Source organism: Ciconia boyciana, chromosome 1 (assembly GCF_034638445.1).
Source record: "Ciconia boyciana chromosome 1, ASM3463844v1, whole genome shotgun sequence".
Classification (NCBI taxonomy): Eukaryota; Metazoa; Chordata; class Aves; order Ciconiiformes; family Ciconiidae; genus Ciconia; species Ciconia boyciana.
In genome coordinates, this window is record NC_132934.1 from 121,448,953 (window position 1) to 121,737,310 (window position 288,358).

The following is a 288,358-nucleotide window of genomic DNA, read 5'->3' on the forward strand; positions in this document are numbered from 1 at the left end:
AAATAACACCTCCAATTCATTCAAGCTCCTTATCTTCCATGTAAACGCTAAGGGGAATGTAAAACTAAGGACAGCCTTCCATGTCAACAGTTTGGGCTTCAACATCATTAAACACATTACAGTTGTGTGCTGCTGCTGGTCAATGGGTTTTCAGTTGCTTTAACGACTACACAAGACAGACAGATATGGAACACAATCTTTTATTAATAACAGATCACATTTGAACTTTGAAAAGAGTGAAATTAAAAGGTGTATTAAAACATACCCACTCTAAGCAATCTATTTTCTTCAGTAGAAAAAAGGCATACAACAGGTAGAAATACTATATACACAGTATATCAGTCTAGTCATCAGCCCCTTCAAACATTGTTTCACAAATTGGTATAATGGTTTTAGAATATACCATCCAGTTACAGTCCAGTATGAATTTTAGCTTTTGACTTTTTCATTTAAGACAAACCACTAAGCACCTAGTTCAGCTTCCTGATCTTAGTATACATACAAGGTGGTATGGTATATGAAGATACCAGTGTTAAGCTTTTACTTCTGCTTATGTATTTTTGGGATCCTGCCTTGTTACTAAGTCTGCCTCATCAATTTTGAGTACATGGAAATCTGTAATCAATGTCTCCATTAAACAGAGCACCTTCTGACACTAAAACTTGATTAACTCTATCTTAAATTGCCCTTTCCTCATCTCTTGCATTAATTTCAAGCAGATTCGTGTTGTGTTTATTTTACACTGAAGGCTTTCAGCCCAAAATATAGATCACTGCAATAAACCAGGAATCTATGCAATTTTTTTGGGGGGGAGGAAAATAGAAAAGCAGAATGTTAGTTCTTAAATTAGTTTGGCACATAAAAAAAAAGCAAGGGGGAAACCCACAAGTTGCATCCTTCTCTCACAACATCCTTGGGAGGGGAATGTCAATGTACAGACAGGGCAGGCACATGCAGAATGACTGATACGGACCACAGCATGGCAGACTCCAGCCCTTAGCCTTACATCTGGCCTTAGTCCATGTGCATTCTCACTTGCACACTCAAACACAAGTAGCTTCTGCTGGTTGCACCTCAGTCCATCAGCTGACACCACTGATGAGCAGGTCACTGCACAACTGGAGAAGGCCCTCATGAGTCAAGCTCCAGCAGCCTTCTCACAATAGGTAGAAAGGTAGCAAGTTCTGTACCTTTTGCTTAAGTCTCACTTAACAACACAGTAACTGAGCTGTTACTGCTCTGCTGAGCAAGCTGTAGCAGGGTCTGACATGTTGGTCTTTGCATGTCAGTGTGAGCCCCATGCTTCAGAAGAACCTCAATTGTTTTTGTGTGCCCTCCTCGTGCAGCCAGATGAAGAGCTGTCAACCCTTCACTGTCAGAAACATTGATATTTTCTGAACTGACAAGTTCTTCTACTACTTCAGAGTGCCCGTTTTCTGCAGCAAGATGTAACGGTGTCCTATTTAACGGGCCTCTGGCTAGAACATTGGCCCTTTCATCTATCAGCAACTTTGTTGTTGCTAAATGGCCGCTGCGAGATGCCAAGTGCAGAGCGGTGTATCCTTCTGCTGTTGCTGCCTCAATGTCTGCACCGTGTTTAAGGAGCAGCCTTGAGGTGCTTGTGTGGCCAGTTTCAGCAGCTATGTGGAGAGCAGTCTGCAAGAGCGCGTTCTGTATGTTGACATCCAACTCCAGGTCTATGAGAAGGCGAGCGACACGGTAGTGTCCTCGTTGAGCGGCCAAGTGTAGCGAGGTCCTTCCATCCACAGTCTGCACATTCACGTTTGCACCGCGCTGTTTGGTCAGAAGCTTTACGATGGGGAGATGACCTTGCCAGGCAGCATAGTGTAGTGGCACCCAGTCATCCTTTCCTTTGATGTTCACATTAACACCTCTTCTCAGCAGGATCCGCACAATATTCTCTTGGCCATACTGACAGGCTATGTGGATGGGGGCTCTGCCTTCAAAATCTACCTCATTTAAGGATGCATTCTTATCAAGCAGCATTTTGGTGCTGAAATCATCCCCATTTTGGGCAGCAAAGTGAAGAGCTGTCCACTGATCCTCATCTTTGGCATTAACATTGATTTTCCTAGCCATAATCAGCTCCACAATGCTTTTAACTTTCTTCTCAATGGCTATGTGAAGAGGGGTAGATCCTTTCTTGTTGGTGAGGTTAGGGTTAGCGTTGTACAGGAGGAGCCATTTGACACATTCTTCTTGACCAGCTTCAACAGCCAAATGCAAAAGACTGGAGTTCCCATCTAAAACAATATCAACATCTTGAGGCTGGAGGATCTTCATCAACTTGCTGGTATCTCCAGATAAAATGGCCTCCGTTAGCTTCCTCTTCTGTATGTCTGTAGTACCAATATCTATATGGATATAAGGAAGAAATTTTTTTACAATGAGGGTGGTAAAACACTGGAACAGGTTGCCCAGAGAGGTGGTAGATGCCCCATCCTTGGAAACATTCAAGACCAGGTTGGACAGGGCTCTGAGCAACCTGATCTAGTTGAAGATGTCCCTGTGCATTGCAGGGGGGTTGGACTAGATGACCTTTAAAAGTCCCTTCCAACCCAAACCATTCTATGATTCTATGAGAAAGACACCATCACAATTCTGATACCCATCAAACCTTACTTGCCCATGGCTAATAGATGTGGTGGCTTCAGCAATGACTTGACCCAAATGACTTCAAGTCAGATTTGGAGCCCCACTTACTCTTATTCTGTTTCTTGTGAAATGAAGAACGAAGGATGCTGTGGTTGATCTCCCTGCACTAATCATTGTTTGCCTAACTGGAAAATAGATGCCTGTTTTTTGCAGCACTGGATTAAAAAGGGAGGGGCGTGTGCACGACAGCAGGGGTCTTTATTACGATGTTCATGGGAGCTGCTGAGAAGGTGGCTTGAGTCTTCCCAAAAAAAAAAAAAAAAAAAAGGCAAGCTGTTCAGACTTGGGCTTAGTGTAACTGAAAAAGCCACAAACTCAGCTGACCTGACTGGGCATTGGCTTTAGTCCCACTTCGAGCAGGACGCTGGACTAGGTGACCTCCCTTCCAACCAACCTTTACATGACTGATTCTGTAATTGCTTTGATGGGAATTCAGGTCACTTCTTTTCAAAAGTAAAAGAGATTTATTATTCCTCATTAGATCATGTTTGGGAACCACCTCTTTTTTTTTTTTTTTTTAAATAACTACCTCCAGTAAACACATTTGTAGTGCTGACAGCAAGAGAAAGCAAGGCTAACAGTGATTTCCAGAATGGTATTCTTTATATGACTGCTCTCCAACCCATTGATTCCAATGCCCCAGTCCAAACAACTACAAAAAAAGAACAAAGAAAAACCTGACCATTACCTGAACTCTCCCTTTCAAAGGAAAGGGAAAGGGAGCCTCTGGATGAAAAAGCTGAATCTACAGATGAAACTCCTGAAAGCCGCTTGTCACTGGAGGCAAGTTTGGACTCAGAAGAGCTGCGGCTGAGATCCTCAGGGCCTTCCATAGTCTGTGAAATCCCCGAATCCAGCTGGGACAACAACTCTGAGAGACTGTAATCCTTAACTGATGGTAGAGCAGGCTCCTGTTTTGGCTGGCATAATGCAGACATCCCCTTCAAAAGAAGCACATGAGCATTTTAGAAAGGACAGTAAAGAAAACTGAGCATGAGGCCCTACAGGAAGAAACATAAGTTTGTTAGTTTGCAGGTAGCCTTTAAGTACTGTTCATATTAAATGAAACCTATGAATAAGGTCACTGAAAATTTTCAGATACAGGAGGGCAGCTTTCATCAGTACTCACATAGCCACTAAAGCTGCACAGCTCTTCTGTCTACAGCATTTTTTAAGATCAGACACACCCATATAGTTCCAGCCTTTATTTCCTAACTGTCCTGCTCTCCCTCAACAGTCTAAGATCCACTTGCACTTAGTCCTGTGCTGAGGTTTTCCTGAGCTGGTCCATGCATCTGCTGTCACTTTTGCATTCCAGTCCTTCATCAAGACCGGTGCTCAAAAGCAGCAGAGAGAAGGTTGCTTGAGAAGTTACAGGTCACAGAGGAACCTGTTCGTCACAAAACCCAGTGCACTTGAACAAGAGGCAGAAAGAGAAAATACCTCAGGCTGCTGCTCTGGGGAATTCTTGGTGTCCAGGTCCTGAGTTATCATCTCTTTTGTTTCATCTTCTGGTTTTTCACAAAGGGCCTCTGTTTCTGAAGTGATTTCTTTGAAGAAAGCAAGAGAAAGTTTTTTTGGGTTTTTTTGGTTTTGGTTTTTTTTTTTTTTTTTAAAGGAGACTTTTCTGAGGTGCCCTGCTGCCTTTCTCTATCATTAGAGCTTAACAGCTTTGAGATACTGTGGGAGGAAGACTCCAATTTTGACTATTCCATCTAGCACCTCATCAGTAGGTACAAGTGTGTAGCTAAGCAAAGAGTGCATAGGGCTGACTGAAAAATTCATTTTCACATTCAGACAAGACTAACGTTACACAGTGGCTACACTGCAGGACTGTGAAGTGGGAACCAGTCTACTGCTGGCAGACTTAGACACATGTTTTTAAAAAGATGGGATCCCTCTTCCTTTCAGTCCCCATACCTTGTTTGGGCAGAAGGAGAGGGAAGAGGCAAATCTCTCCCATTAATGCTAAACGAAGCTACGTGGAGATAGCACTTGCTACATCCTTCTGCACATTTGAATTCATAACAGGTGCTTTGGGAAGGTTCAAGCCTTTCACCAGAGTTGCCTTTTATTGGCAGAAAAATGATGGTACAAACTGTTTCGTTACAAGAAAACAATACGGTTTCTCAGCATAGAACACTAAATTTCAAGAGCCAGGGCCTTTAACACTTTGGTATGGTGAAAACCACACCAACTCCAGCTTGGCATATGCCCTGATACACACAATCAGAAATGAACATAATTTCTGTCTAAATGGATCAACTGGTTCAGTACAGGTCTTATTCCTGACATGTTTACATAACACCGTCATGGTCAGGCTTGTCCCCAGATAATCGCTTCTTCCACAAATGAATAAGTGGCCTGTATCATTGTCTCTACCACACAATGTGCTCTATTTATTCTGTCACAGAGGTTCACAGCATTTACCCCAAGGATTAACAGAGTCCTGAGCAATAACATGACTCATAGAAGAATAAATGGGCAGCCAAGTTACGAGGAAATCTTACCTTGAAATGTTGGCCGTTCACCAGGATCATCTTGCCAACATTTTTGCATCAGTTTGATCAAGTTATTACATGAATGAGGTCTGGATTTGGAAACAGCAGGTAGCTCTGGGCGGTGGCCTTTAACTACTTTTACCATAATATGTAAAATGTTGTTTTCCTCTGTAAAGCAAAAGCACACAAATTAAGATCTCCCAGCAAAAGGAATGATTTCTCTTTTGTCTATGAGCATTAACAGTGTATGAGGCTGAAGCTTTGTTTTCATGCATATTTTCTAGATTTAGAGTGCTTTCTTTTATCAACAGGGAAAAAGAAGTTGGTCTTATTCTCCCACAATACATTTGTCAATGCAGTAACACCTACTTTCCGAACATCAGTTAAAAACAATTGTCAGTGAGTGACTGTGTTCTTTTTCCACCCATAAAAGACACAGAGCCAAAGAAAAAACTCAAACAGTTCTTTGCTACCTCTCTTTGGAAGAAAACTGAAACACAGCTTTTATTTAGACCAGGTACCTGAACCTTTCATAAAGGTGAAGGAAGAACACAAATCAAGCAGTGCAGTAATGTGCCTCTTGACTCTGAAGTCAACCATTGGGCTAAATGGGATCTCTCACTTGGAGAAAAATTAATAGTAGACTGGAACCTGTTCAAACATGTTTGCTATACATAGGCTACTCATATACACAGGAAAAGTCATAAAGAATAAATAGCTGCCTGTTGATCGGTACATTTACTGTGGGGTGGAACAAGGCTTATTCTCACAGACAGCTTTTTTTTTTTTTAAATAACAAATCTGTACCCACAATCTACAAATAAACTACAGAACCTCTCTGCAGAGAAGCTGTTTCTGAAAACAGCACAGTTGCCTGCCAGTTGGCTTTGCTCTGCGCTGTTCCCTGTTGGCCACAAACGTGTCAGAAGTCTGCACAGGCCACACGCTAATCTGGATCTGTACAGCAAACTCCAGCAGAAGCAAAAAGGTGCAGACTAGGGCCCCTGCAGCAATATGGGTTCTGCTTTCATGATATAGGACAAAGGACGACTTACATTTGTGATCAGAATTTGAGAGCTTAAAAGTGTCTGCCACACAAGACTGTAGGAATTTGGAGGACATGCATGTAATCTGGGGCTGGTGGGGCAGGAAGCCTGCTTATCAATGGGAGAAAGGAAAAAAATTCCAACACAACCCACAATACATCAAACTTACCTGCAAAAGGCTTCTTCTGTGTAAGAACTCCCCAAACCACAATGGAAAAGCTACAAATAAATGCAAAAAAATTATTCCTAGAAAAGCTTTAAAAAAACCCCACAACAACAGAAGCGCCAAAACACTCACAGAAGTATAATTTATTTTCCTAAGTTCTCTTCCCTTGTCCTTCACTGCTACATCTAATTCAGCTGATGAACACACACAGCAAGATGCAGCCAAGAAGCATGATTTGAAAGTCTAGTTTTTGCAGGGAGGAACCTGAGGGAGTGAACATAGGGACTTGCTGGAGGCTGCTGAGTTCTTGGTAACATTTACCAACTACTGCACACCAACACTGGCAAAATCAGAGAGCAGCAAAGCATTACTGTGGATTTTATTTAATACTTCTACCCTGCAAGATGACTTTGAAGAAATACATTCCATTTAGAATATGACATATCTTTTAATCTACAGCTATGATTTCCTTTTCCTAATAACTTTACCATGAAAGAAGAACCAAAGACCTAGTGATGAAATCCACTGAAGATAACTAAGAATTTTGTCACAGACTCAAAAAGTAGGTCAGGATGTACCTTTTGATGGTGAAATTAAAGGTGGGCAGAGTGCCTCCCATGCCAGTTGCTAATAAGTGTTACTTGGCATGATAACGCTCAAGTCCCAGGATCAGCTACAGTTTGTTTAAAGGCCTCTACCCTATAAAGACTTTGCAAAAAGCAAAGCAAGCGTGACCCTTTGCAAGATGAGGCTCAAACTAGATTTTGGGCTTTCATGCTCAATTAGGTTTTATAGCCAGAAAAAGAGGGCTCATTTTACAGTATTTCTTAAAGTGCTTTTAAGTGTTTTCATAGTTAACTGACCTGTACACATCATGTTTGGTGTCAAAACACCTGTTTTTCTCTTTGATGCGCTCTGGAGGAAGGTACGCAATTGTGCCACACAAGCCGTCCATGCTGATGTCATGGGAATGGGACAAGCCATTGCACTTTGCAAGTCCAAAGTCAGAAATCTGCAAAAAATGGAGGGGGAAGAGAAGCACATGCTACCATTAGACTTTGGAGGCGTTAACAAAGAGTTTTCTGTAAAGAATGATAGATGTAACAGGATAACCCAACAAAATATAGCAAGCTGCCATTCAGAAATACTAAGCTAAGAAAACATCTCTGGAAGCATTACGCTATGGTAAGCTTTTCTTTATGGTTAAGCTGAAAAAAAAATAAAAAAAAGAACAAGCAGGTTTTTTGCAAGCAGCAGCATGTTAGCCCATTACATAGCAAACACAACAAACACTCAAGACAATTTATTGTAATTTAAAACTAGTCAAATTTAGCTAGTTCAAACTACTTTAATTATTGGTCCTGCCACCCCCTTTCCCTATGTAACCTCATGTTTTATGCTATGTTTAAGTGTTCTGAGCACCTGTTTTCAGACCATGAGCTCTCCAGCGAGCGCAAGAGAATTGCTCTCTCAGATATTGCTGTTACACTGACCATGCCAACAAGGACTAAGCCCAACACCAGAGGCACCAAGTGTTTAAAAAAAAAAAAAACCAAACCCAAACCAAAACACACACACACACAAAAAAACCCACACAGGGAATTCTTTTTGGCAACTAGGAGATATGGCAAGTTGGTGCAGTGACGCAGTGAACACAGCTGAAATGAACAAAACAAGTGACAGCAAGTTTATAAAAAGGAAAACACACCTCCACTTTAATTTGAAGTGTCAAACAAATATGCATTCATTTGCTCTCAAAGGCATACCAATCATCAAGCAAACAGATAGGTAAGGAATTTCCTTTGTCTTACTTATTTCCCACTGGTCAAAAATGTCTATTATGCTAAGTGAAAATTTCAAGAAAAGTCAAGTCTTTTTGGACCACTGAGACCACTGATTTTTGTCTACCTGTTAGATAAGATCCCCCCACTCCAACTTATACATTTTTTTTTATCTAATAAGTACTCAGGTTTTTCAATGACTCATTCCCCTTTTGATCTTCACAGCTTCTCCTTTGAGAAAGTTCTCCCTCAAAACAACAAGCATAATTAAAAAAAGCCTTTTTTTTTTTTCATGGGCTCCAACTTTACACTTTCAGAAGCCTCTGTCTAAAGATACCACAAAGCTAGTCATAACATGCATCCATTACTGGAAAGGGAGAAAACTGCTGCCAGCGTCAGCCTCCTGGAGAACAGGCAAGCTACACAGCCATCGGTCTTCAAATGCTAGGAATCTCCCTTTGCCATAAAACAAACCAAGCAACCCCCACAGCTTCAGGAAGAACTTCTCCCAGGGACAAAGAGCTCAATAGAGGCATTCTCAGGAGCTGTAGAAATCCTGTACCCTGGCACACAGGTATATCCAACCTGTTGTCCATCTGTATCTTAAATCTGTAGGATAATGCGGGAATGACTTGAGAAGAAAAAAAAAAAAAAAAATAACAGGGGAAAAAGAGAAAAAGGGGAAAAAAGCAAAGTCATCTGGAGGAATAGTTTCTCATGCTTGTAGGGCTACACTCTCAGAGGGGGATTGCTGGCCTCCGCAGAAGCCAAGCATTGGGAGTCCAGGAAAGCAGTAAGTAGTCAAGAAACCCACGTCTGCAAGCCAGCTTACCCTGGGAAGAGCTGAATCAACTGCCCCAGGAAGTGCTGCATGAGTTTGGGGCACCTAGTGCTCCACAGGAGAACAAAAGCACAACCCCAACATCACACAAGCCCATGGTGTCAGGTTAATAAACGTACTGACTGCTGCAAGTCTGAACAGATCCAACTTGGCAAAGTGCTGCTATCCTTTGATTAACATGAAGCAGAGGCTTGTATATACCTCAAGAAATCCATATGGCATGCAGGCATAATTAAAGTAATACACCTTCCTCTTTGTCTAAACAATACCGGGTTTCCTGCTGTGTAAGTTAAGAAATAAAGATGAAATACAGACAGCACAGTGACACTCCTGCATTAAGAGCCACCAGCTATGTTGCATGAATCTAAGGCTAGGGGCTAAGACAGGAGGCTAAGCACACTAGATAGAAAAGGTCTCGGTCTCAGCCTACAAACCAAGAAACAGCTAAGGTACATAGTATACCCCACCCAGGCTAGCAAGAACTTTACCTTGTGAACCTGCCCCTACCTACTGTGAAGGACTGGGTTTTATACCAATTAATAGGAAATTCATCTGTAGAGCAGAGCTTCAATCATATCAAATTCTGCAGAAAGCACTAGAAATTGAAGAATTATTATCTTCCAGGCTGCAACAAAATAGTAAGATTCTGCAGACAGCTTTTGTGGCTTTTATTAGTTCCTTTAGGGTAAATTTTCCACACTGCATGGTGTATTTAGTCATGCAGTTTCTTTAAACATCAGTGGGAACTGTGCAGTGGGTGGAAGGCATTTAACTTACCTATTTTGCCTTTAAATTGCTTGCCAGGTACCTAGTTCTGCAACACAAGGCACCCTTGCTGGTGAAGGTAGTGGAAGTGGAGCACCCCTCCCCACTTCTTCCTCCACATCCCTGCTAGCCCTTGCAGCCCACGCCGGGATCTGCCCTGCCCCATGATCCAACAGAACCCATAATCTCACTCCTCACATCAGTTATTTCAGGTGGATCCCATCATGCTTCAAAAGCATACTTAATATCAGCAGAGTTAAGAGGAGACATGGAGGCAACAGACTGCTTCATGCAAAACATGCGGTGAAGAGGTAGGAAGAAGAAAAAAAACATTGGCCAAAGCCCACGCAGACAGTGGGATTGTTCCTGTTCAGACAGCTCGCTTGGTCTCTGCTCTTTAAAGGTCTGCATGAGAACAAACACGTGAGTAGCAACTGGGGAGGGGAGCTGTGCATGTTTTCCTGCCCACTTCCCAGCAACACTTACTTTGCTCAGAGATTCCAGGATCTGAAGATCTTTTTTTTTTTTTCTCCTTTCTTTTTTTTTTAGTTTGGTTTGTTTTAAACCAAGCATACTGTGCACACAGGCCTTTCTCTGCTTCTGTTATTTGTAGACATTTCCATTCTAGTTTATAAAAACCACTCACTTGCAAAGTTTTAGATGCTTTGAGTTTGTCAAGTTATTTTTTGGAACTTTTTTTTTTTTTAAACTAGTAGATATGCTCACATAACTACAATGGTTACTAAAGTCAGCTATTCCCAAACACTGCAGGGATCTAGCTCCCAGGAACAACATTAGTGCTTGGAAAGTGCTTTCACTGATGACTCCTGACAGGCCATCCTGAAGTGTGCACGTAGCTTCTGATGCTGCATGTCATTTTTCTACAAATAAGACTCAAGAACCCACTGTAATGGACTCAGGGACAGAGTTCACCACAAGGTTTTCTTCATCAAATAGCTAACAAAGCCATCAGATTAATTTTTAATCACTGCTGGCATATCCAGTATTTATCTCTGTCCAAAGTCTCTGTGCACGTGGATATTGAGAATGCCACCACATTTGTCTATGGGATTTTCGGGTGTTGGGGGGGGTGTGTGTCCTTGTTTGTTTGTTTTGCTGGGGGTAGGGGAGAAAGGCTGGTTGTTTCAATTTTGTTCTTTAAGAAATGCCAGAAACTTTTAAGAGACTTACATGGGTCACAGATTTGGACTACTGAAAACTAGGAATAAAAATTAATTCCAAGTGTAGACACAACCAGCATCTGCACTTCAAACATATGTCTTTACTTGAGTGTTTATGAACACACTTCAGTTAGCTACTAAAAGAAGTCTTTCTGAAACAGACTGTATTTCCATCCTTTTCCAACCCGCCCTGAAACCTTAACTCCTCAAAACCTCTTTCAGGTGTGATGTTTGCAATGCTCTCTTCAGAAGCAGCAGAAACCAAAGCCACGGTCAAACATCCATTTTAATCCATCATAAATCTGCATTACTGTAACAGGGATGGTCTTGTTCCCTCCCCTGTGCCACCACAATGGATCAATTAGAGAATTGATCAAGGTGAAAACCAGCTTTGTTGGTTGGGACTAAAGAGCCATGTAACAACAGCCCTACATGGAAACCTTGATCAGGAGGGGTGGGAAACAGGGAGAAGGGACACACAAAACAACAAAGCCTCTTCTCATTTCTAACAGGAGAGCATCTGCAGCTGATAAAAAGTGGCTGTGTTAACTACATCAGCTAGTCTAATAAAGAGACAACCACTCTTTACCAGCCTGGCCTCTGGGTATTACTTTGACCTATAGTTAACAACCTACATTAAGAAGCTTTCTGATAAACAAATTTGCCGTGTGACTAGGCTTCTTCTAACTCCACACTCAGAAATTTTGCAGCCCCTTCTTCAGCTGAAGCAAATAAAAGTGAAGACCACAGAGGCAACCTATCCACGTTTAGCAAGACCATCAGCACAGCGCAACACAGCAGCAAACTTCACTCTTCAGCCTGGTTTAAATTGGAGCACTTGGCGAAAAAAATAACAGCAACTGCAGTGAGCTTAAAGCAGTGCACAACTGAGACCAGCTCATCCAGCTTCAAGTTCTTTAAAAACAAAATCTGGGAGATGAAAAATAACTGGTGGGATTTGCCTCTGTGTGTGCGTACCCACATATATATACGTGAGCGTGCGTGTGTGTATGTGTGTATATATACATACATATGACAAGATGAGGAGCTGCAAAAAACAGGCTGGATAGTAAGAGAAACAACAACTTACAAATAATGCTTTTGTCCAAAAGTATTAAGTTGCAGGTTGACTTCATTTTAAATACCTGAACAAAAAGTAACACTCTTAACCATGAGATACTGAGGGTAAGAAACCTGGGAAGCAGCAATAGAGAGAGCATGCAGGCATGGTAGCTGGCAACAAATTAGGGTACGAGATTACTGCGGGGTGGGGGTGGGGGGGTGTATTCTCCTACGGAGGGACATGGAGAGAGATCACATCAGAGCAGGGAACGAGCAAACTAACAGCCCGCGAGGGCAGTGCTGGAATGTGGCACTGCTTCCCCAGCGCCAGCTTCCCACGATTGCCACATCACAGGGAGCTCAGGGGAGACATCCAGAATGTGTATGGAGGGCCAGAGAGCTGAAGAACAAGCTCATAAGATGTGGTCCAGTTAAGCAAAAACTACGTGTTACACATCCCGTAAGTACTGGAAGGCTTCATAGACAGAACGCTGGAGAAAGGTGCAGGGAGGATCTTGTTGGTACAGATAGAAGTAACTGGTTGATATTGAGGAAAAAAAAAATGCAGGCTGATCCTTGCTAGCAAAGCCTGCCTGATTATGGAATAATCCTCCCAAAGAAACCACACGGCTTAAGACAACCAAGATGGAGCAGGATGTGGCAGGGAAGGGAGCTCCCAGCTGAGGCTCCTGTCAGTACTGAGCTCCACCACCACTCGCAGGGTGGGAGGCATGCATGCACGCACGCATCCATCCTCCAAAAAACAGAAAAGCCTTACTTTGCGTTGTACATATTATATACATATATTTAAAATCACCAAGGAATCACCCAACATGCCTTTGAAAAAGTTAATATCTATCTATATCCATGCTCGGTGCTCAGGCTAATCCCATCCTCTTAATTATCGTCCCAAGAACAAAATTTAGCACACACTTATGTAATACACAGGAGACAGCTTTATGATATGGAGGCACCCACTTGATGATCAGTTCTGTACAACACTACTGCGTTAGTCATCATCCTCACTTGGGGTTTTTACAGTAAGCATTGTGCTCATAAAAGAAGAAGGGCGTGTTTCCATTTACCTAGCAATATGTCACGGAAGCATTTCTAATGTGCTCCACTGGAAGACTGTCTGTTTCCTGGCTCAAGGGCAAACAGTTTATAAGAGTCCTCCCTACTTCCAAACTCTTCTTTTGCAGTCTGCAACATCTCTTCACTCCCTTTAGGATTCTGTTAGGGACAGGTCACCTACTAAATTAACACTAACATTTAAAAAGTAAAAACACTTCAATTATCAGCTCCATTAGCCTTCCAGCAAGAAAATGCACATTAAATCAAGCTGCAGGGTCTGAAATTTAATTACAAGTTTCACATCACACAAAAAGAAGGTTTGGGGCCACATTTTTAAAGTGAAGGCACCTCACAGAATATGTACATCTCTTAGTTTGCATATAGGTTCCTGTGTCTGCTTTGCTGCTTGGAGGGGTTTCCAAGACGCCTGCAGATGTAAAAGACTGCTGGATGGAAAAAGGTTTGGATCAGACCATTCTTTTCTGAACTTAATGGAAAGGGTCCGAAGACCTTCACATGTTTCATATACAGAGCAAGTAGCAACAGTTTAGGGATGCCAGCAATGACCTCACCAGAAACTTTTTTTTTTTAATCCCCTTGTATTACATCACCACCCAGATATAGGCTATACAGCAGGCAGAATATTAGGCAGCATTTCAACCTCCTGAAACAGTGAGAAAAATACAGCCTTCATATCTTGGCTCATGGATGAGTCAAGAATTAGGAATTTAAGAAGTTATGCAAGCAAGCACAAACTTTAGGTAAATAAATACTTAGCAAAGGCCTCTCAGCACCAATGTGTGAGAATATACTTTCAACAGTTCAGATCCTGATGTTCTGGTCATAATACCATGGACCACCTGTAGATGCCACCTATCTCAGAAAGAAAATCCTTCTAAGAAATAAACCACTAAGAGGCCTAGTAAAAAAGCTGAGACTGTCACAGGTGTGATTTCATTAGAGGCACACACCTCTTATGGCTCCAACCTCTCATGACATCAGGAAAGATGTTTTAATTTAATGAAAACTTCATTTTTAGAATGGTACAGCAAGACCAAAGCCATTTGGTCAGTTTGAGGGGGACAGGAAAACAGGGAGCAGATGGATGATGGCACGGATAAAAACCTATGGCTACTTGTACTGACTTATATCAGCCAGCCAGGATGATTAATCCTGCAGTTCTAAGATTAAGAGTTTGCCCACTGATTTGGGAAAAAAAAAAAAATATCAGGAAAAAGATGCATTTCAGTCTCTTCCCTCTCCAAAAGGAAGGAGCAGAAAGCGAGCACAACCTCCTTAGTCCTGCTGTCAAAACAGAACCTCCAACAGAGAAGGACAACAAATTTGTTAGCTTACTCTGGAAATGGATAATGACAAGAATTTCATGCTGATACAGCCACAAAAATTCCCTTAAGTGACCTCTGGTCTGCATAAACAGTCAGGACAGAGATACTTCTTCACTGTATATGCTCTGAGCAAATGAAAGAAGAAAATGAGTTGCCTCTGGGAAGGCTTCTCTGGACTCCAGCTGTAAATGAGATTTGGGTATTTAATGGAGCATACAAAGCCAGAAGGACCTAGACAGAACAAGGTTACCACTAGGAGCTGTGGAAGTGGCATAGATGATTGAGAGGTTCACACTGCTTTTCTCTCCCTGTTCTCCTCTGCCTCATGACCCTACTGCAAGGAAATATATAGCAGGACCCATTAGGTCTCAAAACCAGACTTCACTACACTAGCACCCTCCTAAAATTTCAGGAGAGTTCTCACAAATTCCCTAACTCTACCTCTATTTATGTACCAAAAATGCTGCATAAATCAGGTAGACAAGTTTGGGGGTTGGTGGGCATTTTTCTAGTTCAAAAGGAACGCTGCTCATTTCTCTTAGGTCTTTGAGTTTGGCAGGAGCCATGCAAGAACACCCAAAGGTGGGTCCCTAACACAGAGTGCCCAATGCATACCTTGACATGGTAGTGGGCATCAAGCAGGATGTTTGCAGGCTTGAGGTCCAGGTGGAGCAGCGGAGGGGACATGCAGTGCAGGAAGTTCATCCCCACAGCTGTCTCATGGATGATGCGGAAGCGCAATTCCCAGGGCAGAGGTTCAGAAGCCAGGAGCTTTTCCAGAGACCCTGTTTCCATGTATTCCATGACCAAGCCAACTGGCTCTTTACAAATGCCATAAACAGGAAGGATGTAGCGAAACTTTGCCATTTCCATCTTCCTGGCTTCTTCCAATAACTCCATGCGCTCCCTGGGTAGAAGAGAACAGATGGTGAAGGACGGAGTAGCTGTTTCTCCCCCTCCCCCAAACATGCACAAAACATTTCTTATGAAACTGAACACCACATTTCATGATCATCACTTGGCTGAACCATGCTACATCTCACCAGCCTGTACTCCAGGCATATTTCCACATTTACTAACTTTGTTTTATGCTTCTAATGGTAGGCAGCCCACAGCTGCTGAACCACAGGCGAGTTGTACGCTTCAACAGTGCAAATATCCCTAGCATAAAGCCCATCTCCCCGCTTTGATGTTTATGCTGTGCTGTTAAGAACGAGGACGATACATGTAGTGCCCAGATTTACCACCGCTGTAACTCCTTGGGCTAAAGTCATTAACTTTTTGTGAGTCATAAGACTGCGTTCATCAGGAGCGAGCACGGACAGCATTGCTTCAGCTGCCCTGCTAGTGCAGGCTGCCAGCGCACAGACCCAGGCCTTGGGAGAGGAATCCCCAGGACCCACCATTTAGCGGAGCAAGCCGCCCGCTGTAGCTAGCAAAAAGCCTCCTTGTCCTCAGAACCCAGATTTGGCAACTCCAATACTATGCTCACTTGGCTCCAGCAGATGCAGAAAACTCCCAGCATGGCACGTTCGGTGATGTAACAGGCTCAGCACCGGCACGTGTAATGAGCACCCCTGGGTTGTTTACAGGTCACTTTAGCCTGACCCTGCAGAGCACTAAGCGTTACTCAGTCCAAGCTGCAGCCTCCCAGGTCAAGACCCTTAATTGCCATGCCCTCCTTCTGCACCTCACGCATGGCCTTCGGGCTGCAACAGCCCGTGAGGGCCCACCGGGCATCGAGTTGGAAAGGGGAAACAAGGGTCCTCTCCCCAGGCTGACTGCACCCACAAAGAGGAGCCACACATGATGGGTAAAGAAAACCTTCAGTCTGTCAAAAATTACATTATTAGTGACAATGCATAGTACCCAGAGCAGCTTTGGGCCATGGGTACTGATGCATCACTGTGGCTGCCACCCACCGATTCACAGAAGAGGACACAGGGAGGTCAGACAGGTAATATTTCCTGAACAAACCCTCTCGTATTACATGACAGCTCTTGTAACGTACCCAAGGTGTGTACACTATTTAATGGAGAACAGTACCTGAAGTAAAAGGACAAAGTTTTAACACAGACCCCTGGTAAACAGAGAGTCCTACTTTCAAAGAAAAAAAACATTGCTTTGACGCTCCCCCACCCCACACAGGCATTTTGAGATGACCAGTTCTCCTGGAAGACATCAGGGTTTAAATATAAAGCTCAGCGAGCATATTCACAGTGGCTGCAACAACTGATCAGAAGAAAGATGCTCGTACCCTCTGCAAGGCAGAAAGCTGTCGCCTGCCCCCTCTGCCAGTTCCTGAGAGCTGGAAAACACCTAGGGACCGATCCTGGCCCAGTCACAGTTTGTGCCCTGTGCCACTAACAAGTGATGCCAGTTACACTCTGGGAGCCTCTGCCATGGCAAAGCTATCAGCTCAATCAAACTTTTTTTTTTAAATCCAAGGCCAGCTAGAAGCACTCTCCATTTCTAAAAAGAGAAACGCCAAGTCCAACCTCAGCGCAGTGAAGTTGCCCCTTCTCATGTGTCCCCCCCGATGCCTGGATGACCCAGGGGGTCAGTACGCAGCACCCGTGCTGAATCGCAGCCTGCAAGGGACCCTCAGTGCTCCTATGTGGGAGCGATTTCAGGAGCTGTCGTTTAGCCCTTAGACTCCATGTTAGGACACTCCCGTGACCCCATCCCCTTCCCCTCTGCTTCGCCTGCTGTGGGAAGCACCAAGTTGCTGTTTGCCCAGACAAGGTTGGAAATGCAGTCTGCTGCCTGTTCCTGACCAGCTGTAGCAGCGTGCAATAACCCGATGTAGTTACCATTTCATGCTAGGGGCGAGTCTAGCCTAGCAAGAAAAAGCACACCTATTTCAGAGGCAAGATCAGGCTGAAAAATGGTTTAAGAGGGACGTACACACTGGGTGGAAAAAAAAAAAAAAGATAAGGGGAATCTTTTCTATTAACCATGTTGGCTCCTGCTGCTCCCTACAGCAACTTTCTTGTGAAATAATTGCCTTTGTAGACAAGTACTAAGTTTGCTCTTTGGCACGCTGGAAGGGAGCGCCTATGAATAACACAACCAACTCCTTGCCCCCAAGCCACATGCATAGCCAGCATAATTCACCAGGCTTCGGCAGGCTGAGCTCTGGAGTCAGGGATGTAAAATACCTGTCTGAGCCCTTCAAGGCAAGGCAAGAACCCAGCAACAGCTAAAGCCTAACAAGAACCACTAGACTCTCGGGAACGGGGTTCCAGGGCTAACAACAGCTTCAGACAGCATCACCAAAATCACATGCATCAGCAGCTCAAAATGGGGCATATTCCCCAACGAAGAGAGAATTTCCAGTTTCAACAAAGTTAAAAAAAAGCTCCCTTCTTTCTGCTTGGACCAGATGCAGTTAGTTGAGTGAATTAACTGACTAATTAACAGGCAAGTGCTCTTTATCTAATTTGCCTGTTTAAATAAAACCCCCATACAACAATTGCCACCTTTAGCATCTTCCCATACCCAAAGCATTCAAAACTGAATCAGCCAGTGATCTGGTATAGCCAGGGAGACATGTCAGTTTTCAATTACAGACCCCTGTCACCTTTAGAAAACAGAAAAGGAAAAAAGACAAAAGAAATAAAGAGCGCCAAAGTACAACTCAGTCATTAGCCAAGTGGTGGAGTGCACTTGCTTTAATCGTATTAACACAAAGAGCTCATTAAACCAAGATCTCCTCCATCAGGCAAAGATGAAGGGTCTTTCCCTTTCCTTTTCCCTTAGCGCAAAGGGCTACTGGCACTCAGCACAGTCTTGGGTGTTCTCAATGCGCCCATCACCTCAATACGCAAGTGCTAATGCTGCAACAAAGGATGCTGTAGGTATCCCTGGAGTTCACATTTAACAGATCAAAGCATGGGATGGGGGGGGGCTATGCTGCTTAGTTACTCCTAGTGGTTAGAAATTATTCCACACTATCACCAAGAAATACTTCCCTCCAAAGTGGAGGAAAAGAAAAGCTCCTTACAAGGTTTCTCAGTCAAGAGGCATGGGACTAGCCTCTGTTACAATGGAGTTCCTTATTTAGCACCTACACAACTAAAGAGTCAGAATTATCTTCTCTAAGCACCTTGGCTCCATTCCCCTCCGCCTCCAGTACTACATCTTAACATTATGGTAATAAATATTAAAAAAAAGAAGAAGAAAAAGCTTGCACACAGGACAGCTGAGCTCATGTAAATCACGGGGTGCATACACTTTCCCCTATAATAGTATTAGAAGACACACACATCAAGAGATCTAGCACTGGGTTCAGTGCCAAATAGCATCGCTGTCAGAGAAGTCAATGACAGATCAGCCATTTTCAAAGCAATCAGAAACATTACATGAATGGGGGACCTCTGACATCCCCGAACCAGCTGTCTGCTTCTGCTCAAAGTCAGACCCCAAACAGATAGAGCTGCATTCTTTGGTTTCTCCTGGAGAGACAAGGGACTTATTCCTGCCCACTGCCTCACTCCCCAGGGACCAGGGCCCAACCCTTGTACCACAAACCCTGCCACAAGAACAGCAAGAATTACGACTATATCCACATTTGCATGTATCCAATCTTTATGCCCTAAAGATAACACTGTGTTATAAAAACACAACTTTAAGCTCAGAAGGCAGTCCTTGCAGTTTTATATCCCCCCACCACTACCATCATATTTCCCTAATGGAGTCTGAGACAGAGCAGCTAAAGCTGCTCCAGAGAAACTCAGAAAGCCCTGAAAACCTGTAATGGGGCTGTTTCTGTGAACCACCTCCAGATGCAGAGCAGCCAGGCTTCTCCCAGCCCAGGGGAGATCCAGCCCTGCATAGGCATGCTGCTCTCCAGTGGGGAATGCAAGTTACCTCTTTACAAACTGCCGGCAGTGAAGATGAGGTCCACAAAAATACAACACCCTTGAATTTTTTCAGGGACTCTATCATCTGCATTGTGGCAGATGTTTAAGAGCATACAGTGACCGCTGCTGTGCAGGGTACAGCTTAATGACCTTCACACTGCTGATCCTCAGAAAGGAACGTGAATAAGAGAAGAAAAGACCATTGCATGGTCAGGGCAGAGTATGTTTGGGGAAAAAAAAAAAGAAGAAAATCCTTTATTTCAGGTTAACGCAGATCTCAACCCTGCTAACAGATCTCTGCTGCACAGCCCAGGTACGAGAGGATTACAGGTTAACCCAGACAGCTAGGCTCACCCCTGCTCTTTAAGGGGCACAAGGTGAGTATTAAGTTCTACCTACACATCCAGAGACTGCCAGAACATTCATTCATTCATCTTTGTCACCTAAATAAATGCAGCATCTGCTAACAGCAAGGCATTTCTAAAACCTCCTAAATGCCTAAGCCCTACTCCGTTCCTAAATCCCACTCCTGCAGAGTGAGGTACATGTAGGGCTTTGCTCATTTTTTTTTTCCAATCAAGAAGGCAGACCTTTCCACCTCCATGCCTTGTAGTCACCCGCACCAGCTAACACCTCCAGCGAAGAGCCCTTTCTGGGAACCGTTACATCGTTCATACTTGTTATAGTCTGCACGTTTACATTCAGCTATAAGAAATCCACAAAGGCTTCCAGGTTGTTCGCTCTGAGCTCGCCACCCTTTTTCTCCAGACCATACTTCCATTCTGGCCAACAGGCGTAAAGAGAAGAGGCTTTGTGCTCTCCACTGCAAGTCCTGGGGGAGAGGCTCCTCCACCTTTCTGGGTCACACGCTCTTTTCTTCAGGCTTCCATTCAACCTCCCCATCTTGAGTCACATACGGGAAATGTGATCTCAGGAGACAGAAAGTGGGAGCAAATAAGGTGTTAGGAATGGAATTTGGCTCGATCGCCTGAGAGGGCTTGGGCTTAAAGGTAAAAACACTTCTGGCTGTACATTCAGTTTTTCTTCTCCTTGAGGCCACTTGGCTCTACAGTGTGATAATTGCCAAGGGAATTACTCCAAATCTCTTACTGTCTGCAGAAACACAGTAAGAGAGACTACAGAGTATTACCACCACCAAGCCATCACTGACAGGGTTTTAATGTGGTACCAAATAAATAAATAAGAAAAAGCCTCTGTGTTTTTCAGTTAATGTTTCCAATACCACTGGTAATTCTTCTAACTCTGCTGCTTCACAGGGTTCCAAGAATCGGCTAGTCAAATTAATCTTCTGGATTAACAATCTAATTACACAGGCTTGTTTCAACCTGCGAACTAAAGAGGTAGTGTTTTATTTTGTCTGTGCCCCCCACCCTACCCTGCCATTTGAATGGCACAAGTTTCTTAGAAAAGATTCAGGTGAAAAGTCTCTCTGGGGGCCAGCGTTACCAACTACTGAAAGGGGTTTGGTAGAGCAGCCTAAGAACCAAAAGGAGAAGGATATACAAATTCAGCCTAGCTTTATTTTGCAGAAGCAGCCGTTTCAAAGGCCAGGGACCCTCCAACTTCTAATTAATGCTCCCCTTAAGCATCTGAAGCAAAAATTCTGCAGTAAAACAAATGAATTAGTGTTTCAAGGATTGGTTTGTTAAAATTAACCAGGAGCTGCAGGAGCCCCACACCCTCAAAGTTCCCAGATTCTCAAGGCATTTTTGTTTACTGCATTGCGTGTTTGTATGATCTCTCCAGTATCTGCACACTTCATAAGCCACTGAGGGACAGGTGGTTCTCTATTGCACATTGAATATATTAATACAGAGATTTGGTAGTAACTCTCAAAATTAATTGTTCATATTAAAATAGGTGACAGTATCCTTTGTCTCAAGCTGAAAATTAACTTTTGAGTAAATTTCTAGATGTATTCTCCAAATGAAAAGTATAACAAATGTTCTAGCTTATTTTTAAGAGATGTTTTAACTGCAAATTTAGTCAACTTCAGTACTATTTTGATTAGGCCTCAATAAGCATCAAGTCTGAAATCTACTTTGAAGTTTTAACAGTAGGAGGGCTTGCAAGTTAACCCAATAAAACACCCTCTGCAACTCTGAGATCTTTTTCATTTTATTCACAGACAGCACAGTTACCCTACGCATATATTAAACTCTCCCTCTCCCCTTCTAAAAAAGCAACATTTTATCTTGTTTACTATACTATATAAGCCATGCCTACAGCAAAGTCAGGAATTCAGATAACGGGCAAGATGCCCCACTACCCTAGTAATCTTATAGAAGACGGGCTTAGAAACATTTTCCATCTTGGGCCAACTTACCTCCCTCCTCCTGCAGAAACCGCAACAAGGGAAACCTTTTGTGACCAAACCAACCCACATCTCAAAAAATGAACTGCAGAATCAGCTCATGAGTTGGCAGAGATCCCAGGGATCAAGGTGGAGCTGGAAAAGCTCCACGAACGCGACTTGGCCATATTCACCTCCCTCTGCACAGATGCTGACCTGCTGGGAAATCACTAGTGTCCCTCAAATCAGAAGGATGTTTCTAAAGATGCACCTGACAGCCTTCTAGGAAAGGAGAGATGCACTCGGTAGGCCCCCATCACACGCAGACTGCGTGAGCATAGCGTAGCTGATCATCCTCCACCATGGGCTGCAACTAGTCACAGAGAACAAGTGAGCTGGAGGGGGTTCTCACCATGTGGTATCTTTACCTGCAATACAATACCGCTCCACACTGGACTACCCAGTGAGGACTCCTCCCGGACAGACGCAGGGAGATGCACTGGCCCTGAACTGAAGCTGGGAAATGTATTTCCCAGCACATCTCCTTTCAGCACCCGCTCCTGAAAGACAGCACACCCGCACCTGCCGTGCCTGTGCCCCAACGCCCCCCCCACCAAGCCTGCTGCTCGCCCCACCAACATCTACCACACAGGAGTCACAACTAATGCCACGACACCTGTTAGACTACACATCTGCAAATGCAAGCTAAAGGGCTGGCTTTTTGCAAGGTCGGGAGATGACTGGAGCTAGACACGGTGGGCCTGAGAAGCCCCTGGATCCCATTCAGCATTTCCACTCGTGCATTTCCCGTTCAGGACTGCCTTCCATGACCTTTGGAGCCGTGGCAGGCGTAACACTTTAGCGCAAGCCAATACACGCACGACCAGGGCAGGGCAAAATGCTTTCCGAATGGCTCCAAGGCAATAGGCAAGACCTACACTGCAGCCGTGCGGCAGCTCTTTCCAAGCTGCTTGCAAGTGGCTAAGCAACATAGCTTGTTCTTTGAGGGAGGCCAGCCCCATTATGTACGATATAACTAAAGGTGTCGGTCCGGGCTTCGCTTAAGTGTGACAAAGGCCGCCTTTGCCTAGGGAATATTTAATTGCGCGGCTCTCTTCGCTGCGTTTAGTCAGACCTTCGTACCCCTTGTTGCTGTTGGTAAACAGGGCTGCGAGCCGGGCTGCAGCTACAGAGCTCCTGTAGGGACTGGGTTGGTTTGGTTTGTTCTTTTCCAAGTACGCTCCCGAGATCTGTAACTCTGGGCTACATCACTTGGTTTGTTTCTCAAAAATAAGGTGTTGCGCTGGCAGGGTGAGCGGTATTATCATCTCGTTTGGCCTCAGACGCCTTTGAACTGCTGTGAAACAGAAGTACCTACATTTGCATGCCTTGTGTAGGCTGAGGCAAGGAAACAAAAAACAAGGGGGGGGGAATCTCTAAGGTCCCAGCAGCCGGGCAGGGCTGAGGAGGGGGAGCCCTCAGTCGCCCCGCGGCTCCCCGGCTGCGCAGCCAGGGAGCCGCGGGGCGACTGAGGGCTCCGGGGCACCTGGAGAGCGTCGCTGCTGCGGGAAGAGCCGCTTCCCCCTGCTCCCTCCCTCCCTCCTTCCCCCGTCCCTCAACCCGGCGCCCCCCCGTCCCCATCGCCCCTTACTTCTCGTCTACATGGAGGCTGGGCGAACACTTGATGGCGAGCCAGGTCTTCCAGTGGAGATGGCGCACCTTGTACACCTGCCCGAAACCCCCCGAGCCGATTTTTTCCCAGCTGCCGAACTCGCTCTCCTCGAAGGTTTTCAGCAGTCCCATGGCCCACGGGGACCCGCTCTCCCGCGCCATGCTGTCCCTCAGACGGTGCGCAGCAGCACCGCCGCCGCCGCCCGCCCAGGTGAGTCAGGTGTGCCGGCGGGGGGGGGGGGGGTGGCGGCGTCACTTCCTGGGCCGGGCCCGCCCCCACCACCACCTGAGCGCTACGAGCGCGGTCAGGGAGCGGTTATGGCCCGGCCCCAGCGCCGGGACCCGTGTCCCGCTCCCAGGCGGGGCGCGGGGATCGTAGCGACCTCCTTGGCCCCTCGGAGGCAGCCAGGATACCCCCAGGGTCGGGACAACGCTTGGGGCCCGGCCCTTGCTTCTCCCGGCACCTATAAAGGCGGTACCCCCACCCGCGGGTGGGCTCTCCAGCGGCCCCTCGTCTCTCCCGGGAGCCCTGCAGGCTCCCGCTCGCCCGGGCAGCTCCCGGGTCGCAGCAGCCCCGAAGGCTGGCGAGCGGGGTGCAGCACGCGTGTCCGAAGCTCCTCGGGCAACAGCGATGGGGCAGGAGGGGAGCGCGGCGCTCGCTGGCGCGCTGTGACAATTAAGCTATTAAATAAAGGGGGAGGGAAGCAGCAGCAGCAACTGTGTTCCGTCCTTTTCTTCTACTTCGGGCCTGCTCTGGGAACCCCAGCGGGCTGCGTCCCTCCGGCAAAGGAGGGCGAACCCTTCTCCTGTGAGTCCCGCTCGGGTCTGCGGGAGTCGGGCCAGCTTGCTCCGGGTGGCGGAGGCTGGAGTCTGGCCGGGCGGGCTCTGAAGCAAGGTTCGTTAGGCTCTGGGAAACGGTACTGCCAAGAACTGATGCATCTCTGGTTTTTAGTTGCCCCTGGGAGTAGGAGCTTTGATGATCCCGGCGGCAGGTTTCAGTGCCTGAATCTTTTTGTGGATCCAATTGCAGGTACCGCAGGACTCGGCCCAATGGCTAAAGGGTCTTACTCTGTTACTGAGATGCTGCGGTTGGGAGGAAGGACTCTGCAACCTTTGGTACGTAACACGATGGTAAAGAGGCTATTCCGATCTGCATCGCGACCTTCACGCCTATCGCATGTCTAAAGGTTAATAAAGCTCGTGTTTGTTTGCTATACTGAATATCAGTCTCAAGTTGATTGTTCTAGGCTGTTAGTGTATGGTCATTTAATCTGGCGGGTTAGGCAATAGATAGAGGACAATGTGTTTTAAAGCTAGGATAATAGCAGCAGTCAGTCTGGTCTTTGCAAAGCTCCATTTAAAAAGTATCTATAGAGACACTTAATTACTTTCAAAAGACACGGGCCACCAAGTCTGTTCTCAGGGCTTTATTCCACATGGACTTGTTCCTGCTTAACTTACTCCGGATTAAACTAAACAATGGCTTACTCTGAATGAGAACATCTATGTAGAAATAAATCAGGAATAAGAAATAGCCGTGTGTAGAGACAAGCCCATAGGTCACCTGTGTGACCCAACAATACACCTCTGTCTGCTCTCCTTCTCCTGGCTATCATCCTAATTTGTTCCTTGCTTTGTTTTGGGATTTCAGCTGTGACTGGATCAGCCTGGAGAGACTGCCTTGCTCGCAAGGAGCTCTGCTTAAATTGAAGCCATTGGCGAACTGGGGCCTTGGACAGTGTATCTTCTGGAGGTGTGCATGACTTTGTTCCAAATAGCACACCAGATATTTTATTCCATTGTCATTCAGACTCCTGGTTCATTGGGAAGATGGTGAAAGTTGTAAAACTGAGTTAGACGAAACCCAACCTGCGCTTAGTTGGCAGTTGAGTTTAAGCAAAAAGTAGATTGTATACCTTCTACCTGCACTGTGATTTGAGAATTAATTCAACAAACACCAGCAACAAAGGAATGAGAGCTCATGATAGAACATGAAAAGAGCTCATCTAAGAGAATTTCAATTACTTAAGTGCTTTCAAAAGGGCTAGGCCTAAATAAAATTCACATTTAAGGTGCTTAGAGAACTGGCTGCCCAGGCTCCGAGTTTTTAGTTGGTGAAGTGCAGGAAGGCTGGAAAAGGGGCACCAGAAGAGCTTGTCTTCAAGAGGCAGAAAAAGAAGGTGGCAAGGGAATTCCAGAGCAGTTAGGTCCCTGAGTAAAAATAAATAAATAAAATACGCTAATAGCCAGCCAAGCTGACAAACAACAGTCAATACTAGGTTTACTGGGAACAAATAATGTGAAACCAACCTATCTTTTTGTGACAAGGTAACCAGTCTTGTATAAATCCTTCTCTCCTGTGCATATACATTAGCAGGGGCATCACAAAGAAACTCTCTTCTTGTTCTGTTTCATTGTCTTCCAGTATTTCTCAGTCCTTTCAGAGAACAGGATTTAATCCAGTGCTTTAGCCTTTTCTACTTAGAATTAAATCCTTCTAAAGGGTTGCTTGGCTAGTATGAAGTCAACCAACCTGAAGCTTCAACAGGTCATAGGGCACCTTTGTCCTGCATGTTAGAGCTAAAATATTTTGCTTCTATGTTCTGTGAACAGATAGCAGGTGGCAACTATGTAATAGCTGCAAAGCTGATACAAAAGAGCACTAATCTGCAACTTGCAACTTTCCAAAAAGAGAAGACAAAAATGCGTCTATTCACCCACTCCGCAGACATTTAAGCTGTGCTTGGGTGTTTATACACAAACAGTGCAATAGTGCAGTTGGCTTAAGCCGATCTAAAACTACATTGTCTCTGAAGGAGGCTGTGTCCCCTCTTTTGTGTCGGTGCTAGTATTCACACGGTTGTACTCGCATTCACGTGTTTGAACAGTAACTGAATTGACTCAATGATCTCACTTAAAAAAACCTCCCTTGGTTAGTTTTCAGACAGATGAGAAAGCTGGCCTGGCTTAACCAGATGCTCGTTAATGTCAACAGAAAAGGAGGCGAGTAGGCTGGGAGGAAACTACCTCCGAAGAAGGTGATGAAAGGGGCATAGTTACACATCATAGCAGATGCTGGAGTTCCTTGCTGATCTCATTTAAAGCACACCCTCGCAAAAAACTGAGAAGTGTGGTGTGGAGGTGGAAATGAGCAGTAGGAAGAGTGTGGGAATTCTTAAACCAACTTTTCTACTGAAGAAAATAAAAAAAAAAAGTACAGTGTAGGTAATCCTACTAAAGCCAACTACACACTCCATCTGGACCTGCTCCTGGTGCCCAGAGTCAGGCATGTATATGAATTTTTGCTATTTCAGAGCTTGAGTTAATGGCAGCTCTGCCTGCTTAGCACCCCAAGAGTCAGTTCCTTTATAAATTGATTTGAACGTACAGAAGTAAGCCAAGAATTAAAAGATGGGCTGGGAACCATGCTTGGGCCTTCATCAGCCTGTTTTTAGTGCTTGTGACTGTAATAGCTGAACAAATCAGAACACAAGTTAATAAAAATCTTGTAACTTCCTTGTAAAGCTGAGAACTTTTCTTTAGAGGCAGAGAACTGAGGCACATCATAATTTGCTGGAGATCACATAAGCTCCTTGCTGTAGAGACAGTAACAAAACGTATTTTGTATTTGATGTGATCTAGTAAGAAAATTACTGTTTCGGGGCTTTAGGTAGGCTTTGCAGATTGCTTTTAAAACACCTTACTTCATGGAATTATATGCCAAAAACCAGATCAGGGCAACCACTCCTCTCCCAGGCGCTACACTTTAAAGCCCGTGCAAAATAATAGTGCTGCTTATGGATCCAGCTTTGAGAATTTTTTTGCAAAAGACAAATACTGTGCCTTTTCATGACTGCTTTCTTAGAAACTACTGAACTATTTTTGTTAACATTCTTCCTCTGTAAGGATAATAAAAAGCCCTGCTTTCAGGAACTTAACCAAGAAGTATTAAACAACCCCAATTTTACATATATCTCATTATCAGCTCTGTTTATGATGGTAGAGATCCAGTACAAAGTGAAAAAATACAATTAAAAAAAAGATTAATCACATTCGTGTAAGCAGTGAATGACTAACAAACACAGTTGTTTCTGTGGTATTAAGGAAAAGAATGCCTAGTTTTAAATTTTCATTCTCAAACCTCAGAGAACAAGAAAGGTGTTCTGCATGAGTTCCTCAAGCTCCGTCTTGCTCTGCTTCCTGGCAGACACCGTCATTTTTAGGTACGTTTTTTCCTGCTGTTAGCTGTGCTGCAGGGCACCATCTCCAAGGTCATTATCAAAAGGTTTCTTTGTCAGCCTGGCAAGCTGTCTCCTCCTGCCTCCACAAAGCCAAGAGCTAGTCCGGCCCCACCGAAATCCACAAAGGTCCCGTGCCAGAGCCGCAGTTAGACATCCTGCTGGTTTTACAGACTCGAGTGGACCTGCGCCAGTTTACCTTATCTGATGATCTGGCTCCATGAGAAAAGTCCCTAATGACTCACGTCCACCTCATACCTGGTGTGCACGGGAAGTTGTTTTTCCAGATGGGTCCCACAAATCCCAGCAAATAATGTCTTGCTTCTCAAAGAGCTTCTGTCTTCTAGGAGGTGCTGCATAAAGTATGTGTTCAACGAAGTTAGTTGCTTGACACACTTCTACTTTAGTACAAACAACTAGCATGAAAAATTTATAATTTGGTATCAAAATCAGGGAAAGAAGCCTCTTTTCACCAAAGTGCTTTCATTCAGGTGGATATTTTATTTTGCTTTGTACATGCAGACCAGCATCTTGGAGTGCTAATATAACACTTAAACCTTAACGTAAAATTTGAAAAAACTCTGAAAAAAACAACTTTGAAATCCATTGTCGCTAACTACTATTGCCTAGTAAATACATGGGTGTTAACAAAGCCTCTGCATACAAAGCAATATATGAATGTAAATTCTAAACTAGATTACTGACAAGAAAATGGATGTGACTTTTTAGCTTTGCAAAGCCCTGGTGTGAATGCAAACACTGTGAATAATAATAAAGTGGAACAGGTACCTAAGCAACAGTCGAATAAAACTCTAGAGCGTCATTAAGCAGCATAACTGAGGGAAATTATTTTAAAATATTATTTTCAAAAATATGTCTCCATTAATAAATTATCATCCCATTGTGTCTGTCCCCACAGTTGATTTTGTCTTCCAAAGTGTATTTAATAAGCTCCCACAAAGTTGTGGCAATTTAGAACTTGCAGGTCATACTCTTGCCCTGCAAGTGTGGTTCCACAGCTCAAGTACAAACCTATAATGCCATGTTTAAATCTGTCATGTGAAGCCCTGAATGGGCTTTGTGTAAGTTAACCTTGCGACCTGCCATGCAGCTTGCACTGAAGGCAGCAACCTCCCACTCAGGCAGGCATGGGGGTCTGCCCAAAGGTGTCAATCGTTGGATATTGGATTAGAGTCTTCTGGTAAGCTATTGTAAAAGATCTGGAAAAGACTCCTCTCTATTCTGGTTGACTAATACTTTCCCCTGTAAAGGACTCTTTCTCTGGGAAGCATTAACACCTCTGTTGTTTGTTGCAGGCCTTTGATATTTAGCAGGGGAAATCCCGGAGGCTATAGTGGTACCTCTTCGTTGCCCAGAGAAACGTGAGTCAGTTTTACCCGTATTGTAAAGTATTAAAAATGCTGGGTCTCTGATTCATGCACAAAGGCAGATTAAAATCAGGCTGCCACCCACATCTGTCTGGCCTGCCCCCACCGCACAGATGGCTCAACTGCTCTTGAAACATCAGCTGAATTGCCACAAATTACAGCCCGGCATATTTAATAATACTTAAACCTGAGCACAAAGATCTCAGCTGCCTGCAAAGCAGGAACTTTCAAGGCAGTAACAGGGTGGACAGCTATGGGAAGAGATTTTTAGAGCTGTCACTTTTAACCTGCCTGTATTTGTGACAGGGGTCTTAAATTCCTTTTCTCTCTCTGGCCAAGATTGCTAAACATTGTAGACAACCTGGTCTAGGTTGTTAGGCTGAAGCAGCTGTGAGTGCTGCTGTCTGAGCACAGGTGCACAGTCAGAGGCATTACTTAGGGCTCCCTCCAGCAAACCCCACTCCCATTCGTAATGCAACTGTAACAAAATGGCACAGATTTTTCAGTTGGCTCACTCTCCTCGCGCTCTTTGTGACAGCAAATGTAGGAAGCAAAAGGAACAGTTCTTGTAAGAGCATAACAGATCCTATGCTGATACCACCTTCTCACCCACTCCTACCAGCCTTCACGAGGGCCCTGGGCAGAGCATTGTGCTCTTCCAGCTGTGGGGATGAGAGGGAACAAGTCCTTCCTTCCCCTAGCCCCGCACACAGGCCTAGCATGGCCTCATGGTCCTCACATGCAAGAGCAGTCGGCAGTTAGATGATGAGGAGCCAGGTCAGGGGAGACAGTTTTCTACAGAAGATGCACAGTATAAATCCTCCCAAATAGAAGTGCCCCAGAATCCTTAGGGTTACAAGGCAAGCTCACTTCAGACGGCCTGTTTTTGTTCAAACCATTCCCAGTCTGTCCGATACTCCATTCCAGTGGGCTGGGGACTCACCCATGTGCAGGCTGATTGCTTGTCCTGGGCTTTCAGTATCAGTTTGTCTACATAAAGGAATGAACGTTCGGTAAGCAGTGGTGATGCAATACTGCTCTGCATGCGCGTGAAAGTTGTTTCAAAGCGGCACAGCAAGCCCTTCTCAGAGAGTACCTCTGGGTCTTCAAGGGACGCTGGCTGGTAGTAGCTAATACAGGGTAAGTTAGTCTTCTAGCTGACTTCTCATGTGTGTAAGTCTTGCATATTCAAGTTGGAGGGCTCATTCAGTTCTTGTTTTAAAAAAACGCTTCAAACACTGTAATTCATTTTTACTGTGAAAGATACCTGTCTTTTTGTCTATGCCCTTTATACAAGAATCAAATAAACATCTTTGCCAAGCGCTTTTCCTAACAGGTCAGAATAACTATGGCTACGTGGAATTATTTATGAAAATACGGTTAGGCACATTTAGCTATGCTGCCAATATAATTCATTTACTTTCTTGTCATTGTACCTGCAGCACCCAACAAATAACTATAAAATTTCCATTATAACAAATGGTGTATAAATCCTAAAGTCAGCTCTATGAACATCTTTAACTGTTTTATTTAGGCATAACCTTCTTTTTTATTTAAATGTATTCATTTAACAATACTGTAGCTTAAAAGTCCATTATAATAATGTCTCTCTAATAACTCTTGAAATAATTTTAAAGTCACTAAGTAAAGCTAAGAAACCTGCCAAAATTGTAGATTTTTTTATATACATCTTGCACGTTGTTATCTGATTTCTAATAAGCAGCATAGCGGGCTAATAAAAATGGGATGTTTTACCTACCAGTTCAAACTGTTTGTCTCATGCACTGGCTCAACACTTTCCCCACAGGCTATATTTTTTAAATAAATAATTAAATAAATAAATACACACGCACACATATGCATGCTATATGAATGTACGGAACTTAAAAGTTTCTTCTTCAAAAGGCTATAAATGAAAGTATTATATGTGCATAATATTGTGTGTATCTTGCATGTATTCCCTAAGCACATTAGAATAATTTAACAGGAAAGCTGAGAAAACACAGTATTATATACAAGATTTGACAAGGATAAAAGTGAAGACTTCAAAACATTTTGTTGAAAAAAAAAATAAACCTCTTCTGAAGAGTATACTTTTCATAGTTTTTCTAGAAAGCTATCTGAATTCCAAAGCCCAGTTCCATTTCTACTAGTTTTTCCTTCACATTCATTGGTGTTGCTTCATCAGCTTTAGCGGAAGTACAACAGTTTTCAAATGGCTGTACAGCAATTTGAAGTTCAGAATACACAGGCTCTGGCATAGAAGTCTCTGTTTCTCCCAGAACATTTTCTCCAGTAGCTTGTGACCATGGCTGAAGCTGTGTGAAAAGTACTTCTGCTGTTGAAGTGTCTCTTTCGCAAGAGTCCCCTCCTTCTCTTCCAAAACTATTTTGACTTGGTGAAGACTTATTTGTTACCATCCCGTTATTAAGAGCCTGACCTAAGCCCATGACAGCATTATATATTGCTAAATTCAAACTCATATGACCCTCACCATCATCTTTATATCTAAGGGAATAAAATTGAAAATAGAAGTTACAAACATAGCATTTACAGCAGAAAATAAGAATAACATCTAATTAGATTGCCAGAACTGAGAATGTCAGCAATTTAAGAGATGAATTAGATTGCTATTTACTAGGTGGTACTCAAACAAAAGACACTTTATGTGAAGGAACACCTGCAAGAGGGTTCCAATAAGTAGTTTTTATCAAATATGCATCATGTAACAGAAAATAAGACATACTTATTCCTAATTATATTTTATTTGGTGGATTTTCTTGTCCCAAAATGGAGAGTATGGCTTTTTTATACTACAGAAGCTGTTGATACATTTATGCACTCTCTTTGGATACAACTTGCAGGCTCAGAAAATTTCTTTCAACATTCTAGGTTACAAGGTTCTCACAGTGGTAAAAGCCATAAAAGCAAAAAGACCTTTTTTTTCCTTGCTTTAAACATCTTTACACTAGATTTTCCATCATGATAGTGAAACCTAAGTAGTAAATTGTTTCATGCTTGGAATGTTTAAAACTGAACCAAACTTAAGATAGCATTTAATTAAATATCTGGATATCTTAAACAAAATGTTTAAAAAAAACAAAACAAAACAACTTTATCATCTGAACAAGAATCAGCTGGTAACATACCTGAAACGAGAACGGCTGCTGAGTTTATGAGCTTTTCGAAGATGTAGGGTCAATGTATAACTCCAGGAGAAACATTTCTGACAGATGTGGCATTTGTATTTCAGAACGCCATCACTCTTGGAAAGAAAGACTGTTAGAATCATTGAAGGCTTGCACATATATATGACAAAGGGGAAAACCACACTAACTAGCTGAAAATCTTTTTGAATTTAACTTCCTAAAATGTTTAAAATTTGTGGTTTTTAGAACTTGTCTGATTAAGGAACCCCAGTGAACATGGAAATTCTCTGCATTGGCCATCAGTACTGCAGATACCTCCAACAGCAGTGTGACACATAGCTTCCACTAAAATATATTTGTTTTACAACATAGCAGTGACCCTAACTCAGAAAGCTGAAGAAACTGGCAATAAGTGTGCATAAACTATAGCAGCCAAAACTGTATTTTAATGTTGTGGCCAGACTCACCCAATTAAAAGTGATGAAGCTTTACACACTTTATAGTTTCTCCATTTTTGGGTAACATATTAGTTCTAAGGATGGAGTACCAACATGAGGAGAAAGGTGACACTAGATTTTAATCCCTGAAATATTTTGCTGTTGAGATTAGGATTGGCATGTTTTTTTGTTGGTTTGGGTTTGGTTTTGGGTTTTTTTTTTTTAAAGGGGGTGTGTGGCCAGAGTTCAAGACGGTCAGTATGCAACTGCATGCACCTAAGGTAAGCGCACAAAATCTATAGGTAAGGATGAGTCAGGTACTTGCATAATACTTGCAGGAGTCCTAGAAATGTGTGCAAATAAATACTCGATTTGATGCAAAAGTGAAACATTTCATTAATTCACAAGAAATTAAACACACGTAAATTTGAAACTTTAGTCTCATTTATAGCAATATATTTTATTCTGCGATTTAACATACTCACCACATGTGCTCTCTTGTAATGCTGTCTCAAAGTTCGTAAAGTCCGTGAAGTAAAACCACATCCTTCAACATCACAGCTGTAGGCATCTGAATCATTGTGTGTTTCAACATGTTTATGCAGATCATACGCGTTCTTAAAACTGAAAACAAGGTAAAACAAATAACAGATATAATAGTACAGAGGAGTAGTCTTGTGGTTAATGTTTAGGACTGGGAGGTAGTAATTTTTGGCTCTGACAATGACAAGTGAAAGTGGAATATGTGTAAATCACTTCTCTACCTCAGTTTTTCCACCTGTGAAAAGGGGATAGTACAGACATCTCTTTGATGTGCTCTGGATTTCATTTTCCATTCCCTCTTTCTTCCCACACATCCACACCATGCCCAAATCTAGGCAATTTTTCCACAACCTTGTTGCAAGGCATCACCCTCTCTTTCTGTTCACATGAAGAAAATTCTTGTCCATTATTGATCAGTCACTTCATCCTCTCTGGTCTAGAAATTCAGATTATTTCCTTCCATCCACCCACAGTATGAACACAAAAGTACTTAAATATTTGTTCACTTTATCCCACTTCCAGCATACAAAGGCTAGACCTCTCACCTTCTCTGGCAAAGTTAAACATAATTTGCCAATGCTTATATATGCAACTTGGGCTATCACATCACAATGCCACTTTTTTTTTTTTAAACTTTTTTTTTTTTAATTTCACTGCTGTGTGGCACCACATGGTGAAAGCAGAAAAGAAACCACCACAGAAAAATGAGAGTGCAAGACAGCAGAAGGTATAGGAAGCCTGTGGCAGAAAAATCACTCAAAGGAGAAGACTGTGACTTTCCCAGCAAACAGCCAGCAATCATTTAGAATGGCAAAACCCACAGTTGAAGGTGCTACCGCTACACATTTTAACTTGTCGTGATGACGATTTTGTAGCACACATAGTCTTGCCAGGAAAATTCACCTTTTAACACATCAGTCCTACCTGCACCAGAAGTTCATGAACTACAGTGTCTCAGCAGCTGAAGGCAGATGAACAGCAGATGAATCTATTAGATTTCTTCATTGAACAGTTGATAATTTTTGTGGTTGAAAACTTTTCTTTACTAGCTCCTATATAAAACACTAACTTGGTTCTACAGTTCTGCTCACATAGCTACGAGCCTCAAATTTTCTTACCCGCTGTCACAGAGGTGACAATGGAAAGGACATTCATCACGGTGTCGGAATCTGATGTGTGCTTTCAATGAGGAGACACTTGTACATACCATATCACAAAGGGCACATGTAACATGATTAACTAGAAAAAACAGTAGAAAGAACGATACTTTCAGTTCTGTATCACAACTTCACCAGATCATTGTCTGCTATGACATATGACCAAAAATGTATTAAAATATTGTATTAAAATTACCAGATTATAATACATTTGGGAATAAAATATACAGAGAAAAAAAAAGAGATTAAAATGGAATGCGGATACAATAAAGAGAGTAGTGAAATAATGGTCAATCTTACAATGTTTCAAGTTACTTTCAAAAAATAGATGGTAAGGGAAAAAGATGTAGAGAATCATGTTTCACTCTCTAGGCTCTAACAAAAAGGATGATTATCGTCTTGCCCTTGGCACTTTGGGAGGATTTCTAAAAGGTGGATGTTGTCTGGAGGCCTTCTGACAGACAAGCACTGGCAAATCTACTTTTAGTGTTTAAGGTATTACCACTCTTAAAAAGGTGGCAGAAAGAACATGTGTCTGTCCTCCGCCTCCCTATTTCACATTCGGATATATTTGCTTAAGGCATAATAAAGCTAGGTGCTTGCTAAGCTGCCAGACTACAAACTGCAATGGCTGAGACACAGGTTTGCTCTGCCAACTCTGGAACTGGGGAGAACCTCTGGCAGATTGGCAGGCAGGACTGTAACATCTTAAGCTGAACAAGTGCTTGCTTTGCTGCATATGAATCAGCAACCTGATGAATGTAGTAGGAAGAGTCTCAATAAAGAAGTTTTGGATTTAGACAAAATCTGTTATATTTAGGACTTTGAAACAACACATTATCTTATAATCAGCCCAGTGCTTTACAGGTGGCCAAAGAAAAACATGCAGTTGAAGTGCTCGTGTTTTCTCAAAAAAGGAAGTAAGTAAATATAATGTGCTGTAACTATTCTGGAATCACTCCCTGCATAGGCACTTTTCCTCATAGTTTGCCTTAAATGAGGAAAAATGTTTTGGTTTTTTTTTTCCCTCTCTAAAATAAATAGCTTCATGTGGAAAACTAGTCTGGAATAACTTAATCTGCAAAACTGCATCAGTGAAGTTCAGCACTCTCTTGAAATGGGAGTATCCAACAGTTTACTTACTTGTCTGGCATGTAAATGTGTCCATGTAGGGAGTGATTTCAGAATACCTACAGCATTTGCATTCACATCACAGCTTATTTCAGAATAATTTCTTATAGGTAGGCAAGCTCTTTAAAAGAAAATTTCCATATTTATCGATATCAGCAAGCTATTATGAAATACGCTGGAGTAAGAATCTGAAAATGTCACGTCTGCACTGGTAGTCTGCAGTAACATGCAGACATGTATGCTGCCAGAATTTTTAAAGAAAGTTGAATCGTGAACCAGGGAAGTAACTGGCTCTAATATCTGAAGGGATTTAGGTTGTGCCTAAACAGTTGGACACAGGAATGCCTCCCAGCTCCCTCAGCCAAGTTTACGTTGCAGCTGGTTCACTGTGGCTTACTGGGACATGACACAGGTTCACATCATCCTTGTTCCTAGGTCCAGCCACCTTGTGATTTTCCCTGGTTGGGCAAACGGAACATGGTCTGAATTATCAGTGGACAAGGACAGCCAGGCACATTGTACAATTCACAAAGGTTTAAGTGCAGCCAGAGTGACCAGAAACAAATAGTTCAGTTGGCCATATGCTTTATTTGATATATCAAGTCTATCTTAATTAAAAAAAGCAACAGCATATTTAAACTGCTTCATCAGCTAATAAAAACAAAACAAAATATTAGTTTGTATTTTTTTTCCAATTTCTATCCCAAATCACCTTGAGACAAAGGAATAAAACTAATCTAGTAAAAGAAAAATAATTCTCTATTTTCTAATATAAAATATAAAAATTAAGATATTTTAGTCAGATGCATGTCAACTGTAAAACCACTTAAATACAAACATGGTCAGTTCTAGTAGCTCACAGTAAGCACCAAATCAAATGCATAGTTGTTAAGCATCAATGTGTTGACTTGCAGACAGTGAAAAATCGTGTTTCCTTAGAATGCAACTAGTAGAATCTACCCTGACTGAGCAAGTCTGCACAAAGCTACTTGTATGTTTATACAGCTTAAATGACTGGTACCCAGGTCTGGCTACATGGTTCAAATATTCCCATTCCCAAAGCAAAGACCCACCCGCCTCTCGGCTTCTGCATTTCCTGTATGTCCAACAGCAATATCACACGTATTTCCTTGTGCTTAGGTGCTGTAGGATTCTTTCCCAGCAAGTCACAGCTGTTGTAGTATAACTTGTGGGAATAATTTGGGGACCTCAGGGAGATTGTGGTTAGGTCAACGAAGGACTACACTGTTTGAGCGAGGCTGATTATGCACTGCAAGGCGAGCAGAGTTGCAGCCCAAGCTAAAACATAGCTTTGGCTTTAACCATGCCCCTGCTCATGAAAGCAAGTAAACAGAGATGCAAGTGAAGAATAAGCATCTGCATGGGAGCTACTGCAAAACAGAAAAAGCCCCTTAAACTTTTTGATCAGAAGGCATGAAGAAGGGAATTGCCATGCTTCAGAGGGACTGGCAATGAAATTCTTACTTTCCAGCATTTGTAACACAGTTGCCCTAGTTTTGTATATTAATTTTCTTAGCTGATATAATGACACTTATAACTCTGTAGTTTATCAGACCTGTTCTGTACAAGGTGACCATGAGAAAAGTACATTTTATTTTAAAAAGTTCTGACTTACCATGTCCCCTCATGTGATCTCGTAGCAGCCTTTCATTGGCAAAATGTTTCTGACAGTTCTGGCAAACAAATATTTGTTCTGAATTTAAATAGAAACAATTTAGTGGCAATACAAATAACTTATGAAAGATTTATTAATTAATAACCTATAGCTGCCAGTTTCATGAATAAACTAACACAGCATTGAGACAGTTTCAATATTCTTTTTCATTACCAGTACTCTTCAGAAGAAAATTTATGGCTTAATGAAAAGGATTGTTTATCAGTAAGTTAATTTTGTCCTAAACAGAATAACAAACTGTTCAAAACAATAACAGTTTGAAATTTGAGCTCTTCTGTCAGTTACCTAGAATGCACCTACTTTCCATCACCAAAACATCCACAATTCCTAAATATATTCCAAGCACTTAAAACCAGAAAAAACAATCACGTCTCCCTTCCTCTTTAGCATGCAGGAAAACATGCCAACTAATACACAGTTGGTTGAGGTAGGGAGTGTTCTGGTGAAGAAAATACTTACTGGAAAAGCAAAGCTGAAGATTAAAAAAATTGCTTTTTCACCTGAAAGTAGTTAAATGCTCATTGGGATTACTTGCAGAGATTTTGTAATCCAAGCCTGGCTCTTGTGGAGGTTCTCTTCAATAATCAAAAGTCTTTCCCATTCACGGGCAGTTTCCCAGTGTCAGTGGAATGTCACGCTGTGGTATGGGCACCAAGGGAAGGGAGGCAGTGTGATGCCACAGCTGCCAAGTGAACAGGTTTCCTGCTGAAACACAGATCTAAGGGTGTTCTGTTGCTCACTTTCATTACCCTAATTCATCAGGCATGCAAAGTCAAGAGGACTTCTATGCTTTATGAAAACAACTGCCTTCCTGGAGTAAACCCTGCTTTCATGCAATTGCCTGATACGAAAAATAGAAATATTTATGAAGTTACACATGCACATGATCACAAAGCACCTTAAATGAAAGTATCTCAGAAATATAAACAGAAATAAGAGCATATCCACTTACTATCTTCTGAAACTTGTCTCTTTGCATGATCAAAAAACTTAGTGTTATTGGAGAACATTCCTCCACAAGTAGGACATGCTACAACTCTTTCTTGCGTGTGGGTTCTTAAATGATCCCATAACTTATGCTTTCCTTTAAATACGCCTAAACAATCTAAACCAAACAGAAAAAAAGCTGTACGAGTACTGTACTCTTTCTCATGTCGAAAGAGAAAAGGCTATTACATACTTATGACTTACTGTTATATTTTTACAAAAAAGCTTCTTTTAGGAAAAAAAATATCAGACTGGTACTATTACAACCATCATGCTATTACATACTATATACTATACTACATACTATACATACTATTACAAAGATACAGCATCATGTGACATTTAAGCCCGCAAATATCCATGCCAAAGCCAGACTATTTGTCAGTAATCAGAATTCTTCAAGACATATTGGTCATGTGTGTCTCTTACAAAAATTTCAGTTTTGAATCAGCAGAGAGCATGCTGCTATACTTTCCACCCTCGTGTCAAAGTTTTTGACTCCACATGTATGCTCGTACAGTAGAATATAGGTGACATTCATTACTATTGCTGTTGCCCCTGCGTCACAGAACTCCAGCAATCTTCACGGTCTCTGGAGAACCAGGAGAACAAGATGGGGTAGTGAATACATGTCAACTGATGTCAACTGATGTCAACTGTACATCTCCAAGAACTCCGCTTACTGACCTCTTTTTTTTTTATTGTCACATTTTCTATCTTTACATACACATTCACATAGTGGTTAACTGCAAGCAATCAGCTATCCACCAAACAATCTTTGCATATAAATAGCTATGTCCTTAGATCTCTTGAGCTCAGGAACAGTCTGGTACTGTGGACACAGTGCAAGTTTTAACAGCACAAGTAGAAAGCTCTGGCTATTGACATGTGACAAATAAGGGGAAAATCCCTAGTAGGTTAATGTGTTGGTGTAAATGGAGCTAGAGAACTACTTTCAGGAGAAAACTTCAGACAGACGTGAAGGAATAGCCTATTGTCTCACATAAGGAGAAGCAGCCATGAGTCTCTCTCAGCTACCTAACAAAGATAACAGCTATGCAGAAAGCTACCTTTCTAAAAAGGTGAAATAATAGCCTGGACCAAATCAAAGACTCTTAAGAATCAAGAGGACTAAATTCAAATTCAAGAGCAAGAGGTAGGGAAAGATAAAAATAATCTTTTGTGGATGATGCATGATAAGAGTAATCAAGTGAATCAAACTCAGTGACAGGTTGGATACCTTTAGGTCTCAGAAATTAATACATAAAATTAATTTAACAAAAAGGATTTGCCTAGTTCATTTAAGCAAGTAGGTGCATCGTGAGTTCCATTTCTACTATCCATCAGGACATTCAAGCAGAACAAGAATGTAATAGCCTTGATAGCAACCCACATCCACTCCAACGGGTAGAATATAGGCAACTTCCTGGAAAGAAGTTCTGAGATCCAGATTGACATACTTAGTAAAGGGACAGAACTCTAAACTCCTTATTAAAAGACAAAGGAAATCCTAAAACCTCACCTTGCTTACAATGAGGAAACAGGATTGTCAGTGTCTCTTTCACCTCTACTGTGTACGGGAAACTTCTGATCAGGAGGGACCATAGAAAGAGGACAAGCTCCCATGCCTAGATCAGAAGCTAGAGGACTGATTATTCTTCTAGTGCAACATGAAGATTTCTGTCTCTGTTTAACCCCAGATTGAAAATGTGATATACAGGACATCAAATTGAATCTTCCTCTTACATCCTACGTGAACTCTGCCAGGGCCCTGAGTATACCAAGAGCCTGGTTGCACTGACCAGCCTGTAGCCATCTTTCTCTGCAATCCTCCTCTGCAGCCAGTTCCACCCCACACATCTAAGAGTTTAGTTCGCTGTGTTTGAGGTCTGCTCTAATATGGTGATGCTGTTCAAGCTTCCATCACACTTCCGTGAAAACAGCTAAGCTGTGAGAAAGAGCAGTAAGAAGCCTCATCTGGGGCCTCCCCTCACACACCCTGTGCTCTCTGGCTTGGGAGCTGCAGTTACCCACCCCATAGGTAGGTATGCTGTGCAGTCCCTTGCACCTCAGTGGCCCTGCCTCTGACTTGCTATCTGGACTTCTTGGCTTGACCTGAGACCTGTCTTGTCACAGTGGACTTGGCTGGTGATCACTGGGCTGCGGCTGACCATGGCTAGCACCACCAGACGTTGGTCTGTTCTTCTTTTTCAGGTTCTGTGAGACTGCACCCTGTCAGTGAAGTTCCCACCTGCCTGCCTGTCACCCTTAACTCCCAGTTTGCCTTCCCTTGCAGAGCAGCCCACTCCTGCTGTGCCCTCACAAATTCAAACCACCTGAGACACCAGCTAGTATACTGAAGGTTCCTGGAAAAAGACCGATCACTTTCTGTCTGTTGTCCCAGTTACATGACAACTACTTCCTCACAGAGATGAGACCTTACCGGCCTGTGCTTGCTTGTTAAGTTTAGGGGTGTGAATGAAAAGTTGTCTTTCACTGCCTGGACATTATGATTCTGCATGTCACTTTCAAGTGTATAGCACCACCCTGAATGTCAAGATCACAGACTACAACAGACCCTGTAAAACCCAGGACTTATTCTTTTGTTCCAAGGCAGGATCTTATACCTTGGTCTCAAAAGATGTCTTCTCAGTTCCCCAGTGATAGACAACCTCCATAATTTCAACAGGCAACTGCTACAGTGTTTTAAAATACCCTAATGGTATTTTAAATGGTATTTAAAATGGCTTTCCTAACTTACAACTTGCACCTCTCTTGTTATAACTGAAGCACGTTACTTCTCATCCTTTCTAGCACAGACATGGAGAACAGATGATTTCACTGTTCCTAACAGCAGGGCATTTCTTAAACATATTTGAAGACATACCGTATTCCTTTTCTTCTGCATTTCCCTTTTCCCCATTCTGTTAGGCTAACAGTCCGAGGAGTCCCTTCACCTGTCCTAATGGGCTATATTTTCTAAAGCTATGATCACACCAATGTGTGATTTTTGTTCCTCTAACGCTTACAGATTCTACACTATCAGGTCACTGGAGTGAGTTCCCCAGCCAAAAAACAGTGCATCTGTCAGCTAATCTCAACAGGGAAAAGGAACAAAATGATGTTGCCTTACACTTGCTGAAAGGATTTTGTCATCATTGCAGTGAATAGTTAACCCAAAAAGTAACCTTAACCCATAAATTGAAAAGACACATATCTGAGGGGGTTCACCAAGGGCATTCCAAACAAACCTGGACTTTGTTGACACATTTTACAAGACATAGCCAAACTGATTGATTTAAAGCAAGCACAGAATGATCTGTTTCAGGACCAGAGTCCCACAAGTTGTCTCATTATTCTTCAGCAGAAAGTCTTTTCTTCTGGAGAGGTTCTGCTCATACACTTTGTAGGTCTGGAGCTGAATGGCATGCACATCAAATGGCAGTCCATAGTTTAGCCCTTACTCAAACAATCAAGGCATCTGCTATGAAAGACTGTCAATGGAATGTGGCTTCTACAATAGAGCCAAGGGCAGAACATCACGTTTGAAGCCATGACAATAATTTTAACAGAAGAGGTAGCTAGCAATATAAAGAATGTATTAAAACTGCTCTTTCTCACCACAGAGTTGAGAAAAACTAGGATGGCAATAAGTGTGCTTCCCCTGATTTGAAGGGAACAGATAAGGGAAAGCAGAGAGTAATCTCACTATGAAAGCTGATTGTGAGAGAGACAGCCCTGATCCTGAGTGGTAGAATACAAGTGAAAAGTCTGTTTGAATGGTATATGAACTATCAACCACAGGAAGAATTATGAGGAAACCCAACCCTGTTCAGTACTGGCAATTCTCAACTTAGACTAATTGGGAGTTGAGGGTGTTCAACCCCATGGATGATAGGAACTATTCTACTTAAATCATGGTGCCTGTAAAATAGAAATGTTTCTGCAACTATTTAAGACAGATGAAAAAAATATCTGAAGATCTCTCACAAGTTCCTATGCGATATGTAGCACTAAGTGAATTTCGTAAGAAACACTGCAGTGAAATACTCTTTGAAATAGAGGGGGGTTTACATGAACTACCTTTCCAGTGACAATAAACAGCTTTCTTCTGATCTGTAACAGTTTCTTCCTCAGTAGCATAGGCATGAATAGCAACATGTTGATAAAACCACACTGGGTTATTAGAGGTAACCTAAAAACAAAATAGAAGCATGGAGAAGACAAGATAGTTTTGGCAGGAAATCAACTGACAGGAACATAGAATTAAGTGTTTTTAGAAACCAAACTGACACCAGTAAATATTGCAGTAACATTTAATTAACTCACCCCAACACAGAGACAATTACATCAACTACAAAAATGTAGAACATTCTGCAGTATCCACCACACAAACCAGGTCCTGAATTTTTACCTACCATCTAGTAGCTGAAAAGTCTGTCTGGACTAATTGAGTGAACACTACCCATTCTTTGGGGCAGGGATGCGTCTGTTAATATATTTCTGTTTATTTATTTCTTTGGGTTTTTTTTTACCTTCTCCCCTCCCTTCACTTCTACCTGGTCCTTCTCACAAGAAGGCTATGAGGGCAGTGCAGGTAATTCCAACAGAAATGGGAAGGCTACACAATGGTTAAACTGAATTAGGTGTTATGGACACAGCACTCCATGAGTCAGTACTTATGTGACAAGGGGAACTAAATCTTATTAGCCTCTGCCTCACTCTACAAAAATCCACACCTGCAGAGTGAAAGTAGACTGCATATTGCATTTTCTTCAAGCAACACAGGGTGTCATTCAACTGCATACTGTCACCAGTCGCAATTCAAAGTGTTCCCCTCATTTCCCAATAATTTAACCCCTTAACCTCTCTGTTGTGCTGGCACAATTTTGTAAGGCTACACATTGAATTGGTACAAGGAATTGATCTGGCTTTCAACCAAATCAAAACACTGGGGAGAGGAAATGGAAAACAGGTGAAACTCCTTAGGCTGATATTGCCACTGCCAATAATGTACAGTTGATTCAAATCTAAACAGTGTTGGGTTTTTTTAAAAAGAAAAATATATAAGTGAAAAAACCTATTTATTTAGTGTTATCTGTTTTTAATAATCCTAATCTTAGTAGAGTGGATTAAACTAAGCTGCTAGGCATTCAGTGTGCAGAACAGAGCATTCACACGAGGAGTTAACGCAGGCAAACTGCTGCATTTCAAATTCATACTCCAATGTATTTCACAATAGCTCCCTCAGGGAGACAAGCCCTTATTTCCTCTGAAGGGCTTGAAACATGATCTGAGAGATCCAAGTGTATACAAAAACAGGCATATTAAGGTGAATCAACTAAAAGTATTGAGCTAGACAGTGATCGAAAGCCTCTTCACCTCTTAATCAGAGTAACCATATGGGTGTTAATCCCATTTTAATTTGTTGGCACCATCTCTTTAAGTGTTTTGCTGGAACTTTCTTGAATATTTCTTTCTATGTAAATAGGAGAGGAAAGGAGAGAAGTTTTTGGGGCTGTTGCCCAAGTCAGAAGCTTTACCTTTGGGGAAACTGAATCTGACACAGTAGGAGGCACCACAAGAGTTGGGGGAAGCTGTATGGGTGATTTTCAAAGAGAATTATATTCATAACTGTGGGAACATATTTGCAGGAGGGTGGGAAAGGTAAGCAGGTAAGTTTTCCCTGCCCTCAAAGTTCTCCTCTTTCGCAGTGTGCCCTACCCCACCTCCTGGGTCTAGTCTAGCCTGCCTACTAAGTTGGGAAACATTCTTTTAATTAATAAAATTCACAACATAGTTTGAACTTGAAAAAACACGTATAAAAAGATTTAGCAAAATGCTATGGACTAAAGGATTCCATCAGCCAAAACTGCCCACTTACATAAAAGAAAAATGGAACATGAAACCAATTAATGGAAAGATTTTTCCTCTGTTTTTTGAGCATGTTTTTCAAAAGACTGTGCTTACTGACAGATGCAGCAAAATCAAATTCTGAGGGCTTTGAAGATTTCCTGAACCTCTTCATTTTTAAAATAAATACACCAATCATAGCAGTATGTGAGTAAAGACTGATTGGTATGTATTAAAAAGCGTTAATAACAAAAATAACAACTGTAAGAAATATGATTCCTATAAGCTATGAGACATAATGGCAATAAGATTTATTTGTAACAATAGTTTGTAATCAAACTATGCAAACAATCAAAAGTTATCATAAATAATGCTCTGTATTATATGTTCAGGCTAAAACTTTAAAAATAAGAGAATGGGGTACTTCCATGCTTAATCCACTAGTAAATAAAAGCCTTTCTTTACAGAGATGTAGTTTCTCACAGATTGACTCAACAACAGAATTACCTCTCTCTATAAACCTCACTCTCAGATTTTTGTAATTCCTTATTTCATGTAAAGAAAAATGAATGAAAAGAGAGGTATCATGGCATTATATGAATATAGATATTCTAAATTCAGAGCCAAAAGAGCCAAATGGATATTTCTAGACGTTCTGTCCAGTAATAACATACAGATGAGGCGGCACTCACCTTTTATATATGCTATGGCACAAACAATCTGTAAGCTGAAATGTTAAGAGGGAACTAGAAATAACTTTAGACCTAGTAAGGAAAAGGTTAGCAAAACAAAGCATGGGCTATAACCACCATTGGAAAACAAAAGTAATTTCACTCCATCACTGCAGTATATTTACTCAAACATCACACTGATTCTAATTCAACAATGTGATGCATATGAGGGATACAAGACCTATGTAAAACACCACCAGTCTGACATTCCCTTGCATGGAAATACTTTCATCCTCATTAGTGTTTGTTTATAACCTCAAAAAACATAGTTCATGTCATTAATTAATTTTGTCACAACTTTGATATGAAAAAGTCATAGATAATAGAGAACTAGGATTTTGGAATGATAACCCACAAATCACTGAAAGGCCTAGAGAAACATAAGGAAAAAAGTATCAAAGGCCTTTAAAAAACATTAAAGTTTTTGTTGTGATTTGTAGTTCAACATTACTAAACCTACATCAGATTTGCCCATATGAGGTTTGCAAAACTGTTTAGTTTTACAGTTTTTCTGATTTCCACAGTACAATGCATTTCAGTTGTTTCTTCTTCACCAATAGTTTATTTGTTTTCAGTTGTATCATTTAACTCAAATGAAACAAAAAACTCATACAACATAAAAAAATTCATGTAGACCAGATAGACAGGCAATTTTCCTGCGCTACTACTTTCTCTAAAAACTACCTTGCTCAACAGTTACACAAAAGGAGACGGTAAGAAAACGTCATCTGCAAGGCATCACACTTGTGGATGCAAAGGTAATGCTCACTAGCCATAAATAACAACTGAGGTTCTGAGGCCAACAGTGACAGAGGAAGTGCTTCCCTATAATGTCATATCAATATGAAGCCACTTCTGAGCAGGAATGAACACCTCCAAGAAGCAGAAAAAAAAATATGTATAGGCAGCACTATTTATGTTAACATTGTCAAAGAAAGATAGCAACTGCTAATCATCTTGGTTTACTTGATGCAGAAATAGCACAGTCGAAACTGAATGGATAATGATTTTATCTAATACAGGACACGAAAAAGTGGTCAAGATACAAACCATTTTTAGTTGAAACCAATCTTGGCCACATTTGGACATCAGACTTATATGCACAGCCTGTTGCAAATGTCTGATTTCAGTCCCAGTAAAAAAAAAAAAACCAACAAAAAAACCCCACACACAACCAAAAAAACCAATAAACAAACCACAACCACCAAAAAAACATTTCCAACTGACCAAGGAAACTTCAGATATTCTGTTACCTTTCTTCAGACAAACAATAAACACTCTGGACCTGTCTACAAACTACCAAGTTCATTAATTTATCATTAAACCAGCTATATTAAAGTTTTGCATACATGCTCTTAAAACACAAGAGGAGTTGCATCTTTGTCAAAAAGATCATTTTAGCCACCACAAAAAGAAAGAAAATTTGAATTTGAGGTTGCAGATGCTATGCAAATATGTTGTTTACATTTTTGTGAATGCTACCATAATAGTTATCATGTATTGCTTACAAAGATAGTGGGAAACATTGTTCAGAGGTAAGATTGAGCAAAAATTCCCAATAGTGAGTCAAATCCAAAGAATGCTGACGTAAAGTTAGGAAAGAAAAAAAAATAGCAATGTCTCAATGTATTTCACTTACATCACAATTCTCCCAATGGCAGACAAACTCCTCCGAAGTCTTTGGTAACTGATGCCAGCTACGGCTGTTCTGCAAACACGCTGGCAAATCATGGTGCAATGCCCGTAACTGAGAGCCTATGAATTTCAGTTTGGTGTGGTAACTGTGAAAATTGACATGTGTTATCAGCTCTCTGGGATCTTTCACCCCAAATTCACAACTTCTCCACCAGCACCAGTACTGCTCTAAACAGAAGAAAGAAGTAACATTTTACAGAACACTGCATGAAATCTGCAACCATGTGCCACAACAGTGAGAATGCCAATAGTACTTACATTTGTAGGAACTTCACAATCTGTAAGTAACCTTAGCAGAGAAGCTGGTAATTGCTATCTACTGATAATGCACTAGATAAAACTCGCAAATCTCTGTGGCAAACAGATTTTCCACTGTCTCACAACTGCAGCAATACTAGAGTGCTTTGTACCTTAAAACATAACTTTTTGCAGAAAGGCACTTTGTAGATTCAACAGGAAAATTTTGTAAAAATAAGTATTTTCTTAGGTATATACTATGACACTTTCCAGCTTAGGTCACAGAGACATTGTTAATGTTGGTACAATTCTACTTTTTTCACCTTTAATTAAAACTCATTCACCTTTAATTAAAATGTCTACACCTGTAATTATACTTGATTACAGTGTTAAGAATAAAGAGCAGGATACACAAGAGCCAAAATAGCTATATTAAAAAGTCTAGTATATTATTGCTATTACATCCACAGAGACTGCCTATAATTTTCTGCAGAATCAGATTTTTTTGTTTTTCCTTTTAAGTACATTTAATACTATTACAAAGATGTAAAATACAATACCCATCATAAAATAACACCAGTGTATGTATCCAAATAAGGCAAATACCATACAAACAACAAAAGTTTCCATTTTTCTATAAAGATTCATAGAAGTGCTACTTTAAACTTAGAATTCTTAAGCAGCAGGCCAGTTCCCTGAAAGGGAAGAACTCTGCCATTCAAAAACAATTTGCTAAAATCTGTTTTAGACAATTGCACCTGCTGAGGCCCTAATCTTAGAAAAAAATTCTCAGCAGAAGTGCTCATAACATCACCTCTCCAGTCTCGTTCCATATTAGCAATAGCTATCAATACAAGCAAAAATCCAGGACAATCAGATATGAAGCAAAAAGCAGATATAAGCCCTTGTCTAAGGGCTTCATGCAGCTGGACCTTAGAAAAGCTATGAACATCCATGATGTAGGTGAACTGAAGTCAGCATTATTTTCGAGACTAGGAATAATCTTCCAAACTGCAATGTGATCTGTGTGACAGACAAGACATAAATGACCTGCTGTTTCCAGGGGGTGCTGTAGGTATTCTTCCAAGTGTTCCGCAATATGATTACAAAATTCCTCCATGGTTTTCCCTACAAAGCAGCATTCTTTCCATTCACATGGTAATATCAATTCAGCATTCTTAAATTTCCTTCTGGGGACCATTGCCTAAAATTTTTAGAAGTACAGAGAAGTTTTAGTTATCATAGTACATTTCTGAAAATTTCTCTTGTAAACATAGCAGGCTCCTAGATGACATGAACATTTCTCTTTTTTTTTTTTTTTTTAATTACTAGATACATTATTTTAAGAATCTAAGGCCATATTTTGCAAGCATTTACACCTTGCCAGAAGCCACAAGTTGTAACATTTTCATTACAACCATACAGTAAGAGTCCTATGATCACCATCCCAAATGTCTGCTGAGGATGCCTTCATTGTAATTTAACTCCACGACAGTATTGTAAGACCTCTTTCCACATAGAAAGCCAAAGTAACCATTACCAAGAGGGCAATTCCACAGTCACTTTAGCCTGACATCAGTGTGGGCTCCTGCTAAACAGGGCTGGTTCCATCCGCCCCTTCTTGTTCTTCTCAAGATCCAGCTCTGGAATTGGCACAACCAGCCACTAAACTGATGAGAAAACTGATCCAACTGAAAGCTAATTCTTGGGGGGAATGATAGACAGATAGCTAAATCAGTTTTCTGCTCAACTGTATGCATGTTTGTATCAGTATAAAGGAAGCAACAGGAATATAAACCAAGGAGAAATAGTTCCACTGTTTTTTCATGACTCTGAACAGATATAACAATAGCAAACTTTACTAAAAACTACTGGCCTGTTCTCAGTGGTTTTCCACTCCCCTACTCTTCCCTGTGTTACTAGCTTCAAAGATCTGCCAGTTCAGCTGCTCAGAGGACCACTCCCCAACTTGCATTATTTCCAGCAATCTGAATTAGTTTTAAGAGTTTAAATAGCCTCCAAGCAGATCAGCTGATAGATCTCAATCAGCAGCAGACTTTGGAAGGAGGATGGTAACAAGCAGCTAGGAGGAGGTCTTCATTTTCTCATCAACACATACAGATCTGGAAGACAAACTCTGTCCAATACCCTAAAGCATCAGTATAAAAGTCTGACCGTGTCGTCCCTGATGCTCTTACTGACTCTATTGACTAAAACATTCAGGCACTGACATAATACCGGGTTAAAAAAAAAAAGCGTGCGAGTGGAAAAGCACGCACAAATCAGTATGCCAACTCAATGGCGTTAAGCAGACACTGTCAACATAACTGGCAGGATCTTTCTACTTCCGACTACTAAAAATACCAATTTGGAAGCATTCCCCCACGGGCAAGTTAATTACCAGAAAGCTTCTGAGAGAACTGACCATCTTATGTTGCAAGTGGGACTCTTCTCACATTGTAACAGTTTAATCTAAACTGCTACAACCAACCCTTTTATTTAATCTAAACTGCTACAACCAACCAATGCCCCATCTTATTGACCTGAAGCAGGAAATGCTGGCGTCCCTAAAGACAGACTGAAAAGTAAGACGACTACCATTTATGCTACACATTAAATAATCCATTGCCAAGTACTTCATTAAAGCTATTCCAGACACAGTATTAATACTACTGGAACAAAATATTTCAGGTTATAATTATTCTAATTGACCAGTGCCGGTATCCACAATATCCTAACAAGCAGACTAGACTAGAGGGAAAAACGACCAGAAGGAAGACTGGGAGTGCCCTTGAAATCCTCCCGTCCATAACGACACGGACCCTCAGCGCCTCCCTCTTTCCCCCGCTGTCTCTACGACTCACCTCAGCCGCCCACAGCCCGCCCCCCTCCCTCCCCCCGTTGTCTCTACACCCCACCTCAGCCGCCTACAGACCCCCCGCTGTCTCTAAACCCCCACCTCAGCCGCCCTTAGATGCTTACGGCAGGGGGGCGGGCGGGAAAGCCAGCCCTCCCGGGCAGAGAGGCTCTCCACACGCCTGACCAACGGCACTAACCGACCCCGGGGCGGGAACGGGGAACGGAGGGGACGCTGCAGAGCGAGACAGGTGAGACCGCGCACCTGTGCCAGCCGCAGGGGTGCGCATGCGCAGAAGACATGACCAGCGGGGGGAGCTGGTGGCGCTCTCCCCTCACAGCGTGGGGGAAACGGGCGCGCTAGGGTCGCTGCCGTCCTTCTCCAAGCGAAGGCGGAGCGGTGGCTGAGCCAGACCTTCGGCGCCTGTCGGCCTCGCTGCCGAGCTCCGCGTTTCCACCGCGCTCCCCTTCTGCGGGTGGAGTCGGGGGTTTCCCCGCGGTGATAAAGCCCGTGGTTTTACCTGAGGCCAGAGTCAGTGCGCGCGTGTGCGGCCCGCCGGTCGTTAACGGCCGCGGCGGTGATCTGTCCCCAGCTTACCCCACCGCGCTGTGCGGAGGCAGCCCCAGAGGTTTATTTCCCCCATTTCAAACCTTCCCCCTTAAGATGTTTCCCAAACGCGCGGGGTGCCCCGCGTGTGGCCGGGCGGTGCGGGCAGGTCCGCGCACCTGCCTGGTGCGGGCGGCTGGGTGTGTGGGGACGTGCCTTCACTGGACTCGATCCATTTTGCTTCCTTTCGTGATGCAGGCTAACGAGTCCCCGCAGCTCATGAAGTCCCGCAATTTCAGACGGCCTCGGAGGTGGACAGTGGCATGTCTCGCAGGACCCCATTTCTGGTGCCGGAGCCAAGGCTGAAGTGCCAGCTCACGAGCAGGGATGGAGCAGCTGCTGGGCAGCTGCTGGTGGGAGGCGAACGTCCAGAGGAGAAGGGAAGCAGGCAATGGGCTGCAAAGGCATTTAGGGTGGTTAAAACACATCTTCCTATGACTGCTGTTGTAGCTACCGCTGAACAATCCGACTCACCACCGCCCGCCCTCTAATTCTCCCATTTATAGTGCCGTTTAGACTAACCCCCACCGTTTTCAATATCCCTCACACCAAACACAGGCACCTTTAAAGGTAAGAGTGTATTAGCTGGCAATGCATGCCATTGAGAGCTGGAAGTCTTTGTAGTCAAGTATAGGAGACCACACACATTCAGTTACTGCTTCTGGACTCTGAGAAGTGTCCTGTGCAACCAGAATTTGTGATTTTTTGCAAGCATTAATTGATTACAGCAAGTTCTTGCTCTACTCAAATTACTTCTTAAACCACTCTTCATTTTGATAAAATGCGTACACTTAATTTCTAGACACTTTTTAAAGTAGGTAGACTCAGAAATACTGGCTATACTGTGAGAAGACAAAGTAAATTAAGAAGGAAATGCATATGCCATATAATTAGAATGACAGCTATCCCTTTACTGACTAGAAATGCTCTCAGAGGTGACCAGATTACTTTAAAACAACAGCAGTAAATAGAGCACTCTTTTCCAAGACTTTTCTGACAGGAACACCTCATATCTCTATTCAACCCACTTCTTACTTAAATAACCACACAAGTATATCATGCCTGGAGGAAAACTTAGTGCATGTTGGGATTTGCATGTATTTCATGGGAAAAAAAGTAGTGGAAAAGGGAGGAGGGTGAATGAGAAGTACGTGCATTTGCCTTCAGGACAAAGTTTCTCATTTTTCTCTTTGATTATGCAATCCAAGCTCTTCTCTTTTGCATCTTTAAAAACGGTGCTTTGTCACTGGTTCCACTGTCTCTTCAGCAAGAATCTTGTTTGCGTCAGCATGGACTTCACAGGAGGGCAACAAAGCAACCTTTCTTTACTTTTAAAGACATACACACCCCCAAAAAGAACCTGCTCCTGCCCAAATACCCCCAACCTATGTACCCATATTTACTTTGAAAACCAATCCTGAATTCTGTATAACTAGGGTCCTTGGGCACAAGTGCCATCTGTACATCAGTCAGACAAAGGTATTTATTCTTTTGAAAGCTCAGACTAGGGTCTTAGCACAGGCATGGGTGTGGAGAGAAGGGAAGAGGAGCTCACACATGAGCTGATTTATTTTTTACCTACCCACAACACAGCCAGCGTAGCAGATTGAGAGCCATTCTCTTCTACCTCCCTCGCCTTGGCACAGCAAGGAACTGGGGTTAGAGCTTCCCCACCCTGTCCTTTAATGAGCCGATTTGATTTTTTTGTTTCGTTTTTTAATTGTAAAACACCCCTCTCTATTCCAGTGTCATCCCCTCGATGGCACGCCTGCGTCTGCCTTGCATGCAGGTATCACATACACAAGAGAGCAGGTCTATTCTGTGCATGAGAAAGGACAGTCGCTCTTGAGAAAACGCTGCCCACAACCTTGCTTTTGCTCTTCCCAGAAGTGATGAAACATGGACCTGCTTCATTCTCTTATCATTTGAGCATCTTACCCTTTGGTTTCTGCATGTTGCTGCATATAACACACTGAGCATGTTTTACGTTTGAATTTAATTTATGGTAAACTGAACACACACTTTCCCCTATACAAGTAACAGAATACAGGTTCTGCTAGAAAAAAGCATCTGAACACAATAATCACTAATATTCAGTTAACAGCACTGCATCCACCGCAACTTACCATATGGTTTGGTACAGCAGGCTAAGTATGTGCTCTCCCAGCTTTTTTTTTAGCTGCACTTCCAATGTATTTCATTGCCTCTCAGCTCTCAGGTCCCTCTTTCTCCCCAGTTTTGAATCTGTTTCTTGACGTTCACTACATGTCAGAGGTACAAGTCTCAGACACACTCACGTTCCTGTGAGCTCTGTGAAAACAGCCAGCTGTGTCGGGAAGAGACACTGAAATGAGCACATGGCTTGAGGGGAAGGATGGCAGGACTCGGCTGGTATCTGCTCTCATTAACGGAACCCAGCATGTCAATCCCTACGTAAGTAGTTCTGGCAAATGAGCCAGAGCATGTGCTGTCTCCTTCCTTGAGCTAGTGTCACAGCAAGAACCTCAGACCCACGTGGGTAGGAGAAGGGCGGAAATCTGTAGAAAATTAGTATCATTAATTTCTCCCAATTTTAACTCCTCATTCTGCCATTACTATGCTTCTTTTTTGGTAGCCATTTACATTTTTGCTATGTTTACTGAACACCTTAGAAACTTTTTAGAATCAAAATCTCTAAGTAAACAGAAAAATAAAGGAAAGGACTCAACTGACAGCAAAAAGACATTCGAACTTAAAACCTTTGCTTTAGGCGAAATAAATCCCCAAACTCAGTAGTTTTAATTGCTTTTGGCATCAGCTGCTCTCACAGCCATTGCAACTAATAACCAGCTTTTCAAAAGTATTAGCAACTAACCAGGCACTGTAACTGGTCAAAACAGCTCATGGATAAGGCGGAAAGAGAGTAGCAATACACAACAAATGTTGATGAAACCCTGACTCCAGGGGCGAGACTGGAGTCTCCCAGACAAGTCTCACCTTCCCTGCCACTCTCAAAGCAGACCCTCTCTGCCCCTTTCAGCTCAGCTGTTGGGAATTTATATTTAGCACCAGTGAGCTTGGACTCTCTAGAAAAGCGACCCAACCTGTCAGCCATCCTTAGGCTGTACTGCAGGGGCTCTCTATACCGAATTCCAGTCCGAACTGAACTGTGTGCCTTGTAGCTGTCAGCAGTACACATGCAGAACAGCACTTTAGCACCCAGGAGGGAAGATAAATCCAGAACAGCTTTTAAAAACCATTTTAGGGCAAGAAACACATTTTCCACCCATGGTTACACTGTATGGCGAAGTACCTGTGGCTTTTTACGGTGTTCCAAGATTTCTAATCAAGAAAATGTAACGGCTTCTTGCCATATACAGTGCAAATATCATAGTAGCATCTCAGCACTGAAGAACAATCACTCTAAGATGAGTTGAGGACAAACATGATGGAAATAAATACTTTTTTCCTTTCTCCTGTTGCCAACATGACACGTTGGGTTTGCTATAGGGCAAAAGCCTGTATGTGAAAACAGACCTTGGTAACTAATCTCACAGATGCAAGTCACTCGGCTGCACAGCCTGTCCCCAAAACTACTTCGAGCAGAGCTTTGCTGTGCATCGTGGCATGGATCAGCAGTATCCTCCTGCGATATGTTTCCTTCTCCCTTTACACCAGATGAGGCCAACAACACAATCACCGTGAAAAGGCATGCCAAAAATACAAAGGGTTAAAGATTTTCCAGCAGGTATGCCTATATCAATAATAAATGTAAGGCCAAAAGTAAGTAGAAGGAGTGACATTATTATTACTTTAAATAACACCAAGGCAATCTTATTACTGAGCAAGGATTCACAAAGCAATACTAACAAAGCTATTTGCCCTACCCATTTTCATGTAGTACCTATAGTTTTGATATGATTGGCATTTGGATGTATGGTATTTTTTCCATTCCTAGTTTTCAAGATGAGACACTCAGGCATCTTTATGTATGCAGAACACTAGCAAATCACTCTGACAAACTGACAGAAAATTCAGTTCTAGAAATAAAGTCAACTGTTACCTGGCTGTTAACTTCCAACAACTTGTGGAACAATAAAAAGGTACAGAAACGTAGCTGGTTAGACTGACAGGAGACTGACTGGTAGGTTTCCGCAAAAATACTCACTTTTCATACTGACACATCTAAAAAGAAAATTTTAATTTTAGAGAGCGTAATAGCACTTGATACAGTAGGTTTTCCTGAGAGAACTCACCACAGACCATAGCCAAGAAAGACTCAATCTCCTCTGCTTTCTGTTGTTACCCAGTAACAAGCTACAGAATAAATATTTTAGAATGCTACCCCATGTTTCTGTATGTTGTGGGATGCACAAAGTTCTATGAGATAATGATTAAGCTTATTGTCTTTGAAGCAAGCCTATGCGATTTGAAGAAAAAAAAAATGTTTGATGGATTGATTAAGGAACAGAAAAGAAGAACACTGATAGAGAAAGGGTTCTGTACCTTGATGCTCCTTTACTTCAGAGCCCATGTGCCACAGGGAGCATTCAATTAAATAATAGTCTTAGCAATAAACAATGACAATACACAGAACACTACACAACATCACTCCTTTGGCTCAAAGTAATTCCAGTTTGTTACTGAACAGTTGTTATGCAAAATCTCCAACACATGGCGGAAAACAATAACCTTCACATCCTATAGCTGAAAAGGCTAGTAACAAATTGGCAAAGGAAATTTAGATTGCACATCCCTTACGTAGTTTTATTTCTTGTGCAGTTTGAAACAGCATCAGTATAACTTTGGTATTCATCTGAAAAAGGCTTAGTTGGGAGAGCTGCTGGCAGCCACTACTTGTCCAAGGTAAGCTCTGTCTGAAAAGGCATCAATTTCCGATGTCTCCAAACAAAATAATTTGTTTTGACATTTTTCATGTTGCAGCACACCCAAGATACAGTTGTGTACTCATAAGGATGTTAATAACAGTATTAATAATAAAATCACGCTGAGAGATGACGAAGTACCATAGCAATGGTCGCAAGGAAAGTCAAGATCATTTCTAAAACAAGTGCTCTGGGAAGATGAGCTTTTAGAGAACTTTCTATTGCCTGGCCTAGTCAAAGCCCTTCCAGTGGTTATATTTCTTCCTTCTGAAGCAGAATATTATTTAAGATAATTTTTACAGTAAGAGCAACCATTCACTGGAACAACCTCCCTAGGGACATGGTAGAGTCCCTGTCACTGGAGGTTTTAAAAATGCAATTGGACAGGGTGCTAGATAATCTCATCTAGGCTCCCTTTCCCAAAAAGGGCTGGACCAGATGATCTTTCAAGGTCCCTTCCAACCTGGGCTGTTCTACAATTCTATTATTTTGGAGATACTGAGAGACTGAAGAGAGACATTTCTTTTCTCTGTGACCACCAACATGCAAGCATTTATAGTGCGATCATTCCTTTTTAAATCAGCTAGAATCAGTCATTATCAGAAAGGTAAGATGCTAACTTGCCTGGATGGAATTATGCAGGCCAGTTAGCGAGGGAGGGATGCTCAGCAGCATTAGGAGGGCAGAATACCAGAGGATCATGTTAGGATAAAGAGGTTTTGTGAAGTCAGAGAGGTTTCTGTAATGGTCGATTACCTCCATATGCAATTCTTATCAAATAGGCAATTACATGTTAAAATTACTCAGGTTGATTCAATGCATCATGAATGCTACTATCAGTAGTATTAACATAGAGCAGATGTACTCACTCTGCAGCTAAGGCAAAAAACCTCTTCTTCCCCTCTTAAAAGCTTAATCACCATTTACATATGTCCAAATAAAACCCTGATCTTGTAGAAACTCTATATGCAGCACTGTAACCCTCCATGTGTGTGTGTGTGTATATATATAGCTAGTTATTTTTAGATGTTAGCCATCTTTTATTTACCATAACAGCTTGACCTAGGACCTCTACATTTGCTTGCTTTCCCTTTTTTTTTTTTTCCAAAGTACCCTGCCAAAAGATAATGTGCCATTACCAATTAGGCACCAAACACAGGAAAAAAAAAGTTTCAAGTACTTTCAAGTACATAAACAACATATTTCATAAATAGCACCTAGCTTCCTCTTGACCAGTGGGTTTGGTGTGAAGGGAGAGATTTGTGGACAGGACAGCTGAGGAGAAACTTAACTGGCTCAAGCCACTGGTGAAATAATCCAGGTGACAGAGGGGCATAAAACTGTACTTCTCAAGATACTGGAGGCTAATAAAATTACAGGATCTCACAGTGTTGTATGAAAAGGATCTGAGGGAGACTAGGGGGCTGGGGAATGAAAAACTCTCTTTCCCATGCCAGTAAAAGATATTTTCTCTTTCTGATATGTATCCTTGTCCCATCAAATATAGGTCGCTCCTGTGCAGACATTTTATAGGCTTGTTGACATTTACAGAAAAGTAGTTCTGCTCCTCTGATACACAAAACCTGTCACCAGAAACCCCTTTCCTATACGTGTCCTGTTGCAACTAAGCTTTACACAGAGCCTAGCATAGCAAGCCTCTGGACACGGCAATGGCACCAAGAAAACCGTTGGAGGTTAATTTTAATATCCAGACATTTTATACTTTGGAAGAATTTGTTGTAAAGATTATAAGGCATCCTTTAGGGGTCAAGTAGTCCATGTTAATACAGACTTTCAAAGCTGAAGTCATACCTACTCATATTTTTGCTAACACATAGAACATTTTCATAAATACGATAGGCACAGACAGGATTTCTATAACCATCACTCTATCTTCACTGTCAAACACAGCAGCTGCTTTATCCTCAGCAAAAACCTTTAGCACTGTTCTGCGGCTCAGTCTGCTGCTCCCAAAGGACCTTGTTCTTCAGCCATAGCTGGAAGGACAGATTTGCCTTTCAGGATTCCAGGCAGGAACATTTTTTTTTAGTTTATTCCTTTTTGATATCAGCTGCTTTTTCTCTGTGGGAAAGATACTATCTTCTTGACATGCAAAAGTCCAGACTGCACATCAATGTATGGAGAACAGAATGAAAGTGTAGTATCAGCAATGATGTATTTGACCCAACCCACTATTTATATCGCCAATAGTCATGCAAACCTTGCCCATTATACACTAGGGCATACTGCCTCCATGTGGCAGAATATATTTCAGACATTCTTTTTTCTTCCATTTCTCACAATCTTGTGTGGCTATGAATTTTGGAAATAGTTTTGGAAACAGAAGGAATAGAATCCACACATTATTTCTGTGAGAAAGGGCAATATGGGGATGAAAAAATTAATGTACCATATTGATAACAGTGTTTTTCACACAAATACTCACCAGCAACACACAGTAAAGTACAAAGGCTATATATATATATATGTATATATATATAAAAAGAATGCTTTCTCAAATGTTTATTACACGATGAAAGAAGACTAATGGAAAAAAATTCACATCCTGAACTTGATCAAAGGGGACTGATTGCTCTTCAGGCCTATTAGCTAAAAGCGAGATTGAAAGAGCAGTTTTGAAAAATTACATAAAACTGTTATCACATTCTTTTTTCAGTTCTTAACTGGTTTGATTCAAACTTGACTAGAAGACCATAAAAGTTGCTTTAGTATTAGACCAGCTATCTGATTCAAGTAGCACTAACACTGTGTTATGGGTACACGTTTTTTCCCATGACTAAAATGGAAATACTTTGTGAAATCGGTGTATTTTCTTCCACACCACACTCATCCCCACCCCAAAGCCCCAACCTCCACCTACTTTACCAATGTTGTTAGATACAAGACCTAAAGAAGATAAAAAACAAGACAATTATTGTTTTGCCCATTTGTGTCTTTACATTTCAGTCTCTACCAGCTGACCACAAGTGCATTCCACCTCACTGCGAACAAGGTCTTCATATGTAATTTCAAGACTGGAAAGAAGTGACATGGTATGGCTGAAAGGGTTTTGTAAATCACCAGTGCCGTAATATTTAGGATTTCCCTGCTTTGGTTAAGATGTATTATGATGCTCCTGTCAAATCTCAATCTTACTGCACAAAATACACAGTGCAAGGGGGTGATAAATTTATGGTGAGGTTTTTTTCCTTTTTTTTTAAGACAGTGCAAGGTCTAGAGACAGTGTGATAATCTCAAGATTAGGGTGTTGCAGGGTGCTATGCCAATTTTAGCTTACATTTCATTGTATAAACATTTTCCCATCTCTGTTTGGTATCCAGCAAACAATCCTATTAGAAATATTCCAAACGTCTGTGTGTTCTTGTCTCTAAGTACTGTCCATTTCAAAACTTTTCAAAGTATAAATTAGTAGCTATACATCTGTTGTTGTTGCTCTGTTTGAACCTGTTGCTGTCCTGACTGCTGTTGCGTTGGCTGTGCCTGGGGCTGCAAGACATCAGTCTGAGGCACTGACCTCCATGTCAGAGGATGCTGTTCCGTTATCTGGTTCCCTAGAGGAGCAATGGAGTTCACCAAGGTGGTCAGGTTTATAAAATGGGCCACAGACTGAGGATTGGCTGCCTCTGGCTGCGGCTGGATCTGAATGTCATTTTGGCGGTTGTGCAGCATGGCGGAACCACTGACGGTGTCAAACGTCACAGTGAGAATTGAGTTGTCCAGCTGTAACTGGCGTTCAGGTGCAGTCAGATGGCCCACAGCCACCGGCTGGAGGTTTGTGAATTGGGTTCCAGCTGCCGTTGTAATGGGCGTAACAGTGATATTTGTCAGCCCAACAGAACTGGAAGGGGCTGTGACATTTGGGTCGCCAAGGGTCACCACCACCTGAGGAAAACCAGAAAGGTATATCAGAAAGGTATCTCCTCAACCTTGTATCTTGCAGCTGACTACCAAATATCAAGAAAGATCACCTGAATGCTGATGGGCTCACATGTTGCTACTGCCAGCAAGAGAAGGCATACACACCGAGGGGAACATAGAAAGCTTGGAATATAACAACTTCCAAATACAGAAATGTTGTGGTTTAGCCCCAGCCGGCAGCTAAACACCACGCAGCTGCTCACTCACTCCCCCCTCGGTGGGATGGGGGAGAGAATCGGAAGAGCAAAAGTAAGAAAACTCGTGGGTTGAGATAAGAATAGTTTAGTAATTGGAATAAAATAATAGCAATAATAATAATGAATTGTAATGAGAAGGAAAACAACAAGAGAGAGAAAGGAATAAAACCCAAGGGAGGGAAAAAGGAAAAAAAAAAAAAAAAAAAGAAGATACAACTGCTCACCACCCGCCAGCCAACGCCCAGCCAGTCCCTGAGCAGCGATCGCTACCCCCCGGCCAACTCCCCCAGTTTATATACTGGGCATGACATCATATGGTATGGAATAGCCCTTTGGTCAGTTTGGATCAACTATCTTGGCTGTGCCCCCTCCCGTTTCTTGTGCACCTGGCAGAGCATGGGGAGCTGAAAAATTCCTTGACTAGTGTAAACACCACTTAGCAACAGCCAAAACATCAGTGTGTTATCAATATTATTCTCATACTAAAATCCAAAACACAGCACTATACCAGCTACTAGGAAGAAAATTAACTCTATCCCAGCCGAAACCAGGACAAGAAATAAGATGGTAATGGGAGGGAGGCATACACAACATTCAAAACAAGCATCCGAATTAACTTTCACACTTTTAGTCACAGCTTCAGCCAGTTAGTGGTATCTGGCAAACAAGGATATGGTAACACCAAAGGAAATGAAAACAAACATGAGGAGCTTACTGGTCCAACTCCTGTGTTTTTTTAAGTCTCTATTCATCTTCATATTACCACAATTTATCAAATTAGCTCTCAATGTTCTGATCACTCTTTTGTGTTTGCTATTAAGAAAAAAGAAGGGTTATCCCTCTAAGCAATGCCTGCTACCCATCACCCTGCTACTGGAGCTCACCTGCTGGATGCTCTGTACAGCTGAATTAGTCTCATCTCCAACATTCCCTGTGAATTCACCTTCCTTCTCTGTGTATTCACTGAAGGCAGGGTCCTCAGGCACTTGAGCTTCCTCCTCCTCACCTGACTTTTGTTTTCGTTTCTGGCCACGTTTAGGAGCTTTCATATGCTGTTTCCCTTCTGCTAATTCTCCTTGTTCCAAGGCTAATTCCGGCTGGAGCAACACATTTCCAAACAAAACATTGAGTCACTTGCTTAGTGAAGTTCCAAGTAAGAGATTATCACCTGAAGTTGGTTTACTGTCGATTCTCAAGTGAAGACACAAACTTTAGCAAAAACCTTATTTCAGGGAATGAGACCTCACCCTGTAATTACCTCCATTTTACCAGCACTCATGTTATACAACAAAACAGATCAACAGCTTGCATGTGCTTATACATGTTAAGCTGGGGCTGACTCTCTAAAAAAGCACATTCCTTGCCCATCAGCCTACGCCCAGCTACCTTATGTACCAAAAAGTGATGCCCCCACCTCACCTTCCAGTAGGCCTGGAACCTAGCTGCCACCAGAATTCTGCAATGACAAATTTACCTGAACAATCCCAATTGAGGAGGCGTCAATGGTAGTTGTCTCTGGCAGCTGCTCTAAATCATCAATCCTCACCGAAAGAATCTGTAGACAAAGAGGTATCGGATGGTGAACTGCAGCAGTGCATACCACAGTCAAACAGTACAGCATTGCCCTAATAAATCCTGTCACAAAGCAAAAATGATGTAATCTAGTATTTTACACATATCATTTAATACAAGGGATTTAACCACGGCTTTTTTTAAAATAACCTTTTGGCATATTATCTTTTCCTTCTCACTGAAAACCAGCAAAGTTTAAAGACAATAGAAGAATATGTTTATTTTCGTATTCTAGACAGAACACAACGCACTGGGAAGTGATGAATTCTATAGAAAACAAACAATGTGTTTGAAAAAAAATATTATTTTAGCATTTCTATTTATAAACCTATCAGCTGTGTCCTACTCCATTATTTTCAGCTGAATCTATACATCTCATCTTATCAAAGAACAAATTGCCCTGGATTGCAGATATGTAGCTGCATTTTTAATCAAAAAATCAATAAACACACCTTTTTTTTTACTTGCTTCCCAGTCATCATGATAAAAAAATGTTCATGGCAAAGCAATACTAATGATAAATTGGTAGTAAAATTTAAAAAAAAGCCCCAAAGGGAATGGAGAAGCCTTAGTCAACCTACACAAGAAATGCTGAGGAGAAACACAATAGCTATTCAGAAATTTAGAACACAGAAAAAGCCCCACTGGGGTCAGACAAAACATCTCTCTAATCCAGATTCTCTGCAGTCAGCATTCATCTTTAATACTAAGAATAATTTTGTATCATCAGCAGATACTGCCATCACCTCTCTATTCACCACTTCTTTCAGATCACTTCTGAATACAGAGAACACAATGGGGAAAAAAGAATCAATTATACTCACTAATGGATGAAGACAAAACATGAAAAAAATATACATTTAAGCTGAGGCAGAGAAAGAAAAGGGATTTAAATAATCAGAAGAACTTCATTTTTAGGGACTGACGATCAGATATGTTTGCTACTGAAACATAACATAATGAAAGGGCTGATTCAGTTAAGTGCATGCTTAACAGACACTACTTAAAATTGGCCCCAAAAGAACAGGAAAAAGAGAGGGAGAGAAAAAAAAGTAATACCTTTCAAGTCGCTGAAGGCCATAAACTTTCTTTAAAAAAAAAAAAAAAAGTAAAAAAACCCAAACCACTCCACAATCTACCTGCCAAACTAACTCACCTCTGGATGTTTACGCCTCATATGTCGACTCATGGAAGCTCTGGTAGAAACTTTTGTCCCACACAGCTGACAGCTCTGGGCTTCTACCTTATCATGAGTGAGCTGGATGTGCTTCTGAAGCATGTAATCAGTGACATATTTCTTATCACAGACTGAACATGTCCACTGTTTTCCTACTGGTAGCAGATGGAAAGAAACGGTGTTAGCAACAGCCCTCAAAGATCAGTATCGTATTGTCAGCATCTCAACAAGAGGAACAATTTTATGTTGGTAATATGATGTGTAACACTAGTTCCAAGACTGGCAAGCCTAAAGCAAGCCTAGGAACAAAATTAAGATATTGTCTTTGGATACTGTTTTTTAGAGGATTTACCTGTATGAATCAACTTATGAGTTTCCATCGTATTTCTCTCACTAAACGTCTTGCCACAGAGCTCACACATGAAATCTTTGATTCCTGCATGAAGAACACATTTAGCATCAGAGTGAAAACAGTCTAAGGTATCTGGGACAATTCCAAGTCTCATATTACTAAAAAATAAAATAAAATTTAAAAAAAAATCACAGCCAAACAAGTAGAAGAAGCCCAGCTTCACCAGCTATTTTTATCGAAGCCATGCCACTATATCTGGCAGAAAATGAATCCAAGAGAAATTGATGTGGGAGGTAAAATTTTGTTTTGGGAAATGAGAACCTGAAGACTAACTTAAAACAAAACCAACACTCTAGACCTACGCTAGACCAAAACAACCCCTCGTAAAAAAGCAAAACGTGAAACCAGCTAAACTATATATCTTAATCGTATAACAAGTGGTCTTGGCTGACGAGAGGACAAAATCTCACTTTTCAAAAAGCAGAATATGCATGTTTTTTTATTAGTGTTCCTCATACTCTCTGACTGTTCTAGATAAGAGTTCTCTCAGGAAGCATTTAACTGATTCAGTGCAACTTTTGTACATCTTTAGAGACCTCACCTGTGTGTCTTTTGTAATGCTTCAGCATGTTGACTTTCTGTGCAAATTTTCGGTGACATTCCTTGCATTCATATTCTTTAATCCCTTTGTGAAGTTTCATGTGGTGACGAAGTGCATGTTTTGTCTTCATTCCTGTGAGACAAAAGGTACAGCATGACAATTAGTCCATTGCTCCCACCTTCAGAGGAGAACTCAAGATGATCATGTTGTTAGCCAAGAGCTCTCAGATTATATTTGCTGCGTGTCCACAATTGCATACTTTTAATTGTTTAGGTAGCAGTGCACATTATCATTATTATTTTAATTCCAGGAAAAAGCTCTGGAAAACATCTGAGTAACCACTGAGGAAGAAGCAAAACAGCAGGGACAAGCAAAGACAAAACATCATTAGAGATGTCTGACTTACTGCCTTCCACTAAAATACCAGTTCAGATTTGTTCAAATTATAACATGAACAATTCCAAAAGTAAAAACAACTTTGACTCTTAAGGCTCTTACAGAGAGAAATGACTCTATTTCTTAAGCCTGAAAACAGCCTAGAATGAAAAAATTAACTTGTATTCACTTTTGAGCTGAAAATGCATTGGGACTCAGTCAGGCAAGTCCTCTTCAATCTGACAGAAGCAAATTTTATTAAAATCAGTTTTGTCTTACAGGCCACGAAACTAAATTGTATAAAATTAAAGATAGTTTATGTAACCCTAAGGCTCCTGACTAATACAGTTTCTACCTCTCAAAAGTGCAGAATTTACAGCACTCCGAGGACCTCCCCAATATTCTAAGAATGGAAGTAGTTTTAATTCAGATATTCACCTGCTATTCAGTATCACAATTAATGGAAAACGAGGCATTAGACATACCTTTGCCACATTCTGCACACAAGTATTCTCGGATATTATCATGGACTCGCATATGTTCTTTTAACATGTCTTTTCTAGCAAATGATTTGCCACATTGCTCACAAGCATGACTTTTTACACCTTAAAAATAAATTTAAAAGACAACATAAACAAAAAAAATGTTAATGAATAATGTGCATCTCCTAAAAACTGACTAAACTGGTGAATTAGAGGGCAACAGTCCACCTGTGTTGTCAACCACGTCTTTCACGCATATTGTAGCCCAAACTAAATTAGAAGACTTTGGAGAGAGAGAAAAGCTAACTTTTTGTGTGAGATCTGAAAAAAAAGGTAAAGCCTGAGGTAGGAAAATACTGAACAGCATGAAATAATAATGAGCTGTTGAAAATGATTTTGCAATAGCAGTTTTCAGCCTGTGTAATGGTGAGAAGGTGGCATGGATAAGAATTTGGGGAAGAACAGAATATAGGATTAGGATTTTTAGCAGGTGAATCCTGCATCATATTAACAATGAATCTGGATTGTGTGCCTAGACCAAATATCTTCATTAATACTACCTGCTTTAGAAAACCGGTCTACCCTAAAAGCATAAATATAATTTTTATCTTAAACCCATAACTTCTTTTCTCCTGAAAAAAATAAGGCAGGCACTGGCAACAGAAATTCCTTTTTAATATTGATAATAATAAAGAAACACAACATTTTTACCTGTATGTATAAGCTTATGTCTTTCCAGGTTTCCTATACTGTTAAAAATCCTTCCACAGATTTCACATGGATGGATGTATCTGAAACCAAAGAGATCAAAAACTGTGATTCTTTTCTTGAGACAGAGATAGTTTTCAGGCATCTCTGTCAGTAACTGTATTTAATTTGGTAATACTAATTACTATAAAAGTTCGTTGAAACATAAATGGATTTTTAAAATGAGCCTTAAGAAACCCGTAAGTTCACTGCAAGCTTGGAGCAGTCTGGCATTGCTATATGCTCAAATCATAGTTTTTAAAAAATATTTACCAAAATAATAGACTTATACTTTACAAAGCCCAAACTGGAATCATCTGTGTGAAGTGAATCATTAGTGATATATATTTCAAGCTTTTAATAAACATTTTAACACCCATTACACAGTTTTGGATATTTTAGTACAGCTCAATTCTCTAAAAGCATCAGGTGACAGAGCCACTGTAACTTCAAAAAGATAGCTCCTCTTATCAGTCCAACACGTCATCTTACTTCTGCACGTTAGGATCAGGCAGGTTCTCCCGATGAATGACCATGTGTGCATGGTAAGTTGCCTTCAAGGCAAAACGTCGGTTACAAATGCTACAGCCATAGCCTTTCTCCTTGTGCACGTCCATTATGTGCTTCAGGTACTCCTTCCCTCTGCCGAAAGTCAACTGTGGAATGAGCCAATAGTGAATGAAAGGGGAAAAAAGTCCTCGGGAACAGCAACAATCTAGTAACACCTTACCGGGATCTGGAGTCAGAGCTAGTAGACATAAATATCCTGTGTATCACTAGATGAAAAATCTGAAAGCTGGATTTAGGCCTGCACCTCTTTGGCCATTACAAGCCCATTGCTACAGGACATCAGTGAACTCATTTGGACAACTAGCTTGAGATGGTATCTCTGCTTCTTACACTGCACAAGAGGTAATTATTTTTGCACTGAGGAACAGCCTTGAAGAGAGTCACGTCTAACCTCCACTAGCTCTCAAAGCAAGGAAGCCACAGATGGAAAAAATGTCTTTTGGGCTCCAGGGGCACGGTAAGCTCTAGTCTGCATAGTAAGCTTTGGCACTAGTTCCAGAAGAGTTGGTATTTCCAGGCATCTCAGGGCAGTGATTCTAGCTCAGCTCCTGGAAGTGCTGCAACTACGACAGACAGGTGCTCCACTACTTAGCTCCCTGCGCTAAGTAACCCTGCATACGCATATATGCTCCAACATATCCGGGCAAAGTGCCATAATGACATGATCTTTTGCTTCAGTTTTGGAACTGGTCAGGGTATTTCTGACAGCATTGCACAGCTTGGTGAAGGTGTACTTTGAGATGAGAAAAAAATAAAGAGATTCTTAAGAGCTCAGAAGAGATATTTCACTAAGACTCATTCGTATGTTGTTCTCCCCTAGGAATGCATGAACAGGTCAGCCAAAAAGAGCCCCCCCATCTCATCACAGGTAACACTCATTCTCCACAGCTGTTGCCTTATACAACTGTTTACTTCACAAACACTTGCAAAAGCGCTTGCAAAAGCGCTTGCAAAAGCCAGTTTTGCTTGCTTGCTTCCTTGCACACAGGTAAGCGTATGTATGTGTATTTCTCTTTTTAAGTTTTTAGCATTCACCTTACAGAACACCACCTAAAGTCTTATGGAATAGCATCACTTCACAGATCAGAGATAACAAGCACTGCAGAAGAGAGCAGACCTGGGGACTGGCCTTCTCTTTGTGAACCCTTAACGTTATTTAAAATTCTGAATGATTTATAGACATCTCCACTCCCTCCCCCCATCCGAAAACAAGTTAATTTGAAAGTATTTAAAGCTACCTGGCACCTTTTGCAGCTATACTTGTGAGGCTCAGAATCTGCACTTTCATCAGAGTTGTCATCATTTTCCTCTGATGAGATTCCAATTTTACCAATGAACTCTTCTCTCTGGTGATCATCCATTAGTGCTATGTCCTGTGTAGGGTGGAAAAGAATATTCTGTTTTAATAGATAAAACTTCTATTTCAAAAGGTAACACCTAGTCAGCTTTTGTTGCCATGCAGACTGCCTTGCATTAACAATTGCTGTAACACGATTTATTTAAAATATCCTCCTGCTTCATTCAATTCAGGTAAACAAAGTTCCTCTGTCCACGACTAAACAAGGAACAACTGTTCATTCAAACAAATAATACTCAGTTTTTTGTGTATAAAAGGAACTAGAATGTAAACAGAGACTCAACTGATACAGTATTACCTCCATAAAAGCATCCTTATGAGCACCACTGAATTACACAATTCCCTTTCAATTCAATTCCTTACAATTCAGTGTTAATCTAGTTACATCAAAATAATCTGGGTCTGATTAAGCACTATTAATAGGGTTTTTCTTGTGATTTGGAACATTTTGATAAAACCAGGTAAGGAACTCAATACACAGGCAGCTATGCTGGCATATACAAGAGAATCACAATCACTGGCATGGAAAGGGCAGGAACAATTAGTTCTCGTTTGTTTTTTCCCCACAAAGAGAGGGGATGACAGTAACCCCTCAGCCCAACCAAACAACAACTGGAACCATACATCTTCTGCAGTCTTCCTGTTAAGTTATTCTACCAGCTTTAAAATGAGCAACCTCTGTGATTCACCCAAGGTCACACAGGTGGTTTTTCCATAGCATTCAGAACAGTGTTCTGCAGTGATAGCTGAACTTCAAATACGATAGTCCACATACTCTGTAGCAATCCAGATGTAGAAACAGAGCCATGGGTAAATCAGAGCACAACTCATGCTAGGCTACTGTAGAAACATCACTGCACAGGGTACATAATCACTGGTGTGTTGCCAGTATGAACACGTGGCCATAACAATCTCAATATATTTATTGATATGTTTATGTGTCTGTAAGTAACATGCCTTTTCTAATAAATTATTAACACAATACCTTAAAATGGACATGAATATGATCTCTCAATACATCCACCCTGAAAAATTTACGTCCACAGATTTCACAAGTGTATTTCTTGTCTCCATGTGTTAAAAGGTGTTTGTTCATATTGCTCCTACATGAAAACACCTAAAAGAAAAGAAGAAGGAAGGAAGGGTTTTTGTATCACGTCCAGCAGGGCTACAGTTCTTTGCAAGTTATCCAATGGATAGCACAGAACATATCTACTGTCCTGTTTTATTCATTCTGGCCAAAAACCTGTAGGAGCTCCTGTTATCCAGCCAGCAGGCTATCTCAGAAACTGCTGGCATGGCAAAATACAGGTGTACAGTTCCAAGGAACTGACTGAGATTGGCCATTCATCAGAGGTGGACTTCCAAAAAAGCTGCAGCAGAATTACATAGGGTGGATTTAGAAATATTTACAGTGTCTTTTGAATCATGAACATTCCACCTATCTATAAAAAGATACATCCACTAAATCTACCTTCATTGACGTGTAATGTATCCAAAGCATCAAAACCAAAGGTCTACACACCAACTTAAGAGTTACTTGAGTACATCTTGCACCATGAATCATTAAACATTTATAAAATCACTAGTTAAACCCACAGTCTTTGTACCTGTGATAACAGCAACTTAAGATCATGAGCGTTAAACACCCAAATGCAACAGTGCCATGACTACACCATGAATTCACTTTCATTCCTAATAGAAAATGATTCCCAATGCACAGAGTCAACTCCAGCTGTTTAACATTCTGGCAGGAAAACTTCACTCTAAATAACATAAGCCATGAGATTTCACTGTCAGACACAGTGGCCATGTTACACTCTACATTGTGCTACATGTCCTGAAAAAAAGTCTAGTCTGAGCTTCAGTTTTGTTCTTATCTTTGTCCTAACAGCTCCCACCATCCATGGCCACAGTTGGCTTAGATATATAATGGAGCTAAAGCAATTTAGAGTGTAATGTCTTGGCTGGGCGACAGGGCTCGCCGATAACTAACCACGTGTCTGTCCGCATTGTGAGGTAATCTGACTTGGCACATACCTCAGTGCAAGTCATTTACCTCAACCTTTTGGCAGGCTGTGTGCCTATTCAGGAAGGCTGCTACTGTGGTTTAATACACAGGTGGTAACTTGTTATGCCATGGTAACTTGTTTGGAGGCGCAGGGCTGAGGTGCACCGTACCCCTGCAGTATCCTTGGAGCTACACTGCAGAGCTTCACAGGGCACACGCTGGCAAAGACGCCTACCTTCCCACACACAGGGCATCCCGAAGGCTCCTTCTTGTAGCGAACCATGTTTTCCGTGCTGTGCTCAAAGTCTTCTCTTTTCACACGCCTCACCCCTTAACAGAACAGTCCCCATCAAAAAAACAAAACAAAAAAAATAAACCATGGTTTTCCACTCCAATCTGCATGCCCTTTCAGGTGAATACTGTAAAGAAGAGTGAAACACTGGGAAGAGCCTCAATGCAGAATTTAACTGCTAACAAAAGGATAATTTCTAAATCAAAACGGCGTCTTAAGAATATAAAAGCAGTCTGCCAAAGTGAGGTATTATGGCTTATTGGTTATTACATCAATTGTAAAGTGTCTGAAAACAGACATTTATTGTCAACACCTGGAAATAGGCAGATCTAGTAGACCTTGGCACTTCAATCAGGTATCTGGCCCAGAAATTCCCCCTTGGAGTCTCTAAGGAGAGAGGCAACCATCCAGCATCATCTTTAATGCTCAGTGAAGACTTCAGACCTCTTTCTCTGCTACTTTCAGGAGGGAAGAGGGCTGCTGCTGTTCTGTGACAGCTAAACATGAGACGCCTTGCCATTGCTATTCAACCCCTTGTCCTCTAGCTGTCCTCTAGTTCGTGACACAAAGGTCTGAATCACAAGAGCAGCCGGTCACAAGAGTGACGGTCGGCTACGCCCAAAACACCAAATTAGGCAACCTGGCTGCTTGTTTTAAATCACCTTTGGTTTTATCACCTAGATCGCTAGAGGCATTTTAATACATATTTCAGCAATCTACCATCACCCAACTTTTCCCAGAGTCTTTGAGTACCTATAACATCCTGAGATGTTTGAGATTTTGAACAGTAAGCTCTTATAATCTCCTTTTCATATATTCTCAAGATTTTGAAAGACAACATCACACAGCATTCCATTTATATCATATTTATACAGTACTCACTTTCAGTTGTACACTGCAAGTTAATTCTCTGCCTTCAAATTTTCAAGTTACCACACTTTTTTTTTTTAAAAAGAAAGAATAGAATTCAAAGAAAGAAAAAGATATAATTAAAATCACCTAGTCTAAACTACTGCACAATAAGCCAAGCAACTTTCACATGAATGTTAGTAGCACTGGTTCCAATCACGTGAGGCTGAAAAAAAAAGGTAGGTGCATCTCCCAGAAAGTTTTTCATAGAATTAGACAACTCCCCTCCAGGACCTGTTACTATTATTTTTAATAAATGTCACATTTTGCTGAAACCTGCTACTCCAGGTCAGGTAACTGGCAAAAAAAAATGACAGCTAACGTCCAGAAGAATCTAATGCGCAATCATTTCCTTAACCTTCCCACCTCTACTGCCATTTCAAAAGTAATAATTAGGTTGATCTGCAGTATACTTACCTTCCAAGTGTCGTCTTTGATGGTCTAGCATGACATCCTTCCGGTAGAACATCTTATTGCAGATTTCACATGCAAACTTCTTATCCCCATGCTTTTTCTTGTGTTTTGAAAGATTACTGTTTGTAGAAAAGAATCTGAAACACATCTCACACTGGAAGGTCTTGTCATCTGTAAGCAAGAGAAACCATGCAGCTCTTTACAGATGAAAACAGGTTTTGTACGTTTGTGAGATAGGTAGTTCTTTTGTTAGATCTGAGTTTTAACACATAATCCATCATTATATGGATTGAGGAGGGAAATGCAAAAGCCTGTGTTTTTCTTTTACTTTAACATTTTTTTCAAACGCCATAAATATGTATGATGCTAACTTGAACATGGAATCTAGCATTGTAACTTCCTCACATGGGCTATTTCCATTGTGGTCTAGCATACATTAAAATTATGTTTGGAGTGGATTCTGTTACAGTTGATTCAAGTTTTTAATGTTGGTAAAATCACTACACATACAGCAACACAGCATCACACGTCTCAGCACCAGAATACTTCTGCCAGCACTGGCTCCTAATACCAGCCAGTACAGAATACTCCAGAAGAAAGTATAAAATCTCAAAAATACACCATTACATGACCATAGGCCTATAGGGAATTTGTTTTGTATTCAGTAGTTGAGACTTTTCTTAGAACATGAAAGCATGGTCCTGTAGCTGGAATCTGCCACTGCTGCAGCAATCACAAAGAAGTAACAGTCTGATGCCTTGAAGAGTAGAGCAAAAACTGTTGCTCGTTTTGGGCAACTCAGAGAGAAAATGAGCTGCTGCCCTTGAATAAAGAGAACATTGAGGTTACTTGCCATTACTTTCCATTCTTTGTAAGGCTGAGTTTTTATACAAGCTGCACCCTCTGAAAGGAAATGAGAAAACCTACTTTGAATGAGGCTGTAAGGGGCAATTACCCAGGTGATTCTGGACTGACAGTTATCATGGGTCCATAAAAGTAACCAGGATGTTGTTTTCTAAGCATAAGATCACTCAACATAAATAACATGAGTAACCACAAGGGATGGCTATGGAAGAATAGGACAGGTTCTAGTGATACTAAGAAAAAAACACTAGAGAGACCACTGCAAGTATAAAGAAAGCATGAGAAAGCAGAAGAAAACTGTAATCCCAGAAAACTACAAACTATTGATAGTACTGGTCCCCTTTCCAGTTCCTCTATTTCAGAGAAATGAGGTGAAACTTAGTTTCAGGAAAGAAAATTAAACAGAGATGGTGACAGGGTATCTGTGAACATGCAAATGAAATACCAGTGAGGATATTAGACAGGTGAGCAGGAGATACTAAAAAAAGGCAACGCATAAGTGGATGTGTTGCTCTACAGATCACTGGTTACACTTTTCTTATCACAAAATGAGTTTTTTTGAGGGAAGCAGGGCAGGTTGCTTGTTGTGATGATGACAAAAATCTAAATTCCTATTCCCCTTCTGTAGTTTCTATGCTGAGATGGATTTGTGGACATTCCCCCAAAATGGAGTAGAGATGCCAGAGGAAGCAGAACGGTTAGCCATTCTCACCTGTCCTGCAGTTATGGAATTCCAATGCACTCTCTATCCGAAAGGCCTTTTCACACGTGGTGCACTTGTATCTGTACTCACTGTCAACCTGAGGATTGCAAACAGTAAGTGTTGAAGCAGGGAAAAAGCCAAGTCACGTCTGATAGAGGAATTCTCTAAATCTCAACTACTTTTTCTGTTTTCTGTCTTTTCCAATTTTTCTTCCTTCAACAGGACATTTAAATACACATTGATGCAAAATTCTGACACTATCATCCTGCCATGTTCCTACATCTGAGCTCTATTAAAAAAAAAAAAAAAAAAGTAGACCATGCACCTGTGTGCATGTAACAGCCTTCCTGAGAACCCCTGGTCCAATACAGAGACAGAATTTTTGAGAAGCAAGATGTAATCTGACTCATCCTCCAGCTCTAGAACAGAGGGCAGCAATCTGAGAGCTGAGGCCCTTGATGCCAAGCAGCAATGGAAATATTCACTCACAAGGCCCCACTACAGGCACGTTTAATATTTATATGGCAGCAGCACTGAAAGGCCCTCACCAACAGGCATGGTGCTGCTACTGTAAGCACTACAGGTTTACACGTGTGCGCATAGCCCTTAATGACACAGCATTTACCCAGAGAGTTCACACATTAAATGACACTATAGGTGGGGATAAATGAAACAGGACAAGCAAACAAGACTGGAACAATCCTATTTAGTACCATAAACTGAAGTCAGATCTCACCTCTAGATCATGCAGGTCCAGCTAACTCCAGCTCGTCTTACTGTAACTGATGCCTGAAAACAACTTTCTATAGGAAATTCAGACACGAAAAAGGTCTTGTATGCTCAAAAGCATGTCCACATTTTGCAAATGCATCAACTGTTCTAACAGAAGATGTTACCTCCCCCTATCAGTCTTGTCTCACTTATTCACACGGATATCCGCTCAAATATAATTGACCCAAGCTCCCCAGCTAGCACCTGGAAGCTCACTGTACATTTTCACCTAACCTCAGAAAGAGCCCGCTAGTCATTTCCACTCACTTCGTTCCTGCTGTGCTTGTATGAAACATGCTGCTTCAAGCTCTCTTTACGGCTGAACAGCTTTGCGCATTCCTCACATTTAAATAGTTTGTCACCTGAGGGGATCAATCAAGATAAAATAAAAAAAAAGAAAGTAGTCAGCGACTGATAATAATCAACTCCAGGCAAGACAGGGGAAACCAAAGCACAAGCAACTGCAAACAAACAGGCTAGTGATGAGAAGCTTTAGTAACTCAGGAGATCTGAATAGTGGATTTTAAGCTTTTCCAACAATTTTGACAACAATTTTGTTTGGTTCCCCCACCCTTTTACAGTGATTATTTTTCACGGAATCCTTAGAATTAGGTCACGGACCTGTGGAACTGCAGATCACAAGCTAAAAAGCACTCAGCTGATATTTACACAGCAATGTTACCATGTGCCTGTGAAGGTGGGGGGGATGACATATATGTATATATTTAAAGGGAAGAACAGTTTTGGAAAAACCATCACAACCTTGCCCCCATTTAAAATATGTACCTAAATTCAAATTTTAAGTACTCTAATTTGAACTTTCAACTATTATCTTCTCATGCTTTGGTCTGCAAAACGAAAAGAGTTCCCTAGAGAGAGTTTAAAAAAAAAAGAAAAAAAGAAAAAAGTTCTATTAAAATTATGTATCCCAATATCTAAGAATAGCCTAGCTCTTTTACTCAAAGGTGGAACCACCAAGAGACAAAATCAATATGCAAGTGAGGCAAAATCAAACCCACCGTGAGAACGGATGTGTCTGCTGAGGTTGCTGCTGTTCTGGAAGATCTTACTGCAGATACTGCACTGATAGACTCGCTTGTGCTCCCCAAGTTGTTTTATCAGCTTCCGCCGTATACCATGTCTACTGGAGAGAATTAAACTTCTTTTGAGGGACATGGTGTTTTGGTGATGAGCAAACCTACTGGATTAGAGAAAGAAAGGCAGGGACTGAAAGGTATCCCACAGGTTGCAAGAAAGAGTCCCACCAGCTGGCAAAAGCTAGAGGAGTGTTATGCTCAGCTTCTGGCAGAAGAGGGGGGCCTGGAGCTTCCTCATTGCCAAGGCGCCCTCCTGGCCACCCCCTGGAAGCAGCAGATGTCAGAGCGCAGCTCACTCCAAATTATCTTCACCCAGCACAAACGGGGAAAAAAGCAGCAGCCACCAGCCTCAGCGATTCTCTTTGCAGGCCCCTCAGAGGAACATAAAGGATCTGTTCTGCTTATCCTCTGAAAACATGAGCACTATTTCAGCTTAGAAAGCTTGGCAGTTCACATGCAAAAGGCGTATATGGTAAGAGGGCAGCAGGGCGCCAAGAAGCAGTACTGTTCTATTTCCCAGCACAACCACCCGCTGGAATGCATTTTTGATGGCTCTGTGTCTGCAAAGGACTCCAGTATATAGCTTTACTAGCTAATTTTGAAAAATCAAGTGCTTTATTATAAAAAAGATAACTCAAAAAGCCAGTTTTACCAAGACAAACAGACATAAACATTTAAATTAATCAAATGATATTTAAGAGTCTCCCTGAGGTTCTGTTATACTGAATTTTTCCCCTCCCACTGCTCTAAATCTGAAGTATCACATGCACAAATCAACATGAAGTCATTTATGAGTTAAGATGACAAGCAAGACTGAATAATACTGGTTGGCATAATTTTTTTAGCAAAAATCTCTTTTCCTGTTTTATCATCAGCATTCAAAAGGAGTAATATTTCACCTTGCAGCTGCAGGAGGTTTTTGGAATCACACTGAATAAAAGCAGTAACATGATGGAAAATTAAATTCTCATGGTTTATGCTCCAAAATTCTACCACCAATATCTCACCATCTGTGCACCATCTTCCAGTGCACAAGCCATCTTTGTGGCACTCAAAGTCAGCTCTTGTAGCAACAGCAGCATCACGCAATTTTACGCTAATAAAAAAGAGCATCTGTGGGCCCAGAAGTTGAGCAGAGCTGTTACATGCTACATAATCTTAACTAAGCCTAAGAGGAAATTCTGCATCCCAGAGTACTTACTTTGTCACTGAACTAATGCTATTTGTGGTGCTAGGCATTTTTCCTAAAACCAGTTCCATAATTCTCTCTTCTGCAGCTGAAGGCAGGGCTACCTCTTCTGGTGGGACCTCAGTTACAACGTCAGCTACACGTTCTGCTGCAAACACGTCATAAAAATACAGTGTTAATGTGGATAGTTAGAAATAAAACCTCAAATGCAGGAATTTGCTTTTGTAATGAGATGTGGCACTGAACATATTATTTGTCCACAACAAATAATGGATTGCTAATGAGTAGGTAGCAATTGCAAGATAGAGAAAGTGGCTACTGAATGACAAGTTAGATGTAGCCAACATCTCTTATGGAGGCATAATTTCTTACCTTTCCAACCTATTACTAAGGGGTCAGTTGACGATGCATCATGAAATTTCCTACTAGAACTTCCCTTAAAGGAAGATAAGGTGCTGAAAAAAGCCCCTTTCAAGAATAAACCTTAAGGCAGAGAGCGGAAGGTATCTCCTTTTGAGAGGGAGGATGCTTTCTCTCCTGTTCCTTCTTGCAGAAAGCTAGGCAGGCCTCTCATAACCACCATCCTGTGTTTCTCTGGGCCTTTCTATTACCAAAACCGTCACAGGAGAATGCAGGTAATGTAAGCGTAGGTGCTGCAACATTTAGTGTAGACAAGGACCTCAGAGATAATTAACAAAGTTTGTAAATCATCTGCTTTAGTGATCTAACTAAAAACCTCCATCTTGTCTCTGTGCTACTTTTTAGGCCTTTCCGAGAAGGCATCAATACAGACATATGAGAGGATATGTCCTTAGCATTTTCTTAAGTTTTGTTTTACCTGCAGAATCTTTCTCTTCAACAACGACAAGAGGTGTTTCTGCTTTTGCTGTTTTGGGCTTTCTTCCCCGCCTGGCCTTCCTCCTTGAGTCTGTACCGGCACTGGCTGTATCACAAATCACTGGCTGATCCACAGGGGGAGGCTCTGCTGCTTTCTCTGCAACAGTCTCATTTTGGTTGGTTTGTGGGGCACCTTTAGCTTGTTCCAGGTGACTCAGCAAGTGCTCTGGGTGGATGGGAAAGAACAAGAGAGTAAGGAGGAAAGAAACTGTCATGAAATACTCAAAGGGATAGATCCAGCTGAAGCCTATCTATTGGGTCAACCTCACTTAGCAGAGACTCACTTCAAATTATTTCAAAAGCAGTCACAATACCGTCCTAAATAAAAGCATACAGTCTATTAAACATTGAACCGATTACTCACAGGGACTGAATTTTTAAGAGATTTGTTAGATATCACTGGAAAAAGGTTGCACCCCCTGATAATGGGTACATGTTTTCCAAATGCCCAAGTTATTTATCAGCCTAAGTCCCCTTTTCAGAAAGGGTTCCTAAAATGGTCAGAGCTCTTAAATATTCCAAGTTCTTTTGAAAACTGCATAAAATAGCTGCAAATGAAATGCAGAAAAAAAAAAAGTATTTCACTACCTTTACTAAATCTGTGCCATAAATACCAGACAGACAATATCACTAAGTATGAGCTGGCATCACTGACTTTATACACTGCTCATGCAGTTCCCCATCCTTGATATTCCTAACTTTCACATTTCATCTTCTAGACAACAGTTTTATTTCTTCTAGATTCAACATCACAGTTGTTTGCCCAGAGACTGACCACTGCCATAACCAAAATATCACTGTTTTACCTTCCCTGCTACTCTTTTTCTTAAAGGAACACAAAAATTTAAACCTTTATCTTACTGCATCATGGACAGGGTATGGCTTCACAGTGTCCTGCTCTGGAAGAGCAGAATTCTCCTGATGCTTCTCAGTACTCTCTCATGAATTTCTAGCACTTTTTACCTGTCAGCAGCTGAGGCTCCGGGAAAGCAGATGAACACACTTTACATGTCCACTGGCTGGACTCTGCTTCTGCAGCTCCACTGCCTTCTGGAGTGTTCACTAAATCACAACAAGAAATACTGAAAAGCTTTGAAAATGGGAAAGTGGTAAATCGCTCTAGCTTTGTTTATCTTGCAATAACTCCCTGGGTATCAGAAGTTATGATTTAAGCAGTAAGAGGCCCACAGGGGCAGCTGGGACCACTTCAGGATTTTCCAAACATGAATGCTTGAAACATCAGAACAGATGAGAAGTCAGAACAGAAACCAAATGATGCCAGCAGAGAATATCAGTGCTCTTGTAAAGTCTTGAGGGTCCCTTTATCACTTTCTAAAGAACTGTGATTATCAAAGGCACAATATAAACCAATTTTTAGCACCTTTAAAACTGGGGTTACCAGTCCTCTTCTGGGTCAGCTGAGGACAGAAGCAGGAGAAGCCTCCTTGCTCTCTGTGAAGAGCATTGCAGAGTAAGAATATTTGGATTAACGGAAGTAAGCGTGAGGACAATGAAAACCTGGTTTTGAGAGGTTTATTTAATTAGATATTCTATGAAACCACCACATTCATATTTTAACTAACATATCAGCTCATGCCAGATAAAGAAAACAAAGAAGAAATTAGGGGGCAAATGGAACTGGAATGAAAAAAAAAAGAGAGGAAAACAGTTACTCTGTTCACAGTCCATTGTCTTTAAGTCCTTGGATGATATGTCTGAATTTGTCAAGAGGATCTGATAAATCTGCAGTGGTTCAGAGATTTTTTGGTACACACGAAGCTGAATATTCCACAGTCTACAAGACTCCCGCAGAGGAGGAGGATGACACTGAAATTAGGTTACATGAATGGCAGCACAGGAGATTCAAACTGTACCTCAGTGTCTGCCGCAGATTTCCTGTATGATCATTAGCAAGTCAGTTAATATCTCTCTGCTTGAGGACCCCATCTGTCATGGGACGATAAACTTACTTCCTCCTTTTCACGGTTGGCTCTTAAACCAAAATACAAGATTCTCTGAGGCAGAGGTTGTTCCCTGCTACAAATTATGTTCAACATTCTGCACTACAGAGCTGTGATCTCATCCATGCTGTTATAAATAAATAAAAAATGACCAGACAATTCAGCAACAGAGATTCCTTCTTCACAGGCTACATAAAGAATTTCTTATCTTGAGAGCTCTGTCTGGGAGGCCAAAAGCAGCAAACCTAAACCCCAAGATTCTGCGTAACTTAAAAAAAAAAAGTCAGTTTGGTAAGCAACATGTAAGCTACTGTATGTGTCTCATGAAGTTGCAGGCTAGTAAAACTGAAAAAGGACTATCCACAAAAATGAAGTCTGTCTTGGAAAATTGTCCTTGACTCTGTGCTTCCCTTGCTCCTTAGCTGCCTCAAGCAGTAAACCTAGAAACCCTAGCTGTGCACTGGTTTGCCAGGAAGAGTCAGGTCCTGTTTAGGTTCCCACTTCTTCAGGCTTCCAGGGTGGCTGCAGGGCAACCCAGTTTACTTGGAAGCACAGATCTGTCAGTTGGCAACAGCTTTGTACAACTTGAGGCAAATAGTCAGAATCAAAAGCAGCATCTTTTGTTTTGGAAACACCAAAACACTACATCAGTGGGAACACTTTAGGGTTCCCAAAGTATAATAGGCAGCACTTTGTTTCTATTGAAGTTGGACTTGCAGACAGCAGGATGAAGGATGTAGGAGGGCTGCTCAAATTCTTCATAGTTTTTTCGCTCCCAGAAAAATAAGTGATGCCAAACTGAAAGACAACTCCCCAGTCAACTTCACATTTTAGCTGTGACAATATCCAAGTTAAATGAATGGATCTTCTGATGAATTGCTCTGTACACATCTACAACAACTCTCCTCCTCCTGGATACTTTTAGTAGGCAAAGTTTAGCAGAGTAACCTTTTCAAAGAACAGACCCAGAATGGTTGTCTTCTGATCCTGATCTCCACACAACATACTCTGAGTTTACTTTTAGACATGGCAATTTGTGTTAAGTGGGTTCTTAATGTCATTGTTCCACTTATCAGAGATTACAGGGTGGGGGGGCATTGGTTCATAATCGACCTTGGGGACTGAGTTCCTGTGACACCACTAGTTTTTTTCCTGAGCCATATGTTCTTTGCCAAGAGTATCTGTATTGCTTATAAGTTTATCTAAATTTGAGTTCCTGTAATCAAGTACAGTCTGAACTCGAATAGGCTTCTGGTATTATTGTAATTTGGGGATGGCCAGTGTTCTTGTGATTTCCAAACAGCACTGTTCTTACATTCACTCACAGTCTCATGTTTTTTTCTAGAACGTGATCATTTGGACTATTACACTTTGCACAGAGAGTCGAAAGATTTTCTTTGGAATTGCCCCCGCCCCAACACTGACCACCTCCAAAGTCAGAAGCAGTTGTGGTTTTCATGAAAATCATCTGCCTAAAGGTTTATCGGCTCCTCTGTCACTTTTTAACCTGCATATGTATTTTAAGCACTGTGCCCATGAAAATAAAAGAAAAATCCAGACTTTCAAATCCTCTCTAAATTAGTATTTGCTGAAAGTTATATAAGCATAATATCTGCATAGAAGTGGTACACCTAACAGCTCTTTAGATCTACATCTGTCTCCATCTCCCTTAAAAATTCCATAATTTTGCATACCTGCTGGATCAGCTGCTGGTATGCTGGATTTCTTCGTTTTTTTATGGGGGAAGACAGCAGACAAAGATTTTGAAGAGATTTTATTCCTCTCTTTATCAGATTCCATCACTACCAAGCACATATCTGTGAAGAGGAAAAACAGTTCCTTTTCTTTACTTTCCAGACCCTTTGATTCTCTTGCTCTGTGCTGAGGGCAGTAACCATAGTCAGAAAGTTTTGCCCTATAGCAGACCTGCAAAAAACATTCTCATGTAAAATCCTAACCAGGACATTCTTATGCCTGAATCTCATCCAATGTGCCTTTCATATTCTGGAGTATACAGTGAAAAGGCTGAACAGAGAAAGCAGGACATACCTAACCAATATTTTTAAATACCCATATGCACACAAAAAAACATGAACAGGTTAAACTAAAGAGGAAAAAGATGAAACCTCTCAGTTAATACCAAATGGAAACATCTTAGAATTTAGAAACCTGTTAACTGCATTGATTCAGCTGTGGCACTTAAGACTGTGCATACCATCAAGATCAGCCATAAAGCATGCTGATGGCAATGTCCTCTCCCCAAGCCATTTGTCACCCCAAATTATACTCAGTAATACTGTTCAGGGAGTACTCCTAACTCAAGATCAGAAAGAAAATGCCCTTGCAATACTAAGGGATCGTGCCTTTTAGCTGTAGAAATGCAAAAACTAGAAGAAAACGAAGGGGCAGAGGAACAAAAGACTTCTGGCAATTCTAATTCAGATTCTAAAAACTCTGCTGCCTTTCTTTGCCAAAGCACAAGCAATCATGTGGAATGGCAGTTCACTCTTGAGCTTATCTTATTCTAGTGGGTCCCATGTAAGGCTGCATAAGATAAAAGTAGTTTTTTAGAACTGTATAACAGTTCTGAGCGAAACCAAAACATTTTCACTACAACTGAAAAAGAATGGCTTCCTTAGCAAATCTGCATATATGTTTAAATTTACACTGACACTTGGGTTCCTTTGCTTTTCTACCCAGAATTTTCTTTGATGCAGCCACCAGTTCTTTAGTTAAGAACTATTTATCCAGTTCGTTCACTCTGAAGAGGCTGAATCATCAACTAGGCCATCCACTTTCAAAAACTCAGATATATCATGGTGAAGAATCTATGGTTGACTCTAAAGGCTAACTAATTCAGGGTCAGAGCCTATTCAATAAACAGCACTGTCAACTACCACAGTAGGGGGCTATCAGTCCCTATCAGGACTGGGCCCTTAGGAAGGAAAAAAGGCCCCCACACATACCATTGGCAACACTAGTGACCTGCTTCAGCACTGGCTTTTCCATTTTTTTGGCGTAAAAAGCTGCATACCACACTCGCAGCTCAGTTCCTGGTGGGATGTCCCGGGAGGTGGTGAAGTAAATATCATTGTCATGCTGGAAGGCAGTTAAGTTTTGATGCTCATATTCGGTGGCTGGTCGCACCATCATCATCCAGTTGCAATCATCTTCATTTGAGGTGTCAAAATATACCAAGGGCCCATCCTTCTGGAACACCTGCCAAGTGAAACATGCATATAATAAAACCCCAACAAATAATACAAAGTTAAGAATTTTTATTTTCTGCTTTTGCAATGGCTTCCATTCAATGTACATCAGAGACAAAGCAAGCCTCAACACTTGTATCAAGCATGTTTCATGTATCAGTCACATCTGCAGATGAGTAAGTCTGAGGCAGACTACCAGGGGCAGGATGGAACCAAGCTGAACTCCTATCCTAAGAATTCTTGCTATAGCCACCAGTTTCTCACAAAATTTGAATGACTGAATACAGGAGAACGGAGGAGAATCCAAACAGTATGCTGTGAAACACCCATCAGCCCGAGTCACATTTCTAAATCTTTTCTTCTGAGTTAGGTATTACTGAAAACATAAGACTGAATTCAATTTTTACCATAGCATTTTTCCTACCAAAACTTGTCAAGAGAAGAATAAAACAAATGCAAGATAGAAAAAAAATACTTATTCTGCATATTCCATAAACCTAATGCATATGTCACTCATTAAGCAAATACAATCAAATCGAAGAAACTCATTACAACAACTGAAATGAACTGCCATAGTCATTATCCCTCTTGTATCATCACATGCAAAAGGTGAAAGACAAGCAGTTTTGCTGACTGTATGCTAGCCCTGTCTCCTATAAGGATGTTCACTTCAAACATGCAGAACGAGCCTTTAGTTTGATTCTTCTGTATCTTGCCCAGAGAATGTTTGTTTAGGTAGTCCGTTATAGGACATGCCTAAAAGATGTCCCAAATAACCCCCCTACACACATTTTTTTCCATAGTGGTAGATAGCATAAAATCATCATGGGTAAAACTGACTCTGTTATTGCTTTTCATGTGACGTGACTTACCTTCAGGGGAAAAACTGATTCTTTTTCCAGCTTGGCAACTCTCTTGGATTCAAACGGGCCAAACTGGGTACGTTTCACTAGCTGAGTCAGAGCAAATACTCCTTCAGTCCCATCTTCCAATTGTCTTATCTCCAAATTAGAAGGCAGAGATGATCTAAGAAGTGAAGAGAAAATTGAGAAAAAAACAATTACACATGGGACAAAACTGCAGGAATCCATGGAAGAAAGAAGTCAGCATCTATTTGTCCAATCTCCAGTGACAGAAAACTTTTTTTCTGATTTCTATGAGGATTTATAAATAAACAGAGGAGAACAACTACCAGCAGTGGAGGAGGACTGAGTCAGTCATTACCCGAGAGAGCTGAACCCATGTAAGTCCAGGGAGCTGGCAGGCTGCACCTGAGGGTGCTGACAGAGCAGTCCAATACCATAGTGAGACTACTCTCTACCATCTTGGAAAGATCACGGGCATCAGGGGGAGGTGTCTGATGACTGGAGAAAGACAAATGTTGCACCCATCTTCAAAAGAGGCCAAAAGGATGATACAAGGAACTACAGGTTGGGCGGCCTCACTTCAGTCCCTGGGAAAATCACGGAACAAGACCTTTTGGGAGGCATTTATGGGCACATGAGGTGAAAGTGACTGGAAACAATCACCATGGATTGATTAAGGGCAACTCACGCCTGACAAACTGTTTGCCTTCCAGAATAAAATGACCAGGTTTGTGGATGATGGAAGAGCAGTAGCTGTCATTTCCCTTGACTTTAGCAAGGCTTTCAACACCATCTCTGATGATATTCTTGTATCCAAGTTGGGATGTTATGGTCTGAATGGGTGCACAACTACTACAGTAAATAACTTGTTGGGTGGTCAGGCTTAAGAGTCATGGTCAATGGTTCTTACTCTACCTGGAGGCCAGTAACAACTGGGGTACAGCAGAGGTCTGTGCTGGCACCTGTCCTGTTTAACACCTTTATCAATGATCTAGAGATGAGTGCACACAATGGAGTGCACTCTCATCCAGTTTGCAGATCACACTAACACAGGCATAGACAATAAGTCTGAGGGCAGGACTGCCATCCAGAGGGACCTGGATAGCCTGGAGAGATACACTGACAGGAACTACATGAAATTCCAAGGACAAATGCAAAGTCCTGCACCTGGGAAGGAAGAAGCCCTGGTGATGGTAATAGCTGGGGGACAGACCCTAGGGGTGGTGGCAGGCAGCAAGCTGAACATGACGCCATAGCATGTCCCAGCAACAAAGAGGGCCAAACACATCCTGAATGGTATGAACAGGAGCAGCCAACAGATTGAGGCAAGTGATTGTCCACCTCTGCTCTGCACTTGCTAGATCCCATCTACCTATTGCCTCCTGTTTGGGGCCCCCCATACGGGAAAGACATCGACAAACTGGAGCAAGCTCAGGGGAGGACCACCAGGATGGTCAGGGGCTAGAGCAGTCACCCTGTGTGGAGAGGCTGGGGAAGCAGGGGCTTGATCAGCCTGGGGAAGAGATGGCTGTGGAGGCCCAAACAGCCACCCATGCACACCTACGGGGACGTCATTGAGACGAAGGAGTCAGGCTCTTCGCAGGGGTGCATGGCAAGAGCAGAAGAGACATAAAGATATGCATAAAAATGAAAAATGAGCAGTTCAGCATGGATATTAATTCTAACTGGAATATCCCGAGACCTCTTCCAAAATGAGTTATCCTATGACTCTACAGAACTTTGGGTTTGATCATGCTTATTTTAAAAAATAAGCTATACTCCTCCCCAAATTTTAAAACCTTACATACTTATGCAGATTATAGCCCTTAAGAGGAAAGCCCTGTAAGTTTCCCTTCTGTCTGCTAGCCCCCTTATTACAAACATTAATCACAAGTGCTTCTGCGCTCCCTGCTTCTCTCATTTACCAAACAAGCTTCTGAGAAGAACTATATGTAGTAAATATTGTTACTACATATAATACACAGAGAACATCTCCCAAAATGACTGGAACCACCATATTGGTTTTACGGACACCAAATGCAACCCTGTTTTTTCAGCTCTGTGCCAAGAGATGAAAAGCTAAAAATAATCAGACAGGCTACAGACTACTCTATAGAAGTTGACACTGGCAGATCCATTTTCCTGTCTAGATGAAGAAAAATACAAAAAGATTGCAATCTTAATGATAAGCAAATGAACTGAAAAAATGTTTTCAGTTTTAATAACAGAATATGCAATGTTAGAGACAGCGAAGTTCAGAAAACATTTCTTAACACTTATTTTCTAACCATAAAGCATTCCTTTTACCTTTTCAATAGGACAGAGGAAACAACAATTATGTGGTTAAGCAACTAGACTGGTTTTTAAGAGATTCATATCCAGTTTGTGGTTAAACTTGCCCTCAACCTCAGACAACTCACTTTCTCAGCTACTGTTTCCCAGATGTAAAATAAAGGCTGCAATTATATTTCTTCTTTCCCTTTCTTATCTTACCTGTTTTCAGCTGTAAACTCTTGAGGAAAATAAACACATTTTTCTGTAACACAGACATTTTTAAACTCTGCTTTCAAATCTACTATCCAGCAGCCAACACTTCCACTAGGGAACACTTATGCATCTGCATGTCAGAAAAGGCTGAAAACCAGTGCATGCACCTTATTTGCAAACATTCACAGTTGGAACTTCTGGACACCGGTAATTCTCCACCGTACAAATAAATAAGAGCATTAAATTGCAAGGCAAAAAAAGAAAAAAAAACATAAAAGGTAAGAAATAATAGTTTAACTTGTCATTGAATCTGCTTAGTATGGGCTAGAGACTTACCGCGCTGCTTAGTTTCCGTGTATAAGAAAAGCACCTCCATCACCAGTTTCTATTATTCCTACGGGCATTTTGAAATTACCCTCAAGAACAAAGCACCTCTAGTGATGGGACTGTTAAGACGGTAGTCCCCACTAACAGTTGCTGCAGGAGCTCATGCACGGTGGGTTTCCAGACACTGGAAGGTGATGCCTGGCAGGAGCTGCAGGGAGCTTCCTTTCCTGGGAAGACCCAGAAAAACGGCTACGGCTCATGCACACGTGCAGCCAACATACACTGCAGGACACCAAGAGCATCCTACCCAGGCAGAGAGGGGTCATGGCACCTGTGTGGCAGACCCAGCACATTCAGTATTTGTTACAAAACAATCCTGGGAATAGACAGTATGGTCCACATAGCCAGCATGCACCAGGCTTGCTGCCCACGTGCCCATGTTTTCTGTCCGTGACTTCCCAAGAAGATATATGGAAGCCCTAAGCACATTATATAATAAATGAAGCCATCTGAACTTTCTTCCCTTTTTGGATTTGTACTGCATCTTCACAATAGTTGTTTCTTTTCTTTAGCCTTACATTTTACACCTTAATATGAGTTTTGCTGACAATGCCTGATTGCCTTTCTCTGTAAAAATCACTACTCAGTGTCGTTTTCTCCTAATTAGATTTAGTCTATTTGTTTCTTTTGGCAAGCACGAATGTTTCTGCTGTGCTGTCACAGATTTTCTGACAGAAGCATTACCCCTAATCATTTGTAAATACTCACAATAATAACAACTTGTTTTGCTTCTCAGTGGAGGAACTACAGAGGTTATACCAAGCAGGACACAACCATTCATATGAATGAGAAATCCTCACACACGTTTCTGAAACTAATACAGCACATCTGAGGAGGGGAAAAAGTTGCAGGTACTCAACCAAGACAGAAGTCATCACCCCATCTGGCACTATCTGACTTTTTGCCAGAAACCTCAGCAAAGAAGCCAAGTCCTGATGAGCAGCAAGTTATGTTTTGGCTTCAATTCAGTAGAGCACTTAAGTGTGTGCATCAATTTTTCTATTTAATCAAGGCCATGTGCTTTCCATAGATTGGGACTTCACTTTTCAGCTGTCAGCATGACACCCATTAAACAGCAAGAACTCACATGGGCGTTGGGTTAGTCAGAGCTAACACAAACGTTCCTTACCTTGCCCTGCTCAATACAAAGGAGTCTTTGACTGTCACCACCGGGCCCAGCTCAGGACACTCTGAATCATGGTACTGCCCACAGTCCTCGCACCCTGCAAGGAAGCAGACAGCATACAGAAAGGTTGATGGAAAACACTTTTGTAAGACAGCTGCCTCCTTTTTTCAAGAGCCAAATACAAAATGTAGCACCAGGCAAAATACATACATATAGAGGCAGATGTTTATTTATATTGCTTAAAAGAACACGTATAGTTGAACATCAAGTTGACAGCTGGCACCCATGCAGGTGAGATCACACACGCCGTGATTGGTACTATCAGAAGACAATTGTTTAAATTCTCTCTCAAAGGAAAATAATTGCCTTACATCCACAGTAAATATTCTGCTTAAAGATGGCACTGTTCTTTAGATGAAGTGCCATAACATCTAGCAGCTAAAGAAAACCACATTACTACCTTCACCAGAACCCAGACTTTTAGAAACAGCTTGGGTAGCGTGGTCTTTTTAGCAACAGAAGGCATAAGCCCAGTACCAGTAGCAGAACTGGCAGGGGCCTCAGCAGGGCACAAGCATGCCATGGGAGCCCAGCTCTCTCCGCAGCCGCACCTGGCCTGCTCACACTCCTCACCCACGGCGCAGGGAGAGATACCTCCAAGATACCTTCTGGTGCCTTTACAAACAAGTCAGCTGGCTGTGCAATACACTTTGGCCACTTCTGAATTCACTGTCAGCTCACCTAAATTAACTTTTAGTTTAAGTGGCTGTAAATTACCCAGAACTGAATGATTCCTAAGAAACAATTTTCAGACCAGGATAACTTTAGGCTTTCTAAAATAAGCCAGCTTAACAGGATTTCAAATGCATACATAGTGCTTCACTGTGAAAAATAGCTGTCAAACTGCCCTGCCTGGGCAGCTGCTGACGCAGCTTAAGAAGAGATCATCGCACAAGGGTTATATTCCTATAGTGTGATTTCCATCTGAGCTCCACGCTCACAAGGGCAAGTCAGGTAACCCCAGTAAGGATGCAAAGTAGAGGGTGGTTACACCTTGTTTGGGAATAGAACAAGACAAAAGCCATTTCATTCCAGGGTATTGCCCCCCAGTAAAGTTACTCTGTAATCCTAACTGGAAAACTCTCCCTCCCAGTATTTGTCCCCGTGAACTAACAAAAGGATTTCTTCTAAGATGTGGAGAAGGGATCCCAAACTACAATAACACTGCTCCACGTTATTTTTTCTTCTGGCAACAGAAACAGCTTAGCAGTGAAAATCCACATACATTTGACAAATGGCAGCTCGTGCAACCCCCAAGCCTGGCCACTGCTTCCTGTACAGCTGTTTGTGCTGCCTCCTGGTGAACCAAGGAACAACATAACCAGCTTTCCCATCAGTTTATTTTTCAGCTGAATGAATTTCCCAGTCCGGTTTGCTGTACAGCACCAGATAGCTCCATCAGAGGAAAGGATCAGCGGGCAAGTGCTAGCCAAATAGCACCAGCATCGAAACTAAGCCTACAGCCAAATGGCCTCCCCCGTTCTGCGCTGTTTACCATACCACCACCCCCCTTAGGTGTGCCTGTAGCTCACACTGCGCTTAATATTACTGAAATAATCTGGGCTAAATACAAATTTCCAAAAGCTAAGAGGGTGGAGAAGCCACAGAGGAATGTGTAAACCAGACTGCTGAAAAGAACTGGATTATCATCCACAAAGGGTTGTCATAACCAACAGGGACAGGAAGGAATAGCCAGAGTGATAGCTTCTTAAACTGGCTTTGCTGCCAAAGGAAACGAAGCACTTAGTCATTCTCCTTATCTTTTGACTGCACCTAGGCATCTCTCACTTCTGCAAAGATAGCCACTGCACAGGTTCAACAAGGTGCGGACAGCACTGTCCAAAACTACATGGAGGAACAAGCTACACATTTCTCTCACTCCTTTGCAGATGAATGATCAAAGCAAGGGGAATATGATACTGACATTGTGTAGCACGTCTCTCAAAATCTAAGGGATGCCTTACAGCAGACATTCCCCAAGGCTGTTACACTCACCATATGTGACACTTTCAAAAGATTATGGCCACAGGAGAAATACAAAACTAAGCATGGGAATAAATGGTAAAATACCCTGAGGGGATTATATTCACAGACTTCTATAAAAAATATTCCAAAACTCTCTTATGTCTATGAAATATGTATTCAATTATGTTAACTATGGGAATGCACAATATCATTTATAATAACTAACTTTTTCAGAACATAAGCAGTCCCCATAACCCATGGTAAAAACTTACAGAGAGCACAAGAAAGCTCAAGAAATTCCATGACCACAGCCTCCACTGGAAGGGGGAAAATCATGTTGTGTGACACCTTCTATCTGTGCAATTAGGGAATGGTAGCACATCTCAATCCTTGTTGCTACACACCAGGGTCTTTTTATGAAGGGGAAGATAAGGGAATTTCACCACTGGTATCTACAACTCAATAAAAATGCCTGTTGAGTCAGCACTATTTTTGAAAGAGCCCTGGTGAATCTGTGCTGGAGGGAAAAGTACAACTTTCTTTCTGATACAGTTGCCATAAGGTTAATGTGCAGCTGTGGAGCCATCAAGGGTAAAAGACTGTGGATCCATACCACCAAAGACATATGCTCCATTCTGCTCTTCCCAGATCAGATCCAGAATATCTGGACCCTCTCTGCTCATACAAGTAGGTATGCGGACTCTACCTCTCTTAACTTTTTTTCCACTGTAACACCAGATTGTGCATGTCCAGGCTAGTGCCAAAGGAGAGGCTGCAGGGCTAGTATGCCACTGGGAAACAGGCCTACTAGCCAAGCTCCATCAGGCATGAGATTCTGCCCACCACACTCCCTGGGCACACCACCGCTGCAGCCTCTCTTCACGCACCATGACCCCACGAGTCCAGATCCCAGGTCACAGAGCCCAGTCTGGCACACAGGGTTACGTGGAAGGCAGATCACAAAGCCGAGCTGCATGAAGCACAGGCCTAGCCGCAGGAGCACAAAAAAACGCAGTGAATGCCATGAATGAGACTTGTCAGGGCAGTCGGTGCATCTCAAACTCGGCTTGTCCAGAAAGAATGACAAGGCTGCATCCTCCTCCTGTGGAGGTTCAGATCTTCAACTCAGGCTAGAGGTCAGAGTTCCCCACAGACACCTCTAGTTGCTAAAGCTGGCTGTATAAACAAAGGGCTTAGACTAGTGTTAGGCCTTCAATCTCACTTACTTCAACCATGAAAAAGCTGTTCTGCTAACTCACATTCAGAGGTCTCTCTGTGTGTTTGCCAACAAAACCAGGAGAATGTATATGCTTAAAATTAGCAACCTTCTCTCTACTCCTCCACAAGCTGTTTGAGCTTCCTTTACATAAATACTTTTCTAAATAAAAACTTAGTCTGTTTTAGTCTTTAATTTCAAACCTTCTGGGTAGACAAGTCACATAATGAAAAGTAAATAATTTTCCTTTGTAATACTTACAAATAAACATAGTCTCATCACTGCCATCTTCAGCCATTTTTTAAACCTGCCAAAATACAAAAGATGAAGTTAGCTCCGAATGACTTTTACTTTCCATATTATTGAAACATCCCTTTATAGAGTAATGACGCTGACTGACCCAGAGCATACCCAAACACATTACTGCCCCTGCAGGAGTATCAGTGGAAAGTTAAAGAAATTAAAGTTGCTAAAAATCCCTCAATGACTGCTGTATCATTACATGTGCTGCTGAAATCACTACCAAGAAGCCTAAATGTCTGTAGGCTCACAGGCATTTCCCTCTGAGGCAATGCTGTCTCATGCCATTCCCCATCCCTCCTCTCACCAACCTCCAGCCATCCCTGTGTGTCCCTGCTATAAGCTCCTGTGGAGCCTCAGAACAAGCAGGGCCGGAGGGACTAATCCAGGCCAGCAACCACTACTGCAGAAACAAGGCCCATCTAGTTCAGTGAATTTTATTGAACAGTAGGTTAAACAATTATCTCTGAAGAGTGGATTACTTCTTTAATAAACACAATAACCTTAAGAACCTAAAAACTGCAGATATGATCACAGATTTGTTCCAAAGGCAAAGGTATACTGTGGTAACAAGCATCAGAAAACCTGAGAAAACAAATCCCGTCTCTGTCACTGACCTTCCATGAAATGGTAACTCACCAATTTGCTTTCACCTGTAAAATAAGGATAATCTACATTAACTTTTATAAATCAGTTTTAGCAGTATGTATTAAAAACTTGCATAATCACTATCTATTGCTCCCCAACGACATCTAGACAATCTAAATTATGGCTGGCAAACAGTCTGATTATGTATGGCTAAGGTGACGACACAAGCAGGATCTAGAAGATAGTTTTCCCTTTTCTAACCGTGAAAAGGCTCTCCTCTTCAGATAAGCAATTTTCCCCAATTTGCCCCAGTGAGAGGCAAAACAACACGAAGATCATAACCCAAGTCTAAAGGAGAATGAGGCTGCAGAAACAGCAAGCGCATTGGTCATGAAGAGAACAGGAAGGAGCAAGAGACTGAACCTGTGAGAGGGAGAACAGGAGGAGAGGAAACATGACCAAAGACACACCAAGCTAACACAGCCCTGTTCGAAAAAAGATAAAGCATTTGCCACTACAACAGCAAAAGCCAAGCCAAAGATACGCACAAGCACAGCTGTTACTGAGGATCAGCACAGGAGCAGGAGTCCCCGTTATGAGTTTACTCTTGAACACTGATGCTTCATATGCTCTGCCTGGCTGGGCCCTGGAAATATGCCTCAGGCTGGAGCCCGGAGCAGCTGCTACTTCTGCGCAGGTACCGGCTCTACCGACTTCTCAGCACAAGTGAAGTCCCTGTCCCACACAACCCCTTTCACTGTTTCAGGAAGGACTCCATACTTGCGCCAAGTCTGCTGCTAAGGTCGTGACGGCACCTGCGCGTGCCAGGGAGCAACATCTGGCATGCAGCTGTCAGCTGCACCCATGCTCCCCTCTGCCTCAAGCCTCCACCAGAAGCAGCAAACAGGTTCCTTCACCAATCCATAGGCTGCTCCCAATTAGCAAAGGACAGTCCATCGCCACATAGAGATGCGCCGGGTGGAAAGCCAGCATGTCAGCTGATGGGAATACAAAGGGACACCTGGTCGCTGGGGCTCTTGGTCACAGCAGGAGGGATCCTGCTGCTTAGTCATCTGGGCAACAGCCTAAGGAGGATTTTGGCCACCGAGTCTGGACACCCTGGCATTCCTCCACAGCCCATCCCAAGCACTGCCCTCCTCAACTCCACCAAATGTCAACAGCATGATCCCTCCTAACACCTGCTTCCCCAGTAAGGGGCAGCACTGCCCACCTGTGGCACAAGCTAGGCCTTCCTTGGCTACAGCTTTTGGAGACTAAACTCATATAATAAAACACTTCAACATTTATACAAAAGCCCAATGCTGAGCACGAGCAGCAATTCAGGGAATTTCCCAAAAGCTCTTTTCCTGAAAGCACTGTAAACAATGCAACAGGTATTTAGGGAAGCCCAGAGCATAACGGTGCAAAACCAGCCACAGAAAGCACATTGTAGGTTGATGTCAAAAATGGTTTGTTTTGCTTTTTAACCAAGATATTTTGTGGATGCTCTGCACTATTTCAAGAGGTTTACATCCAGTTATTTTTAGACAGTTTGTGTCCTGACAAGACTTTAATACTAAATATGGCTGAATTAATAAATACTCTTCTTCGTCAGTGGTTCAGATATGCAGGGGACACAGTGCAGCAAGACTGGCAATACTGCTGTGTGACCTGCTCGTCAAAGGCATTTGCTTTCTAGGACTTTCCTGTGTCACATTCTTCACAAACAGCAGACTGATGACACGCAGCATTACAGAAGCAGAAACGTCAGTCTTGTTCTAGGGGCCATCAGATGAGAATAGCAACAAAAGGGCGGAGAAATTATTGTAGCATAAATGTTGTTCAAGGTGATGGGGAGAATCAGGAAAGGTCCCTCAAACATACCTCACGTAGTTGATAAGGACACTACATCTCAGTCATTATCTGCATTAGTGTAATTTTCATTTCTGTAGCAAGTACTTTCATTTTCCACTTCGCAACATTTCTGATTTGTCATCCATCTTTCCTATGCTCAGCACAATGACCTGCTATGCTCTGAAATAAACAGGAAGGGGTGACGTATTATGTATCAAATAAAGTCACACCTCAACACGCAGGTGCAAAAAGAGGACTACCTTGCGTTAGTACTTGCAACTTGTTACAAATTCCTGCGTGGTCTTTTCTTGCCCCTTCCTACTTTACAGAAGGTCTAGGAAAGGAAGAACTGCACCAAAGTGGGTTTAACAATTCTGCTTTGCAAACATATACTACTTCTCACCTATAGACTGCAAAACTCCTCACAAATCTCAACTGTATCTCCCCAAGAGTTTGTGAAATAAATGACATTATGCCACCCGCTCCAGCTGGTAAACGGAGTCACGAAGTGCCACGCTAGCTCACATGATGGCACCAAAGATAGACTTCAGCGTTTTTTACCCTCATCTGCTGTTGTTCTGGGCCATGTCTGATTTTTTTTCTTTTTTTTCTTTTCAAGCATTTGTATCAGAAAAATATTCCATTAAAGTCACTCATCCTACCGCACATAATTATGTTCTTCTCTTGCAGACATAATCAAAGCTTCTGGGAATTCCAGATATTTTTATATAAAACAGAGAGCAATCATTAAGCAATGAATAATCAGGTGAAAAGCTACACAGAAGAAATTAGACCACAGGTACAAGGCCTAATTCTGACCGCAGAACCGGAGCAGAAAACCAGACTTTTCTGCTTGTATAATTAACTGAGTGACTTTGTGCCCGAGAGTAGAGCACACGGCTAAGCACACAAACTTCAGCTGCAACATGGGCCTCTGAACACTTTTGAAACTTGAGGGAACCCAAACGAAGACACGGAGGGTCTGCAGTGTCATAGGCATCGGCTTGCAGAGCATGACGTGCAGCATTAGTGTCAGGGAACCACTCGAGCCGTAAGCTATCAAAAAATGTAAGACCTGGTGTAAAACCATACTTTCCCCTAGTAAACTGCTGAAGAAAGAAATCAGGCTCCAGTGGGAAGTTGAGAAATTTTGATCTTGCAAATGGATTAAAAAAAAAAAAGGTAAGAATTATTAAAAAATAAACCCCAATCCCTAAAAAACTGTATTTTAATTTAATGACCAACAAGGTAAAATTAAAGTTTCCCTTTCTTCTTTCTTCAGTTTTCCATTAAAGTTCTACAACGGGCTTCTACTAGTGTGAATAAGTAACTTGAAAACACAAGCAGATGGGTACAGGAAATACATGTGTGCAAGCAGAATGCACTTAAAAATACCCTTTGTTTTCTTCATGCTGTAAGTCTAATTTGTTCATGCTAATGCTCAAAGTAATCAGAAACTATCCAGCAGAATATCTGGTAAACTACAGTGAGGCCTTGTATTTCTAAGAAATTACGACCATTCTATCAGTTACTGTGGAGAAGGGGAACAATTTCAGTACCAGTTAGGGGGAGCACACAGTAGCAGAGCAGGTGTTGACTTTACGCCACCTGCCCTTTCCAACATAGCCTGCGATCACATTCACCCTGCCTAGGGTGAATGAAGTACATGCAAAGTTTAATGAATGTGAGCAGAAAACGAACGTATTGCAGAGAAAATGTGTGTATGAAGCACTGCAGACTGGGGCTGTCATCCTTTCGTCTTGCAACCAACACACCAGAAGGCACACACCTAGAGAGCCAGGGCCGGGGAAGGGCAGAGCCGCCGGCCAGCGGGCCAGCCGTCGGCCCCGTCGCCGGTAAGGCCCGGTTCCCACACTCGGTTACCAGACCTGCCGCCTCCTCCCACCCTCTGCCATTTGGATCACGCCCTCACACCTGGAAGCAGCTCCCCCCCGCTCCCCGCAGGGAGTCCCTGCCCGGCCGAGCCGCTCCTCCCTCCCGCAGCCAGCGGCTCGGCAGCTGCCGGCGCAGGCCGCCCCGCGGCGCCCGCAGCCCCCAATGGGGCCGTTTCCCTCACAGGGCCCGCGCCCTCCCCGCACCAACGGCTTTACCGGCCGAGCCCCGCCTATGGGGACCCCCCCACCCCCGCGCCGTTACACAGCCCCAGCGGACGCCCCCGAGCCGCCGCCACCGCCCGCGGGCCCCGCACGGCGCCGCCGCGGGGGCTGCCCCAGCCCGCCCGACACGCCGCCCCGGCGGGGCCGGCGCCCGGCAGCGAGGCGAGGCGCAGCCCGGCGGCGGGGCCGGAGCCTCCCGGCGCCGCGGGGTGGGTGCGTCTGAGTGTGTGCGGGGGAGGATGAGGCCTCGGCGCGGCCCCGCGCCCGCCGCGGGCACGGCCGGCGCTGAGCGGCGGGACCGCGCCGCAGCCGCCAGGAGCCCGGCGGGCGGCGGGGCCCGGCCCGGGATCCGGGAGCGGCTCCGCCGGGTTTTGCCTCGGACCCGCCTCGCCCCCCTCCCTACCGCCCTCCCTCCGCGCGCCGCGGCGCGGCCGCTGTAACAAAGAACAGGCGGCATGGAGGAGGAGGCGGCGGCGGAGGAGGAGGCGGGGGCGGGGCCCCAGCCGCCGCCACCGCCGCCCCGGGAGCCCTCGCCGCCGCCCCCGCCTCGGCGCCGCGCGCCCTGGGGAGCGGCGGGGCGGCGAGAGGAGGCGCGGCGGGCCGGGCCGCGCGGGCCAGGCGCGGGGCGGCGGGGCGGGGGTCCCGCGTGGAGGGTCCCGCGCGTGGGCCGGGGCGGAGGAGGGGGGCGGCGGGCGGGAGCGCGGGGAACCGGCGTTACCTGCCCGGGGAATGGCCAGACCCGGATCGGATCCGGACTCCGGGTTCCGATCCGCTCCGGAAACCACGCGCCACCGGAAGCCGGCGCGGCCGGCCGCAAAGCACGGCGGGAAGTGTAGTCCACCGGCGGCGGGGAGGGCCGCGGGGCCCGGGCCCCGGCGGCGGGTGGGGAGCGGCGGAGGAGCCGTCCGTCTCTCGGCGCCCTCGTCGCCCTGGCTCGCCCCTGTCAGGGCAGCGGCCTGCCCGGCGGCGGCCGGACCGTCAAGCAGCGCGTCGCTCGGGTCCCCCCAGCCGGGCCCGTTCCCAGGCGGGTACAACACCCGTTCCCGGCCGGCTCCCCCGGGCCGCCCTCCGCGCTGCCGGCGCGGCGCTTCGGCCCTGAGCTGGGCTGGAGGAGGAGGGTGGCTGCCACTGAACTTGGCTTAGCACCCAGGTTGCCATAACCTGGGTTTTTCCCTTCTGCTCCTGGACAGCGTCAGCTGCGAGGTGGGAGTCCCACAAGCGTTTCTTGTGGGACTTTATGTTTTTTTATGTTTTTCTATGACCCCTTAACGTCCAAAGGCATTAAGGGTTCATAGAAACTCCATGTCAGGCAGATGGCAGGCTGTAGGCCCTGTGATTTTCCCCCAGTTAATCCCTGAACAAGTACACGAGTGCCTGTCTCCTCCGTACCTAAACCTCATTGAGGCTATAAGGTTCAGCGCTCCAAAGTCTCGTCGGTCTGGCATTACCTGGGTGTTAGCAGGGCCTAGCCCTGCTGTGCTCAATAGCAAAGAGCACGGCCGCACACACCATTCAGGAACAACCAGCGATGCTGATTTTTTTCATATAAAGGCCTACCGCTGAGACCTGATGCCCAGGAAACAAAGGACGTGGACTCGGTGCCCTCCTCAGCTCAAGGGGTTTTAAGCCCCCAGTTCGGGTTACTGTGGTGCTCGCCCCTCTCCCAGCTGAAACATGTGCTGCGCAGCCAAGAACACCCCTCCAGGGGCAGAGGCCAGGGCCAAGAAGTACCTACACTTTATGTATTCCAGCAAGACGCCCCAGCTTTTACCTCCAGTAAGAAGTGTCGCCTACAATGGAGTCCCTCCAGAGCCTTATGCAGTGCTCCCTGCCGCTGTGGTGCGACTGGCCACTCTTCACAGTAAGAGCACCGCTGAAGATTCCAAGATGATGGAAAGCAGGCGCCAGCTCTGTCCTCTCCAGGGGATATGCTCTTCTCACAGCTACGCCTTTAACAGTTGCCTAAGGCCAGGCCCTTTCTCACTTCTCACCTTACCCATCCCACGTCCCCTGCACAAGTACCCAGTTTCAAGAGGAACGTGTAGTGACTCTCTTCTTTTTAAGAAGTCTTGTATCGTGACTCTCTTCTTTTTAAGTGCTTGGGTAAACTGAAACAATGCAGCATTTGACTTTTGAAAATGTTGCTTCTTGGTAAAACAATGTTAATTTAAGGAGGGGGAACAGTTTATTCTTTAAAAATGACTCACCAAAAGTTTTCAATGAGCACAGGAGTAATAAGGGGAATTTTTCAAGGATCTAACCGTATGTACAGGTCATTGGCTTTTTCAAAGACTGAAGCCGACTGGCCTTTAGTTCTGTACACTCTGCTTTTACTTATTTTCCCTGTACATCTCAGTGCATATTAACATCCACAATGCTGTCTTTGGGCCTCTGCCTAGGTTTCTCCAGCATCCAGTGCACAAAGGGCATTCACTTTGTGTCAGAATAAGTATTAACTAATTCAGAATAGCTATCTGTATGTTTCGTAGCTGAAGCAGTCTGGATTTACAATGCATGTGAGTCTGGATCCAGCAGCTCCAAAATAATTTCTGTATTTTTTTTGGTCAGCATTCCTACCTTTCTGCAGAGTTAACATCAGACTGTGGACTTGCATCTTACACCAGGCTCGCTGGGGCAGAGAGATGAAAAAAAATTAAGATCCCTTCCATTCATTGTTTAAGAATGATGAACTGGAGGAAAGAGCATGGTGCCAGACTTAGTGCTACATCCATTTCCTGCTCTGGCTCTGATAGGTCTTGTCACTTTTGCTAGTGTATACGAATGGCATCACACAAGTTAAAAAACCTCACCCAAGATGACAGCAGTAAGGAAAAGTAAGAAGGTTTGTTGGGAGACTATTAGGAAATTTCAGCTAAGCACTTCAAGAATATGAAATAAACAGGCATAGAAATGCAGGCAGTAACTCCCAGTAAGGTAACATACAATTTCCTTGCAAAAGAAGGTACAGCACTCACTTTGGGAAGGGAAATAAAACCACTATCATGGCTATTTTCATGTGAATGCCTATTTTTGGTGTTTAAAATTTTAATTTAAAAATTAAAAAAAAACCCAAAAGTTGTTTTTTTCCCCCCCCTCCGTCTGGTAGGGCTTTGTGGCAGCATTAATTGAGAACATAACTGTTTCAGTAAAATGATCACAAGAGAACCTTATTTCCAGGCTGTGCTTATTTTAGTACTGGTGTCTTCTATAGAGGATCTAGGCCCTAACACTCCTCCCCTTTGTCCCCGAAATTACAGATGGTTTCAGGATAGAACAACATAACTGAGAGAAAAATAATGAGTAACTACAATGAGTTCCACAATTCCTTCTTCCATTAGATTCCCACCGATTCCATGTTTCAGGCGATTTCTCAAGGCACAAGAAAGGGCCGCCTGATGTGGCCGGGGTTATCAGAAACAACCCACAGTGCCAGCGCAGCGTAGGTGGAGAACTCTGCTCCTGAATAAACAAGTAAATGGACTGTGTTAAGCAACAGGTCAAATTAGTGAAGGAGAGTAGAAAACCATCTGTTACGCTTGGCTGACTAGGTATGTAGGACAGCACACTACACACAGACAATTGGCTTTTATTGTATGTACAGCAGTAGTTATTTCTTTAAAAAATCCTCTTCTCAGGCTTTTTAGTGATCTAATAAATCTGTACATCATAGACTTCTTAATTGCACCAACTTAATTTTGTGTACACACAGAAAAAAGAAAAAAACAAACCACCACAGAAGAAGTGACTATCACAGTTGAATGCTAGAAAAAAAATGTTTTACCCCACCTGGAATATCAGAGCATAATACATTATTGGGAAATACAGAGTTATAGTATTGGAAAGACCTCAGACCCATCCTTCCCAGGTACTTTCACACCATGCCAGCACCTTGCATAGTAACAGTTTGGATATCCTGAGTGAAATGATATTGTTCACCCTTAACTTAATCACCCTTGTTATATAGTTAATCTTGAGTTGTTTGTCACCAAGACTGTGGCTTAGCAATGTACAGAAGCATATGCTGACTTTAAACACATGAATAAATCCACTTAGGTCCTGTGGAGGTCAAAGCATGAGGTCAGCTGTTCCCACTCACACTGGGAATGTCTTAGCCCGGAGCTACGGTATACTTAATTCTGTACCAGGATAAGCACTTATCGCAAACTTCAGCTCTACAATTCAAAAACTGCAATAAACTAAAATGAAAAAGTCACGTGGCTCCCACCTTGTATAGAGCTCTTGCTGCTTCTAACACCTAGGGCTACCAGAGCTGAAAAAGATGTTAAAACAAGAGCAAGACTCTTATTTTCCTTCCCCATACACATTTGGTAGCATTTTATGTGGTCGACTTTGCTTTTTGCTATGATACTTTGCATATAAAGAACACCAAAACTTTACAAGAAATACACAGCAGAAAGCTTTCACTTGAAAACCACCTAGAACCAGCAAGGAGATGCAATACCAGGAAATGCTGTAAAATTTCAGCGATCCTCAAAACTGGTATCATTGCCAGGCAATAGAACACCTTGAAAAAAGCAGCGCTGGAAGCCAAGTCCTCTCAAGAGCCAGACAGTAACTACAGGTCTGTATGACCTGGAGCCCCAGTCTCTCTCCCAAGGAAAGCAGGGGAAAAAGAAAATCTAACAGAAAGCATAAGAATAAAGCCCAGTATTTATGCCTGCACAGTTTATGACCTGTCCATTAAGTCAAAGAAGTTTGCCAAAGGTATTTTTCTTTTTAAATTAATACAAACTTTTTTCCACTTTGGCAACCCTTCTCCTTCCTGCTGCCTAAGATTCACAAGTTTCATATATAGTTAGGAGTGAAATGACTGTCCTTTCTTCCTGGGGTGAATTGGATATGAAATACTGGTCACCTAGGGATAAAGGACCCCCTCCTCTTTAAAGTGACTTTTAAAGTGTTCTCAGTCACTTTAAGAAAGTTACCTAGATTGTATTCACACTTGAGATAGTAGGTAGTTTTATTGCTTTAATCTACAAAGAGAAATTTAACTCTTGTACTACTTACTCTGTCAAAATTCACACTAAAGCCAAGGCAAATCTTGGTTAGGTAAGGATGCAGGTTGTCTCCATCAAGGCAGATGAAAAGCTAAAAAGCCATAAAGCAAAACAAACCACAAACACAGATTAAGAAGATTCAATTACGGGCAGAAAAATTCTTTAGACAGGAAAAGCAAGCTTTCATCTCTTAGTCCTCATAAAATAAATACCATGCCTTCTTTGCTGTACAGAACATCTAGAAACACAAAAGTGTAAGAAAAGAGGCAAAAAGGAAGAAAGATTTCACAGGTTGTTTCCAAGCTATTGTTCTGAAGGAATTAAATTGGAAGACAGAAAACAAGAATTTTTCAGTGTAATATCATGCAGAGATTTGTTCTACTGTTCAAATGTGTAGTTATTAAAATTATGAAGAATGCAAAACATAAAAGAGCAAAATGATTCCCTCCAGCACCCTTCATACAACTGCACAGGAAATATGCGGCACCTGACAGGATACATCGCAGTGTTAGTTATGCCAGTTTACAAATCCAGTCTTCCTGACCCAAACCTGTAGCATAGCTCCCGTTGGTTGTCAGGACCCAACTCACACTGACCTAAATACTAGTACACAAAAAATGTACATACTCAGATCTCCTGATCTTAAATGACAACCTAATTGTCTCGGAAGGTGGGAATGGGACTCATTATTATGGGCCTTTGGGGTTATCACGACTGAGCAACTCAATTCTCCCTTTGTGTTTAGTACTTTAGCTTGTTTTTACAACAGGACATATATTATTTGTAGAGGAGTAGGAAAAGGTGAGGAACACACCAGCCAGATATAGAGTTCAAACATCAAAACATCGTTTCACTCCTGAGGAGTGAAGGCAATTAAAAACCAAGATTCCCTTTTTACCCCGAATGCCTTGCTTTCCTCATCTTAAGAATTCATTCTCTCTCAATATATATGAGCCCAAACCTTCACACAGTTTTCAGTATAGAATGTTCTCGTTCCCACCATCAAGACATGCATTTAGGCAATCACCAAGACCTTAAGAAAGAGGAACCAAAAAACCACTTCAGTATGTATCTGTTCTTTGGGGTAAGCTACAAGCAAACCCTACTCCTATATTCTGCAAGTTATTCACTGTTATTTCCACCCCATTCTACAGTACATGATAAAGCTTCTGTATATTAAAATCCCAGTTCAGTAATTTAAGGAGACTTCAAGTAGTGTTACACCTGCTCCCTTTACTTTCCCAATTCCACAGCTCTTCACTTTTAGCGTAAGGGGGTGCTACCCATGGAGCTCAGTCTCACTTTGATTTCTTGAACTCAGTGACTAGTTGTGGTTTTCTCCTTCAGCAAAGAAGAGTGAGCATTTAAAAGACGGCAGGGATTTGACCCCCCACACTGCCCCGGCATGAAAAGAGCTCCTAGTAAAGTCAAGGGAAAAAGTGTATGTTGAGAGAACGTAACATCAGGTTTTTTAATGCTCATATCATGAACCACTGTAGAACAAATGAAGAACCTAACTTCTACTTCGTATTAAATTGACAATAAACAAATTGTTCAAGCACGTTCAAGCTGGACAAACCTGTATTACTGAACTGGGATTTCTAAGCACGTTACAGCTCTAGAAGACTCATTTGTAACCAATTTTCAAAACACAGAATATTAAAATGCCTTCAAGTGTTTTCATAATAAGCAGCATGCTTAAACGTACAACTATTTGATAGTCTGGACTGCTGTACTACCACAGTGATTTTAGGAGGTTACACATAAACAGTATTTTTAAACAGTAGGCTCAGTTAAAAGATTTTGACAGTTCATTTTTTCTAGTATTTTCTTGGTAAAAAAGAAACCAAACCCCCTCTACTTGTACATTCTTTGTAAAAGTATTTACCAAGGAATCTAGAATCCATCAGAAGTTTTGAATGTGTTTCTGTTCTTCAGTGACTTTCTACTTTTGAAGAATGGTTTAAATTGAAAGCCCAAATATCTGCCAGTGTTGGATGTCTTAAGGGGAGGAAAGGGAGGGGGGGAAACACTGTTGGCAAAGCAGGCACAAATCTATCATCCATTCATGTCAGTAATTTAGATGGAATGGATGTTTTTCTTGGCTAAAGAGAACAGGCTTGGTTCTTTGTCCTCAGTAGGAATGTAGACGATGGAAAAGTACAGGTATGCATAAAAGATGGTACCTGTGAAATACTCACTGACATTTTACTCTTCTAAATAGCCAAAACAAGAACTATGCCTTTACTTTCGTCAGATTTTCCTTTCAATTTAAAGGAGCCAGCTGCAATATTTAATGAGGAAAAAAAGTAAAAAAAACTCACCCAACCAACCTCTCACCACATGACAATACTGGTAGATCTAGAAACTGAAAGACGATGAAGGGAATTGTTATTATTATTTTTTAAAAAGCTCTCTTCACAACTGTGTTTTCTAAGGTCTCAGTAAGTGGCAAGTAAAACAAGCTGTTTAATGAAAAGCATTATAGGGTTAAATATGCTCTATTCATCGCTTATTGCTCCTAGCTTTGCATTTGATATGATGGTTAATATACTTGTCTAACAAGTACTTGGGAGAAGGAATTAGAGCCATAAGATAGGCTTTTGCATTAGCAACGCAGCTTCTCACACAGGGAGGAAAAGCTACATATAAGAATTTGTAAATGTTTTGTTTGCGAGTAGACTCAAGTAGACTTTAAAAGAAGTTCTGTTTTTTTAAGCATAACTTATGCACAGAACGTTAAACAATACGCTAGTATAAGTATTTGCATAATTGATTGATTTATGGCTAATATCAAAGGCATCTCTCCACCTACATGGACTGAGCAGTTATTACAGCAGGCTACAGTTATTACAGTAGGCTATCTTAATCAGCATTTTAGTTCTGCTTCTGAAAACTTACCCGTTTCCAAATTACAATACAAACTGGATCTGGGTCTCTCTTTTCCCTTTCAACCTGACTAGAAAAACAAGTTGAGACTTGCGTTGCTACTATGCCAGGCTGCAGTAAGGAAGCACAGTGGTATCTTCTCTCTTTATAGTGGTTTGGTCATAGAGCAGGTATGATGTTTCAGTTCTTAGCTCCCCGTTAATGTAAACTATGTGCTTACATGCAGGTCCTCCCCACCATTCCCCATCCTCCTTCATCTTCTACAATACACCACATGGCCCTCCAAAAGCTGTCATGATACAATTAGCGCTGCTTGTATTTGGAGGAGCAACTTTATAATCAGACAGAAAAAGCATTCTGGAAAAATAAACAAAAAAGACAAGCTTTCTGTTTATTTCTGGACCACTGTATTAGTGAACATCATTTTATGCAAGTCATCAGCTGTATTTGTATTCTCTAGTACTGCTCTGTAAACAAATGGTCAACTGATGTGCAAGTATCCCATCAGAGAGTGTTCAGTCCTATACGTATGGTTCTGCTGAAGCACCATTCAGTTTGTTCTTGCTTTTGTTTTTGGAAAGGAGCTTTCTGTTCAGAATACGTGAAAGCGTGCCTCCCTTCTTGCGCGTTTCCTCTGACAGTGGCTGCTGCAGGTAGACAAGATCGTTGTGCGATTGACTCATTCCTGGATCCTTCTGATGATGTCGCCGGCGGAAAAAGAGCTTCGCGCTTTTTTTCAAAATCCCACCTGCGGAAGCAAACAGCAGAGGTGCAGGACACTTTAGACAGAACAGGCTGCTTTCCTCTTGGAGCTCAGCTTTAATTGTAACTGCAGCACGACTGAAAAAAGCCTTGGTCTTAACATTTCCAGTTTAAGCATCACGCTGGTAACTATTCAAACAATGTTAGAAAGCTAAGAGCATGGTGAATCTAAAGCAAGAATATTGATGGTTTGTAACCTAGAGGCCATAATAGTACGAGTTCCACCTTGGAACAAGTGATTTCAGATATTGGCAAATGCGAGCAATTGTCGTGCTTTCAGCCAGAGGCACACATACATACACTACATGTTACTGAATCCTCCTTGCCCCGCTGTTGATCCAGCTCTCTCCCAGCTGAACACCACTGAGAAATTCAGACTCCATGGAAGTATGTATTTCTCCTCTTCTCCTCATTCCATGCAAGTATCATGCAAACTGAATCATGACAGATTGTGGTAGTTCTAGATCTATGCACATACACACACTTGTACAGTTAGCAGAAATGTTCAGGAGATAAGAGCTCACATATATTGCTAGAGGAGCACTAAAGAAAAAAGGAATTTTCCTTCAGTTCTTTCAGAAATGATGCTGTTGAAAAGGAAGGAAAGCTACTGTGAAACATGCCTACGAGCAATCAAATATTAATCCTCTGATTTCAGCTTCTAAAGTCAATCCACACATCTTGTGGAAGTCTCCTTCCTTACACTTTATTGGTTTCAAATGCTCTTCTGAAAGCTATGGTAGTGTTCAAACATACACATGCACAGCGTTGGGTGTGGGTTGTACACTGGGTTCTCACATGTCAAACAGGCATATCCAATCTTTCCAATACAATAAAAGCACAGAATATTTTATAAAAAGAATGAAATAGAGGAAGTAATGTTACTCTCTGTTGTTTCAGAGATCAAAGGAACTGAAAAGAAAATACTAGCCCATGATGCACAACATGAAGGTGGGATTTTAATTTGAGGTGAAGGACACTGTTGGTGCCGGAGAACAGTACCTGGCACTGAACCTGCATGCAGTAGGGCCATACAAGCCAGACAGCACGTATTCTATACAAATTTGGTAGCACCACCTAGAATAACAATCACAAAGCATTTGCTATTTTAAAACCCTGTTAGGAATAGCAATTCACTTTAAGCAGATTAAAAATAATATTACATCTGCTTCCAATAGGTTCAGAAATTTGCTCAAATCCCCTCTGCGGTAAATTAGGTTGCTTTATTTTGTTGTATTCCTTCCCTTGATCCCATGTCAAACCTATTATGCAGCCAAGGCAATTGCAGCTGTCATCTCACCAGGGACTCAGGACTCATGTTGCCAACACCAACCACCAGTACTCTTCTCTCTTTACGAGCTCAGGTTGTTTTTGCAGCCACCGTTCTGCCAAATTCCACCTTCCCTTTCCACGTCCACACATATGCCTGATGTCTAAGGCAGCTCAGTGGCAGGTGGCAGGGACACCGCTCCGAGCTACCAGCAATACTCAGCTTGGTGTCAGTACATAAGCCCAGTGTTAAAATAGCAATAGTTTTGTGCAGAATTGGGTAGTGTTGTTGTCCAAGTGGCACAAGCCAATTTGAATGAAGGAGGACCCAGGTAGCAAGCCAACACAGGAGCCTTCTGGCAGTCAGACTAGTACTTGAGGACAGTCATCTCCCTGGCAAAGCTTCCACACCTCCTTCCTGCACCGCTATCAGGTTTCCCGATTCTTTCTCAGTTCAGCTATTAATTCCTGTCACTGCACGGTCTTGATTCTGCTTTTCATCCCATTGCAAATGGATACAAAAAGCAACACACAGACCAATTATTTCATGTGATACTGTGCAATAGCTAGAATTACAGATTTGTTCCCCAAGGACTTGACACAGGCTGCGTGTCATTTTGCACAGCGACAGCTGCAGAATAGGTATTTCATGGCAGCTCTGTTGCACACAGCCAGATGCTTCTTTGTTCAGACTGGAGCAGTTACAAACGTGCTTAGGATTACTACTTTGTATTTTAAGGACTACGCACTCAGCACCTGGAAGGATATTCTAGCATGTTTTGTCTTGCTGCTGCTGAGACTTTTCTCACAGGGCATGATGGGATGGAAGCAGAAGTCAGCTGAAAGCAACTGTAACTCATGGATCTGAATCTTGACTGCTCTCCCATCACCCTCTGACTGATCTTTTTGGCAAGGCAGTACCACTTCAAGCTGTTGTCAAAAGCATAAAAGAAACAGTGTTCAACCCCATGATACTGACAGTTGTTAATATGCAAAGGCTGGGGGGGATTGATGCCTTGCTGCTGTGTGGCTTTTGTTTTAGCAGTCAGCTGTTCTGCCCAGCAGTCTTGGCAGCTGCAGCTGAAGCTGTGCCAAAAGAAGGAGTAGGACAGAAGGGTTTATCCATAAGCAGCTATTTTGTCCTATCCATTCAGAGTGATTTCCTATACTAGGAAATAGAACCGACCCAAGAATGCTGCAAAAATTGTGCCGGTGGCCTGGGACAACTCGCTGCAGCTGGAAAACTGCAGGTAGTGCTTCCCTGAGAGCAGCACAGGCTCAGCACAGGCAGCAGCCCCTCGACATGAAGGCTCTCTGTGTTTTCGGAGGTAGTGAGGTCATTGCTACCTGGAAGCTTGCCACAACCCCACTGCCACTCATCAGTCTCTAGCCAGTTTGGTACGTGCTGCCTGACAGTGGCTCCAGCTGTTGTGGAGGCATGCACCCCTGCTAAGAAGGCAGGGTAGGGCAAATCACAAGCTTGGCGATGCTCGTGCTATTTGCATGCTTACTTCTCGAGTTCAACAGGATCCATATGCCAACTCTGTCCCTAACACCAGGAGATAAGCAGAGAGCATGTCAAGAGTGCTGTACAGACTGACTAGTCTTCATAGGCTCCTGTGCACTAGTTTAGGGTGTTCTGAAAATGCTTGTGGGGCTAGGATCACTTCTGAATCTCATTTTTATTAATGAAGGAAGATTTCCTTCCACATCTACAGGGATACGAATAGAGATCACCTTTTCCATTCCTTCCCAACTTCCAAAACAGTTTTTATCCAAGTGATTTTGTAAATACCTGCTAAGGTCCTTGTAGCTCTATGAGTTAGGCTAGAAGAGAGATCTACAAAACTGTAAGCAGCAGGTTTTAAAATAAGCATTCTGCATATGCATATACAGTTATGGGGTCACACATGGTTTGCATGAGCAGATGTTTGATTGATAACCAGATACTACAAGAATGGGCATGATGGAGAGAGATCAGGAATGTAGAGCACCCCTCCAAGCCTTTCTTGCTGTCCATTCTGCATGATCCACCTGGACAGCACGACCACCAGAAGAACGATCTGTTACAGCAGACTTGTCTGCTAAGACACTTGAGCACAGGAAGGTAATTTTGGAGGGAGGAAAGAAATGGATGGGGGAAGAAGAAAACGGGTGCCAAACTATGTTTTGCTTCAGTTTTTACAATGAGTGTACCATTGTAAAGCTACATTTTCTTAAAAAAATAAGACAAAAATAACTTACTGTGTAGGTAATTAATTCTGGTTGGCACAGTAGTCCTCTTACGTTTATAAAAGGGAATGGGTAAGAAAGAGGAAGTCAGAAAGGTAAAAAACAAAAATATGCAAGAGTAGGAAAAAAAAAAGACATACAGTGCTAACTTTAAGACATTAATACCATACACAAGGCTTTTTAAAGCAGAGGGGAGTTTTGTTTTGTTTGGGGTTTTTGGAGTTTTTTTGTTGTTGTATTTGATTTAGTGTGCTTTTTTTTTTTAAAGGGGAAGTGTTTGACAAAACAGAAACCTTGAACTATTCAAAGCTAACTGAAGGCAGGGGGTTGGAAATATGGAAATGTTTTCCCGTCTGACTCCATAAAATGCTACTCAGCTATGACAAAGCAGAGATATAAGACTTCCATGAAGAGATCTGTATATAAAGAAAGGGATTTGAGAGCATTTTTTAAAAATATTTTTTCAAGATGAGACAACTCTCAAATATAAGAGATACTTCGCACTTTTTAGCAGTTCTATACTACACCGTGTAAACAGGATCTTTAGAAGCCTGATCTCTTTGCAACATACTGCACAGGGAAAAGAAAACTAGACAACAGTTCACATACAAACTTCCACTTGCTTGTTTTAGAATTCAAACTTCCACTTGCTTGTTAAAGAAGAGTCCAGAGGTTTTGCAAAATCTCATACAGCTTCCTACACTTTTCCAGGCTCCAAATGAGACATCCCTTCACAATTAAGCCTCTTCCCCCACCCTAAACACACACAAAACTTTCCAATGCCTGACCATCTATGTCAAATTGATTGTTGTTGTACCATCCTGATCTATCACGTGGAGCAATACAGCTGCAAGAAGGCCAGAAAACCTCGATGCTTTAAGGGAGAGCCCTGGCAAAGAGGTCCAGTGTATGCCTTGTGCAGGGGGGATTACAAAAATCTAGTAATACACTGAGCTTTTGTAGTAAGCCATTTTACAGTATCTCTGGGTAAGGAAAGAATAGAAAATAATAAAGCAAGAGAGGGATGGATGGGTGAGAAACACAACAATTTTTGCAACTTCAATGTGCAGCCCATGAGACTGGTGTGCCACGTCTTCAGCACATAGTCCACTGCACTGGCTCTTGTGTCAGACTTCCTAACAGCCCCTGTGTTTACCACTTAGCCACAAACTAGTGCTACAGTCTCAGAGGTTAATGGATTTAGAAAGGAAACACAAAGGATCCTATGACATTTTCAATCTGCAGCTATCCAGCTGTGTAACTACATAAGCAAAATGACCTGACCCTTTACTTATTAAACTACCCTTTATTCCATTTTCTTTAGCAAACTACGTATTAATGAAATCAGTGAAAAGGGAGAAACTGTTCACAAGGCAGTTAAGAGTGAGTGTACTTCTGGTTTAGCCGTGGTGCTTCCTGAAAGCACACTTTAGTGAGGGGAGGGGAGTCTTGTGCTCAGAGATGTGAAGAAGAAACATACCAGAAAGCAACCGTGGAACCCTGCCATTTTCATGTTAGTAATGGGGCTGCTAATATAGCACAAGTCCTTGTTTATAAGAACATGTTTTCATCGAGGAATTGACAATGTGGCTAGTTATTTCTTGCCCAGATAACCGAGTTGGGCTTAGTGAGCTGCCCTTCAACTTCTAAGGGTGAGCCCTTCTGTTTCCTGATGGAGGGGAGTGTAAGAGAGCCTGCCATGTCTTCCAGAGCCAGAGGACTGCACTCTTTATGGCTGCTAGTAGACAGCTTCAACCAACACCACAATCACAAGGAGTTTAAGGACAGAAATCAGTAAGAAAGGATGAACTGCTACAGTGTTGCATGACACTGCCAATTATGCAGCAGAAGCAGTCATTCACTAAAGCAGAGGTAAGGATCACATACCTTTAGATTTTTTCATGCTCCCAGTTTCTGAAACACTTAATGAGCTCCCAGATATTTCTTCACAGGTCTGGTCTAAGAGCGTGTTGGTGTCCCACTGTTGGCTGCCGTTCTCCAAATCCCAAGTCTTATGGGCACTTTGCTGTGGGTCAGTATCAGGTACTATTTCTGAAGCACCTAACGATAGCTTTTCATCAGGGGTGACTTTTGCAACAGCTTCCTCCACAGTGGGTGGATCTACTTCTTTGCAGGAGCTGTCCATGGCTGCAGCATAGTCCATCATCAGTGCAGCTTCACTATCCTGAGATAAAGAGGTCTGCCCAGTGAAAATAAGAGACGACACTGACACAAGCCACTCTGCTGGAAAAAAACAAGCCTCCCTGCAAAAGTTCTTTTCTCTTCTTTACACTTTTACTTGTATTGCTCAGGGCTATGAGAAAGCCACTGTGAGGCTTCCTTAGCTCCACTAGAGGAGAGGAGCATGTAGCCAAGTTTTAATAATGTTGTTCATGCCTGAACTGGAGAAAAAAAACTGACTGGAGAAAAAAAAAATTAAGTACATGCCTCCCACCTATCCCCGGCCCCATTGCTAATAACGGGACTCTTTCCCACATGTGCTGCTGTAATGAAGTATCAGTATGCAGAGACAATAATTTTTTTGTCTTTTTAAGAAAATAAACATCAAATCTTTCATCTTGTAGAAGGATTTCTTGGCATCTATATCAGCTAAATACAAATCCACGCAGTCCCAGTGCCCCCATTTCCTAAGCAGATACATCCATCACTGTGGCAGCTGATCCTCATTCCCCCCGCTCAGCACAAGACAGTGGTCATGAGGGGATCTCATGACCCATGCCCACTGACTTGGCTTTCACTCAGAGCTCTTTAGGGGTCCTGTGCATAACAGGAAGACTTGACAGCAAATGTCCATACAGCAGCCTGCAGGGAAAGGACTACAGGCAGGCACCAAGCACCAGATGGGAGACTGAGGCTGTGGATGAAGAAAGTCTGGAGGAATGCTATATACCATGTGAGAAACAGTCTTCTGTTTGCCCTCCCTCTGGAACAGAGCCCAGAGGACTAGGATGTTTTTCAGAGTGTTTTGTTTTAACAACTTTGAAAAAAACAGAAAAATCTTTCATACTTTTTCTGTGCATCTTCCTTGCATAGGAGAAACACAGAGAAGTACTAATCCTCTGTTCTCACCTAAATTTGTTTTCCCAGATCCCTAATCATCCCACTACCATCCAAGGATACCATGCATTTTCAGTCAGGCTGTCAAATCTAACAATCGAAAACCAACACCCTCCCCAATAAACCCATCCTGATTTGGGTTAACCTGAAACAGTTATTGAAACAAACTGGCACACAGACCTAGATCCTGCTGAATGGGAGACAGCAGAACGCATGTTAAGTTAATGTCGCACTCAGTGAAGCAAAGACTTTACAGTACTAAGCATTAAATGTAAGTGTTTTCTGCTCTACCTTGGACACCCCTGATATGATCATGGTGCTCTTCTTTCTAGGAGACTTCAGCTTCTGCTTTGCAGACTCACTTAACTGCCGAATGGCTGCTTCTGCAACAGGATCGGTGCCATTCAGTACCAGCAGTTCTGAAAAGAAAGCATTATTTCAGAGGGAAGAAAGAAAACCAGGAAAAAACGGAGCAAAGAGAGGCAGAGTTTGTTCTTGACTTAAAATTCAAAGAAATTAGCAGAAATGGTATAAACACCAGGCATACCAAAATATCTTCCAATTCACTACCCAGCTATTGGGTCTTTGCCTTCTGTTACCCATTCTTTTGAGAAAAGGTACCTAAGTTGCACTTACAAACCCTTGGCCTGAGCACACAGGAGGTTTTGGAAGCCTAGACAAAACATCCAATTATTTCAATGCATTGCTACACTGCGGTGACTATAATCCAGAAGCAGTGAGTAGAGCATCAGGTATCACAGTCATGAAGAGCCATAGTTCTAACACGGTACAAAGCTGGCATGTGCTACTACTTCTTCAGGTAGCTATTTTGCTCTTTTTCCAGACATCCTTGCTTGGCATTTACAGATTTGCTATGGCACTATGATAGAATAGGGAAGGCCAAGTGGCAGTCACTCTGCTCTTTATAAGTTGCCTCCAAAGCCTGTAAAGTGCACCTCCTTTTCTCCTCCAAACATTGCATAGGACTACAAAACCTTCTTTATAAAATGCTCTTTAGTGACAAAGACAAGTTTATTTTTAAGCATGGCCATTTCTGGCATCTAGTATGCAAGCACTTTGGGCACAGCAAATACACACTAATCAAATTCGTCAAGCTTAGGAACAAACAAGGCTAAGAAAGTTAACAAGACAAAAATTCCCATATTTAATTGTCTGAGGTGGGCTTTTCTGTTAAGAGTTTTAACAACAAAAGAATACAGGCAGGAGTAGCACCAGTGTTAATTACACTGAGGATTGTCTTTTGTTACTGTGACATTAATGCAATAAAAGACAAGGCCTGAATAATTATCCTGCACCAAGTGTCTCGGATACTTTTGGAACTTGCGCACACAGAGCATTTGTGCACAAGGGGTATTGCACGAGGTGTCCACGCATGTCTGCACACTCATTATAAACCTCTACTTTTCCATCTCCCTAGCCACTGCAAAGCCCCCAGGAACAGCTGAGAGCATCCAGGACAGCATCAGTGGCACTTGCTAATTCTTACTGTTGTCATCACTTAGAACTATGGCACAGCCACAGCATCTTTTCCATAGTGCTTGTTGCTATTTTGGCATGATGTTTGCAATAACTACTACCTAAGTTACTGCCATACCAAATGCTCCTTTGTATTTCTTTCATTTGGCTTAAACTTTTGTTCTAATGACTAATTCTTCCTGCTATATTCTATAAACATTTCACAGAACTTCCCCTGCACTCCCATAAAAACACCGTCCATATCCATGTGCTCTAAGTTGTCTTCAGATGAGTTTTCCAGTAAGTGCTTTGTATCTTTAATATCGTAAACAGTTAAGAGAGTCAACTCAGAAGTCTAGCACTATCTTAACATTTCCCAAATTGGCTTAGTAATACCATGCTGCTTCATGGTATCAGAGTACTTCTTAGTCTAGAGGTAGGGACAGATTCAAGTGCTATTACAGCTATTCACAGTTATTGGTTCATGCTCTTCCCCAGATTTCTGTCTTTTGGCCAATACATTTCTATCTCTCAGCAAGCCTTCTGACTGTTCCAGGAGTAGTCTAGATCATCTCCAGATTGTCCCATCTCCACTCAAATCTGTACAAAGAAAACTGGACTCCAGATCATGTGCCATTTGCAGCTAGACTGGGTCACATCTATCATTACTGTTGCCTACAGAGCAACAGAGAAAGAGCAAATGGTGACTACGCAAAGGACTGAAAATATGCTGAAGATTTAGAGTTGCAACCCAAAAAGGCAAAATGCCTCAGAGTCAACATCAGGTTTAATACAGTCAAAGTGAATTTATAATTAAAGTTATTATCAATGCCACCTGACACTCTGAAGGCACTTCAGCTGTGTGCCAGGTGACTTAGAAAGGTGGACAAACAGGCACAGCAAGATTGTCTATTTGCATTAGCACGAAAAAGCCCAGTGGCAGGGCTAGGAAGAGAATTCAGTCTGCCTTACATCAGTCCAGCCTCTTGCCTTTTGTTCACACAGAGGGGACTTCACAAAAGCCTTAGAGGTAAGTTTCACAGGGTTTTCACTTTGTGCAGTGTCCCCTATGCCTTTATAAAGGAGGAATCTTTCATTCAAAAGTAAGAGAAAAGACAGTCTGGCTTTTCTGCAGTCACTTCCCCTCTCCAAACCACAGCTCATTGCTATTTATTGAAAATTAGTAATTTAAATCACCAATTAAAAACAGACTTCTATTGCAAGACTGCTATATCCCTAACCACAGTACTTGCTAACATAAACATCTCAGAGCCTGTTGAAAGGCAGCAGCCATGTGGGTTTGCTGTTACGTTAACAGGATTACGTTAATCCCATGTGCAGCAGAGAGAGACATATTCTCATTAGCAGCTTTGAACATTTCTATTACCTGTATCAGAAGATGATAAAGTTTTGCTGACTGGAGCACCATGAGAATGGATTGCTTGAATAGAGAAATCCTTTTCAATCACCTTTACTTTAACTGGAGTTTTCACAGGAGAATCTGAGAACCAAGTTTTTTGGTTATTTAGACTATTCAAGACATTTATTATAAAAATAGTAAGAATTTATTATACCAATGTTAAAGCCTTTTCAAATCATAAGTGTTTGAGAAAGTTGTTTAATACAAATTCTCAATGCATGCTCTATGGTAACCTGACCCCAAAAGACCTGTGAATTGTAGGAATTTATTGTTTTTAAACATTTTACTGTAATATGCTAGACCACACCCACTTAAGTAAAACATCTGCTTTAACAACTTAAAAGAATGCAGCTCTTTGTGAGACTTCACACAAAGACTGTTTAGAGGTTTTACTTTCACATCTATCCCAAGAAGAATTGGAGAACCTATTCCTGAAAGACATGCTGAAAAAAAACCTTTGTCACAAGATGACACCAATCCTCATTAGAGATTCTAATACAGATCAAGGTTAGAAGGCACAGGATGGTCTGTCATCAGCAAATACTGTAAGAGTCTGATACTTTTGTCATGAGGAAAACCATCCACCAAAACCAAGCTCTTCTGCACTCTACCATGAAGTTTTACAGTGTTTATTAAAAGGAGCATTAACCACTCCTCTTGTAAGAACAAGGTTTCATGAAAATTAAAAACATGATTCTGAAGAATACAAACAATGCCCCTGACACCAACACATCAGAGAAGTCTGGACAACAGCGCCTTTCCTTACATCCCTCCCCACTCCCCCCTCCCAGTCTTATCCTGGTCCTTTCCTTACATCCCACCCCCTCAACTTCTCCTGGTCCCCATGGATAACCCTAAGAGTGAACACAGGAAGAAGTGGACTTCCTCACCTGTGCTCAGTGGAGATGATCTCCCTTCTAGACGAGGTTTGGTTTTCACAGCAGTTACAGTAGTGACCACAGTCCCACAGGGCATCACAGTGCGATCCTTTTCTATCTTAGTGGCTGGCACTGGAGAAGAGACTTGCCACGTCTTTAATTCATTGGGTTCTATAAAAGAGAACTAGGGAGACAAAAAAATTTCACCTTAGAAGCTCAGTCAAGTAAGAAGGACACTAACATTTCTAGCTAGTACTCCTTTAACATTTTTACTAACGTTCAAGAGCCAAACAGCTAATTCTTTTGATAGACACAAATACCATGTGAAGTGTTACCGTGCAATCGGAATGCACTACTCTAAGTCGGCCACAAATGGCACTGCACTGCGAGTGATAGTCCCAAGCACAAGATGAGCACTTGCAAGTACTTCCCGAAGTAAAAGGTCCACTGTAAAAACATACAAATGCAGTAGTACCTCTGCACTAATGGATCCCAGCCCGGGCCCCGGCTCTGAGCTGCTCTCACTGGCCCTGCTGTTCAGTGCAAAGCTTTGCTGCCCAGAAGGTTGTTTCCTGAACAAGTCTAGAGGTACAGTCACCTTTGCAGATAAAGGACCTAGAAGAAATAAAATCAACAAAATCAGCGCGCATCTGAGCTGTCAGTATGTTTAAGGGTGAGAAGATGGGAAAGGAGGAGGAAGAACTTGCAAGAACTGGTTCTACACCACGGGGCAGAAACATGGCAGTTTTCAGAGCTTTCTTTCCATTTTACGACTACTCCTCAGCCTGGCCTAATACTGTGCAACAGGAAAGAATGGAGACATGAAACATTACTTATTTGCCACTATTTCTGGCCATTATTTTTCCCTGTATATGCAGAATGTTTAGGGGGAAATAAAACTTCTAGAAATACTACTATTAGGTTCTTGAACAATCTCTGTAACTAGCTACCCACATCTTTCATTTCAGAGAACACTCTGGATTCCTGGTAAACTGGTGCATCATTAAGAATATTCTTTCTTAATTTGAACTTCAGTGCAAGTTCAGCAGTTCTCTTGTACATTCACATTACTCAGCTCTCTTTTCATTAATATGATTCTATTTTGAGCTTTCTACTCAAATTTTTAGGAGAAGAACAGCTAAGATGGGGGGGAGGTGGGAGGAGAGACGATTGTCAGTACAATCAATTGGGACTTTTTTCTTCAGGAAACCAGGCTAGTAGTTACACTCTCAGTAGGATGTGGAACATTAGTGGTATTGTTTGAAAGACCCATTACTAAAGATGCTTAGGTACACGCAAGACTAAACTTTATGCAAGAAACAATATACATTTGCTGACTGTATATAGGTCCCATTTTTTGTTAAAAATAAAAAAATAGCATCCATATCAGAGAAATTTTTTAAAGCATTTGCCTCCATTTGACTTCCCAATCCCTCCAATAATCACAGATCATATGCAAGGTATTGCACAACTTTGTATATCTAGATGATTAAAAATGAAAACAAATACAGTAACCCAAAACCAAAAATCAAACACAGTCCACTTGGCTATAGTACTTATTAACCATGGCTTAGATAAAATATTATTACCTAATAAATTATTGGCCAAGCCTTCATCCACTATCACAAGACACCATGAGTAAAAGCATGTTTTTTAAAATCACTGGGTATGAAGAGCTTTGGCCAATACTTTAAAACTTTTTTCTGAACTAAGTTGAATATAACTGATAGTACTAAAACACAGAGAAATAGCTGAGTGTCAAAAAGTACTGTTTCTTTTTTGTTTGTTTTACACCTGACATAGGAAGGAAAAAGCAAATGTATCCAAGAGCTGAAATACAGTTACTATTTCTAGCTACAGCAGAACTCTGTATGAGCAAAATAATATGCAGTGTATATGAGAAGAATTTATGATGTTGTGTCATCACTTCAATAAAGCCCAAGTCATGAAGTACTTGGAGCAAGTTTACAAAGCTCATGCAAACACCTCAACATGCTCTCTGGTCTCAGCACCCACCTACCTCTTACCCCCACTAGGAAGGTAATGCTTCTCCAAATAAACCAAATGCAATAGTTCAGTGGAGGGGTTTTGTTGCCACTGAAGGCTAACTGCAAACTGCAACAACAGAATCAAGTAGTAAAAATGTTTAAGCCCCCATGTTTTGTATTTAATCCAATATAATCAGAATTAGTGTGTTTTATACCTGTTAATTGCTAGGCAGCCTCTGGGGCTTGAAAAGGAATGATTTAGGATTAACACCCATTATTCCCCTTCAGCCACAGAAAGACCTGGAAAGCTTAACTTGAAACCAAAATTGTTCACAGTGGATCTGTTAAAAGTTTAGAGGGCTGAAAAATTAAGACATCAGCACATGGAAGACTCAGTATGTTGACAGTCTAGAAAGAAACTCAAGGTTTCTCTGTAACCTTAACTCAGAGGAGGACAGAGACACATGAACAGTGTATTCTCTCTTCTGTCCGTGATTACTGATGGAAGTAACGGTGTACATAGCCAGCACTTAACCCAGGTCAATCAGTGTTGCCCAAGACCTCCGTGATTTTCCATGGATTTCAACTCTGGGACCTACATTTGAGGACACGCTTACAGAGTTTAAAACCACAAACTTAAGTTATAAATTTTCTCCAAGCTGGCCGTTTCGTACAAGTTTGGCTGCCTATTTTTGGCTGATCTCCCTTCCACAGCTGTTCTTCCCCCCAGGGTCTGCCTAGAGCCATGCTTGAGGCATACCTGATTTCACTACCAGGACAAGTCAGCAGAATACATCCATGCTTTAATGCAGCTCCAGAGATCTGACAGTTTCTTTTTTGGCTATACAGCCAGGTAGAACTAAAAGAGGACTTATGTCAAGATTTAGCAATGCTCACGAGCTGATCATGCAAAATAATTCAGTTTTAATACTTACTATCCAACTTTCCATCTTCTACTATTTGCAGTTGCAATGCTTTTGATTTGGCACTTAGTTCACTGTGAAGTAAAGGAAACTATGTTAGGCCTTCGCAGACGAGCACATTTTCCTTCCCACTTAGGTTTTCCTCTTTCCCGTTCTGGTTGCCAACATGCTAACTTTTCTTGGCCCGCACTAAGCCAGGCAATACAACTTGCTAATCGAGGCAGGCAGCACTACATGGCAGCACTGCTGGGCGGCTGGGCACGCTGTGTGCGTAGTGTCTTTTTGACCTCAGGTAAGACTGACTAAAGGGATCATAGTCAGAAAAACTTGGATTGCTTCTCTCCAGCACTGCTGCAGAAGTTTGATTGCCTAAAATTTCAAAGGCTTCTTTTCTCCTCAGTAGTTGACAAACACTTCCCTTCAAGCTGATGTTGGTCCCTAATCCAACTGCTACACCACAGCACTAAGAAGCTATTTTTTCCTGGCAGGATCAAATTTATAAGTCAAGATGCTGGAACAGGTCCAATCAACAACCCATTCAAAGATCTGCGGTATCCTGTCAAAGCAGGAAAGTGTCCTGCAAAAGCAGGACAGATGCCAGTAATTAAAAGTAGTTACAGTCTTATGGGAGAAGAGTCAGTATTACTTTTCCAAAATAAGACACAAGGATGTTGCAAGATAACAAGAACTAGCTTCTGTGTGACAGAACCGACATGAACTATTAGCAGAATTACCGGCATGTGCGGTACTTCATAAGATGGACTAGACAACAGATACAAAACCTTTCCTCTAATTGAGACAGTGAAGCAAACTGGGTACCTACTGAGGAACCTTCCAGTAAAACTTGATTTTATAACCTTCTCAGTAAGGTGTTCTGCCAAAAACCTTAAGGACACGCATATATGTATTTTATTTTTGTGTGCCTCCGTTTCAGGATGGTGTGATCTTGGTTGCAGGCATCCCATTTCCATTAGATGCTGTGGGACATCATCTATGCAGCAGGTTTTAAGCTTTACCCTGCCACTCCCATCCCCTCCTGCACCTCCAAAACTTGAAAGGAAGCACCTTGATGGTACTATTGCTGCTCTTCTCATGAAGCCAAAGCAGAGCCTGAGATGGTGGTCAGTACACTGGTCTTCAGACTGATGGGTACTTTTGTTTTTGAAGACAGAAAACGGGGGAGTGGGGGGATGTGAACTTGAAAGAAGGTATGCAGCCAAATCCTGATCACTCATCTGTAAAAGTTCCCAAGCTTACCTCATGCACTTCTGAAAAGCAGCAAACGCTGTGGAAAACCCAGAATTATCCCCAGTGTCAAGGCCAAATTCCAGTCAACTTAATCACATCCTGCCTGCCCTCCCTCTGCACTTTCAGTTGGAAAGGGTATTATTCTGCCAAATTTCCTGTTCAAAATCGCTGGGAACATGTCTCCTCTACAACACCGAGCATCAATGCTGTTCTACCAACAGATGGCTGAAGTGATTCACAGATCCAGTGGCTGAAGAACTTTGAGATACTCTAGAATAGAAAGCTGCTACAAAAGTGCATTTCCTGCCCCCTCCCCCCCCCCCCTTATTGTGGAGGAGAAATCACAGCATGTTAATCCTTAAGTCTTGATGGCAGCGCAGCACACTGTCACAGAATAATGTTGTCTGATCTGTGGCTTTCCACAAAAACTGTAGGTCCTCATAACTAAAGACTTTTAAAATTGTTGGACTGTGCGTGTCTGAAGGAAGAGAGCTTCCTATCTGGTTTTCCACTTGACAGCAGGATGAGAAGCTGTTGCACACACTTCCATCAGACAACATAAAAGGGTGGGGCCTTTCAGTGTTCTTCTACAATATCAATTGTTCTTTGCTGACTATAGTGACTTCTAATAATCTCCACCCCCTGCACACATGCAAAGGGGTCCGGTGTTCTCCAAGACCTGTACAACTTGTGATGACCGATCCTGGCACCTTCCTTCAAATCAAGCAGCCCCTGTTGCTTTTCCACTCAGCTCTCCTGTTTCTGCAGTACATGCTCCATAACATTCACAGGCGCAGTCCAGCAGACTGCAATGAGGAGGCAGAAAAAGATCTGTGCAGTGCATGCTCACTCCCCCTTCAAGTTGAGGAGGAGCATGCAGAAGTGCACACCACTCCTCAAGGAAGAGAGCACTCAGCATGGACAGGCACAGGTCTTTGTAAGCTAAGCACACTCAGTTCTTTGTAAGCTAAGCCTCTGCTTTGCAAGAAAAGGAATGGATACAGTGGATGCCAGGCTGTGACTAGACAGTGATGAAAAATGTCACATGAAAACAAGCAGCATTACTCTCTGAAATACATTTTTTTATATATATATAGAAAGAGAGAGAGAAATGGAACAGAGATGGGAGAGGAAACCTACTGAGAGACTCCACTGCACATGAAGTGCCTCTCACGTTAATAATCTGGTAGGAAAAAAAGAACACAGTATCTGCAGTATGTTGCATGGCAGCATCTCTACCCCACTCCCCTGGGAAGCTGCTTCTGCATGCCTGTGCATGTGTTTAAAGCCACTAAAGAAACATCCCTCTGACCCACCTCACCATCAGGGACTCCCCCTTCCTCAACTTGTACAATACAGAAGCTACCAGATATTTCTGCTCTGCTGCTAGAAAGTGGAAATGAAAGTAGTTTTAGAACTGCTTGCTTTTGACTTTGTTTACAGAAGCTGTGTGAATCACAGAATACCGTGCAGGCTGCCCAAAAGTCCCATTTTTGTTCTACAGAAAAAAATCTAGTTAGTTTTACACTCGCTTCGTAATCATAGCCACCATTCTTTTAGATGGTCAATTTTTTTGCTCATTTACATTTCGCACTCAGGGAGGGAAGGGAGAGACATCAGATTTCCTCAAATGCACGTTTCAAGGTACAGTGACTTCAAAACCTTGCTAACATTTTTTTTGGCACTGTATGAAAGAACAGGTGATTTATTATGCCTGTTACTGCTGTCGTTTACTAGAATCAGATACCTACCAGGGAAGATCTAGAGACCTATTTGATCTCATAACCATGCAGAGTGAAATTAGATATCCTGAATTTCTGAGGCCACCCGACCGGACGTATTTCAAAATGCCATTCTTCCCTCAAAAACCTCACATAGTTTAAGTAAGAAGAGATGCTTTACTATAAAAGTATCCTCAGTAGGTAAGTTACTTACAAGATAAACTCTTCCTTCCAAAAGAGATTTACAGCATTTTTGGCTACAGAGCTGGAAAACTTCTGCATAGGGTCATTCAACTGAACTATACACGCAAGATTTGTGCTGCCTGTAAGGGCAAGAAAAATCAATATCCAGTTATTAATATTTCGTCCCCAGGAGGCACACTTAATCAAAAGAAAGCGAAGAACCCCCTTCCTTACATACTGCTCTTTTGAACAGACTATTGGAAACACTTCCTCACCCACCCGCAGAATAAATTTCTTCCCTCCCCTCAGTTTGTATACCATCTACATTAATGGCAATGGTCAAGACTGGGTCATCATTGTCCTATGCACAGCTCCACATAGTGTGAAACATGATGACCTGATTTAAATTCTGGCATGAAGCAAAAGAGTACAGGCATAAAAAGATCAAAAATGATGGGGAGACAACAAGGAGGTGGCGGTGTGGGTGTGATGGGAGGAGGGAGTAAAGTTGCTTTCAGTTGCTTAAAAAAAACCAGAAGTTTTCGAAGTTCCTACTGGCCACAGTCACAGCGGTTTCTTTGGACATCAAAGCAAGCTGCTTCTGTTAGCAAGTGAATGACAACAGTAGTGTTAATTAACAATGGCTTTGTGGACTGCAGTTTTTAACAAGTTCATGGCATTTTAGAGTACTGGTGCAGAATTATCTCTACCTTGATCTTGGAATTTGATAGCGTGGCAAACTGACATATTAGAGTAGTTATATTGCTGCTCCAAGGGGAAATAGTTTGCACAATGTGTTACTCTTAAAACAATTTATTTTGTATGGCTTTCACAGCATCAGAAATCATTTCAGTCCCAGGGTTCTAAAATATCAAGGAAAGCGGCAAAAAGTTCAGTATTGACTGCATGCAAAGCAAACAAAAGATACGCTGCCTCCAGTTCTCCAGAAGAATTTAGGTTTATATTTACTATCACCAACTCTCAGTTGTCCTCTGGTGGTGCATCAGGGCTGTGGATGAGCCCTATCTGAGGCACAGAAGCAGCTCGGGCCTGGCAAGGTTATTAGAGGAGACAAAGCACTATGTACACACAGCTTATTTGGGATCCAAGCTAACCCTGGAGTAAGTAGTTTAGCTGCTTTCACATCACGCCGAGCCTGAGTTAATGAACCTGGGGCAGTTTTCTGTTAACCCAGCCATATGTCTCTGCAGCCTGCTCTTGCTGCCAGCAGAGCTCAGCAGCCCAGGGCAGAAACGCCTGTATAGCTCTGCCTGAAATTACACCAGAGCCACTGACCGACTGATACTGAACAGGGTATTTCAACATTTCTGCCCCGCACACCCTAGTGTACACAACTAACAATTTTTTCCTTAACAGCAGAAATTACTTTTGCCCTAGATGATACACTGTGGACCATACAGTACCAAATCTAGGATAATCTCTGTTTACATACACAAACTAAGGAGATAAAAATGGGCACAGCCCATAAGCAGAGGCCAGTTCTGCTACTGGTTACTCAGCAGTTGAACCAACACATCTCCAGCAAAGCCACAAGCTCCTATAAATCATGCTAGCACCCACGGTTTATAGGATGATAATGATCAAGACAGACAAACCGCTCCTCCCCAACCCTCTATGTATCTATGCAGGTTAGCCTGCAATATTGCACACTCTTATTGAGTCTCAGAGTTACAACAGGATAATTAATTATTGCTGCAAGACAAGGCCAGGAAGAGGGAAGGGAACAATAATTAAAAGGCAGCAAGCTATGTCCAGAAGCTAGCATCTTCCCAGCTGTGCAGTACTTCCACTGGAACCCAACTAAGAAGCTTTATTTCTCATACTCAGTTCCAAAGCATTTACACTCCCAGAGATGCTAGGGAACCAGCAAAATTCCCTCCATCTCCTTTTAGAAGAGCAAGTGGTGATTTTGCCTCTCAATATCTGGGTTCCCAAAGTAGAGCACATTAATTGTCCCCTCTTCCTCTCATTTTCAGGGAGGGGGCAGAGAGGCTTCCCGTAAGATGAATCCTCTGTTGTATGCACTGTAGGCACATAAAGCCATCTCATCTCATGAGTTTTAAAGGCAGCGGAAATGATCTGCTCTTTTGGAAAGCTCAGTTTGCACTACAAAATTGTAGAGTAATAACAAATACTGAATGAGGTTTTCCTGCAATCTACAGTTTCCAGCAGTTTTATTTATATAGGACATTTCACTGCAAAGAGTTCCAGAACTGCTATAAAAATAATTTGTTTTTAAAAAACAGTCTGCAGAAAGTTACAGGGGAATCACTTCCAACCAGGATGAGCAAAGCAACATTATCCAAGAGTCTGGGGCAGAAACTTATTACATCTAACTGAAAAAAGGAGTATAGCAAGTAGGATATATTTATCCAAAACTAGTGCCTTGCCCAATTTAGCAGCCACAAGCTTCCATTAAAAAGACTATTATGGAATTGTTAGTGACCATAAACAACAGAGCCTCAAATTTGTATTTCCGCTGACAAAATCTGAAATAGGCTTGCTTGTGCCCCAATCAGTGACGCAGGCATGCTTGCACTTAAAGAAGTCTCAATACTTGTTAGACAGGCTTGGTGCTGCTTTCCAAAACCAACAGTGCAACTTCACTAGGCAGTGACCTCCTTTTTGGCTTCATTCGCCACTTGCAAGAGGTACTCCCTTCCCTACTCACAGAGGTACTTTATTAGGGGGAAAAAATCCCCAACAACAAAACACCACCTTTGAGGAGAGTTTACATAGAGGAGGAGAGTTTTAGATAAATCAGCAAATTGCTCAAAAGTAAAGAAAAGCAGCTGTAAAAATAAGGTAATACCGAACCAAACCAATGTCATTGCTAGCAGTTAACGGAGAGTTGAATTTCAGTCCCTCATCTTGGGTACACCGAAAGTGATAACTTTTAGAAATTAAAACTAAAATCCAGAAAATAATCAACCAACTTTATAAATATGCTCATTTCAATTTGTTTTCAACAATGATGGATTTGTTTACAAGAAGATCAAAATGTTTAAATACTTAAATAAACCAAAACATATACAGTTTTGTACAAGCATGACTAATTCTGTTTCTCAGAGTACAGCAATTTCTTACACCTTCTTTCGAGAGAAGGTTGTAACCCAGAACTTCCAAATTATTTCAGCCGAAAGGAAAAAAAAACCACAACCCTGCTTGAAAACGAGCAGCATCGCATAGGCTACGTTACCTGCAGCACTGTGATCAGTTAGGTTTACCGTGATGTTCTTTACCAGCAGTTTGAGTTCATGAGCCCTTGGAGGTTTAGGCGGACTAGTGCCCTGAGGGAGAAGGCTTGTGTTCTGTACATTCTATGAAAAGCAAGCAGAACAAGAGGGATCACGCATATGCAAATACAAAATACTTTTAACTTCTGTCACATCAATATAGGGAAGCAGACGTGTGATGGGGTGTAACATCCACAGATAGCCAGACAGGAGTGATGATCACAAAGCCTTCACTGCCAAAGGCTATGTTGTTTTAAAGAATGCATTCCAGTTGTTTCTGATCACCGAATGGTGTTAAACTTACTCATTTGTGAGTCATGAATATATAATAAGAACACAAAGCAGAAGGACACTTCTCAAAAGATTTAGGCAGGAATAAGACTTACCTGAACCTCCTTTATATCTGTAGGCCTTGTACTCAACACTACAGATGGAGAAACTGAGCTAAAGAGGTTCTTCAAAACATCTCTGAGCGTTTCAGGTATTGCACATGTCCCTGCTGTCTGTCCCTAAGAGGAAACAAACAATCATGCTTCTCAAAACTCAGAAGAAAGAAGTTAAGGCAAAAATTAATTTGCTGTATCTAAACCACCAAAGCTATCGAAGACTAACTTTGTCAGGAGACATGGTTTCTGTTGCCAACAACAAAATGTAACAAGATCATGCAAATAATTACTTAAATTTCTATATTATGCATTAAAGGAAAACCAGAAATATACACTGAAAAAGTCACATACTGTTCTGAGAGTTAGGAAGGCACAGCTATTAGCCACAAAAACAGAAGTTTCATTAACAGTTTATATCTTACGATGGTGTTTTAAAGTTTTTGTACTGCTTTGCACCCCACTGAGAGAGCAGATCAGGTCATCAGATAAGCAGATCGGTACTGTTCCACTGATTTAATGGGAGTTATGTCAGCTTGCAACAGCTGAGAAGAAGCTAATCCTGTGCTGCACTGAAAAAAATATTACAGCATCTCTTGAAGGTCTTCAACCTTGCTGAAAAGTGCACGGTTCGGACAGATAGTCATGCTGCTCTGGGGGACTGACTCGTACGTTTGTCCATTCAAAAATCACATCACCGTCTGCGCTTAGCACCACTATCTCTGAGGGATCAGAACAGACCACAGATTTGCTTACGCACATAGCTTCACACGATTAATTGTAAGGTGTATGAAGATGGTGAACCGCCCCTGCCCTCCCTGTGCTCCTGGGGAAGCCTGCTTCCTATGTCACGCTCCTCAGAAAGTCTCTTCTGCTCAGTTACCTACAGGGAGTGGATTTTTAAATTAAGCTATCACAGAAAGGGCAGTCTGGTACCCAACTGCTCTGAAGGTAGCACAGGAGAAATCTCAGTGAGGTTTCTTTTCTAAATAAAAGATTGAAGTAGGAGACAAAGATCTGACCTAAACAACAGAGGACTCATCTGTCTTTTCTCACCTGATACCACAACTGACAGACTTTACTATTACAGAACAAGCCTTTAAAAGAAAGGGAACTGATTTACAGATGCAGATACAGAATAGCTGGAGAATGCAATAATCACACAAAGAATTAAAAAGGTACCCTTCTGCATGCTGCTGTCTGACGGGAGTGTGCGTACAACCGGAGTGCCACGGCCAACAAACAAGGCCCTGCTGCAAAGACAAGGCACACTGATGACAAGGACACCCAATTTGTACCAGCAGGGAGATCAAGTGAGGGACTGAAGGCCTAATCCTGCTAGATTGCTTTGATAACTCTGTGGCTGTGCACCACCAGCGTTCAGCACTACCTGACTCATGCTGGTGCAGCCACGCAGCACAACGAAGCCGCGAGGCAGTAACAGCTCAAGCCTCCAACAACTGCATCTCCGCAAACGCGGCAGAGCACAGGCTTTGCTCTGCCACGCTGGACACCCTGCACCATGCTCCTCCATTACAGAGAGCTCTCGGCACGAGAGGCAATCTGTCATTTCAAAAGCCTTGATCCTTTCTTAGGTGTAGGAGAATGATCATGCAATGACTTCTGCACTCCTAAAGATATGCCTCCAGCTTGCACAACAGGTCAGACACATTTGGAGTTACAGCCCTTTCCCAATTACCCAAGTGTTACAGAAACATTTAGGGTGTTTCATAAAAATCCCAGGAATGCTGTGTACAGAAATCCTGTTTCACTGCTTTCTTACCTAACTGCCCTTTGATGACAGGTCGCTACAGTTCAAAACATACAACAGCATCAACCAGTCCCACAGAAACTCTGCTTTGTTCACACTGTGCTCCCTCAAACAACCGCCAAGGAAAGAGGCAGCAGCACATTTCTGCAACTTACAGATTTTTTACTTTAAAAAATATTAAGGTAAATTAGGCTGTCTAAAGCCTCAGTTTCGGCAATTTCATTACTCACGTTATTTACATGAGCAGATAAATCACGGTTAGTTTTCACTGGTTTGGAGGTAATTTCCCTCCTCTGCCCTTACCTAAACACTGTTCGATGAAGAACACTGTCAAACTGTAAAATCCCAGCTGCCTCTCGCTTTGCCATCAACCTAATCTGACATTTGTTATTTAACGGTAACAACAGCAACAATAGTCATTGGACTTCTACTCATAGGTATTTTCTGATGTTTTCATAGTTATTCGGAAAGCAGTTTGGTTGAAGAGCCTCCTGTCAGCCCAACTTCATATTTAGCCATCCTTATTTGGAAAGTAATGCTCCATCACGACACCCTCTACAAGGCAAGCCATAATGGCTTAACTGCCAACCAAAAAGGCTTAAGACAACACGTTCTACTTTGGGTTTGACATGGGCTAGGAGCATACAGACAGCTACTGTGGCCAGCCTGGGGCACACCAGCACATGAAGTCACAGTAGCACAACTGCATGCAAACCCAAGCCCTGCCAGTCAGCCAGGTTGCCAAACGCAACTCAGGTTCACCCAGCTATTATCAACAGAAAATAGGTTATTATATCCACCTTGTCTGACTGATGGCAAAACCACTGTGCAGGTAATCACAAGCTATTAAAGGCATTTATTTGTACATACAATATGGCTTCCAAAAGAGGAAAAAACAAGTCACAAAAGCTGACATTTAAGTTTAGGAGCTGCAGCAATTTCCGAGGTGTAGGTTGCTCACAGGTTTTAGCTCTTTGTTTATTGCCTCCCCTCTTCCCTAAGAGCTAATAGAAACTTCAAAGTGAAAATAAAGCCCTTAACTATTAAGAACTTAACAGGCTCATTTTAAAAATATGGGCAAAGCACAGCAAGGTACGACTCCTTTGCAACACTGGACTCAGGCATCTCTCAAAAAGCAGGTTGTGAAGTCCAGTGAAGTCCAGTGACTGTACCAGAGTCACCGGCATTTGCCAGTAAGTACTTAATGACTGTTCAATATGTGGATAATCAGCATGCCACCCCAACTCATGAAGGTCATTTACACTGCTACGCATGCACAGTAAAATCTACATTAAAACACACTTCAAAAGACTTGTCAGTCTTTAGTTATGAGTTTCACATTTTTGTGTACAAAACCTGTGGTAATAAATTATTATGATTCTAGGTCACTCAGTACAGGTCTTTAGAAGCAGCTCTACTATACAATAAATGTATTTTTTAACGAGGCCTTCAGTCAGAAAACCAACTTCACAAAACACAAGCAAGTGTTCACCCACTGTTCTAAGAAAGGCTTAAGTCACGATGTTTATGCCAAAAAAAATATAATTGTGAAGAGTCAAAGGCAGAACAGAGTCTCAGTCATGAAGAAACTCTTTCAGGGGATGTCCCAGTAAAAAACCCCCAATGAATCAGTGTTTATATACTAAGATAAGGTGCAATTCCAAAAGCATCAAGATATTTCTAGATCACCCATTGTTTCCTTAAATAATTGTATTTTTTCAGAGCTGTTTCTGAACTATTGTTGCCAGATTTCACAATTGATTGAAGTTAAGGAAGGGGCAACTTTGTAATTACTTTGATGGGAATATAATTACAATTGGGTGTTTTTGTTATTTTAGAATTGCTCTGAGAGAAGGTATTTAGGACATTTTTCACACCTTTGAATTTGGATGAAAAACGTTTGTCAAGTCATTTGTCTGTCAAATACAGACCTGATTTATCTTTAATGCTTCAGTAATCTTGAGAAATGCTCCTAGATTTCAGAGATGTAGGGTTTTGACAGATGAGCCATGGCAGATGTCACTGAAACAGTTCAAGATGGCACTGCCGACAGGTAACTGCTCCATGCTTCTACTGAAGGCAGCCAGCAGAAAGGAACAGGCATTTTTGCTTCAGCTCTTCCAGCCTCACCTGATACCTTATCTCTAGACACTTCTACTGCTAACCTAAAACATTACACTGGGTTTTTCACCGAAGGGATGGAGACTCATCTTCTCTACCATTACAACAAATAAAACTTACTGACTGACCTCCTGCACTGTTGGCTGGATTTCAAAGTTGGTTTCATTGGCGTTAATGAGGAACCACTCAACTTTGACATCTTCTCCTTTGTCTTTCACATAGAGCTGAAGCTGTGGATAGGAAAGCAGTTATTGGAGAGTGTTCTGGTGTCCTGTAAAGAAATTGTAGGTCAAGCTCCACACTAAGGCTCGCCAAAGGAAGAATGATACCAGTTTCTGAGTAAGTAAATTCAAAGTGACCGTCTAAGAAGGCAAAAGTTACTTAAGCCTTGAGAGTGCATGTCAGTCAAAAAAGGATATTGTTCTATACATCTGAGTAGTCTACCCAACATGTTATTTATCCAGAGTGTCCTAAAGAGGCAGGTTAATTTATGAATTTATCACTTGCCCCAGAGGGAAACTGTAATATTATTACACGTTTTACTGGAGTTAACATGAGTTTGTATGCATTTTGCAAACAGGAGGTTCAGTTCAGCTGCGGGATGAGATGTAACAAAAGGAAGAAAAGAGAGAACAATACTTAACACTTTACCTGCAAGTGAACTGGAGACAATTTCATGCTGTATGACTGACCTTCTGCAGCTGTGGGTGAAGTATGTGAGACAGTGACAACAAATTTAACGGAATCTCCCACAACATTACAAGAAACCACCTAAAGAAATGAAAGGGGATGGGGGGGAGACAAAGGAAGGGAAAAACAAATTAGTCTTCAGAAGAAGGTTTGGTGAAGGCAAGAAAGGAACTAAGGAAAGGAAGAACCTTAAGCTACCACAATTATGCTAAATTCTGTAGGTGGGAGATTTCTAAGCAATTTCATTAACATCCCTACCTCCTTCTGTACATTCACTTCCAAAAACCGTAGTTCAAGTGTTTGCTTCTGGACACAGAATTTAATACCTGGAAATTCTGGTATTTTCCAAAATTTCTTTTGCATTGTTATCCAATACAAAAGTCATTCCTCACCTGACAAAGATTCCTTTGCATTTCACATCTATTAAAAGCTCAAAGATCACAATTTTGCATAAGGGAGGGGACGAAGTTTGTTCTTCATCCTCTTCTGCTCCAAACTAAGTAGCCTACCATAGGACAGCTAGTTTTACCAAACAATATTTGGTTTAGTGGTATCCTACAAATGCGAAACTTTGGCATAACCCTGCTGCTGCAGAAGAGGATTTTGTCTGAGTAATTCCAGTTCCCAGTGGGGTCGGAAGGGGCAGGAGCCTTTAAAAGTTTATTCAAGTCTTTGACCAAAACAAGAAAGGCCCTGAAATTTGGTGACAAAGCTAAATGTCTAGGAAAAGTTTGTATGCCACTTGACTGCAATAGACTTCGTTGAGTACACTCCCTCACTTCTATAAGCAGTAATATAACTTGTTATCACATTGAGTTTACAAACACTGAATGGTTTTTCCTCCTTCTCCTCTGCAAACCGACTGAGGTGCTGGAGCTGCCGTGCAAAATTCCCATAGTGTGCAGAAAGTGCCTGGCAGCACAGGAAAACCCCAGGTACAAAAGTCAGAAATCACTGCTTACGTCAGAGAAACTCACTTTGCAAACAGCTCTGCTGGTTAAAGACAGCTGTTTGTCACTGTCCCTCTGTGGTTACTGTCCCCACAGCTCCACTGTTTGAAAGGATAGCTGAGCCCTCCTTAGATTGACTCAGGCAAAGTTAACCAGATTAATGCAATGTGCAGACAAATAATTCGCTGCAAGATTTGTTTGACGGAAACTCTGCATGTCTGCTATTAAATTATGTTTGCGCACTTATTGCTTCACTTATAGGCAATGGATTGAAGCTGAAGGCTTTAAAATGAATCTTGTACCTTCTGGAAGATCCTTATCAGTCTCTCCTTAAATATACTTCATCTCCCTGGGCTCTATAGCATACATTTTAAGAAGCACCAGAGCACTATCAAGGGCTTCAGAGCACATCCATTAAGATAGAGACTTAATTACAAGGGGAGGGGGGGGGGGGGTTGATGTGACAAATAAAAATCCCGACCACACCCACAAGCAACAAGATTTGCCTTTTCAGGTTTGTCTTCTGCAAATTATAGTTTAGAAGTGGACAAATCAGTTTTCCTCACCTCTCCCCTTCCCGAAAGCCTATATTCCTTCAGAAGTGATTTCTGACCTTTAATCCTATACAACACGAACACCCGCTATTATAATATAAAGGATTTTTAAGCATTTTTAATAGCTAACAAGACCAAAGAGCCTAACTGCTTATTTTACTTGTCGTTGAGTAGAAACGGAGAATCAATCCTTTCATTCACGAGGATGGATTGGCACGGTGGCTCTTTAAAGACTTCAAAAAGAAAAAGGTTCTTCCCTCTTTTTTGAGGGCAGAGGAGGGCAAAGGACAGGTCTGATTCAAAAGCTGCTGACACTTGCATGTCCTAAATGCAGTAACTTATCATCCATGCACATTTCATCCACACATGCATAGGAAGTTCAGTGCATTCAGAGCAAGTTGGACTTGCTGCACATGTGATGCAGAGCCATTCGCCTGGAATTTCTGGATGTCTAAGAGCCAAGGTTGCCAGGTACGCGGTTGATTACTGCTTAAAAAAAGAAGTGCGGCAGGAGAGTCGGTAGATGAGTTCATGTGCCACTTTTTTCTTAACCATGTTTACTTCTAAGGAAAGGATGGAAACAGACACTGCAGGTGGTGGAACTTTCACTCTTCTTTCTACACCTTGTCAAGAGATGCTAAATCTATTTTTTTCATATTTGTACCTTTAGTTTAGGAGCCCAAACCAGTAGGGTTTGGGCTTTTAGTCTCCTTCATTAATTTATTTTCTGCCAAAGACATCTACCAAGCCCTACTCCCCTTCTCCCCTCACTTTTAATAAAATAACTGTGGTCTTCAGGTACAGAGGTCTGTTAATTTTTAATCCAATTAGAAAAAGGAGTGGTTCCACATTTGTCAACGGAAAATAATACGTCTTTATATCAGGTGAATCCCTTAGTTCTGGGAGCAGGATGCATTATGGAGTCAGAATACTGAGAGAAGTAGAATTCTGGGCTAGAATTTGAAGAGAAAGCGATTCTGTTTTCATCTAAGATGCTGCCACAAGTGTTGAGAAGTTGATTAAAGAGACGGTAACTGCCACTTCCCTTTTTAAGTTACATTCCTTTAGAAGTGTAGCAGATGATTTTGATAGACCAGAGCAGAAATATGTAGGTCATTTTCCCCAGAACAGTCACACGAAGAAAAATACTGAAACTTCCTGTGCTACACTCCTCTTCCTCCATGCCCCCTTCCAACTTGCTTCCTCAAATTTATTTTCTCTGCACAGACGAAGAGCAGGAGAAGGGAGGGTCAGGCAAAGCACCCCTTTCTGGTCGACAGGGGAGAGAAAGAGGAAGGATAGATATTCACAAGAAAACAGTAGCACCTGGACTACTGGGAAGGGAGTTGCTCTTCATTTATCTTCCTCATCTCTCTCTCCCATCCCTCCTTACCAGGGACATCCCCAGTCATCAACACGTTGTGGTTCAGAGTCTAGAAAACCTGTCATTTTTATAACAAACTGCTCTTTAAAAATTAAGCCCTTGCACCACCGCACAGCAGCTGTGGCCAGCTAATTCTGGACTCCCAGAGGGGTCACACCCCAGCTCTCTTTTGTTATCTCACATCTGGACAAGCAAGACCTCCTAAACAAGAAGAAATAGGGTGAGGTGAAGTAGCAGCACGAAGAAACCAGGACTCTTCTACCAGCAAGACCAAGGTATTTTCTCCCTCCAGCACCTCCATAGCTCTAGCCTCCCCTGGCACAAACACCCCATCACCAGCCAAGATCTCTCTGTGCACTTTGGGGATCTCCCATGGAAGGGGTTCCCAGCCCTTCCTCAGGTGCCTTCACCAGAAAGGCTGCGCCCCTGCTCCTTCTCAGCCCTCTGCCATCCCTCCCCACACTCAGCTGACTCCTGGCACTTCATCACCGCCATGCCAGGGTTATTCTTGCTATGTGCTCAACACCCTCCAGCCTTGCCCCTCGCCTGCCTCCATCCCTGACCACACTAGCCCACGATGTGGGTGAGCTGCCGTGGCAAAACTCCCCGAACAGCTGGGCTTTGTTCCCTGCCTGCCCAACACTGGCACCCAGCCCCAATGAGCTGCAGGTGCTGTGACACACCTTGCTTATACATATCTAATATTGTTGGTACAATTATCCTAAAAAAACCTCTCTTTCAGATAAACAACTGCAGGAACGAAGGAGACTGAACAAGCACTACAGTTGGAGTTAGACAAGTATTTTTCTGAGAAACTCAAGCATCCAAACTTGTGTACCCACAACTATTAAAGCCCTTCCCCCTGCTTTACCCTCCCCCTCTATATCTTGACTTTTTCCCTTTGCGGTTCCTCTGGACAGAGCTGCAAAATTTCAGTTTCTTTCCTTCCTGAAGCAGCAGCAGAAGATGCTTCATCTCAAGGAGAACCAGAGTGCCTCTGCTCCTCACATGTGGTGTCCTCTTGCCTTGAGAGGTTTCAGTTTTGGCACTGGCACCACAGTGATTTGTGCATTACACATGGCCTCTTCATTAGTCCTCTGGGACAGTCGTTCTCCCTCCCCTCTCCACATGCGGCAGTAGGTCCCCTCCCATGGCCGAGTGGAGGGTGAAGGGCCATGACTTCAGGGGGGAGTTCTGACAGCCCTGCTGGGGAAGGTCTTCTTTGCCTTCCCCAGGCCCCGACCGCATCATGAGCGCATGTAAAACTCTCAGCATTACAGGCCTTGATACTGCTTTTTTTCTGGAAGGAAATCAGTTTTACTGCACTTGGTATTTATTTCCAGAAAGAGCAGGTTACTCAAGGTTACTCAGTAGTATGTAAGTAATATAAGCCTTTAACAGTTTGCACAAGAAAATGAGTATATACCATGAGGCAGTCACACAGTGAAAGCTGCCTTGATCTCAACTGTAGGGACCAGTATGCCATTAGATTCAGGACTCCCACAATTTCCCATGTTTGTTTTGGAGTCCTACTCTGAGAAGCAGAAGGCTCTTTTTTTGGCATGGAAAACTTATCTTATCAATGGCCACACAGCAGTTTGTGTGCTCAGCTTAAAACCTCACCATAAGAAAATTTTCCAGTCAGAAACTTCTGCCTTTTGATAGTTGTAACACTCAGCTGTTCAGAAGAAGAATTACATGATCTTCCTTGGTTACCAGAGTCTATGCATTAACTTCTTGAGGGGGTTTCTGTAGCTTCTTCACCATTTCCTCTTTACCCAAGCAGTTTACCCAGTGACACAGACTAACTGAAGGAGAGAAGACAAATGCAACATCTAACCCAGGCACAGCTAAGGGTGGATTTTCAGAAGCTGATATAAAAGCAAATTTGCCTGCAAATATAATGAGACAACCCCGGAACAGTTCTCCAAAACAATGGTAAACACCAGGGTGAAGGCAGGGTGAGTGATGGAATGTGTGCAGGAGAGAGAGAGTTACCATGTTAGCAACAGAAACAAAGCAGATACTGATAAAACATGAATTTATCCACTCCTTTGAGACCGACAGACATACAGATTCAAAGAATTGGAAAAAAGGGGAGGGGGGATAAAACAAACAAGCAGGCAGTACAAGGAGACAGGACAGGAAGAATTTTCAATCCACCTGTTAAGTGAATATCAAATGGTGCAAGGACAGGAAGCAGTACTTATATTTAAGAAGGGAGAAAATAAATACATACCAGAAATAGACTTGCTAGTTTGGCCTCACTAACACACAAATCTTTACAAACCATTTGAGAGACAGCATAGCTGAAGACATGGAGACCAACAGAAGACAATAAAACACAGGAGAGGTTTGCCTGTTTGTGCTACAGTAGCTTGGAAAGAGACTCAGTTGCGGAGACACAGGCACATCATGCCATTGGGGTGCTAAGGCATCCCTGACCCCCGTGCCGAGCTGGCAGACGTGGCACAAACCTACAGGAGGCCCGCACACATCTGAAGTAGCAGCTGGAAGACAGGCAGGTGACCTGACAGTGCCAAAACCAGTATTATCTCCACTGAAGCAGACAAATCCCCACCTTGATGTCTTCCTTCGACAAGACATGCAGTTCTTAAGTAGGTTAGATCCATTATGTTGTCTTGTCTATTTTAGTAGGGTCACCCCCCTGGTAATTAAGCTTGTACTCCATCATTCCCATATTAAGGTGAATGGGGATGTGTCTGAAAGGGGGAAGACAGTACTGCGAGCAGGGAAGTATGTACTGCGAGCAGTACTGCATAGTTAACGTCCAAAATTCCTCAAGAGAAATCTGAAAGAAAGCGTGATGGTGAGGAAAGCAAGCTGGGAATCAGCAATATAAAGGAAGATCAGGACATCACACAGAAAAGCTGAAAAACCTTGAAGACTAGAAGGGAAATGCAATTCAAAATACAGAGCGTGTGTGTATGAGAATTAACAAGCATTACTGCTACAAAGGGCAACTTATCACTGGGGGAACACCAAAGGAAGAGAGAACTGAATGCATCAAGTCAGTCACAGCATGAAGCAGCCACGGGAGACAGAGATCAGAAGCCTAAAATGCATCAAGAAAGTACTTTCAGAGACACAAAGAAGCAGGAATCTCCTTGCATGGTGAGACCTCACCTGTAGTGCTGTGTGTCACTTCAGCCATCAAGTTCAAGAAAATGGATTTAACTGGAGATGCTGCAGAGAATGAGTGCACAGGAGTGACTTACGAGGCAGGACAACATCGTGAAAGGAGACTTAAGTAACAACTTATTTAGCCAAGGTAAATAAAGGCTGGAAGGAAATATAATTCCTTCACGACGTATTTACTGACAGCAAGCACCATGGAAGAAAAGTAAATACATTAAGGATAAAGGATTATACTAATACAGAAACTAAAAAAAAAAAAAAAGAAAACAACCCAACAGGCAAAAAAGCTGCATGGGCCATGATTCCACTCAGGCTTGTAAAAAAACCCCAATCATTAAAGCAGCAAAGCTCCAGGACAGCTTTTCAAGCAGAACAGGGAGTTAAAAGACAATAGGAACTGCACATGATGGTCAGGGCAGTTCACCCCACCAAAAATAATCAGAAATAAACACATGTACGTAACTAGGAATGAGTCCCAGTTAGAACTGTAGCAGCGACGATGAGAAACCAGTCTTCCCTGGAGCAGAAAACAGCCTTTGGTACACAATGGCTCTACCTGCTTCAAAGCAAGTGGAACTGGAAGCCCCGACGCCCCAGCGCAGCACAAATGCAGGCTGCCAGCTCGCAGCAGGGTGGCTGCAAATGAAGGGATACCAAGATGAAGCTACGACAGCTGTGTTGGAGAATAAGACCTTTTTGGGCATGCTGCACAGCTCATGGGAAAACAGGACCTCTCACAAGCCTGCAAAACAGCCCTCCTTTCTCTCCACCATTTGCCCCGGCAAGATACATCACACAAAAATTAACATGAAGCTTTCATATTTGCTGTTGCCTGTTGTGATCCAAGACAGTCATTCCTTGTATAGCAACTTATTATCACTCATTAAAGCAATGGCACTCTGAGGGCATTTTATTTCTATTTAAGCATGAAGCAGGAAAAGAAGGGAGACTTCTGTTGTAGTCTGCTCCATCTAAATCCTCTATGCCAAGTCCCCATCAAGAGAATCATCTTTTTTGTTGCCTTTTTTGTTGTTGTGAAGTTCAAAGCCTCTGGATATAGACTGCAGTAATGGAAAGGCTGGCAGAACTAGCTAAGAAAATTGCTGATGTTTACTTTATTAAAACAAAACAACCAACACCACACAATGAAACCAGGCCACTTCATTCTATATATTTAGGCTCTGGCCCAAAATTGGAGTGAAGGCAACATATAAATAGAGGTGTTGCCAAGAAGCAGTGTGGTGTAACCTTCAGCTACAGAGCAGCTCTGTCCCTATCACAATGGCTTTGGCCAAGCTCACAACCAGCAGCTTCCCCAACCGTGTCTGCAGCAGTGCACTGCGGAGCATACACCAGTTTTACAACTTTCAGCTTCTTCAAGGCAAGGACAGTATGTATATACCTATGGAACACACATGTCAGCATGTGTCCTGGTCATAAACAGAGCTGTCAGCAGTAATATTTGCACCTCAAATACTGTGTTCGGTTTTGGGCCCCTCACTACAAGAAAGACACTGAGGTGCTGGAGCGTGTCCAAAGAAGGGCAATGGAGCTGGTGAAGGGTCTAGAGCACAAATCCTATGAGGAGTGGCTGAGGGAACTGGGGTTGTTTAGCCTGGAGAAAAGGAGGCTGAGGGGAGACCTTATCGCTCTCTACAACTGCCTGAAAGGAGGTTGTAGGGAGGTGGGTGTCAGTCTCTTTCCCCAAGTAGCAAGTGACAGGACAGGAGGAAATGGCCTCAAGTTGTGCCAGGGGAGGTTTAGATTGGGTATTAGGAAAAATTTCTTCACTGAAAGAGTTATCAAGCATTGGAACAGGCTGCCCAGGGAAGCGGTTGAGTCACCATCCGTGGAGGTATTTAAAAGACACATAGATGTGGTGCTTAGGGACATGGTTTAGTGGTGGACTTGGCAGTGCTAGGTTAACAGTTGGACTTCATGATATTAAAGGTTTTTCCCAACCTAAATGATTCTATGATTCTATATAATAATTACAGTCTGGCTGGCAATCCTGTATTGTTTCGAAGCAAGACTGCATGCGAGCCTTCCCAGGCAGGAGGCTTGCTTCCAGTACTAGGCAGGCTCATCACCTGGCTATGCTCCGTGGCCCAGCATTCAAGAGGACAGAGGACCACCCACCACAAAAGACATACCACAGGGCTCTATCAGCATACAGCTGCGTTAAGGTATTACACATCCCATGTTTCCTGCTATTTTGATCTCTCACCCTCAATCCTCCACTTCCTTTGATGACCACAACCTCTCTGATGCAAGGTCAAATACCTATTTAAAACGACATGCAATAAATCAAGCCCTGGCTGCTGAACCAAGGCACCTATACGCTCTTGCCATACAGACCACAAGTAAAGCAGCATCTTGAACCAGTTGCAGGAAAACAGTCTTGTGCCAGCTGATGCCTCAGGCAAGTGCAGAGCTCTGCGGGATGCTACAACATTGATACACATGCAGCATATGGTCACAAACTACATTCAGAGCCAATCACACCAGTAGTGAGTTACAAACACATATCAGCAGTTTGGGTTTGGACAAGCTGCAGAGAGAGATTTCAACTGCATATGCAAAGACTGAGTTTGAAGAGCGGGGGAGGGGGGGAGAAAACACCACCAAAAAACCCCTCCCTTTGGACCCTTGGTATTACCCGAGGAATATGTAAGAGAGGCAATTACCATACAAGAGAACTCCTGAGGTGTTTAGAGAAAGGTATGCATTTAAGGAAAGAGGGAAAGTAGCTACCAGAGTGCCACTCTAAGGTTATTATACACTGAAATCCAAATAAATATTCAGGTTGTACCTTAACTGAAGGAGTAAGAATAATTCAGAAAAATTTTTCCAGCAGCTGTGCACAAGCTTATGGAAATGGATTTTGGGACAGTTCAGAACAACCCAGTTTACGTAAGCAAACCTGTTTTAATCCAATACATTTTAAAATGTGCTTATATTGGTTTAAGCTGCTGTGAAACCACATTATATTGCTGGCTGCAGTATAACAGCTCAATTAACACACTGAAATGGCTCAACCCAAGGTCAGACAAGGACCAGAGACTGCACATGGGAGGGTGCCGGATTGCAAAGCCACAGGTAGAGGAGAGCAAGAGAATAGCCCTACAGCAGCCAACAGTTCCCCAGGCCTAGGCTGCCGCGGAGCCAGCATTCTGCTGCCCAAGCCTAACCACAGCAGGTTAAGGTGCCCACGGGGCACCATGGGCGCTAACTTATCTCGCTGCCACAGCAGTCGGAATCTACAGTTAAACAACACAGAAGTTAGCTGAGGACTGCAGCAGAGATGTTCCCAGTAGTACAACATGACTTCAAGGAAATCTAGGACTGCAGTGTTGTGCCTTGGTTCTGGCATGCAGGCAAGACAAAAGCAGGTTTTAGCCTTGAAACGCTGCTCTCATCATGGTCCAGCCATGGGCACAGCACTCTGAGCACAGAGCTGGCCCCACGCAACCCCTGCTGAACTTTGATACTGGCCAAGGGCAGCCAGCAGACCCAAACTTTCTGGCCATCTCCCATGCAAACACATTTGAAGCACTGCCTGCCTTCCAGCAACGTTTTAGACGCTGCACTGCAAGACACCTGGTTTTTGTGCTGTTAGTCACTAGCTTTTATTTGTAGCAGATCTCCCTCAGTTGCTGGCTTCACACATTATACAGCACACCACTTTTAGACCTAGCAGTCCCCTCTACCTTACAATTTCCCATTGTGGTGTCTTCCAGTGGCACAGAGTAACACTAGTGCCAACTCTACAGCCCTACCAACTACAGTCTCTCTAGTCCCACTGCTGGCACAGGGATCCCTGGTAGGGGAAAAGAAAAAAAGAAAAAAGGAAAGGAAAAAAAAAGAGAGAACAAGTGCACAAACAACTTTACATGTTGGCAATCCCCAGCTGCCACCAATCAGCATGTGTGTATAAGTTGTGTATCAGGCACATAAGCAATGCATAGTTTTCAAAGGACTCATAGTAGAGCTGCTTAACATCTAAATCAGACAAGCAAACCAAAATAACAAAGAGAAAAAAGAAGAAAAGCATTAGGCTAATTTGATGCAGGTGCATAAAGCTGAGCACCAGTTCAGATGTGACTACTAGTTACAGTTATTAGGATGAAAGTGCAGAAGCTATCATTGCTAATAAGCATACATACATTTTTACCCTGTTCTAAGAGCCACATTCTGCCTTATTTTAATTTTATATGCACTAAGCACAGGGAAAACCACTTCCCAGTATGTGGGATGGGGGTGGAAGAGGAAGAAAGAGACCACTCGCTCCTCACTGAACACAGGATTCAGTAGAGTCATGACTTCACCCTCAGGACTTTGCAGTTGTTCCACTGATCCTGACCTGGCTCCAGCTTATGAAGCAAACCTGTCATCAGCCACACAAACAGCAAGAGGCAGACAAAGATGTTTTCCTGCCCCAGAGGAGAAGTGTCCCTTTCCTTCTTCATGAATTCCCCACCCCATGCTTCATCAATAGGATGGGGAACCATTGTACCGACAGTGGGGGTGGGTGGAGAGGGCTGCTGTATGAGTTCACTGAAGGCACACCTATAAACTTGGCATAACCCTGGTTATTGTTCATCTGGTAGAAGCCCTGGAGCACATTCTGCTCATGACTTGCAAAAGAAGTGAGTCAATGCGAAGAGTTTGCACAGGTTCATTAGAAAGGCAACCTCTTATCAGCCTCAACAAACCTAGGTCAAGAGTACGGAAGTATTGACAAATAAAACTTCCACTGATGCTAATAAGAAAAGTTAACATTTCCTGTCCAAAAGCACACTGGAACAAAACCCGAAGTTTACCTTCTCTTGAGCTGACTTTACAATACTAACAACTTGTTTAACTGCTAGCTCAAGTGGTTCCTGTGGGTCGTCTTCCTCAAACGTAAGCAACTGTGAATCCTAAGAAAAAAGAAAAAAATAAACATTGTTAGTTGACGAACCCATCACTTGAAAACAAGTGATAAAAATGCACTGCCGGTGAAGTTCCTGGAAGAACCGGAGACAGAATTGCAAATGTATGTCAAAACTTGTATGCATTAATTGCACGACACCTCACTACATAATACAGGGTAGAGCCTGAAAACCTATACTTAGGACATAGCTATGGGCCTAATCATAGCTCATCTTTCTCTGTAGCAGAATATCAAGGTACACAGCACAGTGCAGAGCGAAGCCCATGAGCAGCGATAGAATTCAGTGAAACTGCTTTTCTTGAGTAAGGATTAATCAGTGCTGTAGTTTTAAAAGGCGTTTTTGGTTTGGCCTAATAATACGGCTGCACTAGGCTGTGCCGAAACTAAGAAAACCCAAATATCATCTTGCAGAGGTGAGGAAAGAAGCCTTCCCCTCCCCAATCCTTCCTCGTGTGTGACAGCAGGCAGTGATGACAGCTACTCAGTCTTCATACAGACAGCGTACACCTGTTTTGGCAGTGAGGTCATACTTTCAGAGACATCAGCACTAGCATTCTCCACCTGCTACTCACACTGAGCGGACAGTGCCGCTTCCCTCGTCACCCGAGGTTGTTTCGCACGCAGGAATTTCATTAGCAGTATGCCGCTGACATTGTTTTGGGAGGCTGACAGTGGGAGCCACGCCATGGTGCAGTGCCAGGCAGTGAACTCATGGCAAGAGATGGTTCCAGCTGCTCTCCCAGGGAAGGAGGGTGCGTGTGCCCCTGTCAAAGTGGCTTTGGTCTCTGGCCGGGGACTGGAAGCCGCTGCTTGTTTCTAGTTACTTTCAGTTCCTAGCACCTGTACCCAAGCTGTCTGGGCTCTGCTCTTCCACAAGCACGAGGCAAACCTTCGTTTCTTAGCACAACCCATGCTTTTCTGAACCACACCGTGCAATTTAAGAAGGCAGACAAAGTATTTTCTTTCCACTGCCCTAACTTACGGTGATGTCTGGAAAGTGTTAAACTGCTTTCCTTATCTTTCACACACACACATTGCCCTGCTTTTCCTTCTCCCCCAGCCTGCCCCCTGACATGTAAGAAGAAAGCATGCTGCGGCCGCCAGGAAATGAACCTCCTAGACCTAGGGAGAGGGCTGCGCACGAATTTGGAGACCTGGGTACATGCCGCTTCCTAGATAGTTTAGCCTCAGCATTTTCCACTGACACAGCAAGGGTTCAGTCCTCAGGACCAGGGAATTGGGTTGCCACGGCCCCACCTAACCTTCCTGCCTCTTAGACCCAGCCATACCATTACAAACCACCGATGGGATGCCATGCTGCGTCCTTTGCAAGAAGGGTAGGATAGGATGGGACAGGATGCCACGTTTTGGGCATTTATCTGACCTGGGTTAAAAACAAACTAATGAAAAACAGAGAAGCCCACCATCCCATGGCGGTCTGGAGAAAGCGAGCCCTCAGCATTACACTGACAGGCACACGGGTTCAGCACGACCTAAGACAACACGAAGGAAGCCCAGCTCTGGGAGTTATTTGCCGAAGGACCAGCCGCAGGCCCCGTGGCGGTGCTCAGGGCAGGAAGTTTCCATCGTTTCCTCTTCCCTGCACCCGAACAATGTTATCGGCGGCACAAGCCCCTGCCAGGGGCTGCGGGGGTCACGGCTTTCCTCCCCGTCCTTCCCGGCTCCCATGTCTGCGCCCACACTGCACCTCTGGCCGGCTCCTTCCTGCAAATTCCTGCCAAGTGGCAACCAAATATATGCATATACAGACGTACATATACACACACACATATATATACGCATACATATATGCATACACACATATGCACATGGAGGGGCAGTAACACACCGGCAGGCGCTGTCAGCACCCTGCTGACGGCACCCCCAAGTATCTCTGGAGCAAGTCCCAGTGACCCTACAGCCGCTCCTCGCCCCGGGCGGGGACAGCCCCCGCCGGCACAGGAGCACACGCCGCCCTCGCCCTCCCCGGCACGGCCCGGCGGGACGCCCCACGGCCGGGAGGCCCACGGCCCCAGCCCGGCGGGCGCGGGGGAGCTGCCGGCGGCACCGCCCGGACCCCCCCGGCCGGGCCCTGCGGCGGGGCGGCCCCCGTTTCCCCGCCCGCCGCCCCTCACCTGCGACCCCGGCACTCACCGCCCGCGCCGCCGCCTCGGCGCTGAGCGCCGCCACCCAGGCCCGCCGCCACTGCCGCCGCCAGCTGCTCAGCGACAGCGCCCAGGCCAGCACCGAGCCGCCCTCCTCCAGCAGCTCGTCCCGCCGCGGCGGCGGCAGCGGCGGAGGCGGCGGCCGGCCCCGCCGCAGGGCCAGCAGCGCATACTGCACCAGGTAGACGGCCAGGGTGGCCAGCGCCGCCACGAAGAGAGCGACCAGCGCGCACCAGCGCAGCTCGGCCAACCCGCCCGCCAGCCACGCCATGGCTGACCATAATGGGAGCCGCGCTACCGGCCCCCACCAAGGCGCGCACGGCGGCGGCGGCGGCGGGACCAGGCAGCGGCAGCCCGCGAAGGGCCCGAACCGCGAGTGTCGGCACGGCGTCCAGCGGGCTGCCCAGGGACGCGCCGCGCCGCGCCGCACCGCCCGCCCACGGCGCAGTCACCGCCCGGCCCGCCCCTGCCGGCGGGGCGGCGAGGGGAGGCCCGGCCCCGGCCTCAACCGCGGCCCCAGCCCCGGCCTCTGCCCAGCGCCGCCGGCGGGGGCGGCGGCGGGGCGGCCCACGAGCGCGGCGGGGGGCTGGCGCGCTGCCGGCGGGGCCGGGCCGCGCATCGCCCGGCGGCGGGGGGCGCTCGGCCCGCGGCTGCCCCGGCGTCCCGCAGCGGAGCGGGTGAGGGGGCGCCTGGTGCCCCGGGCGGCAAGGGGGGGCGGCTGCAGCGGGAGGGAGCGAGGCTCGGGGTGGGTGTCTGGGGCGCAGGCTGCGGCCGGGACAGCTGCTGCCGGGCGGGTTCGTGTGCGCCCTGAGCCGGCGCTTCTCGGAGAAACCATTTGCCGTGCCGGGCGGTGCCGTGGGCAGAATGGGCGGAGAAGAGCGCTTCCGAGGATGGACAACAAGGGGGGAGTTTCGGTAGAGACAGTGCGGCAGGAGAGGCATTCAGAGGCCCGGGAAAGACACAGGTGCCAAGCTAATAATTCTCGTTGTTTTTCATGTAACGAAAGGTTTCCCCTTACATCAGTGTTATTTAGTGATGTCATTCGCACGCTAAGAAACAGCTGCAAGTGAAAAATCAAGTGAACAGGCCCTCTCATCTTTGCACACAAGAGATAAAGGTGTTAATGCCTGCTTGCGGGCCGAGCAGGAGTCAGTTACAGAACAGGCCTGACTTTCTCCCCCAAAAAGAAAGATCGTATAACTTTTGTGTTCCAGAGGCTGAACCTAGTTTGTGTCAGAATTACGAAGTCCAGTGGATAAAATTGCTGTGCTGCCCCTCAGTAGCAAATGGGCGTTTTGTGAAGGCACCCCTTCACACAACAGGGTAACACTTGCAGGTCTGTCATCGGCCTTCCCACTCACCACTTCACAGCGCTGTGGGCACAACTTAAGGAGATTACAAGGCATTTTATTTTTCCCTCTGCTTCCTATCAAAGGGCGAACGCAAGCATCCCTTTTCTTCCTGGTGCCGCAGCATCTCCTCTGCCGAGGATGTGAAACTCACCGGTAGGAGAAAACAACATTTCTGTGTTTCATTGTGATCTGCGGCCTGGAGCGTAAATTCAGAACTAAGTACTTTCTGCAAACCACGGCGAATGACTGTTGTTATCAGTAGGAGGTTTGCGACAAAGGGGAGGAAATTGTCTTTTCATAGTAAATAAAAGTTTCATAATTATTTATTTCTGTCACATTCATTTTTATTAAGTTCGTGTTTTGTTTTCAGACTGCCACCTTATCAGCTCATCACTATTTGTGTCCTCGTTTTTCTTCTGCTTTTCTTTGGCTGCTCTGTTTCTTTCATAGTGACTTTCTTTACCCGTGGCAGCTCCCAGCCAGTGAACCTCACTTCTATTTTTTGCCCAATCCATGCACTGAAACAACCCGCGATTAAGTCATTGAGGTTGGTAGTGAAATGTCATTGTAAGCTCTTGCTCCACTCGGGTTTAGGCTATTGCCACTGTAGCCTTAAAGGGCAGAAACATCTTTTCCTTGCTGGAAACTGAAATTCCAGACCATCAGAGTGCGTGCCATGGATCACGGAGGGGAATTACTGTGGGTCCTGCAGTGCCTGGCTCTGGCGTGCCTCCCAAGGGAGCCGTGCAGATGGGAGGTGCTGAGGCACAGAAGCCATGCGGGCTCGCAGACCAGGCAGCAAATGCTTGTTTGCTGGACATTTTCAAGCAAATTCACAGCTAGAAGCAGAGGTAAAAAGAAAAGGGAAGTGAGTGCATTACAGAATCACTGAATGGTTGAGGTTGGAAGGCACCTCTGGAGGTCATTGGGTCCAACCCCTCTACTCAAGCAGGGCCACCCAGAGCTGGTTGCCCAGGACCATGTCCAGATAGATGGCTTTTGAATATCTCCAAGGACTCCAACAACTTCTCGGGGCAACCTGTTCCAGTGCTTGGTCACCCTCACAGTGAAAAAGGGTTTTTCCTTATGTTCAGAGGGAACCTCCTGTGTTTCAGTGTGTGCCCATTGCCTCTTGTTCTGTCACTGGGCACCACTGAAAAGAGCCTGGTTCCATCTTCTTTGCATGCTCCCTTCAGATATTTCTATACACTGATTAGATCACCCCTGAGCCTTCTCTAGCCTTCCCCCCACCCCAGGTCTCTCACCCTTTCCTCAGGAGAGATGCTCCAGCCCCTTAATCATCTTAGTGGCCTTTCACTGGGCTCTCTCCAGTGGAGACCCAGAACTCCAAGTGTGGCCTCGCCAGTGCTGAGTAGAGGGGAAGGATCATTTCCCTCAGCCTGCTGGCAACACTCATCCTAATGCAGTCCAGGATGCCATTAGCCTTCTTTGCTGCAAGGGCATGTTGTTGGCTCATGTTCAATTTGCTGTCCACCAGGACCCCCAGGTCCTTTCTGGCAAACTCTTTTCCAGCTGGTCAGCCCCCAGCATGTACTGATGCCTGGAGCTGTTCCTCCCTGGGTGCAGGACTTTGCACTTCTTGTTGATCTGCATGAGGTTCCTGTCAGCCCATTTCTCCAGCCTGTCAAGGTTCCTCTGGATGGCAGCACGATCCTCTGGTGTATCAGCCACCCCTCCCAGTTTTGTGTCATCTGCAGACTTGCAGAGGGTATGCTCTGCCCCACCATCCAGATCATTAATGAAGCTGTTGAATAGGATTGAACCCAGTATTGACCCCTGCTGTACACCACTAGTTACAGGCCTCCAACTAGACTTTGTTCCACTGATACCACACTCTGGGTGCAGCCGTTCAGCCAGTTTTCAATCCACCTCACTGTCTGCTCATCCAGCCCATACTTCAGCTTCTCTATGAGGATCTTATGGGACACAGTGTCAAAAGTTTAGGTAGACAATGTCCACTGCTCTCCCCTCATCTACCAAGCCAGTGGTTTCATTGTATATCAAGTTGGTCAAACATGACTTCCCCATGTTGAATCCATGATGACTTTCTTGCTCTTCATGTGTCTGGAAATGGCGTCCAGGATTAGCTGCTCCATAATCTTCCCAGGGATCGAGGCGAGGTCAACTGGCCTGGAGGTCCCAGGGTCCTCCATCCTGCCTTTCGTGAAGTTAGGAGTAGCGTTTGCTTTCCTCCAGTCCTCAGGCACTTCACCCAACCACCATGATCATTCAAAGATGATCAAGAGTGGCCTTGCAATGACATCTGTCAGCTCCCTCAGCACTTGTGGGTGTATTCCATCAGGGCCCACGGACTTACATATGTCCAGATTGCTTAAGTATTCCCTGACCTGATCCTCTCCCACCAAGGGTATGTCTTCTTTGCTCTGGACTTTCACCTTGGTCGCTGGGGCCCGGGATTCCTGAAGGGCTGTTACGTCAACATTTAATACAGTATTTACGAATATGGGGGCTAGGCCTCTGGGATGAGGAACAGGTTGTTGCCTGAGAAGCGATTTGATAATTTTGTGTTGTAAATACATTGTTCACATTTGCACCTTTAAGCTGCAAAATTGACAGGGCCAGAACATTGTTTTATCTGCTGTAGTTACTTTACTGTATGGGCATACAAAGAATGGGCTACTCAGAGGTCAAAGCACTTGCCTGGGACACAGGGAAATCCCATGCACCATTCACTGACCAGCTGCCTTCTGCCTGCCTGACTCCAGGCAGCTGATTTAGAATACAACTACTAGTTATGGGCCTCCAACTAGACTCTGTTCCACTGATATCACCCTCTGGGTGCAGCCGTTACCAAGGAGCGAGCTGCTGAGATCTCTAGAGATCCGAGAGCCATATTGCTATGTTAGCACAGCACCATACACAGGTTAATTGACCCTGCTGAGAGACCAAATTTATTAGCTGGGCATGTTCAAGATCCAAACCAGTATCTTTACTCAGTATTGCACGGTGCTGTACCATCTTGTTTGCAGGTAGCTCAGGGATTTCTAATACAGCACTGTGCTGTGGCAGACAAACCTGCCCTTAGCTTGTCCCATGTTCCAGTTGCCCGCATATGCCGTGTAGACAATTTTCTTTAACTGGCAGGAATTTTGTGAGTCTAATTAGTGAATATGAAATTATAAGAAAGAGTAGAAGATTACACTGAGATATTAAAAACAGATTTCCTTTACAGAACTTTATCAACTGTCTTGTTACTAGAAATATTTTACATTTTTACTTTTGAAGTATAGCAAAAATACGTGGTAGCTAATATTTAATTATTTTCCTTTTTCATGCACCTGTGAACTTGGAATAGCCCTCTCTGAACATTCAGGATCTTACCCATCAAAGCATAGCTCTGGGGATGCAATTAGTAAAGTAATTAGTTTTTCATAATTCCATGTACTTTGAAGCTGGGAACTGTGATTCTGACTTGCTCCTAGGCTCTGCTATGCGCTCTGTTTCTATTAAGTAACTTCTGTATTTCCCAAATCCCGGCTTTTCTTTTAATTAGCAAGTGTATATCTCTGTCAGTGATGGTTGCAAAGCAAGTTTAAAAAATGCAAAGTGAGTGAGATTAATACAGAGTTGATTTTACAAGCATTCTGGAACAAGAGAGTTATAAATGCATCATTCATCGCAGCTACCTCACATGTCCTGTTTTGGTCCTTTGAAGTATGAATTTTGTTAACCATTTCACTCTGTGTTGCAAAGGCAAGAAGAAAACTGCAGACCTGTAGCTTACTCTGACCTAGTCTACGCTGAAATGTTTTGCTGGTAGAGCTACCCTAGGCACATGAACAACAAAGAAACATCTCACCCATTAACTAGTGCTGCCAGGTTCACCATACATCTGAGTTTCCAGAGATGCTCTTTTTCACCCCCCAGGCAGAATGTGGGCAGAATTTTAGGACCTTGACTATTTGTTTGAAATTTCCAGATTTGTTGGAGGTGGGTGGTGCTAGATCTGAGACTACCCTGAGTCCCATGGTATAGATATAAGTAAAGGGAGCAGGATGAGATCATAGTTATCGAATCAATTTCATTTTTAAAGCTGTAAGCAGAACAATCACCAAAAAAAGGCGCCATAGGTTCAATCACTGCAATTAAATGATCACTTATACAATTACAATGCACAGAGATAAAATCAATCCAAACCTTTCTCACTAATCCTCTGCCTCTGAGCCCCAGCGTATTTTTTTACGCACATGAAAGAAAGAGAAGGTTCATAAAAGGCCATACATGCAGTCTAACATGAAGTCTGAAACAAGTGCTTTGTCAGGACAGTTTAAAAGTGTAAGAGGTGCTTATTTTGGCCAAACTGCACTTTGGCCAGCAGAGCTTTTTCCAGTGTCCCAGGACTCTGTGTGATGCTGCCTTTACCTGTGAGGTGGCTATAACCATGTCTTCATTATGAGATTTTGCTACCGTAACAGTCAGTCTGAGGTGATACCACTGCACACTCTTCATTGACAGCTCTGCTGGCAGAAGTAGACCTGTTAATCTTCACACCTGAAGTGTGACCCCTTGGCATGTTACTTCCCATGGAAGAGGGGACCATTTCCCCTTTCACATGCAGCATTTCAGCCTCTCTCCCACTCTTTTACCTGCTGTGCCAGAGGCAGGTAACAGGCGTGTCCTTCTACCTGCTGACTGTGGCAACTTTGCTCAGGAGTTTGCTCAGGGCAAGGAGAGACACAATGCTAAAGCCAGAAGATGAGTTCCTCCATTTGATCCTCCTAACAGACCCTCCAGTCTGTTTTCTGTAGCCCCTTCCTAGGTGAGATTCAGCACGTGTGACCCATCTTGTCTTATGTGACTCGACATACCAGAAATGTTGTCTCCTGCTTTGCGACAGCTGTCTGAGAAACAGAGTGATGGGTGTGCAAAGGGCTGGAACAGGGGGAAGGTGGGATGCCCAGAGAAGTCTTGTTGGAAGGAGGTCAGCAGTCTGGCACCAAAGGAGGTACCACTAAGCAAGTTTTCATAGCTAGGAGGTAGCATGGGGGCAAGGAGGCTAGCACTGGGCTGGCTCTTGATCTGGAGTAACTCCCCCCACCTCATGTCTTCCAGAGAACATCCTCTTCTTAATGAAGGAGTCTCACTCCATACAAAAAAAGGCTCTGAGATGATGATATCATTAGACCTTCATTTTGACTAATTACTGTTATTTTTAGTTCTTTTGCAAAATCAGGAGATATCTGATCTATGCAAGCACCAATCTCTATTGAAAAAAAGTAATATATCCACCGTGACCTCATAGTAGGAAAACTTCAATTCATTTAGGTCCCTTAGTTCTTTGCCCAAATGCCTACATCCCTTAAGTGCTTAAGAAGGCATACTGCCAGGAGCTGAGTTTTTCATTAGATCAGAAAACTGCTCTCATAGCTTTGTTATTATATATGTTATTAACACACAGGCATGGTCCTAGAAAAAAATCTTGAAAAAACAACCATGCCCCATAAATATAAATGTTCACAAATTGGCCAAGTTTCAAAACAAATGGGTCACAATGTTTTATTTTGACCAAACATAATTTCAAGTTATGTATTCAGATATAAAGCAAAACTGCAAAGCCATGTTTCAATCGTATTAGAGCAACCATGGACCCAACTTGGTACACCTTGGATACTTGTACTTTCTTTTGAAGCCATTCATGCACCAAAAATACAGCCTATCAAGGAAAAAAACCAAACATGAGAAAGCACATAAATAACAGCGCCATGGTGTTTGTATTCATTGTAGCACATCAGTATTTCACCCATTAATTTTAGAAGTCTCTTATCATTTTGTCGTATTATAACTTTTTGCTTTTCTCTGTAGGACCACACTTTTCCAAGTCACCAATATCCGGTAAATAATCTATTCCCAAGTGGTCACAACTTTGCAAAAGGAACAAAGGCTAACAACATTTTGTCTGGAATTGCTGATTGTTTCTTTTACTACTTGTATCTGGCACTGTAATGGAAGAAGGAAAAATATTTTTGAGAGAATTATTTTTTCTATGATGATGACTCTTCAAAAATATATTTACTAGACTTCAGTATAATACTGTGAGTTTTCAGAAACTAAAACATGACAGACAAGCTTCTTTTATTTTCTTCTTTACTTTCACCTGCTGGAGCCAGTTATATTCTCTCCACCAGAGAGCGCAAGTATCACCAGAGGTGATGGTGCTGGGATGGAGAGATTGCTGTACTCTAAGCAGTACTGTGAGCTGCCTTCCTCAAGGACGGCAGTCTACACATGGTGGGTGATTCCAGCTACATGAAGTTTCATGCCTATGGGTTAATTTGGGCTCAGAGTTAACATTGTGCCCAAATGGTTAAGGCTTCCCATGTCCAAGATAGAGCTGAAAAATCTCCTGACAAGGAACCACTGAAGAGATTCCTGCCTCTCCTTCTGAATCCTGGGCTCCAGCCCCGGACATGCTGACTTGCCAGGGATGTGTGCTTCTCCCATGCAGTACAAACACTCATATGCTCCTCAGACACATGCTTGAGGACACTAAGACCAACTGTCTTTGGCAATGTCGGGCATCAGAAAGAAGAAAGGACTTGGTAAGTAGTAAAAGAGATCTTCAAGTTTTAGACTGAGAGCAAAGGCATTTCAAGCAATGTTGTAGGAAATTAATAGCAAGAGTATGAAATAAAATAATAAAGGTTTGTGAAAAATCTCAGAACCCACACCTTCCTCTAGAAGAACAGTGAAAATGCTCCAAGTCAGCTAGACGGCTAAGAAAATCCAAGGGCGTGTACCAGTTTTGTGTTGCATGTCATCCCAGAGCACACCCCCATGGGTACTGCGCTAAGGCTAAAACACTTAAGAGTCTGGAGCGCGTGGGTACAGGCTCACTCACAATATGGTTATGCAAATCCTGCCAGCTACTTGAAGGAGAATGCAATGTGTTACAGCAAAGGGTAAAAAGCTTTTAAATCCTCAGTCATAAGTTCACATTATTGTGAATTCAAGTGTGTTGACTATATGTTGTTATAATAGGTGTTAAGCTACAACTAATCCTCTTGCATTTTCTTCAGACAACTGTCCGTGCTGCAGAAACCATTGGGATAGACTGGCCTCCTCCTTGGCAGTCTCAATAAGGAGCCAAGGATTGAAGAGTCTGGAGATGCACCTCATCTCTCCACTCCCAGCTGTCAGTTAGGCAGAAACCATGCTGCTTAGTGAAGGGAATACTGGAGAACACAGCTTTTGCACAAAAGTGTATTATAACATGCCTTTGACCTAACAGGGAATTTTCAGCAATTGCTGTGTAACAGAGCCATATTTAAACACAGTCAGTCACATGCATTTCTACACACATACATACATGTATATATAGAGAGGGGTTCACCTTCTGTGTGGTGCTTTTGAGTGTGGCTCTTCAAGTGGGTGTGATATTGCAGTCTTTTGTTTCTGGCTCCTCCTAATGCCTGTACACAGTGTTAGAGGCACCTAATAGATTGTAGGATCATCTCCATAAAATGAAGGCTCTATGTGGTTCTTCCCCTCTTGAGCCTTGTAGTAATACTTGCTAAATCTACCCAATTTCAAATCTCATTTTTAATATAAGTGATTCTCCTTCAGACTTATTCAGAGCGACAGTTTGGTATTTTTACAGTTTTTTTCCCTCATGCTCTTCAAAAATGCATTTACATGCCTCAGTCAAATTTCTCCTGAAACAAGTAATCTGAATGCAAGCTAACAAAGCTAAGTTTCCTCCTTGTGGCATTTGGCTGCTCAGTTGATTGATGAGTGAAGAGGCAGCAGCAAATAGCAGCTGCCTCGTTAATCCCAGCTCTGGGCTGCCATGCAGAGAGGAAGCCTTAAACTTTCCCCCTATGGCTGGGAACAGTTGTGTCTGTTCTGACATTAACCAGACTCCACACAGGGTGCCCCGCAGAGCAAGAGATGTGCATGAAGCCAAGGACTAGCCAGCTGAGGAAGGAGTAAGTAGGATGGTGGTCAACAGAGCTGTATTTACTGTTCTATAGGTTCTCCTCTGGTTTTAGATCCCCCTCTTTTTAGGATCCATGGCTGCAGGTGGCGAGGTGGAGAAACTGCGAATGTATCTCCACAGGTATAGTTGCCACACCTGGTGAAGCCCTCAGGACGTGTAGTTTTCAAAGCCTGTTCCAAGAGGACCCAAACTTCCCCCAATGCAACATTGTAGGGGAAATATTATTAAACAATCTTTTGGGAAGTTTTTCTTCCCTTAAACTCTTCAATAGACTTTATAGCATAGAGGAACAGATGCAGTTTCTTGTCAGCCAAAAAGGGTTAGAAGGCGTCAAACCTGAGGGAATCCTAGCTGTTCATTAGGGAAGAAAGAAAAAGCAGGAACCAAAGGGCCACATTCATCACAAATGACACCTTAAAACAGAGGCTGATTTTTTTTCTTGTTTTGGCAGGGCCACAGCATGCTCTCTTCTATATCTTATGTTCTTCTGCTGTTGTCATCCTACTCTCTCCCACCTCTTCTTCTGGTTTGTTGCCCTTTGTTCCTCCAGGCACCTGCCTGCAGAGCCTGCAAATCTCAGTGTGGTCTCTTCCTTCCAGCAGAAGCATCCCTGGATGCTAGTAATCCCAGCAGGTCATGTTACTTCATCACTGCCTCATTTGTAACACCAGTGCACTTCATTGGAGAGATACATGTTGCTGGATGAGAACCCGTGCCCTAAAATATCAGCTTAAGCTAATGATTACAACCAGGGCTCCATGACATCAGAGAACTGCATCCATCCTAGCTCCTGGACTGACAAGACATTAAGAAATTGTTAAGGGTTTTATCAAAACTGCAGAAGCAATTTAAAGCAAATTCTCTGTTAACAGAAACTGGCTTTGCATTCGATGTATTCTTTCAACACATGTAAAATGAAGGGGAAAAAAAAGTTGTGTGTTGGCTTCATTGCAGCCAACATCTTGAAAATTTCTATTGCCAGAGTATTTCAGGACTGGAAATAGAAATATTATCCATGTAGGTCTAATAGTAAAAATTATCCTGTTAGTGTTTGTGTATTAAAAAAAGAGTGATAACTGGAAACATCCTATGAATGGAAGAGTAAGTAAAAGTTACTGGCTTTGTTTGCAGAGCAACTGTCTTAGAAGCAGACGGCTGGAATTAGAACAAAAAATAACCACAAAAACAGGCACAATGCTCATGGCGTTATGAGTAACTTCTTATCATTTTGGTTTGCTTCTTGACTTTTGTGTCAAATATAGCTTGTATGGTCACTAGAGCAGACATTTGCTGTGAAGCATTTAAGCAGATGTTAGACTGCTCTGAAGTAGTAAGAGGGAGAGGACTGTATGCAGATCTTAACTGGATGCAGAAAAAGCCAGAGGAGTTCCTTACACTGAAAGGAGAAAGAGGGAGCCAAACCTTTGGTGATTTAGCACTCTGTGAATGAGTCACAGCGCCAGCTCTCCCCTATGCTCTTTACCTTTTCCACAGCTCACCTAACTTCTGATGTGCAGGGATGCTTCACGGAGGGACAGGCCAGGAGCCCTTTGTCCCCATTTTCAAAGAGATTTAAGGAGCCTCAAAGGCCCAAATCCTCTTGACCTTGGAGTGCCCTTTCAACCCTTGATTCTGACCATTTGGCAGACCTGGTACTTCAGCTCTGCCATATGTTTCACATCACCTGTTGCCCCGCTTACTCTGACAGGACAGTACACATGCACATGGTGACAAGCACTGGGGTAAAAAGCACAGACAACTGTTCAGCACATGCTCTTGCTGCAAATCTTATCCTGCCCGCTAAGACCATTCTTTGCTATCCAGAGAGTGATTTTTATGAAACTTGTTGGAGATTAACTCTTGAGACCTTGTCTCCTCTATTAAATGTGAGTGAAATTGCTCAACAATTTCTGCAACCAAACTGCACAAATTAAAAATGTCAAAGGACAGCAAATGTGGAGTCCAAGAAGTTGAGAAAACTGGCCTAAGAATTTTCAGAGATAGGTCTCATCTACTTTGAAGAGAGGAGCCTAGTAAACCCTGTTCCCAAAAGATACAGAGATAATTTTCTGCATCATGGGAATCCATACACTACATTCCCACAGGGGGGCTTTTGAAGAGGGACATACACACAGCAAAACTGCTTTCCATGAGAGCACTGCAAAATACCATAAACATTCCTGACTGTGTATTTTCAAACATCTGGTTCAATCCAGTTTTAGATGAAAGAGATACTCAGTTGATGTAACCTTGCTTCCACAAGGTCCCATTTTAATCACTGATTGCATAGGAAGCAGAATTTGGGCTGTGCTCAAGTTTTTAAGTGATTGTCTAGAGCAGTTGGTTTTCTTATATTTTCCAGTAAAAGATTCAGTGGGGCACTTACTAAAACAAACAGAAAGCCATTATTTTAGTAATGTAAAAACTATCATTTACATCCAACAAATGGATCAAAAGATGCTCTTTTATAAATAAAATTCCCATCCCACAGACACAATGGTATGTACAATAACATCACACTTTGCCAAGAGATTCCAGTATAAGACACAGTAATTCAAAAGAAACAAAGTGTAAGTTTATTGGACGCCAACATTTCTTAGTCAAGATCTAAGTAAAGAAAACACACAGTAGAAAAAGTTGTACAAAGCAGCAATGGATTTACATTACATTAAAGAAAAAGTTACCCGAAGCTATTAAGTCTCAGTCCTAAAAAAAGTAAAAACCCATCCTTAATTAAAATTCAACACTGGTGTATTGACTGATATACAATAACTATAAGGTATACAGGATTATAAAACCAGCTTCTTTTGTCTTACCTCTATAATCCTTTAAAATGACAAGTGAATTTGTGTAACTAATTGGAGAATTCTATAGCAAATATATTGGATAATTCCAATTTCTAGAAACTGTAGGAAACTACTCCCCTGTACCCAAGCACTACAAGTGATCCCATTTTCCTGCTTTTTTAAAAAGGGACACTGTCAAGAATAAGCCTTAAAATGTGTACTTCATACGTATTTTGCATGTTACATTGCAAAAGATAGTTTGTTCTGGTTTTATGTACATATTTTAATTAAAGATGCTGCTGCAGTAGTGGGAAGCTTGTGTTTTTAAAAGGTAATGTGTATCACTGATAAACTGGAAAAGGAAAAATGGAGTGAGTCCTTTATTCTGGAATAGTGAGAGAAAAAACAACATGAAAAATAAGCTCAGCCCACAGAATTCAGATAGATACATTTTTCAGACATCCTTGCAACAATTGAGGATGTCCTTAATAGGCATTTTCATGCCCAAGCAGCTCAAGTGTTATGACTCAATTCATGTTTTTAAATTCTTTGATTTTATTAATATCAAGTATTCTTAATACAGATAAGTACATTTACTGTATACAACCTTTCTCTTGATAGTGTCCCTTTATGTACAACAGTTATAGTACAGTTTTTCACAAGTCATTTTAAATAAACAAGAATCAATGACATTAAAAAATACTATCAGGCTGTGTTCAAGAAAAGCAAAAAAAGATTTTAACACTGATTCATTAACAGCAACATTAAAAAAAAAAACAACAAAAAAACCCCCAACAAACCCTAAGCTTGCTTTGATTTTTATCTAAATCTTCTGGTAGGATAATGTAAACAATTTTATTGAACAGTATAGGCACATGCCAGATTACAGGCTCATGCCGTATATTTGCACCCTCACTGTTAGTGCCAAGAAGGTAGGCATAGTCTGTCCTTATCCCATGTGAGGAACTTCTAGTTCTATCACTGGAAGCTTGGAACAAAAACAGAGTACATCTAGCTTCAGACCAAACCCGCATGCCCTACTTGGGGGAAAACAAACAGACAACATCAGACAAAAAATCTACTGGATGTCACTAGAAGGCCTGCCTAAATAGGAAATGCAGGAACAAGTCTCTTACAGCTGTGTTTTGGTTCACGGATAAGGCTACATCTCCATTCTGAAATGCTAGTGTCACCTACTGCTTCAGCAGGTTTTCTGCTCAATTAAATGTCACAGGATGTTTCACTCGCCCTTATTAAAAAAAAAAAAAAGGAAGAAAAAGCGCAGATACAAGAAGTAGAGACAGTATTATTACTGGTTCAAGTCCTTTGTTTTTGTAAAACTACAAAATTATACCCTAGCTGTATATGCAGTTTTTAGGTAGAGGAAAATTCATTTGAACTTTTGGTTCTAGGCCTTAAAAAAAATCTGTATGTATTTTTCTGCCATTGCTTACTTTCAATGGTTGATCATGGTCCCAGTTTAGCAAAGAACTTAAGCACATGTTTAAAAGAAATTAAGACTGATCTCAATGGAACTTAACCATAGGCTTAGATGCTTTGCCAACGCAGTGCCTAAAAGGAAAAAAAGTCCCAAAACAAAATACATTTCATGGCTCAACCCTGCTCCTCTTAAATGCAATGGAAGTTTCCACTGTACTTCCACTGAAGCAGGATAGTTCTCTGAGATTTATCTGACAGATTATAAAAATAGAAAAAAAAGAAAGAATTAAAGATTCTAATCTATATATTAAAACATCTGCATATTCCTGTCACAAATTTTAAGAAAAAAAGCAAAACACTTTTTATATTTAACAAGACCTCTAACTTTGTGTCACTTTAGTACACAGCTATAAAATTAAACAAAATATGATGAAGACAGGTTTTTGTATCAATAAATTTGCCTTTTATTTTGGCTGTGGCCAAACTAGACACTCTACAAAAGACCTTTATTTATAAACAAGCAACTAACATTTTTTCCATAATTTAACTTTTAAAACATATATTAAAGTTATATAAGTGGAAGCATATTTATTCCGTATCCTCCAAAATAAACACTTCTATCAAGGGTTTTTTAAGATACTGTATAAAAGCTAATAGAAAACCAGAACTGCTATATAAACATCTCATATTTAAACTTCAGAGAGCCTGAATTCCTTTACTAAACAACAGGAACTGAATTGAAAAAAAACGACAGAACACGCTCAGAGTTAAAAACAAAATTTTAAAAAAACAAAAACAAAACAAAAAAACCCCAACAACTAAAGAAAAACTTAGGAGGCAGCTATTTAGACCAAAAATATTTTATGGATTTTTTATAATACATAGTATACTAGGAAAAAGGTCAAGGTTTCTTCAAAGATGTTGCACAAGCTTTTGATTTAAAGTGTGTGGAATTTATCATCATATCACATAGCAGAATCCCAGTTGGAAGTTAGATGACTATGACATAGCTGAACTAGTTGCCATCTTCCTTTAGAAAGCACACTGATTTTTAAAAGGCTACATATAACCCTTCAGACTGTTGTGTAGAGGAATCATTGGTGAAAACTTAGGAACCATTTTACAAAAACATGTTCATATTTTATATGCACAGATTTCTTAAATACATTTAAAGGATACTTAGCGAAGCTTTATGTTTTTCTGATTTTGTTAAACCAGGTTAAGTGCAATAATGATTTTATTTTGAAATTGTTTCTAGTAAGACAGAAATTTAGTCTTATTAGGTGGAATAAAAAAGTCAATAACTAGAAATGTCACTATTAAACAAGTACCTTGGTTTAATTGCAATGTCACCGAAAGAGTTTAACTGATATTCTAACAAATTAGCATAATCATATTCAGATACAATTTGCCTGAAAGAGGACAAAAAAGGACAACACGTTACTATTAGAAGTGTTTAGTATTTTAATCAAAATCAGTTTTAGATTTTAATGAAAAATGAAACAGAAGAGGCTTGAAACTAACATTGTAAATTTTTTGGTAGCTGAAAAAAAGTCAGTAGTCCATCCTGAGCCAATTCTTTTAAACTTAACTTACAGGAAAAATAATTTTAAAAAAAACAACTGTTGGAAAAAAATGGTGGCACCCTTGGGCTTTCACTGAGAAAAATCAACTCCTGTGCATGCCTAACTAAGGATGCCCATCCTCAGATTCTTAGGAGTTACACTTGTGCTTAATTTTACTACATCTTAAGTGTCAGCTTGCAATTCTTTTTACTTTTGAGTTTGGGATGCTGAAAAAAAATTCATGGTTACATACACAATTAAAGCCTCCCTCCTGCTCCCCCTGAAACTGGTGACCAAACTCCTGTTGCTTTCAGCAAACACAGACTGGGCTCTGACTAGGTAGTGTGGAATGCAATCCCCCTCTCCCAACCCGCACGGGGTAAAGTTGGTCAGGATCATAAATACTGTTTGCATCATTTACGTTCACTTTAATCCATCACCACTCCATTAAGTTTAAATTCTAGCAGAAGAATTTTCCACTGTTAGTTTACCACCTACTTTTGGGTAAATAGTTCTTTTACTTACAGAATAATTTTGGACCCTTACTATAGCTTCTGGTAAATATCTATGATCCTACTTACACTAAATGCTCCAGTTGTGATTTGAGGTAAAATAATGGAACCACACAGAATATCTGCAGTCCATTATTACCACTATTTTCAACAAATTCGAAAATTGCAACACAGTATCACAAATTATAGAAAGCAGCAGAAAGAAATATTCTATGCATTATATTCATAAAATGCAGTGATTGTAGTGTGATGTTTTTTCCTCTGCTTTGAGCTGGATATGTATGCTTAATACAAATTTCAAATACATACTTCTTCATTTATACAGGTGTCTATATAAATATTTACATTTTTAGTTTTTGTTAAAACATATCTTTGTACTCATGGCCAAGCTTATTACTGTGTGTAGGAACACAACTCACCTTCTGTCCCTTAATGAGATCTCTTTTTTTGATTTAATAGTTATACATTCCTTTGTAGTTAGAATTACAAACAGTTGTACAAATAGTGAAAACAAAATTATGAAACTTGTCTGACGTCCATTCAATCTTAGTTCATATTATAAACAGTACCATTTGCATTATGATGGCTGTTAATACAATGACTTTAGCTACCGAAGTATCTATAGTAAATTAGTCTTTGGGACATTATATAAAGCAAAGTACCCCCTCCCCCAATTTTCCTTAGAAACTTATAATTAAATGGCTGAAAGCAGGCTTGCTGCTACTTTTTATATAAAATCTTAGTAATAATATTGCTGACTTTAGATTCTATTTTAATTTGCACAAGTTCCATATAACAACAAAACAATTCTATGTTCCCTTACAATATCAAACATTCGTATCCAATAACATCAGGATTACTCAAACTTGAGGTTTATTTGTTATTGCTAAAGGTTTCTAAGACCTAAGTCAATACAGCAAGACACTTCATCCACTTCCTCCCTAACTGCAAGTGCATGGCAACTATTTATATGGAGCTTGTGTGTTGGTTTCTTAAAAAAAAAAAAAATTAATTAAGTTGGTTACAGTATTTCATTACTATAAACTCACAGTTAGAATCCAAATTGTTGTTGCTCTTTCATTTAATATTTAACTTTATATATAATACACACGCACACACCAACATCACAGGATGAAGATCCATGCATACAATCCAGATGTGATCATATTTCAGTGTTAAATGAAATAAAAATTATTCTGTTACTATTAGATCCCAGACCACAGTATTTTAAATTACTCTGCTTTCTACCTACTAACCAAGTTAATTTACCTTAATCTTCAAATCCAAGCAGCATGACAAATTCCAAATTTTTTGTTGTCATTGTCGTTTTGATCCTTTTAGATTTCTAGTTTACACGGCATACATCTGAGATCCTGAACACAGCCTCCACTGAACCAGCTTTTTAAGGTATCTGTTAAAGCTAATTGTGTGTCTGTTCATGGCTCCAAAGACTAAAAGCTGTCTTGAAAGTCCTATGACAGAGTTTACACATGTATTGTCTTTTGAATGTGATTGCTGAGAGTGGTGGAGCATGATAGAAGAGTGTATCTGACTCCTGTGGTACAAATAATTTTTCAGTAGTAGTGGAGCTTTCAGACAAGCCTGTTGGACTATCAGGCTCCAATGGCTGGATTTTGGGGAGGGGTGGGGGTGGAGGTAAGGGTGGTGGTGATGGGGAATTAGCTGGTGGACATATCTCAGGCTCCTTATTTGTGGACTCCTCTGCAGCCTGTGACATATGAGACTGGAAGTGACTCCACAGACGGAAATTGGTTCGGAAGGCCTTGTTACACACATGACAAATAAATGGCTTCACAGAGCATAAGAGCTCTTGGTGACGCTCCAGCTGTTTGCGTACAGTGAAAATCTTCCCACACTTTTCACAGGGCCACAAACCAGCATCTTTGTTGGAGACTACTTCCTTAGGTTCTCTGCTCGTTTCAGTGACCTCATCCTCTATATCATCTGCAGGCTCTTCTTTGATCTGAATTTTAAACTGCTTGGAAACACTTAAGTCTTCAGGTAGGCATGAGGAATCTTCAGAATCAAAATTTATTTGCTCTGACGAATCACTGAATACACCATCTTCCTTTGCAGCAACAAAATTGTTCATTTTATTGGATTCTGACTGAGGAGGCAATCTTGATGAACTAGTTATTTCTCCATTGTGATCCAGGATAGGTAAAGAAAAGTTCTCTGATGGAGCCATTGTGTTTTGATTGTGAACTTCAACTTGATGACGCCAAATACTAAAGGATGATTTAAAGGTACGCATACACTCAAGACAAGTAAGCTTCTTGTATTCACACTTGCTTTCATGCTCATGCTTCAGCTCTGGAGAAGAAAATCTAAGGCTGCAGTAAGGACAGACAGTAGCATTTCTACAGAGTCGCTCATGATTTCCCTGTTCAACAAGTGAAGAGAGCTTAGCATTGCAGAGACGGCACTGATAAACCTCTTTGTTTTCTACTGGACTTTCAATATGAATATGATCTTTCTGCTTAGGAGCCTTATTTCCTCCAATTGGTTTCTCCCCTGGGTGCATTTTTATGTGCTGTTTAAATTGTGAGAGGAAACGATAAGCTTTCCCACAGTAGGTACAAATATAGGCTCCTTTGGTTCTCGATCTTAAATTCCTTTTGATGACTTGTTGTGCTTGTGAAGCAGACTGTCCCTGAAAACCTTGCTTGCCACGTCTTAGTTTAACTATTAGAGCTTTTTTAATTTCTCTCTCTCTCACTATATCGATCAGTTTTCTTTGGAATTTTTCATCCAAAACAGCATGTGAACTGGAAGCAGGTGAGGGATTCTTCACAATTCCATGTTGTGTCTGGCAATGTGTCCACACTTTGAAATTTGTGTGAAATCTCTTGTGGCATATGTCACAAGCATAGGGCTTCTCTGGATTATGATACATGTTAACATGACGATGAAGACCTGCTGTTGATCTGAAAATTTTAAGGCAGTGTTTGCATTTAAATTTTTTATTTGGTCTTGCTTCTTCCATCTCGCTGTATTCATCTTTACTGACATCAGAATCAGGAAAATCAGCATCAAGGTGCGTAGGGCTTGAGCCTTCCTCAAAGTTATCTTCTGACCCAGGAGAACCCTGCTCATCCGCCTTCAGTTTCTTAAATGGTAGTCTTCTATCAGCTTGAAATCTCCTTTTTGCTGGAAGTCTACTTGGTTCCTTATGATCATCCTCAGTTTTAAAAGGAAAGTCTTTATTTGTCGATGCTGAAGCATCACCCACTGTAACTCTTATTATTTCAGCAGGATCTGAAAGTGGACTGCTAGGTTCAGTTTTTATTCGCACCTCTGTAAGAGGGGAAGCAACCTCCCTATCAGTTGACTGAGAGGCACTGAAAGACCTAAGGCGATGTGGGTGTATTACCTGTGGCTTTTCATCTAAGACTAACTTCTCTGATGACTCTTTCAAGGATGACTTTTGAGATACAACATTAAATGTCTTCTGGGAATCATTAGTTCCTGGTGAGGAGGATGATGATACCTGTGAAGGTTTTAGGTCAACAGAAGGTGAGTAAATAGGAACCTGGCTGTCCATGGACAGTGACCTTCGAAGGAGACTTTTTACAAGTGGCCCACTTCTGTCAATACTTTGGTGTTCTGGACCAGATCCACTAGATGGGATTACTAGCCCTAACTTTGAGTAGTATAGCAAATTCCTGTCTTCACCTTGGCCATTTCCTTTTCCTGCCTCTCGCAACAAAAATGTAGATTCTGATGCGCCACGCAGAGATAAGACTGGTGGACGTGGTCTTTTTAATGACATCTCTGCAGCCTTTCCTCTTAAAAGCTGACCACTGCTTCCTGGTTCATCGCTTGCGATTTCTTTCTCTGCTAAAGGCATTTGAGGCAGTACTGTGTTCCTTTTCACTAAACCACCTCTGCTCTGATCCTCCACAGTTCCAGAAGTTTCATGAAGCTTGGTATAGCTCACAGGGCTTTCTTTCAGCCATCTCCTTTCAGTCAGTGATAAGTTGTGAAGAGTTTCAGTTGGTTTTGTTACTTGTGGTCTACTGCTAGTTTTGACAGCAACAGAGGGTGAAGGTTTAGAAGTATGGCTTAAATCATGTTGTGTTTGATTTATACTTTTCACTTGCGCTTCAATTCTGTTCTGACAGACAATGACACTTCTCTTCTGAGAACTACTTTCATCTTCATCTTGATACAGTATTTTCTTAATAGGGCAAGCTGGAAAAGGAGCTTGAGGACTCTTAGAAACAATGTTTGTAAGAAAGGATATTCCAAGACTGTAGCCCAGTTCTTGCACAGCTGCAAGACTGCCTTTCTCAATGAACAAGGATGAAGAATAAATGTAGTTTAACACATTATCAAAAGCATCTGGTTCACAAAAGTCGAGTTGAAACACTGACTGAGACTCATTCTCCTTATTTGTGAACAGAGTCTGGAAGTATTCACTGCTGGCAGCCAGAACATTTTTATGAGCTCGAAATTTCTGATCTCCTACTATAAGAACAACATCACACAGCTGTCCCTTTAGACGCTCCTCATTCAGTGCACTTAGAAGTGAAATGGCATGTGCTGGATTTATGTAATGCAAGAGCCCCTCCATGATTCTGATGTTTCTGAAAAAGAACAACAACAAAAAAAAGTTGTAGGTTGCCTTATGTGGACTGTTGTTAGAGATAAAATAAACACATCTAATCTCTCTGTACTTCATAAACTGGCTAAACCACCATCAACAGTGCTGAAGAAAACAGCTTGCTTGGAGGAAAGGCATGGGAATTAAAACAATACTGTTAGCTCCAACAGATGCACAGGCATGAGAAGAACCAGCTCATGTGCCCACTTTCAAACACACCGTTAACAGCTGACATTACACTAAGAATATTACAACTAACTAACTGGGGGGCGGGGGGGGGCTGTGTTCTCTTCCTGCAATACACCTGTCCACATGAAGGAAGAGTTCAATCATTTCTCTCTTGATCATCTTTTTCTCAGCTTTAGCTTTATGAAGATCTATCTTGGCAACTGCATTGATAAACTCTTGAATCAGGTATCTAAAACTTAGTTACGCCAAGTCACCTTTTCAAGTCACCAAGTCACCTAAGCAACCCTGACAGTCTCCTGCTGACTAAACAAATTAACAGGGTTTTGTTGTCATTTTTAATAGGATGATGGAAAGGCCATTAATACTGGGGAGAAGGAAGCAGGACTATGGTCTGTAATCTAGATTAATTCATCATGTTTGCTTATGCTTAATAAGTGTTGTTAATATATACTTTATAACTGCACTGACAGGATCTGGTTTCTTGGAAATGTCACAATTATAATTGAAGTATCCCTGCATTGCTTTCTTCTGTCTTAAAAGCAATCAGAGAACTGAACTCCCCATTTTATTCATTAGTATAAGAGCACTTTATGCCGACAACCCATATACCTGAGGAACAGTTACATCCCAAGTGCATCTCAAGTGCATCCCAGAGTACAATAAGCACAAATTAAACTGCAGTGCAGAAATCCCCATGTTCCATATACTTCAAAACACAGCCCACTCTGTACTGCAGGATGTCTCAATAACTCAATAGACTGCTCCTGATTAGATCTTAACAAAAGAAGATAATATGGTTTTAAGTCAGTTTAAAAAAAGAACTTCTGTGGCATGAATTGTAATTTATATATCTGTGCACATGCACACACACAGAGAAATCAGCAATATCCAATTTTCTTTTTTTTTCATGGACACTCTTACAATTCTGTTCAAGTTAACCTGTAAGAATCTTACGCTACCTTCCTCTATGGTGGTAGTAAAACAAGTCAGTGATGTGTCTGTTAAAAGCAATTCTCTTCTTTTTACAGCTGAGTTGAGAAACTACTCTTCACATATTTATACATTATGTATGCTACTACAACAAAAAGGTTTCACTGTTCATCAGCTTACAAGCAAAACTGAAAAATTTAGCAAAATAAAAAACAATATTAAGAAGCTGTAACCCCATAATCGATAAATGAGGGTGGTAAATCTTACAACTAATGGATATAAATAAGTGATCAAAGTCTAAATTGGTATTATTGAGAAATGAATCACAGGGTGCTGCATACAGTGTCTCAGGGCATTGATCATATCATAGGACTGAGCTACTACTTCTACACCTGAAACTACCGAATGAGTTAATAGTGTCACGGCAACAGCAAATGCAGAATTCTGTTTCCTCACCAGATCTGTCTCTTTACTGAGTGTTTCAGTGTCTTGTAGTGTTGTTTCATAAACACTAATTTACCCTTAATTCACCTCAGATAGTTATAATGCATAATCCCCCCCCGCCCCCCATCTAAAAAGAGCAGAGCAGTCAAGCTTCTATGAATTTGAGAAACCAATCTGTTTTGTTTTGCTTTGTATGTTTTGCCTAAAAGTACCGGGGGTGTGTGTGTGTGCACGCATTACCTGTCTCCTTTGTGGATGCCACTGCAATTTAAAGTGGTGGAGTCTGGCCCTAATCCAGTCTCATGGTCTGAGTACCCATTAACACTTGGAGTGTTATTAGAACAAGTGTTCCAGGGATGCATCTTTCCCTTTAGTTTAATCTGAAAGAAACTGAGTTTGCAAACTCACATGATTCATCTGGGATGCAAGCTGCAGCATGGTATATGTAGGTAACAGATCAACAGTGTGCTTATGAAGGAAACTTGAACTAAAACAGTATTGTAGAGACACCCAACAGAATTTGCTGCAGAACCCATATTTCAGGGACACAGTGGGAAAGGAGCATATTAGTCAAATGTTTTGAAGTATTTTCGAATCTTTCACTTTAATCTGCTTTATCCAGGCCTTGGGTCTTGTGTAAGACACTCGCAAAATAAACACTATGTAACTACTATGTGTTCCTTTGTCCATTGTAACACAGTAATTCTATTAGTAGAGATGGGTGTAAAATCTACACATCTAAAGCAGAATCCAATAGTCACCCATCCTTCTTTCCTCATTCTCCTTCTTTATTCACAGAGCACATTCAATTTATTACATTAAACAAGACAGAGACAAGCATCCTATGACAATCCTCCCTTTCATTCTCAAAGCACGGTCTCTTCTGTGCAGTGGAGGAGGCAGAGCTCTTTGGTGCAATGTAACTCTGTCACTTTAAGAGTAACCAAGGCTGCAACATACACAAATGGCAAGGGACCAAATTAATCCTGCAAAGGCAGCTTTAATCCCGGTATTTCCTAATTCAAGTGCTTGACTTCCAGCTTAATAGCCTTTAAACACAACAGTCAGAAATAAAACAAGCTATATGTTAAGAAACAAAGCCAAAATTGCTTTGCAGAACCATTTTAACACATTTACACAGATCATCTGAAAGCCTGAAATACTTAGATGTAAAAAACCCCAAAGATTACCAGAGTAAATGTACAATGTATTAAAATTTCACTGCATGAACACTTTTCAGTAACAAAGTTGATGCAAGACACTCCTGCTCTCTTTTGTTCATCTTATTTGCACGCTGCAGTTCACTCCTCCTTCAGCTGTGCCAGTACAAATATTTGCAGGGCTGTATTACACAGCAGATCAGCCAATAAAAAAACCCCACGTAATATTTCTTTACAAATGCTGGTCACTTTTTATATTAAAGCACAATCTCAAGAACTAATGCGTTGGCATAATTGAAGAGGCAACAAACTGTGGCAGTGGAGCAGCTATAGGAAGGCAGGAACTCCTTACAACAGTTTGCCATCAAAGACAATGCTTGGCTGACTGAACTCAGCCCCGACACAAAAGGTGTGCCTAGCTATTGTGTAATAACAGAACTATGGCAGTCTCTTGTAATACTAGATTTGATCCCAGGTGTTTGAGGACTCATACTTCCTCAGCTGAAGATTATTTTGCCATTAACTACCTAAACTCTTTCCTCCAGATAATCTGCTTCTATTCTCTCCAACCATTTTTTCCAGCCGTCTTCACTACTGACTGGAAACAAAGCTGTTTCCTCTTTTCTTCCATGATGTTCGAGTGACATCAAGGAAACAGTAGGAGCATATCAGAAAATCTCCCATTGTCTGTGTCCAGGTGTTACATGCTATAGCGGCTACTGGTCCTCAGGAGGAGCAAGACTCCAGAGCCAGGAAGGGCAAGTGCAGCAGGAGCACCTGCAGCCTTCCTTCGGGAAGCCAGGAACAGATTTTAGTGTCAATCTTCAACAGCCCTCTACTGATCTCAGCAAACTAGATTTCACAGACTTTAGTACCATATTTGGTACAAGATTTATTTTATTTTTTGAACAAGGACAGAAAAAGACACCTCTACTATTTCAGAATTACTTTCTGCAAAAAAGAAATCTCTACTCAGGAAAGCTCTTCACAAGGGAAGGGTGAAAAAGCTTAATCTTTGGCCCAGCGGTTTATTGATCTTCAACAGCTACCCGCCTTTGAAGTGGTAGTTCCCCGTCCTTTCCTCTGTCCCTTACTGTCACATGTCCTCCTCCCAGCCCTGTGGTAGCCTCCTCTTCCTTTCAGCTTTGCTGCCCATTTGACCTCCCAGTAAATTGATTCAGCTCCCTAAAATGAAGCAGGAAACAAACAAACAAAATCAACCCAGCTTTTTATATCTGTTTGCTATTTTATAGGTTAGGAGCTTCATCAGCTCACTGAGAGGTCAGATGAGCATCGCAGCTGCAGCAAGAGAAGCCATGAAACTACCCACTCTTTGTCAGCAAGTTGTTCAATCAGCTTTGCCCATCTGAAACTCCACTTTTAGAAACAATGCAGTCATCAATGCTGAAACTTTACAAATAGAATCAGGCAGATATTTGTGTGAACAACTTCAGTATAACAGCTTACACTTGCAAATACACAAACAACTAAAATAAGATGTTGCTGTTGCCTGCTGACTTCCATTATAAAGACATAGCTGTCAGCTAAAGCTATGTTAATAGCACATTGGGGGTGGCAGTGGGAAATACGATGTTCTGAAACACTTAATGAGATGCAATGTTGCAGCAAGGAGGCGCCAGGGCTGTGAGAAACTGCAGTTAGAAGGGGAGAATACAAGAAAGGAGGAAGAAACGCACACAGAGGAGATGGGCAACAAGGGAGACTTAACGGGTTTCAACAGGAAAAACATAGGTAAGAAGCGTGGTGGGGGCAAACCCACTAAAAAACCCAAATAAATCCGGATTATAAAACTCAGCCGAGAAATACAACTGACTTCCTGGGGTATCCCCAGGTAAATGCAGCAGTGTTGCACTCAGTTGTGAGTGCTTTGCAGAGGATTTGACAGCTCTGATAATCCATGTGCTGTTTCAGACACAAGGGGGGAAAAATGTCCATCAAGAGTCCAGATGCAAAAGAAACCTACACTGCTTAAACTTCTACTCAAGGATCCTATGCTGGATTTTATCATTTGAGTTTGACAACAGTTTATCAAATGCCTCTTGTCCCATCAATAGCCTTTGCAACATAGATACTCTCCTACAGTCCATATATATTTATTTACACACACACACCCCTACACACCCCCAAAAGCTATATGGAAAAGCTCCAACTCTGCAGAGCAAGATGGTTTGCACTTCTATAATCTTTTTCTAACTAAATATTTTAGTAATCTCTTGCTTCAAGTTTGGGGATTCCATCTTCCTGGATTTAACGAAATGTGATTTCAACTGTGTTGTGGTTTAACACAGCAGGCAGCTAAACACCACACAGCTGCTCGCTCGCTCCCCGCCGAGTAGGATGGGGGAGAGAATCGGAAAAAAGGTAAAACTCATGGGTTGAGATAAAGACAATTTAATAGGACAGAAAAGGAAGGGAAAATAATAATAATGATAAAAGAATATACAAAACAAGTGATGCGCAATGCAATTGCTCACCACCTGCCAACTGATGCCCAGACAGTTACCAGCTACTAGGAAGAAAATTAACTCTATCCCAGCCAAAACCAGGACAATATCCACCCCTTATTCTATACCATCTATGTCATGCCCAGGTCTCACACTTTCCAATACATTCCAATTAACCACCCCACTTTCCCTGTCTTTTGATACATACACACAGATATCATTCCCTTGGTGGATGGGCCATCCCTCTAAAATGTCTGTTGAGTTCATGTAGTCCATGACTTTGGGCTCCATCTGTCATAACAGTCCTTCAGGGCAGGAGAGGTGGTGTGTGGTGTTGGATTGTTGCATGCTGAAGCCAGTTCTGGTTCCACCACCGCTGCGCTTTGCTCGGTTTCATCAGAGTTAATTCTTCATTCACCTGCGTGATTCACACTGTAATACCATTGATATGGCATATAGCAACCATAGAAGTGATGACATACAGTATTATATAGCAATTAACTTCATACAATTCAGTTCATTGGCTATTTTCACCCAAAATCAAATCCCCTTGAGGTACACAGCGGACTTCCCCATCCTGCCGCATCACCCAAGTGCACCCAGGTCCCTGAGCAAAAGCAGTCCCACAAATGGGTTTACCTTTGCCCGAGGCAGGAATAACCCAGACTGTCTTCCTCAGCATATTTTTTATGTGCACTACAGGGACTTTATCCCCTTCTACAGTATGTAGACATTTTGATTGGGCAGGGCCAGCTTGATTGGCAGATCCCCTAGTGTTGACTAACCAGGTGGCCTTTGCTAAATGTGTATCCCAATGTCTGAATGTCCCAGCACCCATTGCTCTCAGCGTAGTCTTTAGCAGTCCATTGTACCGTTTGATTTTCCTGGAGGCTGGTGCCTGATAGGGGATGTGATATACCCACTCAACGCCATGCTCTTTGGCCCAGGTGTCTGTGAGGTTGTTTTGAAAATGAGTCCCCTCATCTGACTCAATTCTCCCTGGGGTGCCATGTCACCATAGGACTTGCTTTTCGAGGCCCAGGATGGTGTTCCAGGCAGTGCCATGGGGCACGGAGTATGTTTCCAGCCAGCTGGTGGCTGCTTCCACCATTGTAAGCACTTGGCACATGCCTTGGTGGGTTTGTGGGAGTGTGATATCTGCCAGGCCTCCCCATATCTATATTTCAGCCATTGTCCTCCATACCAGAGAGGCTTTAACCGCTTGGCTTGCTTGATTGCAGCACATGTTTCACATTCATGGATAACCTGTGCAATAGTGTCCACGGTCAAGTCCACCCCTCAATCACGAGCCCATCTAAATGTTGCATCTCTTCCTTGATGGCCTGAGGTGTCATGGGCTATAAATAAATCACCCTTATGTTGCCAGTCCAGATCCCCCTGAGCCACTTCAATCTTAGCAGCCTGACCCACCTGCTGGTTGTTTTGATGTTCTTCAGTGGCCCAACTCATGGGTATGTGAGCATCTACATGATGTACTTTTACAGCCAGGTTCTCTACCCAGGCAGCAATATCTTGCCCCAATGCAGCAGCCCAGATGGGTTTACCTCTGCACTGCCAGTTGCTCTGCTTCCATTGCTGCAACCACCCCCACAAGGCATTTGCCACCCTCCATGAGTCAGTATAGAGATAGAGCACTGGCCACTTTTCTTGTTCAGCAATACCCAAAGCCAGCTGGATGGCTTTCACCTCTGTAAACTGGCTTGATTCACCTTCTCCTGCAGCAGTTTCTGTGACTTGTCTTATAGGACTCCATACAGCAGCCTTCCACCTCTGATGCTTTCCCACAATACGACAGGAGCCATCAGTGAACAGGACATATTGCTTCTCATTTTCTGGTAGTTTATTGTACAGTGGGGCCTCCTCAGCACGTATCTCCTCCTCCTCCTCTGGCAATATTCCAAAATCTTTGCCTTCTGGCCAGTCCATGGTCATTTCCAAGATTCCTGGGTGACTGGGTTTCCTATCCGAGCCCATTGTGTGATCAGTGCGACCCACTTACTCCACACAGCATCCATTGCATGATGTGTAGAGGGGACCCTCACTTGGAACATCCAGTCCAGCACCATCTGGATGCCAGGAGGAGCTGTGCTTCAGTACCAACCACTTCCGAAGCAGCTCGAACCCCTTCATATGCTGCCAATATCTCTTTCTCAGTTGGAGTATAGTGGGCCTCGGATCCTTTGTATGCCCGACTCTGAAACCCTAAGGGTTGACCTCGAGTGTCCCCTGGTGCTTCCTGCCAGCGGCTCCAGGTAGGGCCATTCTCCCTGGCTGCGCTGTAGAGCACATTTTTTACATCTTGCCCTGCCCAGACTGGCCCAAGGGCTACGGCATGAACTGTCTCCCGTTTACTTTGTTCAAAGGCTTGTCGTTGCTCAGGGCCCCATTTGAAATCATTCTTCTTCAAGGTCACTTGATAGAGAGGGCTTACAACCAGACTGTAATTTGGAATATGCATTCTCCAAAAACCCACAGTGCCTAAGAAAGCTTGTGTTTCCTTTTTGCTAGTTGGTGGGGACGTAGCTGTTATTTTGCTGATCACGTCCATTGGGATCTGATGACATCCATCTTGCCACTTTATTCCTAAAAACTGCATCTCCTGTGCAGGTCCCTTGACCTTACTTTGGTTTATGGCAGAACCTGCTTTCAGGAGGATCTGGGCTATTTTCTTCCCTTTCTCAAAAACCTTTTCTGCTGTGTTGCCCCACACGATGATGTCATCAACGTATTGCAGGTGTTCCGGGGCCTCACCCTGTTCCAGTGCCTTCTGGATCAGTCCATGGCAAATGTAGGGCTGTGTTTCCACCCCTGGAGCAGTCGATTCCGGGTGTACTGGACGCCGCTCCAAGTGAAGGCAAACTGTGGCCTGCACTCCGCTGCCAAAGGGATTGAGTGAAACGCATTAGCGGTATCAGTTGTGGCATACCACTTGGCTGCCTTTGTCTCCAGTTTTGAAGTTCTAGCATGTCCGGCACAGCAGCACTCAGCGGCAGCGTGACTTCATTCGGGCCACGATAGTCTACTGTTAGTCTCCACTCTCCATTAGACTTTCGCACTGGCCATATGGGGCTGTTAAAGGGTGAGCGAGTCTTGCCGATCACTCCTTGGCTCTCCAGTCAACGAATCAGCTTATGGATGGGAATCAGGGAGACTTGGTTGGTGCGATATTGCCCCTGGTGCACCGTTGTGGTGGCAATCGGCACCTGTTGTTCTTCAACCCTCAGCAACCCCACAACAGAAGGGTCCTCTGAGAGACCGGGCAAGGTGCACAGCTGTTTAATTTCCCCCGTCTCCAAGGCAGCTATACCAAAAGCCCACCAGTACCCTTTTGGGTCCTTGAAATACCCTCTCCTGAGGTAGTCTATGCCAAGGATGCACGGAGCCGCTGGGCCAGTCACAATGGGGTGCTTTTGCCACTCATTCCCGGTCAGGCTCACTTCAGCCTCCAACACAGTTAGCTGTTGGGATCCCCCTGTCACTCCAGAAATACAGATGGGTTCTGCCCCTGTACAGCTTGATGGCATTAGGGTACACTGTGCACCGATGTCCACTAAAGCCTTATACTCCTGTGGGTCTGATGTGCCAGGCCATCGAATCCACAGAGTCCAGTAAACTCAGTTGTCCCTTTCCTCCACCTGGCTGGAGGCAGGGCCCCTCTAGTCCTGGTCATAGTATTCGTTTACCCACTTCTTGTACATACAAGTCAGGAGTGCCTTCATTAAAATCAGGAGTAAGATCAGCCCTTCTACTCAGTCTGGGGAACTGCCCACTGGAAACTGGAGCAGCAATTTTCCTGGAAGAACCCCCTTGTGTGATTGTTTTTCCTTGTAACCCTCATACCTGTGCCTCTAGGGCCAAGGTAGGTTTTCCATCCCACTTCCTCCTATCCCCTCCACGGTCACGCAGGTAAAACCACAGGGTGGCCTGTGGTGTGTACCCTCTATAGCCTCTCTCTTGAGCAGAGGAACGCTGACTCCTAATAGCTGAGATACTGGTTTGTACAGGTGGAGAGTAGGGCATATCCTCTTTGAATTGCTGGAACTTGCGGGACAGTTTCTCCACAGCTGAGACACAGGCCCATAGGGAGGAAGATAAACTTTCTTCATATTGACGGAGTTGGCCAGCCAATTCATCCACCGTTGGTCCCTCTCCATCTTTCCAGGTCATTACTGACAATGAGTTGGCATACAATGCTGGTGCGCTCCATACAAACTTCTACCACATGGGTCATGTGCACTTGACTTCATCTGGATCTTTGGATAACTGCTTGTTGTCCAGGTCATCATAAATCACCTCCAGCACAGCTAATTCCCTCAGGTACTGGATACCTCCCACCATGGTGTTCCACTTGCCTGGGTGACATATAACATCTTCCTTGAAGGGATACCTTTCCTTCATGCCTGACAGGAGTCACCTCCAGAAGCTGAGGGCTTGTGCCCTTTTTCCAATCACTTTGTCAATGCCCCCTTCCCTAGAAAGGGATCCCAGCTGCTTGGCTTCCCTACCCTCGACTTCCAGGCTACTGGCCCTGTTATCCCAGCATCAGAGCAGCCAGGTGACAATGTGCTCACCTGGACGATGGCTGAAATCTTTTTGGATATCTCGCAGCTCACTCAGGGATAGGGATCGGGTGTTTACCATCTCGCTGATGAGTTCTGCCTCTTCCTCTTCTTATGATAGCCCTGCTTCGGAGTAGCCTGACTCGTCCACTTCTTCCTCCTTCCCCTTCTTAGTAGGAGTTTCTTCCCTCACTAAACGAGCCGACTTTTGCATCCAGTATTTCTTCTTGTGTATAGGGACAACTGATACTGGCATGGGTTGGTTCTCTGGTTCAGCTGTAGTGCCTGTCACAGGGACTGGAGTAGCCAGAGTACCTGTTGCAGTGGCTGGAGAGCTGCAGTGCCTGTTGTTTTCTCGTCAGATCCAGAGACCTCCTCTTCCCCTTGAGGGTGCTGAATGGTGTTGAACAGACCTCTGTAGGCATGGGCAAGGCCACAGCACGTTGCATTGATTTGTGTCTCTCTGGAGTTGCCAGGGTGACAGCATACTTCTTCCAAATATTTTACTAATTTTTCAGGATTCTGCATTTGTTCAGGGGTGAAGTTCCAAAACACTGGAGGTGCCCACTGTCCTAGGTACTTGTCCATACTATCCCACACACCCTGCCACTCATAACTATCCAGCCTTGGGGTAGATCTCTGGGTGGTATTCTTAAATAGTTGTTTAACCTTAAACAAGACCTGAAACACATTCAGGAGACATAGCAATAGGAACGTGCTGGTTTGAACATCCCAAGGATATTAAAAATTCTCATGAGCTATTGTAACTAGCCTGGTGGAGAAGGGGAAGGTGAAGGAACAGGGGAAAGCGTCCCCCCTTGTCTCCCCCATAGATTGGCTCTCCGAGGAGAAAAGGTAAAGAGTGTAATTATTAATAGTTTCCGAGAGATGGTTCCTGAAGTATGGAGATGACAGCAATGCTGAGGACAAATGCCAGATTAGTCTCACAACAGTAATTTTATCATCTCATAAGCCAGTGTTACACAGTACAGCAGAATTACAACCTTGATCCAGCCCCCAGAGGTGATAAAGCACAACAGGGAACATACACAGCAAGTAAGGTGTTACACAACACAACTCTGAGAACAAATATAACAACTCTGAGACCAAATAAATCAACATTGCAAACAGCGACTATTAACATAATAATGAATGCTTATAACGATTTTGTTTTAACACGCTCCAGTCAGATCTGTTGTTATCTCAACCCTTGGAGCCCCATGTTGGGAGCCAAAAAGGACTGTCGTGGTTTAACCTGGCAGGCAGCTAAACACCACACAGCCACTCACTCACTCCCCGCTGAGTGGGATGGGAGAGAGAATCGGGAAAAAGGTAAAACTCGTGGGTTGAGATAAAGACAATTTAATAGGACAGAAAAGGAAGGGAAAATAATAATAATGATAAAAGAATATACAAAACAAGTGATGCACAATGCAATTGCTCACCACCCGCCGACCAATGCCCAGCTAGTTTCCGAGCAGCGGCCCCACACCCCGCCCCCAGCCAACTCCGTAGTTTATATACTGAGCATGATGTCATATGGTATGGAATAGCCCTTTGGCCAGTTGCGGTCAGCTGTCCTGGCTGTGCCCCCTCCCAGCTTCTTGTGCACCTCCAGCCTCCTCGCTGGCAGGGCAGTATGAGAAGCTGAAAAGTCCTTGACTCTGTGTGAGCACTGCTCAGCAACAACTAAAATATCAGTGTGTTATCAACATTATTCTCATCCTAAATCCAAAACACAGCACTATACGAGCTACTAGGAAGAAAATTAACTCTATCCCAGCCAAAACCAGGACAAACTGCTGGTTTCCACTGCAGACAACACTGCGAACTTTCTCCATGCAGACAAATGTTTTTAATTTCCAATAGGTCGGCAGCAGTGAGAGACTCACTGGTATGAAGACAGGCATAAAATCAGATAAAGAATATATTTGCTAGTGTGTGAAATTGATGTATTGAGAATTTCCAACTATTCATCCTCCACACAAACAGAAGCAGAAATTTAGGGAGAGGAAAAGAAGAAATTCTAGAATATTGTGCAGTCTATTTTGCCTTCCACTAGAGACAAATAATTAGCAGTTATCCTGATACAGACTAGAAATTCTCTTAGAAATTAGAGGATACTTTTCACATCCAGATCATACCCATAGTTTTGCCAATTGACACTCAAAATAGCTCCTCCCAGCTTGCAGCAAACTACAAAATGTCAGAGTAACACCACAAAGCTCCACTTGTCCTTCTCATTCTTGTTTACAAACAAGCAGCAGCTAAGGGTGCAATTTCATCTTACTCTCACTCCAATCTAACTAGGGACTGCTCCTGCAAGGAGCAGTCCATGTCTCCTCCCCCACGAAGGAAGGACTAGCTTGCTGGCAGATCAGTAGACTGATCCAGCTGACCATGGGATTGCACAACTACTGGATGTAAGGGAGAGGGCAGGAATGTGCGCTGGCTGTGAGCTTTTCTGATTCTTCTTGAAAGAGTTCATGAAGATTAAAACACATCAAACACAGTTTGATAAAATATTTGTCCTGGCCTCAATGCCTCGACTGAAAGGTGTGTAACTCACCATCCAAATTGCTGTAAAAATCAAGAGACTAAGAAGTTCAAAAATACCTTTCCCTAAGGAGTTCTTCAGTTTTCATTCTCTTGAGTTTTGTAACATTGCCATTAAACTCTCTGATGGGACAACACCGAAAGGCTTGATGGACATACAATTTAAACACCTACAAAAACCTCATCCCCTGAAATACTTCATATGATTTTTGGCAAGAGACGCATGAAATAAAGAATTTGGAGAAGGGGAGACAAACACCAAACGTGTACACTTGTACTCTTTCTACAGGTTGACTTTATTATTTCATTGGTAATGCTGAGATATACTTACCAAACTGAATAATATTCAGTCATCTGCTTTACTATATGAGCCACTCTTTCTTTGCTTAACTGGCCTGATTCACAATAAAATCTTGTCTACGTGCTGCTTTTAATTTTACTGGTATAGTGAAAATGACAAAGCCTAATTGTGGGCATATTTCTATTAATATAAAGGTGCTTTTTACAGGCACAGCATATTTTAGATGGGAAGAGAAGCCAATTATACCCATATAAGGTACTTTTCTATCAAAAGAATTGTGTTTACACTAAGGTTTCTATAAGAAAACATGAGATGGGGGAAAAAGTCATGCACTTAATTTGAAACATGCAGAACTAATATAAAAGCTGAGCCTAAAAAATTGCCAAGGGAGAAACTTCTGATTGAGGGAATGCAGGTATCTTCCACCCACTGAAGGGATCCAAAGAAAACGCCATTCAGCCATCATTTCCATTCAGCCATCACTAATTATGGGCAAGATACTGGGAAGATGATACAGCATACTGTAAAAGGGGAAAGACAACAGCAATTTTATGTGAGTTTTACATAAGAGATTTACAAGGTTATGAATAGCACACGGAAGATTTTCAGTTTACTCAAAGTCCACGTGCATTTGGAGGTAGGCAACATCTCGCATACTTTTAAAAAAAATTTTTTAAAATCCTCCTCCATGAACAAGAACACTATGTATTTTTTCTTTATTCCTCAAAAGTATTTATGAGAAAGGAGCTGGTCCTATTCTTACTGAACTTCCAGGGAATTTGGCCATTGACCTCAATAGCTGAAGGACTGTACTCAGTTATGTCCTGGCACAAAATAAACTAATTCCTTTTGGTTGTGACAGGTAGATTAAGTTGTGGCAAACAGTGATTCGAAATCACTGTAATTCTGCTGCTTTTCCTTCCATGTTTCTTAATTTACTTTAAAAGGATTTTTGTGGGGCATATTTACTGTACCAAGTACACTATTTCTGAAAAATTCTATTCAGACCAGAATGCCAAATAGTTCACTCCACAGTAGCTCTAATGTTTTTTAGCTGGTGGGCACCTACCCCAACAGGACTACTGGTACACTCCTAGTTCCAGTGTATTGTGGTGTCAGGCTTGGTGCTGGCCTATGCATGAGCCACACAGTGCTGGAGAGAAATCAGCGAGTCAGAGGGATGGGGGGCAAAGGGGTGCAGGGACACTTACTGTCCTCCATGTAAGAACTGTCCCTGCGCTAACCACAAGTTATCAAAGAGATTACTGAGAATGAATGGCAACCTAAAGATTACTCACACTGTTAAGTGCCGATGTAGGATAAACCATGAATAAGGAGATTAATGCTCCAAGACAAAAAATGGAAAAATACTTCTTTCCTTCCTGAAGAATGCAATTTAATTGTATATGAATTACTATGAAAGGGGAAGTTTCACAACATTTTTTTGAAATTATTTGGCCAAAGGATTTTTCATGGCTTTTCATCACAGATTGTATGGAAAGATTTTGCACAACAAAGGTGTGGTGTTTCCCTAAATCCCAGAGGGAAAACCCCCTCAACAATCAGGACTAGGTGATTTTTAAACTTTCTTATTTTTGATGGGCTTTAAGACTGCTGAACTGATGGTGGTAGTGGTGGAGGTAGAATGAGTTTAGGAAGGTAGAAGAGTTGCTCAACATTTTCTTTTCTTGTTCATAAAATATGCCTGAACTATTCTAAGAGCAACATACTACATAAAGTAGCCAATAAGCAAAGACAACTGATGATTTTTTTTTATTTCACTGCTGAATGAAAGAAAATGTAAGAGAACTGCTGTCTTAAATATTACCATTAAGGAAAAAATTGGAAGAAAGATTACAGTACATAGACTAATATTAAATCTACACCATAAATATCTGGGGAAAGTAACTCCCTCTGCACAGAATACCTATTTTAAAGCAGGGCATATTGCAGTCTTTCCACTTGCAACAAATTATTTTGCTGCCTCTAAAGATTTTTTTTTCTTCCCTTCTGAGGATCTCAGATCATTAAATGTAGCAGAGTTCATTATGAGACAGCTCACTTGCTCAAAAGTTGAGAATTTCTTTTAATGAGAACTGGAAATAGCTGCAACTGTAGTGTGTGACTCACAGCATAGTGCCCCCCCCCCCCCGCCCTGTGCATTGCAAACCATATGGTGGTCACAGCCCAACTTCCTCTCCCCAGCTCCTCCTTTCTCTACCCTGTAAGTCTACACTTGTTTATGGACCATAGTTATCACTATTTTGCAGACAAAACAACTTTCAAAACCTCAAACACTATAATGGGAAATTACTTGATGTTTTTTACCGTAACTGCTTCACAGCTACTGATGTTCAAAAAGAAACAACTTCAATACAGTACGAAAGCTCACAGCTTTCTGTAAAGTTGTCCTTTTAAACCCAAATGTTGGCATGCCTCTAACTAATTTTAAGGAAAGCATAGTCAGCCATTACTATGAAGATGATCAGAGCACCAACTGTTTAATTCTCTCTGTATCAGTATTCTCTAGCATCACACACACAAAAGCCATGAGCTCACAAAACCCAATCTCTTAGTGATATCAAGCTTCTAGTGATCTGGAGGGTTCTCAGTCTGAGAAGCGTGTTGAGTTTGAGTCAGCTGACAGAGTATCACCCTGCCACTTGGAACCTACACAGTAGGAAAAGGAAGCACAAACATTCACATTATCATACTTGTGTACCATTAAATGTACAGCGCAAAGAGGACTTCAGGAACTTCTTACAAGCTATTGCCTCTTTCTATATTAAATAAGAGTGCTAATACATACTAAAGGATAAGTTACCTTAAGCGTTAAAAAAGCACCCAACTCATTATGACTTTAATCCTGTTTTGTATCACTGGGCAATACTGGAATTAGTGGAGGAGCAAGAGCACCACTGAGAGCAAGAGAAATGGTCACTCACTCTCAGTTCTGATCCCCAGGGGTTATCTTGATTCCAGCAGGCCCAGGGGAGCTCACAGCTCAAGAAACCCCTGATAAATCCTGGTCGGGCACACATCACTGTAGTGGAAAACTCCAGAGGTTGTAATTTGTGACATCTCCCTGTGAGCACCTACTGTGAACATGCAAATGACAGTTCTTTAAATGTTCACAATCCAGTCAAGTTGGGTGGATTTTCTACAGGTAGAGTAAACCAAATGTTCTTATGAGATTATAACTGTATAGCATGTGGGTAATAAAATTTCTGAGAGAAAGGGATGTCAGATCCCCTTCCACCTAAGAGATGGCCACATAATTTGTTTCTTGCAAACAAGGTTTATAAAAACAGTTGCCAAAGTTTGCTCAAAACTTCCCCTCAAGAACATCAGCATAACCCTGGTGGAAAATTTTAGTCAAAGCAGTTAGTTTGTCAGTTTGAGCAAAGTCAGAACAGAACACTATAATTGCCAGTGTTCAGGCAATACAAACATAAAGCAGTACTAGATTTACCTGTAATACATATTTACTACTCCTGATTTAATATCAATAGCCTTGTGGTACAAAAATACATCCAAAAAATCTATTGTCATATTAACGTTTATCTAAGGATAAAAATATTAACAACTACAAGATCTTCACCGTATTCACAAAAAGTTGTGTGATTATGTAACTCATCACAATCTCTTCTTATACCTACAGCCTACCTACCTCTTACTTACACTGTGAGTCCAACAACAAAAACTGAATAGCTTTTAAAACAAGTACCATTTAATTATTAAGAAGAGCTTACTCAGTACACAATGAAACTCCACAATATTTCCTGTCTCATAATAACCCCTTTAGATTAAGTTTTCCTGCCGTTCGATAATTTACATAAGCCACATCCGATCTGGACATATAATGACAGTTTGGACTTTAAAGAGCATTAAAGTAAAATTCTGACAGCTGTGATTGGGTAAAATACCCTCCACAGCTTTCTGCAAATGCATAGCACATGTTGGTACACAGTGCAGAGGATTTTTCCACTAGACTATGAGATGTACTTTTTCCTACTCATGAATAATATAGCCAAAGAGCGCTTGGACTAGTAAAACTACACTTCGTTTAATACCTGCATGTACTTATAGGTCGCAGGAACCTTGCTGGATTGCTTTCCGCCCTGAAATTTGCAGGCTAGCGCGGCTCTCCCTTCAAGACACACCGGGGAGGACCTATGACAGTGAGGCACAGCCCTCCCGGATCCTCTGTCATGTTTTACAGTTCAGATCAGAGCCGGTATCTGCCGGGGGAGAGTCGTGAGCCGCAGCTCCCGCAGGCGGAGGGGGAAGCTCCGGTATCACCAAGGCGCCCCGTCCCTCCCGCTCCTCCCACGGCCGTTGCGGCGGGGCGGGGCGGGGTAACCGCCTCCTGAGGCGGCGCTGCCCTCCCGCCGGGCGCAGCGCAGGTAGGGGCACACGTGCACGCGGACGGGCGGCCGCGCGCTCCCTCCCGCCACCCCACCCAACCCCAGCGGGGCGCAGGCGCGCGCGCCCCCTGCGCTGCTCGGCTCCGTTCCCCACGCGGCGCCGCTCCTGCCCCGCCTCCCCCGCCCCCTCCCCCGGGCCCGGCAACGGCGCCGCTGCGCATGCGCCGTGAAGGAGAGCGACGATAGGTGCTTCCCCCGCTCCGGCCGCCGCGCAGGCGCATGCCGCGGGATCCCAAAGCCGGGGGAGGGGGGGCGGCGCGGCACACGCGCACGAGGGACAGCTGAAGCGGCGTGCGGGTGCGGAGCATGCGCAGAAGGCAGCCCGGCAGGGCTATGTGGCGGGCGTGTGCCGGCGCAACGGGCACCAGCCGTTTCCTCAAAGCAAAGGGAGCATGCGCGGAGGCGAGGGAGACGAGTTTCGTAACCGGCGCGTGCGCACTGCTCTGCTCGGGGACCGCAGCCCCGCTCGGTGGGGAAAAAAAAAACCACCTCAGAGTTACGTCAGGAAAAGACGCCTTTGTACACGGGGAGACCCATACGGCGCGGGCAGCCCCCGAAACGGGCGCGAGACGCGGCCGTTACTCACCCTCTCCGCCGCCAGCCGCGCCCCCCCCTGCTGCCCCCCTCGGCGCCTCCTTTCACGGTTCGCCCGCGCGCGCTGCTGCCACCGCCGTGATTCCATCCATCTTGAATTTGACGTCATCCCACACCAGGGATGAGGTCATCGAAGGGAACGCTCGTCACGTGCGCAGCGCTCCGATTGGCCGGCGGGGGAGCGGGGGGCGAGGCGCTGGCGCGGCAGGGAGGGTAGCGGTTAGGGACGGTTACGGGGGATCCCCCACCCGCCGCCCCTCCCCCACAGGTAGCGCGGCGGGCGGGAGCCTTCACGCGCGCGCGGGCCTCCGGCGCCGCGTGGCAGGGAGGGCGCCAAATGCCGGAGTCCCCCGACACGTCCCCGGCTGCCACCCTCACCCCTTCCCCCCCGACCCCCGCCCGCTAACGGCTTGGCGCGCCTGGGAGGGAAACTGAGGCAGCTGTGGGGGGGGCGGGGGGTGCGGTTCGGCTCACGGCGAGGGGTGGGGGGGGGACAGGGTCAGGTCCCCCACCCCGCCGCGCACCCCCACCGTCGTGGGGCCGGTGTCACCGCGGAGCCAGTGACAGTGGCAGTAGGATTTGGCAGGGTGCCGCTGCGGTAACCCGCACCCCCTCCCTGTCGTGGGCCCCGGGTACTGCGAGCGGGGGTCTGCGGGGGGAAATCTCTGCGGGCAGCATTAATTCGCAGTTGTCCTAATTTAATAGTCTGTTTTGTTGTGGTTTTTTATTTATTTTAATCCATGTTTTTCTAAAAGGTAGGGGGGAAGGTCCAGCGCAGTTTGCGAAGAAGCTCGATTTCTAGTGGCACGCACGTGGTGTCCCCACAAACTAGTCCACCGTACCCTGATATTAGCAGGGAGGCACATGCCCGGGCCCTGGTGGATTTTGGCTTGGACCCTTTTTAACTGCTGTACTCGTTCATCTTGATGTGATTGGAAAAATTATAATGGACATTATTATTGCTTTAGGCTTGCTTCTCATTGTAATTATCCACTTTGAATTAAATACCTGAATAGGGTTTTATGTGTCAAAATACAAGTATTAAAACAGAAATTAGAATTACAAGATTTCTCTTGGTTTTGTTGAAAGCTAATCTGGCCCATTATCTTTTCATTAAGGACAGCTCGAATTCTAGAGATTAACATTTAATCCGCATACACGTTTTCCAACAGTGCTTTTAGATATTCCATGTAAGTCACAAATACTCTGAAGCAGCTATTGGAATCTCTGTAATGTGTTTAGTGCTGCGTTTAAACCTTTTTTGCCAAGGGTTTGCTGCAAATGGGCTAAACCCCGTGTAAGGAAAATGGCGATGTACCTCACTGGGTCCAGCTGCTCTCTCCCCTCTCCAGATACATTTTTTGCTATTGCTGTCTGTTTTGGTGTTTTTGCAAACTTGCTAAGCTGCCTGTAAAAGGAGCGGGTTTTTTTTCATTCACAGACTTGTGCCACTGCCGCTTCTGTCCTGACATGAGTGTGGCTGTGTGATGAGCCAGCACAAAACCCAAACGAGCTGCTTGGTTTCATCTGGAATAGTTCCCTGATCTGGTTTGTTGCACGGGTATGCAGACAACTGCTCTGGCACAACAGCGGGCCTACTGTGGTAATGTGAACAAACAGCTAGGAAAGCAGCTGGATCTGTTCACATAAACCGGTTTATGCAGTGACACTGGCTGTGCTGCCAGTGAAGCATTTGTGAAACTAACCTGAGCTCGTAAATCTAGCAAGGCCCTGCTAACTTTTTTCATATGTACTCGGTTATTTCTCAGCCAAGGAGAAACAAGCTGGTCTTGCATAATTATTTTCTCATCCACAGTTCTCCAAAAGGGCCTGTGTCACAGATGGAGAACCTCCGTGCTGGAATTACTCTGCTGAAAAAATTGTGTTCTTTAAGGTGTACACACATGTGTGTATAAGTATGTCTTACTGTGCAAGTATTTATTACCAGTATTTTTAATTTGTCAGTTTCCCTAGTGAAAGTGCAGCCATTAGAATAGAGCCCATATAGTGGCTTGTATAATATTGGCACCAGACAGCAGTTATTCTCTGTACTTCTTGCCTTAAGCAGATGATTTGAGAAAATTTTGAACGTAATTCTCAAAAGATTTTGTGGTTTGAGGGAACATAAGACTCAATCTGACTGTATTTCATGATTCAGTCTCATTGACTTGATGTTATTAAAGTTGTATGGATGCCTTAATTCCCTGTAAATCAGATTTTTCTTGATTCTAATGACATCTAGGCAAGGAATTCATGCTGTAGAACTATTTGCGGTTTAAGTTGTCTCTAGGTTAATTTTGTCAAATATACCATTCACAATCATTTAAATACTTTCTCGTTCTTCAATAATAGTTTGTTTATGAACATTTTTTTCAAACATTTCTAATTTTAAATGCTTTGATGGAGTGCTTAGTTTGATGTATTTTTCATCTATATGTGTGTGGTTGCAGCTGTTATTACCAGATGCGTGTTTGTTGAGTATAAGGTTTGTTTTCCATTCAGAGTATCCAATAGCTGCTCAGATTAACTTTTGATCATACTTGCCAACAAGCTTAATCACTGGAATTTTGTTAAAAACTGAGTCCCTGCAAAATGTAGAATGTAAAGCAAACTATTTTAAAAATATGGATGATTATACATGGACTTGTTGAGAAAATTTACATGTAAAAACTAAAACACTTGTGTTGGTTGTATGTGTACCTAGGAGAAGCTACTATTTTTTGTGATGCAAATATAGTACTATAGGGCCAAGTTGTGTACTCTGAATAGTTTAGGTTTTTTAATGCTAACATTTGTTTCATTTTCAATATAAAAATAATTGGAATAAAGTCATATCCTGGAGCTAGGCTTCCTTTTTCTAGATCTGTAGTTTCAGCCTTTTTTGATGTATAGAACCCTAAAAATTTTTCAGTGAAGGTTTGGACCTTGTGTGATTAATTTAAAACTAATGACATCAGGTTATTTTCTGTTAGAGAGCCTCTAGAAGTATCTCAGATACCCTTAGGCACTCGTGTATTAGCAGCTGAGAAAGAGTTTTGCAGAGAAAAGCTTGGGTTTGGGGAAGCAGAGAGGTTAAAGAAAGAAGAACGCACCTCAGAAGGAATGTCATGCAGTCTAATTTTGCTTCATTTCGGTGGGGGAACCTTGACTCTAGGTATAGATGCTAAAATTTTTCATCTTGGTAAATTTTCTTCAAGTGTTGTGTCCGTATAGAGAAGTCCATTCTGTACTTTGATAGCTTTAGGAGTATATGATGCTGCCGCATCCCAGCAGCATGGCTTTTCAAACTCTAAGGTTCTCCCGTAGCTGTTGTAATAGCAGAAATGCAGTACCCGAGGGACAGAGTGTTATGTCTTTCTTGTTTCCCACCAAAAACTCTGGAATTACTATTGCCAAGGACATATTGCAGAGGGAGATAATTAATCTCAAAGAAACTGCCTCCTCTCTCAGTTGGCCTTGAAAATCTTATCAGTGGAGCAAATGCTAATGCTGCAGGACACGCTATGGCTGTTACCCTGTTCCTTCAGATACCAGCTTCTATCCCAAAACTTCTGAGAAGTGAAGCGCTGTTACTTGTGATCACAGAAAACACATGAACGAGCCGGTTCCTTTCAGCCACTGTTGAATGCAGCAAATGTTTCTGGAAACACTAGAGGTCTAGCTTCATTGATTCCAAATACTCTGCCAAAAGACAGGTAACTGAATGACTTGCCAAAATACAGACACAATTTTCTACCAGTTTCTCATTGCTGATAGCTGTGCATGGAAAAGGGTGTCTGGATTTTTATTTTTTTCTTTTTCTGATATGTTCGGATGAAACCTCCCATAATGAATGCTAGCAGGTAAAAAGAAATCTTATTTTTTCTAGTTAAAACCCGTCACTTACCTTGTCACAAAAGTACGGACACTTACCAGTATTCAGAGAGACAACCAGGCAGTAAGATACACAACGAGAATATTACAAAAATCGCAGTGTTTCCGTAACCAGTGTGAAGCAAGGTGCACAGACAAGAGCCTTTCTGAAGATTTACATTTCTTACCAGGAAAATAACTATAATACACTATAATGTAAAACTGTCTTCATTCCTGGTATTGCAGTTGTTGAGTGCCAAGTCTTGAGCTTTTTTAGCTGTCACCCTCGTTCTTCTGCAAATAGCACAATCTAGTTAATATTTTCCACTCAGAATCCACATGCCTAATGGCTGGGACAGTTTCAGATAAATGCTGCCAGACGACAAGCTAGATAGTAATACTACCCTAGAAAACGGCTAAGTAGTAGTAAACACATACCTACTTAAAAAGGTGATAGTTCTACAGGTTGGACAATGATTCAGAGAAAAATAAGCTACAAGTATTAAGGCATGCATTCTCTAAGCGGGCAGACGGTCATGGTACTATGATTAATAAAAGAATAATGTATCTTCATTTGCAACTAGTAAGCCATTTGTGGGTACTTTAAAAAGCACATTGATAAAAAGCTGCAGGAGCAACTGAAATACAAAATCTGTCACAGTGCAGCAGATAGGGTGCAATTTCATGTTATCAGTTTTCACAGCTCTGATTAACTTCAGCTGGAGTTCGGTGTCTGAGTCTTCTAAAAATAAAATCCTGAGTATTCTGATTACAGTGGAAGTGTGTAAGACAGTATTAAAAAGTGGCTTTGATTTCCTAGTTACAAGTGTGTACATCCTGGCTCTTTATTTTAGACAAACTGTATGTAAAGAAATTCAGGAAAAAGCAAATGGAAAGATGGATGATAGGGCAAGCATATTCTATAATTCTGTTCATACGCTAACTCCAAGCATGGGAAAGCAAAGAAAAATGAAATGTCTTGTGCTTGTTATAAAAAAAGGAAGGCTCATGCTTTTGTTCATGTTTAGCAAAGTTTATTTTCAGGAAGAATAAATGGAATGATAGTGCAAAATTCTGCATTAGTACAATAATTATGTTTATCATCCTGTTCTCCTGTAAATATGGCTTTAGGGATCGAGTTTCTTGGCAGAAAGCACTGTGACTATAGCCTTAGTTCTCTAGAAGGTTTATAAAGTGAATCAGAGAGAGAAACAAAGAGCTATTAGCGCTATGGTGTATTTTAAAAGTCAGCTTGGTGCTTTAATTCCTCAGTATCAGTCAGACAGTCTGGCCTCAAACAACAGTCTACTGGGGTTAGAGATTACACAGAGATGGATAGCAATTTTTGGAGTTGCAGCAAGTGCATTTGTGTTTGTGCATTGCTAAGATGCTGGAAAAATGTGGTGTATGTTGAGTAGATTATTTTTCTTTTTAGAAGATTATATCCAAATGTTAGAGGTGATTTGTGGTAAGTTCTCATGAAGTAAAAAATGCAGAAGTTAGGAAGTAAACTTATTGGCTTGCTGAAAAATTGTGTCTACGTTTCTTTGTTTCATCAAATAGTGCCAGAAATGTTATTTCTAGGTGGTATTTTTTGGTTTGTGCAGCCAAAAAGCTATTTTTTTTGTTTGTGCATGTACTATACCTGAGGGTGCTGTTGTGTCACTAAGTCATTTCATATATGATGGTAGCATGCTGGTCCTAAGACTACAAAATGCGTATTCTGAGAAGAGCTTGCAATTTATAACAACTTCAAACTTATTCTCATGCCTTTCTGTGCTCTAAAAAGACATGACCATGATTTGAGATGAGGAACTGAAACTTGCTTTCAGGCCATGAATACAGAAATACTGCCCTGTAATAACGGTGGGTCAACTTCTGCACTTCTATGGCCTGTGCAGTCTTACTGATGTCATCTCCCTACCGATTTATTAATTACTGAGTAGAAAGTTCAAGTGGCATAGCAAAAATCACCAAGATACTGAATTATTGATGTTTTTATGTTCATGCTACTGGCTGAATTTATTCTTGTCAATTCTGTACTGTCTAATTACATTATTTGCATGATGAATTCAGACCCAAAACAGAATGGGGATTTATTTAGTAGATGTTGCTTTACAGTTCTGAAGTACAGAAACAGTGCTCTGGAAGAGGCTTTTTCACCTGACCTGCTTCTCTGTCAATTTGACGCTCTTCCCCCCCAGTTCCCTGTGGCAGTTCTTTATATATGAGCCAATTATGTGTGGACAACAGGGAGGCTCATTGCCTCTCCAGTACAAGCGTCTTGCTTAGGGCCTAACTGGCTGTACTGTGTTATATTCTAGGCATTTGGTAGGTAATGTGTTTACACGGCACTATGTATACCTGTCATTTTGTATGCTAAATGTGAAGAGGCAAAATTTGGCCATGCCATTACACAGATGGCTTCCCCTCCCTCAAATATACAAACATTACTCTCTCCAATGTCGTTCTCTTAGTTATGTTGGCAGAGATTATAGCTCTAGACCAGTACAACTAGAATACTTAGTGGAGAACCACAGCATAAGTGTTTCTGGTTGAAAACAACTCTGATGATAAAATCACACACATGAACTGTGCTGCTTTGCTTGCCAGTCTTCAAAGTATGATGACTTCTTACAGCATCTCCCTCGGTGTTGTCATGGGACTTATTGGAAAAAACCACAACCCAGCACTTTAAAAAGAAGGGTTTTTAATGGCCAGACTACCCAGAGTTTTAATCAAAGTTTGAAGACCTAAGGGAGGTCCCTACACAGCTAGCTAAACAGGAGGTCTCTCACCAAGAATCCTCACTTGGCATCAGAGTTAGAAAGGGCCGGGGTCAGTGAGATGGAAATGATAGAAAGGAAGACCTCAGGCAGTGTACCTCAGTTCTTCAGTCTGAGCTAGGGTTGTATGGTGGTGCAAATGCACGTGGACTGCACATGTCTCAGTGCACTGTATCTAAGTGTCAATTTTGCTGAAACTGTCGACTTCCACCTTGCAATTAATGTCCTTTTGAGCAGACTGCAGCGAAGCCTCAGCATTAGAGTGCATGTGACATGCATTGCCACAAGACACTGAGTATCGGACATTTTTCTGCACAAATTATGAAGCTAAACAGAATCATAGCAAAACGGATGAAGATATGCAGACAAATCTTTCTTTAAACTGTTTTTTTGTTTTTGTACTTTGTGATGTTTGTATGTCTGAAGCATTATTTTTTGTACCACACATACGAGAAGACATTTCACTAGCTATGATATCTGATGGCTCAGGACTAGAGAAGTCTTAGCTTGACATTGGCCCCTAGGTTGAAATTGGCTTTAAGGTTATGCAGGTATATTTTGAACCTGGATTAGAAGATGGTGGCACTTATCAGATGGCTAATTAAAGCACAGAAAATAGTAAGAGTGGCGTAGAAGGACCTAGCTATTGCGTTTCAGTGTATGTGGCTGTTCTTTCTCCTCTTAAAGTCTCCTCCTATTTCCAAAGTAGCACAAAGTAGTATTAAAGTTGTCTTTAAATACAAAAGTGAAGTTCCCTGTTGGAGAGAACCTGGTGAAAATACAAATTTCGCTTTCTATGTGAACGATGGAGGTAGTTGAAGAGGGAAAAGGCAAGGGGTGTCATGCTTGCCAGGATGGCATACCGGGGAATTGCTGCTGGAACCTGACACACTCGCAGGGGAGATTAGTTCAGCGTTTTCCAGGCTAGAGGAGAGGGTTGGTTTGAAGGATTTAGAGCTAGTCTTAAATCCTGACATCTGTGCTTGAGGAATCTGACCCCTGCAGTCTTGTCAATGGACTCTGGAGTTACTGAAGGGGTGTATTTGTTCCCAAGAATCTGCAGAAACGTGTGATGTGGAACAGAAATTCTGTCCTCTCCTCTGGCAGGCTGCTCAGCTGCCTGGATATGGTTTTTTCCCCCTTCAGCTGGACATTTTTTCATTTAAACTAGGGTTGTAAAAGTTCTGGGAATATGTGCAGGCTCTCTGCATTGGAAACTTTTTCTCCATTGCTTCAGAACTGCTGCAGACGTACATTGTGATGAGAGTTAGTTTGTGGTCTCATTTTATTTATTAGTACAACACTGACCTGGAAGAGAGAAAGTGAGAGGGCATTGTGTAATTCATGCCATACTTGACATCCTATTTTAAAAAGTTGATAAATTTATCTTTAGATTATTTTGTATCCTTAATTGACAGTGTCACTCTTGGAGACTGACTGGAGTGTGTGGTACTTTGGGTGTTGCCTAGCTTTTGTGTATGAAGCCTGCAGAAGGGCAGACCTGTCCATTTCAAACTATAGCTTGTCATAGACGAGTTCTCTGCTGTACCTGCATAGCTGTAGTAACCAACACTGTCTTGTGGTTTCTGTTGGCCAAACATTTTTGAAAGTTTATATCTGGAATTATTTTGCTGTTAAAGCTAAAATGACACACTTTCTTCCCTTATATATTTCAGCATTCCCTCTGTTTTAGGTCAGATGATTCATCTCTGCATTAGTGCTTCTGCATTTCCATTGCCTTAATTGGGTCTTTTGGAGGCATTATAGTCTATATGGAATTGGCAAATGCTATTTCTAGCAACATACAGCTTGCTTGCTTGCTTCCTCCCTCCCTCCTTCTTCTCTGCTTTCCCTGCTTTCCCCTCCTCACCGTCCTCAGTCCCAGGTGGTTTCTTTCTTCTTGTCTTTACTGCACTACAGCTTTTCAGGGAGTGAGCTGGAGGGTTTTGCTTACGCTGCTGCTAAAATGTGACTTGTTTTCTTTAGCCATGAGTTAGCTCAGAGGAGAGTCCTCATGACTTTTCATGCTGTTTTAAGGTACAGCCAGGTATCTACAAAAACCCTTGCAGGCAGACAATGTCAGGAGATGTCCTGGACCAGCACGTTTGCTGAGTATTTCAGATACTACAACAGCAGTTATTGCTACTCATTACTACTACTACTACTCATTTTTAGCAGCAGGTCTAAGCGCAGAAGGTGACATGGTTGCTTTTCTTCCCACTCTGATCTTTTCCTACCAAGGTGTGCCTTCAGCCACCAAGACCAGCCCTCCACCCGAGTGCGTACCAACACAAGGACAGCAGTTGCTTCTGTGTACAGTGACTAAAAACTGGGCTCAACCTAATTGCATCTCTATGTCAGTTGGGTGCAGCTGGGCGGTATGAAGAGGCCGTGGCAAGTGTTGTAGTTAACCACAGTTTAACAGGTTACCGCTTGCCACCTAAGCTGAAAAATCTGGCTGGAAACATGTTTTTAGCCAGTGGCGAACGAAATAAAATACCACTAAGAATGGTGAACATCAAAGTGTTTAATATTTAAAATTGCCATCTATGATGCCAAATTGTTAATACATTTGTGTTCAAAGATGATGCATGCATTTACATTTTAAAGGAAGCATTTGAAAATGAAGTCATTTGTCATTACTACTTACACAGAACTCTCTGGGATTTTAAAATTCTGAAGTTAAAGAGGACTATTACAATCATGTAATACACCTCTGCATGTAAATAGTCCACAAAGCCCTTCATTAACCCTGCACTGAATTTATAGCTTCTGGTAGAGCTTTACCTTTTCTGCTTGCTTGAAAGACTTGAACCTTTCAAAATCATCTCCTCTCCAATTTAAAAAAAAATTAGGAAACTAAGAGCATTTCCTCTGAAAATGTTTTAAGCAAAAAAGGTAATTAATGTTATAGCAGAAAGCCTAACAAGTTTCCAGGACTAGAAGCTGTAACTTCAAGAAAGAAGAAAAAGGCAGGGTTATTGTAACAGCGAGGATTATTAACCACTGGAAAAATTTGCTGAGGGTTATGGTGGCTTCCCTGTCATCAAGACCAGGCTTCTGTCTGGAGGTTGTGCCACAGGCCGTGCATGTGCCTGGCGCATTCCCGCAGGTGTGGCGGTGTGTCTGGAGCCCGTGAGAAAGCTTCAGCAGGGAACTGGCCCTCACAGGTCTTCCTGAAGCTCTGAATGGGGCAGCTTGAAGGGTAACATTGCGTGGGCATAGCCAAACTCTTAGTTCCTGCTAAACTGCATACTGATTGTTGTCACTTGATAGCTACAGATTTTAGTGAGTTAAAGAGATTTGTTTGTGGTTTTTAATTTTCTGAAATTTCTGGACATCTGTTTAGCTTCAAGTATGGGCTCATTGGAATAAAACGGAGGCGAAACTTTGCATTGTGTCACTAATGGATGACCTAAAAATAATAAATTCAGGGCATTCTCTCAAGATATAGCAATCATTTCCTGTTGCCTGGCAATATCTCTGGCACTGAATACAGAACTGGGAATTTATTTTATGATGCTGTGCAGAAAAATTTGTTTACAATTTTCCACTGTGATTCCCCCAAGAGGAAGAACCCGTGGCTCATACAGAGAGAACAAATGTTAATGACACCTTCTATTCGTCTTGGCAAATTTATGACCAAGTTTCTGTTCCTCTTTCTATATTTCCATAAATATTTACTGAAAGACACCCTTGTGTTTCCTCAAATTCATCCCACTTATTTTCAGTGGGAATTAGCTTGAACTTATTCTAAGTAGGTTATTATTAAAATTTTAGTTTATTTTTAAGTACTCTTAAGTACAGACAGAATCCTGTCTTCACATGGCATGCAAAAATCTTTTCCCTTTTCTTCCAGGAGGACTACGAATTTTTCTAATGTATCTCTAGATTACATTTTATTACCTATACAGCATGCATAATTTGGTTTAAAGGGAACCCCATACACCCACGATGTCCTGTGCTTGATAGAAGAATATGAAGACCCCAATTCCACTGTAGGTTTCAGGCAAGTAAGCTGCTGCATAGCCCCCTGAACAACAGTATTTACCATCACTTGTAGGACTGGGACATTTTTGTGACTGAATTCAGCCCCCAACAATAAAAAGGGCAAGTTGAACGTCTTTGTTCTCCTGGAATATACTGACAAGAGGAAGACAAAAACCTTCATGGTTTCTTGGGCTGGGATAAGTTTTTCCTATCACCCGGGATACACCCAGTCTATGCCTTCAGTCTGCATTTTTTGGGGAATACATTAATACTGGAAATAGGCTTGTATGAACTAACTCCATGAAGAAGGTCATGAAATAAATCATGCAGAGCCATTCCGATGACAGCCAGGGTGGACCTATTACACATTTAGAAAACAAATGCATGCTAAAATCAACAGTTTCAAATAGTTTGAGTTTCTTCTTGCCATTGGTATTTTAACATTTAGTCAATCCCTCTGATAACAGTAAACCCCCAAATCTCCTTTTATGGTAAATTCTATTAGAGTGGATCCTGCTCTTGATGGGAGAGCTAATCAAAATTAGGCTTAGCTGGTGATGAGCTCAACTGAGCGAGTGAGATTTTGTTCTTGTTTTTCTTTTGTTTACATGGTAACTGTCTCTTTCCTTTTCCCATACAAATAAATGTCATGTAGCATAGTCGAGAAGTGCTGCCTTTTATTTGCCAGAAGTTGTTGCTAATAATTGAATTGCTCGAACACTGAAATTTGGAGGCAAGACTTTTCAATGGAAAAAACATTCATATGCTACAGGGTGAACTTTGTGGCATGTCAAGACCACCCTGTCACAACTACCTCCTAAAAATTATGAATTCTTTTGTTCTTACAGGAAAGATGATACAGTTGTCCAAATCATCAAAATTCACTGTTCAAATCATATTTTTTTGCACCATCTCAATGGTTTTAGACATAATGTCAGCAGCAGCTTCTTTTCATAGTACAAGAAAATAATTCAGACATCAAACTGATCCTAAGTCAGTCCGTCAAATACTGTTTGAAGAGAACAGATTTTGAACTGATCCTTAAACACGCAAAACCAAAATACGTTTCATTTGTTTTCATAGCAGCTAATTGCATAATGTGATTTAGCTTGAATGCAGAGAGCTGGAAAGAATAAACAAGTTAATAAGGTGCTATGGGACTTGCCTTTATGGTACACATGTAAAGACTTGTTAAGGACAGAGGCTTAAACTAAACTGATAGATAAAAGCTTCTAGAGGGTGTTTATAACATCCAACTCAAGCATCCAGTGCGCAGGGAGCCATTTCCCTCCTCACTGATTGCACACAGTTGCTGGAGACTGTAACACAAGCCACTGTTTCTATTTCTTTTTTTCTCCTTTGTCTCGTCTACCTGTGCCAGAACTGGTCCTTCGTTGTCACAATCACTTTCTGTATAAATTGTGATGCTTAAAGAGTGTAATAATCATGGTTGAAAAATGCATTTTGTAAGATCAAGTTTCAACAGGCTGATATAGTTCCATCATTTTTAATTTAGATATTAACACTGTTGAATCAAATAGAATTCCTCTTGCAACGGTTGTATCTTTGCATGTATGTGTATATACATGTGTATATGTATGCATGTATGTATGTATCTGTTTATACATGTGTATATGGTTGTATGTGAATATAAACATGATGGCAGAGACATCATGATAAGAAAAAAACCTAAGCAAAACATTAATCTGTATTTATTATTCAGACTGATAGAAGTGTAAAAGGGGAAAGACAGAAGAGGACCTAAAAGTAAATTAGATAAAAAGACCTTTCTGCTTGGGTAATCATTAGTGCTGTTTGTAGGAATGCAGAAAAGATTTTCCTAAGTGGACATTGAGTTATGTGCATAACCCTTACCCTTTTGGGAAAACACTCCTCCCAAATTTATTTTTAGACAACCCTGGATTGAAAATCAGCCCGTTTCGTTAGGGACTAGGTAGTTGCATAATGTAGGCACATGACTCTTCAAAATTCAGATGTTTGCTTTTAAAAAAAGAAGCTAGACCTCCCATTTTTGTACTTGGCACAGCAAAAAGCAAGGGAATACCAGTATTGTTGGAATTTGCCTTTGCCTCCTCTTGATCAGATCTCTCTTGGAGGGTATTTCAGCAGCATCTTAAGGCCAAAAATGTTCTGACTATTCCTCCTTTTCTCTGACCCAAGGACCAGAGAATTACACAGGGCCCATTTTTCCAGGTCTACATCACCCTTGTGCCAAATGAAACTCCAGGCAATTTGCTGAGGTTTTGGCTGCTTTATGTCACTCACTGCAGCTCTTCAGAGTGCAAAACTGCCTCAGCCATGCCACTTTTTACATGGAAATATTGCTTTAGTTGTGGACCATATGATAAATGTTTTCTTACTGGACCCTTGTTATCATAAAGATATACTTGTTACATGAGGATACTTTTCTGTGTCCTTCCACAGCATGAGGTTTCCACCTTTCTGGTAAGGAAACATCCTCACCACATCCTAGAGGAAGCATCAAATTCCAGCTCTGACATCAGGGTGATTTTCTCAGACTGATGATTAAGGGTCTACCCATCTGCTGCTGTTTATAAGCCCTTGGGGCTCATCATGTGAACTTTTCCAGTGCCCACAGTTGTGTTAAGTACTCTTGTCCCTCATGCTTCTGAAAGTACAAGGTCTATAAAAAACAGATCTTTTGCAAGCAGGGAATGATGTTGCCCTTCAGTATTTTTCCTCTTAGGTGCAGAATTGCTTAGAATCAGGGCCATATAGGCAAAGCATTCATTTACTCTTGGCATCAGCTAAGCTTTTGCTTTCTTAAATCCCTTGCAGCTAAGACATGGAAATTTTGTAGACTGTCCTAAAGCCTTTTCTGACTTTGCCAGTGGGCCCTGGTCCATCCATCCCATCAGATCTCTGAGAAGCAAAGAACAGTGAACTAAATGAAAATGTGCTAGATGCAATCCTATTTCATTTGCCTCCCACTTTTTAAGAGGTGCACACACATTCTCGTGTCTCTCATTGAACTGATGTAATTTATGCATGTAGTTATATCAGCAGTACTACCTTTTGGGAGAGACTGATGCATCCTTGACTCCCACCTTTCAATGAGAATTTGAGGCATTAGATCAGTTCATGAGCTCTGTCTCTCAAGTAGGACAATATTCAGTAGTTTTTAGAATGTGATAGAAATTAATTGCAAAGATGAAGAATGATGGAGTATGCGTGCTGATATTTATACTTGGCATTTGAATGATAAATGACTGTTAATCACGACAACAGTCATGTTCTCATCATCCTTTAGTGGTAGCATTATCATATCTATAAACTGAAGGCCCTATCACTTTCAGCAGCAAATAACAAAGAAAATACTCCCTGGCCCAGAGCACTTGCAATCCAAATATCACAAAGGACAGGGTTATGTGCCTCCTTAACCAAAGCCAGATGTTTGGTTTCAAGGAGGGAGTTAAAATCTATTTTCACTAGGGAATTTTTCTCATGCAGAAGGTCAGCATGGGAGAAAGCACACAGGAAGTTTCCCTACTGGCATTTGTGCTAATTAAGGGTGCAGAACAGATTCAGTAAATAACCCACTGTTTTCACAAGCCAATAAACATTTTGAAAAGCATCTCCTTTTGAGCTTTAAATATCAACTCTCAATATCTGGCAAAATGTGATTTATTTTTTTTTTTTTTAGTTAAATAGAGTGAGATAATTTTAGTTGGGGTTTTTGTGGTCAGGAAACTGGAAGGAGAGAAGAAAGAAGAAAATTATTTTCCTCCTATTTTACAGTGCATGACCACATATTTCTCTTCACCTGAGAATGCCAAAACCTGTTGTGAAGTCTCTTTGCGCTCCAAACATCGAACCTCCTTGCCAGGCATCTCTCCTTTTTCTTGATTAGGTTTGCAAAATGGTGATCGATTGTTTCCTTTATGGATTACCAAGCCAGTGATGCAATATAATCTTTATTCCAAACCAAGCATTTAGATTTCTACTTCCTCTTTCAGCACTATGGTATTGTAGAGAAACTGCCAATGTTTATGTCAGCAGTTGATGCTGTTAGAAGGTAGGAATGATTTTCTTTTCCTGAATACCTGGAGAAGCAGACGGTGGTATCTAACTGAAGCAGTGGCTGCATGTGGGATAGGGTGTAAAAAAAGCAGCAGTTTTCCTCGCATCAGAAGTGGAAATATCAGTGCTGAGAAACTCTGCTGAGACAGAGCGTGGTTCTTCCCCAGTATAATGTAAAACTCATGCTCTGAGGATGGAGGCTTCCCTCTGGCTGCACAGTCCTGCAAAGTGCCCCCCTTGCAAGAGACCTGTGGGCTAATATTAGACTTCCACTCTTCCATTACTTAATTCACAGGTACTGATGGAATAAATCATGGTAGCGTGCTGGAAAACACTGTGCAAGCTGGAGCTGTGCTCTCCTCTGTTTAAGCGAAAGCTTGAACTCAACAGATGCTTCAGATGACAGAAGTCGCTTGGTGGGCGAAACCATAGTGAATGTATATGTGTCAAAATGCAGAGTCAGAGCAGGATGCTAATAGCCTCCTGCTGAATAATTCAGAGGGTGGTTTAGCCCTGTAGTGCCTTCTGGGGAAATCTGAATGTTTGTTCAGATTTGGCTTGGTTCTGACAGACACCTGTGCAGGGGTTCTTACAAGTAGTTTGTAATCTTTGCTTGAGGGAAGAGTATGAGCAAGGGCATGGAAACCCCATTGATCCTTTGATTTTAATCACACTGATGATTTAGTATCAATCTCAAAACAGAAATAATTTCAAAACAACAGCTACATTTGACAGCAGGCCAGGATTTTCTTTAAAAAAAAAAGAGAAGAAAAAAGAAAAGCATTTCCTCACTGGGTACAGTGAGATCTCTGAAACTACCGGTGAATTTTCTGTTTGTTCAGATTCCCTCAGAGACACAGATTTGGGTCCATAACTTTCTGGTCATTATATTTTGGCACAAAGGTTAAATCTCTTATTTTTCTTGCAGCCCAAGCTTCTCTTTACCCCAAACTTCCACTCCATATTGTTTTTAATCATTTGGTGTTTTTCTGCCTGTTTAAAAAGCTCCTTGCCTCCTTTGTACTTAGCAATCCAGTGTTCGTCTGGGTTGATCACAATTACAGGTATTAACAGGGGGAAAAAAAGAAATCATACACCTTCCCAAAACAACTTACTGCATTCCTTCTTGTCAACAAATCTGTTCAAGTGTTGGTACCTTCTAACCAGGTTAAAATGTGCTGGTTTTTTGCAAACCTTTCCTGAAGCCCTTACTCAGTATTCACACAGTAGAAGTGGGATGCCATAGCTTGCCCTGTCTGTATAGTAGGTTCCTTTAGTCCAGTGTTTCTGCTTTGAATGATTCCTCTTCCTTCATGGGCTTCTCTGCTTTTAATTGAGCTGGCTCAGGAGGGCATGGAAACAATTTTCCTTTAGGTCCTTCAAAATGAGAAGCTTCCTATAAGCATTTAAATCCAATGCATCAATAAAAGATCTTGTACAAATTGTGAAACATTATTTGGGGTTTGGACTATAGATTAGCTTCTGCAACAATTTAGAAAAATCTCTCATCAGAAACATGTACTTGGGTCTGTGTGTATATCTCTATATCTCTTAGCTGGAAAGAAGGGCCAAATCTTCTGTTGGCTAACAGCGAAAAGCAGGTTGTATATTTTGGCTGGTTTATTTTGTGCTTCAGATCTGCTTAACAGAGGCAGATTCTGCATGTGTGTGCAAGAGATGGATTCACGAAGGGAATTGCCAATTGAATGCACAGTCCTTTGTCCTTCCTATCCATATTCTGGCTGTATGTTGGATGGGTTTAGGAGGGATAAGAAGTGGGAAGTCATCCTTCTTTCAAGAGGAGCAGCAGGTGCCTTCCGTAAAAAATGAGTTGCAGGCAGCGGCACTGGCACAAACCAGCAAAGCCTGGCTACATCTGTGGGCTGGTCACTGGTGTTTGCAAGACGTTGCTGTTCTTGAGCCCTGTGGCATCGGGTCCGCAAGGAAGGGCGAGGTTGGTGTCGGTGCTGTGTTCCCGGCCCTTGGCTGCAGGGGGCCAATGGTCCAGCCAGCAAGACAGGGTGAGGAGGGGCTCCGGTCCCATCACCAAGTGCTGATACAGGCCAGGCATGATACTCTTTGCTGAATAGGACCTTCAGGTGCACTTGGCCCTTGTACCCCATGGGGAGATGCTGAGCAGGAGACCCTCTGACTTTTCTTCCAAGTAAGCCTTCATAGCAAAGGGCAATACCCACTGCCCAGACTGCTTTCTTTTGAAAATGCCTGTTTTTTAGACTTATAAACAAGAAGCACACTACAAAATGTCTTAGATGGGACTTAATTCCCTGTAGCACTGCTAAATCATGTATGGGGTGTCATCAACAGTCTTATCTGGTACCAAACTCGGCACGGGGAATGGGACCATGCATCAAAGCACTGGAGCAAACAAGAGCTTCTCTGCGCTGAGATTGCACAACGAGCACTCAGTTGGAGGAGCAAGGCCAGGCAGAGGTTCAGCATGACCTCTGCCTGACTCATATTTTTTCCTCCTGTTACCAATAAGAACTTTTTCCTCATGAGTCACTTTAAAACGGTTTGTGCGTGTTCAGGAAAAAAACAAAACCCGAAGATTTTCCTGAGGAACAGTTTGTCAATGAGGCAGAACAAATCACTGAATACAGTCAGGGACTGTTCTGCCTGCACAGTTGAGCTAATTAACTCTTAGGGCTTTAAGTGAATGTTTTTTTACTGTCATTTGTGCATGTCCCTTCATCTTTAATGCATTTTTCTCTGTAATACATCAGCGAAATAAGCAAGCATTACTATTCCACTTTTTGGATATGCGTCTGAAGCTCAGGGAAACAAGGACCCCTTCAAAAAATTGCCAGTTTAGCTGTTGTCCATCCTAACATAGGCCTAGCATATGCTGGCAGAACAGTGCTTTTTCTATTCTACTTTTTTTCTCAGGTAACATAAGCAAAAGCATATTTATAGTATTGTAGCCATGGCTTTCACAAGGTCTGAAATACTTTCTGCCACCCCCATGACTTCATTGCAGTGGCAAATTTGAACTGTGTGACTTGCTTGTGGCTGTACAAGAGGTCCATGGCAGGGGCAGGGAATTCAAGTCCCTGAAATCGCAGACTACTGTTTTAACTCAGAGCTGAGTAGTTAAAGTTTCTGAGAAGTTCAGTCCTCTGTAGGGAGTAGACATTAAAGTGTCCATTATACGTATTGATTTTCAGAAGCTGGAATAAGTTTGTATCCTGATGGTAAGAGTGATTTATTTTGTTTTGTCTTTAGCTGCAAAAAGGTTACTTCTGGCTAAGTCAGCCTGTTCCTCTCTTCTAACGCCTTTTGGCCTTGCTGACTGATTTAAGCCAGTTTTGACAGATCAGCTGCAGGCTCAAAGGCAATTAAGTTCCTGCAGGCTTCACAAAGATCAGGAGTGGAGAAGAGGAAAGAAACCTTAGCAATGCCCCACTAATGGAAAGGCTGTAGTTTGGGCTCAACCCTTACCAAACATCTGAAATGTCACAGCAAGGGCAGTTTTTAAAACTGTCCTGATGATGAGACAAAATTCACATGGGAGTCAAAGGCACCAGGGAACGCAATGGTGGGGCAGAAATCAGATGCAACTCGGGTCCATCTGAACTTCTTGTTGCTGTCATTGGCAGCTAGTGGCACGGTTTCGCCTGTGCATTCCTGACCTGGATCAGTTTATTTTCACTGTGAGATCCTCAGGACTGGTGGCACCTCCATCCATTCCCACAGTCTGCTGGGCTTTCTCAGACTGACAGGCTGTAATCAGATTGAAATGGTGGGAAGAGGTACCTGGGAGAAATTTACTGACAGCTGATTTTGAGAGGTTGGGTTAAATGATTTAATGGTTCTCAAGCTTTAGGTCCTGTACATCTAAAGGAAGGCATGGTGGCTTCTGGGGCACACAACAGCTTCTGTTAGATTCCCATGGAGCCCAAATGCATAGACCTGTTTCCTGCATGCAGACCAGTCTGTGTTGAAATGTCATGACCATTTTGGACACCTGAAATAGTGATTACTTCATAGACAAAATAATGCAAAGCAAAAAGAAATGTTCCAGCAACTGACCTTTCTGTGTCAAACTCCTAGCCTAAAGAAGATCAGGATCGTCTAAGTGACTAATTAAATCAAAAGTGAATCTGTCTAAATAAATAAATGCCTAAAAAATATGATGAGAAAGCCTGCTGTCAACCACAATATTCCAATTACTGATAGTACAGTCAAGGAGAGTCAAATCCCATCTCTAAAAATCTGCTTCTTGATCCTATAAAATTATCCATGAATGGATTTTGACATGGCTTTTATTGGCACAGCCCTTCTTTGTATAAATTGCATACTTTAGATCAATTCAGACACTACAAATGTAACTGCAGAAAATATAAACAACAGAGCGAGGAGAACTGATCAGCTCCAGATGACTGGGCCAGGAGGACTGTGAGGATCTCCTTCCAGAGTGCACTCCAGCTTACTACCAGCACCACACACCCAGGGCTTTTATTCCACTAAACATCTCCTTCTCCATTCCTCTCCAATGACCTTCCTCACCACGAAAGCAAAAGTGAGCAAATTTTTCACTGAGGCCCTAAGATAACACCTAGTTGAAAGGAACAAGGAATAAAAGACCAAAACTTTACCTATGAAATATACCAATGGTTACTAAAAATATCGTTTTATGTAATCAGCCATGCAGGTACAGGTGGTGAGTTTTCCAAAATGATTAATGAATGTATCTAGTTTCCCTGCAAGAGACTCTGTATTGACATGTGCTTAGTAAGCTCAACTCATTACAGCAACTGCAGTAATATGAAGAAAGAGCACATGCTACTGCCTGGGATGCAGGGCATCATCTTAACTGCAGTCAACGCAGTGTAAGAATATGTCTGGAAGATGTGAAAATGGTTGTACAGGATGTAGGATGCATGCTTAATTGCCTGGGGTGGTCTCTTCCAGTATCTGCATTGCTAAAAAGCTAAGTTGCTGTGTGCCTAAATGCTTGTAACACTAAAGAAATAGTGCAGATATGAATCAGAACCTCAAGGAATTTGCAAATTATAAGGTAAGTCCTGAAATACGCGTGACTTTTGTATCTATTTCTTATTTAGATTAAACACCCACTGAGTTTACTTACAGTTTTGATTGAAAAGGGGGTTCTGCATAATCTGTATTTCGGAACCGTTTCATTCACTGCTACAATAAAGTTGCAACTCACTGTTAGTTGCCTCACGCTGAACATAAGCCTGCTCCAGCTGCCAGCCATAAGACTGAGCTGTGAATATGGAAAATTTTATCCATGTTTTTTAGTAGTCCTAAAGATGAGCATGTATACTTAAGTCTTTTACAACGGGGATGTTAGTCCTTTACTGCGATTTGGAGGGTCATACTTCAGTCATAAAGTGCTCAGCGGTGAAGATGATGACATTTGTTTTATAGCTAACTCTGGAAAGCAGCAGCTGTTTAAGACACATGGCAACCCTATCCAGCAATTTAGGATTGTAAGTGGGAGACCCTAAATGCAATCCAATTCAGATGCCAGTCTGGAATTACCTATATTTGAATTTGGCCAGGACATACACTTCTTGCAGAAGGTGCTAAGTCATTTCTTAAGGGCTAAAGATCTTTTTTTTGTGAGTGCTAGCTGAAAAATTTCGATCAAGATATTTTTTTCCAGAAAATTTAGATTGTTGAAAAAAAAATATAGACCATGAAGAGAAACATTTCTATTTGAAATTGAACTTCACTGACTCAAGTCCTCTTTTTTTTTTTTTTTATTAGTGGGCTTTTTAAGTCAGATGGCCGCCTCTGTACAGCCTACAGCCAGGGTCTCCCTGTTGCCTCCCTGTGCTGACAGGAGATGTAAATGGTGCACCCGGGAGATACAGCCTGACTAGACATCCTGGTGCCTGCAGGAGAAGGGGTGCTAAGGTACACATTCTCCTTAGACATAGCAGAAATATTTCCAGACCAAAATATATTTTGTTTTTTGTTTTTCTGGTTGAAATGTTCTCTTCTACTCATTTTCCCATTTTCTGCAAAAACATTTTTCAATTGAAGTTTGGGCAAGCCTTAATTTTCCTTTTTTTTTTCTTCTTCCTTTTTTTTCTTCCTGATGAGCTTGATATTTTGTTTTCCAAGCCAGAAGAACAACTCACAAGTGCCTCAGCACTACATGGAGCCCTGGCTCTGCCCTCTGCCAGGGGATCTGAACCATCCAGTCACCGCCCTGTTGGCCCTGCATGTTTTCCAGGGCGCCGGCTCTCCTACCTTGTGAGTGCTACCACAGTGATTGCCCGACAGTGTTTTACAGAAGCGATAACACTGATATTCTGAACATACAAATGAGAGAGTTTGTGGTTCCGGCTGCCTTACATCTGGCTCTTTCATCCACGTGAAATTGTCTACAATACTGTAATATGTATTTAAGTGCTGGTCTGAACATATTGCCTCAGCTCCAAGAACTGTACCTGTGATTTTCCATACTTCAGTGTCAGCTCCTCATAAAATATCATACTGTGTTTACTCCTTTTCTTTGCGTGAGCCAAGTGATATTGCACTGAAGTTATTGTCCTGCATTGTAAAGCTGCAGGCACATCTATCTTGGGAACTTGCCTTCATGATTTACACAATGAAAAGAAAGGGATTTTGTTTTCTCAAATCTCCTGATTCATGCCCCGCCTAATAAGGTTCTTGTTTGCCTAGCATTGCTCTGGTTTATGTGATGCTGAAATTGCAATGAAATGAGGAGCACAATGAGAACAGCTAGTGAAACAGCTTAAATTCAAGAAAAACCATTGACATAGACATTTGCTTTTACTCCTAGTTTGTTTTCAAAGTACAGAATTAAAGACCTAAAAAATAGTATCACCTGATGTGTGGACAGAAATGAAATTCAAGATGCGTATACCTGACATTTGAGGTATGTAAATCTGGCTCCTAGCTGTCAGGTGTTCAAGGTGCGAGGGGGAATAAGTGCTCGGAAGGATAAACATGGGCTAAACCAGCAATTTTGAAATGCCTTTTTCTCAAAATGAGGCGGGGAGGGTGGGCCAAGCTGTGCAGACAGAAGAGGCAGGTTCCCCAGGGAGAGCGCGAAGGAAAGAGATCTGGCAAAATTCCCACCGGAGCCTCTTTGTTTCTGTTGCCAGTAGTTATCACCCACCTGCAAAAGGTAAAAAAAGAGAGCACCTTTTCCCCTAATCCAAAAGCCTGCATATAAGGACGATCGAGTTCTACTACCTTGGAAACGAAGCGGTAAGAAGGGCCTGTCCGGGACAGGCGATACAATGGCCAGGATCACTCTTATTTCTGTTCTCATCTTCTGGGCAGCCACACAGCAGGGAAGGGGAAATGAAATTACAGGTGAGTGATGCAAACCTGGTCAGAGGACCACGGCTGTTATGTAGGACAGCTTAGTTTGGATGTGGGTTACCTCTTTATTAGAAATAAACGGGCCAAGGTGGCCACTCTCCGGAGAGCTGGCAATGTCTCAGCGACCATTTAAGAATCCTCTGTTGATAATTAAACAAAAGAAATCTAACCAAGGCAAAATACCACCTTTACCCCAGTTCTTCATCCCCAGGCAAAAGCCTTGTCATTTCCTTTGTGCCAGAAATGAATGAGTAGGATTGCTGCTTTGTGTTCAACAATGTGCGAATTTTTATGAAAATTGTCTTTAAAATAAACTTTTGGAGGTAATTATATAGTCATGTACCCGGCAAATTCCTAGAGATGCATAAAATGAAGCTGTAGAAGACATGTTTAACTTTCATCTATGGTATGGGCTGTAATTTGGAAAAACCTAACCCAATTGCTAGGTTGTAACTGCTGAATTAAATCCTAATTTGCTCTTAATTTCTGGTTTGATTTATTTAGATGAGAAAGGATTGTGATTTTTGGCTGCTTTTTGTTGCATGTTTTTACTTAAGTGGTTTTGCAAATCTCAGTTAAAATACAAACCATATTTCTTAAAGCCTTGCAGACTTTTCTGTTACTGTGTCAAAGTCACAGCTGAAAAAGAGGTTTCCACAGATTGGCGGTCAGCAGAACCCCCATTCTAGTGCCATTTGAAGTCAATGGTGGTGACTTTAAAAATAATTTTGAATACCCAGAAAAATTGAGCCGTTAATCCATTTCTCTTCATGTTTTGGAGCCTATGCCTTTTAAAGCTGAGTTTGAATCAGCCCTCCGTGAACCTGTTCCAAAGGATTACTTTTAAGGTTATGTCAAGACAAGAAAGGGGCTTGTCTTTGGCTCTTGCTGTTCTCCAGCGAGAAAAGATTTTGCAGATCCCAGCTCACAGTGGCTTTTCTGGCACTTGAGCAGTGAAGTTTCCAGGATTGCAGCTAAGTCTGTGGCATAAATGCTATCAAGCATTTTTTCTTGCTGATTTTTTCATCATGCTCTCAGTTCTGATCCAGGTTTGACCTTGAGTTATAAGCAGCCTGCTCCTATGCAGACCTTCCTTTCAGCCTTTCCTCTCAGTATTTGTTTCTATTAATGAAGTATTTGCTTTAATTGCTTCTGCTCTTGCTTAACATAATAAAATTTATACTTTCCCTGACTGTGCTGAAAGCTGGTGGTTGCTAAGATAAAGCCTAAAGTCCAGAGATGATAGGCATAATGTAGCCCTACTAATGTCAGGGGACTGCCTTCTCCTGCTTTGCGATTGACTTCAGCTTTGTGTTGCTGGAAACAACAGCCAGTGCATTTCAGTTCCATTTGATAGTGCCATAATCCCATAGATGGGGGTAATGAGAACACAAAGCCAATTTGCTAAAGAGTCCGAATTGATCTAAGCCTCATTGCTCAGCAGGAAACTGCTGTCAGCAAATAATTGAACTCTGTGAGTGTCAAAGCTTGTTTTAAACTGTATGGAAGTGATGGATGATGCTAAGGCTGGTGGTGCTGCACCTTTCCCTGTCACCTTCGGTCTAACCTCTTCCAGCGAGGGTATCTTTTTGTACCACCATAGCCATATCTCAAACCTTCTCTTTTGGCTTTGGCAGCCTCATTCTATACCTAGTATCAGTGTTTAAGTATGAAATATGATTTCATATATGCTCTGACAGCTGTAGCTTCTAATTATAAACTGCGTCTAATTCTGTGCCATTTTATTCTCAATTTCATACCTGTATTTATGTTGCACATTGCTGTAGAGCCTAAGCCAGCTCAGCTGACTCTGGAATTTTTAGCTTTCCAGTGCTATGTCCTTGCTGCAGCCGCAGCTCTGCACGGACAACACGAATCTTCAGTGCTCTCCATACTCGGTTGTTCTCTTCCAGTGTCTGCTTTGCGCTAGCCACGCTAATATGTGAGCATGCTAATACGTGAGCATACATGAGCGTGAGAAATGGAGGGATCTTAGTGACAAGGAACCAGGCTGAGCACTTCTTCCTTACCTGCCCTACCCACCTCTAACATCATTTTATACTGTAATAGTATGATTCCTTAATGCAATAGTTTCTTTTTCTCATTTCCATAGAACAAAATTTGTCCTGCTCCTCTCACCTTCCCTGATCACCAATAGATGTTTGTGCACTTTCCCCAGATAGAAGCTAGATCCAAAATGATTTAGGTACTCTTTCCAGCCCACTTTGGGTATTTAGCCATTCAGGTCCCAAAGTAATGAAAAAAAAAAAAAAGTGGAAACAAGATTTTTCTTTTCCCCATGCCTACATGTCTAGAAGCATTTGCTGGGATAGGTATTCTTGGAGCACTCCTAACATGTGGCAAGGGAATGCTTTACAAAATACAATGACAGCTACCTCTTTCTTGTAAGGCACTTGTGCCTCATGTGAAGTGGTAATCGATCAAATGCGTTGGATAAAAAGCAGCCCTTGATCTCCAACTTCTGCTCCAGAACCCACATTTGTTCTCTTTTCCCCTCTTCCAGAGGGATGTCCTAAGTTTAACCAGGGGAGGGAGGCCACCTTACTTTCTCTGGTGCACTTCACCTTCAGTTTGTTCCTGCACAGAGACCTACGTGCCACAGCTTGGTACGGGCTTTCATGGTCCTGGTCAGACCTGTATCCCAGCCATTGGGGTCCTCTCCTGGGTCAGGCAGGGTATGGGTTTCAGCCCCTCGGCTTGAGACAAGCTGGGTGTCTTCCTTCCTGCCCCTCATGACCATCTCCTTTCACTCTTTTCTTAAGGACAAAGAACAGCCCTGGTGCTTTTTAGTGATGTGAAGGACTTTCAGCTGCTGTCTCTGGAGCTAGCTTCAGGGACCGGACACAGAGGTGTCCTGCTTGAGGCTGGGGAGGAGGAGGAAGCAGGGAGTGGGATTTCCAGATATGCCCTTATTCTTGATATTTTCCTGCTGACCTGCTCTAAGCAGCAGCACAGGGCTCCCTGGAGCCTGCTGGGAGGTCTCTTGCTCTCACACGCACCCTCTGTAGCACGCCCCGGCACCAACTCTGCTTTTGCTGCAGGACAAAGGCACAGATGGGTTAGGCAGAGCAGGGCTGGACTCCCACGGGCCCGATGCTCTCCCTGGGTCTGGTCAGACACGAGTTAGTTACAGTCGAGAGGGAAGGCTGGGGGTGGTCCATGGTCAGTCCCAGCTGCCCTCTCCTTCCTTCTGCTCTTCCAAAGTGCCCTTGTCCGCAGGGAGGTGTCTGTGCCTCCGTTGGGGAACTGCACCAAGCAAATCCATTTTTCCTCATGGCCTTTTGAATATCTAAGGCAGGCGATATCTTTCAGGCTGTTCTTATTCGAGCAGTTGCTAGCATTAGGGCTGCAGGAAGACCTTCTAGTTGATTTGGTTGAGCCAGCTTCAGGGTTGTATTGTGGCCTATGGTATCTATCCTATGCTTTCTTCTGGACTGTCCTTGCACTACAAATGGATCGTCCTGCTCAAAGCTCTTTTGCCAGTCCTGTTCAAATTGCACAGATATCTTTTGTTTAGCTGGAAAGCTAAACATGATAAAACCACGTGATTCCTAAGAACCTGACAGCTTTTTTTTTCTAGAATTGTTTTTTCATGTTTCATCTTTGCAGGCAGGAGATAAGCTGTACAAATAAGATAAGCTGTAAATATTTTAATTGTATGCTTGTTGTGTATACTGTTAGCTTCAGTCTGTCTGTTGACTGTCTCTGGTCCCCTCAGAGCTCTCAGAAATAACAATCCTGCCACACTTGAATCCCTGCAGCTAATTCATATTTATCCTTATTAAAGTTTCTTTTGCTTTGTCTAAAGGATGGTATAGGCATTTTAATTCTATCCCATCTATTTCCCAAATGGGACACAAAGTGACTCAGCCCCTCTGGCTTCTATGATATCTCATTAGGAGGCAGCCTGATGCCTGTGACATGCTTGTAGGTTGCTTACTGCTAATTCTAAAACTCCATCTGGTTTTGTTGCTGTTGTTGTCGTTTGGGTTTCTTGGGTTTTTTTCCTGCTCCTGCTCAAGTATTTCAGTTTTAAGTAAAGCATGTAACAAGTTTGCTCCTCATTATGACTGGTTTCAGAACTCCAGAAACTGAGTCCCATTCCCAAATTACGTACTTAATGAACTTATTACTGACTTCGTTTGTACTGAAGTCAATGAACCACAGCAGCTCTCAAAGGGCCTGGTCTAATATGGTCTGCTACAAATGCAGTAATGCAACATAGGAGCTCCAGGAATACCTTTTGTGTCAGATACCTGAAAGTCCTTCCCAATGATGCATGAGTACCCAGTTTTAGCCTAAGGTGATGTCTGAAGGATGTCTTATTCCAGACATCTACTGTGACTCATCTGCCCATGAGTTCCTCGCCCTTCATTCCCTTTATAGTCAGCGGAGAAAGACGAACACTTTGGTGTGAGCCTGGAGTGGACATCTAAAGTACTTGGATGACTCTGCCCTGGAAGTGCCTATTCTGCTCTGCTGTTAATTTTTATTAATGTATATTAACTTCCTTTACAGTCACTTGAGTTAAAATGCCCTTTTTCTGCTTTGCACCTGAAGGCACTGAGAGCTCTTTGAATTTTCTGCCAATCTGCATCCTTTTGTGACTGAAGTGATGCCTATGACAAGCAGTCACTACTAATTCTTTCTTCTGTCCGTTTTCTGAAGTAATGTTCTTCCTAACAGCCTTCCTAGACATCATTCATCTGTGTTAGTTTTCTCACTGCTTTTTCATAACAGTATTTTTAACTAGATACTGCAGGGAACTTATGCTCTGGGGTGACAAGCTGGTGCTGATCCTTTTCTTTCCTGTTTTTTTTTCCACCCTAGAAAAAGGCCTCTCTTTGCTAGGGTACCATCTGTGCAACTATAGCCTGACCAAAAAAGTGTTTAAAATGGTTGCCTACCAAAAGGCCTATGAGAAAAGCACTTCCTGTGGAGGATGGATACCATGGATGGTGTGTCCCCGGACATACTATAAAACGCAGTATCATACTGTTGAAGTCCCTGAAACCATCACTCTTACAGATTGCTGTGAAGGATATGAGCAAGTTGGACTCTACTGCTCCTTAGGTAAGTTTTAGTCAGATTAATAGTTGAAATAGATGTCTGATGGAAGAGGATTCATTTAAAATGAGACATGTAAAGGCTTAATTCAGTTCTGGGCAATAGGTTCCTGTTCACTGACGTCAGTGAGTCTGCAAAAAATCTACAGTAAACTTGGTCCAACACAGTAAGGAGTAGACATATTCCTGATTCTTGCTCTTTGCCACCCTAGTCACAAATTCACTGAAGTTCCAGGTGAGCATGAAGAAGGCACCTGCTTGTTACCCCTGCAAGGGCTCATTACTTGTCCTGGTTCAGGCCAATATCTGTGGCGAAGTGCAATAACTCACGTAGCCTTGCCTGGTGCTGTGTCTGCTCTGAGCATGCTTGTATTTACAGTAGGAGCTTTCTTCTCAAAAGTAATTCAGGAATCACTAGGACAACATCTCCTTTGATTTGGAGCAGAGTCAGTTCTTGGGATGCAAACCCAGTTTTGGTGTTAATTTAAAACAACCTGTTTTACGGACAAGTTGGTACCAACCACTTTCCGATCAAAACTAAATTAGGGCCTATTTTCTCAGGCCTTCCTTGGTTACCTAGGGCTTGGTTGGAGGACTGGAAGCTGGCGAACCTTTTGGTGGATCTGATCTAACTTCTGAGTTTTAACAAGACTCTACTTGGGAAGACTTAATCGTCTTTGACTCAAGATGGAACCTTTTTCCCCTTCCCACATCAGGGCTACCAGTTGCCAACAAGAAATTGCTAATTTGTAGCAGAACTCGAGTCATAGGTGGAAGGAATTCCTTTGGGAAAAGGAACATTTGGGGTTTTTTTTAATGGATAAAGCCACATGCTTTTAAGCTGAACAGGCATCTTGGATTAGTTAGGCCATCACTGAACTGTTCCAGCATCCAGAAAAGTTCTGCAGGACATAATTTTGTCTCCTATTTTCAGTATGACATTGCATTTTCTCCATTTCCCCTTTTCAAGTTGTCATCCTGGGAATTTACATAGTCTCAACACTGTAATAAAGATCGAAAAGGAAAGCTCCTATTGCAGCCCTGGTCCTCGCTTTGGGTCATAAGACTTGGGTGACTCAGTTCCATGGGAATGTCCCCGAACCTGTCTCTGCATTGGATCATATAACGTGACATGAGAGGGTATGAGCCATATGTCTTGTCATGGGATCTGTAAAGAGCAATGTGTTCATCTTACTTTTAAGTTGCTTCAGAGCATTGGAAAATGAACCTCCAAACAATTTTTGCAAGGTATTTTCTCAACAGTTACTACCAGAATATTGTGTCTAGCAGGAAAATTCCTTTAACGGAAAGACGGGAACACAGAAGTGGCTGTTGTGTTTTACTTGTTCTTAAAATGATTTGCCAGAGAAGAGGAATGAAAGCATAATCAGATACACATCATCCCTCATTTACTGTATCCTGCAATTGTTTGGCTCTGTGGCTGTCGTGGAGTGTCAGCCAGGGCAGAATTTGACCTGCAGGTTACAGTACGTCCAGGCAGTCTTCTCAGACTGGCAATGGACCCACTGTTGATAATATGTATTTTCTAAGCAGCAGTTCCATTCTGGGGAAAATCTCCAGGAGATCTAATTAGTGTTGAATAGTCACTTCAGTAAGGTCTTTTTGATATACATGCATGTGCATACATGTGTGCACATATGTATCAAATGACAAGGCTGAGAAGCAATTGGAGAAAATTGCTTTTTAATTCTGTAGTACAAGGAAATAGCTCTGTCAGCTAAATGTTGAAGAGTCGCTAGCTAGTTATGGTTGTCTCTATTTGCACAGGAAACTCTATGAGTGATCAGGATTTTCACTCTATAAGTGATCTTGATTTTCTCTGAAAATCAAGACTGTCTTCTTGGGTGGGAAAAAAGGCAACTTGGTAACACTGTAAATATTTTTTCCCAGTATAATTCTATGCCTTTTAAAAGCATCTCTAGGGATATTTTAGGCTTGAGAGCTGTTGATGAGTGTATTTCATCTCACATTAACAAATCTGTAAATCTCTTGTAAAGCTTAGCTGCAGAATTTCTGCTCTGCCCTTGCCACATTGTTGATGGGCACTCTGGGCAGGTTTGTCCATGAAATACTGTGGTCACCTTGACTTTTTTTCCTGTCAAAGTTAATTTGGGAATATTTTAAACCATAAAAGGACTTGTATGGCTTCTAGGTGATTTCTGTGTTTACATTATTCCGGTATCTTTGCTTTTCAGGGCATTAGTCATAAATTCTGTGAATGGTAATGTACTGTCTAGACACAGTCTTAAATAAATGATGAAAAGAGAAACTGGAACTGCTGAAATTACTGCACAGCATGCTGTTGAACTACTATTATTTTCTTCTTGATGTTATCCATGCTGGCATGCTCTCCATCCTGCTAGGAGCGGAAAGGTCTCCATGACCTTTCACGGTAACCTGCTCCTGGCCGCTCCCCACCTTTTCTTCCTAGAAGGAAACATTTACCCCTGCCTGGTATATGGCAGGCCCCACTTTTCTTATTTCTTTACTGTTGGGGAAAAAATGTCTGTATTAGTCAGCTTGCTCTGGTAGTTCTCACTAGTTGCCCATCAATCCGTTAGGATAGTATTACGCATGCACACACTAACAACTTCAAGGTTTTTAAAATAAAAATTGGAAAGTTAAGTATCTAAAAGTTACGAAGTGCTAGAATTATAAAGGTAGAATTAAATAAAGACAATCTTTGTTTCCTCTCTTTGTGCCTATGCGTGCAGATTAATAAACTCTTTTAATTACCTGATCCCGTGCTGCTTTGCCCCGAGGACCACGTTTCCATGTGGTGCTCAGGGACAATGGAGCCCCTCTAAGGAGCTTCCCAGCAGCACATCATCCTGGTCTCTGTGTTCGGTGCATGGTTCAGTGCTCTGTTGAGCCTCTCTCTGAACACAGAATTATTTATCACCTCTTGAGGTGAATCCTGGGGCGATTCACAGACAGCAATTCGTCTTCACGAAGCCTGCGGGAAGGGAGGGAGGTTCTCTGTCTTTCACAGCTGGGAAAATGAGCTGCCGAGAGACTGAGATCAAACCATTTTGTGTGCCACCTCTCAGACACCTAGGGTGCGGTTTTAATTTTTTTAAAAATTCATTTTTATTTTGATTTTCAGAGTGCTTAGAGCTGCCTTTAACAACTTGCGTGGTTGGAGCGCAGAGGCTCGTGTCCTCAATGGTGACTGTGAGCAGTCCCCTCATTGCTAAGCAGGTCCCAGGGCTGCAGGTCAGGTTCCTGGGCCTGCGAAACCCACAGCTCTGAAAGGTTGTTATGAATGTGTTGTACGAGACTTTCCCAGCATCTTGCAGGATTTTCTTTTAGGCAAAGACAGGGTCCAATTCTCCAGTCTAATTTCCAGCTGCTTGAATCAATGGTGTGGTTACTTCTCCTGGGGACTGGTTTGCTGCCCACCTTCCACTTACTGCATAAGATGAAACCAGAGAGCTTCCTTATCTGCCATCTAACCCTGCTTGATCCCCAGCCAGGGAGCAAAAGAATGCATCAGCATGTGATGAAGGCTGGTTTTTAAGCACACGTGTACAAAAATACGTTGACATAAGAAGGCCCAGACAACCTTAATCCTAGAGGTTCTTAACTTGAGAACACTTAATTTGCAATGTTAAGGCCACACTTTAATCAGGGTATGCTTTGTGTGCATAACTTCCTAAGGTTTTCAGAAAAACAACTGTAAAGTAAAACCCCCTTCATTTTAGGTGCCCAGATAGCTCCTCAGCAGGGCTGGGACCTTTCAGAGGCTGCATGCAGATGTTTGCATGCTGGGTCTAACCACAGCAGCGGGGAGCTGCTGTCGCTCCTGCTTGGGCTGTCACCGGAAAGCCATGGGACAGCGGTGTCTCTGGGGGCATGTGGAGCATCCCCCCAGGGTGGGAAGGGGGGGATCTCACCCCGAAGCAAGTGTCTCTGGCTGCCCTGTGGCTTGGGTTCCTTGTGTGCCCCCAGCAGCCACAGAAATGGGATTACAGGTGTTGGAGGGTATGTCCCTGCCAATTCCCTGTGGTGTCTGCTTATGGGCCTCTTGTCTGGGAATTGTCTCGTCCCTTTTTGAGCCCACTGAAGCTGTCAGCCTCTGCACCCTCCTGGGCTGACACATTGCAGAAGTTCACTCCCCTTTGTGTAAAGAAGTGGGTACTTTTACCCATTTTATTGTGGGCTCTGGTGAATACCAGCTCTGCTTTCACCTTACTCCCTGCCTTTGGGATTTCGTAAACCTTGATTGCATCCCCCTCAGCCTTCTCTCACAGGAAAAAGTCCCGGCCTTTTTAGTAGTCTGTCCTTGCAAGTTATCCTCTCCATTCAGTTACTCACCCCATGCCTTTCCTGACCGCATTAGAATCATAGAATCACAGAATCATTTAGGCTGGAAAAGACCTTTAAGATCGAGTCCAACCATTAACCTAGCACTGCGACGTCCACCGCTAAACCATGTCCCTAAGCGCCACATCTACACATCTTTTAAATACCTCCAGGGATGGTGACTCCACCACTTCCCTGGGCAGCCTGTTCCAGTGCTTGACAACCCTTTCCGTGAAGAAATTTTTCCTAATATCCAGTCTAAACCTCCCCTGGTGCAACTTGAGGCCATTTCCTTTTGTCCTATCACTTGCTACTTGGGAAAAGAGACCGACACCCACCTCTCTACAACCTCCTTTCATGTAGTTGTAGAGAGCAATAAGGTCTCCCTTGAGTCTCCTTTTCTCCAGGCTAAACAACCCCAGTTCCCTCAGCTGCTCCTCATCAGACTTGTGCTCCAGACCCTTCACCAGCTTCCTTGCCCTTCTCTGGACACGCTCCAGCACCTCCATGTCTTTCTTGTAGCGAGGGGCCCAAAACTGCACACAGTATTCGGGGTGCAGCCTCACCAGTGCTGAGTACAGGGGCACGATCACTTCCCTAGTCCTGCTGGCCACCCTATTTCTGATATAAGCCAGGATGCTATTGGCCTTCTTGGCTACCTGGGCACACTGCTGGCTCATATTCAGTTGGCTGTTGGCCAACACCCCCAGGTTCTTTTCTGCCAGGCAGCTTTCCAGCCACTCTTCCCCAAGTGCATGGGGTTGTTGTGACCCAAGTGCAGGACCTGGCACTTGGCCTTGTTGAACCTCATACAGTTGGCCTGGGCCCATCGATCCAGCCTGTCCAGGTCGCTCTGCAGAGCCTTCCTACCCTCAAGCAGATCAACGCTCCCGCCCAACTTGGTGTTGTCTGCAAACTTACTGAGGGTGCACTCGATCCCCTCGTCCAGATCATTGATAAAGATATTAAACAGAACTGGCCCCAATACTGAGCCCTGGGGAACAGCACTTGTGACTGGCTGCCAACTGGATTTAACTCCATTCACCACAGCTCTTTGGGACCAGCCATCCAGCCAGTTTTTTACCCAGCGAAGAGTAAACCCGTCCAAGCCATGAGCAGCCAGTTTCTCCAGGAGAATGCTGTGGGCACTGGTGTCAAAAGCTTTACTAAAGTCCAGGCAGGCAACATCCACAGCCTTTCCTTCATCCACTAAGCGGGTCACCTGGTCATAGAAGGAGACCAGGTTAGTCACGCAGGACCTGCCTTTCATAAACCCATGCTGACTGGGCTTGATCACCTGGTTGTCCTGTATGTGCTGCGTGATGGCACTCAAGATGATCTGCTCCATAACCTTCCCCAGCACCGAGGTCAGGCTGACAGGCCTGTTGTTCCCCAGATCCTCCTTCCAGCCCTTCTTGTAGATGGGCGTCACATTTGCTGACCTCCAGTCACCTGGGACCTCCCTGGTTAGCCAGGATGGCTGATAAAGGATTGAAAGTGCCTTGGTGAGCACTTCCACCAGCTTCCTCAGTACCCTTGGGTGGATCCCATCCGGCCCCATAGACTTGTGTGTGTCCAAGTGGTGTAGCAGGCCACTAACCATTTCCCCTTGGATAATGGGGGCTTCATGCTGCTCCCCATCCCTGTCTTCCAGCTCAGGGGGCTGGGTACCCCAAGAACAACTGGTCTTACTATTAAAGACTGAGGCAAAAAAGGCATTAAATACCTCAGCCTTTTCCTCACCCTTTCTCACTATGTTTCCCCTTGCATCCAATAAAGGATGGAGATTCTCCTTAGCCCTCCTTTTGTTGCTAATGCATTTATAGAAACATTCTTTATTGTCTTTTATGGCAGTAGCCAGATTAATTTCTAGTTGGGCTTTGGCCCTTCTAATTTTCTCCCTGCATAACCTCACGACATCCTTGTAGTCCTCCTGAGTTGCCTGCCCCTTCTTCCAAAGGTCATAAACTCTCCTTTTTTTCCTGAGTTCCAGCCAAACCTCTCTCTTCAGACAAGCTGGTCTTCTTCCCCACCAGCTCATCTTTCGGCACATGGGGAGGGCCTGCTCCTGCGTCTTTAAGATTTCCTTCTTGAAGAATGTCCAGCCTTCCTGGACTCCTTTGCCCTTCAGGACTGCTTCCCAAGGGACTCTGTCAACCAGTCTCCCAAAAAGGCCAAAGTCTGCCCTCCGGAAGTCCAAGGTAGCAGTTCTGCTAACCCTCCTCCTTACTTCTCCAAGGATCAAAAGCTCTGTCACTTCATGATCGCTGTGCCCAAGACAGCCTGCAACCATCACATCACCCACAAGTCCTTCTCTGTTCACAAACAGAGAAGGGGCAGCGGGGCCCCTTCCCTAGTTGGCTCACTCACCAGCTGTGTCAGGAAGTTGTCTTCCACAAACTCCAGGAACCTCCTAGACTGTTTCCTCTCTGCTGTATTGCATTTTCAGCAGCCATCTGGTAAGTTGAAGTCCCCCATGAGAACAAGGGCTAGCGATCGTGAGACTTCTCCCAGCTGCTTACAGAATATTTCATCTGCCTCTTCATCCTGGTTGGGTCGTCTGTAACAGACTCCCACCATGATACCTGCCTTGTTGGCCTTCCCCCTGATTCTTACCCATAAACACTTGACCCTATCATCACCATCATCAAACTCTAGACAGTCAAAACATTCCCTAAAGTACAGGGATAGGCCACCCCCTCTCCTTCCTTGCCTATCCCCCCTTCTAAAGAGTTTATAGCCATCCATTGCAGCACTCCAGTTGTGTGAGTCATCCCACCATGTTTCCGTGATGGCAACTATATCATAGTTTTCCAGGTGCACAATGGCTCCCAGCTCCTCCTGTTTGTTGCCCATGCTGCGTGCGTTGGTGTAGATGCACCTCAGATGGGCTATTGATCCCACCACCTTTTTTTGGGGAGAAGCCCTAGTTCCTTCATGACCATTCTCAGGCTCTTCCATGGTTTCTAACACATCAATAACCCTTGTGTCTTTGCTGCCGCATGGATCTCCATCCCCTACCTCCACTGAGCTGGCAGACCGAAGGACCTCGCTAGCACACTGTCCCTCAAACATTGGTGTGCCGCCCCCAGGCTTATCTCTGGCGAGCCTGGTTTTATCCCTTTCCCCCTTCAAATCTAGTTGAAAGCTCTTTCAATGAGCCATGCTAACTCCTGTGCAAAGATCCTTTTCCCCCTTTGAGACACGTGTCCCCCGTCTGTTGCCAGCAGGGCCCAGGGGAAGCAGGGGTACCCAGAGTCGCATCCGAGCTGTGGGCTCACCAGGGGTCCCTGCCGGCTCTCCACTGATTGCCAGTGCAAGTGCTGGTGGGGCAGAGCATGGCCACGTCAAGGTGCTGCTGGAGGGATGAACCCGTTGGAGGTGGCAGCAGCTAAATTTCATTAAGTTTATTCTGAGCGTGCACAGACTGATCTTGTGCTTCAAAGGCCATGTTCTTCCATTGTCCAACAGCTGTGTCCTTGCCGAATTTCAGCCCATGGCTCCTGAATATGTTCTAGTGAATGATATGTCTTTTCAGGGAAAGGTATTAAATATTTGTCAGATGCTGAACTGGCAAATGCCCTCCATTCTGATTAACCCCTGGACAGGCAATTGGGATGGAAAGCATCCATCTGAGCAGGTGAAGTCTAGAAATGCTCAAAGACCCCCAAAACAGGGTCATGTGATGAAAACTGTCAGTCTGCCTTTGTAACAGGCTTTGCCAGGAGCTCTTTTTATAATATCATAGATTTGTCTCCACCTTCTGATGCCTGAGACAAATACAGCATTTTGGTCCTTGGCTCTGCTGCACCCTCTGGGTGAAACCCAGCCCCTCCAGGTGGAATGAGAGAGAGGAAGGGGGTTACGGCTGAGCTAATGGTGTCCCTCAGCATCTTTCTCCTGGGACATCCCCCCATCCTGCAGTCGCAGCAGACCTGGCAGCTCTCATGCAGGCAGGCTGGTAACTGAGCTTTCGTTGCTAAGCACTGGCTGCTGCATTTCTGCTTCTGTACGTTTATGCAAATAACGGAGGAGAAAAGCCTATACTTTATCCGACTGACAGAGGAGTTGGCTGGCTTGCTCCCCAGTGCTGGCAGTGTTGCTTGGTAGGTGACTGTCCCCAAGATGATTGAGGTAGAGAGCGTAAATCGAATTTTCAAAGTGCATCTGTACAATTAGGCAGAAATGTGATGTGAATCCATGTGTTTCCGCTGATGCAAAAATGATGACCTTTTGATTTTAGATAAATGGCTAGTGTGGCACTCGGCCAGGATTCAGCAGTGTTTTCTGAGATTGCATGTGACTCATTAAATCTTTTACACTGCAGTTAAACATGACAAAAAAAGACCCAGGTGGAAAAAGCTGCTTTGAACCTCAAACCTGCTTGAACTGCACCTGAATCTCAGAGCTGGAGGCATTTAGATGCTTTTGTCAAGCTTACCAAGATCCACCTGATTTGAATAGTAAGGAGCACTGTTGACGTACTAACCCAGGGAAATCCCTTGGTGCTCATGTCTGTGCAAGCTCCCGGTACGAGAGGCTGCTTAGCCTCCCTGCATGGGAGGCTGGGACGGAGCAATTGTGTGAGACTGGGAATGTGTGAGGGATTCATCTAAGGGCAACTGAGGTTGTATCACACATTATTGTGGCTTTAGAATAGAAATTGGGAAGACGCTTTCTAGCAGTAGGACCCGTTTGGGGGAATGGCCCATATTGCCAGTCCCAGAGCCAGAAGCAGAGGCTCCTGATCCATGCTGGGAAGCAGATTAAGACTACTGGGGCTTGCTGGACCCAGAAGTAACTTGGGTAAGATTGCACAGGGTTGATTTTTTTTTCTTGTTCTCCCACTGCAAACCTAGGCCTATGACTCAAAATGAACTTTGGAGGCAGAGTTGGTCCTGGGGAAGACTAAGGAGGGCAAGAGCCCTTGGTTGGCAGGCATGAAGGGGCCCACACTAGTCTGCATTGTGTAGCAGGACAAACCCTGCTCCCTGTAGGGCAGTCAGCCGTTCATTGGGGTTGGGGGTGGGGCAGAGTTTCCTAATTTGCTGCCCAGAGCTCTTGTGGGTCTAACACCAACTTTACTTGAAAGATGCTCGCAGCTGTGTTAACGCTTGTGCTCATTGACTGTATGCACACAAAGTATACACACACAGTGTATCAAATACAATATAAAAGTGTGAGAAAGTGCTGTCCCACGTATTCTGCATGCAAATCTTTGAAATTACACCTGCAAGTAACCTGCATGCTGCTGAGAGGTCTCAACTCAGTGCACTGTTCTCCAGCTTGTGGGTTTTGGCAGGTTTTTCAGCGGAGGTGTGGACCCCCACGATTAAGCTATGCTTACTTTTCTTAATCACCTTTCAGAGACCTTTGACAAGCATACTTTGGGCCCCCAAAAAGACACAGACCATGGTCTTAAAACCACTGGTCTTAATAGGCTATTTCTTTATGCAAATATGACTGCATGTCCAGTGGATGACTTTAATTGCCCAGTAATGGATCAAGAGTTTGTAGGACCAAAAACCTGTAGGCACGAAATTAATAGAAAAGAGAAATCTTTTAGGTTGATTGGAAGGACTAGAGCTGAGCATTACTTGGAGCTATGTTTCAGAGCGTGGGTGAAAGCGATGTTCATAGAGCTTAGGAATATTTTCTCTTCTCCTCCAGAGAAGAGTATGTGCTGGCATTGAGCCAGGACCACTGTCTGCCCTTGGCTTGGGATGCAGTAACCTTCTGCTTTAGCTGCCCTCTCTGCAGGGCTGTCCGGCATGGGCTACCGACCTCCTGGGATGGCTGGCTGGCTGACACGGAGCGGGTGCTGCCAGGCTGCAGACCATGGGCTCAGTTCTGATCTCCTGCCCCTCTCTGTAACCCACTGAAGTGTACCCGAGAACAGCATTTTGTCTCCGCTCTCACGTAACGTCTTCAATTACTGTAACTAAAGGTTAACTTTGTCGCAACAAAAGGTTAAATGAAAACTCCCGATTTCTAGCTTAGACATTACTTGTTTCCTTTGATCGTTATATATGATTTGTATTAGTCATAGCTGATGTCAGGCACATTTTCTGCTTTTCAGTGCTTTGGGGTCTCCACATTCAGAAACTATCTATCTATCTATCTATCCATAATTATTAATGGAAAATTATAAGTTCAAAATTTCTGTAACAGAAATGTCATGAACGAGAGAAGAATCTGAGAACATTTACACTCTTGAAATGAAATAATGGTATTTTAGGCTACTATTTTCTCCCCATGAAAACCTCAGAACAGACACAGTTCTAAAATGAGGAGGAGGTGTTTGCTGTAAATTAAATAGCACAGTTTTATGGAAACAATTTTCTATATTTTTGTTCTCAGAAATTTTTTTGTTACTTAGCACTCAATAGATCCAGTGTATTTGCTTCAAGACCTGGTATTTGTCCAGTGGAGAATATGGAAACATCTGATTATCCTTGCACGTTCGATACTGAATGTCCAGGGCTTAAAAAATGCTGCAACTCATCCAAAGGAGCAGGCTGTGTGGATCCAGTGCCAGAGGGTATGTTATTGATAAACTCAAGACTGCTTCTAATAGAAATACACGTAATTTTTCCTTCTGAGGGTGGGAGTGGGCAGGAAAACTGTTACCATAGCTCTTCATAAAAAAAATACGGGAATCTGCCTTGGGTCAATTCCAGGATATTAATTTTCAGTACTTGCACCTGTGAGTGCTGAACCGTGGGTGCTGCGGGTCCAGTGGACCTTGCTCAGGTTTTTCTCCTTCACTGGCACCGCTGCCTGCGACATACGGCGAACAAGGCCGTAGCTGATCACTGTACGTGGGCCCTTCATTTTTGCCAAGTTTAAGCTTGCTTTGGTTTCTCAGAGCCTTCCTATAGCTCTGTCACTTTCTGTAGCATCAGACCTGAGATGATTTGGCTCTCTTATTTTGTATGCTTCAGGAAGAACATTCTGGTACAACGTGACAGTGCTTGTGAAAATGGATTTTAATGAATTAATCAGAGTGGATTCCCACCTTCTGAATCATTCACGCCTTTTGCACTCCATGGTACGTACAAACACGAACCCTCCCGTGTGTTGCTTGTTGTGTCCATGTTTCTGTTATTCAGTAACCACCGCTTGCTCCAGCCCGAGATGTATCTCGTAGTCCTCTGTGCGGGGCATAACCTTGCCAGCCAGTTGCTCCCCCTTTGTTCTGCCAGATAATTTTTTTGGGCCCTAATTTATGCCTAATTGGTGAATGTCACCCTCATCCTCAAGGAGCTCAAGTAACATTGATTTATCAGCTTCTTTGGTAAATTTTTCAGGTCTCTTCTGAGGGCAATTTAAAGACATTCTGAAATATAGGTTTTTTTCTGATTAAGAATTGCTTGCTCCAGCTCTGGCTCAGTTCAGTTTTGGGTCTGTGACCAACAGGGTCTGGGTTTCAAGACCTGCAAAGCGTGCTGTTTTCTGATAAGGAGTTTTGAGTTAAACCTTTCAAGAGACAAATCTGATCTATGGCACTGGGAACTACGTGGCCAACAGACTCATCAGCGCTAGAAGTTTCACTGTGAAACCCCAGGATTATGGCGGGGGACTGTGTCTGGGTCAAGGGCGTTTGTTGTCATTCTTGCCACAGAAGCAGTGCTGGGGGAGACAGCAGGGTGTTGCTTTAACTGTAGGACCAAGGCTCTGCTTCGTGCATGGATTAGCAGCGTCATTGGCAACAACGAGTGCACGGCCACACGACAGCGGCGTGGCGTGCCTCTCCCTATCCCTGACACGGCATGTTGGAAGAGTCCGAAGCAACCAAGAAAAACACAGCCCTAGCAGAGGCGTGAGGCACGCTTCCTGAAAGGAGGGTCTGCAGGAAGAACCAGGCTGCAAACTAAAGCTGCGCTCAGACATGGGGGCTCGCTTTGTCCTCTCAGTGGTATTTAGGAAATGGATAGATGAACTAGGACAAAGACCCTCCAGGCCATAAACCCAAAGCATTTCCCTAGTACATATCACCATGCCATGGAGAAAACTGGGCTCAGATATGGCCTTTGAAAGGTACCCAAGAGGGCAGTTCCCTATTTCCCTCCATTTTTATTTCTACTCCTCCCCAGTTTCCACCTGGGAATGGGCTATTAGCAAAGGAAACCCTTCTCCCATCACCAATTAGCACTGACAGGCAGAAGAATAGAAGGTAGCAGTAGCATGGGGATGTTGCATGAATTTACTTCTTCCTCCTACCTGAATTCACCCTTCTCATATCCTAAAAAAGTGAGAAACCCTGATCCTGTTACTGTATAGTAAGGCATAGAGAGCAATGATCTGCCAAGACTTTCATATCTTGGTCTAAAGCAAGCTATGGCAAAGTCAAACACTCAAAAAATAGGAAATCTAAACTGAAGCTTCGCAATGAGCTACTCCTCAGAGGAATGTCTTCCAGGCCCTGTCTGCTCCACTGACTCCTAATGCTCAGCCCACCACCATGCCACTTCTCTGATCCCTGACTCGCAGTTGAGATGACTTGGCAGTCCTGGGGTCTCTCTGTGGCTCTTAGTTCCAGCCTTCTTGCTCAGTCTATTGCTTTTCTTCTTTTTCTTTCTATTCCCTTTGCCAGCAGTCTTTTTAGTTGCTTCAAGTAAGAACTGTTGGACAGCTTTATTACAGATGAATTGTAGTAGCATGTCTAAAGTATATTCTGCCTGTTGAGATTTTGATGTTTAAGCATTACAAGCCAAAAAGACGTTTTCCTTATCTTCCCGGGTTGCATCCTCCTGTGTAAGCATTTGAGATCTGACAGGAAGCTCCACACTTCCCTTAGCTTGGCCTTACTGTCCTGTAACTCTGTTGTGAAATGTGATAATAACAAGAGCTCACCTTGCATAAATACAGACCTAAATGTTCCCACTTTGCTCTAGTTTCTGAATTGGTGCTTTCTACACTCAGATTGTAATGATAATCATTGCATAGGTTATGCCTCATTGGCATACAGTTGTGCTGATAAAGAAATGAGATACCAAAGTGTTTGTTCCCGTTTTCCAGATTACTGGTGCATTACAGCCCTTGAACGCCTCTGTGCACCATATCCAGAGTAACCGTGCAGAAGCATACGCTGGGACAGTGGCCTCCCACGTTCTCATTGGACTGCATCAGCCAGCTCCGCTAGCAGAGGTTTCTTCTTCCTTGAAGGACATTGTGAAGCGTGTGTATGAAGTAATTGACACAGAAGTGCAAGGTTAATTATTATAATCCTGTCACGGGGGAAAGCTTTTTCAGGGGCCGTCGTCCATCTTCACTTGGGATTTCATCTGTATGACTATCAATTTGCTTTCAAAAATAGCGTAGTGAATCTTTTAAACTTTGCAAATATGGCCCTAACCTATCCATTATAGGATGGAGAGGGTTGTAGTTAGTTAATAATTATTTTGGAGTGAATAGTTTGGAGGGGAATACTCCTGCTTCCCCAATTAAATTTATTTTCTCCTGTCCTGTTAATTTTCTTTAATTTTCTTCTAAAAACTCTAATAGAGTTAATTTTCTTCCTAGTAGCTGGTATAGTGCTGTGTTTTGGATTTAGTATGAGAATAATGTTGATAACACACTGATGTTTGAGTTGTTGCTAAGTGGCGTTTGCACTGGTCAAGGACTTTTCAGCTTCCCATCTTCTGCCAGGTGCACAAGAAGCTGGGAGGGAGCACAGCCAGGACAGCTGGCCCAAGCTGGCCAAAGGGCTATTCCATACCACATGACGTCATGATCAGTATAGAAACTGGGGGGAGTTGGCTGGGGGCAGTGATCGCTGCTCGGGGACCGGCTGGGCATCAGTCAGCAGGTGGTGAGCGGTTGCATCACGTTTTTTTTTTTCCCCTGGGTTTTGTTCCTCTCTCGCTCCCGTGTTGTTTTCCTTCTCATTACAATTTTTTTTGTTGTTCCAATTATTAAACTGTTTTTATCTCAACCCACAGGTTTTCTTACTTTTGCTCTTCTGATTCTCTCCCCCATCCCACCAGGTGGGAGGCTGAGCGAGCAGCTGTGTGGTGTTTAATTGCCAAGTGGGGCTAAACCACAACACTCCTAATAGCATAGCATAGACCATCTTCATACGAAAAAGCAAAAGTGCTCAACATTTGTAGCATAATCATTAGTTGTATTGAACAGGCTCTTAAAAAAAGTGTTTAAAGTATTCTTGGGAAGCAGATATAGTCATGTTTTGTAGACATTTCCAGTAGCTTGCATGAAACAAGGAGTATTTATAGTCTGTTGATTACTATAGCGTATTACTACCTACTTTTAAAATGTTAGGTAAATATTTAAATATATTTGGTTTAAATTATTTTAATCTACTTATTACTGTGTAGTTATGTAAACATTTTCCTGAAATGCATCCATAAGGACCGTTGTCATAACTTCTTATCCTGTGTTTTTAGTTTTGAAAACTCAGTCTAACTTTCAGTGAAATCACTGGGTAGATCTCCTTCTCCCTGCCACTGACATCTCTTAGGTTTGGATGACACCCTGCAACTGTAAGCAAGAGCTGCCACTAACTGTCCTCTTATTCCAATGAACTGGAGTAAAAAGTGATAGGGTTATAACTGAATGAGGGCTAGTTTCAGGGAAGGGCAGCATTCTGATTTCATTGCGCCCATATACACCCAGAATTGCTTCAGCAGAGTTACTGCAGTTTTAGACTGAATTTATCATATCCAGAGCCTGGTCTACACACATGGCAGATCAATCTTGATGCTGATATCAGTATCTATGCAAGATGTGTTCTTCTTCTTAGATGTCAATGAATGTTCCTATGTTGAATTCAACGCTTGTGCCGAGAAAAACACCTGTGTAAATCTGGAGGGTTATTACAGCTGCGACCCTCAGCATGAACATGCAGATGTCAACCCTCACCAGCTGAGCCCAAGAAAGGAAGGTAAGAAACATAGGTCTCACCTTGGGATATACTGAGAATGCTTCTGCAGGACTTTGTGGTCTAACGCAGGAGCCACCTGCAAGGCAAAGATTTCTGGAGCACACAGTGCCCCTTCTCCTCGTCCACGTAAGCCCCCTGTTAGCTATTTCTGATTGAAATGCAGTGTATATATGTCACAGTACCTAGCAGTTTCTCTTATCTCACCCTCAGCTGTCCTCACTCACCTGCCAAACCCTCTAGCTTCAGACTCTGACTGCTTCTCAGAGCAAGTCACTCAGCGTCAGTACACCTCCCCAGCCTCCTGGGGAAATACGATTAGTGACGCTATTTGTACATGAACTCTCCTTCCCATTTTGACTGCGTGACTGCAGCCGGGACTCGGTTGTATAATCCCACCCTGAATTATACAGAGTCCTCTGCTGGAGGCAGACGGAGTTTGGCAATGGGTGAAATAACACTTTGTGGTACCAGTTCAGGAAAATATAGAGGCATGTACTTACAGCCCACAGACATCGATGGGCCTGCTAATAGGCTTAAAGATAATGAGATAAATAAGTGCTTGCAGATTCTGTGCTTTAGTTAGAAAACAATTTTACAATCCCTTAATCCCCAAAATTAAGATAAAGTATTACTTTATGCTTTTGTGATATGATAATACATTTATTTTCAGTTCTATTTATATTGCTTCTGTTGCTGCTTTTTAGCTGCAGAAAACATGAATGGTATTATTTTGGATTTGCTTTGTTAGGAATGCTTTAACTCTATGATAATACTATTTTTCCCCTAGGCTTGGCACTGTCTACTCCAAGTTCAGCATTGGATCTCATTAACACTAGCAATAGCTCTCTGTCTATAAGTAATTCAAGTCTCTTGTCCATGACTAACCAAGATACAGATGCTGGGTGCTGTAAGTAACCTTGGATTTGAATGAATATCGTCTTGCTTTTAATTCAGCCACTCTTTGATCCCTTTGTCCTGGGGCTGGTTGAGTTACAGGAGGGTGTTCACTGAAGCTGGTAATAGTTTTGGAGTGAATCTCCACCTATGGAAACAGGAAGAGAGAGGTTCCCCCAACAGGACATTCCAGTTGGGGTCTGTAGTGATGTGACCACTGGAGAAGCCCCACTGTTATTCCCATGGCTACTGAAGGGAACTGGCCTCCTGGAAGTGGAGGTGGCCGTGCTGGCTTCTTGAGCCACTTGTGCCTGGTGAATTATTCAAGTGCAGGTGCCATCATAGGGCTTGTGCTGGGTAATCCTCCAGCGCGAGAAGCATGCCACTGAGGGCTGTGCGAGGCCAGCACCACTCACTCACCCTGGACCCAGCTCACTGCATGTCCCAGGCTTGTCCTGAAACAAGGTATGGGAGGATCTGCTACTGACCACAGGAGCTCCTCGTGGCCACAGCCACCAGGATGCGGGCCTCTTGCTTTTGAGTCTGTGAAGTTGTTGGTGGGGGACATGAGTCAGGGAGGTTGGCCAAAGCTGCTCTACACTGGAGTTAGCCTTTGTGAATACTCTCCCTGCTGTACATGATAGCTGTCTGAGGGACTACGGTGGGAACAAACACCAGGAGATTTGTCCTTATGTGGGTGACTTCAGCCCTTTCAGGTGAGAGTTATCACAATGCTTTTATAACGACATCCTGTTCTTCTTGTGGGAGGAAATAGCTTTAAGTAGTTCTTTGCCTAGTTCAGAGAGACAGGCTGAATGTTCTTGATCTTCATCCCCAACTTCCGATCCAAGCTGAAGCTAGAGGAATTAAACTGAAGTCCCTCTAGAGCAGGGGTGGTATGGCTTTGGGGGTGTTTGGCAGCCACTTGGCTCAGAGGCCTGGAAACAATTGTGTCCTATTGAAACAATTTAAGAAAATAAACTTTTTTCTCAGGCTAAGCATTAGCATGAAAGAATTGAAGTTGTGGCAGCAGCATGCCATGGTCTCTAGGTTAGCCTGGGGGATGATGTTCATCTCACCTGACCCCAGCTGTCTACAGGAGAGGTGTCTAGTCGGGGCTCTCTCTCTAGTTGGTGGAGACAGACAGGCTCTGCTGGAGGGCAATTCATCCTACCCAATTTAGACACCTCCTCCTCCTTTGAGGAGAGTAACCATCTCTGAAGGCTCCTATCTTTTCCCATTGACATGACAATGATTGCACTGGACTGGAGTGGCATAAATAGGTGAAATGCTGTCCACCACTCTGCCCCCAGCCTGTAAAAGCTGGGGTCTGTGGGGTTTTTCCAGGCATAAATCAAGGCAGCCTTTGCCTGAAGAGGTGTATTTTGGTGATTAAAGTGACAAGAGGCACAGCAGGTGTCAACATATGTAGAGTACACAGATTCACTATTCCAAACTTATTTCTGTTGCTTGAACCTGTAGCTCAGTGGCTGATTATTAGTGTTACTAGAGATTCAACACAAATAGGTATAGTAAAAGGAAATAAAAAGAGTAAGCACCAAATTAATCACCCTAATGGGATGGTTCATGGATGAGGGTACCTGGTACTGTGAGAGGGGCAGAATCTGTCCTGACGTAATGTAAAAAGGAGCTTCCCCTATTGCTTGTCTATAATGGATTTAGAATAGCACATGCTTTAAACATGAAATGTTATTTTTTCTGTGATGACTCTTCCTGGGACTGCAATAGATCCCTCTGCAGTTAGAAACCATCGAATCTTCAGTGTTACCAGCAACAGTTTTGAAACATCCTGGCATGTCACTTCTACTCTGAACCATACTTTTCAAGTCCAAGTGTTCAAGGGCAAAGAGATTATACAAAGTGTGAAGACAGAGGAAATGCAAATGGATGTGTCTGGACTGGAAGCAGGTGTGATGTATTCAGTAGAGATCAGCTATGAAACGTGTGGAAAAACCAGCATCTCCCATCAAAATGTTAAAACAGGTAAATAGCCATTTTAAAATATTTATATATGGGTTTTTTTCTCTCTCTCTTTCTTTCTCCACTCACTTGCAGTTCAGCAATGATCCATTTGGTCTGTCCTGAACTCCATTTTCCACCTCCTTCAGCACATTTTCTCTCTCCACCCCAGCATTTACGCAATCCAGACTATCAGGCAGCAGAGCTCTGGCCTTAGTTGATAAAGCAGTGCTGGAGCTGACTCAGACTATTACAGATCTCGGGCTAAGCTAGAATACCTTTTTTTTATTTTATTTTTGTGCCTGGCACTGCATTCTGCTGCCACCCATCTCCCATCAGGCCCCATTTTTCCTGGTTGATGGCTGTGGCCAGGGAGAAATCCAGTCAACTGGTTTGTCAAAGGCTCAGCTGAGCTAGCAAGAGTGCCCAGAGGAAGGGCAGATTTGGTTGAACATTTGTGAGTGACCAGGATTAAAGGGAATAACTAGAGCAGTGTAAGAAAGCTTGCAGAATAGCTGAATAATTTTGTTCAATTAGCTAGTGAGGCTAGCTCCCTGAGACCCTAGTGTGTTGATCAGACATAATTTTGCTTTTCCTTTATCTTTAAATTATTTCCTAAGCCTTCATGCCTAAATCTCTCCACATTATTTTCTTCAAAAAGCAGGCAGTGAACTATTTAATACTGGCCATGGTGAGAATGCTGCTGTTTCATGTTTATCCATAAGAGCCTTCCCTTTGATCAGATGAAGGATGACTCCAGTTTGGGTCAGAAGGAAATTACTCCCTTTGTAGAGGGAAAGTAGGAGGTCTAGTGGTTATGGAAACAGAGGGCTGAACTTCAGAGTATGAAGTTGGAGCCCTTGAGAAAAAGAAAAATTTTCCAAAGATCAGTCCAAAGAGTAACAGCCTCAGATTGTTGATACAGGTTAAAGTGGTTAATAGATTCCTTGGCTCTTGGTTTTGGCTCACGTGCTCTGTATGTTACCTGCCAGGGCTCGCCAGATAGAGAATTGGCATGCACTGTTTTTTGTTATTATTTTCAGTCTACTATCCATGCTACCAAGATCAGGAAAAAAATAATAATTGTGGCTGGTGCACCAGAGATGAGCTCACAGGCAATTCAACCCTGGATGTAACTCAAATGCAGGAGTTATGTAGGGTCAGGTCCACAAGGATATGTGTATAGCCCATTCTCATGCAGTTGTAATTAGGCACCTAAATATCTTTATGGACCTGATGTAAGTGCATCTCCTCAATATATAGGAAGCTTGTAGCAGAATATTGGCTTTATTTTCTTCATTTAATACCAAACTCTCACAACCTTTTCCCCCCCTTCTCCCTCCATCATCTGAGATTTTGGTCTGGGTACACCAGTTTTGACTGAATCCTTTCCTTTTCTGCTTTGTCAGTGTGTGTTTTAATATTGTGTCCTGCAGAGGCCAAGATATTTGGTATTACTATACGGATTCTCAACTACAACTTCACTGATGATTTCCATAATGCCAGCAGCTCAGCATATGAAGAATTTTCAAGACTGTTGCTTACAGAGGTAATGCTAAAATATCTGCATGTAATATATATATTTTTTTCAATTTACAATTTATTTAATATAATAGAGGATTTTATGCCTGGCTGAAATATCCCTTGAAAATCATCATACTGTTTCCTGTGACCTTTCTTTATAATTAAAACAAAATTCAACTGACTAAACAGATCAAGCCCTTGGCCTTGTTAGCAATGGAGCCAATGAGAATTTTCCCCTACAGAAGAATAAAGGAATTAAAAATGCAGGCATACAACAGGGACTCCTTTCCTTGGACCTTTAGTGTGGCAATAAACTCACACTAAATTGACTTGAGGCTTTTTAATGGATTATTGGAAAGACATTGCTGGTATTCATTTCAGCGCTGTCTTCTCAATAAATGTCTGACTGCTCTCAAAGCTCTTCTTAAGGAAAAGTGACCGGGTCAGGCTTTCTTCTCCAGCCCCATTCATTGCTTGTGCACATTGCTTGAGCACTGTCTGTGCTCAGGTGTAATCAGCCATACACAAAACTTGAGTCGTGAAGTCTGTTACCAGCTCTCAGCTTCCCACCCAGGGGGGACGTTTCAGACGCAGCAATCTCTTACAGTTTTGCTGTAGAGAACGGGGCCCATACAGAGGAATTTGAATCTCCATCCAAAATTAGACTTTCCCAAAACAAAGGGGGACTCAAACATACGTGAATATAAATCTGAGGAAAAAACCAATAATGGAGCTATACTTTCAAAGGCAGTGCAGAAGAGGTGTTTGCTCATGAGAAATTGCAAGTTGAACCTCCTGACATGCTTTTATTTCCCATAGCAGCAAATTGTTTGCTTTTATTGTGCAGGAGGATTTTTGTCAGTGAATCTCCTCTGAGACTAATGCAGATCTAATTGGCATCATGAGGTTGAGAAGGAAAAGGAGCGTTGCCCATCTGTGTTGCTTCTGCCTCCTTGGGTGTTTGGGAGCACAACATCCCCTCTCAGTTCCTCTCTCCTCTCTTTTTCTTGCCTCCCCACCTGATCTGAACTTAGACCAATTAAACAGCTTGTTTGCAGGAATTTTTGGAGCAAACTCTGGCTGAACAGGAGCAAAGCTGTGTTGATTTACGGTGCTGCATTGCATGCTCAAAGGCATGCTTTGAAGTGTATGTAGGAGCAAAAGGCTCAAGCACGGAGATGCCTTCTAGAGATGTAAGGCAAAACCGCCATCTCCTGCACAGCTCAAATATTGACAGCAGTATGCTAGCTTTAACGTTCAGAGTAACACCATTTGTTCAACTGATGTGTCTACTTACTGGATTGGTAATCAACCATAATTGTGATATTGCCTTGAAGCTGGGCTGTCTCAAACACATTTTCTTGAAGTTATCCACCCCCATTTTTCTTGTCTCTCATCCTGAGATTTCTTTGTCATTAGACTTGGCTGCAGGCTGGACTTGGACTGGGGAGTTTCAAATAATCCCTGGGAGCTAAAGCTATGCCCATACTGGTAAATGAAACTTCCTGAACCATTCTCTGACACTGACACCAATTGGCACAAACCAGCCTGCATCCGTGCAGCTGGGTCTTCCAAAGTACGGCGGTCACATTCAGATTGCCTCTTGGGACTGGCCCCCAGCCGATGCTAAGTGTCAGACTCCGCCTGGGCGTGCCTGGGGGACTGCTAGCCAGTAGCAGCCAAAATCAAGCCAGAGTCTGCTCCAGCAGCAGTAGGGATGACCAGGTTCCAGTGTCTGGGAGTGCAGAGGTGAATATATAGGAGGCTTGGGACAAAAAGCTTATGTGGCATACAGAGCTAACATCAAGGGTCTGATGCATGCAGACTTACTGGGCCAATTCATCTTTGATGCACACAAACAGGGGCAGAAGGAATTCTGCTCCCTTGAGCCAATATGAAATTTGTTTTGTAAGACCAGTGGTCAGATGGGTACCATTTTCAAGGGTTCCTAGGTGCACCAAGGAGACTCACACTTCTCTGTGCCTCAGTAATCTCTGAAAAGTAAGATTTCTGAAACACCTCAAAACTTTTCTTTTTACAACATTTTCTATGTCGTGCATATATAAATCCTTAAAATGGTACCACCATAGTTCAGTTTTAAAAGGAGCTATTCCTGTTGGGTTCCTAATTGTCGATGCTTCTCTCCCTTTGCTCAGCTTGAAAATTCATTTCCAGCCAACATTTCTGCCTTATACAAATCTGGGAAGCTGAAAGTGCAGACCGAATCCCTGCAAGCCGGAAGCGTCATTGTGAGGCTCAGAATCACTGTGCAGGACCCCGAGTTCCCAGTCGATGCCTCCACATTTGCCCTGGTGCTTTCTTACCTGTACAATGGCTCGGCGCTTTTGGTGGATCAGCAAAACACTGCAGTAGAAGGTAATTTTAATTTTTTTTTTTTCCAAACAACAAAACGGGGTTTGTATTTTCATCACGCACAGTATCACCAGCATTCTTCCTGAAAAATACTTTATAGAGAGACAAAGTATGTGGAGCTTACAGTGGTTTGTTGGAGGGAAAACCACAGCAGGAGAACTCCTCCATGGGCTGTTATCCATAAGCCCAGAAGGGGTCGGAAGAAGGAGCGTTGGCTGTCCCCAGGTACCTGCAGGCACTGCTTCCCTCCACTGTGTTTAAGGAGGAGTGGAGCCCCTGATTTCCCTATTAATTCTCCTCTCTCCTTGTGAGCATTTGAAAGTTTGCTATATCTTTCTCGCACTGAATTGCGAATAGGATTACTGTGGAATATTTGTAGCCTTTAGCGTACACATGCCCTCTAGACAGTTTTGTGCTTCAAGGCTGTGGGGCTGTATTTGGGCCAGGGTTTAAGAAAAGAAATCTAACATCTTCACTATAGAAATCCAGCCAGAGAAATTCCCAAATGTCCTCTCAGCGAATAGAACTAAAGAAACACGTATGGAATTTATGTTAAACTAGGCCTTTGTTTGATCTTCAGTAATCACCATTTTTATCTTCAAAGGACTAAGTTCTGGCTTCAGGTTTCCCAGCTGGCAGAGCCAGCCAGAGTTCAGAGAGTTGCCAAAGCAAACGGAATGGGTTATTCTTCTCCCCCAGTGCATTGAGCCCTTAAAAGCTTATTTACTGTGATCAGGGAAAACTGTCTTTGGAGTTGCAGAGCATATGGAGGTTAAGGGGAACAGGACAGGAAAACAACAGAAGAGACAAATTGCACCTGCAGCCTACAAATATCACAGTGGTAGCAGATACTGAATTGCAAGATGCTGATGTGTGCCAAAATACTTTACAAATATTATTGATCCTGGGACGGAAAGAGCGGGGAGGAAGAAGGCAATAGCTCTGGACTGCTACTTTAATTGCAGAAAGCCAGGTGGCTTCCAGTAGCACCACTCTTAGCCAGGAGCACAGCCAGCTCCTCCTTAGGGGTGGAGAAAAGGGGTCTATTTCTTAGCTCTGCCCAAACAAGCATTTGTTTGACATGAATTTCCTGAAGTCAAATGTGGAAAATAAGGCGAAGGAGTGCAGCACATGAAGAAAAAATTTGTATAATGGGCTGTATTGCTTCCTGACCCCTGAGAGCCCTGGGACGTGCCCTTTGGCAGTAAGCCCACACAGCTCCTCTTGCACCAGTGGAGCAATGCCACCTGGATCCTCTGTGGAGCCTGACCACCAAAAGGCTACATGCTTGGTTTAGTGACAGTGGCAGAGCAGGGAATGCAACTTTGAAACAGCAAGGATAAGTCAGAAGGGATAGCACAAATGAAAGGAGTAGAACAATTGCACCTCTCTTCGTAGACTCATAGATTATTAAGTTTACTGCCATGATTAATAGAGACACTAAAATGGCTGTCTGTTGTGTGAGGCATGGTAAGGAAAGAGAAAGGGACATGTACTGAGTCTGGTCCAAGATCCATCTAGCACAATATCACATCCTCAGTAGCAGCCAGGAGCCAGTTCCTGGAGAAGTGTAAGAATATGGCAAGTGTAGATGACGCCTCTCACTAAAACTCTCTTAGCCACCAACTATTTTCAGCTCCAGGACTCCCTGAATCCAAAGTGATGTCTTTGGGTTTCTCCTCCATGGGTTCCCCATGAAGTCATGCAAACCTTTAGCACCTGCAGCATCATTAGGCAAGGAATTTCACAGATTTTTACCCATTGCATATACCTCTTACAGGTATAACAGGTAATAAGAGCAAACACAAAGGTAGTTTTTTTATAATGCTTGGAGTAGGACTGTTGGTTGAGGTGTGTGTGTGGGGAAGGCACTTGCCAAAAGTGAAAGGTCAGAGAGATGCAAAGAGTGCAGAAAGAGAGCACAGAGCACACCTTGGCTGAGATGTAATGGTTATAGAGGAAAAAAGTGCAGTGTGTGTGTGCATGTATGTGCATGAGTGACATACTAGTGCCAGTGAGCACTGAGAAGAGAACATAAGTGTTTTGGCCTGATGCGTGATTGAATGTGGCCATCAGAGGTGAAGGAATTTGCTTAAAAAGCCATGCTAAATGATGAGAAAGGAAACCCTCAGAGACAATGGAGCCAGTGAACGTAAGTTATTTGGCAGTTAGCACGGGAGCATCTCTCAGATTGTGTTTGAAGCCATCAAGAGCCACAATTACCTCATAGCATGGTAAGGCATTAATGAGAGCACTTTTGTTACTGGTGCTTTAGTCAATCCTGCATACTTCTGCATTCCCTCTAAGTGGCTTAGGCGGTAACGCAATAGGCAGATGCTGGCCATAGGCGCATGAAATTGTCTAATGGAAACAATCATGGATACAACAATTATCTAATGAGGAAGAAAGGAGAAAGAATTGAAATATTAGCGGGAATGAAGTAAAAGGGGAAGGCTGTCTGCAAGCAGAAAGATGAACGGATGTACGTGCATACAGACATCTGCTCTGCACTTTCTGTTTCTAGAATGGGAATTTCCTTTGTTTTGGAGAAATAATCATGGTGATTAATCTCTGCATGTTTGCAGAACAAGCACTTACGATAATGCATTGTTCAAAACAATTTTCTAGCCTCTGATCAGAATTATTTGTCCCAAGGCACAGTTTCCAGTCTGGTTTTCTGTTCTCCCTCACTTACGGCCCTGAGGCAGTGAAGGTGTATACACAAGGGAGTGCACATGGGATTCACTGAAATTATTCATGCCCAAAGCATTAACCTGGCCTTTGCAAGTTTGCTGGAACAGGGTGTGAATGGTAATATAAGGTTCCAGATCTAAATCCCTCAAGAGTGAAGAGACTCGGCAATAATATAGGTCTTTAACTCCATGAAAGAAGCATCTCTAACTGATTCAGAGCAGCTGAAATTAGACATAAGGAGCACTCTTAGAGCATATTAATGCACTGATGAACCAGGATCTCTTTTCTGAGACTACCAGAAAGAGGGTCACAGTTCTACAGTATTGCTTTTGAGAAGAGATCTTTTTAGAAAAGAGTTTTTACCCTCAGCACTTCCTCTGTTAAGAACTGAAGAGTGCTTCTTGTGGGAGTTACTTGCATTTACCTTTTATTTGAAGCAGAAAATTATTTGGATTAAGTCTCTATTTAATATTCTATCTACTGGTAGCTAGTGGTAACAGATCTATTCATTACCTGGTGTATCTGGAGGTCCTGTACGCAGAACTTGGTATAATGTATGCTTTTGATATAGCTATAGTACAAACCTACAATATTTTTTTCACTTCAAATTAATGTTTACTTCTAAAAAAATTATTAAGAAAGCCTTTACCTGGAGAAAATATTTTTCAGAGTACAAGGACAAAGGTTGATTTTTATGTGAGAGAATAACAACACAGATAGTGTTCTGCATCACTCAGAGCTTGGCTATCAGGTAAATGACAAAAAAGGAAGACCACATTCATAAATTCAAAAACTGAAGAAAGGACTGCTTTATGGTTATTTCTAGCTTAATGCAGCCAGAATGGAGGCTGTCTGACCAACGTTCTGGTTTTGGTCTTACAGACTGGGATGAATGTGCTTCTCACACCGAGAACGACTGCTCTGTGCTTGCACAGTGTATCAATTTGATGGGCTCGTACCTGTGCAGATGCAAGACAACCATGGATACCAATCCATCCCGACCTGGAAGAAACTGTGAGGGTGAGCAAAAGACTGGCATGTAGTTTCTCTTCACCATGAAAGGTTGGAATAAGTGGTGTTTGTCTACCTCTGCTTTTATTGCAACTGTTTATATATCATACAATGTGTATATAGATATACCTTTGCAGTATCTGTCTGAAGGACTATACATGATCTGTCTCTGAACATGAAGGTGAACCTTATATGTGTCTTCAGATTAAATCTCTCTGAGATCCTTCTTGATTAGCCTAATGACTGACTGCTGAGAAACAAGACACATACTTTTTCCTCGTTTGGTATGTCTGTGGCTAATTTCCTCCCACTGTAATGATCCATGCCCTCCCAACCAGAAGAGGAGACCCAGGAATCAAGTCTGCTTCTTTGTGTAGGCACAAACCAGATCCAATACAAAAAAAATCACCTATATTACAATGTGTTAATGAAATATCCAAGACCTGTTTCTGTAATGCTATTAAGCGTGGCTGAGTGGTCTCAGCCCCATTTTCAGGTCAGACCCTGGTGCCTCCTCATCCAGTTTGAGGTCCCATTTCAATGTGCGTTTTCTGTTTTGCAGGTGAGATTGTGGACCCTCTCACTGAAACAACGGCTCCTGAGGTAACAAACAGCACAGAGTTTGCTCCTGAAGAAGGAAGCCCTGCAGCCCCTGCAGCCCCTGCTTCCCCTGCCACCACCGAGACAGTGGCTGCTATAGGCTCCAAGATGAGCACCACTGTACACCTCCCTGCTGCACTGCCCCTGGGTGACAAAGTGCCCCACGGTCATTCTCCCACCAGCGCTCCTCCAGCCCCTTGGAGAAAAGGCCTGGCACCACAGATGGGCTTCGGCAGGGACAGCAGCCCCACGGCCACGGGGGTTGCAGCCAGCAAGGAACTGGCCGTGAGCACAGAGCGGCGAGCGGCCGTGAGTCTGTCGCAGCGAAGCTCTGTGGCAGAGGCTTCCCCCAGTGCATCGCAGCGAGCGGCTGCTCTCACAAATGCACCCACAGGCACTGCTGGGCAAGAGCAACTCAGTTCACCGTTGCTGGTGTTTCCAAATCAAACGTCCTTTGCTACCACTAGAAGTCACACAGCTTCTGGTGTGCCTCAAGCCAACTCTCAAGCTGGTCCTGGTACAGCTTTGCTGGCCGCAGGGGATGCTGGCACTCCCACCCTCAACGCCACTCTCGGAGCACATGTAGAGATGGGAAGAGAGAACAGCTCTTGGTCCGAGAAATACGCTGGCGCCCCGGGATCACCAGCTCTGCCAGGCGCCTCTCCAGCTCCCAGCCCGACGGCAGGCCCAGCCATGCACCGCAGTGAGTATGCGTCTGGCAGGGGTCTGCACGTGTGGTAGTTCATCTGCGTGAGAAGCAAAGCCTCACTCAGAGTCCAGAAAGATGCACAATTGGAATCAGTGGCCTGGGATGAAGGCATCTGAAACTAGTTTGTCTACGTCAAAATTATTTTCTTGCAGGAATTGGCACTTTTTTCTAAATCAGCATGTCAAAATAATTTCTCTTTCTGGTAATTTGGCAGTTAGTTTTATCGGTGTTACATTTCTTCATCTCAAAGCAGATGAAGCAAATCTTACAGTGCACTGAGCGTGGCTCATCGAAACATATGCTGCTTGTCCTTTTGCCACACATCTTGGTTTCTCCTGCATGCTCTGGCACCAGGGTACTGCAGCAGCAGCCGCCTATAGAGTTACCTTAGAGACCCGGGAAGGCAAATGACCTGCTTTCCTACTCCTCTCAGCGGAGGATGGATCAGGCAGAGCCCCGCAAATGCCCTGTGGGGCAGGAGCTGCGTGGAAACCTGTGAGCCACTTTTTCAAGAGCTGTAATTGAGAGTAACTAGGCTGGCGGGGAGGGCTTCATCTGTTTGGGTTTGGGCAGACGTATTGCAGCTAATTAGGGGATTTTTCTGTTGATTGGAGCTGAATCATATTTCAAGGTTAGAGTCAGATCTGGCCTTTAAATTACGGTTTTGTTTGGGATAGGAATGCTGCTGTCTCTTCCCATCACTAAAGGTATTTTTTATTTAGTGTGTTAGTAAGTGATACCTATTTCAGTTTTGTTTCTGCTTATCTTTATTCTGCCTCTCATGCCCTCCACGTCTCTCCGATCCCAAACCGCACTCCCCTCTGCTCCTTTCTCTTCCCCTGCACTCTGATCTCCTGTTCCTGGGGTCTCCACTCATCCAGCCCCACTTCTGGTTCTCCCTTATTCCTTTCTCCCTGGAAAACCTCTTTTTCAGCCACGTAAGGCTAGCTCTGCTGCTTCTCCAGCCTCTCCTGTACCACCAGTCCTGATCACCACAGTGTCCACTTCTCCAGTCCTGCTAAGCTCTGGGCAGCCGTGCTGATGTCCCCATTCAGCTTTTGTCTTCTCTCTTCTTCAGGTTGTATCCTTCACTCTGCCTGGCATGGGTGAGACCTGGGAACAGAGCTGGGCAAATAACTCATTTGGGACCTCAGTGGCCAAAAGGAGGAAAAAAATAATTTTGGACCAAACAACATGTTGACCTGAATTGAAAAGCTCCATTTTCTGCTTTGCTTTGTGTTTCCCCTGCCCCCTTTCAATGTAGGGAAGAGTAAAAAAATGTAGTGGGTTTTTTTCCTTTTAAATGAAAACAAAAAATGTTCATTTTTTTAAAAATATAAAAATAGCTAATTTTAACTGACAAAAAACCAAAGGTCATTTTCTTCCAGCTGGAAAACAAATTGAAGAATTCTACGCAAACAAGTTCGGTTTATAAAAACTTGTTTTCTTTTCCTGATGAATCAAGTATTCAGCCAAGTGCCTTTGCTGGGAAAGAAGCTTATGAAGGGATTATGCCTGGGGAACAAGAGGAAGAGCCACCATAGTGGCATCTCACTAGCCCGGGGCAGAAAATTCAGAGGGCAAAAATCCATGTTTGGTGAAGTTTAATACAGAGCTCCTACTTGTGGCAACATCTCTGACCCGGAGGGTCAACCTCAGCCAACTCTTCGTAGTCTGTCTTGTCTTTAAATACTGATTTTTTTTTTGTCATTCAAAAATTGTTCAGAACATTTTCCCTTCTCACCATCAGATAACTGAATGTGGTTTATCTCCTAAATAGCTATGTTCACGTGACAGGACAAGCCATAGCAAAAAGCAAGCCCAAATCCTTTGATCTGACCGGTGGTGGTGAGGGTTCCTTTGGGATCACAAGTATGCTGGGATAAAGGAAGCCTGCTTCAGTGGCTTGCTTTAAGCAGGCATGACTTTCTCCTGTCCCCTGCAAAGCTTTACTTGATGACTATTTCTTTTCTTCTAGTACCTGTCCCAGCTCAAAGGATTATTGTCCCCAATGTGACTAGAACCAACTTTGATGTAACGTGATCCACAGAGTATATGCAGAGCCCTGCTTTTCTGCTTGCTGCTTCAGAAAAAGCAGCTAATATGGGAGACTAAAACTCCATATAGGAGTCTGACAGTCTCAGAGCTGGAACCTGGTGCCTTATGTACTGTTGAAATCAGGACACATGTGTGTAGGGAGGAAAGCAAGCTGGTACACCAGAAAGTAAAGACTGATAACTTAATTCAGAAACAATTTTAAACTGAATCCTTAGCCAGATGATAGAGTTCTTGACGTCTTTGGTGAAGACTATCCTAAATTCATATAAAACATTGAAACGTTAGATCTTGGTATGCTAGGAGTGATAATCTGTTAGCAGCTGGAAGGCAGTGTGACGACAGTTGGCTGGCAATGGTCACGGTATTGGGTGATGGCAGTCAGCTTGCCTGGCTAGCCACTGAAGGGATGCTAGGGCTATGAATCATGTCTTGAGAAGCCCTTTCTCTCCTGCTTGTGATCACCTTCAGTGTTTGTAGTAACAATGCCAAAACCAGTGATAGAGAAAAATGACCTAAAACATTTGAGACTGCCTTAATGTGATTCAGCAGGTACAGCTTCAGGGAGGAGGCGTACACCCTGTTGGGATTCATCTCATCGTACAATAGCTGCCTAAGACATAGATGTCTAATCTCAGGCAGTGGTCTAGCCTTCCTCTGAGGCTGGAGGGAGGACCTTGGTGGTGGAATGATTTGCCCTCTGGAAGGACTGGTGTCACCCCGTTGCATGTAGAGGGAGCTGGAACAGCTAGCTGAGTCTAGGAGAGCAATTCAGGTACCTGAACATAGCCATAGAGCAACATTTCAGATGCCCCAGAGCATCTAAGACAGAGCTGGCAGATATAAGACCTACAGGAGGTTTGTGCCCTTCTTGAGAGGCATTCAGGGGCCAGAGAGGGCAGACTAAGGTGCTGGATGCTTATGTTTAGACATTTGGATTTTTGGCTATGTTTTGGAGGGCTGACCTTCTGCTGTTACGAGTTGATGCATACCCCATCTGGCCAGGCATGCCAGTGATGGGCCACACTTGTCCATGGAGTACAGTCCATGTAACAAGTATTTAAATTGTCTTTTTCTTACTTTGCAGCTGTCCAGAAACTTAGCGGCATGGTACGGATAACAAATGTGAAATACTCTCCCGGCTTTAGCAATACAAGCAGTGAGGAATACCAAACCTTTGCACAGCTCTTTGTTGATGAAGTAAGTGGCTAAGAAGGACGTGACCTGTTACCAGTCTCAATGAAACCATGTGTACGATCTTTTTCCCATGAAGGCTGTATGCCACGTGTATCCCTTGACACACCTGTGAAGTCTGAGTCCCCCTGACTGTCTGAGATTGCAGGATGAGTGTGCAGCCATGTTTTAGAGTGAGATCAGGATCTGGGGATTCTCTGGTGCCTCCATTTCCACTGCTTCTCATACCCACTTATACTGGCTTATCGATTTCCTCCAGGGATGTGGTGAAAAGTTAATGGATACTTGCAAAGTGCTCTGATATCCTTGCCCTGCACAGTGGTATATTAATGAACCATATGATTGTTATTACCCTTTGTCATAGTACCTTAAGGCTGACATTTCTTACAATCATCCTTGTTTTTGTAGCCCCGTATCTGGAAAGGGAGTGGTTTCTTGGTAAGTCATCTCTGCCCTCACTTCTAATTAGAGTGCAGGCTATCAAAGCACACTGTGGTATCAGCTGCGCCTTTAATGCTCTCGTAATTCGCAGGCATTGCCTTTGACAGTATTACTCTCCTAATTTCTTAGTGAATTTATCAGAAGTTTGCTCCTGCTGGTGTTTACTCAAACACACCTGTGCTTGGAAAACCACTGGTTATGCGGGGCTGCTTTTATTGCCTTTCCTGTCTCCCCTTAACTGTCTGTGTTTTTAGAGGCCTTGATAACTGTGGCGATAAATCCATCTCTGACAATCGTATGAATTTTCAAATCCTGCAGAAGCCTCCCCAGACTCTCCCTGTGTACAGAATTACAACCTGTCACTGAAGTACAGCTGTCCGCAGCGGGTGTGCTGACAGTGGCGTGTGTTCGGGCAGAGGTCAGGCCAGCGTGGCGTTAGAGATGACTGCAAGGAGGGAAAAAACGTGATCCGTTTAGCTGTGCATGATGTTTTCTTGGATATCAAATAGGTTTCCCGCTGGTCATTACTGGTTTGCACCTTTCTGGATGTGTTAGCGGAGCACAGCTTTCTCAGAGTTGCTTCAGCCCCAAGCTGTCACATCAGAAAAACAGTCGCAAAGTGAGAGGGACGTGATTAGCAAAGTGAAAAGGGAACAATTCTCCACTGACCTCACTCTCATTCAGCATCACTCTCTGCCCGAGGCTCTTTTGGAATAGCATAGTATTAAACTGGACTAAAATGAATATATTTTCTTCATGGGCTATTCAGTCAGATACCTTAATCCAGAAAATCACCAATACAAAGATATTTGGAAAATTTGTAAAATGATTACATAAAGGAACTAAAGTAAGTTTTTGTGTCAGTTTTACCCAGTTCTCAAAGTTTCAGGCAGGAAATGATCCCTTGTGATTGTAAGGAACTAACTCCCTTTTCCAGTGGACTGGTTTTGTGGATCAGCTGGCGAGATGTGTTAGCATTGATTCCAACTATCTCTAAACCACTGTATATAGGCTATAGTATCATAGCTACTGTACACGGCAAAATATGTTGCAAGTGTTTTATTACAAACGTTGAGTTTCTAGATGCCGAAGATAAGGGAGTTTAGGAAAACAAAAAGATCTGCATATTTTCTTTTCAGGTTATAAGGGCCAGAAATCAATCCTTTAAATTAAGCGAGGAAAGTTTCATGGGCTTTAAAAGCACTATCAGGTTCCAGTTAAATAAACTTTGCCAGAGATTTTTTTTTAAACCTCTTTGGAGTCACCATGTACCATTCAGAGGATTTATAAATCCTAATGTGTATAATGTTCTTTAGCGTAGAGCTGCCCCAGCACTTAAGTGCTATGTGGTTAAATTGGCAGCACAGCAAATGGAAATACCATCCTTTAAATAATGTGTAGATGAGAATGAGGTAAAAACTTGATGTGACAACTTGCACTGTCATTGTCCAGGCTAGTTTCACCATCCTCCTTGCAATGCAACTGAAAAACAACACAGCTAAGGGCGAGAGAGTATTTTGGTCTTCTTGGGTTTTGCTCAGCCTGTCTGTTGCAACAGCCGATAAGAATATCATGGCAGCTAGGGCTTGTCCTCGAGAAAATGAATCAGGAAAACACAAGGTTTGAATTGAAAATGCATTTGCTAAGGTGCATTGAATTCCTGAGTGGAAAAGGTTTTGAATTTGGGTGTCTTAAACCTAACTGATTGACAAAAAGTGTGAAAGTAATAAATGCTATTGCCTTATCAAGGTGACCCCCTCATTTGGAAGTGACATAGCCTTGTTTGATGTAGCTTAATGCACTTAAACTGATTGCAGTTAAAGCTATTGGAATGTGGAATGAGTGTTGATACAGGGATTAAGGCAGTTTCATTATTCCTGTGTAATTTCACCCCTTCTGTTAATTTGAGTTCATCCCCAGTTTGGGACATCCTTAAAGCTGCTGGTGCTTGTGGCTGGGCAGATGTGTGCTCTAGTACCTTCTCTCTGAAGGTACAGCCAAAGCACAGACAGTGGGGAGGGTTTTTTTTCCCTTTTAGTGAAAAAACAGGCTTCATGCAGGGTTCTGTTCAAATTGATGTACATTTTACTTATTTCCAGTTTCCAGACTGCCAGGACGTTCCCTGCTCTGCTGGCCATGCAGGTGCCTGTGCAGGTACCCACAATAGCTTCAATGAGCTGCTGACATTTTGCCTGGGACCTATGGATGGGTGGTCCCAGAAAACCCACCAAACACGCCACAGCCACCCATGGGGTGAGCTTGGCTGCTTGAGCCTGCCACTTTCCTTTTGCTCAAAAAACCTATTGGCCTTGCCCATCCCCTTAAATCGGTTTTAGTGTGGCTTCCATCTGGCCCTGAACTTGGACTTTATCTGCCTCCTGGTTTTTTGCCTGAGTAAGGGACATTCCCTTCCCTCGATGCTGGTGTTAACTGTGCTCATGTTGTCTCCCTTCCTTGTGGCTCTTCTTCTGGCATACCAATTTCTCCTGGTCTGGCATTGCTAGTGTTTCCTTTGTGTGCTACAGAAATCGTAGATACAATGATGGATCCCACGATAATTTATATGTCTAGTAAGAAAACCTCATACTCAAGGGTATTATATATTGAATATTTCCTTCTAAAAAGTTCACTCTTTCTTTTCCTTTTTTTTCTAGCCCCACTTCATTGAAATAATTATTGAAATAATCAACCATTATTTCCATAACCTGGGGTGTGGTACCTGTTGTGAAATCATGTAGCCTTCTGGATAAAGGGTTTTGTAGTGTCACCTAGTGGCTAAATACATATACAGGGATGTCCCCCTGCCACTTTTCAAGCTCTGAGTCCTGCTTTATGAGGAAAAATATGAATAAGGACAGAAACAAAACAAACAAACAAAGAAAAACAGGCAAAAAAAATTTCCCAAGCCTTAGGTAAAAAGAAGCACTGATAAAATAAAATCTTCGGGAGACAGATGAGAAGGGAATGCTGGTGAAATCGGGGATGGGCTAAGAGGGTGTCACAGGTGTGTGTATTTAATGTCCAGAAGTTCAGACAAAAACTATGAAAGATGAAAACTTAGGGCTGACCTCCAACTTTTCAGTACACGCTTGTGAAACAGCAGAAAGAGAGGGGAGAAGGGGCCCAAGAGCCCCCTGGCTTGGTGAAACGGGAGATTTTGGGGCTGACGAGGACAGCCTACGGTCTGCCCAGGCTTTTGTGGGGAAGTTAGCTCTTTCCATCCTCCCGGCTCTGCCTGCGTGCCCCGTGGGGCACTGCAAGGTTTGCTGTGTGGGACTTGCAGATGCGTGGGAGCCCTTTCCAGGTGAATGCAGGGGGTTTGCCGTGTGCAATGTTACCTTGCCACCAAGTGCATGCAACACACATCAGCTCTGGCGCCTCAGAAAAGGGCTGCAGCATGCCTGCAAAATCTGGGGCCATCTGCAGGGCTGGATAATACATAGCAGGCAAGTAAGTAGGGACTGGATGACACACAGCGGGCAGGAAGGTCAGACTTGGCACATAGGTGCCAAGAGCTGTGGTCACCTGGGAGAATCCAGCACAAAATGCATGAGCTCTGTGCGTGGGTGCAAGAGAAATGAGGCTGCTTCTCCCATCGGCTCCCACCGCTGACCCTTGCCTTGCCTCTTCCCTGGGCTCTCCCTGGTAGGAGTCACTGCCTGCACCCCTGAGCATTACACTGCTGACATGAGCTCTGCCTTAAACTCATGGCTGAAATCCAGCCCTGCTGCTCCAGATATTTCCTGCAGGAGATGCGTAGAGGAAGAAGGGGTTGGAGGTGACCGCAACGTAGCCCCTGCCTGCCCCCTTAATTCTCTGGAAAGGTGAGCTAGGGAAGGAAGTGAGCGATGTACCCTAAAGAGAGGGCCCAGAGCAAGGTGCTGGGAAAGAGGTGCGACTCTCCTGCGCAGGGCAGCGATGTGCCAGCTCTCACCTGGGCCAAGTGCTGCTTGTCCGGCCCTTACAGTGCGGTTGCTCTGCTGCTCTGTGCCTTCCTCTCTGCTGGCATCTCCTGGGAGCCTGATAGCCACGGGAGGGTGAGGGCAAAGAGCACGTATGCTGAGAAATTACAAAAATGTAGGTGTTTCTGTGGCTGTTTCCATCTCTCTGTCTCCTGCACTGAAGCTAGTGGCTGCTATGTAGAAGGAAGCTGTGTGTATCCCAGGCTCAGGAGGGTTGACAGGGATGGCATGGGATTTGTCCTTTGTGTGCTGCTGGGAGCTGCTCTCTTACCATGGACAGTCTCCTGTTGCACTTTTGGTGGCAGTTTCTAAGTGCAATTTTAATACCAATAGCTCAGAACAGCCTTTACTAACTGCCTGATGCAGGCTTGAAAGTTATGTCCCACACTTTTTGTTGCTGCACTTTTTATTTGTGTGGAAGAATTTAAAAAGACTTCCCAGGCATAGGTGAAAGATACTAAGAAACACAGAGGATCTGTCAGCATCTCCTGGAGAAAGGGAGAGAAGAAAATACACAACTGTAATGGGAAAATTCAGGACGTTGATGGATGGGCTCACACAGCCTGTGCTAACCCTGGCATCTAGTCTTCAGATATGCGCTCTGCCTGCATTGTACTTAGATGCTGGGGCAAGACCTGGCATGCAAACCTGTGTGTGTGTGTGTGTGCACACCTTGCTTTCCCTTGGGACATGCAGGGAGTCCAGCACAGTCTTATCGGGCCCCTTGTCCAGGCAACTAGAGGAAAAGGTCTGAGGGGAGCACTTGTGGATGTTTACCAGTTTCTCTTTGTGCTGAGTTTCTCAGAACTAGGTCTGTAGTTCTGTATGTAATGTTTTCTCAACATGTTCTTTAAAGCTGAATTAATATTAGCCTTGTGTCTTGTTGGGGGTTGGTCCCCAGGTGAGATGATGCCATCTGACCTGTGTTTGCTTCTCCTGTGGCTGGTGCTGGGCCTGGAGATGAAGGGGAACGGTGCTGGAAATGCAAAAGCTGTTGTACGTCCCCTTGGGCTCCTGTGTATGCCCGGGTGCCCTGCCCCATGGACTGCCCTCCTGTGGGAGGAGAAGGAGATGTTCCCACAGGCAGCGGCCCTCTGGAGGTACCACCCAGCCTTGGAGGGTAGAGAGGGAAGAGGTTGAACATGCAGCTCCAGTCTGTTTATCTCTTTGAGGGGAGTTGGTTTTTCCATCTGAGCTGGATGGCGGAGAGGCTGGGCAGCCCAGCTGATGCAAAGTTTCACACAGCATTGTGTTTTCCCATCCCACAGAAAGCAGACCATCCTGCTCTTCAGCGGTGGTAAAGGAGGCTGCTTTGGGGGCTATCGTGAATAAGGCTCAGTGTGCTTTGAAAAAGGTGGCATTTTCTTTCTTAGTCCACTATTGAATTCCAAGGTCACTGTGTACGGACCATGAACGTTTATTTTATTGATTTCTCTAGACTGCCCTAAGTTCAGCTGTGATTTGGTGCTGCAATACTTTGAGGGTGACAGCTCCTGTTCAAAACAGTGCAGAGCCATCTCCTAGCCCTGCTCTTGGACTCTTGGGGAGGACCGTGAGTAGGGGCTGCGTGCCCCAATGACAGTCAGAATCTGCAGAAATAATGTGATATTCCTCAGGGAAGACTTTAATGAAATATTTCTGAGATCAAATCCAGGACTGACTTGATGGGAGGTTGAGTTGTGTGGCAGTGCTGATGGCATGAAACACCCTTCTGTTTTCTTTACCTTGGTCCGGGCATTTAAAAAGAGGGAAGTTAACGCTCAGTGATAAGCAGGAGAATTTTGCTTATTTGTTTGGCTCTGGTGAGAAAGGCTTGGTGAGACCTGTGAAGAAAGGCTTGAGGGTGGTCTGCGCTAAGCTGTAACATACCTGAGCTAAGGGAGCCTCCAGCGTGGAGTGTCAGGGGGCCTCTCCACTTCCATTGGCAGCTCCTCTTCGTATTGGGTTGCCCGCTCTCCCTGGGGGCGTTTTGAGAGGCAGAACATGGGAGCTTCCCTGCAGTCTCCTCCCTCCCTTGCCGTTACCAGAGGCAAGAACCTGTGCCAAATGACAGATGAAGTATCTTAATTGCTTATCTTGTTTAAGATTCATGGTTAAATACATACAATATCCTTCAGCTGCTGTAGAGTGGAAACGTTATAAAGCAAAAGGTCAATTTTCTGCTGCTTCCCTCCAGAGTATGAAGCACAACTGTTATGCATAATGCTCTCTTCTGGGCAGTGTACAGAGCCCAAAATGTAATTGCTTCTATCTGTCCATCTCCACATGCATTTTGTTTTTATTCCAGGTACATAAATCTCTGCCCCTTGAGGTTCTTCAGCAGGTGGATGCTGGCCTGATTAAAGTGTTGATAACGGGTATTACTAATGGGAGCACAGTGGTAAGTTTCAATTTACTGATTGCAGAAGATGTGGATATCTACTACATCATCACCACTTTTCGTGATGCCTTTGAACACAGCTCCTATTTCACAGTTGACAAGAGCAATCTCTTGATAAACGGTAAGGAGCAGTTTGTATCCTAGTAGTTCTTCAGAACTAGAAAGATGATAAAGCCTATTGTTAATCTGTATTTTTTGAGGTGAAAGTATCTGTAAAACAGGTGGATGAAAAGCCATTCTCTCTCCTTACATTGCTCCTGCTTATCCATCCAATAAGCTTTTCCAGAGAACATCAAAAGATGAAATAAGAAGTGAGGTACTCCTGATCCAAAAGGACAAAACCAACTGGTCTTTTTGTCTATAGCTAGAATTAATTTTTTAGAGAAGATATGGAGATGTTAGAAACAGTGGTCACAAATTGAGGGTTTTATAAACTACTAGTGGAAACCCTGTACACAGACATAACTAGCTCTGTTTAAAATAATTTTGAAATACATTACCCTTTGCTTTGCATGGATAATTTTGCATGTGATGGAAACCTCAAGAAACAAATAAATGAACACATGAATTCTTCTGCACTGGGAGTATGTGTTTTCCTCATACACCTGTGGTCGGGAGTTCAGATGAAAGTCCACGCTTCACCAAAACCAGCACAATATCTGTTTGTACAACTTCTTTTCCTTTATATGTAATTTAAGTCATTTACAGGAAAAACTAGTCTCCTGACTAACTGCTGTTGAATTCTGTTTCACAAGTTGACCTGTCATCTCTGGAAAAAATAGCAAATTCTATATCCTTAACATGATACGTTTGTCCAAAGAATATTGTTATAAGCTGTCAATTAGACTCTCATGCAAAATGACTTCAGAAGCATGTATATGGTCTGCCCTGTACATTCTCTTTGCCTGTTAACCCTTACAGCTGTGAATCTGGAAAGTTATGTATCCTGTTAATTAGTAAGATCACGACTATCTCGTGGCAGTGCTTTGTAGAGTGCCTGCCCACTTCGAACCTGTGCTAAAACAAATGGTTTGTTTCAGGGACAGGTCCCCACAGAGCAGGTGGTTAGTGCTGCTTTCTGAGACCCACCTGTGGTGTTACATCCTTATTTGCACAGTTACAATTAGACCTTGGGAAGAGAAAGGGAAGTAAAGCATGTTTCCTTTCAAAAGTGAAAATTTTGGCCAGGTAAAAATTAAGAAAGCAGCTAGACGGCAACTTGGACCAGGCACACAAACTTCCTGCTTCACTCATGCTGAGTATTTACTAACCATCTCCTCAGGAGTGTGGAACAGGGGAGGCAGCTGAGGAAGCTCCCGGGGTTAGAAGCGTCCCCTTGGGCTGTTGATCAGTTTAGGAGGATAGGAACTCTGCAGCAGGGTGCCTACATTTCAGTGAGTATCTGCTGAGCATCCCTGGTAGGTAGCACAGCTCCTGGAGGGTTTTGTCAATGCCTTGCAATTAGCCCTCTAGGCTGTGCTTTCAGTGCCCCACGTCTTCTAGACCCAGCAGCTGCCTGAGTTGTACAGTAGAGTATCACACCATCACAAGAGGTGTAATCCCACCATGATATCATGATAATACGACCGTGCTCCAGTTTCAGAACCATCACATTTTCATTTATACTCTCTCCACCTTTGCCTTTTGCTTAAATATACCCAACAGATTATGATGAGTGCGAAAGTGAAGAAGATGACTGCTCCCCGGCTGCATCGTGCCATAACACACTTGGGTTTTACCAGTGCAGCTGCAATGAAGGATTTGCTGATGTGCATCCAGAAAGGCCTGGAAGAAGATGTGAAGGCAAAAAAAATTTTTATTATCTAATGGCTAACTGAACGCTTAGTGATCTGATCTTTATTGAATCATGGTCACACATGCCACAGGTCTTGAGATTTTACCAGGGATTAATTTGGTTCATTGTTTTCAGCTGGATCCTAAGGGGAAAATCTTGCAGCGGACTTTAAGTATTTCTGACTGTAATACTCTGTCATGAGAGTTTACTATATTAATATTTAATGCTGTCTTTGTAAGGTCCTTTTAACAATTCTGTTTTCTCATATGTGCCATCAAAATCAGATAAGATTGTCAAGATTGATAGTTATTTTCATTACCAGTAGCAGAGGGGACAGCAGAGATAATAGAGAAGGTAACAGAAAGCACTGGATATGTGGTTTGACCTCTGTATGGCAGCAGGGGTGAAATGTTGGTATTACAAACTACTTTTTGTATGAGTCAATTCATCTAGCTTCTCTCTTTCCTTAAGTCATTTGTTAGCTGACATATGATGAGGCTTTAAGCTCCTAAATTATTTTAGACTTCTTCAGTAATTTATATTTATTTTTGTAACCACAGTGATAAGCTACTCTTTGGCTGAAGTCACAAGGATTTGTCAACTGATACCAAACTTTGCTCGGTTTTGTTTAACCAAGATATTTAGCATTATGATAATGAGCTTTTGGGAAATACAGCTCTGAAAGAGCTCAGACTTTTCTGTTTCTTCCTCTTAAGTTCAAATCAGCAGCTTTTTAATTTGGGGCATTTCTGAACGCTGGGGCGTTCCAGAAGGATATATATATATATATATGTACAGATTTTATCTGTTGCTTGGGAAATAGATGCTATTTGTATGTACAACCCATTAAAATTATCTAAGAGAATTTTTGTGCGATGAGACACATCCTTTGTGTTTCAATGAAAATGGAGTTTATTATCTTGGTGTTCTCTAAGTCAGTGGTGGATGAACACTTTAGGTTGTTTCTACCAGCAAAGAGCCCAGAGACTGCTGGATGTTGGGTGTTCAACACACAGATTGATCTCAACCTGTGCTTCCCCTTTTCCCCTGCTTGCTTTCTTCCTGAAACCATTAAAGATTGCTACCAACACATTTGTTCAACTCCCCACTCTGTCTCTCAGGACACATATGTGCAATGTGGGCCTGCTACATGAGGTTTGTCCTGCACTTCCCCCAAAACGGGTTTTCCAAAGTGCTCAGGGTTATATCTTTGGGTACCAAGTGGTCACAAATGGGGCCAGGTTTTATAACAAACTGTGCTCCTGTTTATACCCCACATCCAGAAGTGTGCAGTTTCCTACAGTACTAGGTACAAAAATATGAACACTTGCTGAGCAACTTGCAGCTGGGGATCTCTTGCAAGCACTGATCTTCCAAAAGCTGTATATAAGTTGCACATGAGCACACTAATTATTGCAGCTCTCAGGAAATGAAGGACTTCAGCTTTACTCACAGGCCCTTTATCTATCTCTTGCGCTCTTTCTTAAAAAAGTGCCACAGCTTTGGCAGTAAGTAGAACAGGTTAAAAAAACAAAAGCAGCTAGTTTCCTGCCAGTAACTGTGAGTTTCCTCCTAAGGGTTTGCTCTTACCTTATAAAATCAATTTGAATCTGTAAATTACAACAGTACCTTTATTTTTGGCACTCTTCAGCATTTCCTATCAGCCAAGAGGCAACACTGACAGATGAGAAACCTGTACACCCCACAGTTTTACCTGCAACATCTTTGCAAACTTCAACTCATGTTTCCTCCCCTGCTTCTTTGGACTTCTCTACTGCTGAGCACAAAGCTCTGGAGGACACCGCATTCTCCAGCACGGTGCTGCCTCCTCTCACCACGGATCCTGTGTCAACTCCCAACGTTTCTCCTCAAGCATCTCCTGTCCCCCTTGTTAAACCTGTCCAGGAGGTTTCCATTAAAGATGCAGTGAGAGTGTTTTGTGAAATCGAGAAGATCGTCCTTGCTGTCCAGAAGACATTTTTACAGCAGGAGTCTATCCCGGAAACCTCCCTGTACCTGGGGGAGCCTCGCTGCAACGTGAGCATCAGCAATGGCACTCACGTTGTGCTGCAGGCAGGCTGGAGCGACTGCGGCACTGAAGTTGAGACTGTAAGTCCCCTGAGCTGGTGAATGTGAAAAAGCCCCAGGGCATTTTTTTTTTGGTCTTGGAGGTGAGGTGAGGAGGAGGGCAATGGCAGATCCTTAGCTAGGAGTACAGTCTATTAGTTGCTGAACTGTTGGACAAAGAAATTTATTTGGAGAAAGAAAACCTCTTCCTGTGAGTGGAAAGTTACCTCACTGTTTGGGGAGGAGGGCAAGCAAGAAAGAGGAGGGGAATCTTTGGGATCAGGCAGCAAAACTCAAGGGCTTCTCCAAACTGAGAGTCACCTCCCGTGTCTCTCTGGGTTCCCCCTGCAGCTGTCAGAAGCTTCTCTTTTCTTAAAAGCAATTTCATTATCATATTTAGACAAATACCCCAATTGCTACCAGTAATGGGGACAAAAAGCAGTGGCTATCCCATCGCTGTTGGATCCCAAACCAACCGCTGTGCTCAGGCCATGCCAAAGTACAGAAATTCCCTTGTGGAGCAGACTGAGGAAGAGGAGGAAGGCTGGTGGATTTTCATTGTCTCACTGTACAGCAAACAAGATACTAGAGCTCTAATCTGTTTGATTTTTGCAGCCAGGAGAATGGAGAATTCCTAAGCGCTTGAAGCTGGTAAGCCTGTAGCTCTGTTTTATCCCTAGATACACTGTGCTCACAAGTTGTGCTTTCTTCTCTCTGTGTTCCAGAACGTGACTAATACCGTAGCGAAAACCATCCTTCGGAATGACGTTTCTGCTCAGGGAGTAATCCACCATTTAAAAGTTGCCAGTCCCATTCACTGTGTGTTTCAAAATGATCTCTTGACTTCCTCTGGATATACTGCAGAAGGGTAAGTAACAACTCTCTCTGCTTTGAAATGCTGTTGCGTGGCTGAGCACTGCTGCATCGGAAAAATCCCCAGGGACCTTAGCTGTATCCAGTGGCAGTACTTGCTATGCCAAGTAGTTTGCCATCCTGCGAGTCCTGTGCTCAGGTGATCCCTGCCATGGGCTTCTCTCCTACTCCATCTAATGTGTCAATAGATCCAACGGCCAACAAGACTGGCAATTGCCTGGCTAAACCATAGATGAAAACAAACAGTGTCCTAACATCCTGGAGTGCAGATAACTCTTCACTACTTAAACGTGCAAGAGGTGGAGAAACAGGCAGTGATTTATAGAAACACACAGTCAAATTTGTGGTCTTTAAAGGAGGTTAATTGTTGTTTCAGACTTCACACCATCTTTGAGGATTTGCATGGATCTGGACACTTCAGAACAGAAATGCGTTTGTTTATTGGAAACTCCCCAATACAAAAAAATTTCAGTGTCTCTGCCAGTGATGATGTACTGATTGAAGTGGGGATCCAGAAAGCAGGTAGCAAGCTCAAGGTGGTCCTCACTGGCTGCTGGGCGACTCCAACTAATAATTCAGTGGATCCCCTCTCATTTGCTTTTATCAGCAACAGGTACGGCAATGCCACTGGCAAATAGCATGTGCCATACTTCCAGTGGTGCTGACTGCTAATGTGTTATATTTTAAATGCCTTTTATGTGTGTTCTCATCATTCATATACACTGTCCCTTACCATTCTGACTGGTCACTCCTTCTGTGAACAAGGAAGGTAGGTATGAAAATAAAATGTTTTCAAAGGGTAATGCGGTAGCTGTTTGAGTTTGGTTGTCTTCCCCGTAGTTTTGTAAAGGAGTTGTACTTTTGACCTGAAGAAATAGGTGGTTTTGGCAGCCAGTAGTGAAAGAACATTGACAAGTGTGTGCTTTAGCTGTTTCTCTGTGGTTCAGGTATTACCAAGGGCTTATGTGACGCTCATCAATGAAGGTGTAGGTTAGTTGATGCCTATGTGTTGTGACTCACAGACAATATTAATGCAGCCTCTGGTAAAAGAGGAGGTTTGTTCCTGTCCAGATCCCTGATCTCACCCCAATGACTTATGCCAATGTCATTAAGGTGGGCTCACCCACCACCTTAAAATACAGGATAGTCCTTTTGCTCAGTAACAAAAGTTATTCCTTTTAATATGATGTTCTTTCACTTTGTGTTTGGTGAAGCCAAGTTTAAATCCTTCTTTCTGTCACTCTCTCCCTTTTTTTCCAACTCTCCGACCACTTCTCAGATCTCCTATTCTGTTTGGATACTGTGAGAATAAAGCAGCAAATAGCCCCTTATCACCCCTGCACTGCTGGAGAGTTGCTTCATGGTGGGTGTGGGTGCAGCTTTCTAAAGGAGCCTTACAACTTGAGTTATGTGCTATAACCACAACATGCCTTCTATAGCCCTAGCTGCTATGTACGTTTTTCCTCTTCCTTTTCAGCTGTCCCATCCCAAATACGTACACCACACTGCTAGAGAATGGGAATTCAAGCAAAGCGCAGTTTAAGATGAAAATTTTTTCCTTTGTCAACAATTCTGTGGTTTACCTACACTGCAAAATACGTATTTGTATGGAGACACCAGGAAGCACCTGCAGGACGGTAAGTGTTTTGCTCCGACATACTATTTTTCTCCGACATGCCATATGCAGTCCTGCTATGGAACTGAAGGAGTAATGTTTCCAAACAGGGTTTAAAATAGCTCTTGAAGTTTTCCTTCAGTCTCTGCTGAGAGCAGAGAGGAGTGGGGAAGAACTACAACCATATGGAAGTGTCCGCCTTTCTTCCTGTTCCTTGTCCTCATAGTTAAAAGCATGGAGCTTGTACAGAAATGGGGAAATCAAAGTTGGGGAACCTGAGAACTGACCCTTTTGCCTCTGCACAGGGGTGGCTATGCGGCAATGAACAGAAGTCACAATGAGATAGGCTGTTCAGAAATGTGTCATCTCGGATGGACATGTCACAAAAAAGTGAGCGCCCATATTGGCAGTGTCAGCAGGAAAGCCTGAGTAAATTGATTTGGGATGTTTTTCTGTCCTTTTTTTCCCACTAGAGATTACCTTCTCCAGGTGAGAGTTTAGGTGCCAGGAAAGGAAGCTTGGTGGCATTAAGTTTCTAGGGCTGTGACTCTAATAGAGTTTATTACAGCTTTTTAAAACCCTATTGCTTTTTAAAGCAATAAACCAAGCAATGTTCTGATAACAACTTCAGTTCTAATTGTCTGTGCTCCAAAGCATTGCTTTGTTTCTTTTTACTTCTAAGTGATACACACTGCTTCATCTAAAAATGTGTTGCTACCATAGGAATAAGAAAAAATAGGTTTTGCTGATGGCTTTTTTTTTTTTTCTTTTTAGCAGACACACAGGAATTCTCCTCTCCCCCTGCCAACCTTCCTGGCTCTTTTCCTATCAAGGATGTTTTCATTAGCAGTTTGGTGTTCCTCCATTGTTTAACACTTTCCTCTAGCTCTAAATAACTCAGTTTAAGCCCATTATAAAGCAAACGATCTCTTCCTAAAAGGTTAAAAATGGCTATCAGAAGATGCTTGTTTCCTTTCTCAAAGTATAAAGCTTCCTCCAGATTAAAAAAAAGAAGTAGGAACAGGAAAAACGACTGACAGATGGAAAGATGGCTCCAGTTTTCACAGCTGAATTTGCGTGTTGAAAATCAGTGCTTCAGCAACCCCCAGCCTATGCCCTCCTTTGGAGGAGGTGGTGCCCTCCTTGAGTTCACTGTGTGTCCTGCACAGCTGAGGAGGGACGCGGTGGTGGGTGCGAGGCAGGGAATAAGAGGGATGGGCAGGACAGGGACCGTGTGGGCTGGTATGGCTGCTGCAAGGAATCCAACAGTTGTTTTGCTGGGAGCTGCTGGGTTTGCTGTTAGAGCAGGCTTTCGCTGTATGGATTAGAGTTTAGGAACATGGTCAGCTACAGGACTGGCTTTGATCTGAATTACAGGGGTCTGTGATGGGGTAATTCTGCTAGCCCAAGATGAGGTTTGATTGAGATTGACATCTGCAGTAAACAAGGCACAGCAGAGTTAATCAGTGAGGCCCTCTTCTTTCATATATTCTATATTACTAATTTCTATATTATTCATATAGAGAGATGAGAGATATTGTTCTTTCTCCTATGCAAAATTTACCCCCTATGAAAAGTCAGTGAATTCAGTATCTTAGATTGAGATTAAAATGTTATGCGGAGAAGACAAGTACTAGGCACATCTACACAGGATGACAATGGCTTTTACAAAGAAGGGAGGGGGAGCTGCAGGAGGTGCAAAGATCAAGGAAAATTGGAGCAAGAACAGAGTGTATTTGGAATTAAAGTGAGATGGCTGGGAAAGTGCCCAGGGTCTGGGATGTGATCCTCTGTACTCTGGGATGTGATCTGTCTGCTACTCTGGAGAATAGTGACTTGCTTCAGGGCAGATTTGCTTCAGTTCTTTGCCCACAAAATTGAGACTTACATCTTGTATTATTTCTTCTTGCCCAGTCTTTTTATTCCTTGTTTTCTTGGCAGAAGAGAGTAAGGTGCTCTAAAGTTTAGAGTAGAAAAAAACAGACAGGCTGGGGAGCAATGTAGTAAGAAATGAGTAAGAAACATGACTTTGAATGGGAAGAGGAGTGATGTGCCACCACCATGCATATGTTTGGTGGAATCTCCACCAAATGGAATCTCCACCAAATGGAATCTCCACCAACTCCACCGAATCTCCACCACCGTGGCTCCATGGCCATGTGGGACCAAAAAATCATTGATATCAGGGAGCAGCTATGTAAGTGTATTCTCTAATGGATCCGCCTAGCTGGGAAAGCTATTTGAGAGTAGGCCAAAGTCGCAGCTATATGGGTATTTTTCTGGGGGCTGACCCAGCTAAAGACACTGTTGCTGACAGCGAATGGTAGAGGTTTTTTAGTGTAACCAGCCTGGTAACACTGGTGAGATTGTAGAGGTTTTTTAGTGTAACCAGGCTGGTAACACTGGTGAGATTGTAGAGGTTTTTTAGTGTAACCAGGCTGGTAACACCGGTGAGACATTCTTGTGTAGACAAGCTGGTAAGACACCCTTGCACTTCCCTGTTTTCTTTTGCTGATTATAGTATGGTACTGCAGTTTCTGTTTTTATGTGCACTTCCAGGAGAGCCGCAGTATCTTTTGAATAACCTCAATGAGCTATGGTTCCCATCAGAGACCTTTGGGTTGCAACTTAAAACAAAAAGGTAGCAAACAAACTGAACAGTGCTACCGAGGACGTGTGCAGAAGATGTGTGTGCTGTGTATTCTGCAAGTGCTGCTCACACAAAGCTAAAGCAGCTGATCCCCAACATTTCACAGGGCAGGGCTTTCAAACTAGTTGTTCCCAGATTAGTAGTTCACATGTCACTGAAGAGTTGTGCGTTGCTTCAGAATGACACACAGCTTGGCAGGGGCTGAAGGTTGCCACTGCTTTTGCTGGTGCTGGTTGTAGTATCTGCTCTGCCTGCCATGGGCAGTAGAAACATCCAAACAAAAATGTTTGCAAAACCCTGGCATACAGAAATAGTGAGAAGTTTATTCTCCCAAAAGGTTTCTCTAAAGCAAACAGAAAGTTAATGAAAAGAAAGAGATTGTGTGAAATGTCTGTTCACAGCAGTGTTTTCCAGTGTGACTAATTACAGATTTTATACTGATGTTTCCCTATTGACTTTTCTTTTGAACTTCCATTTGGTGCTCATTTCAGTTTAACAAAGCATAGCACTAAGGAACAAAAACCCCAATGAGTGAGAATAGCACTTGGGCTTTCACATACTCATCAGAAGGCTTTGTATTTTTAATTAGTAAGCCATATTATTTGTTGGAGTTTGAATTGATTGTTGCAGAGATGCCATGGGGTTCGATCCCTGAAGACTGGTGAAACCATCGCTACGTACAGAACATCCTGGGGACCCCTGTGTAAATCAGCTGGTGAGTTATGAATGGACGCTTACAAAAAGGGGACACAGAGTAACTATCACTTCAAGATTCTTTTTCACTGGCAAGGGAACCTGAAGACCTGTGATACAAGGTTTTCATGCCCCTCTGCATATTTTTCTGAGGAGCAGGTGTTCTTACTGAAGCCATGTGGCAGTGTGGAAAAGCATGCGCCCTCCTCGGTGAAGTGACTGTCAGATTGTCACGGGAATGTAGAAAGGAAGAGGATTAAGTGCTTCGTGTAGCTATTTGCACAAGGTAGCAAGTGCAACAGCCACAAAATCAAACAGTTATTACAATTGTCAAGTGCGAAAGCAGCTTGAATCTTTTAGATTGCAATCAGTTTTTCAAGTGTTTACACTGTTGTTAGGCCACAATTATATTGAGCTCTGAAGTCCAAAATCAGAGGAGATAAGAGATTGTATTGTCTTCCCTCAGACTCCCTGGTACTGACTTCATTACTACCGTGATGGAAAGTGGCAGAGGACAGCTGATGCACAGCACCTTGGTTAATCGGGTGGAGTGGTGCAGTACAGGTTAATAGAGAGTGAACACCAGCACTGTGTACAAGCAAGGTCTAATCTGTTATGCATCTGCCTCTTCTGCATTTACCTTGAGTGATATTTCCAAGGGCACCCATGGCCTCTAACATTTTCATTTGGCCTCCTCCAGCCATTTGCATTCATATCTTATTAGCATAAAATACTCATTGAGAGTATTTGTGCACACCAATATCAGAGTTTTAACACATCTACTGAGAATAGACAGAAGTCACCCCCTTTCCTCCTGCTGGTTGCCTGTTTTGCCAGTCACTTAACGCTCTTCTGACTGCGGAGATAAGTTAATGCTGGACTGTGAGTGAGTTCAGGGTATTTTTTTCTCCTCTGCTGTGATGGTCACAATGTTCTTTTTGGACCTGGAAACCGGCTCTGACTTAGCATATTATATTTTTCTTCCATTATATGCAAGTATTAGTCTGTTAGAGTAGGCCTTCAGTGTTCCTTTCTGAGTTAGTTCCTTTTTTAAAACTTAGCAATTAATACAGCTTTCTTTGTACAGCACTTACATCAAGTAGATCTCATTCCCATTTTCACTGGACACCCCAATGCATTTCTGATAGTGAAAAATGGTCACTGCACAAAAGGAACTCTGGTGAGGGGAGCTTTATTTTGGTTGTACTACATCAGTTCCTAGGCAAAGGTGGCATTACTAGATGTTGTCTCCTGTTTCCAATTTGGATACTCACATTGCATTTTAAGTGTGAGGCTAGACCTAGACAGTGATATGCATCTCTGTGCTGAAGGAGACAATGTGAATTACAATGTCAGGTAAGCTGCTGCAGTGAAACATGAAAGAAGCTTTAACTGCTTTGCCTATACTGCTTGGCCACGTGCTACAGCAAAGACCACTGATACACGTCCTCAGGAAGGCCTGCTCTATCTGTGTCTGGCTACAGGCTGCCGTTTCCACTGTGCATCTTCTTTTTTATTCCTTTGTTTCATATTGAAATTCAGAAATAAGCCTAAATATATTGTGCAACACTGCTTTGGCCTGTCTTGGAATGATGCCCTGGATGTTACGTAGCTTGGACACCGCTATTGCATACCTCTGTGGCTGCCAGCAGTGCCCTTTGGCCAAAGAGCTTGTCTCTAATTACAGGCATGTATGCACATTAGTAGTTGTCTTCTGTGCACCTCAGGTACTGCACAAGTGCTTGGCTAAATAAGCGCTGTCCTGAAAATGTATGCAGGCAAATGCATGTTTTTGTAGGTGCATCACGCATTCACAAGAATGAATTACAAGTGTGCAAGAGTACATGTACAAACATGAATAGAGGCATAATGTTAAAGGGAGAGGGGATTCTGCTTGCGCATTTGGACAAATACATGGAATTGTCTACATGTGAACCAGGCGAACGTGTTCTGTCGATGTTCAGTGGAGCCTAGGGAGACAGCTGGCAACAAGGGACGTGACTCTTGCCCACACATAGGCATTTAGTGCTCATGACCCATGGTGCCCCATTCTTTCCTTCCCCTCAGTGTCTGGGTGCTATTCCAAAAGACTATAGGTCTTTTGCACGTCCCATGCCATCTCTGCCAGACCTGTGCAGACATTGTAGACACCCTTGGGCTTCTCAGGTGGCCCTAGATGCCTATGCTCAGGCTACAGAGTTGAGCCCATGGTGACCACTTCAGTGTGACTCAGTCACCTGCCTCCACTGACCGCCCCAGCCAGATCTCTGCTGACTAGAATGGGAGCTTAGAGACCCAGCACACATGGACAATCCTTCCCTAAATATTTTGTGTTTAAAGAAGTGTTACATATGAGATAAAAGCAAATCACGTGGTTTTTAATAATCACAGATTAATGGGGGCAGGATTAAGATGGGAGAATGCTTCACCTCTAGGGTCATTCTGAAAGTAAGGCAGCATTTCAAAAAGTCATCAGTGCTGATCCTTTAATTCTTACTTTAACAGAGAATTGTAGAGTCAAATTCCCAGACATATCACACTCATGTCTGCAGGGCCTCTACCCCTGTATGTAAAAAGAGAACTTGGACTGTGGCTCACAGATCTTTCCACAAGAATCGCCCTCCCCAAGAGGCTGATTCACTTCTGTATCACAGCTCTGTGCTTCAGCATGCATGTGGGCTAATTTGTAGGCAAGCCTTGTTTCTTACCCCAGGAAAAGATTTAGGAATTTCAAAGCTTTTTTCTTTCACCTCTTTTTTTTTTTAGCATCTGATTTGAAGAGAGAGAAGGAAGCTGGGATGGGAGTTGGATACATCATCCTCATTGCCTTTGCTGTGTTTGGTTTTGTGCTGGGAGTTGTGAGCCTTCTCATTTTCCAGTACCAGCGAAAGATGGGAAGATACAACTTCAGAATCAAGTCTGACAACTTCAGCTACCAAGTGTTCTATGATTAGTGATTTCCAGGTTACCAGATGTAAGTACTGAATTATGATCACTTACTTTTTTTAGCTGTTTATCTCTTCCTGAAATGGTTAAATAATTGCAGATGAGCATCCTCTGTTTAAGGGTATTTGAACCTCGTCCTGTTTGCTGTGGGTGAAGGTCATAGAAGTAAGAATGAAATTCCTGCTATTCTTGCCTGTTTTCAAATGCTGCAGACTACAGAGGAGGAAGACAGCCTTCTCTTCTTCATCTTCCTTCATGGCTTTGGTCTCAGTCAGTGTAAACGACACACCACTTTAGAAGAACACCAATAACCATTTCCACAAAAAGCGTATCACTTTTGGTTTTGGATCATGGATTAGTATAATAAAGGAGAGAAACTTTACCACTCTCTTTATAAATCTGCTTCAGAGGCTAATTTGCTTCAGAAGTTATCCCTTTCTGCAAAAGCTTGGGTTTAATTTTTTTTTTTTTTTTGAAGGGGTGCTTTTCAAGAAAATAGTGGGATGTTAGACATAAAGAGCTTGAAATATTGATAATGCATAAGCAGTGCTTACAAGTGCCTGCAGAGAGTCTGAAAAGACAGCTGTGAGGAGTGTTAACCACTACCACACATTCTGCCTCTACAACTTTGAAATGTAACACTTTTCCAGAATACCGCAGGATTCAGCACTTTTTCTGTAAAATGAGTGTGTGCTAGCTGCTCACCACCATTTGTATGTTTGTCCGTTTAAGAGGAGGAGAGATAGGTGAGAAAGCTGGCTTTCTGAAAAAGAACACCTAACATTGCTTCATGACTCAAAGATGTTTACTGCGGATCTGATCGAATTCTGTTCCTGGGTACGGGCTTATTTGACATTGTTACCAGAGTTAGTCAGTAACTCTTTCCTGATGGAGGCCGCATACATGCCAATGCAGCTGCCACGACCACAGTAAATTCACTAGACTCATCATGATGGTATTTGCAGATAATTTAGTTCGCTTCACTAAGTACAATAATGCTTAATATATAGCACAGAGAAAGGACAGGGAAGACTGCATCCCAGCTATCGGCTTGTAAAGTCTTGAATAGTCACTATTAGCTCTATTTCCCCTAGTCTTACGTTGCAGAGACCACCCTCTGTAGTCATCTATGGGCAGCTCCTAGGAGCTTGCTGTAGGTGAGGGGGATGCTCCGATTGCTTCCCAAAGTCTGGGCAGGGCTGCCTGTTGGGAGCCCAAAGGGAAGGAACCCAGGGCTCCTTTGTACAGCTCCAGCAGCTGTACAGTTCCATCAGCGATACAGGTCCCACTAGGGAGCCATAATCCAGCATAAAGGGCATATCTAGGTCCACTAAATTAAAACCTATATATGAAGCCTCTGAGTCTCTCCACAGAGAGAAGAATGGCTTGTCTTCATTCATCATTCTGCTCTCATGAATGGTGACGGGTGATTGCAATACTTGATAGTAATGGCAATGAGGTTGTAGCATAAAGGATATTGTCAGGCTCATAACACTCATATATCATGTTGGAGTCTCAGCTAATGGCTCCTTTTAGATGCTGGAACTACTCATCTCTTTTTTCCTATGTATTTACTTTCTTTGGAAGGTAGTTGATTACCTTTCTCAGTCATGATTAGTTTTTTTTTTTTTATTTTTTCTAGCTGGATCATGTCTCATCACATGGAGAACTGAAGCTTGTCTTCATTCAGCATTTGGCTTTCATTACTCTTCACAATGGTGGTCATGACTGGTTGCAATGCTGACTCTTCCAAATTAATGTCGCATATAAAAGGCTTCTATCCCCCCTCTTTTTTTTTTTCTTTTTTCTTTCTTTTTTAAGCAATCTAGCTCTTCCCTCGTGTCCTAAGAACTATTTGTGGCTGCAGCTCCAGGTTGAAGTGAATTTTGGCAGTTTTTTCCATTGATAAAACAGAAGGGAAAAAAGAGAGACTTCATGTTTCTCTATTCAAGTTCCAAGATTTGGCTCTCCCACTGTGCCATGTTGCTATGTGCCCATCTTAGCAACACTTGTGCCATTACTATTGACAAGCTGCATGTTTCTATAATATTCCAGGAGGTAAATCAACAAACCCTTAGAGAGATCTCCTTTTCAGTTTGTAATTCACTATTTACTTAAGGTGAGGTTGAAACTTTGAGCTGCAGCAATGTTGAAGATGTAATTGTGCAACGCCTTAAGTATACAGAAGCTGGAGAACAAGTATTGGAATTTCACCAATAAAGAAAAGGCACCATGAATCTGGGGCTTAACCTACTCAGTGTTCTTCAGAATGTAAATTCTTTAATCGATAAGGACTCAATAAAAAGAAAAAGGAAACTATTTTTGCTACTGGCAGCCCATGCTTTTCCCGATAAGTCAATTGGTACCTACGTATTCTGTTTAATTAGAACACAATGATTGTGCAGTCAAGCCACAGAGTGTGCTTCCCACCTAAGTGAGAGCACTCCAATTGCAACGGAATAGTTATAAATTTGAGCTGAATTTTGCCTGGCTGCAAGACCCTACCTTTAGTGCAGCAGCAAAGGTTTAGTTTACATGCTCCATTGAATACAACAACAGTCTGTTCAGCTGGATAAACTGGAACAAAAATATTTTCCACACAGTAAGCATCTCCTGCAGGATTCTTTCCTGGGGCGCTCTTCTTCACTCTGCTGCCCTAAACCTCCACTTCAGTGAGTGTGTTAGAAGATGGAGAGCAAAGCGGTGTGGTAACTTGCCCCCACCACACCTTGGTTCTGATTGCTGCATGCACTCCTCCTGCACAGTGATAGAGTCTGCTGTGTCTGGGTCACATGTAATTCAGTAATTTACAGTCAACAAGCTAATTCCTCTTTAAGCTCAATGGACACCACTATAAATAACTCTTAGTGGAAATTGGTCATTAACTTGAACTCACAAATACTCTTAGTAGCCATAGTATTTAGGTACTGTTTTTTTGGTACAGAATGGCATTAGAAAGTTGCTTTTCTATCCCCCTAGTCCAATTTCTGTTAGGTAATAACATAATTGGTTAAAGGACTTCTACGTTTTGCAAAAGGTTGTACTGATTGATCTTAGAGGTTATATACACACCTTTAAAATACATCAATAAATTTTAGAATAATCATTTGCATTCTGCTTTTGATTCAAGTGAATCTATAAGGAGTAAAAATCTTTGACTTGTCTTTTCCTTGCTGAAATATCAGTTATGATCCTGATATAAAAAAGATCCATTTGGTTGCAATTCATTAGTGAAACTGCAAATTATCTTTGCAATCTTAGAGTCTGATGAACATAACCATTACCTTTTTATTATGTAGGAGGCTCGTAACTTTTGCTCAGTTTGCTCTCAAATATGTAATGTGTTTGCCTTCTGCACACAGTGAAAGGATAAGGTATTTTACTATAAATATTTTTCTAGTTTTTAGCACTTACAGTCCTGAACTGCTTGAAAGTGGCAGGACTAGAGATTTGCCTATTGATTTCAGTGGAGCTATGCCATTTACAAATGCTGAGCACTAGTCTTCAGGATGAAATGCAGAACAGTAGCTTGTATTTGATACCTTTCATGCTCAGCAGAAACTGCTATTGTGACTGAGTCTGTTTAGTGGAGTTTTGGTGTGTTAATAAAAGCACTCTTGTAACTTATTGTTGACTTCTCTACTGTTATATTTTCCTTTTATGATTTAGTCACAGGTATTAAGATGTGCATTGTGTGGATGTGGCAGCTTCTGAAGAACTGTTCGAGTATCAGTATAATGTTCAAACACCACTCAAAACACAATACGTGACCTTACCAAACAGCAATGGACTGCAATTACCCACAGCTACATATGTACACTTACTAAGGGCCTCTTTCTTCAACATTACAGAGGGAAAACGTACTTTTAATTTCACACTTTCCGGCAAAGACAACCAAAAGAATATTCAACATTCCCAGTCCAATAATAGTATTGCAGCAACGTGGTGATCCAATCTGAAACTAGTGTCATACCAGCCTCCCTGGGCATTTGATTTGTACAGTTCTGATAGCTGCTCCAAAAGCAGCATATTCAGAGCTTACCCTCAATGAAGCTTACCTTGAGGGCATTAGTGGACTTGTCTGGACCTGAGTGTGAAAAGCAGGGAAGAGCACCAAATGCTTCCTTTCTCATCCCTGTGCAAAAGTGTTGCACAGCTGCCACCCATTTTCTGTATTTGTCATTTTTTTCTGTTCTATGTTTCAGTGGCCAGCAGTCACTATTTTCTCAGTGCTGTGGCCCTTTGTGTCTCCTTTTCATGCTGAGGCACAGAACAGATTCTTCAGTTGAGGTATCATAGAATCACAGAATGGTGGGGGTTGGAAGGGATCTTTAAAGATCATCTAGTCCAACCCCCCTGCAATAGGCAGGGACATCTTCAACTAGATCAGGTTGCTCAAAGCCCCATCCAGCCTGACCTTAAACACTTCCAATGATGAGGTATCCACAACTTCTCTGGGTAACCTGTTCCAGTGGTTCACCACCCTCATCGTAAAAAATTTCTTCCTTATATCTAGTCTGAATTTACCCTCTTTTAGTTTAAAACCATTACCCCTTGTCCTGTTGTGACAGGCCCTATTAAAAAGTCTGTCCCCATCTTCCTTATAAACTCCCTTTAAGTATTGAAAGGCTGCAATAAGGTGTCCCTGGAGCCTTATCTTCTCTAGGCTAAACAACCCCAACTCTCTCAGCCTTTCCTCATAGGAGAGGAGTTCCATCCCTCTGATCATCTTTGTGGCCCTCCTCTGGACCCGCTCCAACATCTCCATGTCTTTCTTGTACTCGGGACCCCAGAATGGGATGCAGTACTCCAGGTGGGGGTCTCACGAGAGTGGAGTAGAGGGGCAGAATCACCTCCCTTGACCTGCTGGCCATGCTTCTTTTGATGCAGCCCAGGATATGGTTGGCTTTCTAGGCTGCAAGCCTGTGTTGCCAGCTCATATCCAATTTTTCATCCACCAAGTCCTTCTCTGCAAGGCTGCTCTCAATCCATTCATACCCCAGTCTGGGCATTGTCCCGACCCAGGTGTAAGAGCTTGCACTTGGCCTTGTTGGACTTCATGAGGTTCACATGGGCCCACTTCTCAAGCCTGTCAAGGTTCCTCTGAATGGCAACCCTTCCCTCTAGTGAATCAACTGCACCACTCAGCTTGGTGTCATCTGCAAACTTGCTGAGGGTGCCCTCAATCCTGCTACGTCATTGATGAAGATATAAATAGTACTAGTCCCAGTACAGACCCTTGAGAGACACCACTCGTTGCTGGTTTCCACTCAGACATTGAGCCATTGACTGTAACTCGCTGGATACAGCCATCCAGCCAATTCCTTATCCATCTAACAGTCCATCTGTCAAACCCGTATCTCGTCAATTTAGCAAGAATATTGTGGGGGACCGTATCAAAGGCCTTCCATAAGTCCAGGTAGATGATATCCGTAGCTCTTCCCTTGTCCACTGATGCAGTCACTCCATCGAAGAAGGCCACTAGATTAGTCAGGCATGATTTGCCCTTGGTGAAGCCACGTTGTCTGTCTCCAATCACCTTGCTGTCTTCCCTGTGTTTTGACATGTCTTCCAGGAGGATCTGTTCCATGATCTTACTGGGCACAGAGGTGAGGGACCAAGGGGCCTCTTTTTTACCCTTTTTAATAATGGGTGTGATGTTTCTCTTTCTCCAGGCACTGGGGACTTCACCTGATTGCCGTGACTTTTCAAATATGATGGAGTGTGGCTTAGCAACTACATCAGCCAATTCCCTCAGGATCCTGGGATGCATGTTGTTGGGTCCCATGGACTTAGCATATTCAGGTTCCTCAGGTGGTCTCAAACCTGATCTTCACTTTCGATGGGAGGGACTTCATTCCCCCAGTCCCTACCTTGAGGTTCAGGGGCTTGAGAGATGTGGGAAGAGAGATTACCATTGAAAATTGAGGCAAAAAATGTGTTGAGTATCTCAACCTTCTCCATGACGGTTGTCACTAGTTCTCCTGTCTTATTTATTGGGGGGTACATTTTCTTTAATCTTTCTTTTCTGACCAACTTACCTGTGGAAGCCCTTCTTACTATTCTTCACACCCCTTGCCAAATTCTGCTCCAACTGTGCCTTAGCTTTCCTGATCCCATTCCTACACATCTGGGCAGCATCCCTATATTCTTCCCAGGATCCATGTCCCTGGTTCCACTGCCTGTGCATTTCCTTCTTACACTTTAGTTTGATGAGGAGGTCCTTACTCAGCCATGCTGGTTTCCTGCCTTCCTTTCCTGATTATTTCTCACACATGGGAATTGAGAGCTCTTGGACTCTAAGAAATACGTCCTTAAAGAGTGGCCAGCTCTGTTGAGCTCCTTTATCCCTGAGGGCAGGTGCCCAGGGGGTCCCATCCACTAATTCCTTAAACAACTGAAAGTTTGCTCTCCTAAAATTCAGAGTGCTGACACTACTCTTCATCTGGCCTGTATACCTCAAGATTGTGAATTCCACCAGGGCATGATCACTGCAGCCCAGGCTGCTGCCAATCTTGACATATCTATTTAGTTCATCCGTGTTGGTAAGCAATAGGTCTAAGTAATGCTTCTCCTCTGGTTGGGCTGTCTACCACCTGGATTAATAAAGTATCCTCAGTGCACTCCAAGAGCCTCCTGGATTGCTTACAGCTTGCTGTGCTGCTTTTCCAGCAGATGTCAGGGTGATTGAAGTCTCCCAGAAGGATCAGAGCCTGCAAGTATGAAGTAAGAATGCTTTGTCAACAGACTCCCCTTGATTGGGCAGCCTGTAGTAAACACCAACCACAAGGTTTCCTTTGTTGGCTTGGCCCCTAGTTTTTACCCATAAGCTCTCAACCTGTTCATCGCTGTTTTTCAAAGGCAGCTCTGTGCAGTCAATCACTTTTTTTACACAGAGGGCAACCCCCTCACCCCTCCTTCCTTGCCAGTCCCTTCTGAACACTTTATAGCCATCGACTGCAGTGCTCCAGTCACATGATTCATTCCACCATGTTTCAGTGATAGTGATTAGATCGTAGCTTGCTAGCTGCACAGTGGCTTCCAACTCCTCCTGTTTGTTACTCATGCTGTGTGCATTGGTATAGAGGCACGTAAGTTGGGCTATTGACCGTGTCGCCTTCTGGGAGGAACATACCCTAATTCCTTTGAGGCATTTCACAGGTGTTTCCTGTGAAGGAGGAAATGTATGAGGTGCAGTAGGATCCATCTGTCTCTACCGTTTCACCCCATCTGCGGCTCAGACAAGTTTTGCTGGCTTTGGAGGGCTCATTTTAGACTGCTGTGGTCAGTTCTCCACATCACTGATCAGTCAATTTCACCAAACAAGTAGTTCTGAGACCAAGGAGAAATCTTATAGAAGAGCAGCACTGTCCATTTCCCCTTTCCAGTCTGGTGTTGCCCACCTTTTGTTCTGTTAATGAAGCACTGGCTCTAGATAATTATTTGAGACAATGGATGAAAAATATGTAGAAATGAAAATTTAGTTTTGACCTCTTACATCGTTTCCTAAGAAGCACTTCAGACGAGTGGTATGCGTGCCTAATGTCCCTATTGTTCACTGAGAACACAACACTGCTGACACCTGATGCAAAACACTCATCGTTATTCCTTTCCCTCATATCATAGCATTGCCAAACTCTGGTCCCAGCAGGGTTGGGAAAAAGCTGAGATAATTGGAAAATTTATTTGTCCATTAAAATATAAAGGAGCTGACTTTTTAATGCCTGTTTGGAAAGTTTTCTTGTAGGCTGCGGAAGGAAACAAGTTAAAGGAACCAAAAATGTTTAACTGCAGTTGATCTAAAAACATGATGTTGGCTACAATCTGGTAGAAAGCCTAGAGCACAGAGCCGCCTAATGGCTTCTTTGATTTGCTCTGTAACATCTGCTCTGCCTGGAGGTCTGTCCGGCAGGGCTTGTGGCAAACCTACAACTGAGTTGTATCGTCTCTGTAGAGGTACTACATTTCTTCAAGACCCCTCTCTTATTTTTGCAGATTTCTCTTCTCTCCTTGCCATCTCCTGATCCTAGCAGGCCCACGGCAGACAGTACTTCAGCCTAGAGTTTTCACGGAATCTCTGCCTGTTTCTTCAACTCACCTCCCTCTGGCTGTGTGGACAGCTACCACCTTGTGCTAAAGACACTCTTGGGTACATAGTCTGGATGTGACACTGTCTGCCGGGGGGTAACACAGGAGACTTGTCAATGCAGCACCTTTCACATGCAGCAAATTCCCCTGAAAGTAGTCTCTGCCTCTCCTGCCCTTCTTTCCCAAAACAGAGATTTTTCCTCTGAAATCCACAGAAAGAAGAGTTTCAGAGACTTAACACAGACACAAAGACTTGTACACTAAACCCAATCATAACATGAGTATAAAAAAGGAATCAAGAAAAAGCCACAACATTTGAAGATGGCAAGGAAAAGAGCAGTAAAGGACCAAAACAATGAAGTTCAAATGCTGTATGGAAGTGTCAGTAATAAATCACTGTTGTAGTGCTTGCAGTGGATCCTGAAATGTCCACTCACACTATTCTCTTTAAACCAGCTGGTGCTCAGCCCTACCTATAATGAAGGCTATAAAAGTAGTGTGATGGTTAGGGTAAATGCATGTTGCTGCCTAGAAACTGGATTTGCTGAAATAATAACTGTATGGAATGAAAAAATATAGTAGTTTTATCAACCCACTTTTCTGTGTGTTTGGGTGTGTGTTTGACAAAATTCAGCATGTTCAGGAATACTGCAATTATACCATGTAGAGAGCTTGATTTGATCCCACTTGTCTCCCTTTTTCCCTCTCTATCCTTTCAGAGAAAGTATTAGTAGAAGTGTTTTTTCCTATGCAAGTTTCTCACATATAAAAATATTTGATAACTTCTGGAAAATTGCCAGTATTTGTAGGCACAGATGAAGTAATAAACCTTTATTTAAATAGTGACTTTCTCCTTTTCCTGCTCTACTATGGAAGTAATCAATTTCAGAAGAAAAGTGGCATTTCTCTTCCATGATCTTTCTGTTTAATCCTGTAAAGAACACAGTCTCTTGACAGTTGCTTTTCTTTGACTGTTTTGTGTCTGCTCTTGCTACAGATACCTCTGAGGAGGATCAGAACCTAAGGACAACGAGAAGAGAAAATATGCCCCAGTTAGTTTACTGATGGTGAAGTGACTATTTGGCACCTTGCTGCATGGGACATTTTACTCATTCCTCACCTGGATGGAGCCTTTGGGAAAATCCAAGGGAAAAATAGGAAAGCTTGATGTAAGCATTGAGGAGTGTTGGGGAACTCCAAGTATGGTGGCATTATGGAGCTACTTTCACTGATATTTGGAAGTGGATCAGGCATGGTGCAGTAGGTTATGGGGTAGCAGTATTCTCAACAGGCTGACGCAAATCCATCCCAAAGCACCAAGAAACCTTGCTCGCTCCAGGATTGTGTAGGTGACTCTGAATTCCAAGAAGCTCACTTGGTAATTGCTGACAGGGAAACTGTGAGTGTTCTCACAAGCTTTACATTAACTCAGATGTCAGGAAGTGCTTAGCCCCTACATACATATTCCTGTATTGCTCACTAGGTGCTAGCTATAGATGCTAAGAATACCACAGGTAACCACATTCCTTACAGGTGAACAAAAAATTGGTTTTTCTGTTGTGAATGTGTTTAATATTTCCAATACAAACTACTTAAAGTATTATATTTTCTGGCAGATTTTAAAGCTTAATGACTTAGCACGTCTTGGCAGGGTGCATTTATTACTGCATAATATATGTCATATTCTTTTGTACCACAGGTAGATGTAAATTCTCAATGTGTAGTTTTAGCTGTCAAAAGGATTTGCGGAGCCGTGAACAAGAAACTGATTATTGACAATGCCTGTGTGATACAGAGGTCACACACAAAACATGTAAAGAGCTTTTTCCCTAGCTGCCTGATCTGTAACTATGTCTTAAGTCTGTGCCGGTGGTGCTGACCTCAGGAAAGAATTTTCTCACTCCTTCCTCCACACCTTTCTCGGCCTCTCCTTTTAAAATAGCAACAGATACCATAATTTAGTTGTTCGCAGTTTGTTGCTGCTTGCTGTGTACTTTCATCTGATAAATACACAATGCCTATTATGGCTTTCTCTTTTTTTGTCCTGTGGCAAATGACACATTCTATACGATGCCATGCAGATCAAAGGCCATATCACTTCTTTACAGAACTGGATACTGAGTCATTTCTATGCTTCTTCAAATGGAAATAGCTTCCATAATACAGCTCCTGTTCTGTACTCAAATAACTCTTCTCTTACTGCAGCCGGTGGCACGATTTGAGCATTTATGGTCAGATGGGTTGAAATCAAAGAGGAAATGCAGCCGTCTGTAGTGCCCAGTATGACCTCTGGTAGAAGTGAAGGCCCAAATTTTGGAGGGCAGGGGTAGTATGAGCCTTCCTTTGTGTAGCTTTGCATCTTCTGTGCTCTTGAATGTATTTCCTGCTCATCAGCCTATGACCTCTCTGGAAAGCATCCCATGGCCTAAAGAAGAGGGTTTGAGGCCTGATGCATGTATGCAATATTTTAGCTCTTCCAACTATTGCATTCACGTATGTGGATGAGCATGTATTTTGCACGTTCCCATATTTATATGCAATAAAACATTTATTTGTCACTGATCTTTAGAGATGACAGAATGACTCATTTTACAGTTCCACTTCTCTGTTGATAACCATCTGGCAAAGCTGTTAACTGTCTACTCACATAGTTACAGGGAATTTTCCCGGGTTAGGAGAACAAGCCAAGGAGAGGTATGAGTGAGACAACATCAAGATTAGGTGTGTTGTTAATTCTGTCCTACACCTGTTCATTTTTTTCCAGTTTTGACCAGCTAGAAGGTGAGCAGGAGCTTTCTTAATTAAAACTGCAATGCATTTACAGTTCTACCTTTTTGAGGTATCTTGCCATGTGATTTTTCATTCTTTCCCCTCTTTCCCCCCTTTCTCTTGGGTGGACAGACTTCTCTCCCCCTTCAGCCAACAGTAGTTTGGCTGAAAATACTTTGAAAAACTAGAATACCAAGCTTCTGGCAAGGCTGGAGTGTAGCAGGTAAATTCACTACACCAGCGAAACGAACCCACCCATGGTGGCAAGAGACCACAGTTTGGGTGGTAAATCTCCCAGAACCATCTCCATGGTTTTGTTCTCTCATCCTCAGAGAGAGGCTTGGAGAAGCAAAGACTTTACTTACTCAGGGAAAGGGGGAAAAGCTTTGGGACATTAAGGGAGTTTGGGGAGCCAACCAAAATGAGTCAAATCTCAGGCTTCATGGCATAAGAGTGGGTCCTTTTTGGTATCCTATGAGAGGATGTCTTTGAATGAATAACTTAGTTGAGAGAAGACCAGCTTAAGAAAGAAAACATGCTTTTCCAGTCATAAAATTAACCTCTAACCCCACCCTTCCACCCCCCTCTATTTCTGGATTGGCAGCAATATTAATAACTGTTAATTCCAAGTGACATGAGTCAAATATGGTTTGGGTGAGTGTTGCTTCCCAGTGCTAGTACGCAGGAAACAAGCAAAACCAGAAGCCTGCCTATAGATACAGAGGGCTAATTGTCCTGTAAGGAATAAATTTATATGCAAACAGGAACACAAATTGGCATGGACTAAGCAGTGCCAGTGCGGATTAAGCTATCTGTTTGAACACACTAAATCAAATAGACAGTTTCTGAACAAATAAAGAAGAAATATGAGTACATATTTATAAGTTGGATTCATGCATGCACTGACTGATCCAGAAAAAGAGACAATTTTTTTGCTGGGTCATACCTAATCTTTGTGCTATTGACTTCTCTTCTCATAGGCTCTTTGAGTAAGTAAGCATGACTTCTTCTCCAATATTGGTCACAGGCAAACATGGGGGAACAGGGAGGAAGGAAGGGTGAGTGGATTTCACAAAAACATGTCCAGCTGGAGAGTAATGGTGTCTGGGAAACAATAGAGGCCATATAGTTGTTTCTGAATAGCAATCACCCATTTCCCAGAACTTTTGACAGTCTTAGTGAAGACACCCACTAAAGCTCCCTGCCTTCCCTAAACAAAAAAATGCCCCTTTTCTATATACTAGTATTGTCATCTTTCTTTGTATTTGAGTAGTGAAAGGAGAAGCCCCCTGTCCAGGATGCACTCAGACTGGAATTAGTGAGCTGAATGGGAAAAGGCAGAAGCTTTTCCAGCTTAAGGCACCTTCATGTTCATCTAACCACACTTGCACTCTAGACTATCCAAGTGTATCTCTCTTGGTTAAAAAAGGGACACCTTGAGTTGACATCCTTTGTCAGTACAAGAACAAAGCACAGGCCAGGCCAATGTCTTCCAGCAGCACAGGATGACATGGTTTCCATCTCCCTTTCCCTGCAGAAGCACCCAAACCAAAGCACTGTCTACAGAGCTATGGGCAAAGCAGTCTGGGACAGTGTGTGAACATAATATACTCAGAAGCAACTTATTGCAGACTGCTGAGAGGACTCTTTTTTGTGCCTGTTGACCAGGGATATTCTCAAGCCCCAAAAAGTCACGTGCACAGCCTTTTAACTGTCTTGGTAACCCTTTGCTGGACTTGCTTCAGTCTCACAGTATCTTTTTTGTACTGGGGACTTCCAAAACTGAACATTAGACTCCTACTGTGGCCTCACAACTTCCAATTAGAGGAAACAGTTGCTTGTCTTGACCCGTCTAGTCCATACATCCCCAGGCTGGATACAAGGATGCTGTGGGAGAAATTGTCAAAAGCCTTGCTAAGGCCCAGGTTAATGACATCTGCTCTTCTCTCCCTGTCCACAGAGCCAAACATTTCATTATAGAAGGCATTCCGGCTGGTCAGGCACAGTTTGTGATCAGTAAATCCATGTTGGCTGTTCCTAATCACTTTCTTTTCCTTCATATGCCTGGAAAAAAAGATTTCCAGGGGGATTGGCTCCATAAACTTCCCAGGGACTGAAATACAGTTGACCAACCTGAAGTTCTCTGGATCCTCTTTCTTGCTGTTTTTTGAAGAGGAGCCTCACATTTGTGTTTTTAAGTCTTGGCAGTTCAAAACTGCTTATCTTGGACTGCCCAAACTCCCCCTTCACCTGCCCTTTTTATGTAATTAGTTGGATGAGCTAGGACAGTAACAATAGCACACTGCAATCCACTTCTCCCAAAGGAGTATTATATTATGGAAGGTAGAGGTACAGTGTAAGCACAGAGTACCAGGTAACTCCTCTCTCAAAGAACCCACATCTAAAGGACTGGTGAGGCACTAGGGCAGGGAGATAAAATATTGATGAAGTTGGTCCAGGACCCTGAAGTTGGACGTGGAATGAGCTTTCAGCAAAGGTGTGTGCAAACCCATGGCATACTCCAGTGCAATTGCCACTCCTTCACTGTCTCCAGTGAAGTTTCTACAGGTCTGAGACTTCTAAGGCAAGTGCTGAAGTTTGTGTGTGAGTATGTCAGCCCAGACCACAATGTGTCTAGAGTGCAGACTTCTGTTCCAGGGAGTTGCAGTGCTCATTCCTAAATGCTTGGTCCATGGAGCCTCTTTGCCAGCCTGACCTTGTGGAGGCCTGCTGTGCTGCTTACTTAAGCCTAGAGATTGTTTAGCCCTGCTTACCAGGAGATCTGCTAGTCCTGGAAACTGATCTGCTTACCTGTCCCCTGCAACCAGCTGTGACAGTGACCCAAAGCACAACCTCCTGCCTGCATGTGCAGCAATGAGAAGGGGTTTTACAGAGCAGCGTTTTGGAGAGGGAAAGGATGATTTAAGTGTCTGAACATCAGAGTACAAAACAAAGTGCTTATAATGTGACTAGAGCAAAGACAAATTTTAGAACTCAGGCATAGCTTCAGGGTTTTATCCTAGTACAGGGCTGTGACACCTTTTAGCCTGGTGACTGGTCTCTGGTAACACTTGGAGGGAAGCGACAGAGAATGACTTTGCCTTGCTTGCTATCACTTTCTAGAGAACACACATAATCTGAACATGCCAGTGGGGCATGTTTTGTCCCTAGTCAAGATCTACCCTCTTGCGCTTGGAGGAGATGGGCTGTAACTGAGCCATGGTTTCTTTCCAAACTTCCTCTCAGGTAATGTAGTCTTGGTCCTCTCCTTCCTCCCTTATGTGTGCCTTGTGCCAATGAAGTGCAGTCAGCCACAACATGCCACATATAGTAATGGATGATGGGAAAAGCCCTCAACAGTCCTGCTGTCAAGCTATGCCGTGAGGCACTTACACATGTCTCAGCTCCAGGAGCAAGCAGAAAAGAATGTACTGAAAAAAAACCAAACACAGATCTGCAATGATAAGATCAGAACTGGCACCTACATTTTTTTCTCCTTAAATGAATGCAGCTTCTGACCTTTGTAGGTTAATTTTATAGATTTGACATTAACTTTCAGGTAGTGTTGCATATTTGGACAGCCCTTATAATGAAAATTGGAATCAGGTTTATAAAAATGCTTTCACGCAGCCAACAAATCCTGCAGTTAACTAAGAAACCTATAAAAAAGTATACTTCAAGGGTAGTTGTATTATTGTATTTCTTTAAATACCCCAGGTGTGTACTTTTCTTTTACACTTGTATATAAATCTTTCCCTGTGAATTTTTTTCACATGCTGTATGAGTCACTAATAGGATAAGTGGAGGTTAGAAGGCAGTTTTCACCTCACTATTAGCACTGCCAAGTGAGGTGTACACTCAGGATTATACAATGAAGGAGAGGCTCCTTCCTTCGCTTGTCTCCCCATTCCCTTTCACCTGACCCACCAGTGTAATTTTCCCCACCCCTGTTACTTAGCAGAGCTGAACAGAGAGCGGTCAGCAGCTTGTTGCAAGACTAATTCAGAATCATCTGGTTTGTGCAGCCACTTTTCACTTCTTGAGACTGGGTTCACAGTTCCTTTCGTGTCTTCAACAGTAACTAGAAGAAAAGGTTGATAGAAATGCTAAACAAATGTTTTTACTAATTTGTGTTACAGTAGAGCAAGGAGACCAGATTGGCTGTGGAGTCACTGTGCTTGGTGCTGACACTTTGTAGGACATGACTGTCCCTTCTCCAAAGAGGTTTCAGTGTAAAAAGTGACAGTGGAAGAAATAAACATTATACCCAGTCGCTGATCTAAAAAAGGTTTATATTTATTTTTAAGCCATACAGTAATATGGCTCCCATACAGTAATATGTGTCACATCATAGAAAAGGAAGTTACTTATCAACAGCTAGTGTTCTTTGTGGTTTATATTTCATACGTGCATATATTTATATATTTCCTATGTACTTGTACACTGTAAAGACACGTATGCCATATGCCATAAAGACCTTAGCACTGAGGCTTTTTCATTTCAGCAACTTCTGGGCCCACCTCCCCTTATGTTCCACACAAAGGGGCATACACCACCCTCCACCCAATCTATTTTACACACTGTGGTTTCTGTTCACCTGCAGAAACCTGTTGATCAGAGAGACAGATGGTGGAGAATGAGTAATAAATGTGTATATGGACAATGCATCTCGAAGTACTCTAGTCATCAGTAGGTAACCTTTTCTTCCTTTCTTGAGGGAGCATTTATGATTCATTCACACTATAGGTACAGCACTCCCTTTTCAATCGATTGGGAGAGGAGAGGTTAATCTCAGAGTCTTTCGCGAAAGGCAGTTGTGAGAACTTTCTATCAAGTATTAAGTCACATTGATACAGCTCTGAAATGGTTCACTACTGGGTAAGGTGAACTAGAAGTCTAAGCGTCTGTGCTACACTTGTACATGGTTGTGAGCTTCTACAGGGGGGCCACAGAAGTATCCTGACCTCTTCTGCAATGTGCCATGATTGCTGATTGTTGACCCAGCTTAGTGATTTCATAGCAAGTGAGTCTATCATCTAGTTTGACAGTCTGAATATAGAGATTGGTATCAGCATGGACACAAACAGCCATGAAGATCCTCAAGGGGGTTTCTGTTGTGTGACCAAAGGACAGTGCTATTCTAAGATCCAGGGCCTGCAGTGATGCCCTGGCTCTGGATGCACAAACCAGTGAACTGTCTGGCTCAGGTGCAACTTTTGGAACTTGAAGGGGATACTCAAGGAAACCTTATCTTGGAAGATGACTGTTAGAGGACTATGTCTTCAATATCTGGATTTTCCCTACTTTCCTTGCTAGAGAAATAAGTGCCAGAAAAGCTGCTTCATGAAGAGAAAACAAACAAACAACCAATTCAAGAGTGGCTAAGTGCTCTCTGAAAGCTAGGAGCTCTCATTTTAATCCCACTTTACTATTACCCTTTGAGAAGACCTTGCTGAGAGTGAACCGACGTCAGACTCTTCAGTGATCAGTCTTCCTGTACAGGGGCAGAGCCCACATACTGCTAGCTTTGTTATGGTATCATCCATTGTAATCTGATAATGGGAGTCTAGGGGCTTGTCTCTACCCATAACTGATCAGTTAGAAATTGTGGGGTCTCGAGTGAAATTTCTGTGTCAGGCAATATGTCCTGCAAAGAATTCCTCTGTCCACTCTTAGTGCAACAGGATGCCTCTGTAGAGCCAAGGTTCATACCAGGACTAACAGGAATGTCAACCTCATCTTACATAAAATGCCTGAGAGAAACAGATTCTAGTACGTACTGTGACACAATTTCTGTGTTGTCAGTCATTTAATGAAATGTCCAAAACCTGAATTCATTCAGTGGAATGGCTGGTTTCACACCATGACTATAACACATAAATAATAAGGAAGTGTTGCGGCTTTCTTCTCAAAACCATACAGGGGATTTTCTTAATATAGGAATATAGTATTATTCCTAAAGCTTCTCTATTTCTGTTTACCTACCACATAGTAAGAATTTCTACCTACAGCTCTCCCCAACTTGCATTCCTACTGTAGAAGTAAATAAGCAGGATACACATCCTCATGTTGTTTGAGCACTTAAATTTATTTGGATTTTAAACTTTCTTCAGGGAAAGAGAAAGTTTTCCAAGTGTTTGAAATTTCAGCATACCAGTTCTCCACCTCTTGTAGTACCAATTACTCTGCTGCACTTATTCACTTGAAAGCTATCCTTGGCAGAAGTGGACAGATTTCTAGCCTCTAAGTAGTAGTATTCATAGGCTTCAGGAACTCTTTTGAGTCAGTACTTTGAGCCAGATATCTAACTACTCAGTTTCTCTGTTAATAAAATCAGGGAAATGAAGCTTCGAGAAACCCTTGGGGCAGATGCATTATGAAAAGTAGCCAAATCATGTTTGTAAAATGCTCTGAAAATCTCAAATGGCAGGTGCTATAGAGATGCAAACTTTAAGGTTGTGTTTCACAGTCCTCAGGCACTGAAGTCAAATGACTTTGCCAATTTCAGCACTGGCTTGGAGGGCTTGGAGTTTGCTCTGCTAATTGTTCATATTTTTAATAATTTTAGTATTGTTTTATTTGCTCATGATCACAGATATTGTTGTTATCCTGTGCACTCTACACTTGAAAGGTTTTCCTGACTCAGCTCTGTGTTGTGAAGCTGTAATCCAGCAGTACCTGCTTGATTGTAATCATGTGCTTATGGCTTTTCCTCCTTCCTTACTTAAATGCTGCAGTGCCTTGCTAAGGTGTGATCCTCACTATCAGCAATGTCTTGCCATGCAGGTTATCTAGTTCCCTGAAGTGGCTATGGCATTACCAGTAAACTGGTATGACTTTTCAAAGTCATAGCAATAACAGTGAGCACAGGGCATTCAGTATTTCTGCTAAACTACCAATGTTTCAAAAAGCAGCAAAATGCTTAAATACTTGAGGGATTCCAGAGGAGGTCTGTAGCTATAACTAGATTCAAAACCACAATCTAAATAAAAGTTTCAGGTCTTGTGTCTGATGTTTGGTTTGCATTTTCTCAGGCTTATTTCCCTTGCAGGGCTCATATAGGAATTTGAAGAAATTTTTTGAAAGGATTGATGCTTTAGAGAAGGATCATTAGCTAAATTTGCTTAGAATAAGATCCCTTTACTGCATCAACCGTTTCTGGGAATATCCTTGCTAGATAAAGATGCCAGTTTATTATATGTGTTTTTTGAAAGCTATGGACAGATAAAGTTAGTGGAGGAGATGGTCTCCAAAGTCAGAAGGTAGGCTAGAAATTTATTAAATTAATATCCCTCTGGAGAGCAAATCAGACCAAATTAAAGAAAGTGAGAAAAGAAAAGAGCATTCTAAAGAACTGAGACACAAAGAAATAACAGCAGGGGACAAATCTTAGTCATTTATATCCTGCTGGAGTCTACAGAGGAAAGCAATAACAAGGAAACAAAGCCTTCCATTATATTCAAACCTGAAACTGAACAAAAGAAGAATATGGGTCCCATCCTCCTCCCATGGATTCTGGCAGGCCTCAGAAGAGTAATTTGCATTCCACCTACACCCTTGCTGTTGTCATATCTGACTTGCAAAATGGTTCCTCCCAAATAACAGGCATGGATAGCTGAAGCCTAGCTGCCCCTGCCTTGCAGGTATATTAACCTAGAAAGGACTTTGATGGCTTTGAGTTGCCCCAGAGCAACACCACAGGCAAATCAAAAGTCATTCCTTGAGCTAAATCAACCTTCATGAATTTATGCGGAGCACTAAAAAATTGGCTATCCTGGTTGGGATGGCAGCAAACCAAGGCTGTTTAAGCTATCTGTACCCTATTCACAAATGTTGCTGACTTCTTGTTCCCACAGCTGTGTTGCATAGGGTCATTTTTTGTGTAGCTCTGGAGTACAAAAAGAGATTGTGCTGCCATGCCAGGTACATTGAGCCATCATTACAGGCAATTAATTTTTTTCAAAATCCACAAAGCTTGGGGCTGTTATTTCATATGGAGCAAAAAAGCAGCTGGAAGCATTCAATAATCCACATACTCATGGAACTAACTTTGTCACTAATGACAGTAATTGGCATTGACATTCTGTCGTGGTACTAAGGATAGGCAGAGGGGTGGGAGAGTCATATCGTATATTTATATAGATGTCGTGCAGACCTTCAGGGTAATGCGTGCTATAATGCATATAATATTTATGTTTGTATAATTATACGAATCACTTATCATTTCATTTTTGCATATGCTCACTCCTTTGAAGATGTTCATTATGTTGTCATTTACCTGATCTACGCCTTCATTTACTTATTGTATTTAAGGAGGAAAGAGCACAGACTTTCCCTGGGATTATTTCTATATAAGGGCTACCTGTCTAGAAAAAAAGGCTGTAGCTGTCTTGTTGCTAGTGAGCAAAAGTAATAATTCCTTGTGAAAGAAAAATTAGACTAGTGAAAGACAATTTAAACTAACAGCCTGTGGATTCCTCTATAGGCTGGACTAGTGAGAAATTCCGTGTCAGTTACTCTACCTGGATGGTTAGCAGGGAGCAGCTCCATGCAGGTATCTGTGCAGGGGGATCCAAGCCAGACTGTAAGAACTCAGCTGAATTCCACGGGTGTTCAAGCAGGGAATATTTAGCTGCCACACACAGTTGGTTAAGCCAAAGGTATAGAGTGACTTCTTGGAAAAAAACCACTTATGTACGACAAGAACTAATTAATGTTCAGCATTTAGTCCTCAGGCAAAAGAGATCCCCCCACATACCCTTAGCATGAGTATGTTTTATTCATGGTGGTCTCATCTTCTGATTCTGGTCCTGAAATCTTCTAGACCTTGCACAGGTTGGTCAGACAATGGAAGAGACATGATTGGAGCCTTTCCATGCAAAAATCAGAGAAAAGCATCCAGAAATGTCTTCTCTGAACAAAAGGAGATAGCACATTCTCACCAGTGACATCTCTGCTTCTAAATAAAAGTGGGCCAGGAAGAGATGGGCCAACTAAAAGTGGGCCAACTAAACCTCTGATCTTTCACAGTGCTTAACTGTTAGCTCACTCCCTGGTTCTCTCCAAGACAAACCTGCTTTAGAGGCATGAGCTCTAAGCAGTGTAATTTTGAGCCAGCTGTTGTCTCTGGCCTTGGGGTCCAGGAGCAATCCATAGCTTCTGTTTAGCAATATTTGTGTGGATGGTGATCTTTTGGCACCTCCTTTTCTTTTTCACTTCCCATTTCTAGAAAAACAGACTCCTTTTCTGTAAAACCTTGACCTTGTGCCTTCTGTGCAGCCACATGAAGCTAATCACAGCTCTTTAGGAAAAAGGTGATGGAAGGCTGGAATCCTGATCCTGGCTGTGGTGGTATTCTCTGCATTGTTTTGTGGCAGAGCTAATGCTTTCTAATGAAAGGTATGAAAAAGGGTAACCTAAGATGGAGCAAGGTTTTCTTGCACAGTCATTACCTAAGTTATGTAAAAGAAAATGGTCAACATAGAGGAGTCCCTGGCAAAAATACTGCTCCATTGAAAGGTCTTTAGCATTTTTTTGCTGGCTTGAGAACAGAATTGTTGAAAAAAAAATCTGTTTATGTGAAAAGAAACTCTCCCTGAGAAGTGCACTGATTTCACTGAAGTTACTGGGGAGAAGTTATCACAACACTTCTTTCCAAAATACTGTCAAACAGGTTTTATTTTGCCTTTACAATTTTGCATTTTAGATAACATTGCAATTTAATACAGTTGGGAAATCAAAGTGTTTAAACTCAGATAAGAGTCAAAACAAGACCATTCAGCCTTACTGCAATCAAAAGTTTCCTTAAGGCTGAATTTTTTTTTTCAGAACACTTTGTATCACAAGTTCTCTGGAGACAGGTAACATTTTCAGTCCTGAGTCAATATGAGATAAAAGTTGAAAGTCTTGAAACAACATGGAAATTCCTGTGGCTGTCATGCCTGCTGGCACTTTTGGAAATGCTGAGCCCAAGAATTTTCAAAATTGTGTGGCTGACTTCTATGGACTAAGGCTGGTAAGAGGAGAAAGTGAGTTATAAAATACCCTTCTTAAAAACATCATGAAACACTACTTGTAGCCAAAAGGTGCTTATTGAAAGAGTTCTTTGTTCCAAGATGCAGTAGGTGAAATGAAAGGATTGATCATGGAAGTAGATATAGAGTATCAGAGTTCTGATTTTGGACTATGTTGGTGGAACAATTAGAACTAACTCAAAATGTTTTCTGCACAGTTGCTGGTTTTGTACCAGGATTTGTTTCACAGAAGACACTGGAGCTGCAACATGACATGACAGCCCTGCCAATCTAATACCTGGCAGCTGCCAAGAAGGGCTGTCCCACCCTCTTCTCTAGCCATTTGCCTTATGTGCCCACCAGTTGTTTCAAATTCCATGATTCTGTGGCCTCATGGAGAGTCAGTTCAGCTGGCAGGTACTACTAAAATGGATCCTTCAAAAAAGATGAAAAATTGTCAAAAAGAGCTTTCTGACAGATCAACTAACTTGGTCAACTCCCTCATGTGGCTGCATTATTCAACCAGTGCAAAACCAAACAGCAAGGGAGCATACAGCCCCTTTCAGCAGCATTTCAGCTTTGCTATAGCATTGAACCACATGCTGAATGTAAGCTATCTATCTCCTCTCTGCTAATCTAAGCAGCATAAAACAACTGCCCCCAATGAGCAGTAAGGCACAAGCTTAGGATGTATACATGTTCATACATGTAAGCAGTAGTCCCAGCAGCTACCTTTTCTTCAAAGAATAGCAATTTAAATAGCTCATATAAAGAAAGTAAGTCTTCATTTTGCAGATAGAGGATGGGATCGTATGTTCAGGGTCTCAAAAGATGGTTGTGGCAGACCTGGAAAATGACCTAATTTCAGAGTGGCCCAGTTTGATGTTTTAATCAAGAGGTTCTTCCAAGGTTCTCCATGACAGCTATGTCTCTGCATCCGTAGGAGGTTTGACATGCTACACAGAGTTACAACTGTAACTGATCACAGAACGTAGATCTTCTTCCACACATGGGAAACATCTCAGTGATGCTAGGAAGTCCTATTTTGGAGAAAAAAGAAAATATTTCAGAATTAGGAGAATGAAATGTGAAGAGGGAAACAGAGCCGTCCGAGCAATGGGTGTCAGTAGCCACATTGACAGCAGCCTGATCTCTGTCTACCATCATATTTCTGTTAGTTTGTGAGAAAGGCATTAGATCCCATGCAGCAAGCCCCCAAGACAGGAGGATCTTACGTGGGAGTCACTGTTTTAGTGTTGGATGCCTGCTCTATGTAATGAATTATATTGTTATATTGTTATTGTTGGCAATAATCCCTGGCTGAGTGCTGTCTTTTGAATTCTGCCCTGGAACCCACAGCTAATTTCTTAATTCTCATCTGTCATTTATGATTAACACGGATATTTGCTCTCTGGCAGTGGGCTATTTGAATGTGTTTCTGAAGCAGATGCTGTGTCAGTGATGCTGCTTGTTGGAGAACTGGACTTCCCTGTTTGCAGTAATTTTCTCTTCTTCCTTTTCCTGTCCAGACCTATGGGGACAATTTTTCTACACAGCTTTATGCAGTGCTGTGTTAGAAATTCCCTGATACAGCTATAACTGAACTGATGCATCTGCACAGCACAGAAGAAAGTCAAGTAAAATTGCTAATGAAGTCACAGAAGCAGCATAGTCTCATTAGTATTATAGTGCTACCTTTTTTTTCAGGACTAATTACCTGTAGTCAAGCATCAAGATTAGTTGGGCTCTCCTGATTCTGGTTCTAGAGCCACCTTGGCTAGTCCTATCTCAGGGAACTCTCTGTGGAGTGCTACTGGGTGAGGTAGACGTATCTCTGATGATGGCATGCTTTTGTTTTTGTGCCCTGCCCAAATGCAGAACATACCTTCCCATCTCCCAGAAGACATACCTCCTCTTCTGCACAGAAACCTTCTCTCTATTTTCTGCTTTGCTTATTTCCAGAGTAGAGCATTTCAACAAATCCATGAGAATAAGTCTGTTTGGAAGCCACAGAGTTTCCAAGTTAGATTGTGAACTCTGGGTATTGATTTGTTTCAGCTGTATCTCTGATTCTTTATCTGTGCTCTTTGCTATTGTCCTGGTATTTTGTACTTAATTTCTCTTCCATTTGCTCTTTCCAGGATAATGCAATACAAGTCTGGGAAGGAAAATGTGGGTTTCACCTCATCAGAGCTAGTTAAAGCACACTCATTACCTCTGCAGCTCTCTACTCAGCACCATGCCTCCTTAGCCCTCCACAAAAGGGACTATGCTTTGCCAACTTTAAAAAGGAATAGTTTCTAGGAAACCCATTTTCTTTCATTGCAAGCCTGGCACTTCGTGTTTGATGACACTTGTTTTTTTAAAGCCTCAAGCTCCCATAGGAACATAGGGCTTCAGCACTCCTAGTTCTTCTGTCCTAAATTTCCAATCATTATAATGCAGTAAAAAGTCTCTCAACATGAACATCAAAGTTCCTCAAATCTAGGAGGCAAATAGAGATACCTCTTGCCCTTGCTTGTTTCCTGTTTGTTTCTCTCTTTTCTTTTTTTTCCAAGTTAAGATCATGATTTTTCTTAGCTTGATTGGGCTGAGCTTTGGGTAGTTAGGTATGGGGAGATGGAATTCAAAAGGGTTCAAGGCTTCTGTGAATTGTTTCTCTGAATTAGGTAATTTTTTTTGTGGTTTTGTGGTCAGGGAGCCACAAAAGTGTCTTAGCCACCTGGGAGTGTCCTTCTCCTTCCCTCCCTCCATATTGCACTGAGCCCCAAATGGCCAAGATGCATGCAATCTGCTGCTTTTTAGTGGGTCTTTGTCTTCACAAAGCATACTTTAGAGTTGTCTCACCATCTACGTAATATGGATGTGGGCTGTGCATAAAGCCCGCCGTGACTCATTATCAAGGAGTATTGACTGATCGTTTCAGAAATGGTAACGTGGTTTATGGCCTGAGGGCTCATAAATGACTTTGTTTTCTGTAGTTCCTCCACACACGAGCAGGAGGACAGCAGGCCCAGGCATGTCTTTAGTGAAGTATAGGTGAGCCTTAGTGAATAGAAACCTTCTAAAGGTATCTGGAAGTCCTGTGTAGCACAAGGGAAAAATTTCCTTCCTTCTTATCAACTGGTTTGTTCAGAGGCCTGCCAGTTAGGAAATTTTTATCTTAATCATGTTGTGAGTAAATAAATGCCCCCAGCCCTCAGTTTGTCCATGTATAAGAGAGGTCTCACAACACACAGCTGACATGGTGTGCTAAAAAGCAAGTAGCTTCTCAGAGTTATCTCAGTGCCCATGTGCACGATATCTATAGTGGGGGAGCTACATGGCTCCCATATTCCATGAAATGCCCCCTGTACACTGATTTCCTATTGGGGTGAGGGACCTGAATACTCCTGTACCTCCTTCAGATTGCTTTCTCACCAAATGTTAAGAGGCAAGGGGGAAACCCAGCTTGTTTCAACCAGATCTTCAGTATGGATTATTTGGAGCAGGGACCCATGGTGTGCTGTTTAGGTCTCTGGCCAAGACAGCTTATACTCTTTGAATGCCTAGTGCTAATATCACCTAATTTCCTTATATCTGATTAACTTCTAATACTCCTCAGCATTATTTTTTCTCTGGAACACTTTAAAGCCTCATGGAAATAAGTTTTGAGTGCACATTTAAACCCATACACTTTGAATGTTTTTGGACTTTTGTGACCAGTAGAAAATACATATCATATCTGTGCTATTTGGAATCACACCGAATTAGAAATGCGTGAACCAGTTGCAAATAGGAGAGTTGTTGAAAAAAACCCATTCCCTCTGACACTGAAATTACAAAATAAGAAGGTAGTTCTTCTGGAAGCAGGTTAGGCAAACATAAAATAAAAACCTAAGAGACAGTCCTGAGTTAATATGTAATAGGTTGATATTGGAACAAACCCAGTGATTTCCACTGAATAATGCAGCTTTACGTTGTTCAGGTGGGCTAAACTCTCTGAAATGAGGTTAACACATTAAGTAATTGAAGAGAAAATTCAGTGATAGGGCACTTCTTATACAAGTGTAGTTGTAAATGATACAGAATATCAGCTGGAAATGTCACTGACCACAGCTAGTATTTAAAAAAAAAAAAATATCTATCCCTCCAGCAAAACCCTCTTGAGTTACCGTAGAGGGCAGGAGGGTTTGAATGTCTGAAATCCATATTGTGGCTGCACTTTGTAACAGTGCAGGTACATCCTGCTTCTAACTAAGGCTGTTTCAATTACAGGCATTACTGTATGGGAACAGGTTGATTACAGAGCTCCTTTTGTGTTATTCTAAGAAGATGGCAGAACAGATTTTGATTTTTAACAATGATGACAGTTATGTGGCCTCACAGACATTCTTACACATGTGGAAAGTACAGTTCCGACCTAAAAAACCCTTTTTCTTTCACTCCCAACACCCACAGAGCAATACACATTCTCAGTGACAATACTGATACGTTTTTGGAGGTTCTTGGATATGTTAGTTTGGTGCTACAACATGATAAAAGAAGTTAAAAAAAGTATTAGTCTCTTTCCCTGCATTGTGATTTCCCCAAGAAATTCCATCTTTGACTAATAAATGGGCAAGGGAGTCTGGAAGTGTTTGGCGATGGCTGGCAGAAGGGAGCATTAGCAAACTGAGTACCTTAAAATGGGCTGTTTCTCTTTCGGCTGTGAAGTAACTAGCATTTCTCCCCAATATTTGCTGCTTGTGATTCAAGTTGGCTGAGGGGCTTAGATGCCCACAAGAGTTTCGTTTTTCTTCCCATTGTATTATTTGACTTAATAAAAGGTACTGCCTTTGCCAATTCAGCTGCCCTCTGTATTTCTTTCATCTTCGTCCTTTTTTTGAGAAGCTAAGGCCTTGGTAAACATGGAGTTTTAACAACATATTCTTAAGCAGATGGAAATTAATATCTGAAGGGGTTTTTTGCAATGTAAAGTCCAGAGTCTTTGAGCATCCCAAAAGAATGCCAAGGTTTTAACAAGTGAACTATATGGCATTTCAATCTTGTTATATCCTTTTGTATCTTCACCTCCTACTTCTAGTCTAAGCTGAGTTTCCTCACAAGCTTTGAAAGATACATGTAAGAAGTAGGTGGTCAGTCAAATCTTGAGTTTATAGGTTGGTGAGATGAGTCAAAAGGCATTTAAAAAATTTGAAATGGGTCACCAGTTTGATACAGGGAACTCTCATATCTTTAAGGCATGTGGTAAAACTTGTTCTGCATTTTCCAGAAAGCAACTTTTATGGTAAAACATATGGCAAGCTGAATTAGTTTGCTGCTGGGGCATAAATTGTCACAGGTGTAAAAAGAGAAACTGTGGAATCGAGGCTGCCTAACAAAGAGGCTTACCTGAACCTCAGCTCTGGTGACAGGCTGTAATGAAACAACCAGCCACCCTACAGAATCTATTCCCCTGAAAAAAGATGTCTTTTTTTTTTTTGTAAGTTAATATGTCATTTGCTGTATGTTAGTAAAAATGGGCTTATACTACTAAATGTGAACTTGGTTTGTTCTTTTGGTTCATAAAGGACTTCTTTCATACAAGTTAAGTTTCACTGTACACTAAAAAACAGTGGTGCTTCTTCTAAGGTAGTTAAAAACCTGACTTAATAGACTTTGCAGCCAATTTTCTATGGCTGTCATTTCATAGAAGATGTTCCTGGTCAAGAAAGGTAGGGATTGGCATATCCTGCCCTTTTCTTGATAGGGACAGAAGGCTCTGGTTTGCAAGAGCATTGGTGCTCGTACATTGTTCTGAGATGAGTAGGACCTGCAGAGGCCATGGGAGGGGATTAGGTCCAAACACTACCCTCGTGTGTGGACTGGTACCACCATAAGTGCCCAAGCTGAGTATGAGTGAAAGACTGGTGTTAGGCTAATGGGAGTCCAAGAGACAGAGGAGCCTGAAGACACTGACCTCCTGAGCAAAAGGAAGATGGGATTTCCAATGATTCATGCAAGAAGAAATAGCTCATATGCATCCTTTAAGCATTTCGGTTAAAGCTGTAAACAAGTGATTGCTAAGAAAACATCTGACTGCGTCAGGAGTTGCTACATCAAGCAAGACACAAAGCTGAAATCTGCTGCCTCATACCAGAGAACAATACCCTTTCTTGGGTTCATGTCAAGGACTGTTTACCTTCATCTTACTTCCCTGTCAAAGTAAAACCAAAATAAACCTAATTTTAGAAAACATAACTGCTGGAGCAAAATCTAGAATTCATGTAGTTATAGATATGCCAGGTCTTGGCATATCTATAAAAAACTTGAAAAAAGTTCAGATAAATAATGGTCTTCCTTCTTCAGGCCTTACTCTGCTCCACTCCACTCCTCCCCACTCCAGACAGGGAGTGCAGGAGATTTAAGTACATTCATTGCCTTTGCTGTGCCAGCACTGGTGGCATCCCCCAGAAAGGCAGGTATGAACTCCCACTGTGCTGCAGAGTAAGAAGGAGCCCTTTCCCTTCGCAAAGGACCACAAGTGCTCTGTCTGTTTAGCAGCATTCCTCTGCACACACTGTGGCTGAAAAAAAATCTCACTGAAAATGATTTAACGAAGGCTTTTATCAGCATAAAGCTCAGGAAGGAAAGGGTGTTAAAAATACGACATAATGTAAATGTTTAAGTCATTGATGAGCCCACAGGCACACAGAGGCCTGGGGTTTCTATAATGATTTGTCACTGAAGAGAAGGAAGGCAGGTATGGTGTTATTGGGGTGAAGTTGTGACCCAAAGCAGGCGACCAGCAGTGACCGTCCGTATCAACTGCCTATACTTAGGAGGAGCTTACCTGCTAAAGAAAATGTAGATTAACTCAGCTAAGAATGAGATGCCTGGTTATCCAGTATTTTCCACCTAGTTCATCGAGGTGAAGTAGCAGAGATTTACAACCACTTCAGCCTCTTTACAGTATTGGAGAACCAAAGGCTGATGTCTTGTGCATTTCTATCAATTTGCCATTCTAATACAATAAAAATACAAGTGAGAACTGAATGCTTAAACATTTACTCCTAAATAATTAAAAATACAAGAAAATGTGGAAGAAAAAAGTTATAGATTCCTGATTAGGGCAAGACTTTTGGACTCGGGGCTCCTCAGTTCTGTATCTTAGTCATGCATTGCCAAGGCCCAAGCTTCTTAAAATATTCTGCTTATTGAATATCCTGAACAAAAAGATGTTCAGGTGTGAGGCACTGCTCACTGAATTCTGTCTGTCTTTCCTTTTGATTCACTTGCCTTTGGATCACATTCAGACTTTGTTGCATTAAAGAAAAGCAAGCATACTTCAAAAGAAAACTTTGGAATTTATTATAGTACAGGTCAGGTGTGAGAATTTCATTACATTGGCTGTGATCCCACTGGTGTGAGGGATTAGCTGAGGCTGAGACGTAACAATGTGGCCTCACCCCTGTTTAAATTACTGAAGTCTTCAATTCAAAATGTCAGATTCACAAATGGACAGAGTACTGCAAGCAGGTGAAAACTCAACATGGGGACTTGGAAATACCTTTGGCATTTAATTTTCTCTTTTTTTCTGTGTAAGTTAAAATCTATTTGATTATTTACCATTGCTATATATTTAGAGGATGTCCTTGAGATACATTCAAAATTATAATTGGGGGGAGGGGGGGCTGGACGGCTAAAAATCAATATAAAATGCAATAACATGCAATATTTACAGTTGTTTTTTTTTTAATTTCTGTTAAATGTGTAGTATTTCAGCAGGTATTTTAGCAGGGACATAAAGCTGTAAGTAGATAAAAGAGTGAGAGCATAATATTTGGAAAAGTCTCATCTAAAAGATGAAACATGCAGTGTCTGACCAGATTTTGTGACCTTTTTTAGCCTTAGGCTTAGTTATGAGACCAATGAATGATCTATTCTGCCAATTTTTCTCCCCTGAGAGACTCTAGGAAAAGACTCATAAGAAAGCACGGACTAGGTTGTATTAATTATGCTGTCTACTCACAGTACTGCAGGAGTTTTTTTAAAAAACATCTAGAAATTCAGAGGGCTGCATTATTTTATTCTTACTGACTAGTTTCATGTCATTCAAACAGATGAGTATAAGTTTCTTGAGCAATCAGTACTTGCTGTTAATAATCCAAGCAATACAAGCACAGGGTCTCACAATTCAAGCTGTTTTGGGATGCAGAAAACGTAACAGTCAGTAGGAGGAATTTTGCAAGACAAGTATTGTTACATTACAAGCTTGTATGTATACACCAAATGATAGGAAAATACCACATTGGTTTTACAGGAAAAAAGAGTCAAAAGAAGTTAATTAATGTGGTTCTTAAGACTTTGATAGAGCTACTCCAGTATACCCTCTCTGAGAATCCTTTAAGTTTTATACAGCCAAAACCAAAGACCCAGGGTAAACTAAGTGTTGCTAAGGAATAATATTAACCTTGGACAGAAGACTATGTCTGTGTTTTTAGTAGGAAGAAAACCAATCCTCAAAATCAAGGTTAAATTCCTTCAGCAAGTAAATTAAATGAGCCCGAATTAGCCTCAGTATTTAATCACAATGGAAAAAGGATTTGATTTTCCCTTTAAAGAAATTTTGGGACTGTTAGAAATGTTGTCATCTTCATACTTGTGAACTAAAGTAGTTACAATTTATTAATAGTTAGGGACACAGGTAAACACAGGAAAGCCATGAATTGGAACCGCCCATGATTATTATGATTACGAACACCAACATAAAGATATGCACAGAAAAAGCTTTCTCTCCTGCCTGACAGCCAGTAAATAAGAAAGATAATAATTGCCTTGCAAAATAAAAAAATTGAAATAATACAATAAACAGAAAGAGCGGAGGAGAAACTGATGATGAAAAGATGCATTCTGTAGAATATTAATTTTCCTTGTTAACTCTAGACATTTTAGTTTACAGATATCATAGAATCACAGAATCATAGAATCATGTAGGCTGGAAAAGACCCTTTAGATCATTGAGTCCAAATGTAACATAACACTGCCAAGTCCACCACTAAACAATGTCCCCAGGTGCAGAAGAAATCATATTTAGAGACAAAAAAGGAAATAAACAAAAAGGACGCTATGTGGAATAGCAACATAAAAGAATTCAATAAGGTAAAAAGAAACTCTAAAATGACACAGAAAAAAACCATTATAAGGAAATGAGTAAGGTAAACAGCTCCTTAAATCTATGCAAATTAAAAAGGAAATAGCTGAAAATGCAAATGAGGATAGAAAGAAAAAACAAGATGAGAAAGACAAATAAAAACTTCACACAAGAATAAAATTATATTTCGTACTTAAAGTACTTTACAATATTACAGGGCAAATACGGACAAGAAAAACTTCTATAAATACTGAGGCGGCCACGAATGTGATTGGGAGCACATTCTTAAAAAAGACGGGGCCCAACATCACTGTCACTGGTGTGGGTATAGCAAGTGGCAGTGCTGCCTCCGTGCCTCTCGGGCCCAGCTCGGCAGCGACGAGCCACTCCTCCTCCTCTCCTGCGGGCTCCTCAGCTGCGACTCCCAGCCCGCAGCAAAGCAGCACCAGCGGCACCGCTGAGGCAGGCTTGGCCACCACATCCCACCCAGCCACAGCACTCGCGTCTTCCGCTCCTTCCTCCACTCCTGGCGTTACGAGCATTGGGTCGGGCACTGTGACGGCACGGGCCACGATGCACAGCCAGGCTCCCAGTGCGCCCGGCCCCAAGCCATCAGCTTCTGCCTCCGGCACGTCCCCCGCCTCGGATGCCACCGAGCCCAGCCTTTCGTCCACGCGGGCTGGCAGCGTGGAGACTGCGGCAGCGCGGCTCACCTCCACAACCCTGATGCAGGAGAAGGCCGCGGCGGAGGCGGGGGCCACTTCACCTTCCACGGGGAGCTCCTTGCATGCCACGGCCACGGCCTCCGTGGCTACCCGTGCCACGACTCCTGCCGGCGCGGCACAAAGTCCCACCACGAACCAGGGGAGCGGCACGACGGCTGAGCCCGATGCCAAGACAGCCCTTTCCCTCCCTGCCACATCCCTGGCGACCCCCTCCACGACGACGATGGCGGGCGGAGAAGGGAGGACGGAGACTGCGCCCACGATGCCAACTCAGGAAGGGAGCTCGCTCGGGGTACCTGCGGGGAGCGAGGCAACGAGCCCCACCTTCCCAACGACCGGGCCCGTCGTCACTGTCACTGGTGTGGGTATAGCAAGTGGCAGTGCTGCCTCCGTGCCTCTCGGGCCCAGCTCGGCAGCGACGAGCCACTCCTCCTCCTCTCCTGCGGGCTCCTCAGCTGCGACTCCCAGCCCGCAGCAAAGCAGCACCAGCGGCACCGCTGAGGCAGGCTTGGCCACCACATCCCACCCAGCCACAGCACTCGCGTCTTCCGCTCCTTCCTCCACTCCTGGCGTTACGAGCATTGGGTCGGGCACTGTGACGGCACGGGCCACGATGCACAGCCAGGCTCCCAGTGCGCCCGGCCCCAAGCCATCGGCTTCTGCCTCCGGCACGTCCCCCGCCTCGGATGCCACCGAGCCCAGCCTTTCGTCCACGCGGGCTGGCAGCGTGGAGACTGCGGCAGCGCGGCTCACCTCCACAACCCCGATGCAGGAGAAGGCCACGGCGGAGGCGGGGGCCACTTCACCTTCCACGGGGAGCTCCTTGCATGCCACGGCCACGGCCTCCGTGGCTACCCGTGCCACGACTCCTGCCGGCGCGGCACAAAGTCCCACCACGAACCAGGGGAGCGGCACGACGGCTGAGCCCGATGCCAAGACAGCCCTTTCCCTCCCCGCCACATCCCTGGCGACCCCCTCCACGACGACGATGGCGGGCGGAGAAGGGAGGACGGAGACTGCGCCCACGATGCCAACTCAGGAAGGGAGCTCGCTCGGGGTACCTGCGGGGAGCGAGGCAACGAGCCCCACCTTCCCAACGACCGGGCCCGTCGTCACTGTCACTGGTGTGGGTATAGCAAGTGGCAGTGCTGCCTCCGTGCCTCTCGGGCCCAGCTCGGCAGCGACGAGCCACTCCTCCTCCTCTCCTGCGGGCTCCTCAGCTGCGACTCCCAGCCCGCAGCAAAGCAGCACCAGCGGCACCGCTGAGGCAGGCTTGGCCACCACATCCCACCCAGCCACAGCACTCGCGTCTTCCGCTCCTTCCTCCACTCCTGGCGTTACGAGCATTGGGTCGGGCACTGTGACGGCACGGGCCACGATGCACAGCCAGGCTCCCAGTGCGCCCGGCCCCAAGCCATCGGCTTCTGCCTCCGGCACGTCCCCCGCCTCGGATGCCACCGAGCCCAGCCTTTCGTCCACGCGGGCTGGCAGCGTGGAGACTGCGGCAGCGCGGCTCACCTCCACAACCCTGATGCAGGAGAAGGCCGCGGCGGAGGCGGGGGCCACTTCACCTTCCACGGGGAGCTCCTTGCATGCCACGGCCACGGCCTCCGTGGCTACCCGTGCCACGACTCCTGCCGGCGCGGCACAAAGTCCCACCACGAACCAGGGGAGCGGCACGACGGCTGAGCCCGATGCCAAGACAGCCCTTTCCCTCCCTGCCACATCCCTGGCGACCCCCTCCACGACGACGATGGCGGGCGGAGAAGGGAGGACGGAGACTGCGCCCACGATGCCAACTCAGGAAGGGAGCTCGCTCGGGGTACCTGCGGGGAGCGAGGCAACGAGCCCCACCTTCCCAACGACCGGGCCCGTCGTCACTGTCACTGGTGTGGGTATAGCAAGTGGCAGTGCTGCCTCCGTGCCTCTCGGGCCCAGCTCGGCAGCGACGAGCCACTCCTCCTCCTCTCCTGCGGGCTCCTCAGCTGCGACTCCCAGCCCGCAGCAAAGCAGCACCAGCGGCACCGCTGAGGCAGGCTTGGCCACCACATCCCACCCAGCCACAGCACTCGCGTCTTCCGCTCCTTCCTCCACTCCTGGCGTTACGAGCATTGGGTCGGGCACTGTGACGGCACGGGCCACGATGCACAGCCAGGCTCCCAGTGCGCCCGGCCCCAAGCCATCGGCTTCTGCCTCCGGCACGTCCCCCGCCTCGGATGCCACCGAGCCCAGCCTTTCGTCCACGCGGGCTGGCAGCGTGGAGACTGCGGCAGCGCGGCTCACCTCCACAACCCTGATGCAGGAGAAGGCCACGGCGGAGGCGGGGGCCACTTCACCTTCCACGGGGAGCTCCTTGCATGCCACGGCCACGGCCTCCGTGGCTACCCGTGCCACGATTCCTGCCGGCGCGGCACAAAGTCCCACCACGAACCAGGGGAGCGGCGCGACGGCTGAGCCCGATGCCAAGACAGCCCTTTCCCTCCCCGCCACATCCCTGGCAACCCCCTCTACGACGACGATGGCGGGCGGAGAAGGGAGGACGGAGACTGCGCCCACGATGCCAACTCAGGAAGGGAGCTCGCTCGGGGTACCTGCGGGGAGCGAGGCAACGAGCCCCACCTTCCCAACGACCGGGCCCGTCGTCACTGTCACTGGTGTGGGTATAGCAAGTGGCAGTGCTGCCTCCGTGCCTCTCGGGCCCAGCTCGGCAGCGACGAGCCACTCCTCCTCCTCTCCTGCGGGCTCCTCAGCTGCGACTCCCAGCCCGCAGCAAAGCAGCACCAGCGGCACCGCTGAGGCAGGCTTGGCCACCACATCCCACCCAGCCACAGCACTCGCGTCTTCCGCTCCTTCCTCCACTCCTGGCGTTACGAGCATTGGGTCGGGCACTGTGACGGCACGGGCCACGATGCACAGCCAGGCTCCCAGTGCGCCCGGCCCCAAGCCATCGGCTTCTGCCTCCGGCAC

General features: G+C 43.1%; 6 protein-coding genes across 22 annotated transcripts; 1 reads left to right on the forward strand and 5 right to left on the reverse strand.

Moving 5' to 3' along the window:
• Positions 1 to 360: 360 nt before the first annotated feature.
• RIPK4 (receptor interacting serine/threonine kinase 4) lies at positions 361 to 32,072 on the reverse strand. The gene is made up of 9 exons (XM_072852199.1): positions 32,065 to 32,072; positions 27,786 to 27,880; positions 15,055 to 15,346; positions 7,253 to 7,401; positions 6,393 to 6,442; positions 5,187 to 5,345; positions 4,120 to 4,226; positions 3,365 to 3,617; positions 361 to 2,375 (listed from the first exon to the last, which is right to left on the reverse strand). The coding sequence occupies exons 3-9, from the start codon at positions 15,337 to 15,339 to the stop codon at positions 1,198 to 1,200; spliced, it is 2,181 nt and encodes a 726-aa protein (XP_072708300.1). The 5' UTR covers positions 15,340 to 15,346; positions 27,786 to 27,880; positions 32,065 to 32,072; the 3' UTR covers positions 361 to 1,197.
• Positions 32,073 to 32,902: 830 nt separating this feature from the next.
• On the reverse strand, positions 32,903 to 47,709 carry LOC140648142 (histone H4 transcription factor-like). Its single transcript, XM_072853726.1, has 6 exons — positions 47,582 to 47,709; positions 46,239 to 46,462; positions 42,099 to 42,210; positions 36,969 to 37,046; positions 34,163 to 34,283; positions 32,903 to 33,125 (listed from the first exon to the last, which is right to left on the reverse strand). Exons 1-6 carry the CDS (start codon positions 47,649 to 47,651, stop codon positions 32,903 to 32,905), a joined length of 828 nt encoding a protein of 275 aa, XP_072709827.1. The 5' UTR covers positions 47,652 to 47,709.
• Positions 47,710 to 54,567: 6,858 nt separating this feature from the next.
• PRDM15 (PR/SET domain 15) lies at positions 54,568 to 94,296 on the reverse strand. 8 transcript variants are annotated; one of them, XM_072846940.1, is made up of 26 exons: positions 94,230 to 94,296; positions 89,570 to 89,605; positions 88,914 to 88,959; positions 85,415 to 85,508; positions 81,418 to 81,571; positions 80,303 to 80,555; positions 79,031 to 79,153; positions 76,339 to 76,437; positions 75,317 to 75,541; positions 74,491 to 74,626; positions 73,212 to 73,333; positions 72,460 to 72,554; positions 71,431 to 71,518; positions 69,858 to 70,025; positions 68,475 to 68,569; positions 67,214 to 67,345; positions 66,110 to 66,244; positions 64,794 to 64,957; positions 64,266 to 64,345; positions 63,558 to 63,677; positions 62,698 to 62,829; positions 62,097 to 62,180; positions 61,724 to 61,899; positions 60,470 to 60,550; positions 59,880 to 60,092; positions 54,569 to 58,762 (listed from the first exon to the last, which is right to left on the reverse strand). In XM_072846940.1, the coding sequence occupies exons 3-26, from the start codon at positions 88,948 to 88,950 to the stop codon at positions 58,286 to 58,288; spliced, it is 3,483 nt and encodes a 1,160-aa protein (XP_072703041.1). In that variant the 5' UTR covers positions 88,951 to 88,959; positions 89,570 to 89,605; positions 94,230 to 94,296; the 3' UTR covers positions 54,569 to 58,285. The 8 variants fall into 8 exon arrangements, with proteins under 8 accessions (XP_072703049.1, XP_072703041.1, XP_072703032.1 ...); XM_072846931.1 differs by having other exon boundaries at positions 73,212 to 73,336; XM_072846914.1 differs by having other exon boundaries at positions 73,212 to 73,390.
• Positions 94,297 to 97,064: 2,768 nt separating this feature from the next.
• On the reverse strand, positions 97,065 to 140,506 carry C2CD2 (C2 calcium dependent domain containing 2). 2 transcript variants are annotated; one of them, XM_072846959.1, is made up of 14 exons: positions 139,956 to 140,505; positions 137,689 to 137,787; positions 126,780 to 126,899; positions 126,257 to 126,358; positions 122,240 to 122,362; positions 121,817 to 121,937; positions 118,628 to 118,736; positions 115,457 to 115,518; positions 113,009 to 113,148; positions 112,546 to 112,717; positions 111,623 to 111,736; positions 109,051 to 109,178; positions 107,569 to 107,881; positions 97,066 to 102,166 (listed from the first exon to the last, which is right to left on the reverse strand). In XM_072846959.1, exons 1-14 carry the CDS (start codon positions 140,235 to 140,237, stop codon positions 101,940 to 101,942), a joined length of 2,112 nt encoding a protein of 703 aa, XP_072703060.1. In that variant the 5' UTR covers positions 140,238 to 140,505; the 3' UTR covers positions 97,066 to 101,939. The 2 variants fall into 2 exon arrangements, with proteins under 2 accessions (XP_072703070.1, XP_072703060.1); XM_072846969.1 differs by lacking the exons at positions 126,257 to 126,358; positions 126,780 to 126,899 and having other exon boundaries at positions 97,065 to 102,166; positions 139,956 to 140,506.
• Positions 140,507 to 153,266: 12,760 nt separating this feature from the next.
• ZBTB21 (zinc finger and BTB domain containing 21) lies at positions 153,267 to 178,005 on the reverse strand. 3 transcript variants are annotated; one of them, XM_072847044.1, is made up of 3 exons: positions 176,925 to 177,105; positions 165,623 to 165,846; positions 153,267 to 160,209 (listed from the first exon to the last, which is right to left on the reverse strand). In XM_072847044.1, the coding sequence occupies exons 2-3, from the start codon at positions 165,703 to 165,705 to the stop codon at positions 157,020 to 157,022; spliced, it is 3,273 nt and encodes a 1,090-aa protein (XP_072703145.1). In that variant the 5' UTR covers positions 165,706 to 165,846; positions 176,925 to 177,105; the 3' UTR covers positions 153,267 to 157,019. The 3 variants fall into 3 exon arrangements, with proteins under 3 accessions (XP_072703145.1, XP_072703159.1, XP_072703155.1); XM_072847058.1 differs by lacking the exons at positions 165,623 to 165,846; positions 176,925 to 177,105 and adding an exon at positions 177,865 to 178,005; XM_072847054.1 differs by lacking the exon at positions 165,623 to 165,846.
• UMODL1 (uromodulin like 1) lies at positions 177,114 to 258,272 on the forward strand. 7 transcript variants are annotated; one of them, XM_072847005.1, is made up of 22 exons: positions 177,132 to 177,257; positions 204,761 to 205,003; positions 215,702 to 215,863; positions 216,267 to 216,373; positions 218,344 to 218,536; positions 220,085 to 220,225; positions 221,013 to 221,132; positions 222,869 to 223,123; positions 224,536 to 224,648; positions 226,780 to 226,999; positions 230,573 to 230,710; positions 231,264 to 232,004; positions 235,153 to 235,265; positions 241,950 to 242,163; positions 243,708 to 243,845; positions 245,489 to 245,946; positions 246,630 to 246,772; positions 247,154 to 247,390; positions 248,255 to 248,414; positions 251,673 to 251,757; positions 254,502 to 254,709; positions 256,324 to 258,272. In XM_072847005.1, the coding sequence occupies exons 2-21, from the start codon at positions 204,826 to 204,828 to the stop codon at positions 254,687 to 254,689; spliced, it is 4,104 nt and encodes a 1,367-aa protein (XP_072703106.1). In that variant the 5' UTR covers positions 177,132 to 177,257; positions 204,761 to 204,825; the 3' UTR covers positions 254,690 to 254,709; positions 256,324 to 258,272. The 7 variants fall into 7 exon arrangements, 6 of the variants coding, with proteins under 6 accessions (XP_072703124.1, XP_072703106.1, XP_072703095.1 ...); XM_072847015.1 differs by lacking the exon at positions 177,132 to 177,257 and adding an exon at positions 204,350 to 204,367; XM_072847023.1 differs by lacking the exon at positions 204,761 to 205,003 and having other exon boundaries at positions 177,114 to 177,257.
• The last annotated feature ends 30,086 nt before the right edge of the window (positions 258,273 to 288,358 follow it).

Bases quoted from the DNA above. Each gene is read 5' to 3' on its own strand.
- LOC140648142 (XM_072853726.1), bottom strand. From the start codon at position 47,651: ATGGAGGAATTTTGTAATCATATTGCGGAACACTTGGAAGAATACCTA. The intron at 46,463-47,581 runs GTCATTTATGTC...TCTTCTGTTTAG, and splicing joins GCACCCCCTGGAAACAGCAG to AGCAGTACTGGTGCTGGTGG. The intron at 37,047-42,098 runs GTAGTTCATGTA...ATTTAAATTCAG, and splicing joins TGTTTATTGTCACTGGAAAG to AACAAATATTTGTTTGCCAG.
- PRDM15 (XM_072846893.1), bottom strand. From the start codon at position 88,950: ATGGCTGAAGATGGCAGTGATGAGACTATGTTTATTT. The intron at 81,572-85,414 runs GTAAGGAACGTT...TTCACTTCTTAG, and splicing joins TTTGTATTGAGCAGGGCAAG to ATCATCTCTGCCTTCTAATT. The intron at 72,555-73,211 runs GTGGGTTTGATT...TGATCCCCTCAG, and splicing joins CAGACACATCCGTTCTCACG to GTGACAAACTATTTAAATGT.
- UMODL1 (XM_072847005.1), top strand. From the start codon at position 204,826: ATGGTTGCCTACCAAAAGGCCTATGAGAAAAGCACTTCCTGTGGAGGA. The intron at 221,133-222,868 runs GTAAGTAACCTT...GGACTGCAATAG, and splicing joins AGATACAGATGCTGGGTGCT to ATCCCTCTGCAGTTAGAAAC. The intron at 235,266-241,949 runs GTAAGTGGCTAA...TTTTTATTCCAG, and splicing joins CACAGCTCTTTGTTGATGAA to GTACATAAATCTCTGCCCCT.
- C2CD2 (XM_072846959.1), bottom strand. From the start codon at position 140,237: ATGGCGTGGCTGGCGGGCGGGTTGGCCGAGCTGCGCTGGTGCGCGCTG. The intron at 137,788-139,955 runs GTGAGTGCCGGG...CTTTTTTCTTAG, and splicing joins CCGAGGCGGCGGCGCGGGCG to GATTCACAGTTGCTTACGTT. The intron at 102,167-107,568 runs GTATGTGATCCT...TTGCTTCCGCAG, and splicing joins GAGCATGAAAAAATCTAAAG to GTGGGATTTTGAAAAAAAGC.
- ZBTB21 (XM_072847044.1), bottom strand. From the start codon at position 165,705: ATGGAGCCCAAAGTCATGGACTACATGAACTCAACAGACATTTTAGAG. The intron at 160,210-165,622 runs GTATGTATCAAA...GTTCTTTTTCAG, and splicing joins CAAGGGAATGATATCTGTGT to AAACATCAGAATCATGGAGG.
- RIPK4 (XM_072852199.1), bottom strand. From the start codon at position 15,339: ATGGAGTTATTGGAAGAAGCCAGGAAGATGGAAATGGCAAAGTTTCGC. The intron at 6,443-7,252 runs GTCAGTTAACTA...ATTTATTTGTAG, and splicing joins ACCAAACATGATGTGTACAG to CTTTTCCATTGTGGTTTGGG. The intron at 2,376-3,364 runs GTAATGGTCAGG...ATATCCATATAG, and splicing joins CTTTGAAAGGGAGAGTTCAG to ATATTGGTACTACAGACATA.